The 288,358-nt window shown below is 38.9% G+C and overlaps 3 protein-coding genes across 9 annotated transcripts; 1 reads left to right on the top strand and 2 right to left on the bottom strand.

Annotated features, from left to right (window-relative positions):
• Positions 1 to 80,524: 80,524 nt before the first annotated feature.
• Positions 80,525 to 105,717, bottom strand: BRMS1L (BRMS1 like transcriptional repressor). The gene is made up of 10 exons (XM_061998717.1): positions 105,506 to 105,717; positions 97,571 to 97,661; positions 94,920 to 95,047; positions 92,178 to 92,257; positions 88,126 to 88,222; positions 87,618 to 87,701; positions 86,092 to 86,156; positions 84,634 to 84,673; positions 83,769 to 83,895; positions 80,525 to 82,093 (listed from the first exon to the last, which is right to left on the bottom strand). Exons 1-10 carry the CDS (start codon positions 105,639 to 105,641, stop codon positions 81,970 to 81,972), a joined length of 972 nt encoding a protein of 323 aa, XP_061854701.1. The 5' UTR covers positions 105,642 to 105,717; the 3' UTR covers positions 80,525 to 81,969.
• A 9,579-nt stretch (positions 105,718 to 115,296) lies between these two features.
• RALGAPA1 (Ral GTPase activating protein catalytic subunit alpha 1) lies at positions 115,297 to 249,153 on the top strand. 7 transcript variants are annotated; one of them, XM_061998459.1, is made up of 41 exons: positions 115,297 to 115,645; positions 128,009 to 128,119; positions 128,637 to 128,686; positions 130,151 to 130,208; positions 130,826 to 130,869; positions 131,568 to 131,745; positions 134,191 to 134,306; positions 137,166 to 137,304; positions 142,310 to 142,518; positions 142,963 to 143,202; positions 145,350 to 145,541; positions 146,032 to 146,169; positions 151,497 to 151,645; positions 151,787 to 151,916; positions 152,691 to 152,928; positions 155,086 to 155,247; positions 165,606 to 167,186; positions 169,088 to 169,230; positions 171,478 to 171,694; positions 172,841 to 173,017; positions 176,458 to 176,610; positions 178,149 to 178,342; positions 178,452 to 178,550; positions 178,641 to 178,796; positions 180,174 to 180,302; positions 180,679 to 180,804; positions 181,852 to 181,910; positions 185,548 to 185,656; positions 193,503 to 193,613; positions 194,582 to 194,650; positions 196,459 to 196,593; positions 197,366 to 197,549; positions 204,810 to 205,674; positions 207,156 to 207,227; positions 208,162 to 208,285; positions 210,013 to 210,168; positions 218,071 to 218,229; positions 220,086 to 220,213; positions 239,290 to 239,414; positions 240,040 to 240,070; positions 247,815 to 247,897. In XM_061998459.1, exons 1-40 carry the CDS (start codon positions 115,540 to 115,542, stop codon positions 240,045 to 240,047), a joined length of 7,539 nt encoding a protein of 2,512 aa, XP_061854443.1. In that variant the 5' UTR covers positions 115,297 to 115,539; the 3' UTR covers positions 240,048 to 240,070; positions 247,815 to 247,897. The 7 variants fall into 7 exon arrangements, with proteins under 7 accessions (XP_061854443.1, XP_061854446.1, XP_061854445.1 ...); XM_061998462.1 differs by lacking the exon at positions 240,040 to 240,070 and having other exon boundaries at positions 165,606 to 165,773; positions 169,106 to 169,230; positions 247,815 to 249,153; XM_061998461.1 differs by lacking the exon at positions 240,040 to 240,070 and having other exon boundaries at positions 165,606 to 165,773; positions 247,815 to 249,153.
• Positions 249,154 to 251,193: 2,040 nt separating this feature from the next.
• INSM2 (INSM transcriptional repressor 2) lies at positions 251,194 to 252,585 on the bottom strand. Its single transcript, XM_061998786.1, has one exon. The coding sequence runs from the start codon at positions 252,583 to 252,585 to the stop codon at positions 251,194 to 251,196; it is 1,392 nt and encodes a 463-aa protein (XP_061854770.1).
• Positions 252,586 to 288,358: the final 35,773 nt, after the last annotated feature.

Here is a 288,358-nt window from a genome sequence, read left to right as displayed (position 1 = left end):
TTACTTGAAACATCTTAACTTTCTCAGCAAGTCTTTTTAAATGAGAAAACATATAAGAGTATTGTGTGCAAGGCATTTGGAGGCAACCATGAAATGAAATGCAATGAAATAAGCTCATCTAAGACAAGACACCGCTTGGAAATATACAGTGATTTCAGTGCCATCTGGGAAGAATGCTTTCTAGGTGGGATTTTGATGAACAAGTAGGCACATCATATTAATTCGGTTAAACTCTTCTGCTTCCCACTTCTCAATATATGCAAAATTAAGCAAAAAATTAATACAAAATACCAGTAGGTCTTTACAAAGTACAGAGTATAGAAAAAAAAATACTCACCCGTAGTTTTGTGTATACTTTGAAATAGCATCATCACAAAATGCAACCCTGTTGTGAGATAAGTTCTTTATCTTTGGATTCATAGAATCACAGAATCTTAAGAGTTGGAAGGAACCTTGAAAGATCATCTAGACTGACCACTGAATTCTACACACAGTCACTTGTGCTGAATTCAGACTCAAGTTAAATGATGTTTAATAGCTTTTTAATGATTCTTTAAGGTAAATTGACAATGAAGACACAAGTCCCTCAGAGTTGAATCACCAGGGAAACACAAAGTGAGGCATTCAATCCCAGATCACTATGACAGAATTTCCCAAGAGAACCAGTCATCTCGATACTATTCTCTCAAGGGATAAGAATTTTGCTCTAGTGGTTTTTTCCCTTAGAAAATATTCCTATGAGCTCCAGTAAATGCCCATGCCAGATTAGAAGTTCATTTTCCATTCCTAAGTGTTTCGTTCCTCCTATATTTTCAAGGCCCAGTGAAAACATTAATTACCTCACCATAACTATTTCACAGACTGTAATTTGGGTAACTCAAAAAATGATCAAAGAGAAGACAGAACAAAACCTGAAATGTCAGAATTTCTCCTCTTAACTTACTAAGAGCAGTCCAGGAAACTCAGCCGTAATTTGCATTGGTTCTCAAAGCTTAAACCTTTAAGATATCTTTTTAAAAAGTGTTCTAGATACTCAGAGCTTTGCTATTTCTTATACCCTAAGATATTATGCCTTTGCTGAACCACCTGTGTGCTGCTTTTCCTTCATAAGTCTACCAGGGATACTTGAGTTTTTTCCCCTGCAGAGCCCAGGGTGTTGGGTTTGCTCAGGCCCCCTCTGCCTCTCTCACCAATGATGGTGGTAAAGCTTTTCTCTTCCTGTTCTTGGGCATCACTTCCAGCACTGAGCTGCTCAACGAAAATCAGGTACCCTCCCTCTTCTCATTTTAAAGGAAAAGACTGATGTGACCTCCTCTGACCAAGATGGGACTACCCCTACACTTTGTGTTAGAACTGATGTTGGTGATGTCTACACAAGTATTTCTATTTTAAGTGTAGCCAATTGAGATAAAGAGCTGTGTTATTAAATTAAAGATCTTTCACTCACTGCAAATTATTGGTGCAAATCCAGCTGGTTTCAGTACTACAATAAAAAGACTACCTGGTAAAGCTATTGTATACCCGGTGAAGAGGAAGGTAACGCGCAAGCGTCCACACCACAAAACCTCTCCATAACTGGAATCAGACTGCAGCCCTGTGACAGTCTCAGATTAGACTCAAACTACTGAAGAGCATCAGAGATAAAATTAATCTTTTATCCACCACAGATGGTCATGTTTTGTATGTGAAGAACACGTGTGAGTACAGCAGGGCAGTAGCACCGCTACCACTGCTGTCTGCACTGTGAATGGTTTGTGAATGAACTTAGGGCCTCTGGTCACTGGGCTGTCAGTGCAAGGCCTTTCACAAACACTAAATTCACATAAAAGTGCTGTAAAGTTTTATTAGGGAAAATACCCACTCTTAAACAGCTGGCTCAGTTCTTCGCTGAAGGGAACTTTTTGGTCAAAAAATCAAAAGTAATTGGGCCAAGCCAAAAGTACATTGGGAGAGTTTGGCAGAAACTGGCACTGAGCTAAACAGTAATTTTCATATGGCAAGTGTCACCAGCTCCTTGTTTTGATTGTAAATCAGATATGCCCCTGCACTTTCAAAACTAAAAAAACTGAGTCATTGAGTTATTCCTGAGTTCATGCTTCACTCTCACACAGTCCAAACTAAGCCATTATATAGCACCATATATTAAGTGAAACTGTTCTCAAGAGCTTAGCAAATTAAACTAAACAATGTTACATTTCTCCGAATGCTCTCAGCACAGCTCTTTTCTTTTTTTTGCCAGAGAAATAACATGGGATTTAAACTATTATAGCTGGTCACAAAATGAAAAGCCAGCATTTAATCATTTCTTTTCTGCATCTTCCATTGCCACAGAACAGATAATGTAGCTGCAAAATGCCATAAAAAAACATTTCCAAAGATACATGGGCCTTCAGACCATTGGCCCATTGGGCTTTTATGGCTAATTTCACAAGTGTATTGAGTGCCTAAACATATAAGGCAGATAGGTAGGCAGGCAGACAGGCAGATAGGTAGGTAGGTAGGCAGGCAGGCAGATAGGTGTACTGGAGAGCCTAAGAGACTTATTCTAATTTATTCCTACTGAAAATCCCTACTTGTCCTGGAGAAATAGTACCAAAATAAAGTGAATTACCCATCCACCTTTGACAAATTAAAATAAAACACTTATATGTACTTTCATGCACTATATATATATATATATTTAAGTCATCCTCATGATTTAGATCCAAGAGAAGAATGTAGGCATTTTAATGCCACTTTAGGTACCCAAATAAAAATTTTTTTAAAAGTAAAAACCTGACATTTCCACAAAATGTACCTCCTAGGAGACTAAGTTTCTGCGAGAGGAACAAGCAGAAATGCTTGAGTCCTGAAAGCACTCAACAATCTGGTGTCTATTCCCCACCTAAACCCACTGGCTTTCCCAGTCGAGGCCTTCTACCAACTGCATTATCTTCAAGAGTTGACATGTCAGATATATTCCAAATCTAACCTCAGACAAATCTCAGCCAGGAGGCGAAGCCATCCATTCCTTCATTTCAGTCTTTCTCATCCCAGTCACTAGCAGTAGTAGTACCAGAAGTGTTTCCTTGGGATGTAAGATCAAATCCCCTTTAAACTTCTGTCTCTGTATGAGCATCTTAACTGTCAAATAGCATCAAATAGTCCTGTTTTGCAGAAGCACATCAGAGGCATGCCTCACCCTTCATACCCAATTACATATTTACAGAGAAGAGACTCATGCTCCCTCTCTCCAAGATGACTTTAGAAAGGTGAAGGAGAGACAATTTGGTAAGTTGCAAGGTGTGATACTTGACAGTATATGATATATAGTCATGTCCCTAATACTCCTAAATATTTCTTCCTATGGGTTAATTTAGGCAGCACTCCACTGTGCTACCTGCTTTCCCCGTCCGCTTAGCAAACATAAGATCATAGATGTGAATTCACTCTATGGCAAGACACCTGGAAGTTAGATGCTGCCTTGCAAAGCCTCCTTCATCAACCTAAGCCAAACTGTTTTAAGGTGCTGTGTTTGAGCAATTTATTTAAGTTTCTGTTAACTCAGTTAATCTGGTTTATCACTTTCAATAAATAGAAGCCACATATCCACATACCTTTAGAGACTGAGGCCTCAGATGATTTTGAAGCTGTGGTTTGGTGTCCCATATCATTAATTACCTTAGAAAATGTTAAGAAATATGAAAATCCTCAAGGTTTTCAGAAGACTAGACTAGCTAGAGATAAAAAACCTCCTAGTCCTCACTGAAGTGTTGTAAGATGTCACTCTGCCTCTACACCAAAACCTGTAAAATAGATTAAGTAATGCAAGAACAAAATATAATTGGATGAAGTGAGACTAAAAAATTGCAGGTTTATGTTCCCCTTAATATTAATTCTCTGCCAAACCACTTCATTAAGTCTCAGTTACAGGTCAGAGTTGCACCATGAAATAGTAGGATATGTTAAATAATTATGTATTAAGTGTAGGTCTATATTGCTTCACTTCACTTTGTGAAAAAGGTAAATGTGATTTTGTGAGGCAAAAATTCCATATCTACCAGATATTTATAGATTAGGTGAAGGAAATACATTTCATTACAGCATCCCCTGGTGTTCTATTTCCATAAAGTATTTTCTCAGGTTACCTATGAAATCACTGAAGCAATGTCACAGCTGTTCTTAAAACATGCAGCTAAACAATTTAAAAGAAGAAAAACTGTACACCTTGTTTCTTCACAGTCTAGATGAAAAAGCATTTGGTAATCCCTTTGTGTATTTTTCATGGGAAAAAAGTCAGCTGAGTAGTATAATGTAATAAGGAAGCCAGGAAGAATTAGTGTCAAGGAAGGGCAGTCATACTGTGACTTTTTCAATTTGTAGGTCTAAGAAATTAGGCCCAAATCTCTGCTCTTGACAAAACAAAACATCCCAAATCAGTGGCATTTTCACACTCTGGCTAGTTTGAGTTGACTTTGAGTTCCTCCTGACTTTATTAAGACAGGGCATGTATTTCCACAGCAGCTGGAGAAAAAAATGATTTTTTTTTTTCTTACTGAAAGGGTTTTTTTCATTAATGTTTTGATGTTCGAATTACACTATCATCTAGAATTTATAATAATATTTTCTCTTATATAAGTTAATAAAATAAAATTGACTGCATTGTTTAGAGATGGTTTTATTCAGTCTCTCTGCTATTGAATACTCAGACTGGATAATTGGCTACCTTATGCATGCATAGCTGTAAATGAAGCTTAAAACGTGGTCTTTTAAACCAAGCATAATTTGGAGGAGAAAGCATCCTAGACAGATGTCTACTCCATGGTTTATAAGAGTATGTGATACCATTCCCACTTTTCACAGCTAAACCCTTGAAAACTGGGAGATTGACAAAGGGACCCAAACGTGAAGAGCATTCATTAAAAGATGTAAATAGCAAAGATCCGTGCTGTTTTGTTTCAATCTTCTTTATCCTGTTGAAAACAGGAAAGCCTCCTGTCATGCAGGCTCAGGGATTTTCAGGGCCCAATAAAGGTTAGTGACATTTTCAATTCATGTTTGTTTTCATTCTTCTAATCATGAACCCTGTGTCAGCCTGAGAAACCAGCTGAGCTTAATCCATAACCTTTTACAAGTGAAACATTAACTCACAGCATGTTCTGTTGTCTTTTAAAGCAATACAAAAGCAAACGGAGAAAAAAAAAGAGCCACAATATACATGATAAAACATAACAGAAGCCAAATGGGAAGGTTACTTGAAAGCAGTTATAGTTGTGGACAATAGCATATTTTTTAGGTCACTACATTCGTCATGTTCAGATATCATATCTGCTGTTTATTTCACAAGAATTTTCAGGACAGAGGGTTAAAGGCAAAAGTGTAGAAAGACTCAAGTGAAGATTATCTATAATCTTGTCCTACGTGTTTGTAAATATTCTGACACATTTCAATATCATCATTTTTTATTAGTAATAACTATGGAGAAAATATCCAACTAGTTTCTCTTCTTTCCTTGTATGGATTAAGTAGTTCCCCTGGTTTTCCCCTGCAAGTTGCATACAGTTATATGGACAATGCTTTAGATTTTTATGGCAATACAGTGCAACAGGCTGGATTTTATACAAGGCAGGCTACTGTCCCCATGTGACAACGCCCTTGTCCCACTGAGTGTGGAGAATGACACATAATGAGCAAATCTGGAAGGAAGAACATCTCTGACTACAAAGCACACTGAGCCAAGGAAGGATAATTATTTCTGCAGCCTGTAAAAACTATTATGGAGCAATCCTGATGTCCCATCTCTCTGTTGGAAAACAAATACAATCACACTTGAATTAAAGAAGTTCTCAGGTTACAAACTTTTACTACCCAGAACAAGAAACCATGTTGACTCTTAGAGAAAATTAAAGAAACAGCAATCAGAAGCTATCTGAAAACAAAACAAAAATACATTAATTAAAGGGTATCTGATTTCATTAAAACAAATATAGTACAGATGGCAAGGGAGACCTCAAAAAAAAAGTTGAATTTTGGATTAATGTATGTACCACAAATTATTCCTGTAAAAAAGGGGGTGGGGGGGAGGGGCAGAAATGAAACCTAAATATTCGCTTTGTGAAGTATTTCTGATATATGTTTTTTTGTGTCATGGCCGACTGCCCTTTTGATTGAATTAAGATTAATGTAAAACATGAGTTTACTTGACATTAGAGAAGGCAACTGAACAAACACTTACCGGTGGCCCATCCATGGGAAATGCTTCAACCAGAAGTTTTCTTGGTTGATTAGATACCAGAGAACCCATATGGGAGCTGAAACTCTACCAAGCAGTGGATTCTCTTCAGCTTAACAGAAGCTGAGCACAAGGTGCAGCATTTTCCTCAGAGATGGCATTCACATAATTTCTTCTCCTTATGTGACCACTGGTGTCCTTAACACCTTTGGATTCTCTGTTCCTGTGTGACTGGATTTGGCAAATAGCCTGAAAAATTATAGAAGAGGGGGAAGGAGAGAAAGAAAGGAAACAACTAAAAGGTAGGCAGACAGATATGTAAACACACACGTGCAGTTAAATCCTGGAATAGCCATTTCCTTTAACAAGCCAGTCTAAAACATCCAGACTTAATTAGAAAAAGCTGACATATGGAGAGTGAACTGTCCTAGGTGTCCTCATCCTTCACTGATGACACACTAGGATATGATGCTCTTTCCCTACCTGGGCTGCCTGACCATGACATTTTGACAGTGCATATGTGCCTGCTGGCCAGCACAGCATTAAGACCTTCTCATCTAGCTCAAGGCTATGGAAAGCTAAAACACTGAAGCTGAAACTTCGAAGTATTACATTACCTCCTGCGTGTTGCTCCCTTGTGCAGCAAAATGTTTGGCATGGAGAGCAGGACCCACTGCCTCCACATAGATCAGCAATGAAAAAAATCACCATATTTGCAAAATGCTTTTCCCTCTGGTTTGACAGACAGAGTTACTGGTTAGACTGGAGGTCTCACAGCCATATCCCAGCCCTGTCTTCAGGGGCAGAGCAGAAGGAGAGAAGAGAGCTGCCAGTCCTACTTAATTCTCTGTCCTGCTCCTGGGGCAATACAGCTACTTACCCAGGGCATAGAGTGGCATTACAATTCAGCCCAGAATTAATTAAAAGGCAATTGGGAAGATTAAAAAAGGTTCTTACGCCTAGGGAATTAAATATGAATGAGAAAGAAAAACTATTAACAGGTGAGGGGGATGAAATTAATGGCAACTCAAAAACGGGTGAAAGAATAGTCTTGCTAAATGAAAAGCAGAAAGAACAATAAGGAACTGGAAGATCCATTTTAACCATTGGTAATCACATGTAAGATTCTACACTAAACAGTTCATTTATCCTTACATATTAAGGGAATCATCTGTCAAATTTATTCACTCACTGATTATTAGAACTGCAGTAAGTACATCTATGTATCCATACATGACCTGTGACGATGTCTTTGCAGAGTTTCCAGGTGCTTCTCCAGTCAGACTTGTATATTTGTGGCTTTACCGGTCCATCCATCATCTATCTGATCTTTATGTTGGCTAGCCTTCCTTATGTTATTCTACTCTTAGTGCTTCTGTAATTGCTTTCCTGATTGTTTTTCTATCCAGAAAAATTTAAGTGAGATTTTCAGCTGGTTTTGAGTCTTTTTTTATTTAACCATACTTATACTACTAAAAAGCATTTTGTCCTTATGATTTATGTCATTGTACATGTTTGCTTTTTTCAACATGTCTAGGACAGTTCACATCCCTGGTCAGTTGCTTGTTCTTGCCTCCAGAATTGGCTGTATTGCATCAGTCACTGTGGTACAGGGCATCATGCTTTTATTGTATTGCTTAGACAGACAATCATAGAATCACAGAATGATAGGGGTTGGAAGGGACCTTTAAAGATCGTCTGGTCTGACTCCCCTGCCAAAGCAGATCCACCTAGATCAGGTCACACAGGAACGCATCCAGGCAGGTTTTGAAAACTTCCAGAGAAGGAGACTCCACACTTTCCCTGGGCAGCCTGTGCCAGGGCTCCCTCACCTGAACAGTGAAATAGTTTTTCAGAGAAGAGTTTTAGAGAACTATTAATACCGTACCACCAATGAAAACCTCTGCTCCTTCCATGTTCAAAATCCTTTCACAGCAGGTTCAAACTGAATTTAATATTCCTGTTGAAATGGCATCTGTTTATGTCCAGCCTTATGCAAACCATTCATTCTCATCTGTTGTTCTTCACACTGTGATTTGATACTGACAGTAGAGTTCTATGGTGAACTCAGGGATACGCTGTTGAAATTAGACATCTGTCAGCATCCCTCTAAGAATATGAGGTAGAAAGCTTTCTAAATAATGCATAGAATATGCAGTTGGGGAGTGATCATGTTTTTTCAGTGATGTGGTTTCATCACTGTGAATGGCAATTGACCTGCTGGAGAGCAGCTCTGCAGAAAGAGACCTGAGAGTCCTGGTTGATAATAAATTAAACATGAGCCAGCAATGTGCCCTCGTGGCCAAGAAGGCCAATGGCATCCTGGGATGCATCAAGAAGAGGGTGGCCAGCAGGTTGAGGGAGGTTCTTCTCCCCCTCTACTTTGCCCTGGTGAGGCCTCATCTGGAGTCCTGTGTCCAGTTCGCAGGTCCCCAGCTGAAGAGGGACAGAGAACTTCTGGAGAGAGTCCAGCACAGGGCCACCAAGATGATCAGGGGACCAGAACATCTTATGAGGAAAGGCTGTGGGAACTGGGGCTGTTTAGTCTAGAAAAGACCAAGGGGGATCTTATTATTACTTACATGTATCTAAAGGGTGGGTGTCAGGAGGTTGGTGCATCCCTTTTTTCTGTTGTATCTAGCGACAGGACAAGGGGTAATGGGATGAAGCTGGAACACAAAAAGTTCCATTTAAACATAAGAAAAAACTATTTTACTGTGAGGATGATGGAGTCCTGGCACAGGCTGCCCAGGGAGGGTGTGGGGTCTCCTCTAGAGGTTTTCAAAACTGACCTGCATGCGTTCCTGTGTGACCCGATCTAGGTGGACTGACCTGCTTCTGCAGGGGGGATGGACTAGATAATCTCTAAAGGTCCCTCCCAACCCCTATCATTCTATGATTCAGTGCCTTACCCTGCTCTGACACCAGCTTTCTGTAGCATAGTGATATTTCCAGCATTTTCTTCCTGTGACATTATAATATAAGGAGATGAATTTTATTTGAAAGACATATTGGTGAGATTACTCAGTTGTAACATCTTATGTTCATCTTCTTTGATACGGATAGAAAAATTCCTTTCATCCAGTTGTATGGCAAATTTTTAAACATTCATACACAGTTGCAAATTTTCAACAAGATCAATATGGCAATCATCAGTCAAATTTTTCAATTTTACTGAGGCATTCTCTCTCTGTAGTGCTTTCCTGAGCTGCACATTCAGATTAACATGCATCACATCCCTGATAGGACTGTGGGCCTGTGCAGTCCTGATTTTTCTCTGTTTCTGCCATCCTAGACTGTGATGTTCTAGGGAGGAATGCGGGTTGGCAAAGTGAATACTGCATCAGTGCCAGCTATCACATTGTACTATGTTCAACAGAAAAAAAAAAATTGGGAGTCTGTTCACACAGATATTTATCATTATTTCTCCTCTCTTTGCTTTACAAGTTACAAGTATTTTCTTTCTCATTTTGCCAATCATTGAGTTTATCAGCCCACTTGCTTCTATGGTCCCTGTCATATAACTGCTCTCTTATGTGTGAACTACTTTTTACCATATCTCACCTGCTCAAATACTTTCATACTAGCATGGTCCAAGAATCTTGCAGTAGGAAACGGACTTCAAAGATAATTTTTCACTGCATCACGAAGTTCTTTGGGATTTTTCACCTTTTAACTCTTCACAGTGCACACATGCAGTCTGCACATCTAGTTGTTCCACATGTTTCTGAGAACGTCCAGAAGATGTGACTCTGCTTAACAGTTTGCAACTAATTTTATGTGTGCCAAAAACTGGTGGTCTGGTCTTGAACTCAGAAATGTCATTGTCCATTCAATTTCTCACCTTGTGGTTTTTTAACTGTCAGGTTACATTTCTAGGGTGTTAACTGAGGAGGGATTTTCGGTGATCAGGTGATTAGGACTGTTAAAATCAATTAAACACCTTTCTGCCTCATTTCATAAAGCCAGATCAATGTTCTCCTTTCTTTTTGATAATATTCTCTATTTTTTTTGATAATTCATATTGTTAACTGTCCCAAGCCCTATTACAGGAATGACTGATGGATTTACTTGGTCTTTTGACAGGCATCTGTTGGTCATAACAACCACAGAATTAGAAAGACTGACAGTGAGGAGGTGAAACAATATCCAATACAATACACAATGCAAGCAGAAATTTCAGAGGCTGGCACCTCAGAAGTGGGTGAAATTAGGCTTCTAGGTCCATTTGAACTCTTAAATACCAGGAACTAAAGACTGATGATTTCAATGTTTCCTTCTGCCTCAGTGGGACCTACTGTATGCTCAGCGTCTGAAAATCTAGCATTTGCCATTCAGTCCCCATGTGGATTTAGGGTCTGGGACCTGTTTGTGAACAACTTTGGAACAGTTTCAGAAATCTAGTCCAGCAGCAACTGGAAGGAATGAGACTATGCAAAGAAAGAGAAAACAGTGTGGAACACTATGAGATCATTACTGATCACACAATACAGATGTTCCTTTTCAGTACTTCCCAAAGAAAAAAGCAAAAGCCTCAACACCTGCTGTGCTCAAGCCAGTCTCTCTCACCCATCGCATCATCTGATGTATCCAACATCTGTGCCAAAAGCAGCAGTAGTCTTTAATGGCATATGTCTATGATTTGTTGCTCACTGCCTCACCCTCCCAGAGGGCTTCCTCCATTTGCCAAATGCGAATTGTAAGAATTTTTAAAAAGCCCTCTGTACCTGTGCCCTGAGTACAGAACTGAACTTTTCAGGCTCTGCATTAGGCAGAACTTGGAGCAAACTGAGGCCAAAGTCATGAGACTCTCTCACTAGGTAGCAGGAGGTGGGGGTCAAAGCCAATGGGTAGCCTTGATCTTTAGCATACCATTTATTCCATTACATCTAATTTGCTTGATAATATCAACATTATTACACTGATAGTTGTTTCAACTCAGACTAATTTAATTGATAGAATTCTGTGTCCTTGCTATTATATGAGACAATTAGCTCTCATTAGTTCACATTTCACTCATTTTCCACTGAGTGATTGCACTACATACTGATACTTGCTAATATCAATATGTAATGCAATCAGTCAGAGGAAATGTTGGTACAGTATCTCTAAAAATTATCACACTTATCATTCTGATTGTCTTCAAAGTACCAATATTTTCCTATAACTTAATGGTTTCATAATGTAATGTTTTGTATTAATAACAATCTTTTTAAGGTCACACAGTTAATCACATACGGATTAAGCAGCAGTTAACTAATGAGGATGGCAACTTATTAATAAATTGCAAATGATACATTTCCGTTATTCAGTGTAACCTTTAAAGAGCAGAGCGAAGACTTAGGGTTGACTTAAAGACTTTTTGCCTCCCTTTCCCTATTTCTTCCTGACTTTTTTCCCCCTGAATTCTAAGCTGGTTTTGTATGCTATTGTCACAGTCCTGCTGTAACCATATGGAGAGCTTTAGCAAAGCAAGAACATGCAGCTGATGCTTTGATAGAAAAGGTGAAGAGGTTACTCGAATTGTACTACTGTTAATTTGTCCTTTAAGCACCTACAGCAGGGAGTCTATAAAGGTAAGGACTGAAGCGAGGAGATTTGTATATCAGATTATTACGTCAGAAATGCTAAAGATTCAAAGGACAGAAAAGGGCAAAAGGCTTTTTGTAACCAATTTAATATAATCCGCTGATCTTTCAGTGAGGCCCATCTGTAAATGCACTTGTAGTTTACTCAGAAAAATGCATACCTAAATTTCTCTTCTTAGTTGTTTTTATGCCACTATTCACTGGTGTGAATTTGTATCTGTGTTTATAAACAATAAATTTGCAGTCCTTACATTTATATGAAGTACAAAATCCCTCAACGTGCCAATATAGTACAGATTGTTCTATGAAAAATAATAGTCCAACACTCTTCAACGTGCCATTCGTGAAATCTCAGCTGTTCAATAGCAAACACATTTAATCACCTCTATAGTTACTCTGAAACAGGATTGTAATCTTTAAAAGAAAACAACTGATGTGGGAAATATTAAAAAGATAAAATAAACAGTTTGCCAGTTGGGACTTTAAAAATTTCCAACAGTCATATTTTAAAGAGTAAATCAGAAATTAATCTTGCTATGCTAAATTTGATGCTGAATAATGACAGAGGACATTTAAATACCATCGTTACTATAATAATCCCTGTTTGAATCATGGCTTCCATGAACTGGGCTAAGCTTTTAGACAGAAACTAATTGCTACAAACACTAATTTTCAAGTCTTTTGTTTTCTATTGCAGGCACCTCTGGACGCAGAAGGTACTCAATTAGCAGAATTCATAGTTCTGATTGTGCATTGTGGGGTTAGTATAAACACTGCTGATTACTATTCCACTGTAACGGTTGATTTTTATTTATTTTTTTTTTCTGATTGCTTAATAAGGCCATCTATCCTACATCAGGCACTAGCAAGGCTGCTGGTGAAATCAGGTCATTTTTTCTGGTCATAGTAGCAGGAGGAGCCTTGTGATGGTAACAGATGACTAAAGGCATAATTATAGGCTATTTAACCACATCTGTTTCTCCACTTAACATTGTTTGCTCAAGTTAGATGTAGTTAAATAAATGAAAAGGAAAATAATGGTGAAGACACTAAAAAATTACTATTACGTGGGTAAAACTCTAGAGTTTGTTATAATTACAGAAAACAGAGTTGACAGTGATTTTTAAAAGGCACTAATTTATATTAGAGAGTTTCTATACACACACTCTGGCTGGTTGCTGCTGCTTTTATAGCCTATGTTATTTAACTACCTATTTATACAGAAGAATTAGTTGAAAGCAGAAAAAAATAAGATTACTTTTATTTATTTAATTTATCTGTATGTTCTTATCAAGTACAATAATTATATGACAAGTTTAGTAACTCTCTTTATTCTTTTGTGGTTAAGAACAAATGCTCAGAATACCACCACCTCCTGTCAAGAACAATGGCAAGAGCAGAGAGCTCAGAGTATCTCTGTACGTTTCTCCAGTCATCCAGGGATACTGTTTTCAGTCTTTTATTTATACAGGTAAATCCCTCATTGTCATACCTTAATATACTACTGTTTTGTGATCAAATATAACATATAAATACAGAATTGCTTTCACATGCCACTTTGCACATGGACATATAGCCAAACCATCTAGAGTAGCAAGTAGAGACATGCCTGTATGTCTAGCTAAGATCAGCATAAATGTTGTCAAAGTTCCTTGCACTATTTTTGTTTTCTGTTCAGGAAAAATGACATAAGTTCAAAATATGCACTAAAAAAAAAGGTGGATCAAGGGAGATACTGTTTTATTGGTTGATTGGTTTTAACCAACCAGCTGAAGAATCAGAGCAAATATTGAATGTCTTTATGTCAGCTGCTACCAATAGAGAGATTTTTAGAGCTACCACCAGTGCAAAACCACTGAAAACACTGACATTTGTCTGATTAAGGCATGTGTCCTTATATTCTCAGGCTATGAGATCTAGCACAGTATCATCATACGCTTTAAAATATGCTTGACTTAAGGCAGCAGCACTACATAATATTATAGGTCTATGACTTCTCTTTGGATTTTGTTTGTTTGAGTGTTTAGGTTCTTTATTAAAAGGCCATTGAAAATAGCTTGGGGTATGGTAGAGAAAGTAGTTTATTTTTCAGGTTTCCAAATGCTCAGCTGCATTGCAAACTGATTTTGCTGGATACGATGGAATGTAGTGACACAGCTCTGCATCCTCAGTTAGATGCTGGCACCAAACTTGTACACATTAGACTAAAAAGAGGTAGGAAACAAAGTATTCTGAAAGCAAAAATGGATTTGTAGGAAAGATGGAGTATATTAATGATGCAGTCCTAATTTCTCCAGTGCAGCAGAAAACTGTCCTTTCAAAACTTGAATGTTGCAGGGCCAGATACAAGAGAGGGTGTAAGAAGCAGTGGAACTGCTGCGTTGTCATGCGTCAGGGGCAGTAGAGGCAGAACCTGTTGACTCTATTGAATACTTAGAGGTTACTGTTGATACAAGAGATTCCTATTGTGTCCTGTTGTAACAATTTTCACTTAGGTAGTTATGCCAATGCATGAGCATTTGTACACATACATGTGCCGATGCATATACATCACTTAAGGTTAGAAGTACGATTATGGAGATTATTAAGAGACTCACCATTCTACACACCTTAAGAGCATCTGTACTTCAATTACACTGCCTGTTCCTGGAATTAGTCTCCACTTTTTCTTCAGATTCTCACTCGAGGAAATACATTCAACACATGCATTTATTTCCACATTCCACTTCATTTATTTCTACACTCAGTGTAAAGAAAATGAGACCTCTGTTCCTGTTATCACTACAGCTCCATTTTGTGATTTTGTTTTCCTCTTATGCAGCAGCTTTCCTTCCCGCATGTCTTACTCTAAACTCACAGCTCTATATGTTACCCAACTGCAAGCAGCTAAGATAATATTCCTCCTGTACTGTTTACTCCCTCCCTCTGACCCTTGACTAAAATGCAAACTCTTGCTCTTGACTTGAAGGACGTGTAACAGCTTGTTTCCAACTTCTTACTAGTCAGTCATGTCTCTAATACAGTTCTTGCAAACTAGAGGATTTATTTGACCATTTCTAGTAACCACAGCTAAAGACATTTCCATGGCACCATTTACCCCCAATAATTGTGGACACCGAAGTTGTGCCACAACTTTCATTCTGAACCAAGACAAAGCATTTAGAGAAAAAGGTATGAATGTGTGATTCTATGAAGCAAATGACTATAAGCCACCTGTACTATGAACTGAATTTCTCAACAATTTTCAGGATAATCTTTGAAGTACCTTGTGTGATGCCTTATGCAGACGCCCAACACTCAAACCTTTCCCATCATACATCAATACTATTAAGGGATGGTCAGTCCCTTTGCTCTGGTTCCTGTGTTTCAGGCAGCTATCGTTATCAGTCACCTGAGGCCTTCTCTAGAAAAAAAAATTAAAAAAGCAGATTCTTGCTATCCTTCATCTCATTAGTCAGTTCTAGGCAGTCACAGCCTCTCCATCTATACTACAGCAAATCTGCAACATTCTTCTGGGCATGGGCAGAATGGGGACATGCAGGGATGATGACTCAATGAGTGAGCATGAAGTTACCTGGAGGAGGGAAAGAGGACTACAGCCATAAACATGAGCTTGTCAATGAATATGTTCCCAAATTTCATAACAAAGCCACCATCAAATGGTTCTTCAGTTCATGTCTCCCATTAGCACCAGGTTCATGATTAGTCCACTGCTGATGTAGTGGTAATGTGCCATAAATTAATCAGGCATAAACACAACAAACTATCTGTGTTTGCCAGTATTTTAAACACAATTTTATACACCATTTTCCTCAGGTAGCTGAGGTAAGAACTGTCAGGAACACCAGCTACCTATCAGAGACTGCACAGCTTCATCAACTGCTTGGCTTCCTGCCCACAACAGTGTGACTTGCTGGCAGGCAGTAGACTTATAGATGACAAAGGACAATAGATTCAAGATACATAATCACTTCCCTAGCTGCAGTACTTTCTAATAAGGCTATTTCAGGGAAATTAGGGCTAGCACATATCTTTATCAAACTTACAGAAACAAGTGTATAATTACTTTGCTCCAAACTCCAATTTTCTCTTGCAATGATCAGGAACTCCTCTGTGAGTTGGCCTGTGTTTTTGGCAGAAACAACAGCTCAACGGCTTTGCATATGTTAATGTTCATTTGTCCATATAAAATATTCTAAACCTATTCTCAGACTTGTTAATCCTTCACAGTTACTCACACAACTTTTCCTTCATTTAACTTGGTTTTTGTAATTACTGTTATAAGTGATCATCCTGATGGCTTTCAGTAAATGCTCATCTAATTTGCTAAAGTGGTAGAGGGGCTAGGGAAAATGTGACATAAGCTATCTTGTGCTAATAAAGATGATAACATCCTGCAAAACGCATTCAGATGTAGTTCTGGCTAACACCAGGTGAGTTTTATCTGAGACAAGATAGAGAGGGGGTTGGTTGGGTTTTGGAGAGGGCAAAAAGCTGCTCTCAGGTTAGTCAACTATACAGATAAGTACCAAATTTATCTATGGCCTTTAATGCCTTTAGTGCTCGCAAAGCTTACTCAGCTGGCAAATAATGTGTTTATAGCTGAGTCAGAAAGCTCTTAATTCTCTGGAGATGTGCTTGTAGTAACACTTACTGAGTTTGTTACTACCAATTACTGGATTTGTTACTTGAAGGTTTGGAGCATTTGACCCTGAATCATTTGTTTACTGATGAGACACAAAAATGGCTGCACCTCATTCACAAGGTCTCCGTTTAGCATCTGCATCTGTAATATATTGTAAAGTAACATATTCTGGCTTAGTCGCTGCTTAGCAACATCCAAGAACCCCGCAATTATCAGTTTCATCTCCCATTTAAAAAATAAGGGCTTTTCCATACTACAGCCAGCCTCACAGTATCTGTCTCTTGTGACTGTTGACATTAATCTCTCTCAACTTCACCTCTCCTTTTCCATATCGCTTGCAGTGTCCTCTGGTTTATGACACTCTGTACCTACTGGAAATGGATGCAGAGTGACCCAAATGTTCTATGCTTTTTTTTTTCCAGGACTCTAGATTAATTTCATCTTACTGCAATTCCAGGAAGGAGGTCTTCATGGTATATTCATAGTTTCCTTGTATGAAAGTACTATAGTATCTCATAAATCAGTTGTCCCTGTTTCCAGATACAGGCTCAGCTCCCAGATCTGCATACACCAAGCACAGACCAAAAGTGTTGATCTAAACATATCAGAGACTCTTGCTTTCATTCAAAAGGACTTTCCAAGAGAAGGATAATCTTTACTATAAACATATGTGTAATCACAAGTTTATTGTAACTATATGAGCAAACTCAAGTTTATGTAGGAAGTTACTGCCCATACAGCAGAGGTGGCAGAGAACACAGGACTTGTTTGTGTCAGCTAAGGCACCTGGGATTTGGAGTATGATTGCCCTCAGCTGCAAGGGTGGGAAGCTCTGACAAAGCAGGAGGACAGATAATAGGACAAACTAGGGCCAGAGTAATCTGTTACTATGGATTTTTTTTTTTTACTTGAAGAGAGAATGAGAAGCAGCTCATCAGCCCATTGTGTTTATGGGCCAGAGTTGGACTTTGGCAAGACACTGCTAACTAAACATGCTGGCAATATCACATGGCCAGTCATTTTCAATGTACATAATTGTTCCATTCATTTTCATTAGTTTTCTTCCATTCATTTTTGCTAGTAAAACTAGCAGATAGTTTTACTTTGTGGAAGTACGCAATGTTTTTCTGGGTATAATGTGCCCAAGCAATACCTTTTCTTAATACTCTCCCAGGCTCACTGTAGTCATCTTTCCTCTAACTCTGTTGAAAGTTTGTCATTTACCTATGAAGATTTAAGGATTTTAAAGTTGTTAAACAAGGTCTCTTTCACACCAATGTGAAGAGGAGCAGAGGTATAAGGTGCTACATTTGGTGTTGTTTAACAGTGTTTTGTATCATTTACTTTGTGCTGAGTTCCAAAGTTTTTAGGATGTGAGTAACTTCTATCATCATACTCAGTCTTCAAGCTGAAGTCTCTCTTCCTCTCCCACATAGGCTATTCTCTCTTATAAGGCTTTTCTGAAAGCCTTATCATTACTGTAAACAGAACCCAGAATGACAAAACCCAGAGGGTGGTATCAATGGCACAGAATCGAGTTGGAGGCCTGTGGCCAGTGGAGTTCCACAGGGATCGGTTCTGGGGTCAATCTTGTTCAACATTTTCATCCACGACCTGGATGAGGGGATAGAGTGTACTCTCAGCAAGTTGGCTGATGACACCAAACTGGGAGGACTGGCTGATTCCCCAGAAGGCTGTGCTGTCATTCAGCAGGATCCCAACTGGCTTGAGAACTGGGCAGAGAGGAACCTCATGAGGTTCAACAAGGACAAGTACAGAGTCCTGCATCTGGAGAGGAACAACACCATGCACCAGTACAGGCTGGGGATTGACCTGCTGGAGAGCAGCTCTGCAGAGAGAGACCTGAGAGTCCTGGCTGACAATAAACTAACCATGAGCCAGCAATGTGCCTTCATGGCCAAGAAGGCCAATGGCATCCTGGGATGCATCAAGAAGAGTGTGGCCAGCAGGTCAAGGGAGGTTTTGTTCCCCCTCTACTCTGCCCTGGTGAGGCCTCATCTGGAGTCCTGTGTCCAGTTCTGGGCTGCCCAGCTGAAGAGGGACAGAGAACTTCTGGAGAGAGTCCAGCGCAGGGCCACCAAGATGATCAGGGCACCAGAACATCTTCCTTATGAGGAAAGGCTACAGGAACTGGAGTCGTGTAGTGGTTTTGCCTGGGCCAGGGTTTTAGGTAGCAGGGGTGCTACATGGGTGGCTTCTTTAAACAAAATGAGTTTCCAGAAGTTTCCCATGTAGCTCACAGGGTTAGGGCCAGTCAATTCTAAGCTGGACCCTGCACCTGACCCAGGCCTGGCCAATTAGAGATGGAGGTAACGCCTCTGTGAATAACATATTTGAGAATGAGAAGAATTTGTTGTGCAGTTGCAAAACTACAGCAGCAGCAGGGAGTGAGAATGTGAAACCGTCTATGCAGACACCAAGGTCAGTGGACAAGGAGGGGGAGGAGGGTGCTTAGGCACTGAAAAGGCTCTCCTGTGATATGTGGTGAGGACCACGGTGAAGCAGGTTGTCCCCCTGCAGTCCATGGAGGACCACTGGGAAGCAGAGACTGACTCGCAGCCCATGGAGGATCCCATACTGGAGTGGATGGATGCCTGAAGGAGGCCATGACTCCGTTAGAACTTCATCCTGGAGCAAGTTCCTGGAAGGATCTAGGAGTTCGTCAGGGCGGTGCCCATGCCAGAGCAGGTTTGCTGTCAGGTCCCATGAGAGACCCAGACTGGAGCAGTCTTTCCCTGAAGGATTTTTCTCCTGGTGGATGACCCACGTTGGGGCAGGGTGTGAGGAGCTGCCCCTGTGCAAGGCCCCATGCCAGAGCAGTTCATGAGGAGCTGCAGCCCATGGGAAGGACTCACGCTGCAGAAGTTCATGAGGGACTGTCTCCTGTGGGGAGGGACCCCACAGTGTAGCAGTGGGAAGTGTGAGGAGGCTTCCATCTGAGAAGAAGCAGCGGCAAAGTCCATCTGTAATGAACTGACCCCAACTCCCATCACCTGCACCGCTTGGGGAGGAAAGTAAAGGGAGTCCTGGGAAGAGGAGGGGTGGGGGGAGGTGTTTTTAAGACGGTTTTAATTCTCATCTCCCTGCTCTTATTGTTTCTCTAATAAATCAAACCTTTTTCTCCCTAAGTTGAGTCTATTTTGCCTGTGATGCTAATTGCTGAGCAATCTCTCCGTCCTTATCTCAACTCACAAGCCATTTATTATATTTGTCTTTCTCTCCTGTCCAGTTTAGGAGGGGGAGTGATTTTATAACAGAGTGGACATTGTGCTAAACCACCATAGGCTGTTTGGTCTAGAGAAGAGGAGACTGAGGAGGGATCTCATTAATATTTATAGGTATATAAATGGTGGATGTCAGGAGGTTGGTGCATCCCTTTTTTCTGTTGTATCTAGTGACAGGACAAGGGGTAATGGAAAGAAGCTGGAACACAAAAAGTTCCTGTGAGGGTGAGGGAGCCCTGGCACAGGCTACCCAGGGAGGATGTGGAGTCTCCTTCTCTAGAGGTTTTCAAAACCCACCTGGATGCGTTCTTGTGTGACTCAATCTAGGTGGACCTGCTTCAGCAGAGGGGTTGGACTACATGATCTCTAGAGGTCCCTTCCAACCCCTATCATTCTATGATTCTGTGACAAACATACAATAATACAACATCTTTACATGGAGATGCTCAAACATCAAGAATCCACTACAATGAACAAGCACAAAAGATGATTATATAAAATTAATAAAGGCATAGAAATATCCCATATGGTTCCCATTGATCATAAATCCTTCTTTTATTAAGCATTTTAGGTTTGGACACTCAGAAATAGTATAATATATAAACACTAAATATTTCCAAATATATAAATTATTTTGCTTCATATGTCATCCAAGTAAATCTTAGGAAACAGATATGTAAAACGTTATTAGACAGAAAACAAGGAGTGAATATTATTTTAAAGTCAAAGGATGCAGTATTCTTAATCTAGGTCAGATTTTCAAAGTTTAGATTTTAAGAGAGAAGAGTCTGGATGCAGTTTTTATTTCTTGTGTAATAAGTTATTTAAATCTATTGAAACAGATATCTCACTCTGCCAAGTAGTATTACCAAGCAATCAAAATCTGGAAGCACACAAGTGTCATTGAGGACAAAACATAGATCACGTATTCTGAAAAGCATGTTACCCTTTTGTGTCAAAAATATTATCCAGCAACTTTGTTCCAACTGGATGTCTACCAGAAAAACAAGACAAGTTGAAAATCAGTGGAGTTAAACCCCTTGGAGAGATGTAATACTGTGAGTATAACTGAAATGTTAATAATTATGCTCATGCTGATAATTACCAAGAATAGTTTGGTATAGCAGTTACAGAGCTCACCTTTCACCTCTGGGTCATGGATTTGATTTCTACCTGTAGCTTTATGAAAAGAGTTCAATTATCTCCATCTCCCCTTTAGTGGATGAATTTTCCACCCCATTCACACTTCAGAAATAAACAAGAATAAAAATAGAGAGGGACAGAAAGAACATTTTATGGCCCCAAATTAGCTAATTAGTGTGAAGTTGGGGGGAGGTAATTAAATTTGACAGGAAATGAAATACAGTTTTGACTATTTGAGAAAGACACAAAAGGACAAAAAACTGCAAGCTGAGAACAAAACTCTACTGAAGACCTTCCACTACAGTTTAATATTTTGAGCGTAATGTACAAAATTTACAGTGGTCTCATAATGTAAAGATAACACACTTTGTTGCTGTGCAACAGTCTCATAGTTATTTATCCAGCCTTATCAACATGACACAAACACTTTAGCACAACACTTCTATTCAATCTCATATGTAATGAGAAAAGGAAATAAATTACAGTTTATGCACAGGATTAACAACCAAAGTTCAAACAAATACATTAAACCTGCTCAATGTTTTGATGCTGGGTTTTAACTAGCCCAATTGCATCTGTCTACATATTGGAGGATTAAGCATGTGGAGGTCTAACTTGAAGGTTTCAAAGATTTTACAACATTCTGCTCACTTAGCAGTACATTTCTTGCAAACTACTGAGTAACACTTGAAGTCCTAAAGCAGAGCAATGAGGCAGTGTGTGATCAGGACTTTAGGAAACAGTGAAGTTTTGTCTTACTGTAAAAACTGAAGACTCGGGGTGTTCTGGAGTGCTATACAAAAATTAAGGAACAAAGATCAACATTTGCTATACAAATATTAAGCAACAAAGATGAACAACAATCATTGTTGATGAGATACTGCAATTGGTCTCCATCAAATACTTGGTAAATGGTGGCTTACTCTTTGAGTTGTGCAAGTTCATAAAAAACAAACACAAAAATCCACCATGTTTCTATCACAGACACTAGCAACATTCCTTAACTGTATGAAGAAGATCAGTCCAAATCAGGTTTTATTCCATTCATATCTGGAAGCAATTATCTGTACTCTGCTTGCTTAAGTGTTCTAGATACCTAGATGAAATAGGAAATAAAACAACATCTAAACCGTATAAAGAATATACATTAGAAAATTTAGACTCTAGTACTTAAATTACACAACACAAGAATATACATACTGTTAACACCTGGAAATGAAGAAGAATTTTCCTATGGATTTCAGCAGCATTCAAGAGGAATTTGAAACAAAGAGGCCTAGCAGCAAGAATGTGAGAAGATTCAGCTTAGCTTTGAATGGAAATACGCAGAAAGTTCTTCAGCTATCACCTGTTGCTCCATTCCTCTTCACCTTTTCCTGATCTTTAGTTACAAGTGCTTTGATTTTAAGTCAAATGGTAAATACTGTGCCTATACATGCTCTGTCCCTTTTCTTACAGCAGGGTAGGGTGGTATAAGGGGAACAGGAGGGAGTTGAGGATATAGCCATACAAGCATGAGGCCAAAAATTTGTGAACTCAAGCTTCACTAGCTCTGTTATTAAGTCAAAGAGAAGGCAAATGGATGGGGACAAAACCATTGCCTGCTATAGGACATGTCCATGTAGTTTCCTGTCTTCTTGAAATTTTTGCCTAGTTTATGCATAGTTTTATTTTTCTCATAGTTCCTCTGGTCACATCTTAGTTATGACAACTGCTCCATTTCATTCCAAATGCCTTATATACTCGATTCCGCATGCATGGCAGAGTCAATTTAAATTTACTTTCTCTAATAAAGTGCTTTGTGATTCTTTATTTCTCTCTATGCTGAGATAACATCACCCTAAGTTGGTGAATTAGCCACAAGACAGTATTTAGAATCATCTAGGTTGGAAAAGATTCTTAAAATCAAGTCCAACTGTAAATCTAACACTTCCAAATCCACCATTAAACCATGTCCCTAACTGCCATATTTACATGTCTTTTAAATGCCTTCAGGGGTAATGACTCAATCAATTCCTCGGTCAGCCTGTCCCAATGCCTGACAACCTTTTCAGTGAAGATATTTTCCCTAATATCCAATCTAAACCTCTCCTGGTGCAACCTTGAGGACATTTCCTCTTGTCCCCTTGTTACTTGGGAGAAGAGGTAGACCCTCACCTCACTAAAACCTTCTTTCAAGTAGTTTTAGAGAGTGATCATGTCTCCCCTCAGCCTCATTTTCTCCAGATTAAACACCTCTAGTTCCCTCAGTTGCACCTCATAAGACTTGTGTTACAGACCCTTCACCTGCTTCATTGCCCATCTCTGGATACACTCCAGCACCTCAACATCTTTCTTGTAATGAGGGGCCCAAAACTAAACACAGTATTCGAGGTGCAGCCTCAGCAGTTGCTGTGATTTAACCTCAACCAGCAAATAGGCACCATGCACCTGTTTGCTCACTCCCTCCCACTCCCAATGGCCTGGGGAAGAGAATCAAGGGGAAAAAAAAGTAGAACTCATTAGTTGAGATAAGAACAGTTTACTAACTAAAATGAAAATAAGCAAAATATACAGAGAGGGAGAAAGGAAAACAAAATGCAACAGGAAAAAAAAAAACAACAAATCAAAAAACCAAAAATCAAGTGATGCCCAATGCAATTGCTCACTACCCACTGATTGATACCCAAGCAGTGATCCAGCCTTCCCCACCAACTCCCCAGTTTTTACAATGAGCATGACATTATGTGGGACGAAATGGCCCCTTGGCTTGTCAGGGTCAGCTGTCCTGGCCATGCTCTCTCCTAGTTCCTTGTTCTCCCCCAGCCCACTTGCAGGCAGGGCAGGGCGAGTGGCAGAAAAGGCCTTGGCACTACCCAAAACATCCCTCTGTTATCAACATTATTTTCAATCTAAACCCAAAACACAGCCCTGTACCAAATTAAGAAGAAAATTGATTCTATCCCAGCCAAAATCAGGACTGTAGTGCTGAGTGCAAGGGGACAATCACTTCCCTAATCTGGCTGGCTACACTGTTTCTGATACAAGTCAGGATGCTATTGGCCTCCTTGCCCACCTGGGCACACACATGATGTCTCATGTCCAAGTGTCTGTCAACCAACACTCCCAGGTTCTTTCCCACCAGATAGCTTTCCAGCCACTCTTCCCCAAGACTGTAGTGTTGCATGGGGTTGTTGTGGCCTAAGTGCAGAACCTGGAACTAGGCCTTGTTAAACCTCATACAATTGGCCTCATCTCATCAATCCAGCCTGTCCAGGTCCCTCTGGAGAGCCTTACTGCCCTCCAGTAAATCAATACTCCCATCCAACTTGGTGTCATATACCATTACTTCAGTCTCCTCATCCAGGTCACTGATAAAGATATTAAACAGAAAAAGGTCCAATACTGAGCCCTGGAGAACACCACTGGTGACCGGCTGCCAAGTGGAGTTAACTGCATTCACTACCACTCAGTGCCTGGCCAGGCAGTCCGTTTTTCACTCAGCAAAGAGTATGCCAATCCAAGCCATGGGCAGCCAATTTCTCTAGGAGAATGGTAGAATGCAAATGGTATCAAAGGTTTTACTAAGGGGCCAGGTAAACAACATCCACAGCTTTTCCCACATCCATTAAGTGAGTCATCTTGTCACATGATATTTATTAATCTAACTGGTAGTAAAAGCGTCTAATGAAAGGAGAAGGAAAAGAAAATGCTGTGGCCATGAGGGATGTGAGATGGGAGGAATGAAGGGATCTGAGAAGAATGCTGCACCGAGACTCACCAAGCAAGGACAGAATCAAGACCTGGCCGTGCATGTTCCAGTTATGTGTGAGAGGTGTCATACTCAGAGAAGCAGCACTGTGGCATCATGCAGTGTACGACAATTTACCCTTGTTCATTCTCTGGCCGTGTATCACCTGTGGTGTTGCCAGCCACAGTAAAGAACAATAAAACAAAACAAAAAACCTGCATCAACCAGACAAAGTTACCTAGCAATTAAAATATATTTTGAAATTCTTGAAGTGGTAAAATGCATAAATCTACAGCGAATACAGGAGTCACTGGAAGAAATAAGGCAGGGAAGAAGAACTCCCTCAGCTAAACACAATCAAAGGCTTTAATATTAAATGTACAGGTGCTATATTGCACCCACAGAGTTTCAAAACAGTGAATATAAGGTTTTCTCTCCCTGGGCTTTAAAATAGGAAAAATGCTAAACCCCAAGTGAAACTGTGAAAATAGAGAATCCATTAAAGATATTCTCACAGTAGGGCACAATAGACCTTCTATTTAGCAGCTCACAGCTAAGGGGGTTGCAAACTGTATAGTTATCAAGTAAATGATAGATGAAGGAACTTAAAAATAGTAATTTCAAATCTGTATTTCTTTGACCTTGCTCTATTTTATTTCACAAGAGAAGTTTACCTACAAAATGTTTAGAATCAAAGGATTCTGGCCTTGAAATTCCTCTAACACCTGCTTTACATTGCTGCCTCTTACATCCATGATTTCTTTCAAAATATAAATACTTCCACTTCTGGTATAGCTTGATTTATTTGTGCTTCCAACTCCTCTGATTTCTAAAGACGAGAGATATAATGCTATTGGTCATTCCACATATATTCTGTACTATGTTTTCCTCTGTATTATACATCCTTCTTTTTGTTTTCATAAGCATTTCAGTACATGTGAGAACATAAGTAAACACAGAATTTTAAGTGTAGCTGCATTAACACTGATGCTTTTCATTTGTGCACTGACTCCATCCAAAACAGCCTGTGCTTCCATTTGCAACTTCACTTTTTTTTTTGTTACCTTTAAAACTCCAACCACTCCTAAAATTGCTGAATTGCTGGCTTCTGATGAGCTAATTCTCACTTTATATCCATCTTATTGCTCTGCTTTCCCATATCATGTATACAATCTTACACTTTCTGATATTTAATATTATGCGAGTTGCAATTTCTCACAATCACAGGTGTTCTCAGCCCTTTTTTTTTTTTTTCTGGTTTTGTAAAGTGAATGTATTAATCTCTTGCTCTTACTGCTAGCTCCTTTGCAATTAATTCACTGTTCCAGACTAACATATTTTTGCATGTGTGCAGCCAACTCTACTGTGAAATCCATTGCCTGCTGCAGACCTGGCATTACAAGAGACAGGTCATAGCTACTCTCAACTCCTTTCCTCCCACTTTGCCCCACCTTTGACCATTTCCAGCCTCTGCCAGTTGATTTTCCTGTTGGAAAATGTAAAACACTGTGAAGAGGAAGTGGATGGGTAAACACTTTGATGGAAGAACAGCAGCTCTATAGTCCTTCATCAAGCATTATCCTTTGTGTATATCACAGGTCTAGAGAAGCACTTGCACACAGGCTTACATAGTATTGGTATGATTTCTGTAAGTTACTCCTCTGCCTTCTCTCTCTGTCTCCCTTGAAGTGCAAAATTTACACAGTGTTTTCTATAGGCATGAGCTGGTAATTAAACACCAAGTAACACAGTGTTTGTGGCAGCAGCCATGGGTGATGGCAGCTGTCCAGGTAGGCAGCTCTGTGGGGCCCGGGTGTAGGCCAGTCAGAGGATGCCCACCTCCAGAATGCAGATCCCAGCTCCAAACAGCTCTTGCTGAGGCTCAGCTGCTTCACAGCACTGACCAACTGCAGCTCACACCAGGCAGATTCCACTCAGGACCAACTAACTACATCAGTAAGTTAGCTGTGACAGTCTTACCTGTGGTAGAAATACCACCATCAGAATCACAGAATGGTAGGGGTTGGAAGGGACCTTTAGAGGTCATCTAGTCCAACCCCCCAAATACCTTTGTTTTCATGTTCACTTTTCTTTTTCCTACTTCTTACCATTGTTGGTTTTCATACTCTCTGTGAAATGACACAGACTTTACAGAAATTCCTTCAAGAACACACAAATTTCTTTCACCTTAATCAGCATTCTTCTTGTGTGTAGATTACAGTTTGCACTGAAATGGAATTGGAATACCTTACAACAGTCAAAGCCCTGGGTGGTGAACAGAAAAAAACCCAAACAATTTTATCACTCTTGGCAGACTCTGGGACAGTTCATCTAACATTTTGGATTCTCTGTCTGGTTTCTTTGAGAAAATCACTACCTGTGACTTTCAGACACCTGGGTTTTTTCATTTTCTTTGTAAGTATATCCATTCTATAATAAAACATGTTAGTTTGGTTTCTCCATTTTTTCCACAAATACTATTCCATTGAAAATGGAGTCCTAGGGCACTGGTTCTCTGTGTGTCTTTGTAAATTGACTCTGCTTTTTGTTGCTGATGTTGTTGTGTGCCCTCCCTCTTCCCTCTGTCTTCTTCATATTTCTATGGCTAGAAGACAAAACTGAGCTGGTTATTGAGACAGTATCATTTATTTGTGTTCTTTAAGCAGGCTGCAGCAGAGCCAGAAGATAATGGGCACCTCATTTATTCAGGCTTTGAATGATCATATTTAATTCCCAGTGACAGCTGTCTTCACCACATTAGCATTGCAAATCAGCTCTGTTTTGTAATGGCCTTCTATTGAACATGATTCAATTATGTGTGGTCCGTAGCGAGGCAGAATACGGTCTTAGTATCTGTAGCAATATTTCTGCAAGCTGCTGCTCTTTACACTGCTCACATTTAAGCTGTCTGTTTACCACAATGCTTTCCTTGAACTATATTGAACTCTCTTCATTTTGCAGCTAAATAAAGAAGAATGAACATAATTTGTAAAAGCAGTTATCTGGTCAGACATATTACATACCCCATCTTCTTTATACATGCCTGGAATCAGGAAACACTTGTTAAAATAATTGTTATTATACTTAAAACATTTATATTACAAAAGTCATTAAAGTGGATTTAAATGATTATACAGAGCTAAATGGTACTAAGTATTAAAGCTCAATGCTGTCTTGAAGAAAAATTGTAATACCATACCAAATAAGCAAATTTTCTTTTAGTGTTGCAGTTTTGCAGGTAAAGGGCAGCAAGGCTTAACATTTATAAAGCAAGCTAAAAAACCCACACACAATTTCAAAAATACAAGTTCAAAATATTTCAGAAGTCTTATTTAATTTGCTGTGCAATGGCTAAATCATGTGCACTATATATTCTACTCTTCTGCATCTTGGGCTAGCATGTGCAGATGACATTTCAGACTAAGCTGCTAAAGGCCTGGATTACAACATCATAGCTTAATAGGTTTATGTATTTATTGTAAAACAAAAACCTTTCTAAATTCTGATTCCACGTGTAAGGCAAATTCTCCTATTGTGTCAGGCAGTCTCAAAAAAAATAAAGCTTCCTCTGCACAGATCCAGCTTCAGCCTGTGCAAGGCAAAGTACAAACCTTACTCTTTTTTTTCCAGGATTTCCACCCCTGTGATCTCTACAACATTTAGCTCTTGCAGAAATCTCATTATACACAATACAACTGTCCTCAGTCTCAGGGCTTTCTTAGCATCCCTCGTCTTGGTGACAAAGTGCACCTATAGCAGAAATATGTTACTTATTCTACAAAGCAGAGTGCTGGCCCATCATTGTAAAGTATTTCATTGAATAACAAGAGGAAAGGTTTTTAATCATACACTAACTTTGAATTGTTTAAAGACATTCTCTAGATAATGATGACAGGGGAGTTACAGTGTCCCTTTTGTGGGATCCACAGTTTGAGGCTGGCTGTCCCAGGTGAGCTAGAAGGTCACAGACCCAATTACTCACTGATGCTGCTGCACTGGATACTGTTGTGCATTTACCACATTTATCCATTTTTTAAAAGCATTGCTTTATGTTTTTTTCGGTTTTTAAGCCTTCATTCACACCTTTCCTCTTCACTGTATCCTCTGACAAACTCCATTGTCTATTTTTTCAAAGATTTGAGACCTATTAATTTCTTGATTATATTCTTGACTTAGTTTGTGAGATTCTGCTACATTTTCAAAACCACAGAGCTTATGTGAAATTAGTGACTGCTTCATCACTCAAATATGGGATTCATTGCATCCTTTAAGGTAAAATCCATTTGCTGTTGATGGATGAGGTTTTTACATATATCAGATTTTATGATCATATAAAAAATATGTGTTAAAACAAAATAGAATTTATGGAAGCAGGTTGTTTTACTGTTACCATGCCTGATGCATGAAAAAAAAGTACACATATGCAAACAAATACCTGTGCATGATATTTTTCCACATGGTCCTTCATGAAGCTGCTCCATGGGATTCAATACAAGTCTACCAAGGATCATTTGCTTCAGCGGGGTCTCAGACACGGGTCCTCAGAGGTATTTAGAGACCTACTGCCCATCAGTTCAAGTGCTACATGAAAAATTCATTTTAAAGAAAAGCTGAGCCAATATTTTAAAAGTTTATGTATTAATTGGATCCAAAGTCTAAATCTGCTCTGCTCAGACATCCAGAAAAGCAAGATGTCTCCATTTTTCCTGAGCTACATGATCCTTTCTGCTGATTAAAAACAGTCTAGAAAGTGAATGGAATAATATAGATAATGGATAATGGAATAAATCAGTCTCTAGAATATATTATTAAGTTACATTTTCTAAAGCCTTCACAAACAATCAGAGATTTTATAAAATGTATTAAAAGATTACTTAAATATTTTTAAATATTTTTTACCTTTTTTTAAAAATATCTTGAAAAATTTAAACTAAAACTACTTTTCTTAACAGAAACCAACAAGAATAAAACATTGTTTAAGGATGAATAATGAGACAAGGAAAAAGAGGAAAAGGAAAGCATGCACCACAAACTACAGGGAAGAAGTGAAAGACTTTAAAAACAAAATGAAAGAGAAACAAGATCTTTCAAGACCTTTCTGCTTCTTTCTCTCACTGAAAAAAAAAAGATGAAAAATTTATTTTTTATAAAATTTTAATTTCCAACATACTTAGTAAACAATTCAACCATGGGAGCATTAAGGAAACTTGTACATTTGTGAATATGGCACTTTTTCATCACAGTCTTTCACCTCAGAAGCATTGCACTGTGACTAAAAAGGAAAAGTAAACATGGTTTCTGCGTTTTGGTTGGGGTTGTTGGGACTGCTGAGGGGGCACAATGCTGGCCTACAGCAACCTGTCACAGCGGTCATACTGTCTCACTCTGACATATAGCTCTCAGGGTCACGTTTTCAGATACTGCCCTTCACACGAAATATTTTCCTTTTGTTTTGGCCTAAGGATACGAGGTTTATGTTACCACATCATTTTTCATCTAATTTCACACACACAGAGTAACTATTAACCCACTAGGGTACTAGAAGTCTTACAGACAACTGCACTTCTACAGGTTTCCCAAAGAACAGTCAGCAATAGAGGGAAAGAGGGGAAGTACTGTCTGTCGTGGGAAGGACACATGGCCTGTGCAGCTGTCTCCACGGCTGGCACAAATGCACTGAAGGAGGTCAGTGTACCCATTCCTGGCACACACAGTTGTGCTTGCTTTTGGCAGTCATGTTGCAGAGGCCATGGACAGAGGTGGAAATGGTGCTGCAACAGTAGACCCTAATCCATAGGAATTCCGGCTTCATTGATTTTATCACTCTTTTATAACTCTTTTATTCTCTTTTCACACAAAAAACTGCACAAACAAAACTAACATCATCTCCTCAGTACACACTGATGTTATGTAAGACTGGTCATGTTTACAGTCAATTATTATTACAGTCAATTAGCACAGTTTCTATATTGCTGTATGTAATGGATACTAATGACAACTTCCTTCATCTGCCATGCAATTTGGTGTAATTAATGTAATTTGTTCTGGTAATTGTAAGAAGGTCAAGACCAGAGTTCATGAAATATGAACCACTTCCACACACCATTTCAATATTTATCATCCTGCACTATCCACAGATACTATTAATATACAAATAACTTAATTGAGAAACAATAAAATTTTATATAAAATAAAATAAACCTTTTACAGAAGTAAGGAATAGAAAGTACATCGTGTAATACACTGTCATTCTTCAACAGGAGGCACATGTTCTGTAGCATTTGTACATGGTAGACCACCACTTCAATGTCTCCTAGAAGTGCTAGACTTCCAAAGTCATTAGTTGTCAACTGAATTGCTGAAGCACTTTGAAGCTGTTAATGCTACTTGTCTCTGTCTCAGATGACTTATGTTGTGAGTACAAAGAAAATTAATGCAGACAGATCAGTGGGGGAAATAGAGCCACCAGTACTGCTCAGCTTAGTCTCGGGAGATTGTGCTCATCCTGTCTCATGTGTTAGTCATAGTTAAGAATATTAAGAAGGGATTTCGAGGATAATGATATAGTTTAGGGCTACTTATAGGGACATTCCCCTTCCCAGCTTAGTGGGAGGTGTAGGAGTACTATGGGGAAAATAAAAAATATGTCTGCCTGGAACTGCAACAAGTAGATGGAGAAAGTTGGGTCTGTGGGCTAGCTAGAGGTTAGTGTTCACTCTCAGTCTTCAGATAGTAAGCATGGTGCAAGAGTTTAGGAAAGACCTTGAGAATTAATCAACAGCTTAGGTTTGATAAGGCAAGTGAAGGCAAGTTGATTTGGCAAAGCAAGGAAATTAAAGGTAGGGAAAATGTAGGAAGGAAGAATTTGCAGCAATATGAAGAGTTGTCAGAGAAACAAAATTACAATAAAAGACAAAAAGTATATCATAATAACCAAGTCACAAGATAATGCCAGTTTCTGCTACACGGTAAAAAAGACAGAAAATGTTTGAAATATTGCAGTGAGAATCATCATGACAGCCTGAATAGAAGAAATAAGAGCAAACACATGTTATGTGCCTCATCAACGAGCCTAGCAGTGCTCATCCTCAGAAAAATTGAATTGTAGGCTGGAATTAGAGGTAAAGATTAGTAGCTATCTCTGAACTAAACTTGAGATAACAGACTTCTTTGAGGACATGCAAGATTGGTCTAAGATTTTTATTTGGTCAAAATAAGCCAAGATTGGATTAACGAGACAGATTTGTGAAGCAACAGGCTAGAAAAGTTTGTCACATTCATGTTTTCACAGGGAGGTATACAGGGCTACGGTTAAGGACAAAAGACATGGTCCCCACAGAACCACTATAAGAATTGTAAGGTGAATTGGACAACTCCAATGGTATCCTTCCCACAGCAGTCAGAAGTAGGAAAGAGACAGAAAAGGAGAGGACAGGATCTGAGCAAATGAAAGGCTGAAAGGCAATAACCATGTCACAGTCATATTTGACCAATAAGTCCAAGGGACGAGGATAGAATACTTGTTAACTAAATTTATCTAAAAAGAAGCTGTAGAGATAGAAAGAAACATCAGTGAAATGTAGATCTTAAAACTGAATGAAGGGAATGATAGGTAGAACTAAAAGATAGAAGTGGAAGTAGTTTGGTAATAGAGTACCTTTGAGATCAAAGATTTATGAGATGAAAAGGAGAGAAGAAATAGGTAGTAAGAAAACTCTCTTCATTTTAGAGCAGGAATCTAAAGAATGCTTTAATTGTGAGGGAAAAGTGTGAGGTTGTGGATAATGTTGGGCAAGAGTACAAATGTGGTTACTAGGTACACCACAAAGTAGGACAGAAGGCTCACTAGCCTAGGAGAACAGTGTGAAAAGCAAAGAGGAGGAAGAAAAAGCCACATCACGTTGTCAGCTTTGTGCAGAAGTAAGTAAAATCCTGTGGGAAATTAATGTGGAAGCCAAACGTAGAAAGAATTGGCGGTGAGTCCACTGTGATGAAATAGCTGGAGTTGTCAGTGTGAGGTTCAGGCAGCAGTCAGAGTGGCAACTGCAGAGCTACACAGCCACAGCTGCATTGCATCCTGAGGTAGTATATATCCTCTGCTCCTCCTGGTATACATCAGGACTTGTTGTTGTTTTGCGCATTTATATTCCTATTATGTGAATGTGGCCTCTCTTGTTCTTCTATTTTTATATTCTTTATGGCTGAAACTTTTAACAGGATATTATCTGGTATTCATCTTGCTGAGAATATTGCCTGCATTGTAGAGACGACCTGAAGTGGGTTGCTGATTAATTCTCATGCACAGTTTGGATTTTTCAGAGCCACTTTTGAAAGAGGGAAAGGTTATGGGCCCTAAGATACTTACCTGAAAAGGTTCTGATTTCATAGAAATTGGTTTAGTCTTGTTAATATCACTCTCACAAAAAGGTTGGGTAAAGTCAGCACAGAATCAAGTCAAATCTGAGAATAACTTCAGAAAGCATAACGTATCCATTTGAAAAGATTCTGCAGTTACTTCAGCTACAATCTTTTGTGCAAGTCAGTTCCCCCATTAGCTATTCTCCCCAAAGGGGCTGATGTCTATGTCACCAATTCTTGAGCTTTTGCAAAACCGAAGAACAATCACTTCTTGGGATTTTGATAATAAACTGTAATAAAAGAATACTGCAATGAAGCAACAGCACTTTAAAAGGCACGACTTATCAATGCTAGTTATTGAGAGCAGTGGAGTTGATATAGGAAAACTGGAAATAAATGGCTAGCTTTTAAATTAAAAAAGTGTGCTTGATTTCTTGACACATTAAAAAAAAGTTGAAAAAATGTGTTTGATTTCTTGATACAATTCACAGAAGTTTTCTTTGCCAAGAGATACCATTGTTAAGCCCCAAATTGTAGAGAACCATATTTCATAAAATGAGTTTCTAATAGCAGAATACCAGCAAACAGTGACATCCATACGAGCTAGAAAAACAAGAAGTCAGTTGTCAATTGCTGACACAAGAACAGAAAGCTCCTAGTACATTGTTTTAAAAGTTCCACTTATTAAATAATTTAAACTCTAACATGGAGAAGTGGTGGTCAGTAAATCTGAAGTATAGAATCATAGAATGATTTCAGCTGGAAGAGACTTGTAAGATCAGAGTCCAGCCTTTGTCCCAGCCCTATCAACCACTAGACCATTTCCCTAAGTGCAACATCTAATCATCTCTTAAACCCCTCCAGGTACAGTGACTCCACTGACAGCCCTTTCAGTGAAGAAATTCCTTCTCATATCCAGCCTGGACCTCCTCTGGTGCAACTTGAGGCCGTTTCCTCTTGGTCTATTGCTTGTTACTAGGGAGAACAGACCAACTCTCACCTGGCTACAACTTCCTTTCAGAGTCATAAGGTCTTCCCTGAGTCTTCTTTTTTCCAGCCCCACATCCCTCAGCTGTTCCTCATATGAGACGGGCTCCAAATCCTTTACTAGCTTGGTAGCTCACCTCTGGATCCTCTCCAGCACCTCAATGTCCTTCTTGTAGAGAGGTGGCCCAAAACTGGACACAGTATTAGAGTGCAGCCTCGCCAAAGCTGAGCACAGGGGAATGATCACCTCCCTGCTCCTGCTGACAATGCTGTTCCTAATCCAGGCCAGGATGCCCTTGGCCTTCTTGGCCACCTGGGCACACTGCTGGCTCATGGTCAGCTGCAGTCAACCAACACTCCCATGTCCTTCTCTGCCTGGCAGCTTTCCAGACACTCCTCCGCAAGCTTGTAGCATTGCTGCGGGTTGTTGTGGCCCAAGTGCAGAACCCAGCACTTGGCCTTATTGAAACTCATAGAACTGGCCTTGGCCCAGCCATCCAGCCAATCTAGACATCTCTGTAAAGCTTCCCTACCCTCAAATAGATTAACATTTCCACCCAGCTTAGTGTCATCTGCAAACTTACTAAGGGTTCAGTACTCTAGTATACTCCACAGTAATTCATAAATAAATGTGTTATATTAAATTTCAACAGGTATTAAAAAGCTCTCTAAAATCTAAATATTCTGTAAATAAATATAAATTTACTTTGAATTTAATTGGTCTTGATCCAAACCCTAAGTATTCATTCCCTGGATAACAACTAGGAAGCAAAGCCTTGTAAAAGACTATAAAATTCTGTCTTAGAAGATGAAAAGGAAACTAGCTTTTCCTGGTTTCCCATTCTGTTCTGTTGTACAATTTTTCCACAATGCAATTTTATTTTCTCTTACATTACTTTCTTCTTTATAGATTCTCTGTACTTGATACATAGTAATTCATGATCACAGTTTTAAAAGGCCTTTAAGGACAGTACAGATAGAACAAAGAGAAGTTATTTGGAGAGCCAATTCCCATACTTCTCTGTGGACAAAGAAGTCAAATTAGCAAATTGCTGTTACAAAAGAAGCTCTCCAGTATTTTCTCAGTTTGGTTCAAATTAACAGTTGCCAACCAAAGCAGGAAGATCGAACTGACAAGTTAAAAGTGATAAAATGCATATCAAATTACTAATTAAGAGCAAAAGCCAGCTTATCAAATTCCTTAACAGCTAAAAAAGAAGTATGATATAATTAATATACCAAAGCAGTCCTCTCATGTTCTATCATGGTGCACTACCACATGAAACCAGTGGGTGATTGAGGAACACTCCAGATTTTATCTTCAGGGAAAATTCCTTTCTTATACAACAGTACCTTAATCATGGGGATGGATGGAGAGGTTGCAAAATACAGACATGCTGGGAATGCCACATCCAATGCATTCATACTTTAAATACATTGTGACATACAAGATTCAGTATATAAATATAAAATATATTTGTGTGACACAGTACTTCAGGATTCCTAAAGTCATATATACACATCCTCAACACTTCTATCCATACACATTTCACTTCTCCTCATTAGGAACAAACCAGTCTTAATCTGATCTTAAAGAGCAAATGTGTTAAAAATCAGTGATGTCTTCATCTTGAATATTTGTCTTTATCCGAATTGAGGCTCCTGGAACAATTTCTGTGATCTAGGCAGCAGCACTACAGGTGAATGTGAATTAACATCACTACAGATTATTCTGATATTTCCCATTAATCACAAACAACAACAGCTTCAGCAAAGCATAACACTACCGGATGTGACCAGACAGGGGATGTAGCCAAAGCACATTTTCAAGTCAAGAAACAAATTTGAAAACTATCAAAAATGCTCATGCTGAAGGAAAGGCACAAGACCTATGTTTGGATTTTAAATTGCTGAATTCAGAATATTTAATTAAACTTTTTATCAATTTCTGAGAACTGAGTCAGAAAACCTCTAATTTGTATAACACAAAAGGTTAGAAACAGACAATCCATTCAGACAGTGGCCTTGCCAGACAGTACTGGGGGATTTCAAAAAAAAGCACCATCCCCCATCACATTCTCCAACAGCCTTATTGCTCTACTTCCCCATAGAAATGCTATGCAATTCATAGAGGATAATTCATGTTAAAATGTGCTCTATACATGAAAAAGTTTTGGAAAACATAATTAGCATTAACATGAAGAATATTTTGCACCTTATCTCCATTGTTTTTACTCTAGCAAATGAATGGAAATATGCTTGCTCTCCCCATCCTCCCTCCGGATTTTAGTATAACTGCATGCAAGCAGTACAACAGCACTACATCCTCTATTTATACTAAATTGCTGAACTTAGTTTTACAACTAAGCAGAAGGTAAAAATGTATTGTTTAAGGCATCAATTTTGGATGGATACTTTCAAAGTGAATATGAACTCTGCTTATTTCAGTCTATGAATTCTGCTTAATTCTGACAACAGAAACTGCATTGCAAAGAGAAAATGAGTAAATATTTTCAAATATTATAATCTGCATATTGTTAGAAGAGTTGACAACAATTTTGTCAGTATTATATACCTCAAGAGGAGAGAAACCATTACTCATACCTTATTTATATCAGACTCATCTCATAGAGACAGCATTTTTGTGACTGTGTACAATCAAAAAACCAACTTCATTTCTGGAGTCCGGTGCAAACTTGCAGAGATAACAGTCACCAAGAGGATGGGTTTCTTTTAGACCATTCTCTTTATACCATTTTTTCTAGGAAACATTTTCACGGCAACATTGTGTTCATATTCATAATAATAATCAAATTTATCATTAAAATAATTTCCCAATTGTAGTGTCAATCTTAAATACAAAATCATTTTCAAATATGGTTAAGTTTTACTACCTGCATTTTAATAGCATGAGGAAACAAAGTCCTTGGGCTTCAGATGTTTTATTCAAAATTGCAGAATAACAGCAGGAACTGATACCATCTCTTTTCACTCAACAGTTGATCTCTCCACTAGTCTATAAAAAACACACTGATATTGCATCACATAGACTACACACCACGAATTTTCCATTTCGAGTATTCCTACTTTGGCATAAAAGCAGATCCCATTTCTATTCTGGTTTCATTGAACTGCCATTACAGGAGTTCAGGAAGTTAGTTCAGAATATTTTTGCAAATAACTACTTGGTTCCACCAGCTGCAAGCATACATCAAATGTAATCAGAAAGCAATTGGCAGTGACCATGATGCATCGAGCATGTCAGAGCGGATGAGAACTTAAATGTAAAAGTTCAAGACAATAATTTGGAATTCTAATCTTCACTGATACGTGCATTCTATTTGCATCTCAACTTTTGACACAAATTCCTCAAAGCACACGAATGCGGACACTGAGGCATGTGCAACAGCAGCAGAGCCCTGCTCAGGAACAAAACAAAAGGTTTCTTAGAGTCTATCCAAGTCCCAAAGGTCAGGATGTTGATACAGTGCTCAAGACAGTGCTTCTCTGACACAACACACTTACAACCCAACAAGACTGTGTAGTCTGTTGCCATTGTGCATTATATCCAACAGTGCATATATTAACCTCCACTCAGCACTTCCAGACAGCTCGACACACCAGACACATTGCTCTTACCTAGTGCCAAGTATAACATCACCAAATCTCTTTATGATGGAAACAAATGGCAGCACAAGTTTCAGCTCCATTGGGAAGCCACCTGAGTAGCAAGGTGCCTATTCAAACAGGCTCTTTCATTCTTCAGCTTTCAGAAACAAATATTACAGTAATTCAATAATACCTGTCTATAAATTTTAAATAAATAGGAGAACACTTGATTCTTGACAGTTTATCTCAACATTTCAGTTGCTGATGGCAACATTAACAGCCAGTCTTTCCATTTTTTGTTATTACTCCCATCTCATAAGCTCTAAGGGTTTGATTTTGCCTCAGATATTTAGGGCTTTGTTTTGCATAATACTATGAAATAGAAATTTGAACTAAACAAATTTGAACTAAAACTTGCTCAGCTTTGCAGATAGGAGAATCTTGTTTTCTCTTCTCAGAAAAGGGAAGAGGAAAACCCTGCTAACATTTTGCAAATCTTGCATGTGCCGATCCCTGACTTACGGTTTTGTTCATGTTGGGCCTTGACAGAGAAAGGATCATTGTCTCATTAGCTTTGCAGATCCATGGAGATACCCACATTTTCTGACCAAGCTGTTTTCTGTTCCCACAGAAACCACATATTTAGTGGGAGCAGCCCTTGAAATGAATGGAAGACTTTGCATTCATACAGTGATAAAGGACAACAACCACCTGGATTACAGTTTTATAGTACTATTTTATAAACACAAAGATATTGAAAATACCAAACCATTCCTTCCTTTCTTATTTTTGCCTCACTAAAGCAAGATGGTAGAGAAACTGGATTAGCACTCCTTTCTGGACTGTAGAGAAATATCTCTCTCATTTGTCCTTAACCCACACTATACTTATTGTTTTGAGTCTCAAGCTGTATGTTCTATTTTACTCCTCATTCTTACTAACTTTGAAAATATTCATGTACTATTAGTATATATTTTATTACTATATGAGAAATGCAAAAAAAAAAATAACTTGATGGAAGATTTTTATTGGATTATTATTGAAAGATTTGTGATTCTGAGGTGCTCAGTTATATGACATTTAATCATGCAATACCAGCAAAACCTGGTTAGCTTTTATACAGAGAATGGGCCAGGAGAATGGATAGCAGAATCAGAGCTTACATATTTAGTATTGAATAAACCATATTTTCTATGCTGTTTTCCATAAAGACAGACATGCTAGATCAAACTAAAAGATTTTTCTCAGCCAGTGGCCAGCAGCTGATGTTTAGAAAAACGAACATATGAAAGAGGGAAAGTAGAGCAGTAGTTGCCAGTTACTCTGGTTTAAATTCGTCTATCTCATTTAATAGCTTTTCACAGTCTTTCCTTTATAAAATTGTTGAATCACTTTTTGAACTTTTTTGTAATTTTGGCATCCCATTAAAATGACTCTCAAAATGTAATATTGTTATGCAGGAAAGGGTTTTCTTTTGTTTGTTTTAAACCTGCTGCCTAATAGTTTCCTTGGGTACCCTGCAGAGAGTAATCATTCCCTATTCAGTTTCTTCACGTCATTCATAATTTTATATTCCTCTATCACACTTGCCTTTTGTCGTCTCTTTGCCAAGCTGAAGAGTACTGGTACAGTTATATCTCTCACACAGAATTTCTCCCATACCTCTAATATTCTCCTCTGCTGTTCTCCCTGGCCTCTCTAGCTCTATATCCTTCCACAAACCATTTACTATATACCTATCTCATCAATATATGCAGATTCAAGCTTTCTGATTATTTTTTTTATTCTTTTCCCAACACTTTCTAATATTCTGTTTGTCTTTTGACAGTTGCTGAGAATTGAGCTAATGTCTTTAAGGAACTAATCAGAAGAGCTTCAAGATCTTCTTTGCTAATTTAGAGTCCACCACTGTGAGGTTCATCATCAGAACCGTTTTTTCCTCATGAGGATTGCATTAATTTGGTCTTTTCTTACCCAATCACTCAGCACAGTAAAATCCTTTCACAGTTCTTTACAGTAAACTTTGGCTATTTTGAGTAATTTCATATCAGCCAAAAATTGTCTCTTTATCCACTTTTTTTCTAGATGTTCAGAACATGTTCAATAGCAGACAGCTCCATTCATTCCCCTACCAAATCTTCTGGGAAAAAAAGGTTATCTAGCCTATTCTTCTTTCCCCCCTTTTCTTTGACCCATTGCTAATTCAGGAAGAAACTCCATATCCCATAATAGTTAATTTTCCTTTTTACCTTCAGTAACATGCCTATTAAATATCCAAGTTGTGCCAACTCTCTTCCATTAAAACACATTAAAACACTATGGCTTACTAATTCTGGCCCTCATTACGACTTCAGCTAATCTGCTCACTATCGAGTCCAGACATAGTGAACTTCAGTCTTACACCCTACAGCTTCTTTAAAACACAACTTCACAACCATCACCTTCCACTTCTCAGGTATCAGAGTTGATGTAAATCATAGTTATCCATCACATCAAACACTTCAGTTTTGTTTTCTGGTTGAGTTCTTAGATGAACACGACTACTTCTGCTGCTTTGTTACTAAACATATATCAATTGAGTCTAAACTCATTTTATGATAGCTCTGGTATGAAATAAAAACATCCATTCATTTTTCCCTTTCTCAGTAAACAACAATAGAAATAATTTATTTAGGGGTTTTTTGTCTAAATTGTTACATTTCTTGAATATTTCTTTTATACTTTGTCAGAACTACAGAGTCATGCTTTCTACCATTGCATTTGAAATGTTGGTTTCAGTTGTGCTAATGCTTTTATCAAGTCAAGTCTCAACAACATTTTAGGCCTGTTTCAGAATAATTTTACATTATCTTGCCAGAGTTTTCTATTTTCTCATTTGGATAAAAGTTCCACAATGGCAGATGTCTCTGGTTGCTTTAAACAGTCTCCTGCAATGATTGGTGGAAATATGGGCAAGAAATTGTGTTTTTTCCTGTAGCCAGCAATACAGTGCAAATCATCATTATGATTTTAGAAAAGAATTGCAAGGATAAAATTATTTTTTCTCATTATGAATTTCTAATAATCTATTGCTGTATTAAAATAATAGCATTAAGAATTGTAACCACTGACGGATATGTTCACTGCATGGCACATAAGTAACATCAAACTCTAACTTAAATCACTACCATTAAATAAGAAAGTGGAATAAAACATATGTTGTCTGGGATAATTTGTGAAACATTATATTATGATCATCTTAATCTACTTTGCTGGTGCATTCGTTGCTGTTGTTTTAAAATATTATTTAGTTTGTAAACATTATTCAGCCTGCCTTTTTCATGAAATTGCAGGACCTCTCACCTCGAGTAAAGATTAGACCATTTTACCATTTCATATGACTATACAAAACCTTGCAAGGAAAGGAGATCCTTGTTATCATTTCAGCAACCTCTGTTTTCCTGTTTATTGAAATTATAAAAGCGCAAATAATTCATTGTTATTTGCACCACTAAAGATGAGGGAAAAAAAGAGAATTGCAGTTTTCTAGTTAAGTAAAGAGCTTAAAGGAAATTCTTAATAAAACAACAAAATATTCTGACAGTTGTTATTGACATGAGTGACCTCACAGAAATCGGTCAGCAATTTGTTCTTAGAAATTCTTTGTGAATAGTTTGAAAAATTTATACGTTTTTGTCAGAAATACCTTTGCTTTCTAATATTTAAGCATATTTAGAAAAGCAAAATAACTTAAATGAACTACTGAACTAATGCTTCTTCTGTGTGACAGTAACGGCCACATTGTGCTGGCAGTAATAATATTAAATGTATGTTTATTTTTGGTTGATCTTAACAAAGCTGCCCATGTTTTACCAATGGTTGAGGCAGACCCTAAGTTATCTGAAAACACTGCTCCATTCATGCATGAGCACAAGAGTCACTTTTGGAAGAATTGGAGCAAAACAAAGGCTAAGAATGAAAACTATAGACAAAATCAGTGTTTTAACAAGATGTGTTTCAACTCAGTGTGTTTTAAAAAAAAAAGTGACAGATGGTCAACAGTTTAAAAATCTCAATTTTATACAAATATTGATGCCCATTTCTTGACATTTTAAATTACTAAGACTTGCTCAGTCTCAGCATAAACGTGACTCAGCTCAGCATAAACAGTCTTCAGATCAGTCAGATCACAATTATATTGGTTCTATCTCTTTTGTCAGACACAATAATTTTTTCTCCCAGCCAAGTGAGCTCAACCAAAATAAGCACAGAATGAAGACAAGCCGTGTTCTTTTTACCTGGAGATAAATTCACTAAGGCCACCTCAGCACAGTGAGAAATAGTTATGGACAGGAAAAAAGAGTTCATGCAAGTAAATGTGAACTGAGTAAAAAAATTGCTCCACAAAACAAATTTTTAATGGAATTCAAGGAAGAATAAAGGTGACTAAAGACTATGTTTGGGGCTATTACTTTCTTAAGTATGAAACTAGCAACAATTTCCAGGACCATCTGAAATTTAAATGATAGGAACTGAAGAATGGCAGCACCACTGCCAAGAGGAATCATGTAATTACATAGATTGCAACCAAAGCCCCCTTCTATGCACTTCACACTGGAAAAGCAATATTTTTCTTTCAAATACACTTAAAATATAATAAAATATTGCACACAACCACCTCATGCAAGAACTCTAGAGAAATTGAATTTAGACAATCTAAGGTATAGGCAAGCATTCACAATCTATGCACACACAACATCAAAATCATTTCACCTACATATTTACAACAATCTTTTAATAAAAGGAAAAAAATATTTTCTTTTTTTCTCTGCTTGTTTAACAATTAATACATTTTTATCCTTCCCACTACACCTTGCCCTATTGATTTTTCCCTGCCATTTTTAGATTTTTTTTCCTTTTCCTCCATTTCCATGTTTATTCTCTTATTCATTTACTTGACTTCTCTCCTCTTTCTATCCCTTTTTAATTTATTTCTTTGCATTCAAAAAGCAATGCTGCCTGAGACATAGCCTCTGTCTAAGCCAACCTCAGCTACTTTACACACATTGTTTTCAGAAGTTGATACTCAGGACATAAATATTTATTTCCCTGCTACCTCAGTGTCCATTATACTCAAGTATAGTCTAGTCACAGCATGGTCTAAAGAATAGAAAACTTATTGGCTTAGGAACCTTTACACCTGTCTGCAGTCCAGAGAAATCTGTAGATATTTTACTGTGCTTTTTTCTTCTCTGATTTTGCATTTGTTTCATTTATTAATTTAACTTGTAGTTAAAAAAATGAATTAATGTCTTTTTTTTTCTCCAAGTGATGCTTCTTATCTCCTCCTCTCATCTTTGCCATGGTGAACCATTCATCCTTAACAGAGGATGCTGTCATGCACAGCAACCAGGGAGACAAGGGGCCATGAAGGAAGAGCAGAAAACACATTTATCTTGCAAATTCCATTTTACAATTTCACAGCTAAGCTTTGTTTGTGGTTTTATGGAATGAGTGGAAACATTTACAAAAAGATGTCCTGTGATGAATATTAAGCCATGTTAACATCAAGGAACTGCTTGAAAACACAATCCTCAGAGTGTTTGGCACAAATACAGACCCAGGTTGCAGGTGAGATAGAGCAGAATAAGTTTTCCAGGTATCAGACAATTGCCTGTATGTCTTTTCTTGCCAACATCATGAGGTTTTCAAGGACAACACTCTGCCCTAGTACTCTTGCATGTAATTAACTCACAGTGTAATCAATGGGTTATGTAGCTGAGGAGCTCTAAAAAGATTTTGTCTGGCAAGAAAACATTAGAATGAATGTTTTTGTTGCTGAATATACATCTACTCAGAGAAGCTAACAGGTGTTTGCTGCATTTTCTGCAATTTAAATTGTATTGAAAGTTATTGATGGAGAGAGGAGGTTTTTTTAACAGAGTGCTAGCAAGGCATTCATGAAGCCTTCTCAATTGTATCCTGTCAATCCTCTTACCAAGAGGTCTTTGCAAAAAAAATCTGCCTTAACTTGTGATAATTCCTATATTCCCATGAAGTACATGAGCTTGAGAAATTATGGATTCACCTACATTTAGGCCAAATGTTTCTCTTGGACAAAAAGGAGAAACAAATCTCTGGATAAATAAACACATTAAAATGTACTCTTTTTTTAAAAATTAAATTAAAAGGATAGTACAGTTGTCAGTTTGTTGTTTTGGTTTTTTTCAAGAATGAATTAATGAGAGATTGAATGAAATTTCTGAAGAAGGAATCTCTTGCTTACAGGAATGTTTTAATGAATAACAAAAATAAGAATGAATTGTGCTGGGAATCACTTCATTGTTGTCATTTACTATTAAATCGAGCCATCCACTGCATCCATAAAAAAAGAACAATTGGCTCATTAATTTCATAACAGAATTGTGACCTTCAAAATCATCACAGTCATAACTGGATCCTAAACAGCAAATGTCGTAACAAGATTGGTTGTTAGACACTTGCAGGATAAGTGTGAATGCCTTCCTTGAGTAGATTTCTTCCTTTTTTATGCCTTTTTCCTGGTTGAAGTGTTAGATTGCTACTGATTTCCTTTTCAATGGGATTTTGTGGCCAGGTAGGTTGTAACTTCGTTCTTCTCTGCACATTTATCTGGTCTGTTTAGACTGTAATCTCTTTGCCAAATAGCATTAAGGCAGTGCTCTCTGCATGGCCTTTTTTGACTATTATTTGTGGAGTAGGAAATCAAATCCTTTACTAATTGATCAAATAATCACAGTCAGATTCTTTTTATTGATCTTGTTACACTATCAAAACAGTTTAATTTTCCTGTATGTTGATATAATGCTCTTTTACAGTTATTTTGGAAGAGCTTTGGTAAAGAACTGTCCCCTTGGCACAGCAGAAAGAAAACCCACCACATTTACCTTTGCAATAAGCATCCATCCATAACCACTACAGTTCATGTTATGCCCCATTGTTCCACCTAGCCTTAATGTCAAATGTAGCCTATTTACAAATTTCAGTTGCACTATTTTTGGCTACTCTGCTGTTCGCTATGGCATGTTTTCTGTCTAAGGACTGCTCAAGTGGGGTCATGTGTTGTGACAAAAGAAACAGTAACAACAGTAAGAATCCTCTGTTCAGATGAGTACATCATGATTCCTACAGAGACTTTTATTCTGGATTTTACTGTGAGGGTGAGGGAGCCCTGGCACAGGCTGCCCAGAGGGGTTGTGGAGTCTCCTTACTTGGAGGTCTTCAAGACCTGCCTGGACATGTTCCTATGCGACCTGATCTAGGTGAACCTGCTTCTGCAGAGAAGTTGGACTAGATGATCTCTAAAGGTTCCTTCCAACCCCTATAGTTCTATGATTCTATGATTTATTATGTTTCATATTTGAAATTTAAATTATTAGGCCTTGAAAGCAGAAGCTACCCACAGAATATGTCAACACAATTTCCAATACACTAATAAATTGTTTATTAAAAAATCTTCAATTTCTTTAGTGTTACTACCTGTATGCAAGCAGATTTTGATGGCTATGTGCTTATTGTATCCAACTGGACAAGGAATCAATGATGTACCTAGAAGTCCATCTGGACACAGGAAGAAAGTAAGTTTCCCTGATCACATCAAAGTAGTGACTATTCTTAGTCCTAAAGAGACTCTGTTTCGACAGGCCAGAAAAAAGCAGAAAGCAAGAGAAAAAGATGCATCTCCTTTATAACAAGTCACAAAAAAAAGGTATAGGCAACTTCAGTTGCAGTTATAATTGAACAACAGAAGATTAACACAAAAACATTCTCATTATCCCTGGATCAAAACCAGATAAACAGATCATTTTCATGTGCACTAGAAAGTCATCTGTCCAAAACAAAACTAAATCTTGACTGCATAGCAAGGAAGTATCTTGGAGGAAAATTCAAAGTTGTTATCCAAAAACTTCTAATATGCCACAGTGGGATTAAATAACTACAGGTTTGCTATAAAACTGACAGATGAAGGGGTTTTAACACAACTACTCATTCAGATTGCTTCCTATATCACACTTACCATTACCAAATGAAAATTTGCCAGCATAACCAAGTCACCTATCAATGTTGTTATAATTTCAAACAGAATAAATCCAAGTACAGATATATAAAGCAAATTTTTCCAAAGCGTAAATGAAAAAAGATTCTCATGGATGTATGTTCCTTTACTCTTCAAATACACTGATTTATGAGTAATACATTTTTTTCTAAAGCAACAGTATTTTTTAAAACAATATTTTAGTAAACAAGATCATAGCCAGGAAATGTTCCTGTGGTCCTCCCTGGATTTAATTGGAATTCAAATGTCAGAACAACTAACACGCTTTTATAAAAAGAACTATTGTGCTGTTCTTATACCTCATAGTTAATTCATTAATTACGACATTTCTACAAAAGAAAATACTAAGGATCAGAAAGTGGAGTAGGGCACAGAGGAAAATCAGATTGAGCTTTTTCTTTAATTATGATCTCTACATGGCTAAAGGAAGATACAAATTTGTTGAGGCTGAGAATCTCTACTTTTCTGAAGGACAATTTCCATCTCTTTTTTAAAAAAAAAAAATCAAGCACAGACCAGAAAATGTGTGGTGTTTTTCCAACATTATATTTTCATTATGTTAACTCAGAAAGCAAGCATCCACTATTTTTTAGGTCAGATAGATATTTAAGATGACTATTTTTGTGTGTGTGTGTATACACATTTTAAGAAATCAGATGCTGTCGGCTTCTGCTATTGATTTCTATTCCCCTTCTCCAAGTGGATAAACGCAAAAAGTATATATCTGCTTGGTGACATTCCCAATATATAAATGCATACTTTCAGCAAAGGCATACCCTTTCCCAACATTTTTTTTTGTTTGCATTTAACAAAATAACTGAAAATGTCAGGTATTAGAAAGGTTGAAACAACCTTTTCTATTTTGTTGTCTTTAGAACCCCATCTTTTATTCATGACTTCTCTCTTGGTGCTGGAAGGGAGGCTGTGTTGCTATAGCAATGCCCTGCATATCCTTGTGGATAGCTTACAGTTTCACTTTTTTAAACAACAAAGAGCCATTGATACTACATGTTGCCAAAGGTTACAAAAGTTGAATTCTAAAATGGAAATATTTCTTCTATAAGACAGCATAGGATACATGCAATGCAAATTCAAAGCTTCAAGTAAACATACAGCCCTTTTGTGAACACAGATGAACTCAGTATAATGCTGTTTGGCTTCAATATATTATTCAGAAGAAAAGTATTTAAAATATACTCATTACCAACTGTTTTCAAGATAGAAACATTCAAATATGTACAACCTACACTTACACCTTTCTGACCTGTGGTAGAAATAAAACCTTTCTGGATAATAAAATGCAATCTTGTATTCCAATTATGACTTAATGGTAAATGCACTCCCAATGTCAGGAAACAGTCACCTTATAGAAGCTTCTCTGCCCACAATGGATATTAAATATAGTTGAGTGTCCTTCAAGACTTCTCAAGTATGGTTTTTGTTCCTACCCTAATTGATTTCTCTTCTGTCAGATTTGAGCCCCACAGATAGATGTTTACATAGTACAAATTCAATGATGGTTTAACAATTTAAATCAAATAAAGAGTTAGATGGAAAAATTTAGGGTTACAGTCATAAAAAAGAAATTTAAACTGGTGATTCAGCAGACAGCATTAAATGACTCAGAACAGATCAAAGACAGTAACATGGGCAAAACATCTACCGTCACTATTACAGAGCAGTAAATCGGAGAGGAAATCCAGGCTTTTCCACCCTGCAACACGGGTGGAACAAATGCCTCCTGTTCTGGGTTTATGGCAGATATTCACAGCCTCACCCCCACTGTGCTGACAGGAGGACCAAAGGCATTTCAGGAGGTGTTTCTGTTTCCTGTTTAACCCTCCTGGCACCGCTGTCTGGCAGCTGCAAGGGCCAGGTCAAATTGCTCAGTCACTAAAACACAACAAGGCCGGCCTGCACTCGTCTCCGCAGACACCTGGCACGCCAAGGCCGCTGCTTGGCAGCCCCTCACGCCTTGCAGGCTCACCCCAGCCCACTCCTCTCTTGCAGCTGCACTCATCCAAGTGTGCTGGGGTCAGGCAGGAGGTGATACCAAGAAAATAGCCATCCTTTCACTCAAAACCTCTTCTTTAGTTTCCAAATCTCACTAGATTTACAAACCCATGAACAGTTGCTAAAATGACTGCAGGGGCAGAGTGCAGCTGAGGAAACGAGGGAATATTCATCAAATACCATCCTGACCTGGAGCACTTGGGTTCTGGACAATCCATCTTCATCAAGCAAGGACTGGGACATGCAGGCTTAAGCAGATTTTCTTTAACTGGGAAAGAAGGAAAAGAAAAGACGCTTACCAACCATTCACAGCAGGCAATACCACTGCCCAAGCAGAGTACATGTAATTGTCCTGGCCCTGCCCTTCTCTAGGTTCTCCTGAACCCATGATCCTCCTGAAGACCTTGTCTGCTGGACCTGGTCCTCTTGACCTAGCCTAACAGCCCATTTACAGCATCACTTTCCAAAAGCAGCTCTTAGAGAGACAGGAGAGCTCTGAACTCAAGGTTCCAGGAGAATCACTGATCTTTGTCCTTCTTTACACCCATAGTCAGGAGTAGGAGGAAATATTACCACAAACAAAAGACTAGAGTGAAGATAAAGTGTGCTATAACATCAACACACATTCAAGCTAACACAGAACTTTTGGAAAAAAAAAAAACAAAAAAACCCCATTAACTTTCTTTTCTTACACGATAACAGTGCCACAAAGCTTGCTACAAGTTCCTCACTGGACATCTGCAAGGGTGCTGTGTTTGATCCTGTCTCTAAACAAAAATGGTACATAGGAAGAGTCTTTAGGCTATGACTTCATCAGAAACCAGGAGCGACAGGAGGGCAAACGCTCTTGCTGTCTCCCAGGCAGATCAGTGCCACTGACCTCATACCCATACAGCACCAGTGAGTGTGGCAGAGACTGCCAGTATGGTGATGGCAGAAGACAGAACCCAAGCTGTCTGCAAATCCTGTTTGTCTCTTTGGCATTTTGATGTCATAGAATCATAGAATGGTAGGGTTGGAAGGGACCTTTAGAGATCATCTAGTCCAACCTCCCTGCAGAAGCAGGGTCACCTAGGTCAGGTCGCATAGGAACATGTCCAGGCGGGTCCTGAAGACTTCCAAGGAAGGAGACTCCACAACCCCGCTGGGCAGCCTGTGCCAGGGCTCCCTCACCATCTTTTCTGAAGAATTTTGTCTTGCTACAAGGGGAAACATGAGCAATACTGCTGGGCCAGTAGTGCTGTACTCAGACACACTGCATATAGGTGTGCTGTTAAGCCAGGACCAAGGACACCCAAAAGAAAATTCTCCTTATGCCTCCCCTTGGAAGCTCATCTCAAGTTGCAGTTGTATACTGGTTATGACTGATTCGTAATTTTGAATTTAGGCATGGTCTTATACTTGACACAAAAACCTCTTACCTCTCCACTGAAACATGAAGCACCAGTTCCTTCTAGACTCCCCTAACTGGTTTAATACAACTTTCCCAGAGCTCAAAGCTGCAGTCACCCTGAACTTACATTGTGCTGTTGGTTTTGTCCATCAGATATCCTTTGCAGGGCTCCTGTGGGTACCAGGGTTTCCAGCAGGATCCGTTCTTTTGACTGCTCAGCAGGAGACATGAGAGCACGGCAGGGAATGCAATCAACCCCCTGCTTAAAATAAAGCTCTGTCTGATACAAGGCATGCAGCAATAAATAAAACTAATAGACTACGTGTAGGCAGCTGCCCCAAACTATCCTATGCATCCTTTAACAGCTTGCACCTCTCAAACCTGAGTCAAGCTGTGACTGAAAGCTGGAGCCAAGCTGGAACCCAAACTAGACAGATTAGCAAAGTCTCAGGTTGGAAAACTACCACATTTATGTTTCTGAATCTTTTATGCTCATTTTCTGGGGCTCTCCCTACTGACAGGCTGCTTGTTAAAACCAGTATTTGTGGGTTACACAAAACAGCAGTTTGAGGTGATTGAGAAATTTTGGTTTGTAGGTTTGTTTTCAAAAATAATTGCCTTTAACAGTCGTCTAGCATTCAGAAGGATTTTTGTTTCATTTATAGTGGTATTTAGTGTTTGAAAAGCTGCTAATTCGGTAGTAAATGTATTTGTTGTCATTCTACTTCAACCAAGATTACTACTTTTGGTTTACCCTGCTTGCGAGTCGATTTCCACTGCGACTGAAAATCTGTCATAAACTTTTCCTGAGGAGAGACACCTACCTAACCCCTACAAATTACCTGCAATACTGATTGCTCCCTGCCTCCCCCAGGTTTTCAGCTTCTTGTCCCTCTTCCCAAACCCTCTCTAGTCCTGTTTTCATGCTTCCCTCACACTGCTAGTCTAGCTTTTGACCCCTTATACATCTTTTATCTCTTCTCTGACAAGTTCTTTACTGTACGTCTGATCTCACAATTCTAAATTTCCTCTCAACGTGCTCTTAAAGATGAAGCCTTGGTTTATAAGCAGAGACCATATGTACAAAAATCAGTCCTGGATAAAAACAGTTCTATACTCAAGATCGGTTCTGACCAACAAAGAGATGTCATGGTCTAGATTTATAAAAGCCTCATTTCTCTCACGTTTTTTCCCACTTCATTGTTATGTTGAAACATACATTGCCAATTCTATGTAAACCTACATGCATTGGTTCTCCCTCTGAAACAGAGATCGGTACATATTGTCAGATAAAAACTACAGGAAGATGGATCTGAACTGCTACATTCAGAGATGACTTGGGGTAAAACCATTACAGGGATGAATTGAAACCATCCTAAAAATCAGGCTTTATAAACCCTTGGAAAATCAGGGTGAGTCACACCTGAAATAAATCCAAACATATGAAGATATCTAGGGTATCGTTATGTGGGCTTTTTTGCCTTTTTTTTTTAATATTCAAGGGCTTTCATACTGGCCTGGAATAACATGAGCTAATAATCATGAGATTCTAATTAGGCAAATACGGTTGTTGAGGCCAAGTTAAGAGCCCTGCAGCTGTTCCATGGAGCTATATTGAAGCTTATAGTTTTTGCACAGCCTCTCGAGAATTTGTTCTTAAATGTATAATAATAGATGCTATAGCAGACCCTGAGAAACAGAAAATTTCCACAACTGAAAAAGGGCACTGAGACAATGGCAGATTTTAGCACTTGTCCTCCTAGATAAAAAACACTTTTAAAACTACACTTCATTTTTTGTTTTCTTGACCTCACAACAGAAGGGAAATTCTTACAGTCATTCACAGTAAAACAGAAGGTACAAAAACTTTTTGCACTAGCCAATTCTTATTTATTTTAAAATTAATTTTCATATTGAAATGCAATTATTTTTAAAAAGAAAAAAATAGTTCTGAATCCATACATTTTCTGAAGAAAAATTCTGTAACTTTCATATATTAAGGAAGGACTTTTCATCTTGCACAAAAGAGAACACCACGTTCAGTGCAGTACAGCATATTAAGTGGTTGGGCTGAAGACACATTCTTGACAATTTTTTCTGTTTCATACAAAAAATGGTAGAATGGGTGTAATTCTAGGCAGCAATGTTCATCAACTGAGCTATATGTGCAAATATTTTTATACATTGTTACTGGGCAATCTCCAGCATCCAAGTAATAAGCCTCGGAAAGATTGATGTGAAACTGATGTGAAAGATGACTTAGAAGAACTTATTATGGACCAGAGGGACTCAATGATGTGTCCAGGAAGCCAGGAAGAAGGATGTTGCAGACATTTGAAGAGAAAAATTCCTCTACTGAAAATAACATATTTGAAGAATAAGTATGGGGATTTGGGTACTCCTGAGACATGAGGTACTGCCTATCAGAAGAGCTAAGTATTATTAAGAAGCTATCTTAGCTAGTGGCACTGATAGTGTCTTTATCTTAACTATTAGCTAACATGATCTTTGTTTTCACTGGTTATGCATTTTAAATTAATTGCTTCAGAGTTCCCTGAGCTTGCAGAAATGATGGACATAATAATTAAGATCATACTCAATCATGTCACACTGTTCACCTAAATTAGATTCTATTCTCTTGACCTTCAAAGGTTTAATAAAATGCTGTGTGAAGAACTATTGTTGTGTTCCATTTGTTCACAATGGTGGTGTCTTAACATCTCTGTTGTCTTTCTCACCTTCTGACAATAGTAGCTAACAAGTGGTGTGCTGTTCACAAACTTATGAAAGCCATCAAAGCATTCCAACATCCCGAGGAAGTTCATAGCATCCCTTTGGGTCTAGAAATTACTAATCAAGTTTTGGCATTTTCTGTATTGATTTTCTTCTTTAATATGGTTTAGAACACACTACAGTTGCTAGTAAGACTCAGCAAGCAGTTCATTCATCAGTCTGAAAAAATAAGTCTCCATTTGTACACCTAGCAATTTGTACTCACACACTTTTTAAATTTGTGTGCATGCTTTGGATTAAAGCTAACATTTCAGAGTGTTCCAGAAACCTCAAATGGAGATCGTGTTAGTGCTCCAGTACTGATGAGGATAATCATACTGAAGATTCAACCTCTCTATGCAATTAAGACCATAAGTTTAGAATTAAGATTTACTGGTTTGACAAAAGTAGTCCTTTAAAAAAGTCCCTAAAGAACCCATCTTATGCCCTGGTCATTCCAGCTAGTGTCACCTTGCTTCATATTAAAAAAGTCAGGAGATTGAACCACAGGTCTTCCAGAACTCTGATTAAACTACTAATCTCTCTCGTTTTTGCCCAATAGACATTCAAAATACTTTTTAACACATGCAATAGCTCAAGATCAATCATGGCTCAGATTTCTACTCTAAAACATACATTTTTTGCCTGCTTGTTAAAAGTATTTTACTGGGTTGCAGGAGACTCAGCTTGCAATCTCCTTCTCAAATCAAACAACAAGGAGATCTGAATGTAGGCATATATATTCTTAGTGTGAGTCTTGGTCACTGGTTACAAACACATTCAGGAGTTTCATCTTTGGTCTTCCTGTGAATGTCCCCTAAAGCCTTAAAATTTTAATTCAATCAAAACCAATTAACCAAATTCTGCTGGAATTTGCAGAGTTTTTCTCTTGACACTTTCTCCTGAAAAAAAATATTCTATTAGGCATATGAATTTATCAACCAAATTAAAGAGAGCACTCACAAGTGTTCATTTTCAGCTTTGAGAACCACAATTAAAATAACTGAAGACACATCTGCTAGTTACAAAGGGAGTGCTGTTTACCACTTTACAGCAAGACATTTTACCATAAAGCCTACTGAAGGATAAAGGGAATTTCTCTTTAGTCTCCTGTCATTTTAAGTTATAGCTCATACGTTTGAAGACACTTAATAACCAAAAAAGTCCCACCTGACTTAAATCAGTCCCTGAATTCCTCCTTGTTCATTGCATTAGTTCTAGATTACTGATAACACCATAGGAACAAATATATGCTGGAAATCCCAGAGACCTATTTGATTCTAACTAGGCTTATGGAGTGTCAAGCAGATAAACTGTCCCTCTGGGACTCCAGTAATGTGTGCAGAAGAAATCCCCTAACACCCAATACAGAAACCACTTGGCAGGAAGGAAAAAAAACAAATATCCTTTCTAAAGGGCTACTTTCTACATGTCCCTTTATAGTGATGGAAACAATCTGGCAGAGAACATGGGGAAAGTGGCCAGAACCATTCTTGATTAAGATATCAAATTTTATACCAGAGGGTAAACACAGGAGACAGGTGCGTAACAGAGTAACAGAAGAATTAAACTGAGCACAAGATTTTAAGTAATGTGGTCTTATAATCTGTATATTTAAAAACAAACAAAAAAACCTAAAACAAAACAACAAGATACTTATTGCAGGAAGCCTGGTGAAATCAGGTCGAGGTTTTTTGAAGACATAGCAGCAGAAGCAATTATTCTTCTAAGGTAATGTGTGGAGTGGCTGTTACATCCAGGCACAGGAGGTGGTAGTGTGCTGCCCCCCAGAGACTACACTGATTGCTTCTCTTAGCACTCTTTTTCACTATTTGCAGCAAAATCTTGTACCCCTGCTTTGACTTAGGCCCAAACGACTCTGACCCAGTTAGTTCTGTTGTAGACTTCAGTAGATATGTGAGGGAAAATAATCACTGCATTTACTGCTGCTGCTGAAATCTGATTCTAAAGGCAATAGTTAGGTGCAGTGTCATGCTTTTTCTAATGGGTGTCTGAAGCTTCCAAATTATCTGCAGTCCTAAAAATAAGTTTGGATATTTACCATTTTCTCATACAAAATCACATGCTCTCATATACTGCTTCTTTGTGTTTACGTTTAAGAAAATAACATAAGAGATTTGACTTGCCTTATCTGCTTTACAGCCATCAAAATGTACCAAGGTGAGGAAGGCTGCCCACCGATTCTTCCATAGCCTCTCTAGCTCTCTGAGTTCTTGTTTGGTCTGAAAAAGCAGCAAAATGTCACAACTGCAACGGTGCCAAAAGATATACAAAGTCATAAATGACTGTGTGGTGTGGGAATGGTTTTATCATTTAAAACACCGGCTCAGGAAGTAAGACCTCTGGGCCCACTCACAGCTGACTCGCTTCCTGACTCATGCCTGCCACCCTACACATATTTGGTTTGTCATTAGATCTCTCTAATCTTCTCTGAGCAAATCAGTCTCAAGTATCTTATCCTTCCTAGTCCTCTGTTTTACCTCACCCCATCACTTTCTTAATTTTGGTCTCTTTTTTCCTTCATTTTTTTAACCACTCTGAGCAGTCTCTAAGGATTTCTTTCTGCTTCATATCTTTTCCTTGTAGAATTATCTCCTCATATTGTCGATTTCAACTGTATGATTCATAATCTTGAAACCACAGCCTATTCAAAATTAATAAAGTGTGGAGTTGAGATGCCTACAATATACTTAAAATCATTCTTCCTGCTTTAGCTTCTTCTTCCCATCTCCACATCCACATCCCTCCTGTTTTATTTCTGAGGTTTTTGAGGCTAGGTCCAGTTTGTCTTACTTTTCATAAAACCACGAAGCTAAAGAGAAGCCTTAGTAGAGAATGTTTGATGTAAGGTATTGTAATGCCAAGAAAAGAAAATTACTCATTTCTCTTCTGTCCTTCATCTCAATCAAAACAGAAAATTGTTAGCTCCAAGAAGCTGAGAGCTTGTCATATTGTCTTCTGCCACAGAAAACTGACATGCATCTCAAAGACAGGAGAAGCAGATCTGTGGGAGACTGACTACAAAGACTACATCTGCTGGCTACCAGCCCCAAGAGTTTTTCCTGAAGCAAGTGGTGAATGAGGTACTGTAAACATAACATAAATTCACACAGACATGGTTTCCCCGAGCTGCAGTGACATTTATCACTCATACAAATTTTTAGGGATATTTTCACAAGTTTGAAGGCACAGGTACATAGCACAGGCATATCCCCATTTGTTCACCAAATAAGCAAATTTGTCAATTTATTTGGGGTTCTGGATGTTTCTCACAGTTCTTGTGTTAACCTTCATAGAAAACAATAATTTCTTGCCCAAAGGACTCCAGGGAGAGCACACAAATATTCTAATGCAGGGGTGGTCTTGCATCCTATCCCTATTCCAGGTCAACCAATGGTTTTCAAGTCCTCAATCCAAATCAGACCATCTTAGCTGTAGCCCAGTAAAGAGCTGACAACTCCCCCTGCCTTTTTTTCCTTATCTGCAAGAAAAAAAGCTTTCACTTACCAGAGAGGTTTTGATGATTGCAAACAGCAACTGTTAGTTCCAGCAGGTGTAAGTTAGAAGCAAAACAAACAAACAAAAAGTTGAAAGAGATGTTTTGCAATCACTGGCAAAATGCAATGAAAATCCTCTTTCAACAGAAGAGGATTTTAATATTGAATGCAGTTGTTATTTAGGAGAGTGACACAACACAGTACTTGCCACTTTCCATCTTAAATTCACCAACCTTTGGACAATGTTTGAAACAGATTGCTGCCTTTAACAAAATAGGCACAAATGGTCAGAAGAGAGAAGTTTAATTCCTTTCTTAATTCACTTATCTGTCCCTGACATTTCCTGCACATACAAATGTGTATGCACTATATAGGTGAACAATATACTCAAGGGTTGTGTGCACGTTTATGAGCTATCCACAGTGACAGTGACCGATTATGAAACCTGCCATCTGTAGAGCAAGAGCCCAGCCAAATTCTCCGAGGTGCAGTGCTAGCATGGCCAGGACACACAGGTGATGAGCGTGGGGCAGGAGTGGTGCTCCCATTGTGGTGGGCACTCCCTTGTCCGGGGAGTGATAACACAGGTCTGAGTGATCACTGTCTGCCTTTGTCCTGCGCTGACCCACACTTTGCGCTGAGGGACATCTTTGTCTCACTTTTCTTTGGTCACCGAGTTCATGGAGCTCAATGGGCCGCGCTGGCAGTCCATTAACGGGGGTTCTCAGCTCAGCCCCAGGCCACCCAGGAGCCCTGCGGCATGTTCTCACTGAATGGCTTCACTGGTGGCCCATTGAAATGCGTTAATGTCAGAAAAAAAGAGTTGAATGGAGGAGCCAATGTACACCATTGCTCAGGCAAGTGACTGCAGCCTCCAACAAAGCCTCCCCTGTGGTGATGTTAAGCAGAGTTATCAATAGTGCTAAGGCAGAGCAAGAACTAATGCTCCAATCATGTCATCAACAGGTGGCACAGATGCAGCCACTTCAATACAGAAATCACAGGGCAACATTTCCTGGTAATTCTGTCCTCTTTCCAGCACTAAGGTACAGAAAAATGTGCAGATGTCATGTGGCTTTTTTGTAGTGTGTCAGATCCCCTTGAACTGAGCTCCAAAGGACATTTTTGTTTCCTATTTCTTTAACTATTCACACCAATTGTAGGCAATGTTAAAGTCTCATTTTGCATGAAGCAGAAAACTTCAATTTTAAGGTACACGTAAATAATGTACTTTTGCCAAGCTGTGGGAATGGATATTGCAAGAAAGGAAACTGTCAGTTTTCACAACGGTATAGGATACATTAGTACACCATTTCATTTATTCTTAGAGGGCACGTTAGGTTATTTTTATTTCTTTCCAAAAAATTAAATTAAATCAAAATATGGTTGGACTCACATCCACTACGAACACAAATGTCTTTTTTTCTCACATGACTACAATGTTTATCTCTGATGATCTGCAGAACAAACAGGGTACAATAAAAACAGGGCCCCTACAGTTCTGAATGCAACATCTATACAAAGTGAACAGACAAAGCACATCCAAGGCAAAGAACAGCCACAGTTTCTGCTTTAATTAACAACTCATAACTTTGGCAATGGATTTCCATTGCTGTGCTCATAGTAGGAGGTAATGTGTGGCAGAAGTGAAGTAACCATCTCCACAAAACGTATTTCTTCTGAACAAGATAGACACATTCCTCTGTCAGGCCTGAAAACTTGCATCCATTTTCAAATAATTCATATTAAATGGAAGAGGATAAAATGAAAACCACTAAAGAAAATTCCCCTGCTCGGGGAAATTCTGGCACTTAAGGAGGCCAAGATAGGACTCCTACCAAAAGTAGTTTCCACATTTACAAGCAAGCACTCGAGCCAAGGCCACAGGTCACAGACACTGACCACTCACTAGAAAGCTTTCTTAAGTTTATAACTAACCTGAAACAAAAAACCACAACTGTTGAGTCACATAAAGAAATAGAAGAAACCATTCTAAGATTCTATGGTTCTATAGATGATTCTAAACCACACTAATGTCTGGGTCTATGCTGCAGGGAATTGGTTAAATACAATTCCCAGATGATTTTAGGAAGACACTTGAGCACTGCTATACAAAGGTGAGAGAAAAAATTCCCTAGCAGTCCAATCTGGAGGAAAAAGTCCTCTTTATTTGCACTTCAGCTCATGTTTGAATCTCTTGCTTCCTAGCAGGGGAAACCTTTGGCTCTATACAGACAGGAGAGAAATTGTAGGCCAGAAACAGAAACTAGACAATAGTCTGTCCAGCACAAGCAACAGATTTAACATTCCTCTTCAATGCAAAGAAAATCCACTCTAATTAGAGAATTGATAAAGAGAGCCAAGATTAATGAGATACAGGTGTTTTTTTCCTATTGGCATCATGTGGACTGGTACATAGGTTTATTCTCAGACTGTGGAGGTTTTTTCCAAGCTGCTGTAACTTTTTTTTAAAAATCCATTATTGCAAATGCAGAATTCATGATATCAGTACAAACAGTGAACTAAGATTTTAGTTTACTTCCTTGTTTAATGGTCAAATATAATTTACATTATTCATCAATGCGTTCTTCACTCATAGATAATTAACTTGTTTTAAATTCAGGCACATAACATACAAAATTGTGATACAGAAAGATAACACTTTCAAACAACCATTAAATTAACTTGGCTGAGGGATATATGATTATTTATTAAAAGCATTAGGATAGCTCCAATGGAACAAAAACCAGAAATTAGTTTTAGAGTCTATTAAAAACCATAAGACACAAATAAGCCCTTTATAGACATCTATCCATTTACATCAGGGTTTCCATGACCTTTGCAATGAAACTTTATCCATGTTTGTTGTCTTTCTCTCCATCTTTTCAAAGACAAAATAAAATGCAAAGGACATCTTTATAAAATAAATGTTTTCTCTAGTACCTAATTGTTTACTAATTGTTACTGCTTGTTTTCCACTTCATTACCAGCAGACAAAAGTTGCAGAAAATTTAAGAGGAATTTTGGCTAAGAAGTCTAATTTGCAAACTTCAGGAACTGTTTAAGCAGTGTTCATCCTCATTACATATCTAGTAATGATTTTCATTAGAGTTGAAACTTGTCAGAGATTTGTTATTTAGAAAAGTAAAACGGACTTTTTTTTCATGTTTTCCCCTTAAATACTGCAATATAATTTCCAAAGGCTATCTTAAAACATTCTACCATAACAAAACCAGGAGAAACTTTTTCAAACTAATTTGCCCCTAAGAAAACTGCTTTTACTAAGCACAGAAACACCTGCTTTTCATTATTTCCTCCTTCTTTTATTCTGTATGCCTGTGACTGTAAAGGCTCAGAAGATCTCTGTGGAACTTTAAATCATGGAGTAGGAAAGAAACTCCTGCTGCTTTGTATGACCTAGTCTTTAATGCCTTTATAAATGTGCACAAAACCACAAACTGCAATAATTTCACAGCTGGCTCTTTCCGTTAACATCTCCATTTCTCTGCTTCTAAAAGTTGCTCTTTAGTATTGCTGTCCCGCATGGCTGGCAGACCAAGGAACCTGCTGCCTCTGCCTGAGGAATAACCAGTAGGCTTCGGTACATAGATGGAATATTGGCTCTTTTTACACAACTAGAATTTCTATTTAGAAATTTTTTTACTATTCATAAAAATCATAACTAATAGCTCTTACTTGCTTTTCAAAATGTTACAATTTGCAATGCTGATTGCATCTGTTTCACCCAGGACTTCTCACCGTGTTGTCTGGTAATAGAACACATAGTGAGGACTGGAAGGTCATATGTGTAAAGGCCTCAGCCCTAGAAATGTGCGTAACATACCTGCTTGCTTACACTCAGAGGAATTTAAATAAATTTAAATCAAGTAAGCTGTGTCTAAAACATTTTTTCCTTAAATTTTTAATATATATATTGCAATATATCCAATATAGAACAGGATACTTTTCTGCAATACTAGTTGGTACCATGAAGAGATGGGGAGAAAAAAAAGATTAAGATTTATTTCCTTTATTCTAATGAAAAAGCAAAGAATATATCTGTTTAAAGTGTTACAGCTGGCTTAAAAACAGCTTCGTTTGAAGTGGGAAGTAGGAGCTTCAGTCATCCATAGTGTGGTATTTATCACTGTGTAATAAAAAGTTCTATGCCTTACAAATTCTATGATAGGTAGGTCAACCACTTAATATCATGTCATTCCTATAATCATACACAGCACTTGAGCTTTACATAGATCTCAGATGCTGTCACTTCAAAGGAGAGCAGAACAAAAGCAGTAAAAGAAAAGGTTCTCTTTCTTTAATGCAAATGGGCTTCTTTTTTAAAGAGGTGTTTTTAAAAGCCTTCATATCACATTAAGAAAGTTGCATTATGGCCACCTGAATTAAACGTCTTTACCATTGACTGATAATTTAAAAATTTAACTCAAAGAGATTTCTCATGTGTTGAAAATGACAACTACTATCCCCACTAAAACAAGCTATGTTAGAACATCTGTGGTGACAAAGACTGCTTCTATTTGGCTGCATTTGCAGTAAGAATTCAGTGTCAGCACACCTGTGACAGGTACTGGCCTGGCATTAGAAAGCAACCCTGTTTTACTATGATGTCTTCAATGAGGAAAAACAACCAACCCACTAACCTGTCATGGGTTTGTGTGGAGCCGCTTCTGGTAAAGGGGAAGTAGCCATAATGGTGACTCCTGTAGGAAGCTGCTCAAAACATTCCCTGACTCTGAATCAGACCCACCTCTGGGACTGTGTCAATTGAGCACCTCCTTGATCATGTTTTAAGAGGAAGGCTTCAGAAGAGGAGGGTTGTTCTTTTTCTGGGGGGGTGGGGGAAGAAGATCTTAAAAGTGCTGGTTGTATTTTTCTCATCATCCTGCTCTGTTTTTGTTTTCTGTGTGTTCTGTTTCTAGTTGGTAGTAGATGAAACTGTTATTACTTTCTTCCCTAGGTAGAGTAGACAAGTCTGTTTTGCACAAAACTGTAATTGGTAGTGAGCCCTCCCTGCCTTTGTCTCAATTCACAAGGCCCTTGGTTGTCTTTTTTCCTTCCATCTTGCTGGGGTGAGAGGTGGGTGAGTGGCTGCATGGTTCTTTGTTGCCACCTGGATCTGACCATGCCAAAATCAACCAACCAACCTGTAAAACAATTACCTCCAACTTTACCATGTCTGGAGCATAGAAGTTTTTGGCATTGCAGGATATAGGCATGCTGTAGGCTAGGAGGAAGATGCAGTTCTCCCATCAACACAGACCAGACCATCTTTCCAGTCAAATGAGCAAATGCTTGGCCATTCTGTAATGCAAAGATATGAACAACAGTAATAACAAAAATAATGCCTATTGATTACTTGTAGGAAAAATGTATCTGGTTTTCTATCATTCACAAAAGATACTTAAGAAAATGTGCACACTTTTAAATAGTCGGACAGCTCTGTGAGAAAAATAGTGATGACCAGAAGGGTTTTTCATATGTTTAGAGAAATAGACAACTCTTAGTATTTTTTGGGATATAGTTCTAGTGCAAACTCTTACATACATAGTATTTGGCTCCAGCTACCCTGTCCTGCAAAGGTTAAATCTGAGACTTCCACAGGTGCAAGAAGATGCCAAGCACTGCCAGTTTGTCTGTTTGGGGAACCATTGGCCTAGTTCCCAGCCAGGCAAGGGGAGAGCCTTTCACTGCTGCTATAATTTATCAACTGCTCATATGAAACCAGAGAATGGGAGAACCCCACAGGGATTAAAATTCAGACTGGCATGTCTTCTTGACTAAACCTGTAGAGAAGCCTTCCCCACTTCCTTTCTCCCACTCCCATGCAAGGGACTACAAAAATATCCTTCACTAGGTGAGCAGAGACACCACCAGTAAGAGAAGGAAACACTATGGCCATGGCATGCTTTTTGCAGTATTATGCAATTCATCCTAAGGTACCCTAAGGCATTCTGCAAATTGTGTGCCATCTTCTGCCACCTCAGTCTCCATTTGTGCATGTCAGGACACACAGACATGCTTCCATTTTCTTCTTTTTTTTTGTTTTTTTTGCAGAGTGCAGCAGTAGCCTCTGCTTTTAAAAGCAAGGAATTTGAATCAAACTTCTTTTCTTTGCACAAGCCACTTGTAAAGAAGGGAGAGAGAACAGGACTTGGAGTAGTAGCCAAAATACTGAAGATAAAAATGCTGGGCTGAAATAGATTTCAAGGGATCATCTAGCTCAGCAGAGGGCATTAAGGAAGAAATCTCTCTGCTGGCAATACTAATGGTGGGTTGTTAATACCATCATTCCAGCTTCACAACTTTTCATTAGACTATGTCATTCACTGCCCACACCATCCCCCACCCCCAAATCACACACAGTTTGTGTCTGTCACTCACCAAAGAATCAGACTAACTCACATCTCAGGACATGACACTGGTTTCAAGTATACTGTGATATTTTCTGATGGGTTTTGGAGACATCATTGCTTAAGGAATTTCTTCTTCCTCACAGAAGAGAAAGGCTCCATTAAAGAGCAGTTGTTCTTGCTAAGCCTATTGAAATTGCATTTGTGACATCCAAATAGATTTTTTTCAAGCAGTGCACTTGATTGACAGGAAAGCAGCTGCTCTGCAGCAAACGAGAGTGAAAATTAATAGGAGAGCAAGGCAAAAGAAAGGCTGTTGGTTTTGCTCACCCCCATCAAATTGTTGGGATTTAGAAGAGCCTCCTTTGATCTCTCCCAGACTAATTACTGTTCTGGCTTTGCCCTTCATATAAAGATGCTACTACTGTAATACCAATCTGTAATGAAAATTTAAGTGAAAATACAGCATCTGATAAACAAAACATAGCAACAGTCATCCAGCAGAATACCTGTGTCACACAACTTTTTCAAGTGTTTTGTAGCTGAGCAACAGCATTTGCACAGGCTGTTAAAATGAAATAGGTATAAAAAGGAAAAGCATGTACCTAAAACTGAGATTAACACATACAGGGCTTTAAAATGCAGATGTTTCTTCAGAGTATTTACAAATTTCTAGAACTAGTTGATATGTTTCTTAAATCTTACCATATTATAGAAGTGCACTATATTCCAAGAGCTCTATAATATAAGAATGGTACTGGATTTAATCTCATAAATTCATAGCAGTTTAAGATTAGAGACATGTTAACTATAAACAAGTGCATCAGTTCACATAAGAATCAAAGGTGATCCTTCTGTAAGTAAACAATTCTGTTCAGAGCAAACAGGTATAACAAGATCAACAAAGTATCTGTTTGTAAAGAGAAGACAAATAGAAAACGTTCCTGTGACACAAATAGCAGGAAAAGAAAAGGTTCCTTTGTGAAGAAGTCTCATTCCCAGCCCTGGCAGTTTTTGTGGTTTCCTACATTGGTTCCAAGAGGCAATTGGGTATTTCAGGCTCCACATCATCCTACTCCCCAGCACTCAGTTCCAGAGCAAAGGTGAAGCCCAGAGTTAATTTATCGCCTGCTGGAAAACAAGCAGAATTTCCAGACAATATCACCTTCAGGGTACAGCTGCCTGCAAAGTCAACAGATGTCTTCAAAATCTGATGTTAAAAAGGAGGACCAGGCAAACGTGACATTTATTGATCTGTTTCCTTTTGCCAAATTCAGACAGCAGCATAAAATTCACCATTCCCACTGCTTGTATCTCAAGTTGGTGTCATGTCTCAGAGCAAGGGCCTGTCCAACTAACCCAGAGACTAACACACGTGGGATGGGGATGCTGAACAGAAATACCTGACTGCAGGATGCCACATGCTCAGGATACAGGCAGATACACACCCACAGCACCATGCAGATAAATCAGCATGGGGTAATTTTGAAAAGATCATAGAATCATAGAATGGTAGGGGTTGGAAGGGGCCTCTAGAGATCACCTAGTCCAACCCCACTGCAGAAGCAGGTCCACTTAGATTAAGTCCCATAGGAACATGTCCAGGCAGGTCTTGAAGACCTCCAAGGAAGGAGACTCCATAACTCCTCTGGGCAGCCTGTGCCAGGGCTCCCTCACCGGATCAGTGAAATATTTTTTTCTTATATTTAAGTGGAACTTTTTGTGTTCCAGCTTGATCCCATTACCCCTTGTCCTGTTACTAGCTACTATAGAAAAAAGGTATTTCCCAGCCTCCTGACACCCACCCTTTAGATATTTATAAATGTTAATAAGATCTCCCCTCAGTCTCCTCTTCTCCAGACTAAACAGCCCCAGTTCCTGTAGCCTTTCCTCGTATGAAAGATGCTCCAGTGCCCTGATCATCTTGGTGGCCCTGTGCTGTACTCTCTCCAGCACTTCCCTATCCCTCTTGAGCTGGGGAGCCCAGAACTGGACACAGGACTCCAGATGAGGCCTCACCAGGGCAGAGTAGAGAGGGAGCAAAACCTCCCTTGACCTGCTGGCTACACTCTTCTTGATGCATCCCAGGATGCCATTGGCCTTCTTGGCCACAAGGGCACATTGCTGGCTCATGGTTAGTTTATTATCAACCAGGGCTCCCAGGTCTCTCTCTATAGAGCTGCTCTTCAGCAGTTCGACCTCCAGCCTGTACTGGTGCATGGGGTTATTCCTTCCCAGGTGCAGGACTCTGCACTTGTCCTTGTTGAACCTCATGAGATTCCTCTCTGCCCAACTCTCAAGCCCGTCGAGATCCCGCTGAATAGCAGCACAGCCTTCTGGGGAATCAGCCAGTCCTCCCAGTTTGGTGTCATCAGCCAACTTGCTGAGAGTACACTCTGTCCCCTCATCCAGGTCGTTTATGAAGATGTTGAACAAGACTGGCCCCAGAATCAATCGCTATGGAACTCCAACTCCATTCTGTGCTATTGATCACCACCCTCTGGGCTCTATCATTGAGCCAGCTCTCAATCCACCTCACTGTCCACTCATCCAAGCCACACTGCCTGAGCTTTCTGATGAGGATGTTGTGGGAGACAGTGTCAAAAGCCTTGCTGAAGTCAAGGTAGATGACATCCGCTGCTCTCCCCTCATCTAGCCAGCCAGTTATGCACTCATAGAAGGATCTCAGGTTGGTCGAACGGGATTTCCCCTTGGTGAAGCCGTGTTGACTCTCCCTGATAACCATCTTATCCTTCATATGTTCAGTGATAACATTCAGGATGAGTTGTTCCACCACTGTTCCAGGGATAGAGGTGAGGCTGACCCGCCTGTAGTTTCCTGGGTCGTCCTTCCTGCCCTTTCTGAAGACTGACATGACATTGGCCTTTCTCCAGTCCTCAGGCACCTTGCCCGTCCTCCATGAGTGTTCAAAAATGATGGAGAGAGGCTTAGCAATCACATCAGCCAGCTTCCTCAGCACTCTAAGATGCATCCCATCAGGACCCATTGACTTATGAGCCTTAAGCTGGCCAACAAGTCTTTAACCTCTTCCTCTTCCACCCAGGGCAACTCCTCTGCTGTCCTGGCCATCCTGTTATCCTTGCCGGACCGGGCTTCCCGGGGGTCAGCCTTGGCTGTAAAGACTGAAGCAAAGAAGGCATTCAGTACTTCGGCCTTCTCTGTATCCTCAGCTTTTGCTGTGGGGTCACCAAAAAGCATCCAAACCTGTGTTCCTACAGACAAGTGCATCCTGCACCAAGTAACTGTGCTTATAAAATACCTTCAGTAATAATGTACTATCATACAGCCATGGACAAAACACTTCATTTCTTGAAATAAGATTATTTCTGAGCTGTGATAAATTTGAGCGGATAAGCAGTTTAGAGGGTCAGTTACCTGTGGGATGTAGCACAGTAGGTTTGCAGTCTCCTTTGGAAAGACTGGTGTATAGTTTTATATACATGCAGGTTTACATGTGTGTATAAATACACATATCTGTGGGTGTATTATCTTAGTGCAAATTACGTTGGAATGTTAGGCTTGTGCTTCCCTAATAATACTTTTGCAAAGAGATGTGAACCTGAGTTTATAATGTATTTTAAAGCAGAAAATGCCTACTTGGCGAACAACAGTTGAGGCTTTTATTTTTTGTAGCAGTTGGACATAGCAGATTATACACATCCTGCAAAGAGCTGCAAGATTTTTAATTTTTATCAGCATGGAGAAAAAGTCAAGACTTCCCACATTGTAACCTGAAAAAAAAGAAATATATTAATCTGTGGAATTAAATATAAGAAAAAACTATTTTACTGTTCAGGTGAGGGAGCAGTGGAACAAGCTGCCCAGAAGGGTTGTGGAGTCTCCTTCCTTGGAGGTCTTCAAGACCAGCCTGGACATGTTCCTATGGGACCTGATCTAGGTGGATCTGCTTCTGCAGGGGGGTTGGACTAGATGATCTCTAAAGGTCCCTTCCAATTCCTACCATTCTATGATTTTCACTTAGTGACTGAAGCTGTTTCCCATACAACTGTCTTAACAACCATATGAAATGTTTTTAAATACTTTTCTGTGGTATGCAATCAGTTACATAGACTAGAATACTTTGGTTAATGTTTCTGCTTGTACTTTTTAATCTTTCTTGTATCGGTGAGATTTGGTTTACTTTTCAATTCTAATCATAGGGAAGCCAATCACAAATAACAGTGCAGGACATAAATCAGAATGGGATAATGAGGATGCTCAATATTTGTGTGTCTGTTTTTCTATAAGGTTTCTGCAGCCTTTTCTTGTCAGAATAATAGAAAACCTTGGATTTAATAATTAACTTATATTATCAGCATATATTCATTTTCTGTGTGCATTGTATAAGATAATCAGAGGCCAGTATGACCCTGAAAACACAGAAGTACATTTGATAAGGATGTTTTACTAAGGGACTTAAACAAGAAAAGATATTTAATTTCATTTTTCTTTTAGGAACTTTATTGTGAGTTCCAGTATACCAAAGACTTAAAAATAAATCAACCAACTAATCATCCAAAAACCACTTTCTGTCAAGATACCTTGTTCCATTCTCAGAAGAAACAGACAGAAGGAGAAGAAACTGCTGCAGGGTGAAATTTTAGGTCTTTCAGGAAATCTCATAAATAGGAGGACAATGTGTAATACTGCATTTTTATCCTTTTAACATGTGATTTTGAAAGCATTTTAAATGATGCAACATCACAAGCCCATTGCATGACTATTAAAGATAGAAATCAAAAGATCACTGGGTGAGATGTTGAAACTAGTCTACAGTTTAAGTTCAAAAGAGTTGAAATATATTCTAGGACGAGACAAGTGGTTGTCATTTCTAGTATCTACAGTTACTCTGAGGCACAAGGACTATAAACGATTCTCTTGAGACTTAACACGAATAACTGAAAAGGTAATAATGCCTTTGTTTCTGTGTGTATGCAGAAGTATCCATGTTTTTTCTGTATTAATTTTTTTCTTAGGACTTTAAACTATTATTTTTAAGGTTAATTATTACCAAGATATGTGTGAATACTTTTTTTTTTTCCCATAATTTTGTACTTGTTACTAGTAATTTTTAAAAGGTCTGAATCAAGCAACCAAGAGAAAAATAAAGCATAATACAAACTGGCATATGACTATAAACAACTTTTGTTGCTTAACAGCTCGGTTCTCATAATGATTACAGAGCAGAAGATTTTCCAGAATACATCATTACCTACAAATCATTTTTCCAAACCTAAGGCAGTTATGGATAAATCTTAAGAAAGATCTACTTAATGACTTTTCAGCTAAAGCAAGGTGACAGAGCCTTATGCAATGAGAATCCAAGTGAAAAAAAGAAAGGACAAAAACAAACCAATCAACAAAAAAAACCCAACCAAACCAATCAAACAAAAAAAAAAAAAGGAGAAGTTAGAAAGTGCCACTTAAACTGTCTTTAACTGGCAATATCAACATCTCATATTAGAATATACATAATCCAAAGGAGATACACATCAAAGAACATGAGAATTATTCATTCTCTGCTTTACCTTCATGCACTGTATTGATACAGACAATCTTTAATAAGTGCACTTTAGATGACATCTACAGACACACTGGACATCTGATCCCAGCTAGCCAGGTTGATATCAGCAATTGACAACCATGGAGACCCAAGACCTAAAGATGAAGAAGCTTGAATAACATTCCAAAAAGGTATTGTTGTGGTGGTTTTTAAAATAAGTTTAGTACTCACAAACATTTGTTGATAATAGCCAAGTGTATTTCTCTGCTTTTAGGGGAAAAGCCTGCTATATTGTAAAACAGTTTGCATTACATGGCAAAGTAATCTCTCTAACATGTAACTAAAATCCAAAGGTAACTTCCCTTTGGTGGGGTTTTTTTCAGCTTTGGTTCTGGAAATATGTGATTTTTATACTTAAGAAAAAAATACAGAGGATTAACCCACAGTTTCTTTTCATAAAAAAATCCAGGAAAACCTGATGACAATGTAGTTGAAGAAATCTAACACACAGATGCCCGTATCAGCATTCTCTCCCAGTCACAATGCACTACATATGAAGCTGTCTTTAAACCAAGGCTATCACACTGTACTGAGCATCTGAGGATTTACTAACAAATGCCAGTAAACATTTATCACTTATGTATAGCAACAGTACAGCAAAGAGATTGCACACACTTTCGCTGGTCAAGTATTTTTTTATATCGTCTGCAGCTGCAAGGAAATAGCACAATGAGAGTAGCAGATTTTCTTAACCAAATAACCAAGTATCCATTTATGCTCAAAATACCAAAAGTCCGCACACATATTTATTCAAAAAAACCACAGAATTTGTGCTTCTGGATTATGGGACATGAATGTTAACAAATTAATAGCAGATAATAGCTGCTAAAAGGGAGTATTCACTGCACACAAATTCAAACTGAAAAACAGCTTTAAAAGGAAGATATGCAAATGCTAATGAATCAATTGCATTCATATTTTTACTTTTAATTCAATAATTTTGCTTATTCAAGAAAAGTTGCTGTGAAACTTATATCATTCCACAAAATCAAGAATCTTGCAGAGGAACTCAACTTACTATGCAGCTCTTAAAAGCACACATTCATGCTTCCTAAGCCAAGGACCAAAAAGCTCAGGTGCCTCAGGCTGTCTTCTGAGGCACATTCAGATAGGCACTAGGCATGGAGGAGTTCACTTCCCATTATTCACCCCACCATTCACAAGACTCAGTGGCAAACTGCAAAGAGGATTTCATTTAACTGAGCAATACATGAGAGATGTGGTCCTTTGGCCATCATTCTGCCAGAAGGACTTCACGTTCCTCTATGTACTGATACCCAGCCCTGAATTCACAGAAAAATTAACATTGCACACGCTTCACAGCTGGTCACATCACTCCCCATGTTCTGTTGGCAGGTGTAAAACTAGGATTTTTTTTTTTTTTAAATCACAGACTGATAATTTCATCAGATGCTATAGCTCACACTTGTACCTACCAGAACGGAAGGAATCTTATCAATAACACAGAGTCTGAGTAGCTCTAGCACTACTGCAGCATAGAAGTTAAAAATACAAGATTGGACAGATTGCAGGTAATTCTTCATTTTCTCTAAACACCAAAAGCCTGATACTCCAGCACTTGCACACCCACACAAGCAGATTTTATACCTCTGCAGTATTATTTCCATATCAGTAAGATCTTTCAAGAATGCAAAAGTTAATCCACAGCTTTCTCAGGTACAGGACCAGGCCTTGTATTTTGAGTGTACCTGATGTGTACAGAGCTAAAAGAACATAAATAAAATTTATCCACAGCATAAAAAAATAGAAGCTAAACATCTGGAATTTAATAGCAAGCATTCAGAACAACTAGAGTAGTAGTCTTTTTTTCTCCATACTTTTACCCTCTGCAAGTCATACCAGTAACACAGATCTGGTATCAGTTGGTTTTACATTTCTCTCTCAAAATTAGCGTGCCATTGCTCTCCACCAAGAGGCCCTGGTTTTTTATGATCCTGATAAGAAAGGTACTCAGACTCTCTGAAGTATCACTTAAAATGTCATTTAGTGGAGCTAATACTATAAAAAAGCAAGGGATAGCATAGATGATTTTATATCTCTTCAGATGCTGGGAATCCTGAGCTGCATAGCATCAGATGAGTCTCCAATCAGTGAACACTATGCTCTGTGGATATCTATCCCATTTTGGGCTTTTAAGCTTTTGGGGGATTTTTCTTAAAACAATTATATCTATTTCTACTGCCAAACAAAATGGACATTCACAGGAAAACTTGTTGCCACATTTTCAGATAAAGACAAGGACAGGTAGGTGGTTTAATCACCACAGGAGGTGCCTCCAGGCTTCATCAGCACAGCTTGCTGGCAACATTTATCCTGCGGCCAAGACATATGTGCAGCTCAGCACAGGCCTGAAAGCAAAGCTATAAACACAACATATAAGCTGCCAAACAAGTGCAGCACAGGGTTGCAGCTTCTCAGGGTAACTGTGACACGGCTTACCAACCGCTTGGTGTGCAGCCATCTCCTGGCTGGGATCACCAAAGCCAGAGTGGGCCTGCTCGCCTTCCCGGGGCATGTGGCAACCCCCTGTCACTTGGCCAAGCTGCAAATCTCTAAATTCTGCTTATTTATCTGCTTTAATGAAGAACACCCCACGATGCCGAAAAAAAAACTCCTAAAGAAAATTATTATCTATTGCAATCTGTCTAGTAATCTATCAATTAGTATCTATTAAACTTGTTGTAACAACAATGAAAATTAAATTCCTAAACATGCTGATATATGTATAAAAAACATTAAAATATGTTAATAATACTCTTTATGCAATTATATTAGATGTCTTCCTCTTTTAGAAAACAAACATACACAACAGTCACCAGTATGAATATTTATGATTAACTTTACAATTAACTCATAAAGCATGATAAGAGTTATGAACAAAGATATAAAATAATCAGAACCATATCCCTGGCTTTGATTTGCTTGCTTGCTCACTGTCTTCAATATTAAGTACATATGCCTAGCTGAGTTTTCTAATGAAATTGAGACTTATTTACCTATACTACCTGCTTGTCCATCAGTCCTTAACAACTTCTGAACTTCATTAGCTTTAATTTTGCTGACAAGGCAGCAAAAGGTTTCAGAGAAAGTAAAGTGCTACAGAGTGTGTGAGAGTGTGTTTGCTATTGAAGGATGCAGAGAAATCCTGAAGACTGAGGTTTAAGGTCATTCTTGTTCCAGTTCCACCAGCTATGACATCTTCTGCCTCTTGTGTTTAAAGCATCAGGAGTGCTTCTGCTGCCCAGTTCTGGTGAGGTTTGTAACCTCAGGGCAAGGAAAGTGGCTCACCCACACTGGAATCACTCCTTCCAAGGAAGGGATGCCAAGTCCCAGAAGATGGTGGTGCTGAAAATTTTCACAAAACTTTGCCACCAGCTGTGATTGCTAACATTCTTTTTAGGTATGTTCCCAAAGTTAAAATCAGAGATAATGAGATCAGCCTGATATTAGGTATCAGGAGACAGCTCTCATTGTGATGGCCTCCTTCATAAAATCAAATACTAGTGGGATATGGTTAGTCCTCTGTAACAAAATCTTTCTTGTCTTATAAAGTACAATAATAAAGCAACCCACATCCTGAATCCTATACGGGCAGGAAAATATTTTTATTCTGTATTATTCTAAACAATACTGGGCTATTTATACCACTGGAAGGGGAAAAAAAGAAATAAAAACAAAACCCAAAATAACAAAACAAAACCACAAAGCATTACTTAGAATGAGAAACAGCTTTCTCAAGAGTTGCGTGTGAAAGTTTTATGATAAAGCCCAATTCACATGAAAGCTGATTAAAAATGGTTCATTTGTAGACAAGTTGGAATTGGCTGACTACTCCTAATCATTAGAAATATTTGTATGCATTTGAACATATTTAAAAAGGAAACATTGGAAGAAAGAATTTTAAAAAAAAAAAAACCAAAACCAAATAACCCCCCCAAAAAACCAGCAAACAAAAAACCCCCACAAAAAAGCATCTCAGCCCCAAAATCTTTCCTTTGCTTTCTATTTAGAGAGTTAATGAGTACTCTAGTTATACAAGCAGCAAGACCACACAATCAGAGAATAAAAGAACCTGGACAAATACAAGAATGTAGAAACTATGTTTTGCAATTAATAGTACCTTTTATCACAGCAGCTCAACTTTTTCCACAGGTGCTGAGTTTTAGGCTGTTTAGCAGAAGTGAGCTCCTGAAACCAAAATGATCTGCTTAGAAAATGTTATTTTATTTCTGATGTTAAAACTGTAAAAAAATAAAATGGTCAGCTGTTCACTACATACCATGCACAGACTTTGCTTCACTCAAATTACTTATGTACTTCAATAACAGTTCCAACAAAATAGTCCTTGTATGATTAAGAACTGGATCCCACTTCACAGTCTTTAGTTCAAAATAACTTGTTTATTACGCTGGGCTCAAAATACATACTGTGTAATATAACTGGCTACGTTTGTTAGTTCTAGGCTTCCCATAACCAAATTATTGGACAAATCAGTGTTGAACATATTAAATCTCATGGCTTCCTACTGAGAAAGTGCTGCTCTACAAGTAGGAACAGCCACATGCAGAGAACTTGTAGGATTTTGAGGCAAGATCAATCACACAGATGGAGTCATCCTCTACAGGAGGCTACAACATCCCTGATTCACAGGCATCCATGTTTGGACAGGTACTAAAGAGATGCAGCTGCATATCCCAAGGAATGTCATCAGCACCCAAGTGCAGGGACTGGCCCTTTCACAGATTGTTGAAGGTATTTGCATGTATTACCATTAATGGTTATTGGACATGTGTCAGTAGGTAGTTGCTACTATTTTTTGCATACCGAACAATTGCTTTTGCCACTAGATGACACCATATGCATTCTGCAGGCTGCCTCCAGTTTCCAGAAAGGCTAGCAACAGAGGTACGAAACAAGCAGCGGGAGCTTAGGGAGAAAACAGATAAAAACCACACACCATTTCAGGGGCTGGGCTGGCATTAAATTCCTCATCTCTAGGGCACCATCAGTATTGAGGCAACTTAGCAAGGCAGTGGCTGGGCTGTAATGACCCAACATGGCTAAGCGCAGATTCAGCTGCAAAACTGCTGCTTTGAGTCCTGCCCATAAGTCGTTATAACCTGTGACAGCACAGCACCATCAGCTCTGGTGCCCCAAGGTTACTTCTCATTGATAAGACCCTGATAGAAGAGAATGATTTTGTAGACATATGTCATGGTTTAGGCCCATCCGGGAACAAAAGACCACGATTAGCTTCAAGTACCTGAGGATTGCCAAAGGGCAGGGAGAGCTTAATTGCCATTTAAGGTCCAGGACAAAACAGACCAGGCTACTTGGCTTGGGGAAGAAAACAGAAAATAATTTAATGCAATACCAACTAAAACCTAAAACCCCAAAACATAACCAAAATAAAACAACTCAGAGTGGTACAACAATGAAGAGCCCGACCAGCCCTTTAAGACCACCTTCTCCCCACTTCTCCCCTCTTCCCCAGGCTCAGAGTCCTGATCCCAGTGTTTTTAGGTCCTACCCCCATGAACGGCCCAGGGGGGCAGGGAGTGGGGGTTCCAGTCAGTCTATTCCGGATAGCTTCTGCCATTTGTCCCTCCTCAGGACAGGTGGGCTCCGAACCAGTCCTCCCTACTCCTCCATGGGGTACCTCACACACACAGCAGCCCTGCATGGGCTGCTCCAGCATGCATTTATCCCAAAGGCTGCAGCTCCTCTCTGCCTCTCGTGTGGGGCTGCTCTGGGGCCCACAGGCTCTCCAGCACGGCCTGCGTCCCAGCTGCCTCCCCACACAGTCCCTCACCCAACCGAGTGCGCTCACACAGTTCTGCTGGTGGCTCTCAGTCCTGCCATGGCCCTGCATGGGTTTCAGGGGTACAGCCTGCATTCTCACCATGGCTTGCAGAGGGGTCTCTGGTCTAGTGCTCCTCCTTCTCTGACTGTGGGGTCCACGTGGTCACCTCCATCTTGTACCACTCTTACACCTCCTGCCAGCACTTCAAATTTCTGTCCCTAAGTAGTGATCACAGAGGCACCAGATTGGCCCAGCCGGGCCGGAGGTGGGTCTGAACCCAGGAGCCAGGGGAGAGTCCAAAAACTCTTTACCGGGTCTTCACTGCAACCCCCTCCCCCTGTTACCAAGCAAAAATAGCTCCTTGTTAAACCATGACAACATACCTCTTGTACAAAGAATAAATTATATCTGTGTTTTACCAGTGGAAAAATTCAGTTATTTTGGAGACATCCCACCAGGTAATGCTTCCACACTAGAAGGAAACTTGTACTTCTTTATTAACAAAGGGCAAACAATTCTTACCTTTGTGTGTTTAAAACTTTCTCCGTAATACATTCACCTCTGCTGACACAAAGATATGATGGTTTGCATTTCTGCTATTTAGGAGTGGCAAAGACTGAAAATACCAGCCCTGAAGATTACCTTAATTTCTTTGATAATTACATCACACCCAAAGCATCTACCTCAGTTGACATGGATCCCTGAGTCCAGTGTTCTTCTGCCTCTGGCACATCTCACTCATCTGCAATATACATATCCACAACCAACACCAGACAGTGGAAGAGGAGATCTTGTACAGCAGCTGCACAGCAATACTGCTGCTCAGGACAGAGCAAGACTAGATGGAGAACACAGCTGGCTCCTCAACCAACATAGCTATACCCCTGTCCTGGTTTGGGCTAGGATAGAGCTACCTTTGATGAGGAAGTAGGAAGGGGCACAGCATGGGCAGCTGACCCAGACTGGCCAACAGGTATTCGATACCATACTGACATCATGCCCAGTACATACAGGCAGGGAGATAGTCGGGGGCGGGGCTGCGGAACCGCGGGCTCCGCTGCCGGTCGGGAGCTGTTGTGTCGGGGTGAGCAGCTGCAGCACCATTCCTTTTGTATAGCCCCTCATTTACTGTTAAAACTGTTTTTCCTGGACTTGTTTCTTCTTATTGTTGTTCTATTAAACTGTTCTTATTTCAACCTATGCAGGTTTTCCCCCTTTTTCTCTGGTTCCCCTCCCCGCTCCACCGGCAGGGGGAGGAGTGAGCAAGCACCCTCGTGGCTCTTTGTCCCCGGCTGGACAAAACCACGACAACCCCATAGCCTTTCTCAGATTCTTTTTTGCCTCCTCTCATACATCGTGGTCACCATAGCTCCGTTGGTCAACATGTAGTTTTGTACCTGTAGTGGAAACTACACCAACTGCTTTAGAAGTGACACATCGACCACCAAATGAGTACCCTGACCGCAATACTTCATCTGTGACCTTGCATGAAAACAAACAAAAGCTGAGTTGGAAACTAAACAAGAAAGATTTTTACAAACATTTTACCAAGATAAGAAAGGCTAAAAATTATTTGGTTGGTCAAAAGAAAGTTAGGGATCAAGAGAGCAGTGAACTATCTCAGCCTTTAGGAAGTTATAGATGGTTTAAGGGTCAAATAATTTGTGATATCACTCATAAGATCAGTGTAGTGATAGCCACAGAAGAATAAGAATTTGGTATTTTACAGGTCATAAACACACACCGTTGGAACATAGCATAGGAGCACATAGTCATTTAAGAGGAGAGGTGAATTTTGACAGTTCCACTTTATTGTAAGATAATACATGATTTCTAGTCATAAATAAATTGCTTGTGGTGCAGGAATGTCTTATGAAGCCTTTAGGTAGGTAGGCCAAAGCAGTCAAGCAAGGAGATAAGACAAGCAATCCATTCCTAGAGTACACAGCAGATCAGAGGATTCAGGCATCCAATAAGATCTTTTTCTGAGTGTTTTAATGAGTTTTATCACTTCAGTTGTGTTGTTTCTCTCTTCTAACTGAACCTAATATCTTTAGTTGGAGTTCATTCCCCACAGTGTGGTCATCTTGTCTCTTGATGCCTAACAAGGATCTCTTAACATACACCATTGGAGATGCAAATCTCAGCTCCATATTCTAACGCTGATTTCATGGTGACACTCTTATTTTAATATTTTTTGGTTTGCAGGTATTATTTCTCAGGAAAATGTCACCATCTTCCATAGAAGACAGGAATAGACGGCATACAAAACATAAAATCCCATCTAGGTTCAGGAAAAAAACCCCAAAGTTTGAAATATTTATTAGATACAAAGATAAATTTCATAGTATTAATAAAACATAACATTTTTACTTCAGAGTCTTCACTTGCCTAAGAAAAAGTTTCCATAATATTACAAACCAGAAGCTTGTTTCTTAATAATTAAACAAAGTTTTTGCTAAAACACATGTTAAGTATACCTGCCCAAATGGTTTTCTGGCTCATCTCCACTCCATTTTGGGGTTTCTCTGCCCCCCACCTCACACTCCTTTTAAACAACTGGCTGCTGTAGGAATAAAAGGCAGACAGGCAGATCTGAAATTAATTCCTATTCCAGAAAATGCCAAGAACACACTATGTTTCTCCCTCCTTTTTTCCTTTTGTTTTAGAGTCAGCAGGTACACTGGCCTCCTCTTGCCTCTGCTACAGGGCTGGCTCTGTGACACCTTTTGACATGTCTTGCTGTTTCCACCTGGAGGTGCAGAGCCCTGGGAATCGGTGTGCTAAATGAAGGCAGGTAGTAAGCTCATCAGGACTGTAAGAAAGGATAAGACAATTCATTTCACACTGAAGCCTGGCAAGCAAGTGAAGATGTACCACATAAACACTTTTAAGAGAAACACTGTCTGCATAGAACAGACTGATATTTTAGCCCTGTTTTGTGGAAATCACCTGAACTTGAAATCATATGTCTGAGTGCAAGATTTCTTACAATCTTCTTTCCTTTCTTTCACTCTAACCAATAATGATAAGAATTATGAGCCATCATTTTCCCTATGTATATATGACGGTGTGTGTATATGTGTATATATATACACATACGCAAATTTTGGGTTTCATGGTGGTGGTGTAAAACACAAAGCCAAACAATTTCCACCCACTTCTAATAGCCACACATTAAGACAGGTGCTAAGCTTAAGAGATCCCTCTGTGGAAAGGTGTCTCCTTGAGTTACAAATGGCAGAATGGGGTCACCTTTATCTTCACTAACAGGTAACAATTACTTCAACATTTCTGATCTTCAAAGAGTGAAATGTTATGATACAAGAAAGAAAAATAAAATTCTGGGAATTGGAGCTAAACTTTAAAAATAAATAGTATTTCATGAGAAACCTCAAAGGGCCCTCTTCTGGCAGCTGGCACTAACTGCTAGCTCCTTTGAAATCCTAAACCTACAGCACTTACTCCCCAAATAAAGGAAAGTTCTTTTGACATATTTTTCTTTAAGAAATTGCCTTTATTAGCTATAGAGCAAGGGCATGAAACTGCTAATATATTTTTGTAGAATAAGAAACATTAAAGTGATGTGTTAAAAGTTATTTTACAGCAAGTGTCATTAAACAATTCATACTCATAAAATAATGTTGGGGGTTTTTTTCCCCAAAAATCATGTGCTGGTATTCATTTCATTGTATCATTAGCATCACATAATATTAATGCTATTAATTTGGTGCAAATCTGCACTGCTTTACTGATTGGTTATTATTATTGACATTCCTTTTTGTAGATTTACTGTGAGGGTGAGGGAGCCTTGGCACAGGCTGCCCAGGGAGGGTGTGGAGTCTCCTTCTCTGGAGGATTCCAAACCCACCTGGACATGTTCCTGTGCCATCTGATTGAGGTGAAACTGCTTTAGCAGTGGGTTGGACTGGCTGATCTCTAGAGGTCCCTTCCAAGTCTGAGATTCATATTAGGAAACAAAACATTTTTGGTTTTAATTAACTAAGGATTAGAAAAATAAACCTGAACTCTATGTTTAGTTTTTGGTTTGGTGTTGCAATATAAACCACTCATTCATTGTCCAATCTTTTGTAAGTACTTTCATCAGTGTAAGTGTTGTAATATATTTCATTTTGTTTAATTACATATTTGGTTTCCATAGCAACTAGAAAGCATCTAATCCATTTCTGTTCTTTCCTAAGGCTTTACATAGCAATTTTCTTTTACGATATAGTAGCAAAAGATAATCCCTCTTTAGAACTCTGGGCACTATCTGTTCTTTCCAAATATCCCTTAATTAGCATGCATTAGGATTAAAACCAGTTGTAGTGTTGCTACAACTAAAAGAAACCGAGTAAAAAAAAACAAACAAACAAACAAACAAAAAAAAAACCCCAAATCTGTCAGGATCTAGACAGAAAATTCTGTTACGGACTGTTCAGTAACTTCAGCATAAAGATGCTGCCACCTGCAGGCTTCAGTAGCTTGGGGCTGTGAACAGAGGAGCCAGGGTATGCCACCACACACCCCGGCAGAAGAGGGAATGCAGATTGTATATTCATACCCGAGCCAATCGAGTCAGATGACTTATAAGAAGGATACCATAATCTTGTCCTGTTCAAAGAAAAAATGCACCTTATTTTCATTTGTTTTGCTGTGTTTCAGATTGTTTCTACTCATGGAGACAGTGATGTCTAAAGGATTTCTTGTTGAACTGACATACTAAAAAAAACCCAAAAGCATACAAGTTCCACTGCTGCTAACCACCTCATAGACACTGGATGCTTTCTGTGTTTTCCTACTGCTCAAAGAAATTACTATCTCCCAAAACATAACCTGCATCTTTACAAAGTCTAGCAAGTCAGATCTTGCAGCAAGTCATGTCTGTAGCTAAGACATCTGAATACACTGGTTTGGGAGAATTTGGAGACTACCACCTTACTAAGTGACCTGAAACCTACATATTTATATTCTTTCATACACATAAACCATACTGGAAGAGTACTATTGACACTTTTAAAGCTTGGAAATGCCAAACTTACCTCTAAAAGCTTACCTCTAAAGTGGGTTTTTTGAGCCCATTGCCACATTAAACAATCCTTGCTTACAAAATCATACAGTATTTTTTTCCTATCAGAAGTTACCCACTCAAGGCTCAAGGTAACTAGGGCAAAGCTATCCATCTTAGCACTTCAAAAATGCTGGTGTTTGACACACACTTCATTTATTCCATTTACCTCTCCAAACTTTATTCTGGAGCTGGAATTTCTTCAAAATTGCATTCAGCACCGCACCTAACTTTGGGTCCTCTGCCTGCTAGGAATCTCTCAGCTCAGTTTCAGCATTCTTCATACAATGTTTGGGAAAGTCAGACTTCTAGCAACGGGGCCTACAGGAGTCAGCACACTAAAACAGGAGTCAGCTCAGCACATTACTTTTTAGCTTTCCAGTCTGGCAGTTCCAGAAAAAACAGAAACGAGTTTTATGTCAGAAGTCACATCTGTTCCACCGAGACCAAACCTTCCACACAGAAAAATAAAAGCACACACGATGCCATGCAAGTACAGTTAGCCTAGCATTTCCAGGAAACATTAGGTTTACTGAATACATGCTATGCTTTTGATTCAAATGGTAGACTGCAAATCCCATACTGACTTACTACAGACATATTCAGCTGACCCACACATATGCTTTAGGAACACTGATATCATTCCAGACACCAGGCACTTACCATGCCACCTGGAAGTATGCATCACTCAGCACCCTGTCAGGCTGCTGAGGTACCTCAGGTACCCAAGGTAAAAATATCAGCTACTTGGTCTAAATTCCAGTGGTAGCCATGCTCCCAACTGAGACAGGCCTTGTGAAAGCCTTTCTTAGGAACAATGAAGTACCCTTGGAACAGTACTTACTTGGCCACTTCTAAAAGGGTATTTGGAGAGGGCTGTCACATGCAGAAACAGAAGCAAGCATAGCTACTATGAGGAACAGTGGAAGGCTCCAACAAACCTGATACAGATAAAAGCCCTGAAGATTTTAGCTATTTAATGTGAGTTATATGTTTTCTCCCTACATTTTCTCCCTGTCCTCAAAAAAAAAAAAAAAGAGACAAAAAACCCAACAGAAGAACTTCTCCAGGAGACTGGTAGCAGTATTAGTACTCCTCTTTTTTGGCAAAAGCCAAAAACCTATTTTTTTCTTTCCACTTCAAAGGAAAAAAAAAAACCAAAAAAAACCAAAAGAAAACCCCACCTAGAACACATTGAAACTGTCTGTTGGTTGCAGACACCATAGGTTTTCAAAATGAATGAAAATTTTAGTACATATTTGCCACTTGATGGGGGTGGTGACCTGCTATGCAGCCCTTGGCTTACATGTTCCATGGACTATTAATAGCCAATTTTTATAGTTTTAAAAACACTGCAACAAAGTGTCAAAATCCAAGTGTCTTTGAAAAGCTTCAGAGTTGCTTGTTACAAGACACCCAAGCTAAATTCCATAGGATACTTATGCATTAACTCTTGCAGGTTAAATCAATTGCATTTCAACTAAATATACCAGGTCCTTCATTGTGCGAAAGATGAGAGATCAGCTTGCTTCATGTGATTGGCAAAAACCAAACCACGTCCTCTCTGAAACATAACTATTGATATCGAAGCCTTTTCTACACATCAGAAAGTTGTGTCTCATTCAGTGCCTATTAACTCTTCATTTACTTGCCTTTCCACATATTGTATCACCAGAAGGTTGTGTTGCCATTCAGTGGGATCTCAGCCAGCTCATGAGGTTCAACAAGAGCAAGTGCCGACAGTCTGCTGAAGACACCTCTGACATTTTATGATGGAGCGAGTTAAACCACTATTCAAACATTTAAAAGATACATAAGATATGTAGCACTTTGGATATGTACCAAATATGTTTTGGGATGACTAACCCATATTGCTATGCTTATTGCCTGTCATGTTGATAGGAACGATGTTTACTACAAACTAAGACGCTGCACTCACCAAGTGTTGGTCCAAACTGCAGGGGTGTACAAAGCAAAGCTCCAGACCCCAGGAGATCAGATTAGAAACAGTTTTAGAAATAATCAACTGAAGCTACAGAGGTGTAGAACACAGGAAAGAAGGAAGAGGTGAACCATGAAAACAGCTTAGGGTGCTCAGCATGCCCTAAATAAAAATGCTTTCAGCACACCAACAGCTAAGAGTGGGGAGTGGGAGTGCTTACATTTGATTAATAAACAGCACAGAATGGCACTTCCATAAAATATTAAATTTTTTTTTAAGTAAAAACAAACAAAATCTACACATACAAACTCTCAAATACAAAGAGAAGTCAAAGGTCTTTAAAACGATTTAGGCCATCTGAAAACTTAAATAGATTTCTCTTCAGCATTTGGTATATCAGCAATTCCAATAAGACTAGAAAACCAAAGAGCAAAATAACATAAAAGATGTCCTCTACCACAGATCATTTATTTATATACTAAGTTAAAAAATACAAATATTTTATTACAAAAAAGTTTATCAAACAACTGTATACATACAGGTCATATTGTTAAAAGCCAACATGTCAATTGATACTTTATGTACATTTGATTAATAATGTCATACAATTGTAGAAAAGCATCATTCCGCAGAAACTGATTTGGCATTTGGAAAGTAGTTACCACCCTGCACTAAGAGACAATTAATACAGGAATAAACCACTTCTATGTTACAATAAAAATACTTATTTACTGTGATCATTTAAAGCAAATGGATGTTCTCTCTCTCCAAGAAGAACCAGTGTAATTGGAGATTAAAGTGCACATAACCAACTCATTAGTAATTCTTCAGCAATCATTTTCTATTATTCTTGATGATCTAAGCACATCACAACAAAGATTTAGGACTTCTTTGTGGCTTAAACAGTAAGATTTAAGAGAAATTCAGCTTTCTGAGCTGCATTAAATAGTTCTGTTATACAATAAGATGAAGTAGGGTACAGAAATTCGGAAAATAGTGTTTGGTGAAAAAGTCAGTGTAAATTTTTACAGACAGACAATTTTTGGGAAATATTTTCCTTTTGAAAGAAAGGTTCATAGTATTTCATACAGCTGTGAACCAAACAAGCAGAGCATGCAACAGTATTTACACTATCATCCCCACAGTCCTTCTTTGTGGGCTACATGTAACACAGGTTGGAGAAACACTGTCTACTTTATGCATAAATTTTGCTGGCAATCTTAGGAAGAAGAAAAAAAATCACCAACGATTTGTTTACTATAGAACAGGATCCTAAACTAGAAAAGTGCTCCTCAAAAAATGTAGCTCAAAATATTGGCTTTGTCTCATTACAAGCAATATAGTAAACCTTACAAAATATAACACAGTACTAGCAGAGCCATTGAGGGCAATAATTTTAATACATCAGCCTATTTTGGATGAAAGAATGCTTATGCATGTCACAGTCTATTCAAAAGCAACAGCTGAACAGGCTAAATTTACATCCACAAGAGAAGCATGACATGTTCACTGGAAACAAAGCAAATTGCTGGTAATTATGGTTATCATTTTTATCACACCAACTATTCACCAATGGAAAAAAACACACATCTTTTTTTTTTATTATTTTTTTTTCACGTTTTACAAATATGAGAAGTCTGAGCCATTATACTTGAAGAGCATACTTTACATCTTAGGCACTGGACCCAATTCAGAAGTAAAATGTCTGTCAACCTGACTTAACATCCTCAGGTTCCTGAAGGCCATCCATATGCAATTTACATACAGCATGACAAATACACATCAGATACTGCTGTAAATGTATAAGGAATACAAAACACTATTAAATACAACTTTCACCCCATGGCACATCAAGCACAGCAATACCACTTGTTTCCTATCCAGGTAGCAACTGTCAGTTGTGGTTATGCTTTATTGAATATTTTCCTTTCTGTAGCTGAGAAATGTACAGCTTGGACTTGCTTCCATCCGGTCTTTTAAACCAAACTTCATCATGGTTAATAGTTGTAATTATGGCACTACGGAAAATGAGGGAAGAAGGGTCAGGGGAAGAAAAACAAGTTTAGAAACCTTGCAAGCTAATAAACAACCTCAAATTTGCAGCTGTATTTCCATACAGTAAATGAAAACAAGCATTAGTTCTAAATGCTAGGCCCAAAAATTACTAGCTCCATCATAAAGATAGTTGTAACAGAATTCTTTGGTGACTGCATGTGTCTTTAGCAAAGGCTTTAATTTTTCAGCCATCTATCTGTTTTCCTTTCCTGTGAGAAAATTGTTAATGTGTACAAATATTTTAATTGTTTAGAAGAACAAGTCATCCAATGAAAACACAACAATAGACTACCCATGTTAAACAAAACAAAAACCAAAACCAGATCAACTGGAAAACATATCCAGATATTACTTTGAATACAAAGAATTTGGAATAAAATTAAACAGATCAAAGCCCAAGACTTAAAGCAGACAAAGGATTCAACTGATAGTCATTATACCAAGACCATAAGAAATAAAGTTAAAGCCCGATTCACTGAATCGTTCTTCGATGAATCCCACTTTTATGATCCTTGTGGTAGACCTTAATAAAAACAGTGAACACAACCCCTTTCCCATATCCCCTAGGAAAAGAAGAAAAAAAAACCCCAATCAATTAGAACTAATGACAAAAAAGGCTCAAAATCAGCAACTAAAACAGTTAATGGAAGAAAGATATGTCACATACCGAGTATGATAAAACACTCTCCAGAAAACTCTTCAGCCTTTAAAGCTGTTGACATCTTGGAAGGCTGGGAAACTTCCCCTATACGATTACCCTGTTAAGCACCAGCCTTTGCCTTCTTCTTTGCCTGGTTACTAAGATCTCTTTGCCCAGTACAAATGCTATGCTCTGCTAGACTAACTCAGAATTTTTTTAATTCAGAAAGAATACATAGTTTACCAAAATACCTTCCTGTTCCTATCCTGGAAAAACAGCAAAACTTGTTACCCTTCACCATACACAGGGAAGAAGTAAAATACTGCTATGTGAAGTTGAAGTCAATTTTCCTGGGTAGTTGTGCATATTTAATCAACATCATGCTCTAGACTGACTAGCCTTTTTCAGTAAAAGTTAAGACACATAAATTGTTTTAAATATAAGCACCTTTTAGAATTTACAATTGGTATCCATGCAGAAAAACTGCATTTAGTTCTTAAACATTCAACTAAATTTGCACTGTAACAATTAGACCATATTCAGGTAGAATCTTTGTTAAGAGAAGGAAATACAATTTTTTAAGTTCCAACATTTGACTTTCAGAGCATTAATCAACTGAAAACAATGCATACCTTTAACGGTATAAAGTGGTTTTCCATAATTATTTTTGAGTGGCTCAACAGATCAAATTATCCAATTAATAAAATCTCAAGACACTCAAAAAACTTTCCTCAAAGGATACTCAGAAACAAGTAAGAGTTTACGTTGTTAGTGAGGTCCTAACTTGATAAACTTCTCATTACCCTCAGTAAAGTCCAGCCTTAACAGCCTCTCTCAGAAGTTCAGCACTCAACCTTCTTTGATAATGTCTGCCTTCCAAGTCGAACTAATAAACATTACTGAAGTAGCAGTATTTCCCAGTAAGCCTTATCCTTCAATACCATCATCATATCTATTAACATGAATATACAGAGCAGCATAAACTGAGTAATCTTTACCTTGTAGGACATTCATCTTTCTTATCAATGCATATGGTCTGTCCGCGTCCATACCACTCTCCGTCATAATAGAGTCTTCCTTCTTCAGATCTAGCACTATGTAGATGCTTTTCTAACTTGACAGGTGCTAAAATAAGCAATAAAAGTCATTTAATATTGGCTTAGCAGAAGTCAGATATTTAAATGCACTTGCAATCAAGTTATTTACACAGAATACCTTTTTTTTCCATTAGCAAACGTAGTCTCTCAGAAGCTCTTTCCCACAACCTTCATATCTGTGACATGAATTTTCACAAATTGACTAACCCAATACAGAGACTCTAAATGGCAGAACCTGAAACCTCTTCATCTGCACATCACCACAAGTAGTAATACCGTGCTGAAGAAATGCACCACACCCGCTTGCCTCTTCCCCCTTCTCCTCCTCACTGAGCATTAATGTGCTTCTCACCCCAGTGACAAACACCAGCCACCACTCCTTTCCCACAGCTCTACTTTTTTTAGGGTTTTAGCTTGCAGTGAGCATGAGCATTTTTTAGGATGTAGCCCTGAAGTCCAGACGGTCTCAGTTTCCTGCCTCATCTTGTGTAAACACTGGCATAGCTTGCTGATATTAGTTGATGTCATTGAAGTCTACATTCTTGTCGATAATGTTCTAGAATTCAGGTTTCAACACACTAACAGCAACTGAGCTACAAGCATCAGCACCTGAAGGAGGGCAAAGACAAATGCCTCATCTTGCAGCTACCTCACCTCATCCTCCGTCACTGTACTAGGGCTAAAATAAATATCATCTGCCTAGATGCAGTTTGCGTCGTTGCACACAGCAAGTTCTGTCTTGTGGAACCAGATAATGTTTACTTACGTTCTGACTTTACTCTATGTGGCCCCAGTGTAGCCATTGCCTTGAAACACAAAGGAAAATGAAGTTAATCAGCAAGAATAGTCTTTCTTTTTACTGCCAGCTTTAATTGTGAAGTTATTTGCAACATAGCTCAGGATACTTGCATTTACATCAAAACTCACAGTCAGAACAAATCTAAAAGTGTGCTCAATGGTGACTTGCTAACTAAATAAAATCACCTTCTTTACCAAGTTCTGATTTCAAACGACTCAGGAGGTTTCTAACTAAAGCATCCAAATGGCTGTCATGTAATTGGCAAAAAAATACAAAATTACATTAAGTCACTCTGAGAAACAAAATGCTACATGAACCTTTTGGGTTTATTTATACATGATACTCTCAAACTCACAAATTTTCTCTTATGTGAACTCTATATCACATACTGTATTAAAGTAGGTTTAAAAAAACACCCTCTAGGAATTTCTTGGGGTTATCTGCTTGCTTGCTTTTTGGTTTTTTTTAAAATTATTTCCAGAAAAGACAAAATCCTGAGTAGATTATGGGTTTGTTTCTGTTGTTCAAAATAACGTTACACTACAGCAAAGAAACTGAGGGAAGTTTGTGTCTCTTCCTCTGATGCAACTCAAAGAGAAAAATCAGACAAATTTTCACATAGGCATCCCATTTTACATCTTGTTTAGGAAACATGTATAAGTATAAAGGAGGATGGAAACTGACAGCACGTCCTTTCCAAACAAGTATTTTAATTCACGTAAGTAGTTTGCTGTTCTATAAGCTTGGAAGTATTAGGGTACTGGGCGAAATTTTCTGACTGCAAGTGCAAGGCAAAGATAGCACTTCATTACAGCAAGTTACTCTAACAACGTGACAAAGATCCGAAAAAGGCATCCTGCACTTAAAAACTCAATTCATTTTTTCAAACACATGTATTGATCAAACAAATTTCTCTTTCTGTAAATCTTGATTCTCTTATCTGGGAAACACACAGTGTTTCACTTTATTTTTAAAAATTATCTAAGGAAAGGCTGAAGCATAGAAATCTTCAAAAATTAAACTGTTAATTATGTGACAACATAAAATATGACATACTAAAAAAATACTAATTTATAACAAAATCCTACCAAACTATTCTATCATAGTTTCTATCCAATTATGCTAGACCATGAGAAAGCAGATCCTCTTGACACAGGTTTCAGGCTTACTTTATCATGGATTATGGACTAACCATTTCAGAGATAACCTCTTCCGATAATTTATTGGATTCCTCTGCATGATTTGGGTAGAATCAGAAAAACTAGCTATAACATAGCTTGAACTGGAATGATTAGCTGACTACTGAAGAAATAAAAATATGTAAATTTTTTTTTACATTATCAAAACTCTGAATAGATTTTTAAAAGGCAAAAGGACTAGATAAAAACCCAAACAAAACCCACAGCATTTATCCTTTCATCTTACCTTCCTTATTGTTGTCCAGTCTTCAAGTATATCAAGGTCTTGTAACATATAAACTATATAGGGGCGTGGAAAAGTTAGGGAAAACTCTTTTAAACAGCAATAATAAAAATACTCTAATATTTATAAAAGGATATTAGTAGCTCTGTTGTGCCAATCTTTCACACAAAGAATACCTATGTGCAGTGAAAGCTCAGCAACAACGAATGCATCTTTGCATCATGCAATCTAGAAGCACACTTTAAAAATTAAGAGATATAAGTAATAACATGTAGGTATTTGGACTACTAGAGTTTAAGATGAGGATAAGTGAAACAATTGTGATACCATTCCATGCCTATCAGTTCAAAAAATTATACTACAGATTACAACTAAATGTCACTGCCATATCAATATCCAACTGCAAATCAGCATCTACACTATCAGCTTTAAAAAAATAATTTTCACAGTATTCCTAAAGACAAGGGGAGAGAGAGAGCTAAAGAAAATGCACTTTCATACAACCTGGCACTTAAATTGTTAAAAGGAGTGAAACTAATGAGGCCACCTGTACCTGCATTGATTAATACCCCCTGGCTTTTAAGCACTAGTTAAAACACATCTCTACTAAACCAAATTTATGAGGCATTCTAATAAAAGAACAGGTGTCATTAGGACAAGTCATCCATCTGTGATGATCTGAAGGATAGTATCCCAATAATGACAGTTTTTAAAGAAACTGCTTCCTTCCTACCTTCTCCTAATGTTATAAAACCTTGCCAAAGTAGCAGGATTTTTTTTCAGCAGCTTAGCAATGAAAATTGGACTTTATACCATATAATGTCAATACTTAGAAACTGGTCTCATTTAGGTAGTCTCCATGATTTTGCCTATTTCTAAGCCATCACATCTCTATCCTATAAAAATTTTAGGCTAGGGGTAGGAGTAGAGAGACTGCTTGGTGTGCAAAGGAATCTCTTCCTTTACCTGGAGAAGGATGATACAGTCTCTTAGATGTTATACCTTAAAAGGTTCATTTGGCCATGAAAAATTATCAATGCAAAATTCTTACATATTATACATACTCTACGGGAACCCCAAACATACCACATCTCAACAGTCTCTACTCTTGAAATCTTAAACTTTTAAGCAAAGAGGGTTCTAAAGTCTATGGAATTAAGAAATAAATTGAGGTAAAGATGTCTCAATGGGAGAAGGAAAGCTATACAGGAAAATTTACACAAGTCCAGTTATACTTCATATAGTGCCTAACTTTTTCTGCATTTGCCTTGTACCTCTATTTTGTAGATTTAAAAAGACGAATTTTAGAAATATTATCTTATCTAAGTATTAGTTTCAAAAAGTGAATCTTAACTTCAACTTTCATAATGGGAAGTGTCAACATGGTTTCTCCATTCTGAATTAGAACACCTGCCATGCAAAAAACAATTTTGAGAATGCATTATCACTTACTTGTTATTAGTGACATATTTAATAAGACTAACTATAAAACAATACTAGAAAGAACAATTATTTCAGTAAAAGGATATCTGAAACAACAACAGGTTTCTTCTTATCTGGACTAAATGGATCCTTCCTTTTCTTCCTTGACTGTAGCTCATCATTCCATAATTCTGAAAAGACATGGTAAGAACATGCAAGAATCAGAAATCTTTACATGTTTAGCTCTTATTATAGGAGAAAACATTGACCAAAAATGAAAAATAACACATCTTCTGGTGAGATGCTGTTTCCAAACAGAACGAAAGTGTTACGTGATTATAGGGTCATAGATTAATATCCTCTAAATGCACAAGGAATATTGACAATTACTAGACTAAAGCTTGTTTTAAGCTTAAATTCAACCTCCTGCCCAAAGTCTAAAGCAGAATAGCATTCTACTGGATAACCTGCAGCCACCAGACATACTACGTATACAGTCATAATCAATAGGTACCAGAAGGTTAAAAAAAAACCAAAACAAAAAATCACTCAAGAAAAAAAAAAGCAACACCAATCAATCAAACAAAACCCCAACAATTTTGAATTTCCATCCACCTGAGGTAATGTCAATGCTATGTCTGTCTTCTTCAAGTCTTCTAATCTTCTCTTCTAGTTCACTTTGTACAGTATCATACAACAGAAGCTTTTCACTCTAAAAAAGCAAGAAATTACACATTTTTACACTACTAAGTTCCACCATCTAAATACACAAAACAATAATGTAAAGCTCCAGGAGAAGTAAAGTAGCTTTAGGTGAAAATTTTTCAGAAGCCATAAAGCTTAAGACACATCCCTTTATCTGCTTTTTCAGCATGAGATCCTTGCTCCTAAAGCTCACTTGGAAATAAGTTTAAATAGAGTTACCAAGTATAAGTACCAAGAATAATCTAGCATAAAAAAGCATGCAGGCTAGATCATCAAAATAACTGCATTTTGACACAATTGCAGTATTTTCCTTTTGGACAGCAAAGATTTATTCGCAATGGGTAACTAAAGCAGTGACCTCTATGCCATCTTTCATTATGAATGAGAAAAGTTAATGTTTTAATGGGAAGCTTTTCATTAAGCTGATGCTAATATTAATAAACCTGCAGTTATTTATAGAGAATTATCAGCTATACCCACAGTATTTATAATTGTCTGTTTTCACAGATCTGACAAAATACATTCACACTGAAGAATTTATCAAGCACATAAAATAATCTAGATAGTTATGAAACTTAAAATTGATTACCTTAAAGCTGTGAGAAACACTTTTAAACTACTGCTTTAGAAAAGCTAGGTAGTTCATCCTTTTAAAAGGCCATATCTGATCGAAACAGATTAATACTGCCTTCAGTGACAAGGGCATCATTAGCACTTTTGTATATAGAAAGAAAAACAGAAACATATTCTGACATGAACTTTCTATAGCATTTTGCGTGGTCTACACTTCTATCTCTGTGTTTCAGAATGAGAAAATCAACTTTGTAGTAAATTGCTCTCAATTATAGCCCACCACTTAGGACTGATATAAAAATTGCACAGTATCTATATACATCAGTTAACTTTTTAAAGGCAGCATCAAAAAACACTAAACTCTGTAAACCAATAACTTGGAATTAAGCTGAGTTCCAAATCTCAAGGAAATAAATTTACTGTTCTTTCATAAGCTTGCACAGATCCTGAAACACAAGAAGGAAATACAGATCATTATTACATTTTAGAGTTCATTTCCACAGAGCAACATCTCTTAACAATTCACAAAAACAGAGGGCTTGGACTTACTGAAAAAAAGAGCTTAAGCAGCTGAAGTCACTGTGTCTAGCTATTTTCTACCATCTGCCAAAATGGTAGCCCCTAGAGACAAGTCAGATGTCTGCATTTCAACTGCTCCTGACCAGAGCATAAAATACTGACAGAAACTTAACTTTACCAATATTCAAGCTAGTATACTAGAGTGAAGCAAAACAGTTGAGGAATAGATGAAAACAAAACCCATGTCCTACTAAATGGCTGTCATGTTTACCATTCCCTTCAACTTCATAGAATCATAGAATGGTAGGGTTGGAAGGGACCTTTAGAGATCATCGAGTCCAACGCACCTGCCGAAGCAGGTTCACCTAGATCAGGTCGCATAGGAACATGTCCAGGCAGGTCTTGAAGACCTCCAAGGAAGAAGACTCCACAACCCCTCTGGGCAGCCTGTGCCACTGCTCCGTCACTCTCATGGTGAAATAGTTTTTTCTTATGTTTAAATGGAACATTTTGTGTTCCAGCTTCATCCCATTACCACTTGTCCTGTTGCTAACTACTATAGAAAAAATGGATGTCCCAACCTCCTGACACCCATCCTTTAGATATTTGTAAATGTTAATAAGATCTCCCCTCAGTCTCCTCTTCTCCAGACTAAACAGCCCCAGTTCCCGCAGTCTTTCCTCGTATGAAAGATGTTCTATACCCTTGATCATCTTGGTGGCCCTGTGCTGGACTCTATCCAGCACTTCCAAATGTTACTAAGTATTTACTTGGTAAATGTTACCAACATTTAAATGGTTAACCAACAATTTAACCAACATTTAAATCGCTAAAATGTTACCAACGTACCAAGTATTTACTTCCAAAGACCTCCTTTCATATTTTTCAACCCCTAATTATATAAAAAAAACCCTAGCCCAGTGGAACTGAAAAGCTGGAAGAGTCTTACATATACCTGAAATGTCAAATGAGTGTTATCTGCTCCAAGACTATTTTTAAATGAAATGTTGTTTGTGTTTAGACATCTGTTTTGCTTCAAGCAAAAAACAGTGACAAATAAGGTATGAAAAGCTGTTACAGGCATCAGAGGCATTCTTGCTGAATGGTTATATTCCAGTGGAACAGCAATTCTACAAGAAGCACCACCGACTTTAAAGAGCTTTTCCCTCAAGACACTCTTATTGGATGGTGAATATTTGAATTCTGAAGAATTCAAATAACAGCAAAACAAGAGACAAGGACCACCTTAAAGAGGGATAACACATAACCAAAGTAAATCACTTAATCACAAATGAGAAACCCTGTAAGTGTTATAAGATCCCATCCAACCTCAGGAGTATTCACAGGAATGAAGACCATCAGTAATAAGAAGTCCTTTATTCTACCTTGTTCTCTCCTGAGGCATCAAGAAAACTGAATGTTTTTTAAAGTACACTCTTGCTTTATTGGTATAGCAGGAGCTATGGACTTCAGGAATATGGTGAACCACTCAGAAGAAAAGAACTTTAACACCAGTAACAGGGGGCTGAGGACTGCTATGATACAAACCTCAGCATATAAGCAGCACTATTACAGCACTGGACATATACGTACTTCAGTACTTCCACTACAGTATTCAGTATTTAGATGCTTAAATTGAAATCATAGAAGGGTAGGGTTGAATGGGACCTCTAGAGATCACCTAGTCCAACCTCTGCAGAAGCAGGTCTACCTAGATCAGGTCATACAGGAACATGTCCAGGTGGGTCTTGAAGACCTCCAAGGAAGGAGACTCCACAACCCCTCTGGGCAGCCTGTGCCAGGGCTCCCTCACCTGAACAGTGAAATAGTTTTTTCTTATATTTAAGTGGAACTTTTTGTGTTCCAGCTTCATCCCATTACCACTTGTCCTGTTGATAGCTACTATAGAAAAAAGGGATGTCCCAACCTCCTGACACCCACCATTAGATATTTGTAAATATTCATAAGATTCCCTCTCAGTCTTCTCTTTTCTAGACTAAACAGCCCCAGTTCCTGCAGCCTTTCCTCGTATGAAAGATGTTCCTGTCCCTTGATCATCTTGGTGGCCCTGTGCTGGACTCTCTCCAGCACTTCCCTGTACCTCTTGAGCTAGGGACCCCAGAACTGGACACAGGACTCCAGATGAGGCCTCACCAGGGCAGAGTAGAGAGGGAGCAGAACCTCCCTTGACCTGCTGGCCACACTCTTCTTAATGCATCCCAGGATGCCATTGGCCTTCTTGGCCACAAGGGCACATTGCTCACTCATGTTTAGTTTATTATCAATCAGGACTCCCAGGTCTCTCTCTGCAGAGCTGCTCTTCAGCAGTTCGACCCCCAGTCTGTACTGGTGCATGAGGTTGTTCCTTCCCAGATGCAGGACTCTGCACTTGTCCTTGTTGAACCTCATGAGTGTTTTTGTTCAAGGAGAGAAATACATTTTTGCTGTAACTGCTTTTGAAATGACAACTGTATCACTAGCTGTCCAAGGCATTTAAAAAGACACCATCATCACCATGATTACTATTACTGTTGTTATAGTTAAAATGTAAGGTGCTTTATGATAAAATTGTATCATAAACTTTAGTTACTGTTCTTGTCAATTTTTTTACAAAAAAGGTAAAAGAAAATAATGTGGGAATCTATTAATAAGAAATTATCTGTTAAAAAAAAATATCTTAACTATACTTACACACAAAGCCAAATTAACACAAAGCCGATTTTTATATGCTTTGAACAACCTCTTGGATAGGCTTAAATATCACAAAGCAATTGCATTTAAATAACAAATAAGAGCAATAATAAAAACATGCACTGACACACAGTAAAGTTAGAAGAGATTAGCTATCAATATAAAATAGCTCGCACAACCTCACAATGCTGTCGAGAGGCTTGAATTTCACATTCATACTTGTTCTTCACAGATTCCAGACAAAGCTCTCTATAGATACCTGTAATCATACAAATTACAGCAATGTTACTTTCCTTAGCTAATATTCAATTTCAGAATTCTCTTAAATTACGACCGCCTTCAAGAACTAAAACACATACATACTGGAAAATACTGCTATATTATGTTAGGCACTTGCAGTAGCCAGCTGCTTTACAGATTAAAAATAAGAACAAGTAATAATTAATTCTGAAGATCTGAGGAAAAATAAATGGTATTTTAACTTTTTCCCCCCACTAGTCAACAAATTACACCAGCAGACATGCTAACTTTACAAAATAGGTCTATTTCATATTTCTGATCAAATTATCCTGGATAGCCTCACTTTTCAAATCCATGAAATTTTAGGTTTTTTGTTTAAGCGTTCTTAAATATCTAGAAAATTAAATGAAAGAATAAGCTTTCCAAATGAATATTTGAAATAAGGCTTACTTTGTAATGCATGGCCTAAACAAATCACATCAATTAACAAGACTGTCTTTCGTTCTTGTAACGAAATAACACCACCTTGCAATATAACAATACTGCTTCTGACTGCTAGGAGTACTTCTTATACATTTCTGAAAATGTGGCCACTAAACAGACAGCTGAGAGGTATCTGAAATCCAATACCTGGCAAGTCTAGATAGAACTTGATTTAATAATGCAATGCATTCAGTACAAAATACTTAAATTGTTCCACATTACCATCTTGAGGAGTTAAGTTTGCACACATGTCAGTGCTGTACAGCAACTGAAGAACCCAGAAAAACAACTTCCCTAAGAATTCATTTGACTATAAATTAATACAGTACAAGAGGAACAATACTGCTAATGGCAAATTCTCTGAAAAACAAACAACAAAGCATTGTGTCAATCATCTTTCTGCTGTGAGGTCACTTTTGATCTAGAATTCAAAATGTTCTTTTCTTACACCTTAAATCCTGCTGGCTTGCTTTTCTTTCTTTTTTTCAATATTTATGCCTGACTGGCATATCTAGGTGTACCAATTTATAATCACTGCTTATGTGCCTTAAATCAAGCAGTATAGGTATGAATACTTCTAAAAGAAACAGTTGTATTTCTGACTTGCTGAATTAGTCAAGATTCATATTTGGTGTGTATAGTGCTCCATGCCTTTAGAGAGCAGAGTGTCTTTTCTACCACAGATGTAATCATATCCATAGACCCCTATACTATGTTTAGCTAAACTTTTTTTTCCTCATTCCGTCCTCTCCTCTCTCATGAACAAGCAGGTTCTTAGGAGTTATTTGCTGGAGCACAAGTCCTGCTTCTACCCACTTCCGTTAAGGCTCTCAAACACCAAGAACAAAAGAGCCTGTTCCATTGTTTCATGCTTTCTGTGAAATAATTTTATCAGTCTCATTCAGTTGAGGACAAAAAGGGGGGAAAAAAAAAAAAGTCTCCTGATTCCTAATCTCACATTCAGGGAAATTTTGTACTTTATACCCTGGGCTCTTTTTAGATTGGAACATGTTTTTTTGGTGCTGCTGAAGACAAATCAGGAGAATGTGTAATATTCTGCCTACCCATACCCACCCACATGAAAGCACTGACAGTCAGCCACATTTAAAACTGAAAATAAAAAGCCTGGACTAATATTGCTTTTGTATCAAACCTTCTGTAAGTTGACCTGTAAACCTTCTGTGAAGTCCAAATGGGCTACATAGGACTAATCAAGTAATTTTGGGCTATCCTAATATCCACAAATTCTGAGTCACCAGCTGAGAAAAAGATTTCAATTTCTCTTCATAGCCTGAAGTCAAAGTACAAATGAAGAAATACTGAGTAGCACTGAAACAGCACTAGTACTACAAAAAGTCTAAGCAGGCTTGCCACTTTCCAGTTTGCCTGCACCATTCTTCTGAATTTTTTAAAAAAGACACTGGCATAGGTTCCCTGGCTAGTGAGATCATGACTCTCTGCCTTTTGCCTCTCTGACAGCCTGTATTAGGTAACCCATAGACACGGGAATTACTCCTAAAGGAGTAAAGTTGTAACATGAAATGAATGTACAACAGAAAAGTACAGAACTTTGTCTTCCTATAATATCATCAAAATGACTATACGGTTGTTTCCCAGAAGAAGATAAGAGTTCTTGACCGCTTCTGCTAGAAGCATAAAAGCCCATCTAAACACTAATTTTAATAATTAAAAGGAGCTTAGATAGAAGTTGCTGGTGTCAAGGGTTTTCCTCCTTCCCTGGATTGAACAGCAGGATGAGAGCAGAAGAGTAGAAGAAACACAGACTAGAAGAACAGGAAAACCATGATAATCTATGATGACATAGTAAGCAGTTCATGAGATAGCACCTACATTGGTCATTTCAACAGTGACCAATGTACAGACTCGATCCTAAATCTTATGACTAATAAAAATTATTACTGTTTTTAATTCAATAATTCTCTGCTTACTACACAGCCAGTCATGAAGTGAAATATAAAGCAAAGCGTATTTTTAGTGTGATATCAGGCAACTTGTGCAACAAGATAAGCAACCTACTCATTTTGATTTAAAAAATGTTTTGCATTTAAAACTATGCCATAGTACTTCTAAGTTCAAAACACATTCCTTTAACAATTGTAAAGAAAAAAGAAGATTGACCTTAAAATGCACAGAAAGTTTACATCGTTGAAACAGCAACACTCATTCTATATGCCTACCTGCTACCTTGGTTCGGATTTGCATGTTTTCTTGTAAAGCTGCCAATGGTTCTAAATATTCAGGTGCTTTTCCAGCTATGACCTCTTGCAGTTTTGCATCCACTTGGCTTAATCTTTCTTTGTACAGTCTTAAAATAAATAGAATATATTTTTTAAAAAATTAATCAGAAGAAACATTTTTAAAAGAAATATTCTGGATCCCTCTGTTAATGTTACGGAACATCCACTGAAGTAAAGATTTGTTACCATTGAATTTTCCGATACATATTTTCATTTTTAACATTATTCCTCATGTCTTTTAAGCCCTTCTGGAAAACACATGAAGACAATCAGAAGTGCAGAAAAAGTAAAGATAAAATGAAATGCACCTCCATCTCTAAGAAAGAAGAAGAAAATTGCATAGCCATTAGTATAATTAAGATGGAGTAGGAATCAACACAGGAGAAGACAGGAAAAGGTGCTACACCAAATATGCCTTACATCATAGGAGAGAAAGATACACATTTTGTGGGTGGAAAAGCCCATTTGCTTGCATGTTTACGTATCTGCTCCCACTCTACCATAAATAAAGGCAAAACGAAAGGCAGACTCCTATTGAAGCAACCCTTACTTCAGCTCCTGTGAAAATCCACATATTATATACCACCACAAATATCATGGAAAAAATTGTGACTGACAGCTTCCACTCCTGCCAAAAGAAAGTGTATTTAAAATATTTTTATTTTATTTAAAATTCATTCCTTCTATAAAAGCTGATATTTCCTGGTAGACAAGGAAGAAACTTGCTTGCTTTTTTGAATAATTTAATGTGATATCAATTAAATATATTTAAATCACAATAAAGCTCCAGTCTTTGATATCTGGAAAAGTGTTCAATGGCAGAATCAATATAAGCAGCTTTACCTGTTTCAATTTTTAACCTTGCATGGCACAATCAAAAGCTGTAGAAAGAAGGTAAACATGTACCAACTCTGTTATAGGTGTTATGAACATATCAGATGCTAGCTGTTTACACAGGTAAACATATCTTTGTTGTCTCTGTTTACACAGATATTACAGATATGTTTGGGATAGGGACGGTGCTTTTTTACTTGTTTAAAGTGCGTAGGTTAAGTAATGAATTACAGGAGAAAGCTCATGTATACATTGATACATCAAGATCTTCTTGACAAATATTTACTGTCCATTTTTCATCAGCCTGTTAATTTTACTGTGATGACAGCTCCATAGTTCAAGCACATGTACCTAACCAAGCAACAGTGAGTGATCGCTCCCCTCTTCTTATGCACAATCTGTTAGTGATACATGCAACTTATCCATGCAACTTAACTGATATAGCCCACAGCTGATCCAAACCCAATTTGCTGGGTTCAAACCTTGATGAGTATGCTATGCACAACAGTGGTTAACACAGAGCTATAGAATTATTTAGCTAGAACATAAGTATGGCTATGCAGTGCACGTGACATTTGATTACAAAGTACCGAGTTCCAGCTACATCAGAGCAAGCAGTTATGGACTGGGTGCTGCCAACAATTGGTACCATACAAGACCTGATGGACTAGAATTGTTTATTTGGTACTTTCAAATAATGACTTGCCTAAAATGGATAACTGCTATCAACCACTGTAAATCTGGTTTATCTCATTCTTTTACATGTTTATCTACACAATGCTTTCCTCCTCATACATCACAGCCTTACAACCTCCCAAACACCATTCACAATCCCTAAAAATCAAAAAATACTTGTTTCCTTCCTCCCAAAACCACTTTTCTTCATATTCACTCCTTAAATGTTTGTTTCCAAAAAATGCTGCCAGTTTTCCAAGCTGTCCAACAGATGGAAGAGTAGGACTTGATGGAAGAGTTGCTTCCATTTCCCAAGTTGCTTTATGCTCATCCCAAAAAGAAGAGCAGGACAAACAGTCTTCTCTAGACACTGCTTGTTGGGAAATTCTTTCCAGACCCTATTAGACCTCACAGTGTCCTGTTAGGTAAAGCAAGTTGTATGTCTCAGTTCTGTAATATAAAGAATTATCTCACAATATAAATATGCATCTGAAATGTAATGACAACTGACTAGATTTGCAATTAAAATACATGCCCAAGAATAAATAATGTCTCCTCAAAGTTTGACTTGACAGGCAACTGATTAAGTTAGTTGCCAACTTACCACCTATTTAAATTGGAACAGATGTATCTAGCTTGTCTGGATACATGTGGAAAAAAGTCATCTTAAACTACATACAAAAGACTGGCTCTAATACAAACGAGATTGACTTTTCACTAACTGTGGCTATTAATATCATCACTTTTACTTACTAGGTCTTTACTACTCTTATAGATATTATGACAAACTACCAACAGAGAGTATTTACATCCTTTTTAGTATTGGTATCCAGTTCGCAGTAATCACAAGAATCTTTAATTGGTATCAATTTTGATGCAACAACACTTCAAAATAATTATTAAAGCAAAACAGTAAACAAAGAAATAAAAGTATTCTAGAGCAAGTAATTTCAAAATATCCAATCCTTACACTTCTCCAGAAGTAGCATCCACATATATGAAAGACAAGAAACACCAGCTGCACACAATATTCTCATGGAATGCAACCTCACATGAGCCACTTAAAAAATTAAAATACTTACTGATCTTTAAGATCTGTAAATTGCTTTTCAAGATTGGACATTTCATCTAAGCACTCCATTCTTCTTCTTTCACAGTCCTCATCATCCATTTCTAAGAATAAAAAAAAGGTAATTTGTTTCAAATGATCTAATGTATAACCAAATAAACTGCATATTTTGCTTCTAATGAATTTGAAGCAAGCCTGAATTTTAGACATGAGAAGATTATCCATTATATTACCTTATAGCAGAATATGAGAAACTGCTTGCCATATAAGCTACAAAGTAAGAAACTTAAATCTAATTATAGAAGAAATCCCATAAACAACACCTTTTCTTCCTCAAAAGAAGAAATAACATCACTGTAAGACTCCAAGAGGTTAAATTTTATGGCTAGTAAAGCAAAGTGTACCTAAGAATGAAACAGAAAAACTAAACACTGTATATCATACCAGACTACAAGCACAATAGAGCAATAAGGGTTGTTAGCCAGCACTGTGTATCAAGTGTATCCTGAGTGACTATGAGCAAAAGCAATACCTGGAAAGCAAGCACAGTTCAATGTTACATTTGTCATAAAAAATTCAAGGTTCTGCATTATTAATAGCCTTAAAAAAAAAAAAATGGAAACACTTGGTTTTGAAACCATGTTTCAACCTGTACAATTTGGAGAGTTCTTTGAAGATTAAATATTCATGTAGAAATATCTGTAGTTCAACCTAATGACCATTTAAAATTACTCCATTTCTAATGAAACATTTTCCAATCTGCTGTCCTGATTTCAGCTGGAATAGTTAATTTTCTTCTCAGAAGCCAGTACAGTGGCCAGCAGGTTGAGGGAGGTTCTGCTCCCTCTCTACTCTGCCCTGGTGAGGCCTCATCTGGAGTCCTGTGTCCAGTTCTGGGCTCTCCAGCTCAAGAGGTACAGGGCACTTCTGGAGAGAGTCTAGCACAGGGCCACTAAGATGATCAGGGGACTGGAACATCTTCCATATGAGGAAAGGCTGCAGGAACTGGGGCTGTTTAGTCTAGAAAAGAGAAGACTGAGGGAGGATGTCATTAATATTTACAAATATCTAAAGGGTGGGTGTCAGGAGGTTAGGACATCCCTTTTTTCTATTGTATCTATCAACAGGACAAGTGGTAATAGGATGAAGCTGGAACACAAAAAGTTCCACTTAAATATAAGAAAAACTATTTCACTGTTCAGGTGAGGGAGCCCTGGCACAGGCTGCCCAGAGGGGTTGTGGAGTCTCCTTCCTTGGAGGTCTTCCAAGACCCACCTGGACATGTTCTTATGCGACCTGATCTAGGTTGATCTGCTTCTGCAGAGGTTGGACTAGTTGATCTCTAAAGGTCCCATCCAACCCTACCATTCTATGGTAGTGCTGTGTTTTGGATTTAGTGTGAGAATAATCTTGATAATGCACTGATGGTTTAGTTGTTGTTAATTAGAGCTTATCCTAAGGGAAGCTCTCAAGTTTCCCATGCTCTGCTGGCAAGAAGCTGGAAGGAAGGATGGCTGAGACAGCTGACCCAAAATAGGCAACGGGCTATTCCATACCGTAGATGTCATATCCAGTACAAAAACGGGGGAGTTGGTGGGGCGGGGCAGATGGCTGCTCAGGCATTGGTCAGTGAACAACTGCACTGGGCATCACTTGTCTTTTATTTCTCTCTCTTTTACTATATTCCTTTGCAACTATTATTTATTTATTATATTTTACTTTAGTTATTATCCTGCCCTTATCTCACCCTACAAGTTTTACTTTCTCCTCCCCCTCAATGCTCCTCCCCATCCCACTATGGAGAGAGGTGGGCGAGTGGCTGCATGGTGCTTAGCTGCTCACCAGAGTTAAACCACGACACCTACAAAGTGCAGAATTTTGCAGAAACTTATTTTATATGTTTTTATGCAGCAATAGTAATTAACATTAAATTCTTTCCACAGACTTTGTTTAATTTATATTACAATTTTTTTTCTTCATTTACCTAGTGAACACAACGTTGAAGTATAATAAATACTTTTGGGACAAAAATTTTGCCATTTGCCATAGTGACATCCAATGTTACTAAACATCAGTTGTATCCTCCATTTCCTTTTTTTTTTTTCACTCTTTCCCACTCTTCCCAGAAGACATCAAAAAAAAAAAAAAAAAAAAAAGCCATATTCAGAAGCTGAAGATGTCCTGAGACAGCTTTATAGCAGCAGTATCTCCAGAAATTAGCCCTCTACAGTTATGGTACACCTAACCAATTATCAACCAGTGGAAGACCTCAAGGTGGGATGGCCAGGCAGAGGGGAACTGGGGCCGAACTGGTGCAAAAAGTCCAAGTGCTTCAGAGAAGGGGCTGTCCTAAGGAGTCCATGTTGACTCCTGACAGAAATGCAGAGTAGGATCCTGAGCCAAGCAGAGATTGCCTGGACTCACTCTTCTAGACCCCACACAAATCTGAGCCTTTTGCTTCTTCCTTACTCACATTTTTACAACTGACATATTCAGCTGCTTTATGTCTCCTAGATCAGCTACAGAAAGCAGCATGTAAGCGTTCATCCTTATTGTTTTACAAAGAGGATTGCAATTTGCAAAGGTGATGAGGTGAAAGATGTAGCTTCAGGGCAAGCATAGCTACTTTGGAGGATCTGATTAACTCAGATCTTCCACTCAGGCCTCATGTCTGAAGTCTTCCTCACATAACTTCTTCCTGGAATCATCACAAACTCTTAAGACTAAAAACTACACTAGCCTTCTCTGCCTGGACATGAAAACTAGCAGGCAGTAGGACAGTATTAATCTCTATTACAATGGTATCTCCAAGTCCAAACCTAAGACCTACTGCAGTTTGTTACCTTATATTTAGTACAAACAAAAAAGACAAGTGTGTACCAAGTTTCAAAACATGATAAATACACTGAATGCTCAGCACACTGGGAGGGTTGGGAAAGAGAGAGAATCAGGTTAAGAGATACTATTTTATTTTAAAATATTGTTCTTAAAAGTAAGGTACATCCTGAATCCTGGAATAAAGTTGAAAATCAGATTAAAGAGCAAAGTTTCACTTGGCTGTCTGACATAATACTCAAGCTAAAATTGATTGGACAACTTTCAGCTTGGCCAAATTTAAGGAATGTAGCAGCTGTATTACTCAAAGAGGTGTCTAAAGCATTTCTGTACTATAGAAATAAAGCTGCTTTAAAAAGTGAAGGTACTTCCTCACAAAGACAGACAGGAGCAAGCACTGGGATATCAATAGCTCGTCCACTTTATTCTCAAATATGTGTTTCAGACATGTTCAGATATTCTTTTGGTTGTAATTCTGTTTTAGCAGGGAATTCACTCAGAAGCTTTTCCTTAAATTAACATGGATTTTATTGACTGTGTATGTTTAGAAACTACAAATCAAAGAAAACAGATTAGAACTGCAATGCTGGCTGAGGATCACTGTGGTGATCACTGAGGTGAAGGGCACTGGATCTTACATTTCAAACTCATGTTGCAAGGCAACTATAAAGCATTGGTATCTGAGGGCACAGCTGACTCTTGTAGACCTTGAAATTGCACATAGCTCTCTCCAGTCCCCTCAGCTACGCGTACACTCCAAAGTCTTTGACTTTCTGCCTGGAAGTTTACAGCCTACTTATCATCATACTGAATGACAATTCACATGCTAAGCCATTCTTCAATTGTATCATTTTAATTCTGCCTCTGGTAACGTTCATAAGGAAGAATTTCTGAGTCCTGAAATATCTTTAATTCCCCAGTTATGGAAATTCTTCCCCATGGCATGGGACAGCATACAGATTAGGGAACATGCAGTATTGAAAAAGTATCAAAAAAGGATGAAATCTCAGGACTTTCCAGATGAAAATTTATAGCACTAGAGGCAGAAGATTCCTCATTTCATATTAAAACACTTGCTAATATGCCGATCCTGTCTCAATACTTCAGATTTCCCAAGAAGTTTCATACTGCACAAAGTATTTAGGGCATTTTTAAACATTTTAAAAAATCACAGTAATTCTTTTCCTACTATATTCAAGCAGTCCAAGACAGTAACTAGAGCAGCTTGGTTTAAAAACAAAAAAAGCCCCTAGCACTAAAAATGTAACGCTGTCTAAAACAGGGGGTTTTTTTTATAAGCTGTGGCCTATATAAAGCACTCTAAAAAATGCCAAAATTCTCATCTGGGATGGTAAGCATAACTTGTGGCTTTTTTAATCACTAATCATCACTAATATGCTATTTTATATCCTGATCAATAAAAAAACTTATACTAAACACACAGCATCAAAAAGAACAAGATAGAAACAGTTCAAGCTCTCAAGGACAAGTTTATGCTTTGTCTAACTGCGTCTTCCACATTAAAAAATGCAGGAAAAAAGCAGAATGCAAGTACATGACACATCTATAAAACAAAAATCCTTTACTTCAAATCTCTTTTTTTTTATTATTATTACTTATTTTAATTAAGACATTTCTTGCAGTGTTAATCATCTCTGTATGTGCAATATGCTTCCATGGAGTACATTCATATTTTTCAAGACAATGAGACAAGCATTCAATTTCCTGCCATCATCACTTTTTAAGTGCTCTATTAAAAGCATTTCTCTGTGGAATGGAACAGAAATTACTTGGAGAGATTCTTGTATTTTTTTTAAAGAAACATTCACAGACTAAATTCACTCAAAACACAATTCCTCCTTCCTCCTCCCTAATCCCAGAAGAAACTGAGACAAGGGCAAGACAACAAAATTATTTGCCTTCAATAAAAAAATCATCAAAGTGTCTTTGAGGACATGTAAACTTCGAAGTTTTCTTTAAAAATATCATTTAGTACAACCAGAAATAGGAGTAAATGCAAGTTTTGAAAAAGAGTAAACTTCAAAGCTGGAACTAACAGAGACAATCCTCTCTTTGCCAAAGACAGGGAGTCAGAGGAGAGGAAGAGTTAAGTTTACATCTGTTGTGAGGATGAGTGAGTGTGTGTGTGTGTCTGTGTGTGGGTGCGTGCATGTCTACCTACAATACACGTTAGAACAAAGGGCATTCCCCTAAAAAGAGAACAGCTACAATACATATCAGAAGGCTACAATACCCTGTGCTGCTCCTGGAACTCATCAGGGTGTCTTTCACAACCCCGTCTCACTCATCTACTGCCCGAGAAGCTTGTGTATTCCTCCCTAACACTCTCTTTTTTCCCCTGAAAGATGTAACAAGCTTTTCACACCAGAACTTTGTAAAAAGCTATCTCCATGAATTCCTTTCCCAAAATACAATATTCTCTTTAGTCCAATAAAATAACTGTAGCACACTTTTGTAAGTCACATCTGAAAGGAACAGAGAAGATTGTTGTGTAAACAGGGATATAATCAGATATGCTTTTCCAGCTTAAAGCATGATTACTTCCAGCCCACTCAAGTTCATTTTTTTCCCCAGCATAACCACCAGCACACACTAATGCTGCCTAAGTTTAGGTTTCATCAAAATAACTGAGATGGTTTAAGCACATTTTTCTGGCCTTTGAGAGAATGAGGGTTAGGAAAGAATGATCAGCCTTCCTTAGTAGCAAATCTATAATTATATCAATAAACTCTCCACCTACAACAACCAAACTATTTACAAAATTTGTGCATGTATGTTGAAGTTTCAGTAGAGTTTATCTATGAAGGTAGTCCCATGACTGGTCCAGCTTAACAAGTACTGGGACAATTTGCAGCAGTTTCAATGAACACAAACCAAGTTCTTTTCCTATCAAATAAAACCCAAAACTTCATTCCCAAAACCTGCCAAATGTGTTCCAAAATATAGGGAGAACACAAGGGTTTGAGATCATGACTTGTCCTTCAGTAGCTTCCAATCAAACATATTCAGTCCCTGCTTTGGAGATGTAGGGGTCTCAGCATGGTCTATTCAGAACTACTTATTTTCTATTCTTATTTTGACAAAACAGTTGCTAATATAGACAGAAATAAAATCACTTAATTTATATTAATTTTGTCAACCCTTTCAAGCCCATACCTGGATGTGACCCACAGTTCACCAGTCAAAGACTGGTGAAATTATTATTTGGAAATTATTATTTCCAAATTCACAGAAACTTGTTGGTGTCCAGTTAACTGACATAAGTTGGATGTGTTTACGTATTGTCACAAAATGCAATTTATGACTTATGCTGCTATTGAGCTGCAGTCTATGTAACGACTGGTTTACATAATCACCAGTGCCTCCCGTTTACATATCAGGCATCTCAATGAAGTTTTTACTAGATACCTTTTTAATTGGTTATTTTTCTGACAGCTTAGCATAGAAAGGCACAACAAACATTGAAAGAGGAAGAGTGCAAGAAAGGGGACAGGAAAGCACCGCATACCAGGAAGTGGGTAGGGATGAGACGCAGGACAGTAGTAGCTAGCAATTCAGTCCAAGTGGCCAATCATGGATCATCAGCCTAATTTGTAAAATGGGAAAAAAGGAGGGAAAAGCAAAAAACCCCCACAAAAAGTTCTGTATAAGCCATGGGCAGATTACTTGGATTTCTGGATTAACCACAGCCTCTAACTGTGGGATCAGCTCTGGTGCAGAGCAAGTATTAACTTCGATCATGGTCTAAGGCAGTGAATACACTGTCTCCCAGCATGGCAGCCACATTTCCCCAGCACTGGTTGAGTCTCTAGTTCTGCAGTGTCAGCTTGGCTGTCTCTGTACCACACCTGTGGGGCTCCAGCACCTTGCTAGCCCATGAACAACCTGAAAATGGCAAATTTCACAAGTCCACATGAAACCACTGTAACAGGCCATTCCCTGCAACATTCAAGATTTCCCAGATTTTTTAACAAAAATGAAGAATTACCTGTACATTGAGGACTTTAACACACACACAAAGCAATCACAAGACAACGTATGTAAAAATAAAATTTCACAGTTGTCTAATTTGTCTAGTCCATGGCATTCCACTCCTTCCCCTAACGCTCACACACCAGTCAATGTGCCTAGTACAAGCATGGAAAAGGATCCTAACAGACCCTGTAAATCACTTAAGCTGTCAGAAACACCTTAGGACCACCGAATAAAGCTACTGTTTTTCAGCTAATGTTTCTAGTGACATAGATTCTCCTTAAGGAGCTTATGTATGAAGCCCTGGTGACTCCAGAGCACCCATGTATGCATCTGATAATCAGCACATTTTCCATTAAGTGAACACTTTATGATTTACTCCTTGTAATTACAAGCCAATAATCTTATTCTAACACAGAGAAACTAAGCCTAGAAATAAGATTCCCACTAATTCAAAATCTCCAGTCCAGAGGAAGCTATGGAAAAAGGAGGCGACATTCAACAGAATAGAGGTTGAAACGCTCTGCAAAAGAGGCCAATAGTACTGGCAGGGCTTCCAATGCCCCTTCGAAGACAAGTCTCAAAATACCACATTGAAACTCATGACTCTGCATACGAGAAAATGCGTATATATGTACAACACATGTATGCCTGTGTTTTGGGTGCATGCACGCACACGTATGTAGTACGCCAAGCTTTTAAGTGTAGACCTTAGTGAACACCCCTGCTACTGTCCACGCACTCGAGCCCTGCATGATACAGCCCACAGCACCTCCACGGCGCGGCGCGGAGCGGCCCGGCCCGCCAAGCCCGGGGGTCAGCCGGCTCCGGAGCCGGCGGCTCAGGCCCAAGGGGAGCTTCCGTGCCCGTGCGCCCCACCGCGCCCCTCCCCGCGGCCGCCGGCCCGAAGACGAGCCGCAGGGCTGGCGCACGGGCTGGGCCGGGCCGGGCCGGGCTGGAGCGGCGGGGGTGGGCGGGGTCAAGGCGGGGGTGGGCACCAGCAGCCACCGGAGCCGGGGGGTTGGGTCCGGTCTCTTGCGGAGAGCAGCGCGCTGGGCGGTGAGGGAACCGCCGCGGCTCCCGCCACTCTGACGTGCTGCCCAGCGGGCGCCCGCAGTACCTGAGCTGTCCCCCTCCTCAGACACGGACGAGCTCTCGGTCTCCTCCTCCTCCGAGCTGCTTCCCTCGTTCTCCCCGTAGTCCACCTCCATCTCATCGTGGTTGTTCTCCTTCTTCTCCCTGGAATGGACTGGCATCGTCTCCGCCGCCGCGACCCGGGACGGCCCTTCCCGCCGCCGCCGCCGCTCCGCCGCTGCCGCCAGCCCGCTGCCCCTCCCCTCCCCGCCTGCGCAGCCTGCCCCGCCCGACGCCCTCCTCGCTTCCCCACTGGCCGAGCCCCGCCAACAGCCAGCGTAGGGCCGCGCGCAGGGCATGCTGGGAATTGTCGTCCGCGGGGCGAGGCGCAGGGCAAGGGGCTGGCGCCGCGCCGCGGCCGTGAGGGGGCGCCCGGCCCTCATCCCGGAGCACTCACGGACCTGCTCGTCACTGAGAGGTTCTGTCGCGGTCTGCCAGAGTTTAGTTGCGCTACGCGCCTGCCGGCGAGTCCCGCAAGTGGCCTGGGCCGGGGAGTGGGCCTGCGAGCCCGTGGGTTTGACTGTTGCCGTTCCCTGACGGAACAGCAGATGGAAGACGCGAGGCCTCCCGCCTGCCCGCACCGCCCGCCTGGCAACTCCGTATCCATACTGCTGCCCGGGAGCTTTGCGGCCTGGCACGGCGTCCCTTGCGGCTGGCCACCTCCCTCTCATCTTTCCCGTAGGCTGAGGACAGAGGTGCTTGTGGATGACAGCCAGAATCTCTTTCTGTCTGTTTCTCATTCTGTGAGAGTCTTTTAAATGAAATCTAACTTGACTTGGTTCCATATAGCTAATAGCAATCGTTGAGAGTGGACATGAAAAGAGACTAAATGTATATGATACAATTTGCACAGGGCTGGGATAGGGGTTTTGGCTGTTGAGTATCAGTACTTTTTGTTTGCCAGATGATGTTAACTGTTCTCCAGAAGATGTACTGAATAGATGTATGCTGTCCCAACAGTCCCCTTGCCGTGAAAGACTGATTAGCTTCACTTCAAGACATGTTCATGCACAGGAAAGTCTGGCAGGGATCCTAAAAAGCGATGAAATACACAGTTGTGGCCTGTAGGTAAGCATAGGCAGTACCTTTGGAGTGAAGGTGAACTTGCTTGCAAGTAAATATAGGCTCACTTCTGATATCTGGGCCAGGGAAAGGGGCAGCAGAGAAACTGTGTCTCAGGGGTATGATATGCTGCTCCAATGAAGTCAAGGTTGTGTTTGCCTGGCAGTACAAATTTTCATATTGAGAGATTCAGATTTAGTCTCTCTCTCTGCAGTCTGGAAGGATATTATGCAGGTTAGACTAGGGAGCAGCTAATAACTTCTGAGCTTCCCTATGGACTTCTAAGGCAATAGCTGCCCACCTCACCCACAATAACTGTTGCTGTATGTTAGCCACTTGTTTTCTCTATATAGCCAAAGCAACTAATTTCACTGTGTCCTCACTAAAAGTGTTTTAGGTGTGCCACCTCTTCTCCAGGAACACAAAAACATTAGTCAGAACATCAAGTTCTTAACTGCACAAACATCTGTTTTTGTTGTCTCTGGCTTTGTGGCCAACTAAGGACTCAGCAGAACCTGGCATGCTTTCTCCACACCCGTGGCCATTTTTAATAACTATGACAGGAAATGCCTATGATTTCTAAAAACTGCAGCAGGCGCAGGAAGGAGCCCTTTCATACATCTGCAGCAGCAGGCAGCTGTACTAGCTGAAGGAATGTTACCCTCTCCTGCCTTCACTTTCCCCGAGCACTTTATTGGGCCTCTCCTCTGGGTCTCCCCTCCCACTCGCCCCCAGCAGCGCACAGCGACGCTAGGCGAAGAGGAAGGGGAGCTGCCGACGGAGTTCACCGCGCATGCTCCTCCCAGAAGCGGCGGGACTGCGGCGCCGACCTTGTTTAAGAAGTTGTTCTGAGGTTTTTCCGTTTAGGAACAATTTGGAGGACCCTAAAATCTGGCCGAGTGCCGGTTTTAAAGTTTAAAGAACTTACGGGGTGATTATCGAAGAACTGGTTTTTAAGCTGGTATTTATTTGAGCTAATGTGGCAAAAGCATTAGTAGCAATGTCTGATACTCAAATGGCTGAAAGGAGTTAAGAGGCCTGAAACGAGCTGGAGACATCCCCAAAGAAAACCAGTGAGTTTCACAAACTGGATCAGAAATTTATCTTAAGAGATCTGTAGAGATTTAGCAAAAAGCAATCAGAAATGTAAAAAGTCCAACAATCCTGAATTCAAGTATTGGATTTTGGACCAGCAACATAGACTAGAAATAAATGCTTGGGACTAAAAAATAAAACTACTGGAAACAGTTGCAGGGAAAGGAATGGCAGGAAATGAGGAAACCTTTGGCCTTACTGTAACTTCCTATCCAAACAGTTGGATCTATATCTAAGAAAGCTAAAAATAAGCTTCAAAGGGAAATCAATGTTCCCATGCCACGGTGGAAATTAGCAACCAGAATTGAGCCAATTTTTTTTTTTTTTTTTTTTAGTAATACACAATTTTACATGCTACTTCTATTCAGTTTGTAGCCAGGAGAAGCAGGATAACTGCTAAAGCCATACAAAACATTTACTGTCTTGAGGAGAAAAAAAAATCAACAAAGTACAGGTTGAAGTTAACCTGACTGTCCAAAGTGCTAGAAAAACTATGAGAAAAAGGTATTTCTAGGAACTATAAATGGTGGCACAGCCCTAGCGGGTGCTTTTCATTTGTTGCCAGAAATATAAAGTTAAATAATCAGATCCCGTGTAAGCCTTTAACGTATAAAGTGACAACACCTATCTTAATCAACTGTCTAGGGCCAGGTGTGTGCTAGAAGGAGAGGGGGGAAAGAAAATTCTGGGTGGCTTATTAGAGGACTTGCAAAGATTTGTATCTTACTGTGTGCCTCAGCTAGGAATCGAGTCAGCTGCTAGAGGACCAGTCCATAGATTGAACATTTTATGAATATAAGTGAAAGAAAGCATTAGGTGCCTACAAAGCTATGATTTTTTTTTCTGGATCATGACTTAAACCCTTCTTCAGAGTAAAATAGCAATTAAGAAGAAAGTAATTGTCACTACCCTCATCAACTCAGCTTTGCATTTAATGAGGAAGCGGGGATTAACAGCTGGTATGTGGTATTTTTGAACAATTGGAAAGAGACATAGTCAATTAACAGGGACAATTGGCAATAATGTAAAATTCAAAACTGGCAATTCTGTTGAAAGCAAGTACTGAAAAAAATTTGGACACAATAACTATCATTATAAATAAAATGCTGGCCAGCACAGACCTTGACAGATGGGAAAGAGTTTGGCAAAGAGAGGGTTGTTTGAAGATAGGAAAACGCAGGCATCAGCTTCTTAGGGCTTGATCTGGGCACTTTAGCAAATAATCTGAATCTGTCTATTGAATCACATCTGTGAAACACACAGAAAAGTGGAATCTGGCACCAGCGTGGTCGGTATTAGACCAGACATCTTCAAAAAAACTCCAAGGAATCAGCCCTGTGATTTTACACCTGGAGACAGTGGAGCGGAAACATGTATCATTCTAGAAACTGAAAAGCAGTTACTAGCTTTCTGATTATCAACCTAGTTGTCAGCTTTTGTTGTAGTGAGTAACTGCATAGTAACTGAATATTTCTTGACAAGAAGAAAATTGTAAAGAGAAAGACAAAGATAAATAATGGGAGTCAGTAGAATAAGATGTAGATGAAACCTTCAATGAGAAGCAGCGATGAAGGAGCTTTTACTGTGTTTAATCCAATATAGTGCATTACATCTTAAATATCTCCTCATTAGGAGTTTCACCCAGTTTGAAGATGTAGTTTATCTTGGACTGGTTATCACAGGTTTGATTGTGAGGCAAGGTCCTCAAAGGGGACAGGACATCAACATATTAGCCAGGTCTATCAGTATGCATTATTAACAATGACAGAAGAATCATGAGAGAAATATATCCAAAGATGAGGTTTAAGCAGTTCTTGGGACTCACCTGCATGATGGATTAAGAATGAAGTGGTAACACTGAGGTGTTTGTGAACTCTGGCAAATCAAATTATGGCACTTGAAAGAATTTTTATCCGGTATCAAAAAGAAATCATAGAATCACAGAGTCATAGAATGGAAGGGGTTGGAAAGGACCTTTAGAGATCATCTAGTCCAACCCCACTGCAGGAGCAGGTCAGCCTAGATCAGGTCACACAGGAACATATCCAGGTGGGTTTTGAAGACCTCCAAAGAAGCAGCCTCCACACCCTCCTTGGGCAGCCTGTGCCAGGGCTCCTTCAGCTTCAAAGTAAAATAGTTTCTTTCTTATGTTTAAGTGGAACTTTTTGTGTTCCAGCTTCCTTCTGTTACCCCTTGTCCTGTCACTAGCTACAACAGAAAAAAAGGGATGTCCAAACCTCCTGACATTCACCATTTAGAAACTTGTAAATATTAATGAGATGCCCCCTGCAGTCTCTTCTCTAGACTAACCAGCCCCAATTCCTGCAGCCTTTCCTCATATGAAAGACGTTCCAGTCCCCTGATCATCTTGGTGGCCCTGCACTGGACTCTCTCCAGCACTTCCCTGTCCCTCCTGGGCTGCGGAGCCCAGAACTGGACACAGGACTCCAGATGAGGCCTCACCAGGGCAGAGTAAAGGGGGAACCGAACCTCCCTCAACCTGCTGGCCACACTCTTCTTGATGCATCTGAGAATGCCACTGGCCTTCTTGGCCACAAGGGCACATTGCTGGCTCATAGTTAGCTTATTATCAACCAGGGCTCCCAGGTCTCTCTCTGCAGAGCTGCTCTCCAGCAGTTTGACCCCCAGCCTGTACTGGTGCATGGGGTGGTTCCTTCCCAGATGCAGGACTCTGCACTTGTCCTTGTTGAACCTCATGAGGTTCCTCTCTGCCCAACTCAGAATGCCAATGCTGAATGGCAGCACAGCCTTCTGGGGAATCAGCCATTACTATACGCTGATACACTGGATGCACTATCAAATTAAGTATGATTTTTCACCTTATATTTCAACATGCAATACTAGGAGATCAGTCACAAGAACACCAAAAAGACTGTTTTCCCTTCAGGACAAGGTCAGCAGGAAGTTTGAGTAGCAGTAACTGTGCAAACTACTAGCTATGTTTGGAGGCTACTGGATCATATTCCTCCCTCAATTTACATATTACTTAGGCAAAATATTCTGGTATATGATGCAAATTGTGTAAAGTAAGCTTAAAGCTACTAATCAAAATAACCTCAAAGAGAAATTACTTCTAACAGACTCTGGTCACACCTGCAGGTGAGATAATGAGAGAGATTGGGAGCAAAATTTTTCTTTTGATAAAAAAGGGAATAATCTGTGCCAAATTGCCTCTCCCCTGACAGAGGCTGACAGGCTCCAGAGTTTCTGCAGGGCTTTTTTCTTCTGGAAGTTCTTTTGTGGGTTTGTCAATGTTGCAAAACTGTTCCATAAGTCAGGGAAGAAAACAAAAACATCTCAATGTTTGAGACTGAGCACTTTTGGTTAAAAGAGAAGTTGTTCTAACTGCCACTGTATCAGTGTAATCACATTTCAAAACCTCTTTCATATCAGATATGGGTTCTAGTGCTTACATTAGAACTCAAACATTGTGAATTGGAGGTGACTTTGCACAGCAGAAGTCAAAATTCTCTGGCAGCACTGGACAGGAATTAGTAATGCTTACATCGGTTGAAAATAAGTTCCATGTGTATGAAAGTCTCTCATCATGATAGGCCATATATCCCTTCTGTTCTTTGAGAATGGCTTACGTAGTCCTAGTGTGTTAAGGAAACAAAACTTAGATAATGATTGTTGGGTTGGGTTTAGTTTTGTGGGTTGTTGGGCCTGGGCTATAATAAATGTTATGGAGTTAGATAGAAACAGAGAAAGTCAGCAGTTTGTCTTTGCTGAGTTCTGCAGCAGAAAAGAAAGGAATGCCTATGTGATAGCAAGCTTGAGCAAGGGGGAAACTGAAACTGCAGATTGTAACAGAAACAAGGTCAAAGCAAGAAGACAGGATAGAGCATTAAACTAAGCATTGTTAGACGACTGAATAGAGCATTCAATTTAGCATTGTATGATTGCATTCACCTGACTAACAAATTGCAACATATGTATAAAGTTAAGTAAATGTAAGGTAAGCAAAAACATAGTCTACTGTTAGAGAAAACTAACTGAGGGCCAAACAGATGGGGTGGTATTTTAGGCACAATAAGGTTGATGTTTCAAGTGCAATAAGGCTGGTGTTTTAACACAATGAGGTTGGTGTCTGAGTTGTTACAAAAATGAAACTTTGAGGCCTTATGCATAGCGCATGATCTTTAGTATTAACTAATTGTCATTAATTGTAGCACATATACAGCATTTGGAAAAGGTATATAAGTGATGATTATGTGACAATAAAACGGAGCTGATGCACATCACATTGGTGTCCGGTCACTCCCATCTCGCATAATGAAGAAAAACCCCTGCCTAATGAAGAACAACACCTGCAGTGGGTTGGCCTTTTTTTGTCCACTTGCACTCTTTCTGCTACTTTGGAAGCCATTGTCTAATTTATATTTAATTTTACATGACAGTACAAGTGTTGAAGATACCAAGTTTCTGCAGGTTTTGTGAAATAGTATCTGGAACAAAGAACTTCTATTAGTGTCCTACAGACGCAAATGCCTAACTTATCTTTTATCCTTCTCACCAACCTGTATACACGTTGCCTTGACTGCAGTTGGGCTTCTTGCTCATCTCAAATAAGTAGGGGAGGGCTAAGTGAAGGGAGGTTTATAGTTGTGGAGAGAGGTGACTCATGGCATTCAGTGGCTAGAGTAGAAATTCAGTGGAAATCTGGTTTCATTAATACTGTAGGTCATGGAAAAACATATTCAATATTGGTATCTTTGGTGTTTGGAAAGACTGCAGTGTTCTGACTTTATACCAAATGCTCACACTGCTTAACAAAGAAAAGCAAGAATTGGTTGTTCAGGAGAGTACAAGTCCATGAAGAGCTCTTTCCCTTAGAGAAGTGTATAGATTCAAGGTTTCATCTGTGAGATGAGGGGTTGTAGAAGTGAAATGGGAATTTGTGCTTGTTTTGCACAAGAACCAGATTTTGTCAAAGGAACAGCTAGCTTTTCTATTATTCTCATATTAGGAATATCTTACAGAATATGATGTTTGACTGCTTTGTTCTAAGTGGTCAACATCTCCAGGATTGATATGTTAGCATATGTTAGTTTAGTGCTAGAGTACTAAACTAACCGTTTAGAGTACTAAACAGAAGCGTTTTTGACTATTCAGACCTCAAATATCTAAGTTTGTGGGTCTTTTCCTCAAATTAAATAGTTGCCAATTAACAAAAATTTTGTTACTCAGGTTAGTTTCCAAATAGCAATACTGCAGCACAGGTAAAGACATATACCTAGAGGATTACAACATGCCATCCTAATGCCCAGGGTGCAATTTAGAGAGGCTTCTTTCTCAAAAGCAAGACGATACCCATAGGCAGGAAAGTGTGGAGGGTAGTATAGAAAAGTAGAAATAGGAGTACTTAATGAAAAGCTTCAAAGGATCAGCTCTTGAGCTAAATATGAAGAGAGGAGAAGCAGTGGAAATATTTTTAAAAAATCTTTTAAATGTATTGTTTTCTCTTGAATGACCATGTGGGCAAATGGATCTTCATTGAAATATAAGTATGCACTTCTGAGTGACCTGGCTTAAGATTCAAGCTGGCTACCTAAGAGAAGCGAAGTATTTAGTGAAATTCTGAGTGATTTGAACTCACTTTTAATCATGTACCTTAATGTGGTGTAACTATTACTAACGCAGGAGTCCCAGAAACTTGGACGAGTAGATGCAAGAATCCAAAACATACTCTATTTTGAAATGTGAAGTATTGAACTGGGCTAGAACTGAAGGGTTTGTGCTTTCTTTGATATGTCAAAAAAGTACGCCCTATGGGTTTTTTTAAGTACTTGGCAACAGCTGAATCCTGGATAAATTGTGAGAAGTTAGTTGATGGTATGTATGTGACCTAGTTGACCTATTCCTTTGAATGCCTTGTAGGGCCCTACAGAGATTTAAAAGATGAGGAGAAAAGTTCTGCAAGAACTTAATTGTCTGCAGTACTCCTTTAAAAGTTCAGTTTAACTTCCTTATGGGGGTCCCCTCACGGCTGGACAAAAATATTTGAAAAGTTCTTTCTTTAAAGTGGAAACATAAAGAATTTGTACAGTAGTAGCTGCCTGGAATGCAGCAGAACCTAACCCCTCCCTAACTAATCCTGCTGTTTTCTGACCTTGTCCTCTATGCATAATCAAAGGCATCGAAGTCACATGCTTCAGAGTCAAGGCTTTGCAAAATAACAGCTTTCGCTGTGCATAAAACATGCCCTTCCTGCCTAATGTGCTCTGTACAAGGAGGTTCTCTGTAAAAGCCATTATTATCCAGTAAACACCACTCCCTCTTGTCATTTAATATTTTGGTGATGTCTTAACTCTGATCATTACTTTTATGCTGTCTTGAATTAATGACTAAAAAAATCAGAAAAACAAGCAAATTCTCCAAAGAAAAGGTAGAGAAGCTGTCTCAATCCCACTGCCCCTATGCTTGTAACATTAACTGTTATTGGTCATGCATTTAAGTACTCAGGTGATATTATTTTATATCAAGTCTCAAATAGTTAAATATTACCAATATTTAAAACCTCCAGCTGTTACAATTACTCAGCTCAGGAAACTGGATTTCCTCAGTGTAAAACTCTAGCACCAAGGACTATTTAAAAACAGAGACACTGGAAATCATGAGTCTTAAGTGATATCAACAGATGTCTATTGAAAAGTCCAAGAATTCTCTGTTTCATAAATTTTGTGACTGTAAACCAACGTCAGGTCCTTGGGAGACATTTTGAGCTTTTTTAATACTACTTATTCACCCCTCAGGAGCAGAATTTCGGTGGCCACTTGTATTATTTCCTCAGCTGTTGTTGTGAGCCTCACTGGTGAGGATGTGTATGGGGCTGAGACAAACATGGTCTCCTGGGCCCGTTTCTGGCTTTGCTGTGGGAGCAGCGCAGGTGTGACCACCCTACGAGGCACAAAAGCAGTGAGGTTGGCCCAGACTGACATGCTGGACCCAGCCAGGCCTGTTGGCTTTGGCTTGATGCAGCTGAAGGTGTAGGCAGCAAAACTGGGAGGAAGCTACTACGCAGGAGCTTGGGATGAGGAGTTGCAGCACTTTGAGGACGGATGTGGAAAGAGGAACTACGAGACACATTAGTGCCTGTTGCACAACTGAGGCTTGAGTAAAGGTTTGGAGTCACTGCCGTGGTGAATGTGGTCCTTGCATAGATTTTATTGCCTTATTCCACATGGGGTTCTCTCCTTACTTCGCTACACCTTAGTGTTTGAGCATAGCCAGAAGTAGCTGCATGACAGGATAACTTTAAAAAGCTGATAGCAGTTTCCTGCCCTAGATGCTGTAGCGCAGAGGACCCTGCAGTGAGCCCCTAACTGTCGTGCCCCAATGCTTGCTCTCCATCTTCTGGTAAGGAAACCCTTGGAAGCCCCGGGCAGAGGCGGCTTCCCGCCGTACGGCGGTTCCCAGGCGGGTGAGCGGGCGGGCGGCCGCGGGAGGAGTCCCGTCCGCCAGCCGAGCCGAGCCGAGCCGAGCCGAGCCGAGCCGTGCCGTGCCGTGCCGCGCCGCGCCGCGGAGGTGCGCTGGGAAGCGCCGGCTCTGACGTCACGGCGCGGTTGCCATAGGGACGCCTGGGGTCGTACCTGACGGCTGTCGTGAAGCAGCGGGAGGAGAACGAGGGAAGAAGGAAGGGGGAGTCTAGGCCCGGCCCCCCCCCGGGCCCACGGGGAGTTGGCTCCGCGCCGCGCCCTTCTACTCCGCTCCCGCCGCATCGGAGTCGGAGGCAGGAGGAGGCGGCGTTGCCGCCGCTGGCTATGTAGGGGCCCAGGAGCGGGCCGATCGGGAGGCCGCTGTCCGCCTCTGGAGCGCGGCGCCGGGGCCGGGGCCGGCGGGATGTTCTCCAAGAAGCCGCACGGGGACGTGCGGAAATCCACGCAGAAGGTGCTGGACACTCGCAAGGACCCGCTTACTCGCCTTAAGCACCTGCGCGTCCTCATCGGTGAGGCGGCCGGGAGGGAGGGAGCGGGCTACAGCGCAAGGGCTGCGGGACCACTAGCCCCCACCCTTTGCATTGGGAAGACCGTCTGGGCTAAGAGGCAGGGGTTGGGCACGGGGCTCTGCTCAAGGGAGAGACTCCACCACGCCCAGCCTCACCTCGGCACGGCGGCCGGAGGGAGGGCCCTGCTCCTGGCATCGCGGGGCTGGTGCCGGCGAGGTTTCAGCTGTAGGTTGGGGGCCGCTGTACGCGGCGGCACTGCGGGGAATGCTTTTCTCATGCTGTTGTACTGAAACACGTACACTTCCACCGCGTGCGAAGGTGGAATTCGTGTGGCATCCGTGGATGGAAGCGAAAAGCTGATGTGCTTCCCCCCTTAATTATTCTCTAGAGCTATATACACGCTGCTAAGTCAGTAGGCTTAAATAGAAGTGGCTGGTGAGCGCTAATGTTGGACCTAATCCATTTCTCCTAAATGTTTACAGTAAAAAATTACGATTCTGTATGTTTTCAAGTTAAAACAATAAGTGCTTACTGGTGCAGATGAAGATGAGCATTCATACAGATAGTCTGGAAACACTTTATATTTGCTAGTTGCTCAAGGAGGGGAGCATAAGCGCTTAAGTACTGTGTGGTTCCATGTGACAGCTTTTTAACCTGGCAAGGAAATTAGAAGTTGTGTTTATATGGAATAAACGCTTAATGGAAGAATAATGGAAAAACCCCAGAATTGACTATTCTGAAGTATCTATTAGTTGCACGTGTTTGTAAAAATCTAAGTCATTGTCATCAAGCTGTCCTTGAAAAAAAAGTAGTTTGCTCCAAAGCATCTTTTGGGCTCTTAAATTCTGTAAAGGCATGTTTTCTTCTGAAGGTCTATCAATATATGAGCTGGGCTGGGTCAAGGGCAACTGCATTCTGTATTTAGCACAGAGCACCAAATGGATTATTTTGGATTCTGCCCACAGTCTTGGGGTATTTAAGTAGCTTGTCCATTTCTCCAAAGCTGGATTCTTTCCTTTCAGAGGAAAAAATGGTCCCTTTTTTTCTTTTGTGTTGATGTTTGAAGGAACACATGTTCCTGTATGGCAGCATCTGCTGCTGCATGACATTTTATGCAACATAATAATTACTTAGACTATTGAAATGGAGAACAATTGGGTAGCTAGCTATCCAGGACACTTCAGTATTCAGATATATTCTCGTCTCACTCAGATGTTACCATTCTTCTTAAGGAGCCAGATGTGGCTTGCTTTATGTTGATTTATATTTGTTTTTAGCAACTTCATCATTTGAAACTTAAGAGGAAAAGGCATTACAAAGAAATTAAGTACCTCTCTGAATTTATGTTTCCTGGCTAAAGTATGCTGAGTATTTCTAGTTTGCTTTAGTCTGTGAAACAATCTGTGTGATTTTTATCTGATATGTTCTAGATTCGATGTTGTTGTTTGTCTTTTATTTACAAGATTTTCCTTCAGTTTTGTTAATACTTGGGTGAATCCTGTGAGATTCAAGCCATGAACTCTACGTCAAGCAGACATTCTTATCTAATCTGAGGTTTCTGCTTACTGGCTGTAGGACAGACTAAATCTGCTGCTGCATGTTTCAGTGTGGTAGCTATTCCTCTTTTCCTCCTCACACATGCACATACCTCAGCCATTGAGGCTCAGTTCCCATAAATCCTTTCACTCAATTTAGGACAATACAGTGTAAGTAAGGAAAAGCATAGCACTACTCTTTAGCTGCTCTGTCTTGTATGCATCTACAAGATTTTGTCATTATGCAGATACTCTTAGATGGACAAGGTATAAAACCAAAATTTTTTCCAGGAGGAGGTAGGATATTTCTTTTTGTGTTCCTACTGTAGTGCAAAAGAAGTGTGTGTAGTAGATTATTTTAAATGTATCTTTTGCTACAATCACCTCTTTGCCTTATTTCTTAAATTCCTTTTCTCTGTAAACTGGCTTTCAAAGCATAAGCTCTAGTGCTATTTCTTCTCCAGTTGTTTCTTTGACTAGTCTGCAGGGCTAGGTTAAAAAAGTAATGTGCCCATGTAAGATAGACTTCCACTTAAGGTGGCTTCACATGCAGGCACCATCCTGCAGCTTGAGCAGTGTAGTCCTGCATTTTCCTGTTTATCTTTTTTCTTCAGTGACAACTCCCCGAGCATAATAATGGGCGGGTTTCCATGTGCTTGTGGGAGCCGAGCTAGTTATTGCTAACAGACTATCTGAGGGGAGAAAGGAGGCAATCTCAGTTCAACTCTGTTCAGCATCTCAATGAATGCAAAATTATTTGTCTTGTTTATTACTTTTGACCCCTGTTAAAACCCCTGTGTTGGAGACTAAAATACTGTCCAGAAGCAAATTCTCTACTCTTTCACATCCAGGAGAAGAGGAGAATTTTCTCTTCAACTTAAAATCCTTTCAGTAAGCTGAGGTGTATTGGACTGGAGTTACGGTTTTCTGCTGTACTTTCCAGTCCTTGGTTCAGCAGTGATAAACTGAAGCATGGCCTTGAATTCATGGTTAAAACTTAAGGGGAGGAAAGGGAGTACTAGTTTATATTGTCTCTGTTTGATCAAGGCATCCAAAGCAGTAATTCTACAGTAAGCTAAAATAACAGAATAGTCATGAAGAGAGGCAGAGTGCTTGTGAATGATAGACTTCTGGTTGTCTGTTAGCCAAAGAGGAGAAATCTAAACCATTTCATTATGGCGAAAGATTGACAGTTTGATCCTGCAAGGCAATGGTGCAATTCAGGCATCATCTAAAAATATTTAAGATAGTATAATGTGGTTGTTAGTAAAGGTCAGAAGGGACTGAATCACTTCAGAAACCTAATACGAAGCTAAGCAAATGGATATCACAAAGGAAAGTGATGGTTGTTTTTAACAAATTAAGAGTAGCATACTTTAGTTGGAACTATTTAAATACCTTTTACAAGATAACTTGGAATGCAGTGAATTGTATCATTTCAGGAAAAAGTATCTTGTCATTGGTGACAACTTGGTTTAAGTTTAATAGAAAATGCAAATTAGTTTGACTGCATAAGGAATATAGAGAGTTTTGTGTCTTTGTAAAACAGTGGTGTACCTTACACCAAATATCACTGAAGTTTTCGTAGTCTTATTGCCATAGTCAGCGTATAGAAGATTTAGTGACAGGAATGACTTGGATGAGAGTAAAGCTATGTTGTGAAAAGCCATTGAAAGCTTTGGAATCCTTTTCTGTACGGGCAGACAGTGAAAAATATGTAACATATATTAAAAAAAAATTAGGAAATAAAGTCTACTAAGGCCTATAAAATTTGAAGTAACAGTAAAAGATTTTTGGCTCAGGGAAGCTCTGGAGTTCTAGACTGTCAGTTACAATAGAAATGCCTTGTTTCTGTTTTATTGCTGAAACTGTTTTGTAGAGAACTGCTTTTTGCCACTTCTCTCTAGTGTCCTCTCTCTGGCAGGTTCTCTGCTCTGCCTCAGTATACCACTGTTCAGCCTTTTTCATAGTTCAAGAACTAATTAAAATTCAGTTCAATTCATGTGACTAATTCAGAATTAATTAAATAATTTGTTAAAGTAAATAATTATACCTGACCATTTATGCATGTCATGTAAGTTTTTTCGATTTTGTTTTTTATAGAGGTTAAAGCCTTTAGGAGACCTCCAAGTAGTAATAAATAATATTGCTAACAAAAATTGTCTCCTGGGACATAGCAATCTGTAAGTGAAGGTAATATGCATTTCACTGATTTCCTCCAATGGTATTTTTCTTGAAAGAGCTGGAACTATCTGTTTTAAGAGGTTTGATCCTTTTGAGTTGTATTTGGGGATTTGGTTTTGTTTGGGGTTTTTCTTGTGGGTTTTTTTGTTTGTTTGTTTTCTCCTTCCTTCAGGGAAGTACCTTTAAAAAAGGCTGCCAGCTGTAGTTTAGTGCAGGCGTGATCACAGACTTTTCTAGTAGATGGAAGTAGAGGCACGTAGTGTACCTTACAGAATTGGGTATTGTGTGCAGAGTGAAGCCAGTGATTTTCCAGAAAAATATGTATTTTTATCAGTGTCTAGTGAATTAGCAGCAAATTAATTTTTTAGTGACCATTAAGAGGAAGTAACATGGAAATAATATTGCACTGTTTAATGAGACTTTAACATCAAACTAAAATTGTATGGTTTTAAAATGATAGTTTATAAAGGTTTGTTCTAGTAATCCGTCAAACATCAAATAATTTGTCCTTTTGTTAAAACAGTGCTTTGAGAACTTTGTAAATTAATACCATATTAATACTATAAATTAATACTCTGTAAAATAATTAAGGCAGCTAGATATGTGGCCCTTTCATAATGTCATATCTTAAAAATACTGACTTCTTATTTTGTTCTAGTTTTGATATCAAATAGATTGCTGCTACCTGTTGAATTTGTAGTTTGTCAGAATTTGCAAATATATGTATTTAAAAAAACCAACCAAACGAAACTAAAAGCCCTAAATATTTAATGATTTCTGTGTAACTTTACTTTGTGTGAGTAAAATTAATATACTTGGTGTATGATTTAGGTCTGAATTCTTAAGACACTTTTTTTTCCCCTCTTTTTTTTTTTTTGTAGAATAGCAATTAGAGGCCTGTAGTCTGTTAATCCTGAGTAAAAAAAAAAATCATATAGCAGTTCTTTTTTTTTTTTCTAAAGTATACTGTTTGTATCTCCGGAACCATGGAGAGAATGCTTGAAAATGTAATGCTAAGAGAACAGACTATTTGAAATGTAGGGTTTTGATTTTATTTTTAATTTTGGTGTTTAATTCTTGGTTGGTTAGTGCTCAACATCTCAGGTAAGCAATCTCTGAAAGGGAGAAGTCAAGCTGTATTGGACAGAATGGAACAGGATGATATATTGTTTAATATTAAACAATATACTTAAAAAGAGATTGCATTTGTCTAAAAGGATTTTAATTTAAGAAATCTATTTCACTGGCAGTCAGCCCTAATGCTTCAGCTGGATAGCATTTATTGGTGTTGCACATCATCAACATCACTCATTATAATATCACTTATATACTATAATAAATAAAAGATGTTTTGTGGTCATTGAATGAGAGACTAGTGAGAAGCTGTAGCAAGCCTAGCTGCCTAGAATTTCCTTTGGAGATATCTGTTCCAGAAGTTTCTGAGGATATGCAGAGCTGTATTATTTTTGGCATGAGTTGTCGGGTTGTTTGTTTTTTGGGTTTTTTTTTTTGTGTGTGGTAATTTTAACTGCAGTGGACATGTCAATGCTGTAATTCAGGGATCTGGCTGTGTGTTGAGCACAGTTTTAAGAAATTTTACTTGATGTTCTGAAGAATTTCTTTACTTTAGGATTTTGGCTAAGGCTACACTTGGCTTGCAGAGAGCACCAGTGGCCAGTGCTGCTTGCCTGCCAGGGTAGGGGCTGGAGGCAGATCAAAGCCTCAGGCTAAAGCGTATGGATGCAAAGGAAAGGTCTGTGTGGGTTTGGTTTCTGGAAGTTTGGAATGAAAATAAGTGTTTAATAATGGAAGTGTTTAAAGTTGCCTAAATAAAAGCTTAAGTTCTGAAACATGCATGAGTTGTATGGAAGCATTTCTTGAAAGTTTACTAGTGTAAATTTTCCTGGAATCTGCAAGCAACCTGAAAGAATTAGCTTTGAGAAGGTCAGCTAATTCTATCCATTCCTGTAGAGCACTGGTGTTGAAATTTTTATGTAGATGATGTTTGTTGGTGCTTATCTGATGCAAAATAGAAATCCATGTGTTCCTTTTGCATTACCAAAAGCCTCAAGAATATTTTCTTAGACAAAATTACCTTTAAAAAAAAATTGATTTTGTTGAATAGTGATCTGAAACAGTAAGGGCTAACATGAAGCCCTTTGTTTAATAGAACTGCGTTTATAGCTCACTGTTCGAAACATTGTGGTTTGTTATCAGATCTGTCTTACTTTGATGGTCTGTTAACCGTGCCAGAGCCATCAGTTAGTTCTGGAGGTTTTGCACTTCACCTTTCTAAATTACACGCTTTTTAATTTGATAGACTATTGATATGTAACCAAACCTCTGCACTGTTTGCTGTAAAGCAGCTGCTGAATTTTTCTTCTTGGGGAGCTAAGAAAGAGTAAGTTCTATCGGCCATTTTGACTATATGTTAACTGAAATTTAAGGTACTTAGAAACCTGTTGCTTCCTGATGGCACCAGTTTGTTCTAAGAATTGATACTGAACACTTCAATCTACAGCAGGCCTCCACTTTACAAAAATAGAAGGCAGGCTGCCTTCCAGGTCATTGTTTGCTGCAGCTGTCACTGGTATTTTATTTTTGGTTAAGGATGAGGGAAAGTGTCTTAAAAGCTAGTGAGTCTCAGAATGAGACAGGATAAGATTTTGTGATGCTATGTGCTGCAACAATTTTATGTATAAACATACTTTTACATTCTGAAATCAAATGTAAAATTAACCACAGCTTGATCTGTAATAGTGTAGGCTATTGTATTAAACTCATGGGTAAATTTCTGCAATGCTTTGTGTGAACTGATGAACATGAATGTTCCTGTAGAAAAGTTAATGTATTATCTAAGACCTGTCTGGAGAGTTTTATTTTAGTTTAATTCAGTATTTGGATTATGTGCCTTTAAGGTTCTGTGCAGAAAGTACAAGTTTACCTGCTTTGTAATATTGTAATTTCATATAGGAAGCAGTCATCTAAATATCGATGCAAAAGTATAGATGCATTTCCCTTGCTAATTCGACTAATTTATAAATACGTAACAGATGTTGTGGATTAACTTATAATAATTTAAAAGGTAATATGTAGGAAACAATAAACAGGGAAGGCAAATTATGTATAAGTTAAAGCCCATTGAGATCTTCTTCCTGCAGAGCATTGGAGTGTTGTTATGTGTAAAATCATAAACTTTGCATAATATGGCTCAGGTGGTCCATTACAAGTTAAATATACAGTGAAAATCTGTGTTGCTTTTTCTGGTTCATGTTTTACATCCATCAAAGTAATTTTTTAAGCTCTCTGAGGTCATACTCTTGCAGTGTAATTCAAAGTATGATATGCTATTCAAATAATATCTGCCTCCTATAAAAGAGTTAGGTTTTTATTGAAATACTTTTGTGGATGCAAATCATTCCTGGTTAAAAAGGGATGTGCTGATAATTGAACCATAGTAAAAGTATGAGAGCAAATAAGTTCTCTCTCCATCAGAGTTCTGTGTCAGAACAAATTTCCTGTCATAAAATTTTGGCTTAGAATCTTCTCTTCCTAAAATGATCACTGTGGGCATGTCAGTTTTGAATATCTTACTGAAATACTTGAAAAAAATATAATCTTTCAGAAAGTTTTTAGCAGTTGACCTTCAAAAGAGTTGGCCATTTAAAATACAGGAAAATTAGTTAATAAAAGGACAATCACATGTAAGTGCAGAAGTTGGCAGAAGAGGTGGATTTTTTGGTTTGGTTGATGTTTGGTTTTGGTGGTTTTTTGTTTGGTTTTTTTTTTTTTCTTTAACCCTCTTTATACTATAGCTTCAGTCTTATAAGGTGGGGGATAGTAGAACTTCCAAATTTCAACAGGTTTAATAGAAGTATGTGTTCCAGTTTATCTGGTACTTGAATGCTTTTCTAATGAGGGTCAAACAAATAGCTTAGATAACTAGTCTTCCATTTTTAGTTTGCACCTCTTGTTCCATGCATCAAAATTCAACAGAAATCTATAAGCTTCTCAAATTTAAACCAAAAATTTAGCTTACCTTCTTAATGCTGAACCTAGAAAAAAACCTAAAGCTACTTTAAGCCAAGTTTTATGGGAGGAAGAAAAGGGCAGAGAAGGTCTAGGGTGTCTGTGCTTTAATGTCATTTTCTCCTTAAAAAAGCCCACCAAACCAAAAGCACTGAACACATGCAGTTAATGCAGAGATCAGATTTGTAACGATTTTTAAGTTACAGAAAATTATTAAGAAAAATAAGCAAAGATCTGTGTTTCTTGCAGTTGCGAAACATGAAGAGAACCAGCATTTTCTTGACAAAGAGCTTTCATAAATGATGCTTGAAATCTCAGTTTTAGTGTACTAAGACTATCCTTTGTACAATAAAAGACATAGTTCTTATATTGTTGGAATACAGTAATGTCACATTTTTCCCTCTCCATTCTGAGAAACTTAAACTATTTTATATGGTAGCAGATATATTTCTGATTCCTTCCTTCCTTCCAATCTGGGCATAAGTAACAAGAAGAGAAGGAATACTTTAGTTTTGTTAGTTACATGAAGCTGTGATAGGAGAATGCAAAGTTGTTTCGTTTGAAAATAAATAATTGCACTGTAAGTTAAGGAGGAAAGCTGTTACTGTGTAATCCCACTGCATGTAAATATAAGGCTATGTCTCCCTTCTTAAAAAGGCAGAAAAGATTGAGTGGCCAAAGCAGGCAAGGAACTTGCTGCAAATTCCCTGTTCAAGGCTCTATGTGAAAAGGACGTACATATGCTCCATGTAGAGAAAATTATTATTACCTTTGTATTCAACACTCATGATACTTTTGGAGAGCATAGAGTGACCTTGGAGTGTTGGAGAAAAAGGTTTAAGATGAGAGAAATGAAGAGCTGTATCTTTAGTTGATGACAAGGATAAAGGTGAACGGAACATTGTAAAGATTTCCCTAGGAAAAAAAAAAGGTCAAATCCTTAATTAATGAAGAAAGCTATAACAGCAGTGTATAGCTACAAATTTTAATGCCAAAGTAATGAAGGGAAGCAGTGGTCTCTTTGTGTGTTAGCCATGTGGATTGTTTTTGATATAGAGGTAGCTGCGAAATGCAATGATGTATGCAGGTGGCCAGACTAGGTGATTTCCAGATAAAACCTTTCTAAGGTCTCTGTTATTATGTCTACACTGCATCTACTGTTTTTTCTACCCTACCTCCTTCTTGCTGCAATTCTTGGTCAGAATAGGCATAAGGACTTCCAAACTTCTTGACCAATGCAAGGTTCTAAACTTCTGGACCAGCAACTTACTGAATCCCTATAGGTGTCCTTTGATGATGAGCAGGTGTTCTCTTTTCTCTAGGTGGCAGACATAATAGATGCACAAGTGTGTTTTCTCTCCTTTAGAAGGAAAGCTGTTTCTCAGCATTAACAGAATTAGTTTGTAGGTTTTTAAAAATAAGTATAATTCTCAGGCAATGCCAGGACAAAATTACCATTGAATAAAATGCTATGTTTTCATTTTCTTCCATCTGAAGCAATAGAATTTACTACAATATTTCAATTGTTGTTAATTGTTCGGTTTGAACTCAAAAAACTTGCCTTTGATTACACTTATCAAGTGTGATCTTGGAAGAAGTCTGGGTTAAATGCATTTGCTAGAAAAGTTGCAAAGTCAAGGATTTTTTTGCTTTCATCCTGCTCTTCTAAACTATAACTGTATTCCAAAGATATGCTTTTAGTATTAATTGTGTGTTAAGGGTAACAATAAGAGGTCTATCAATGCTCCTTTGGGTCTTTTCTGAGGTAATTTTCACCACACAGAATCACAGAATGGTTTTGGGTTGGAAGGGACCTTTAGAAGTCATCTAGTCCATCCCTCTGCTACAGCAGGTTCACCTCTATCAGATTGCACAGGAACGTGTCTAGGTGAGCTTGGAAACCTCTAGAAAAAAGGAGACTCCAAACGCTCCTTGGGCAGCCTGTGCTAGGGATCCCTCACACTCCAAGTGAAGAAGTTTTTCCTCACGTTCAAGTGGAACTTCCTCTATTCAGACTTGTGACTATCACCCCTTGTACTGTCACTGGGTGCAACAGAAAAAAGGTCCTACCCTCTTGACACCCACCTTTTGGGTATTTATAAGTGTTTGTAAGGTTCCCTCTCAGTCTTCTCCAGACTAAACAGCCCCATGTCTCTCAACATTGCTTGTAAGAGAGCTGCTCCAGTCCCCTGATCATCTTGGTAGCTCTCCACTGGACTCTCCAGAAGTTCCCTGTCCCTCTTGAGCTGGGGAGCCCAAAATTGGTCACAGGACTCCAGATGAGTCCTCATCAGGGCAGAGGGGGAGAAGAACCTCCCTTGACCTGCTGCCCACACTCTTCTTGATGCATCCCAGAATGCCTTTGGCCTTCTTGGCCATGAGGGCACATTTCTGACTCATGTTTTGTAAACCAGGACTCCCAGGTCTCTGTCTGCAGAGCTGCTCTCCAGCAGGTCAATCCCCAGCCTGTGCATGGGGTTGTTCCTCCCCAGGTGCAGGACTCTGCACTTGTCCTCGTTGAACCTCATGAGGTTCTACTTTGCCCAACTCTCAAGCCCATCCCACTGAATGGCAGCACCACCTTCTGGGGAATCAGCCAGTCCTCCCAGTTTGGTGTCATCAGGGAACTTGCTAAGGGTACACTCTGTGCCCTCATCCAGGCCATTGATGAACAAGTTGAACAAGACTGGCCTCAGAACTGATCCCTGTGGAACTCCACTGGCCACAGGCCTCCATTTCCATTCTGTGCTATTGATCACTGCCTTCTGGGTTCTGTCATTCAGGCAGTTCTTGATACACCTCACCATCTACTCATCCAAGCCACACTGCCAGAGCTTCCCTATAAGGATGTTATGGGAGAGTATCGAAGGCCCACTGAAGTCAAGGTAGACAATATCCACTGCTCCGTCCTCATCTACCCAGCTAGTTATGTCCTTGTAGAATGCTATCAGGTTGGTCAAACAGGATTTCCTCTTAATGAATCCATACTGACTCCTCCTGATAACCTTATTTTCCTTCTTGTGTTTAGAGAATACATCCAGGATAAGCTGTTTCTCCACCTTTCCAGGGAGGGAAGTGAGGCCTGTAATTTCCCAGCTCCTCATTTTTGCTCTTTTTGAATACTGGGGTGACATTGTTCTTAAATAAACTAATATTTTCTCTTTTCTTACCCATCCTCTGAAATTCCACCCCCAGCAGAACTTTGGAAAGGTAGAATACGTTACCACAGCACCAGTTGTAGGTATGCAAGTATCACACAGTAATTATGTGGTGAAATGAGAATCACTGTTCAACAGGTTGTGTAGGTGAGCCTTTCATTTGTTGCCTGAACAATCTAGGAATAGTGTCTCCAAAAATTACAAACCCTCACGTTATGATTGAGTCTTTAAAGAATACATTTGGTTTGTTTTTTGTATTTGTCTGTCTCAGAGTTGACCCATGTCTGGGGAAAGAATGAAGGCCTGCCTCAGGAAATGAAACATTAAATATGCCTGCAGAAATGCAATATTCGTATGTGTTGATTGGCAGAAACTCTATCTGCTTCTGATCCCTTTAATATTCGGAACTAGTGTTTTCTACTACTTTATATCAAGTGAAGCATTCCACTGTTTTCTATGTGCAATTACCATACAGCAGTTAAAGACGTGGACTAAAAGGTTATCTTCTGCCACCATTCTTTGTTTCAAAAGTCTTTATGATTGCTTTGTTTTTCCCTTTAATCCTCCTTTTGATCTGCTTCCTGCTCTGGTTTTTTGTCCATAGCCTAGATCTCACTAGGGTTCAGTCCTGTGAGTGAAAATGGTTATAACTACTCTCTAGTCATAGCTCTATTTCTTGTGCACTTGCCCTGACTGCCTGAAAATCATGATCCAGTTTGTTAAAAGGGGAATTGCTTTTTTGTTGTCTTTGCGTTCCTTAGTGTTTCAGACTCTAAACTCTTACCAGTTCAACTGCTGATCTGTAAGTGGTGTAGCAGTTTCTGCAGATCCGAAGGTTTGGTAGTCCTGTCAGGCACTTGCTTCCCGCTCTGGACCACTAAATTTATTGCTAGTTAAGCTGTCTTGCTTTAAGAGTTGATCTTAGCAGTTAACACAGTACTATCTTCTCCAGGAGCACCCTGGCTCTTCTACAGTGATGATACTGATGTTGGCAGAACGCTGTAATACTGCAAAAATTGAACATATATTGGAAACCTTTATAGCAACATTTGTGCACAAATTGAATTGATGTTCTTTTAGAGCTAAATAATAAAGTAGAATTGAAAATATGCCTCATTTTTGCCCTTTCTTTCAATTGATTGTTTCTGTGCTTTATACTTTGCTAGATGTATATACAGTCATGTGAGATGATAAAGATTGAAGTCATTCTAAAGAAGGTTAAAAACACTCTATGATCTCATACATAATTAGAAGAGGACTTGTAAAAGATACAGCTAGAGTGAAAGATAATGCCTCAGTATACAGAGCTGGTAAAGGGTATAAAGATTTAGTTTGCCTCACCTTCATGGGTTTTTTGATGGTTGGTTGGTTGGTTTGTTTTCCGTAAGTATTCCAAAAGGGGAGTGGTTGACTGAATATTTGAAAGAAATAAAATAATGTTCTGTTCTGTTTTTCAGAGAATGCAGAATCAATCGACCTCAAACAGTTTTTCGACCTACATTTCTCACATATATATTATGTGTTCTTTGAAAACTTTGTGACTATTGAAGTAGGTCTTAAACAAAAAGGTGAGTATTTCAAATAGAACACTTTTTGTCTTGGTGCTTGTGTTTTTGTTATAAAATAAAGCAGGGTGTTTATAAATAAAACTGTGTGTATGTGGTCAGAAATGGCAACATTAGCTGTACAGAAATAGGTGTAAGTGCTAACATTGTAAATAAAGGCAGAGCAATTAGAGGTGCATGCAGTGAAGGCGAGCAAGGAGTGTCTGTTCTCCGATAACTGGTTTTACCTTTTTGCAGATGTTATGCTTAAGGTGTTATGCTTTCTGTGTTCTGCAGAATTATTCTCAGTTGTGTTTAACAAGATATTATGGCTGTTGATGCCATAATAGGAAGTTATACAAACTCTTAACTTACAGACCATAACTATGAAATGTACTTTCTTTATTTGTAGAAGGAATGCAAAATTAATGGTTGTAGAAATTAATGGTTTTGCTTTACACATCTAAGGATCTTTGAGAGTGTTCTTTACATTTTGTTTTGATAGTGAAAGTGTCTTCTATTTATTTTTAATTGCATCTAGGTCACAAATCTCAGAGAGAAGAATTAGATTCTATTCTTTTCATTTTTGAGGTAAGGTAATTTGAATATTCCTGTATGAGTTTTTTGCTTTGAACTAAGTCCTGTTAAATAATAACAGTATAGCTATTCTCCAGTTGCCTGGAAATACCCTTTACGTTTAACTGCCTTCCTTTTTCCTTTTGCTTAGAGTTCACTATGTGCTTTGTGTGAAAAGAAAAAAATTTGACTTGCACTTTTGCAGGAAGATGTCTTAACTGGAAAAACATGTTTTCTGCACCTGCATATGGTTCTTTGTTTCTTGGTAGTGGTGTTTCCCCTCTGTCCTAATGTATTATACACTTTGAAATGATAAAAGTGACCTCTGATCTGTCATGATTTTTTGACTTTTTGATTGCATATTATCTCTGATTTTCTTTGGGTTATTACTGCAGAATTCATTTTTATAGATCCCTTTTTTTCTTTTTTGAAAGATTATTTGAAAATAGTGTTTCACAATACTTACCAAAAGAAAATCTTAATTAAGGTGGATCGGAAACCAATTTAATGAAATCAGAATATTTCTGAGCAGAGACTATAGTTTAGAAATTAAATGTCAAGGTTTTGTCTTTCCTTTTTAATGGAAGCTTCTAATTGTAGAACAAGAATGGTGGTTTTGGGAAGATGTGAAATTGAAAGCTGATGAGTACTTATCACATGGTTGAATAAAAATTCAAAATCTATTTATTTATTTTGTTAAGTACTGTAGGGTTAGCTGTTATAAGAAGAGTGAATCTGAAGAGAGCTAGTTCATTTGTTCACTAATTCCTATTGAAGGGTATTAGGTCACCTGTGCTTTGGAAGCAATTGCTCTGTCAGCTGAAGGGCCACAGCCGGGAATTAATTTGGGAAATTGAGATATTTACAAGTTTTTAATGCTTCTATTGTAAACATCGAAGTGCTACATAATAGATTTTTAGCTACTTTTGTCACAAACTATGCTTTGTTTCCTGAGTTTGAAGATGACGATCCTCTAGTCTTAACTGGAGAAGTGTTAGACCATTAGTGCCCCAAGCCTCTTCATTGGTTTACTATAGCTGATTACCCCTCTTAGGAGGATGAAGCATATGGTTTTTTGTGCCACAGAGACTAGTTGGCAGCTGACCACTGCAGTTTAAGCCACTATAAAGGTGGAATAGCCTATTACAACCTCTTGTGAACCAGAGCAACTAAGATAGATACTCATCCCATTCTGCTTCCGGTGTTATAAGCAGCAGTATCCAGCAGGGAGGCAGTGGAGCCAGGTAAATTGCCATAATATTGGAAGTCTCCAGTGCAGAACTTGTCAGTTTGTCAGAGCCTTTGGGCTTCTTAGCTTTAGGAATGGGATTATCTTGACAGGACAGTAATGCTTCCAAGGAAGTTGGAAATTTTCTAACTTAACCCTTCAGCTTCTGATCTGTGGCCTTTGTGAAAGTGTTCTTTAGTTTTCTGAGAGTAGTATTTACAACATAGATCCTTGGATTCTGTTTTTTGTAGAAAATTTTGCAGCTCCTTCCAGAAAGGATTCATCAGAGATGGCAATTTCATAGCATCGGTAAGACGGTTTTTCTTTCTTTTTTTTAAGTCTTAGTTTTTACTAGTAGCTATTATTAATTTATGCTACTCATTTCCAAAAACCTTTAAGTCACATAACAGGGATTATGGTCTTGAAACCCTTGCAAACTAGGGGAAGAAAAAAAGGAAACAAAACAACCCACAAATGTAATGAATGTTCTTCCAGACAGAATTAAATCTGGGAATCTGGAAATAGAAGAGTGGTTGAGAAGGAGCAAGGGCAGGTGGAAAGTTGCTTTGTTATTTTTTTTTCTCTTAGTCATGAATTTCAAAATTGAGGTGAGGTCTGTATTTGAAAGTGAAGAGTGGTGATATTGTGTACATTAATGATATGAGAATCATTTACTTTCAATGTACTCATCCCCAAAAGTCCTTGGGGAAAGATGTTACGGGCTCTGAGAAAGCTATGAAAGGTGATCTTTTTTTTCCCTTCTGGCATTGAGAGAGTTGCCTAAGGACATAAAGTTCACCAAAATTAAATTGGAGATTGCCAAGGACTTGTTTAAAAGTTACTGTCAAGTCTGACCGAGAACTCTGACATCTCACTTAATAAAGAAAGAACAAACAAACAAAGTTTTTTTCCCCTCTTTTTTTTAGGGTTGATTTTAAAGAAGCTTCTTCACACTGGAAATTCATTAAAGGTAATGGAAAAAGTTGCATACTTAGGCCTTAACCATTTATTGTTAGGGGCAAGGAAACTAGGCTGTGGCTTTGGGGCTCAGAATGTCTTGGAAGTGCAAGATTATCTACACTGAAGAGACCTATTCTATTGGTGGGTAGTGTAATAACAAAAGGCACCAAAGTGTAACACGTAGTTTTAGTACTGCAGCAAACAACCATGCCACCCCTCTGTAAACCACCTGCAGGCTTGGCTGGTGCTGAAGTTCTCCAATGTGAGATACAAGAGGGGACTACTCTATGACTCCATCACCCTTCTTGAAGAAGGAATGGAAGAGGATAGAATGGGTCCTTCTGCTCTGTTACAATTCACAAATACATTTAGAAATTTTATGTCAGTCTTGGTATTTTCTGAAATATTCACATGGCATCTTACAGTGCTGTAGTGAAGCAAGTGACTAGACACTTGTTTTCTTCCTCTTCTTTCAGAGAAAACCCCGTTTCACAGAGTCTGAGAGGCAAACAGTAGTGAAGGTGCAAGAGTTGTCCTTGTGTGCTAGCAGGAGCAGTAGATGTGCTAGCTTGGCTCTGTTGGTTGGTGGTGGTCATATTGTCTGTCTATTCTCATCTTTTGTATCGCTTTCCTCCTCCTTCCAGGACAAATGCAAAAGCTGTTGTATGTCTCAGGACAAGTTAACTTACTTTAGTTTTTTCCTCTAAGATACGGCGAGAGGGTGTGCGTCTCTTTCTTCTGTGGCTGCAAGCGCTTCAGAATAACTGTAGTAAAGAACAATTATGGATGTTCTCTTGCTTGATTCCCGGATTCTCATCACCACAGTCTGAATATGGCCCCCGAACACTAGATAATCTCATTAACCCTCCGCTCAATGTTCAAGAAAGTAAGTACTTTGGTAATATTACTCGATTCTCTACATTGTTCAGTTCTCAGCACAGGAAAGGCAAGTTGACATAAAAAGAACTAACACAAGTACATGTTTGTTAACAGATTATGAATCTGTTAGTGAATTTCTTTGCAATGTATTATGTCTTTTTCCAATAGTAACATTGTAATTTTTTGCTCTTTTTCAGGTTGAGTTGGTTTATTTTTTTTGTTTGGGGTTCTTTGTTTTGTTTGTTTCCACCTGCTAAATGTTAAGCTACTATAAGCATACTTCAAAAAACAAACTGACTAATTTTATGTAGTTCTTAAAAATTATGAACAGGTGCTCCTGCAGACTTGCCCAGGCAGATTCTGCAGATTCAACATTTGCTCTGGCTTTAGCCATAATATAGGGAGCAAGCTACACAAAGCATTTTCTGGTATGACTCTCCAGAGAATGAGTAGTTGTTAGTGTTGATCTTCCTGCTGTGTGTGCCTATGACCAGGCAATTAAAGCGCTGGTATATTTGTGGCTTGGAATCTTCCAAAAGAACTGGACCTTGAAAATTGCAAAACTTGAAGCCAGAAAGGTCTGCATCAGTGGAAAGTCTTGAACATTCTGAGATAAGCTTTTTATACTTTATAGATTTTTTTTTTTTTAATATGAAGATCATTGTCTTGGCTAATCAATAGAGTGAGCATGATTTTTCTCTTAAAGGAGTCCTGTGACAGTTTTTCATTTGAGTATCAGATACTGATTACTTTGGGAAACCTTTTGCCTCCTAGCTTAGTTTCCTGTCAGTAGATTTTTAAGCTCAGTTGTTTATGAATTGCAATTAGATGGTCATAAGTGAAATTGTGCATTCACATAGATGTGAGTAAGAAGCTAATCTCTCTTTCCTCTAAATATTAAGTGCTGTTGCCTATTTTTTTCACCTCCACCCAATGTTTTAGAGCTGATGCAAGCATTGCTTGTAGAGGCAAGCAGTGTCTCCTTGACTGGTAATTCAATTTACTGAAATTTATCAGATGTATTTTGTGGCAAGACACTTCTGCAGATAAAAGTTTGCTACAAATTTTAAGCTGTGTTTTGGACTTATCTTGTGTTATATGTCTACAGCAGAAAATAAGGAATGTGAGCAATGTAGAAATACAGAGTGCAAAGAACAAAATGCAAACATTTAACTACAGGAGCAAGAGAAAAATAAACCCTGAAGTAGCTGCACTGTAGATGCAAAGAAGGGAACAGCTACTAAAACTTAACAAGAAGTAACTGATTAACTGCTAAATGAAGGTGATAATAAGACATGTAAATAAATATTTGGTATTTGAGCAACACAAATGTTATACTATTATTTGCATAAATTCCAAAAGAAATTTATTATGCCTTTAGGAAAAATTTTATTTGGGCAGGTGCATTCCCAAGGTGCATAGGGAGAACTTAGTCATTACACAGAATCACAGAATGAAAGGGGTTGGAATGGAACATCTAATCCAATCCCGTGCTAAAGCAGGTCCACTTAGGTCAGGTCACACAGGAAAATTTCCAGGCAGGTTTTGAAAACCTCCACAGAAGGAGACTCCACACCCTTCCTGGGCAGCCTGTGCCAGGGCTCCCTCACCCTCAAAGTGAAGAGTTTTTTTTTCTTAAGTGGAACTTTTTGTGTTCCAGCTTTTGTCCATTACCCCTTGTCCTATCGCTGGGCACTACAGAAAAAAAGTGTTGCCCTATCCTCTTGACATATACCTTTTAAATGCTTGTGTTAATGAGATTCCCCCTCAATCTCCTCTTTCTTCTCCAAGCTGAACAGCCCCAAGTCCTGCAGCCTTTCCTCATAAGGAATTTGATCCAGTCCTCTTATCATTTTGGTGGCCCTGCACTGGATTCTCTCCAGAAGCTCTCTGTCCCTCTTGAGTTGGGGAGCCCAGAACTGGATACAGGACTCCAAATGAGGCCTTGTCCTGCTGGCTATACTTTTCTTGATGCACCCCAGGATCCCATTTGCCTTCTTGGTCACGAGGGCACATTGCTGACTCATGTTTAGTTTATTATCAACCAGGACTCCCAGGTCTCTCTCTGCAGAGCTGCTCTTCAGCAGTTCAGCCCCCAGCCTGTACTGGTGCATGGGGTTGTTCCTCCCCAGGTGCAGGACTCTGCATTTGTCCTTGTTGAACCTCATGCGATTCCTCTCTGCCTACCTGTCCAGCTGATCAAGATCCTGCTGAATGGCAGCACAGCCTTCTTGTGATTAAACAAGAATCAATATCTCATGTGTTTTTATGTCTGAGAAATTAGTTTTAATAGTATTTATTAACTAAAATTTTCTAAGTTTTGTTATTCTGTGTATGGTTTTGCCTGTAACTCTCTCTGCTTACCCTAATCCATTTCCACTTTCAGAACCTGGTATGTATTTATGCATAAGAAGAAATTATCTACTTCTTTTTATTTTCTTTTTTTAAATAGCTCAAGTGACAATAGAGGAAATCACTCCACTTGTTCCTCCCCAATCAGGAGATAAAGGGCAAGAAGATTTAACAAGCTATTTTTTAGAAGCACTTTTGAAATACATAGTAATTCAGGTATGTTCTAAAGTTTTCAAGCAAATATCCATTACAAGAAGACATTTACTAGTAGCCCTACAAGTCTTATCTAAAAATGTTTTAAATGTTCTTCTCCCTCACCTCTACCTCAAGTGTACTTTCTAAAAAGCAAATTCTTCTAGAAACATTTTCACTTATCTCCAATGTGAAGATTCATAGGTCTGTTACCACAGGGTCTTGGATCAGGTTGCAGCATGGAGAAAAACAAGATATATCAGTCACTTCCAGCAGTGCTGATTTCAGCTCCCCATTTTCATCTCCCCCTCCCTGCCCTGTTGCCATCAGCTAGAGGAAGGATCAACTGGGGTTGCTATTATTGTGAGTTTTGTGGTAGCCAGGTGCTTTGTTTTTAAAAGTAAGGAGAAACTGCTTACTGAAAGTATTTGATTTTTTTTTTGTGATTTGGGCTTTTAATGAGTCGTAGACTTTTTCTGGCCTTTCTCCTAGGTTTATACTCAGGCTAGCTGACAAAATCAAACAGAAACAGGATGCTAGACTCAATGATTTGTAAGACTGGGACTGCCAGTGTCTGTGCTTAGGGTCATATTTTTCCTTCACCTATCTTTCTGGAATTTCTGCTGTTACAGTTGATTAACCATACAGCTTCTTAATTCTTTAGTTAAAACACTGAGCTATTGGAAAGCCCTGGTTAGTAGAAATGCTCCAGGGTGTTTAGAGTGTGACACAGATTATGACTTTGTAGCAAGAGCTTGTGGGGGTTTTTGTTTGTTTGTTTCTGATCAACAAGATATTCACTATCCAGATTTTGCAGGGATGGTGCCATGACTCCTGTTGGTATCTTAGCTATACTTACTAGGACTTTAGTTTTAGGAGACTTGTAAGCTCAGACAGAATACAGTGTACTGCACAGAAAATTTGGTATTACTCCTGTAACCGAGCAAGTGAACCTCTTCACAAGAGAAACAGTGGGAAACGATACATATTTGGAATACTTGAGATCTACTGAAGCTTAGGAGGTTCTGCTTGAAAGTGGCTACACTACTGAGATTACACTTGCTTAGTGGTGTGACTATGTGAATATCAGGTAATAAGATTTTGCAGGTCCTAAGCTACCTTATAGATTATAGAGCTGAACTGCTCACAAAATGAAGACCTTCATGGATATGGTGTGCAGCTTGGGTGCAAGCTGTGTCCTTCCCTTCCTAGTTTCACACTTCCATGGTCTCAACCAGTACTTGAAATTCCTAGGACAGGGCATTGGCAAGAGCTCCTATCAAAAACTGTGACCTAGCTATTATATTTTATGTAATTGATTTTCTGGCTAGTTAGCATGTACTTCTTCTGAGCCTGCTCTGTTGTCATGTGCCCAGCAAACTACTTGCCTGTGTGACTTACTGTATTCCAGTTTACTGCCTTCCAGGTCAGACTTGTCCAGCAGAACCCAGTTAGGTATCTATCCATAAGGTTTTTTCACACTTTTGCAGATGGTGAAAGAGAAGATGGTCAGTGCACAAATATGGTCAATGTTAAATGAAAACATATCATTGCTTCTCTTTATCTATCTTACTCGGTGAACTTGCAGTGCTGAAATAATTTGCAACCTCATTTTGTTGCTTCTAGCATCTTCCAGTTTGAGTAGAGATTGTCATACTTGTGATTTGTAGGATGAGCTTAATGATGACTGTTCACTTTGAATAGAAATACCCCTTACCTTCTTGAAGACAACTGCCTTCTTAAAATTTGGTAATATTCTGTTTAAATTTAGGTAAATCACCGAGATAGATGTCATAGAACTTGTTCACTATGTGAATGCTGAGGTCTTTTGCTGAAGTCTTTTTAAAGGGACTGATAATTTCAAGCTGAACTTCTTTGATATTAAGTTCTGCTGAAGGACTTTGTGTCACTAATTTCTACGTTATTAGTCACCCATTCTATTGAATTACATTGGGACTATATGTATGTATATTAGGGATATAAGTTAGTGATAGATATGGCAGTGCTGGGTTAACAGCTGGACTTGTTGATCTTAAAGGTCTTTTCCAACCTAAATGATTCTATGATTCTATATGTATGTATATTCCATTCTAAAGTCCCATTGCCCTGAAAATAGATCATAACAGAACTGTGGACTTTAACTAAGGAATAGGGAAAGGGTAAAAAAGAAAAAAAAAAGGAGGAGGAGTAGAAAAAAAGGCAAATCTTCCTTTATATTCTTTATAGTAGACTTGGCAGACTACCTGGCTCTGCAGGCCAATGGATTCTCTGGGACAAAGGTGGAAACTGCATGTAGGGTTTACTAAGGAGACATTACCGTACTTTTCAGTAGGAAAGCATTTCGTAATGGGGAAGGCTTAGCACTCATCATCTATGTAGGTAGATTTGCATAATTCAACTTTAAAGTTGTATCTTCTGCTTCTGGTTGACAGATTTGTTTGTTTGATGTTGCCAACTGCACAGGTGAATCCAAATAACTATTACAATGACATTTCATGGTTGAAATGTGTTAGAAGAAATTGTCAAACAAATGTTCAGAGTGGTGTGGGTTGTTGTCCTATTCTTACAAAACATTTTGAAATATAAAACCAATTTTATTAAAAACAATCATTTTGGGTTTAATCTCTGTCTTGGCAAGATGACCATAAAAGCAGATATATTTCTATTTGGTTTAGTATTTGATGTGTTCAGATTCATTTTGAAGCAGTGTTTTGGAAGGGAACTGTCCTTGCCTTATGGACAAATCCTAGCTATTTTCTAAAAACGTTTTATTAAGTTGCATATGGGTTTGTTCCAAAGAAATAACTTACAAAGAAAACATTTCAGTAGTCATCTTTCTCTTCTACTTCTAGTTGTTTACTTTATCCAACTTCTTTTTTTAAGGTTAAGAGTTTAGAATGGAAGAACAAAGAAAACCAGGAAAAGGGATTTTCATTTTTATTCTCAAATTTTAAGAAATACTACTTACCTTCTATTTTCCCAAACATCTGTAAGGAGACCAGCTTGTATAACCCTATACTTGGTAAGTTTGAGCACACCTGATATAAAATAATTACATTTTCTCAAAGAAAGAGAAGAGCAGACCATTGTTTTTTGCTTGAGTCATGTTGACCAGAAAGAACATTCTCTGCAAGTATTTCCTAGGAAAGAACGTATTGTGGCTTCTGTTCATGGTTTTCAGTTCTCTGTGGAGGCCCTTGATCATTTCATTAGATTCAATGTTGCTGTATTAACCTGATGTAGATAAATTAAATGTTCTTATAAAACAGTTCTTTAATGTGACCTCTGCTGTTGACGTAATTTGTGCCCTGATGAGAAACTGCTGCTCCTGATATAAAAGGTGTTAGTGTGCTGTTCTTTGGGGGATGTTGCTTTCATCTGTACAGAATCAGTGTTTGAATCATGGTACTTCAGAGAGGACAAAGTTAGGTTATGGTGTGGCATCAACCATATTATGTCAAGAGCTTGCATTTAAAAGAGGAAGCTTGATTTTAACAGTCTTTAAAGCTCATGTTACTAGAGTATATCTTTCCATATAGCAAGGAAATTTTAGATCTTTGCTAAGCAAACCCAACTGGAGTTTTGCTCAGAGGTTTTAAGCCTGTTCTAAATCAGTGTTGTTTGCAGATATTGATTTTGCTAGCTCATGTTTGTGTGTACTCAGGCATATGTTGGTTCAAGACTCTTGATTGCAAAGCAATACCACGTACAAAGGGTTTAAACTGACATTTTGTTACTTGAGTGATATGAACATCTCATTGCTCCTCTTACCTGTTAATGCAGCATCTCCCAAGTGGTGTTTTCCAGACACAATTTCATACTCAAACTGTCAGAGAAGTTTGCTGAAAATGTCTTAGTTTCTACCAGTCCATGTACATGTATTTGGACTGTAGCTTTCTTCAGAAATGGGTGATTCAAAACTGTTTTCCTGGGAGAGACAAACAGTGGACCTTCTCATCTAGGGGAGAAGAAACAGTATAAATCCATCCATAAGTAACAGTAACTCGAGTTGTGTGAGATACTGAAAAGGTTCAATGATAAAATAGCTATGAGAGAGATGGTAAGCCATGCTGAGAGGAGACCTACTGCTGCTTGATGTCCTAGAACAAGAAATGTGGAAACAATTTTCTCTTATGAAGATCTTGATTGAGTCTTCCAAAGAGGTGTTACTGTAGTCCTCTTTCTTGAACTGTAAACAAGAAACTTCCAAGGCCTCAGTGAGAAAGAGGACAATGGGGAGCAAGACGAAATAGGCACAGATCTCCAAAACTACTGTCCACGCCTTAAACTGCAAAGTTGGCAACAATGACAAGGATTTGGGGGAGAATACAGTAATGAAAGCAACAGAAATTCTGGTAAGTGTGCATTTTCCCACCATATTGAAAACAATTCTGTGACTACTCTGAATAAAACAGACAGCATTTAGTCAGAAAACAGGGTGAACTTGGGCACTGAACCTACTACTAAAAAAGTTCTTGTGCTACTAGTGTAATGTTTAATTTAGGAGAAGTCATGAGGTACAAATCAACACAGGGCTTTACTGGAAATACTATATTGGATTGAGGTTTTTTTATTTTAAAAAAATATCTTAAGGCAGCTTTTCAGGTAAGCATATTGGTTACAGTAACAAGCGGCAAGCATTCTAGTTGCAAGAAGCTAGTATTGGGCCTCCTCCAAATTCTGATTTAGGCTTAGAAGAGCAATACAAACTTAGAAGAGCCCATTTTTGCTTGTTTTGAATGTCTTTTAACATCTGTTTAGATTCTATAAGATAGTGTTTTAGAAACTGTTTAGGAAGAACTACAGATAGGGCAATAAGATTCCAGGAGCATTGTAATGTGTGTTGGAAATGGCATAGAAAACATTTAGATGGGCTCCTTCATTTACAGAGAAACAATATGTGTGCTGTCCTACAGTCCTTCGCAGCTCTTCCTTTCATTCCCTTTGAACCCTTTATTGCCTTATACAGAGTTCACAAAATTACAAGTGTCCACCATTGTAACTGTTTTTGCTAGCATTTACATTTTCTACCCTGTGTATGTCTTCCACCACCTACAGCTTCCTGCTCTTTTTGGTAGCAATTCACATGAGGTTCCCAAAGAGGGAAGAGTATGGGGTGGAGAAAGCCCAAAACAGAAATGGAAAAATGGAAAGTTGGGGGAAGGGAATATTTTCTCTGTTGCTATTTGAGTCAATCTAATAAGCTTCTCTTTTGCTTTGGTTTTACATCAGCGTCCTCAACTGGAGCCTCGATGTCTGTTCCCAAGGTAGACAGAAATGTGAGAGTACAAGAAATGACTGAGGAGGATACATTTGTGAAGCAGCTGCAGCACAGTTGAGAGGGAACAGAGAGAAGTGATGTTTTGAGAGGATATCATGAAACTACAGAGGGAGACGAGTGTGCTGCAAAGACATGTTTACTGCATGTCTACTGCATGTCTTGTCCTTTTGAAAATACTGCTAGCATTGCAGCCTTCATGTCCTGTGGAATGCTAACAGATACCAGAGAGAACTCATTTTTGCCTTATTAAAACTGCACTACCAGGCTTTCTTTTCCCCCCTAGATTGTGCTGTTATGCATGCTTCTGTTTAAGATTACATTAATTTTTAATGTACTTACTAACATGTGACTTTCCACAGAATGCAAACAATGTACTGGGTTTTATTTATAGTAAATAAACTATTTGTAAGCTTTTTAAAAAGTCTTCTGTGCTTTTGTTACTTAAGTGGATGGTATGCAAGAGTCACATAGTTTTTTTTTCCTCTAAAAGTAATACTTAGATTAAAAATAGCAGATGTAACTAAAGTCTCTTCTGAAAACATTCCTCAGTTTAGCAGCATCATGATGAGTTTATTGCTACTTTTATATGTGGCTATTGAAATTACCCTGAGATACACCAGTGGTGGTGCTAGATGTTGTGTTGTATATTTGTACAGTTAACAAGGAAACCTTTACAGCAGTCTGACAGGGGCAGCTATGTTCACTTCAAATGGCTAAAGGTATATATGGTTAGGACAAGTTAATTGTCTAAATAGTAACCGATTATTTCTTTGCTGCTATCCAGATTTATTCCTCCTGGATTATGATACTGTAACCTGGCAGAAGATATGCCAGATCCCTTAAAACAACACTTATTATCTTCATATTCTTCAGCATTACTACTTTGCATCTTCTTTCACTCCCACCATTAATATCTTTGAACTGCCTTTTGGCCTGTAAAACCATGGAATGTATCTCTCATTTAACTGCTGCAAGCTACAGAAGAGTTACCACCACTGTGCAGTTTATCACTCTCCATATCTAGATAGGTCTATCACTTTCGATTCCTTCTTTTTTGTTGTTGTTTTTGGGACTTATTTTGAGTGCAGTCACCAAATGAAAATCATGATACTGACACACCAACAGCAGTCAGTCCTCAGACAAATTTTCATATTTTTTTGTATCAGAGCAGACTTGCCCTTCTAGAAATAGGAATAGAGTTGGTACACCACTCCCAGAAAAATGTCATTTGCACCTGAATGTTTTGTAGCGGCTTCAGATCGATGATGATTGGTATTGCAGAGCTGTTCTGTACCCTGTCTTGGGTTGTGCAACCGAGCAAAAACATTCTGGAGTGTTGAGCTGGCTGATGCATGGCTGGGTTTGAACTGAGTTGTTGATACTTGTCACTGTAGAAATGTGCATTATGCACAATTCAAAAATCATCTCTACTTGTCGTGTCCCCTCATCTTTGTAAGTGCACGTGTCATTTCTATTCACACTGAGTTATTAAGGAGTACCACTTTTGTCTGAAGGGGATTCAGAAATGCTGTTGACACTTGTCAGTATCTTTGTCACTATCACAGTAGAGAACCAGAAGAGCTAAAGGGTTCTGAACTATCACATAGTACAGGAGTGAAGAAAATGGAATTGCAGGTTATAGACCCCCAAATAGACACAGTTCCTGTCAATTGACATACTGTTGGAGATTCATTACATTCTCTGGAAGCCAGTACAGAAGCTATGGCTGGACCATCATCTTTCAGTTAAGTCGTACATCTGCCCTTGCTCTGGATGCAAAGTCCAGCAAAATTAGGTAGTGCAAATGTGGCAATAGATGAAGCTGCAAAATTCTTGTGGCTTTGGAGCATCATTTCTCTCTGTTCTATTCATCTTTCATCTACTGGAGGGTCAGAAGAGACTGTATTTATTGCAGCTGCTGTTAGAATACAGTTTGGAATTAATGCTCTCCTATTGTAGCTGTGATTAAATGTTGAGATCTGTATCAGCAAAGAACTGATGACTTATTACTAACTATATTGCTGTCTTGTGGATTGCTGCAGACCAATGTAGAGGTCTTTCTGGGGATACTTCAGAAAATGTAGTTACCCCTTGCATCTGAACTGCATCTGCTTTTTACAGTAGGTTTGATAGGGGATAAGTGACATATAGGACACTCAGAAGTCTATAAAATGATATGAGTTATGTAAATTGTGCCTTAGTAACTTAGACAATTGTAAACACTTCTTAAAAATTAAGAAATTTGAGTATCTTAATTGCATATGAAAATAATTTTCATGGATAGGCCATTTTTTCTTCTAGTCTAGGTATTATTTATTTTGCTAATTAGAATTCTTTTGCAATTTTCAATGAATATTGCTGACATTTATATTTATTAATTATATAATGGAGCTTAAAGAAAGCTGCAAACAATGAAAAGAAATGTGTTTGCTTATTAAGAAAAAAAATGCAAACAAAGATTTAAGGCAATATAAGTCACTTTCAGAACAAAAAGTTTTTTGCATGGCAGAAGAAAATTCCTGTGTGTTAGACCAACAATGTTGTCTCTCTCCAGGAGAAAATTACAGTCTTATAGTCTAATCTTGAAATTTTCTCTGCCACATCCATTTTGACATATCTTGGGATAAGTTGTATAACAGTGAATACGAAAAACCAGCACATGTATTGGTTATGGTTTTAGGTTTTCTTTTTTTATATAGAACTTCTTTTCTGCACATATTTTTAAGATTATGTGTTTTCCTTACAGATATACCACAAATGAGACCAAAGCCACACTATGTAATGATTAAGAAAGATGCTGAAACCAATGAGGCAATATATTGCACAAAGGAACCTTTTATTAAGGCTCGTGTTATTGTCATTCGATGGTTGGTGTCCTTCTGGCTTGAGCCAAAACCTCATACAGGACCTCATATTCCTGGGATGGAAGGTGAAAATGTGCCAAAGAATATTCAGGTAAAATCAAATATACAACATGATTGTTTTCATGTTTTTGTCTTAATTGTTCTGTCAGCATTATGCACTCCAATAATGAAGAATTAAAGAAATTTCTGAACAAATTTTCTGCTTACGAATATGCTTTAGAAGGACTCCTATGTGACCTGATCTAGGTGAACCTGCTTCTGCAGGGGGATTGGACTAGATGATCTCTAAAGGTCCCTTCCAACCCTACCATTCTATGATTCTGTGACTCACAATGCCTTTTTAATTCTAACGTTTTGTTTTTAATCAAATAGACATAGTAAACCATGAAATGCAGTGAATTCTATTTTTAGTGGTCTTTTTTTTTTTTTTTTCTGAATTCTCTGTATGGATTTAAATTCTGTTGTTGCATAACTTAAATGCAACTGTTCGATTGTTGTCCTAAAAATGAGCTATGGAATATTCTTTTTGTTTCAGAGAGCAGCTGCTAGCATGGCTTCAAAGGAGGACAGTAAAAATGACAGTACTGATAAGCAGGATAGAAATGCAGAGCCAGAGCAATCTCATTCTAATACAAGTACTCTAACAGAGAGAGAACCAAGTTCTTCCAGCCTCTGCAGTATTGATGAAGAACATTTAACTGATATTGAAATTGTCCGTAAAGTCTTTTCTTCTAAAAGAAGCAATGTCAATTTTCTGACTGAGATTTTTCGGCAGGTAAGGAGCCCTCTTTAGAATGCAAAAATCTTGATTATTATGTTATAAATAACTATGTCATGGTTTTCTTTCAAGAGCATCTGCGAAGTATGTAAATGTACAAGGGTTTTTGTCATCTTACCTTTAAAGAATTGAAAAGTTAAAATTCTGAATTATTTTATACACAGAATATCCCTTGTTTCTGATTTTCCTAATACTAAACTTGGACTTGGACTTTACAATTCCCTGTATACATGAATGTTTTCTTGCATCATCTCCATAGCTATTAGAGCTCACAACCGAGCATATTAAAATAATCTTCCCATGGGAGTTCATAGCTGTTAAAGAACTTTTTTAGGAGCAATGGAGTGTCCTCACCTTGATAGTATTCCTCAGAAGAGTGACTATAGAAGGTAACAGCTTCTGTTTCTTGCTTCACTGCAACCAGAAATGTTAGCTGAGCATACTCAAAATAGTGTTTCTCAACTGTATTAAACAGATTTAAACTGAGAACATATGCCAGAATACAGAGTCTTTACTTATAATGTGAAACTACATAACTATGAGTTCAATGTGGGAGAACAGAACAAGATAGACATTCTTTGTGCTACTTGCTATAGACTAAACGATGAAGAGATTTTTCTGAGTAATAGTAAAGAAAAATATACTAAGTTTCAATTAAAATGCATGTCACTAATTAATTTAATCAGCAGAAAACAGAACATTTTAAAATCTGGATAAAACTGATATTTTTGCATGGGGCAAATTAATGTCAGAAGCTTATCCACATCCAATATATTGAAAAGTTTGGACATGTTACTGCAGGAGATAATGGAGTTACCTGAATTCTGGTGCTGTTCAAGGGTTTGCAGAGTCTTAAACCATTGAATGTAAAGTCTAAATTTATTGGTGTCTATGCAGAAACTGTTGGTCTCCAGTGAAAGGGACAGTAAAGGTGATTTTTTATTTCATCCTTTTAATAAAGCATTCCATGAGTTCTGTATTTTATGTATTTCATGTGTGCTTATATGGTCTCATTGAAGTCATTATTCAGCCAGAAGATTTTAATATAAGTTCATTTCTAGTGCAGCAGATGTTTGGAATGTTTCTAAATTTTAGGATTAAGTTATTCTATTCAGGAGGAGGTTTCAGTTCTACTGAATGGTGGGAAGATTGTCAGTAAAATGGATTTTAGACTCTAGCATAAAAAGTATATATGGACTGATAGAAGAATGTTAGACCCGATAAACAATAGTGTATTACTGGTGAACTTGTCAGTTGAATTCTGTAATACACAGTGAAATTCTTTTTAATGTGGTAACTGGTACAAAATGTCTATTAGAGAACATACAACGTGTGGACACTCCTTAAAGATGTGGGCAATGAGTTTTCAGCATTCATATCGTGGACTCCATAAAACTAGCTGTTAATGTGGTTTATCTGTTCTTTTAAAATAATAATTAGGGCATTGTGGTCTCTGGTAAATGTATTTATAGTTAAAACCTGGCTAATATTAGAAGTTCCTAACTGGTGACTAGTTGTTACCAGCACAGCAGATACAGAAAACCTCCTGAAGAGGGCACTGATCAGTCATCACACTGACTCAAATCCACGATGTTTTAATTTTGCAGTCTTTTCAGGGAGTAATTTATTTTTTTAAGGATATTGTTTTGTAAAATCTCATTTAGCTATAAATAAGATACATTGCTACGAGGAATGTATCACTTGAATTTTTCTTAGTCATTTAGAACTGATTTAACTCCACTCTTACAAATTATCTGAATGCAACACATTATAATAGAAGTTTCTGCTCATTTGTTTTGCATTTTTTTTTTTTAATGAGTGTTTGGGTCTTAAGTTTTTCAGGCTGAGTGGTGAGTAGATATGCCTTTTCTCTTTGGCAGATAAGTGTCTGAAGTACTGTATTGAGAAGTTTTCTTGTAAACATATTCTTTTCATGTTTTCAGTTTACAGATGAAGAAAGTGAGTAAACATTTAGGTTTAGGAGTTTAAGATTTAAGGAGTTTAGGAGTTTTAGGAGTTTAAGGTTTAAGATCTAACAATGATTGTATTCCACCCCCACCCCTCACCTTATTCCTTAGAACCTGTACATTATAGAGATTTCAAGTACTGTAACTGGGGTTTTTTTTTTGTTTTTCTACTCACAGGCTTTTCTGTTGCCAGTATGTGAAGCAGCTGCCATGAGGAAAGTGGTAAAGGTGTATCAGGAATGGATTCAGCAAGAAGACAAGCCTTTATTTATGAAAGAACCTGAAGAAATCATGCAGTGCACAACTGTAGATTATGGTGAAAATATTGTTGACCACAATTCGTCAGAGAAATCAAAAGAAAGAGAAGAGGTAAAATACTGTCGGTTACTATTTGTGCATCTTTTTGGTACACTGGTAGACAGAAGTGACCTCCTCAATGGATTCTATGTATTATAATTTGCCACAGCACCTGTTGGAGAAAATCAGTGGTAATTAAACAGTGCATAAACAGATTACCAATTTGATCTGTTATCTGTAGATTTCTATTCTGATTAATTAAATGTAAAATTTCATATGGCTTTATGAACTATTCTCAAGTTGTGAATTATACAAGATGCCAACCTTCAACTGTGTAAAAATTATACACAAAGAAAAGGATGTGGAAAATAGTAGTTTTTATCCAGATACTTTAAGGTAATTGCTGCAAAGTTCTTAAAATATAGTTGTGTCTTTAAGATGTATCTTAAACACCTCTCTACCATTGTTTATTATTTAATATCTACATATCCTTTTTCCTTTACTATAAAACCAAAATATGAGTCTACATATCTGTAGGACTTTAAGGAAACATATTTTTCAGAAAAAAGGGATGAACTCCAGTCACATTAGAAGTTCAAACTGGGCAAGAAATGGATGTTATGAAGATGCTTTGCATAAAATGTCAGAAATTGATACTGAAGAGCAAAATGTACGAGCTGGAGTTCAGTCAGTATTACAGGTATGAAATAGACTTGATGTCTAATTTTTGTTCTAATAATAAAGCTCTTGTTATCAGTACATGAAGAGTGGAATATAATAAAATAGTCCTCCAAGGAAATCCCATGCTCTTTAAAAGCATCTCTGATTTTTAACAAATTATTTGAGGTTTTAAAAGTGTGATGATAAATAGCATTAGAGGTATGGCAGTGGTTCACTGTATCTTTATTGACCTTAAGTAGGCCAGTGTATACACAAGAATTGGATAACTCAGTAAAAAAATATTTTAAGTTTGTGTCAGGACATGTATTCTGCTCTGTATTGCATCACAGAAAATATAATTAGCATTGGAATGCCACATCTTTGTATTATTCTAATTAAATATTTAATGAGAATGCTTAGAAGTTTTTTTTTCTTTTATGCTATTTATCGCCACACAAAATACAACCAAACCTGTGGTTTGACTGATCTGAATAATAAGGTGTATAGGTGTATTTTTGCAGGAAAGGAGGAAAAGGAGGTAGAAGGTCTCCATGGATGAGAAAGGATCTGCTTGGAAAACTCAGGCAGTAAGCAACCATCTATGTGAGGTGGAAACAGGGACTGGCTTCTTGGGAAGAGTATAGGAACATTGCCAGAGCATGCAGGGGTGCAACTAGGAAGGCTAGAGCCCTTCTAGAATTAAATTTAGCCAGGTATGTTAAGGATAGCAATAAGGCATTTTTCAAGTATATCAGCAGCAGATGGATGACGAGGGGGAATGTGAGCCTGCTGCTAAACACAGAGGGTGCCCTGGTGACTGAGGATGCAGAGAAGGCTGAGGTACTTGAATGCCTTCTTTGCTCGAGTCTTCACGGCCAAGGCCAGCCCTCAGCCTTCAGTTCTGAGGCCAGTCTTATTCAACATCTTCATCAACGACCTGAGTGAGGGGACAGAGTGTACCCTCAGCAAGTTGGCTGATGACACCAAACTGGGAGGACTGGCTGATTCCCCAGAAGGCTGTGCTGCCATTCAGCGGGATCTCGATCAGCTGGACAGGTGGTCAGAGGAAAACCTCATGAGGTTCAACAAGGACAATTGCAGAGTCCTGCATCTGGGAAGGAACAACCCCATGCACCAGTACAGGCTGGGGGTTGAACTGCTGAAGAGCAGCTCTGCAGAGAGAGACCTGGAAGTCCTGATTGTTAATAAGCTAAACATGAGCGAGCAATGTGCCCTCCTGGCCGAGAAGGCCAATGGCATCCTGGGATGCATCAAGAAGAGTGTAGCCAGCAGGTTAAGGGAGGTTCTGCTCCCTCTCTACTCTGTCCTGGTGAGGACACATCTGGAGTCCTGTGTCCAGTTCTGGGCTCCTCAGCTCAAGAGGGATAGGGAAGTGCTGGAGAGAGTCCAGCACAGGGCCACCAGGACGATCAGGGGACTGGAAGCTCTTTCATACGAGGAAAGGCTGCAGGAACTGGGGCTGTTTAGTCTGGAGAAGAGGAGACTGAGGGGAGATCTTATTAACATTTACAAATATCTAAATTGTGGATGTCAGAAGGTTGGAGCATCCCTTTTTTCTATAGTAGCTAGTTACAGGACAAGTGGTAATGGGATGAAGCTGGAACACGAAAAGTTCCACTTAAATATAAGAAAAAACTTATTTCACTGTTCCGGTGAGGGAGCCCTGGCACAGGCTGCCCAGAGGGGTTGTGGAGTCTCCTTCCTTGGGGTCTTCGAGACCCAATGTTTCTCTGAAGTTGAGGATATAGAACATCAAGCATTTATGATTTGAACATCTTTGAAATGCTCTAAAGGTCGTATAAAATTTGTGCATTTTATATATATGTACAAGCACATACCACCATAAAGGTGTGTATATGACTCTAATGTCTGTAATATTATTTTTCCAGAAGAAAATGAATTCTGAATGAAGTAAAATAGATACGTGCATGTGCCAGTCCCCTGAGTACTCCTTTACCATGGGTGACCATGCTAATTAGAACTATTTTTACCAGAGCTTGAATGATTTCCTGAATAGGGTTGCACAGCATCACAGGATCATTATGATTGGAAATTACCTTTAAGATCGTCAAGTCCAATGACTAACCTCACACTACCAGGCCTGTCACTAAACTAAACCATATCACTCAGCACCTCATCTATATGTCTTTTGAATGTCTCCAGGGATGGTGACTCCATCACCCTGGGCAGCCCGTTCCAATGGTTAATAACCCTCTTGGTTAAAAAGTTCTTCCTAACGTCTAATCTAAGCCTCCCTTGAGCCTATTTCCTGGTGTCCTCTCATTCATTATACTAGAGAAGTTGAGTCCCACATCACTACAACTCCCCTTCACGTAGTTGTATAGAGTGATTACATCTCCTCTCAGCCTCCTCTTCTTCTCTAGGCAAAACATCCCCAGCTCCCTCATCTGTTCCTCACAAGACTTGTTCTCCAGACCCTTCACCAGCTTGGTAGCCCGTCTCTGGACACACTCCAGCACCTCAATGTCCTTGTAGTGAGGGACCCAGAACTGGACACAGTATTTGAAGTGTGGCCTCATGAGCGCTGAGTACAGAGGGACAATCACTTCCTTGGTCCTGCTGGTCACAGTATTTCTAATACAGGCCAGGATGCCATTGGCCTTCTTGGCCACCTGGGCACACTGCTGGCTCATGTTCAACCAACTGTCAATTAACATCAGGGCCTTTTCTGTAGAACAGCTTTCCAGCTACTCTGCCTCAAGCCTGTAGTGCTGAATGGATTTGTTGTGGCCCAAGTGCAGGACTTGACACTTGGCCTTATTTAACCTCATGGGATTGGCCTTGGCCCATCGATCCTGCCTGTCCAGGTCCCTCTGAAGAGCCTTCCTGCCCTCAAGCATATCTACGCTCCTGCCCAGTTTGGTTTCATCAGCAAATTTACTGAGGGTGCACTCAATCCCCTCATCAAGATCATTGATAAAGATGTAAACAGGCCCCAGCACTGAGCCCTGGGGAACACCATTGGTATTTTATTGCCTACTGGATTGAAGTCAGTTCACTACAACTCTCTGTGTCTTGCCACCCAGTCAGTTTTCCACTCATCTCGGAGTAGGTCCATCCAAGCCATGAACAGCCAATTTCTTCAGGAGGATGCTGTGGGAGACTCTGTCAAAGACCTTGCTAAAGTCCAGGAAGACCACATCCACAGCTTTTCCATCATGCACCAAGCAGGTCACTTTGTCATAGAAGGAGATCACATTGGTCAAACAGGACCTGCCTTTCATAAAGCCACATTGGCTGGGCCTGAACCGATGGTTATCCTGTGTGCGCTTCAAGATAATCTGTTTCATAATCTTTCCCAGCACCAAAGTCAGACTCACAAGCCTGTAGTTCCCAGGGTCTTCCTTCCAGTCCCTCTTGTAGATGGGGTCATGTTTGTCATCCTCCAGTCCTCTGGGACCTCCGCAGTGAGCCAGGACTGCTGGTAGATGATGGAGACTGCTGTGGTGAGCACTTCCACCAGCTCTCAGCACCCTCTAGTGGATTTCATCCAGTCCCATCAACTTGTGTGTGTTCAAGTGGAGCAGCAGGTCACACGCTATTTCCCTTTGGACTAAGGGGGCCTCATTCTGTTCCTCATCTCTGTCTTCTGACTCAGGTGGATGGGTGCCCAGAGAAGAGCTGGTTTTACTATTGAAAACTGATGCAAAAAAGGCATTAAGTACCTCCCCCTTTTCCTCATCCTTGTTCACTAAGTTTCCCCCTTCATCCATTAAAGGGTGAAGATTCCCTCTAGCCCTCCTGTAGTTGCTAATACATTTGTAGAAACTATTCTTATTGTCTTTTACAGTAGTGACTATCTGAGCTTCAAGTTGAGCCCTAGCCCTTCTAATTTTCTCCCTACATGGTCTCACAACATCATTGTAGTTCTCCTCAGCTGCCTGACCTTTCTTCCAAAGATTGTAAATTCTCTTTTTCCTCCTGAGCTCCAGCAGAAGCTCCCTGTTCAGCCAGGATGGTCTTCTGCCCCACCAGCTCATCTTCTTGCACATGAGAATAGCTTGATCCTGTGCCTTTAAGATTTTCTTCCTAAAGAATGTTCAGCCTTCCTGGACTCCTCTGCCCTTCAGGGCTGCTTCTGAAGGGACACTGACAACCAACTTCCTAAACAAGTCAAAGTCGTTCCTATTGTGCTGTACACTGTTATATATAAAAATAAATTTAGTAACTGAAATCACTTTCAAATTAAAATATTAAAATAATTTAAACTTCATAATCTTTGCAAACAATGACTATTTAGAATATCGAGTGTTTCTGAGAAAAGAAACAATGAAGGTTTTTTATCTGTTTGCATTGTATTATTAAGGTTTACAAGTATGAGAATGTCTGGGAGATACTTCACATTGAAGTTTTATAGACCAGCAAATACCACTTTTTTGGCCCTAAACAGAGTCAAGATGGGATTCTAACTCAATACCCTATCTGAATTTGAGAGGTTTCCTGACCTGGAACCACATTTGATTTTTTTCTGTGAATCAAGAATTCATGACTTCTATCTAAGTTTTCCTGTCATTTAATTCTTTGAGAGACTTATTTCGAGGTACTTAGAGTAGGTTAGGTTCATTAGTTGAGGCTAGTGAATGTAAAGGTGCATGCTAATTAGTTTTAGTTATTAAAATCCAAGGCTATCAGTAGAGGAAAATTATAAGTGTAGAACCAATCATTTCCTGTACATATGTATTAAGACAAAAAATATTTGGAAATCTGGGGCTCACTGTTTTTCATATACTTCCTAAACCTATATAAAAATGTAACACCACTTCAGTAATAGCTCCTGTAACTCCTACAGTATCCTTGCCTTCTTTTTTTTTTTTCTCTCTGAAAGCCCTAATTCCATGTCCACTGAAGTCAACTATTTAGGAAACAGGATACCATTTCCAACTTTTGGTAAGCCTTCCTGATAACAGTGACATGAATGCTTTAGTTTCCCAGAGCATAATACAGGCCTTGTCATGCTGAAGCACACACTGGATACCAGGACTATTTCAAGTAGTTGAGCATGTATTGTACTAGTAGTTGCTGGTTTTACAGGTAGAACTTTTGAGCAGTGGACTTAACTGGACTATTTCTGTCCATCATATTTAAATAATTATATTGAGTAGTTTGTTTTGCCATCTGTCTATGAGAGCAAAAATATGTTTTGTAGAAAAATGGAGGAAAAAAAAAAAGTCTCATTGCTTTGTCATCATGTCAAGCTAACCTATATTTAATACACACTTCTGACTACGTACGCAGCCTTTTCTGTTAATAATAGATATATATCATGGTTACTATAAAATGAACTATCAAAGTGCTTCAGACTCATAAATCTACTCTCTTCTACAGGTTTTTATAATCAATTCTTCAAATATATTCTTTCTTGAACCTGCAAATGAAATGAAAGCTCTACTGGATGAACACACTGATATGTGTAAACGCATCCTTAATATCTACCGACACATGGTAGTCCAAGTGACTATGGACAAGAAGACATGGTAAAATGCTAATGCTTTTATCCTAGATTATTAGTTCACAAGAAAATAATAGTCAAGTTCAGTTACTATTTTTAGAAATATCCTGGTAATATGGGAGAAATATAATAAAATGGTAACTCTAAATGTAATATTGTTTTTCAGGGAACAGATGCTACTTGTGCTGCTCAGAGTTACTGAATCTGTGCTGAAAATACCACCCCAAACTTTCTTGCAGTATCAAGGAAGAAAAAACTCCACTTTAGCTGGAAGACTTGCAGGACCTCTTTTCCAGGCAATTAAACATAAATTCAATTTTATTAATTCAGCTTAATTTTTTCTATAAGATTAGAGTCAATAGCCACTGTTGGCTGGTTTATCATCTTAAATCATTGATCGTGTTACCGAGGCAATGTAAATGGTATAGGTAGTAAGAACTGGCTACATTGGCTACTTTCTGTCCTATATGTAATGACACTGTGACAACAGTTTTTGTGGTACTGTGAAGTTAAAAAATTACTGTCCTTTAGTTGAATTGGGATAACTGGCAATGTGTGCAGTTTTAGCTTGCTTCCATTGCAAAATTAGCTCATCAGCACAAAATTTTCTGTGTCATCCATGCCTAACCGAATGACTTTTTTTTCAATTCTGTACAGTAAATTGTAGCAGATCCTTTAAAAGTTTATAGTTGCAGAGTGCTGTTTGGTGGCTTCTCTGTAAAAAGGATCTGTGAAGTCTCTAGACTTCCTACCTCTCTTTGGTAGGAAAAAAAAATGATACACAAGATAGGAATGCCAATGAGAACTAACTGAGAACAGTATTACAAAACTCTTTGGCAAAACTTGTAGCATATCAAAAGATCTTTTATGAGTCAAATCAGGTGTACCTGTATCTAAGTCAGAAGCCCATGTTAACATAACAAAAAGTCATGAAAACTGTATATACTGCTAAGGTAAAGAATGTCAGGACTAGACAGAAATTTCTGTGGCAATTAGGAACTTCCTTTTAAGCAGTAACATTTGAATGTTCTCATGTTCAGAACCCAACTTTTCTCACTTCATTCTTTCAGACTCTTATAGTAGCTTGGATCAAAGCAAATCTAAATGTGTACATCTCTCGAGAGCTTTGGGATGACTTGCTGTCTGTAATGTCATCATTGACATACTGGGAAGAGCTGGCCACTGAGTGGTCACTGACAATGGAGACACTAACTAAAGTATTAGCTAGAAACTTGTATAGCCTGGACCTCAGTGACCTGCCCTTGGATAAATTAAGTGAGCAGAAGCAAAAAAAACACAAAGGCAAAGGTAAGACAGCACTATATTTGTATCACTTCAGTTTGAGCTGGAGTCACGGGATGTTTGGCGCAGTATAATTTTAGTCTAGCCTTTTTAGTATACCTAATTAGGCATCTTTATCACCTGAAATAACCGTGTTTCTTAATGATGAGACTGCTTTTTAGAAACACCACAAATCCTTACATTAAGATTCGGTCCTTCAAATAGACATATATGGAATGTAGTTCTTAAAGCTGTGCTGAATTAAGCCTAATTATACCATAGTAGATTATGCCTTTCTCCTTTTATCAGTGTAATTAAATACTTGACACCTGATCATAACTTCTTAAAAGTAAAAAAGATTACATGTTTAGTAAAAATTAACTAGCTAGCAAGTGGCTATTGTAAGCACAAGAGGAATATTGATATGGAAATCGAGTTAATGTTGTTCAATGATGAAATGTAGGATGAATGTAGTTTTGTTTGGGTACTAATTCATCACTAAGCCATGGTAAAGACAGATTTTGTGAAAGTGGCCTTGTTGGATGATATTAGAGAAAGGATACTTTTAATGATCTATATGAATGGTACTAGTTATTAAACTGATTCCTAAACAATGCAGGAAGTATTCTGTAGAATATAATATGGGGAGATGAGATGGCTACTTGCTTTTAAGGGTACTATAGTGGAATTGGTAAGGGACAGAAATCTGTCCTCCTGGCTAGACGGCTGAATTGAGAGTTGCAAAACCTGGATTCTCCTCCCAGGTCAGAGACTGATTTTCTACATGTGGCCATCAGCAATCACTTCTGTAAAACATGGGTAATGATACCATATCCTTCAAAAAGTGCTTTGAGATCTAATAGTGAGACAAGATTATGTTTTGAAGGCGTAATAAAGGTGGTAGAAAAGTGTAATTTCTAATCTACTTTTTAATCTCTCTAAATTCTGATCATTATGGTTCTCCAGTCAAACCTGAGGGAAGGTATTTCCTACTAATATCCTAGGGTTTGTCACTGACATTAGTTTTATGTGGATTTTTTTCTCTTAAAGGGGACATTCCTGTAGGGTGTTTTTGCTAAAAACATTTCATGTACTTCCAAACTTCTCATCTAGGGCAGAGGCATTATTCACACTTTTGTTCTTCTGATGTGTGACAACAGGACAAATATATGTTTCTCTGTAGTTGGCCCTGAGAGGTTTTTCCAGATGATGCATTTTTGTTTTCCTATACTATACAGTTTTCTTCTTTTTCTTGCAAAAGACACAATTGAAAAACTTTTTTTTTTAAAGGATCAGGTGGGATAAGAATGTGTATAGTTATTTGAATATAGGCTTGAAAAACATTTTGAACCATTTATATCACCCATGTAGGGCCACATGAGAAGAGCTTATGTTCGCCTTCAGTAATGGAGTTCCAGAGTAAGCCTCTGTTGTTAAATACGAGTTGCAGAGTTAACTCTATCTTTGAAAGTAATAAATACTGTACAAGTTATGCTGATTTCTTTGGCCCATTCATTTGCTAATAGTAATGAACGTCATGTACCACGGCTCACTTTCCAAGAAGATGCTTGTAATTGTTTATCAAGTATAATTTTGAATTGTGTGAGTTTAATGTAGATGAGGAAACACATTGCAAATATTCTTCAGTTTACTTTTTTAGTTTTACATACAATTGCACCTCACATGAACTTTATTTACTTCAGTATAAATGGCAAATGTGATTTGTTTTCCATCTTTTCTTGAACTTCATATAGTATTTTTGGTGAATTTCCAAAGAGTTTTGCTCTGTGAGCCCATCATGCCGTTTTTTGCTTTTTCATTTCATTTTCCTCAAACGTCACAAAATTATTTGTAAAAACTACTACAATATTAGTGGTTTATAATGTGTGATTTTTGTGTCTTATCTAATATGCCACAGGAAAAGTTTCTATAGTTACATATTTTATCAGCATACAAGCTTGTAAACCTAGTTTTCTTGTGGTTTTGCACTTGATTGGTTGGAAAAGGAAATCATAATACTTCAATAGCAGCAACACTTCTGAAGTATTTCAAGTATCCCTCCCTGTTAATGTTGGCTGCATGGTTTTGTTATTCTCTCCAGCTTTGAACTCTTTGAAAGAACAGCTACAAATATCTGGTGATACCAGAATAGAAGTAAATAGATTTGAAATTCTATTTTTCCAGGAGCTGGGCATGAATTTCCCAAATCTTCTGTTGATAAGTCCTTTTCTAGAGGATGGAGCCGTGATCAGCCTGGACAAGCACCGATGAGACAACGCAGTGCTACAACCACTGGCTCTCCAGGAACAGAAAAGGCAAGGAGCATAGTACGGCAGAAAACAGTTGGTATGTATCTGTAAAATCTGATACAATTGACATTTGAGAAAGGGTAAGGAGCTAATAACTGGCTTTTGTAGCAATGTGGATAACTTCTGTCCAGAAAAGTATACTATCTATAGTAGTTAAACATGTAAATTATGCATCCTTACATACTTTGAGGGTAGTTGAGTAGCTTGTGGTTACTAGAATTGCAGTTACTACAAATGAAAGTAATGCAGTCGATGTATAAATGAGTTTGATCACATGCTTAAGCTGGATTGGAAAAATAATACTGTTGCATGTATATGAACAGAAAGAAACTGTAATGGTTTGAGTAATGGTATAGATAGATGGGCAGCAGAAGGCATTTCAAGTACGTGTTTTCATGAACTGCACAAAATAGATTGAGATTTTCCAGCTGTGCAAAGTAAATTGTGAGAAATATGTATATGTCTGCATAGTTTATAAAATATGCTGTCTTTTACTGTACTCTGTATCTTGTGTTAATGAAAGATTTTCCATTTCTGAAGTCATCTATTTGTCAACTTTATTACTTGCAGATATTCTTTCCTGTGTTAGAAATGAGTGATGTTACACAGTGCCTTAGATGTATTGCTTAAAAGAAGACTCATTTGTATTTGTATGATATGTTTAAAATCTCTTAACATGAACTGGACCACAAATTTATTCACTCTGTTGTCTCATCTGAGTGCTCTCTCTTACTTGAGGGAAAATTAAGCTATTTTTACTTTCTTATTTAAAAGAAGAACCTTTTAATGAGTATCTCTTGCTTTTTTACTATCTTAATAGTAGTAGTACTTTTGGTCATTGGATGATACTTCTTGGAAGCAGGTACATACTGACAGTTTTAGAAACTGGAGATGCATATGGACAGTCGAATACCTAATTGTGCTACCTTTCCAGAAATTAACATTATCTTTCTTTTTCCAAAAATATTTGCAATTACGTTCTTAAGTCACAGAGGTTATCTAGACAAAGGAGTTTTTTTAGTATTATTCAAAATTCTCCATTTAAAAGAATTTCTTTCTTGTAAGGCTTTTGTTAATGTGGGAGAGTTAATTGTTCTATAAGCAGTGCACACGAGAAAATGAAGTTACTACTCCAAAATTTGTCTTTTTCATGCATTCAAATGCTACACAACTTTTCCTGTATCTCATGCTGTCAGCATCTAGTTTGACTAATGTTTTCCTTATGGATCACAGATACTTTAAATGTAATTTCTGCTTTTCCGTAGATAGTCTGTGATTAACTGTTGTGGTATTTTTGTTTTAAATCTTAATTGTCTTAACAAGGTAAAGCGCATGGTAAAATTTCTCCTTCCCAATTTGTTAATATATCAGATATCCTGACAGAAGGTTATGTGGTTTTGTTTTGCTGCTATTTGAAAGATGGCTATTTATATGATGTTACCGCTAAAATAACTGACATTTATCCTAATCAAGCTATATATTTACCTAGTTAGCAGGAAACTAATCTGATTCTAGTTTCATTGTACTTCAGCTTCAGTGGTTTTGTTCCTTTCCTCCAATTGTCTTACATATTTGATATTTATAAGCTAAGTTTGTATTATCAGTCAGCTCTATCACAGCACTACTAGGATGATTTTAAAAGATTTTTGAAATGATTTACCAAAGCCAGACTCTCAAACTTTTTAATTTTTAAAAAGCGTTAATGAAGACTTTTTTACAAAAGTGTGTGTCTTAAACAGTTGATTATTATTGTCACTTTGGTCTGCTAAGAGAGCTGTTGGGGTGCTTTTTAATCTGTGTCAGTATGCACAGGGTGACATAATAAAAAAACTGGTTTATATTCACAATAAGTGAAATTTTCTATACAACATTTTGTTGGTCAGATCTGCTCCTTCAGTTTAATATTAGCTCCACAAGTCTAGAATTGAGTCAGACCTCAGATATATTATGTGATATCTGATATGTAGCATATTTCCATTGACTCTGAGTAATACACTCTTTATATCTGAGTAGGGGGGAAGTGCATGTTGACTATTTTATGGTAAGAAAAAGTTGGGGTTTCTTTTTCATCTGTTTTGTGTTGTACACATTTTGTGTACCTCTCTGCACCTCTATTTTTGAGCCATCCTCATTCCAGCACACATTTTTTGCTGCACCAAATTTCTGTGTGTATGTGTGTAACTAAAAAAAAAATCACAGCTTTTCTGATACGCAGTGTGTACATTTTTAGCTTGAACTTATGTAAAGTGATTTTTGGAAAAGGGCCTTGAAACATGATATGCATATGGGTTGAAAAATCGTCTGTAGGGCTAATACAGAATTTGTGGCTTAGGCAGCAGATTCTAGTCCCATAGAAATATTGAATCAGAAAGAACTTACTGACCTATTGTTCGTCTTGTCAGATTATAAACTGTCAAATATCTGGTTCACGTTCTGGTATTAATTCTGCCTCAACTGCTTAATTGAATGTGACATATTTAAAATAATAATTCCCTGAGATCACACTTTACTTTTACAGCAATCTCAAAGTTACTTTTGTTTTCAATAATAATACAATACAATTTTTCCTTCAAAAGTTTCTATAAAATTTCCACCTTCCACATTATAAATGGGTTATTCTGCCTCCAATGCTACTATCAGTGTAATACGGTGGAAAAGATCCAGTCATAATACACGGGATATTTTATGCTAACATTTGTAATCAACACAGTATCCAATCCCAAAAGCTTGGTTTATTTAGAATGGTAGAGTCATTTAGATTGGAAAAGACCTTTAAGATTTACTATGTAGCTTGTTATTTTTTTCTCTTGCCTATATTCATTTTATGATGCACAATGATGAGTGTAAGGCATCTATCCCTGTATCCTGAATTTTGTTATTGTGTCTCTTAAACAAAGAGATGTTAAAGCCTTACACATAATTGTCTCTTTTTTTTTTAATGGTTTCTGTCTTTACAAACTAAGTTGAATAGAGAGTGGCTTCAGTCTTAAAACATGTCATTCTGAATTGTGTTTTCAAATTAATGTTAAGATTCCACTTAAGTTGTGCTGCATTTGTCGAATGTGTTTTCTGCTCTATGTACATTGACCTACCCGAGTAACCTGCATATTGCTGTTAGGGACAATTCTTTAACCTGTTGTAGAGGTGTGATGTGTTCAACCTTCACTGCACTCCATTCATGTACTTCTGATTCCCATACAGATCAGGAGCACTAAGATTCTAAGTCTCTGTTCCATATTGTTTTGAAAAAATATATATAGAAAAGTTCAAATGCTGATTAAATATTGTACTTAAGTTATGTAAGATGCACTGAATTTTCCTTAAAAAAAGTTCATAAACTATTCTAAAACAAGTTACCAAATTTACAGCAGTTTGAAAAGGAAGCTGCATGAAACAATGACCTTTTGAAGAACCCATGTGTACTTTGAGACTGAACGCAGTATTCGTTCTTTCCATGTCTGACAAAGGAAAACATATGTCATAAAGATTCATTTAAAATCTATTAGAAAAGAGATAGATACAACCTTCCATTCTGTAGGAGGGATATGAGATAGTGAAATAGGCTTTGTTTAGCAGTTAAAAGGTAGACCCATGGATAAGAAACAATTCAATGGTTTTTGTTGTCAAACAATTTCATTTCAGTCACTTCATTTTTAATGTGGAAATGAAAGTTATATCACAAATTTCTCCACATAAAACTGGTCATTTTCTCCTTATGCTTTTGAATCCATTTTGGAGAATCAAGAATTCAAAAGTATGGGTACTTGTAAAAATCAGAGATGCTTTTTCAGGAGTAAACCAAAGGAAAGTAGAAAAATGCAAAAACAGTCTAAGTTGCTTTCTCTGCTAATTTCAAGTTCTGAGTGCTTGTGGAGTGACTTTGATTTTTCAACCCCTGATGCAATGGGAAAAAAGTGTTAATTAGCTGCTTGATTTTGAATGCAAAATCTCTGTAATTGTCACAATAAAGGCATTGTTGCTGCTTTACATAAAAGTTAAAAACTCAAAATGTCTTATGTGTCCACTGATTTTTTCTTTCTTACAGCTCTGCCAGTATCTGCCGTGCTGAAATGTTTTAATTTTTGAATTTTCTTCCTTTTTATCTTTGTTTTCTCTGTTGCTGCTTTTTCTGTGACACAAGCCTCTCATTATAGTCACTCTTCTTTTTTCCTTCCCCACTTCTTTCTTTTCCTTTTTAAAGCCATGAGAAGCCGATCCATTGGTGAATGTGCTCTGCCATCGGCCTATATACGCAGTGCTAAAAGTGCTCCTGTTCTGATCCATACTTCCAAACCCTTCTTGCCTGATATTGTTCTCACTCCCCTTTCTGATGAGCTTTCAGGTAGTGCCACCTCTGCTAATTTCTGCACCCCCTTTATCACTTTTTTAAACCTTCTGCTTTCAAATTCTGCTAAATCATTAAAGTTTTCAAAGTAAAAGTACTTGGGGGATGGGGGGAGAGGGGAAGAGATTAAGAATGAATATTTTGAGTTGTGTAAAATACCATGTTATTTTGCAATTCATTCTGGAACTGTTAGAAGTTAGTGCTGTGCCAATGTTTACTGTCATAAAAGTGAAAATTACAGAAATGTCTTGCTTTTTCAATTTATTGGTAAGCAGTAATATAGCATCTGCCTACCGAAGAGTACAACTAATCTGAAGTTTTTCTTTGTGATCAGCGAGAGAGGGAAAGGAAGAACATAATTTTACATTGATTTACCGTTTACATCTTCCTGTGTAATTTTTCAAGTTCAGTGATGTTGAGCAGACAACGGTGCTAACAAGGAACTTAAGCTCCCATGAAAAAAGAGTGTCTGAAGTATATGGTGCCATATAATGTGCTTTACAGTATACCTGGGTTTTATTAGTATATAAAAACATTAACAAATCTACACAGGTGTAAATTTTGAAGTGCTGTGGTTTTGGTGGTGTTTTCCAAATGGCCCATTTTTCCCAGAGTTGCAGTTTTCTGCAACGTTATGTTTAGTCCAGCAGGATAGATGGCTAGAATTTTTTCAGTAGCTTTCTTTGGGTAATTTTCTTTGAACAAACACGATCAACAATTAGAATTAGCAGAGATTTTGAAAATGCATGTATGGAAGTTACAGGTAATGGTGTGGTTTTTTTTCTTGTACTCCAACTATTATATAGATATAAATTAGTAGCATGTTAAGACTGACAGTCACATTATGCCTTTGTCTCAATGAATGGGGAAAAAAAAACCACAGTGGGAGATTATATATATTCAAAACTGTCTACAAATATAAGGACTTAATGGCAGGGGGTTTTTTGTGGAAGATGTGTTTTCTGGCTTGGGCTGTTTACCCTTTCTATCTCTCTTGCCTGTCTTTATTACCCAAGAAGTATCAAGAGCTGTATTTATGTAATTGTATTTTATTATATTCCAAAATTAAGTCTTGTTGTGTAACAGAAACTCGGTGCTGTAGTGTTCAATCTGAAAAGATAAATAAAGAATCAGGAAAATTCAAGGAACCCACTCATGAAAGACTAGACTTTCACAACAAAAAGTTACGAAATATTTTAATGCAAGCCTTGACATCAGAAACAAAGAATAAAAACCCATAAATGATATATAATAAATTAATAAACATGAGTGAAAATATGTATGTCTTTTGAGATATAAATTATTAGAACTTAGAAGATAGCATTTTTTTTTAGAGATGCTACATAAACAGTCTATTGGAAAATAGGTCTTACTTGGCCATAACATTGTTGCAAATAGTCAATTCTTAACAAAGATCTTAAGAGCACCTGCAGAAAGGAATGCACTTACACAGCAAACTATTATTTTGTCGTATAGTCACTAATACTTAATTACTGCCTTAAGGAGGGCAAAAGTGCTTTCACAGTCAGTTTTGTCATCCGTGTTTTTGAAAAGTTCTGGTTTGCATCGTCTAATGTGTCCCAAACCTGATGACTTTCTTGCTATTATCCTTTCTGTCAATACTTACCTGATAAAAAAGTGCATGACCAATGTCATTCTTAAAAGAGAAATGGTTTTACAGACCTATGTACTTTGAACATAGAAGTCCTAGGCTCTTTCAGATTTTGATATCTTGTCAAACACATGGATTTTGAAACAGCTTCATGATGTGCCCAAGAATCTTTAGCATTGCCAGAAAACGAAAACACTCTAGGGAGGAAAAGCAAGCTATTAGAATGTTGCTGGGGAAGCAACAGAGCAAAGGAAAAACTATCGACCAGATCAGAGTGCACTTTGCTTTTTAAAATTTTCTGCATTTTTAATTGCATGCTCTCGCTTTCTTTTTTGTAAACATGGAGCTTTGTCATTTCCCTTGCCTTTTCTTCTTACAGTATATATATTCTTTTCTGAAAGCCTTCTGTGTTCCAGATGTACAGCATATAATTTGGGAAGTAATCAGATTGTTTCTATCATAAGCGTGCTTTAGGTAATGGATGATGTTTAGGTAGCTGTGACAGCCCTTCGTCTTATTTCACAATTAGATGAATATCCATGTTATCCAAACTTATATTCAGATCCAACATAACTCAAAGAAGAGGATGTTTTAAATTATTCCAGAAGAACAAGATGCCCTAATCTTAACTTTTCTGAAGTGGTATTCATGTCCGTTTTAGCTGTGAGACTCCTCGTTGAAAGATTTACTCACGGAACACTGGTGAATCTTGACAGGTAGTCCAAAATAAAGCTTTTATTCCAAAACCTTTACCTTACGTATGGCACGGTATATTCATTTTCCAGAGTAAGGCAGAACAACCCACTATCATTTGTTATTTACTGAGATGTAACGTTTCAGCTTGAAGATCAGCCAGTAGGTTAACAAAATTTATTGCAAAAGCTGAATATTGACATCTAGTCACCTATCATCACGTAAGATACTTGTCCTAAGATGGTAGGTAATGCTTTCAAGTAATTTCTAAGTTATGCTCTTACTTCTGCATACGGAATATTTGCAATTTTTCAAATGGGATTCAGAAAGTGGAAGTTGAGATTTATACTTTAAGGTGTTTGATTAGTAAAGTGATTTGGTATAGTGCAATTGTTACAATATTTCTAGCAGTATCTTTTATCCTATTAGAATCATAGGAAGTCCACTTTTACATCTTTACAAGATAACCAGCAAAACAACCATTCTGTTGAGAATTTTCAGGTAAAAGACTGCTTGTGTTAAAAAGTGTCAGAGATGTAGGCAAGATTGCTGGAAACAGTGGGCCACAATGGCAGACTAATGAATTGCAGGTGGAAGATTTTTCTCTATCCACTCCTACTAAAAAAAAAAAAAAATCAAAGGGGAATATTAACATGAGAGACATGTAGTATGCCTTTACAGCCTTACTCCCTAATCAGTAAGTAATCGTTAGAGTGAAATGTAAAGAAATCATTACTGTAATGTCAGTTTGACTGTAACTATTATTTAATCCTAGAAACTCACAGAATGACTGTGTTCTTACAAAAGAGCCAAAATGAAAGCTGAGAAGCAAATCATGTTACTTTTTTCTCTACTTTTCTGGACTAACTTTCCATAATGAATATAATCCTATCCCAACATTATATGGGAGTCTTCTACTTGCACCTGTGCTGTCTTTCCAGAATGTATCTCCCCATGAGTTTGTGATTTAGTATATCTCCCACTTGTTGCTGAAAAACTACCTTTCTGCTTTCTAACAAAAAAAGTAGAGGCAAAGTTTATTTAAGGAAAGTTGTGGTTGGATGGGATTGGCTAGAACTACCAATTTCAGTATCTTCCTGACTGTAACATATTAGGAACCAGGCTGACGTTTCTCCTAGTGATGTGCAGTGTGTCAGATACACAAGCCTCTGGTGCACAATTGCAATGTAGTTAGTGAAAATTCTATAGGAATTGATGGCATACCAATTTGACTGTATACCTTGTGTGCAAGAGTGAGCCCTGGTTGTGACGGAGCTGTTCATTGGGGTTTTCAAACATTGTCTGTAGTTTCAATGCTGACACTGCAATGCCAATACATTTCTTCCTCTTTTCAAAATCTCTAGGTACAAGCACTACACGTTTGAAAATATTTTTGTACTTGTATGTGCTAGTCATGCATATGCAAGCACATCAAATTAACACTGGATCAACTTTGAAATAAATCTAGCTGAATTTATTTCAATGTGTGGAGCTGCTTGACGTGCATTTGGGGTTCTCCATCCAGTAAATTTTAACATCCTAAAATATCATAATTGCTGCATGCATGCACAGTATATTCTCCTCAGGCTACTGCTTTAGATTAGCTTGAGTTTATGAAAAAATGCATCTTGCGGGCTTGGGTTAAGATTGGCATATCACAGTCACATACATATCTTTGACTGAATCCTATGGTGCTTTCTTTGCTGCTCGAAGAAATAGCTTAGAGACTATACAAAGATAAACTGCATTAATTTCTGCCTAAGTCAATAGAGACTTGGAAATAACAGTTCCAACTAGAAGACACCATTTGTTTAGTTAGTAGTAAGTAGAACAAGAGCAATGATGAGAAATTTGTTGTTTATCAAAGCTGGTAGAGGAATGGGATAATAAATTGTGCTATATGCGATGATTTTCACTTAGTCTTTATTTTCTGAAATATCTTGGATATCTGTTCTCTTTTTCCAATATATACCTCTTTATTTCCTGTCTGATAGCTCTTTACAGTTTAATAAACTTTGTATTAGATCAAAATTTAATTTTAAATTTTAACCTTAGAAAAACTGAGCATGGAAATACTACTTTTCATTTTGTTTCAACACATACATTTAGTTAAACACAGGTGTTTCTCATTCCTCAAGCTTATGTGCTTTGCTCAGAAGGAAAATATGAGAAAATTCAACTCCAACTCTTAACATTCTCAGAAAAGTATGAGCACTTTTAAACAAGTTTTTAAGATGTCTTCAACTTGTTATTATTAAATATTACTGAAATAGCTATAGAGATCCATGAAGTAGTAATTAGAAATATTTTTAAATTAATTCAACACAGCTACTTTATTTTAGCAGTAACATATCAGATTTAGGGGAGGGAAAGGGACTTAAATTGTGTGTTGATTTAAAGTAAATTCACCATTGCAGTCCCGAAGAGAAACCATCTAGACAGAACAAGGTAAGTCAGTTAACTGTGCCCAGTAGCTCTTGTTGGTGTTCATTTAAGCTCTTTATTGTTATTCCTGACTTTAAAAGCATATTTACAACTTGTTAAGTGGTAGATAGCAAAAAATAAATCTGGGGAATAAAGGATTCTATCAAAGAAAAAAAGCAACAGAAAATTGGGAAAGCTGTTTTTTCTTTACTGTTGAAGTGCTTGTCCCGTAAAAAGACTGCAAAGGATAGTGCAAATTCTTGTAATTAGTTGACTTGTCTGTAAGAGATACTTAGTCTTGCCTGTAATAGTGCTCTGTATGTAGCAGTATGTAGCGTTCCTATAGTACATCACAAAACCTGAAGGGGAACAAGAAGGTTCTTTACTTTGGTGGATAATGCGAAGTGTGGTGAAGTTACTTCTGTACAATTCCTTGGTGATCCCTGTTGGAATTGCAGCTTTCATTATATTTAACTGTGATTTGTACTGGTGCTAACATATTAGTAATCTCAGTAGCAGACTCCTTAATTTGGTAAGTCTCATAAATGTCACGTTTGCTTGAGAAAAACTGGATGAAGAGGAGGAGGTAGGCTGCCATTGAGGACATAGTTTTGTATTTTGAAGATGAGAGACAAAATCCTTCTAGGGAAAAAGGATATATCTTTAAATTATCCTTTACGTGTAGTGATCTTTTCTGTATATGGCTAGCTCTTCATGTCATTTAAAAGCTTTAGTATACACCTTATTGCATATGCCATTATATTCATTATGGTATGATAACATTCTTTCTGATATTTCAGTAATTGTTGTTCAGACAAGTTAGGAAAAGTGATAGCTTGCCACTTCAGTAGACAATTCTAAATTTCCAGAAAACTTACTTGTTCTCTTTGGAGTTGCTTGTTTTACTGAAGGTGTAAATTCTGTGAAGGGTACTTCTGTTAAGTTAATTTGTATCCCAGGTAACCATTTCTTGAACAAGCTAGCTGGAATAATATTGGTTGAATTATTGAACGTATTGGCACAGCCCTAGCTTTAACTGAATTTCCAAATGTTCCATGGTCTCACTGTTTGTTCTCATGCATGTTGACATTTAAAACTCTCTTCTGATGGTCTAACTCATTTATATTACATTCTGTACTGGATATTATGTGCGTGTGTTTTTAACACTCTAGTACTGGAAAAAGTATTTTTGTTATACTTAAGAAAACAAGGCTCTGGACTTTCCTGGCTTTTTAAGTCAAGTAATTGGGATGTAGTGGTAAATAAATATTGTCTCTGTATGTAGATTTTAGTGCATGTTACACTTACTTTTTTCCTACAGACATTGATGATGCTCAAATTCTTCCACGTCCACCTCGAGTCAGACATTTTTCACAGAGTGAGGATGCTCCAAGTGAAGTTTTTGGTGCATTAAGTGAGGAACAGCCACTGCCACGAAGCAGCAGCACCTCTGACATCCTGGAACCATTCGCAGTTGAACGAGCCAAAGGTGCAGTTCCTGTCATTGACAGTTCATCCCATCATGCTCCAAGCTTACAGAGTTCCACTGAGACCTCTTCAATGCATAGATCCACTGAAAGCCATATCACTGACACAAATAGCAGAGAGTCCTCCTTGGAAGTTGGAGATAGTATTTATGACCATCTTTGTCATTTAATAGAGCCTGTAGAATTTGCAAACACAGCCTTTGAACAAAGCCAATATGTTGACCTTGAAGGTGAAGATGATCTCCTTTCCTCTCTGAGAGAATATCTTAAAGAAAAAGAAGAACTTTGCGGTAACTTTGAGATAGATAAATGTGAGGCTTCTGCTCACGAAGTTGATACATCAGTAAATAGGAACAATAGATTACCACTGGATGGATTAGAAAATAGAGATTACACCGATCAATACACGGATAGCATCACTGTTACAGAAAGACCCAATAACACAGAGCTGCACCTAGAACAGACCCAAAGTGGCTCTATAAGTAACATTGCATCTACTGAAGTAGACATTGTTACAAGAAGTCAAGCCCTCGATAAAGCCAGACAGTTAAATATTGATAAAAAATATGAAAGCATATATGATCGTGGGGCAAGTAGTCCTAGCACCAAAGAAGGGAAGAGATACCTGTACAGGCAAGCAGCCACTGAAGCTGATGTAGATTTAGTTGTGGAAGCAGCAGTAGCTGAAAAGCATAGAAGTGCCCAGTTTAATGAAAAAATAACCAACTCACGTGTTATGCATGCAAAGAAAATTTTTCCTAAAGCACAAGTTAACCCTCAAATGCCTCACATCACAGGCACAAACAAACTGTCACCAACTAAAAGGAGTATATCTGAAACTGTAACTCATAGAGCTAAAATAATGAAAATAACAAATAAAAAGAGAAATAGTGTTCATGTTACTTTTAGGCCATCTACAGAATCCGTTCAATTTTACAATCCTCTTGAGAACAAAGAGGCTGCGTGGAAAGCAAGACTTCGTAAACTCAGTGGCTTCAGTAGTAGCGGGAGCGGTAGCAGTAGCAGCAACAGCAGTACCAGTACCAGTGCAAGCACCAGCTCCTCAGGTGCCTCAGAGCTGGTTAGACCTGGAATATATAGACCTCTAGATGCAATCAATGCTGCTTCAGCTGGCAGCAAGCAAGTTAAGGAATCTACAGAGAGTCAAGCAGCCATGTTGCAAAAAGAAGGTATTGCAGTCAATCAGTTCCATAATCGTAGTGCCTTTAGAGCACCAAGTCAGGAGTCGGCACAACAGCAGGGCTCCCTGGGTGGTGTTTATAAAACTGTTGTACATGCTCTTTCGAAGCCGAAGGCAAATGTTTCCCCACAGAGGCAGAACAGAATGCCAGCAGAGGCTCCACTGAGGGATCTGTACAGTCATGTTATGGGCTATTTTGGAAGGAAAGCTGCAGGTGAGCACTAACAGTGTGCAGAGCGCAAAAGGAGAAAGGCAGCACCAGTTTGGCTTAATGCAACTGAAGCAAGCTCTGATAAGCAATCAAAAGGCTTTGGGATGATCACTGCTTTCCCTGTTTGGTTATGCATGCGCCTACAGCCAGCCAGCTGATGTTTCTCCCAGCATAAGTTACTTTTACATACTTAAAATCACTAATTTCCCTTTTCAGGATATTTAGTTGAACCTCTTTGCTGCTGAATACCATCAGGTTAGGGAAGAGGAAGAGACAATAAATGACCTCATAAAAGATTAAGCCTTTAGAGTTTTGAATTTTCATGTACTATGCAGAGCCTTAAAATTCAACAAGCTGAACAATTGGCATACACATGTTTTGTCAGAATGTGCTATTCCATTCCGTGTAGTTTGTTTGTCAGGAGAACCTGGCTCTCAATCAGCTAGGTTGAACTAATTCAATTCCTGGTTCATTTAGTGTGTTTTCTTCTTCCTCTTCCTCCTCCTCCTCCTCCTCCTCCTCTTCCTCCTTTTCCTTCTCCAAAACAAGCAGCTCCTCATATTTACATTTGGAGGTCTGGTTAGATAACTTGAGAAGGAATAGCCCAAAAAAGAAATCTTATTACTGGAATGATTTTGTTACGACAGTTCTCTTTGAGATTAACCGTAAGGTTTCGTTTGAGTCCTTTTTGAAGATATTCTGTAAGCCTTTCTGTTCTATATTCATTCATAAAAATGGGTGCAATTATGTCTTTGCAACATCCTTCATTGCTTTTTTTTTTTCCTTGGAATCATGAATGTTCATGAAGTTCTCTTTCTCCTGATAACTATGAGACCTTTGTGGACTAATCAAAAAAGAAGGCTGTCCCTCTAATATCCTTTTCTTAGTTCACATAACCTTAAATGAACATAAATTAACTTTCAGCAGTAATGTAGGTTTTCTTTTTTTCCATTGTTATGCTGGCATAAATAACAGGGGTTTCTGTAATACATTCTGCATTGAGACGTTAATGCCACCTGAGGGCAGTCTTTGTAAGCAGAGCACCAAAAGAATGTCATGGGTCTCAAAAAACCAATAGGCTTCTCTGCAGAATCTAGACTTCTGGAAAAGATATCTTGAAAGCACTTAATTTAGAAGTACCTTTAATTAGAAATTTGTAACATTGAGCCTCATTGTTAGAATAAACTACACTGATCTCATGAGAGGTATGACACTGAGGGGAAAATTCCTGTAGAGAAAACATGAACTGCAATAACTTGAAGATTTTAAAGGTTAAGATCATGAAGACAGGTGTAACAGCCACACTTAAATATAAACAGTGTAGTTATACAAAAAATATAGTACTGATAAATAAATGAACTTAAGTATTGTTCATAAATATTCACCATCAGAGTTTGAATTTTCACTCCATGTACTAGCATGCAATTTTATTACATAATATTTTGTTTGCACTATTTATACTAACTGTATACCAGTGCCACATGGACACTTTGTCATTTGTACATATTACAACCTAGTTTACTTTTTCCACTACATTGTTCTTTATTAGGAACACGAGAAACAAGAAACCTGTAGGAATCATATAAAATTTTTAGGATTTATTTCTTATTTGTTGTTATATGGAGGATGAAGATATGCCATATTCTTAAAGCAAGCATTAACAACTTTGAGTAGTGCTTACCTATAAGCTTCTTGCTCTTAAAGGTGGTTCTGGAAATTGACTAACCCCTGCTTAGTGGGAAGAAGCTGTACTAATTCTTGAAGTAGAGTCTGCTTTAATAGAGGGAAAATCTTAAAATGCATGTTTGGCAATTTTGATTTTTGAATTTGTGTTAATTAGCAGATGTTTTCATTTGTTACCTTTTGTTTTGAAAATGTCTCAATGTGTTCTTTACTGTATACAGTTGTTCATTTGTTTTTAGCTAATAGAGAGGACTTGAGTCAAAAGCTGCACCCTATTGATAGTGATATTGGCAGCAGCAATGCAAATGTTCCTGACCTCATGGATGAATTTATAGCTGAGAGACTCCGCAGTGGTAGTGCACTGGTAAGCCTTGATACATCCTACATTTCCGTATATGTCTGCATAGATGCATGAACTCATCAATTACTTGACGTACCAGGTTACTGTAATGTACTTCTCTAGATTTTATGAGTCAGAAAGAATTAGGGATATAACCTAATTATCCCATATCTTTAACATAGATTCATACCACTTCGTGCCTATTTTTTCTCCATTGTGGAAGCAACGTAGAAGTTACTGTCACATGAGTAGTCTAATAAAATGAAATAGCTGTAATTGCACCTGTGAAGATCTTTGTACACAGAGACTTGCAGAATAGTAGTTTCTATGTATATTTGCAGTCCTTGATGTGGTATGTAGTTAGGTACTGTACTGTAACAGGTATGAAAGTACACAAGTGTATTTTTTTCTTCATTTTTAAATTTTACTTGCAAGTGTTGAATAATTCCTTGTAAATACTTCTGTGCTAATTGAACCAACTTTTCATTTACTTTCTTCCAACACTTTTCCATTGTTGTTTGGAATGTCATTCATAAGGAGAAATTTCAATCAATTTCAAATCAAGAATTTCTGGTTACAGTTGAATGTTTGTGGAATGAGACAACTCATTTGAAGAGATAAGTGGTTTATTAACTAGCAACAAAAAGGGAAATATTAAAAACAAATCTTGTTACCGAGAGTGGGTAACGATTTAAATGTAGCTTTTCAAAATTGTTCAGTTCTTTTTCTGCTTAACATTTTTAAAAGATTTTTTGTAAGAAGGTCATTTTAAGACATGCCTCCTGTAGAAGGTTTTCAATGAGTAGTTTAGTTGTTGCCAGTAACAGACAGAGGAAGATTCTTTGAAGTGATTGGAAAAATCCATTTATTTATTATAATTTTTTATAAATGCCAAGAGAGGACCTATAGAGTTTGTCCAAATGTAGGCTTTTTTTTTCCTTTGTATTGAACTCATGTTTATGAAACTCAATTGTTGGTGCAAAGTGTTCTTGTTAACAAGTCTTAAGTTACAAGACAAAAGTGCTGTCTTGAAGTCTATTAAAAAAATGTTAACTTATTCTGCACATTAATAAAACAGACATCATCACAGCTGGCCACAGAAGAAGATAGAAGGAGAAGGAATGCTATTTGTTTTCACATAGATAAGCAGGAATATTAGGTATTAACTGATCAGACAAAAGAAGTGATACTTTCCTTAGGTAGCAAAAAACAGCCAAAATAAGTTTGAATACATGTTTTGAAACTGTCACTGACTTTGTAATCTAGCACACAAAAATAGATATGCCTTCTTAAAACAGTGCCAGCTTCCTGAGATTATTTTTAGGTTGTTATATCTGTTGAATGCTAAAGCCTTGTAACATGAAGAGCTTATAAGACTGAGGAAATTTCTAATATTGTAGTGGAGTAGTAAAAGAATAGAGAAGTGACTGGGTCTAGTGTAATCTTCAGTCTTTTAATGCATAAAGATTTCAAACCATTTCATAAAATGACTTTTATACTTTTATCTCTCTTAAGCAAACAGTCCTGTTGGGGGGGGGGGGGGGGGGGCAGGGGGGTGGAAAGGCTTAAAGAAGGACTCGGATAGAATATCATCTTACTTTTACCTGAGGAAATCTGTATAACTTATTGCTGCTATATGCTGTCTTTGGTACCCAAGTCAATACCAAGATTTTGACTTCATTGTAAGAACATTAATGCATGAAGTAATAAATTTGTTTGCTTCTGGTGTATGTTAAATTTTTGCTTATAGCATGGTAGCCTATAGGCCAGAAAACACAAAATTCCTTGACCTTTTTTTCTACTTGTGTCTGGAACTAAGATTAACAAGTTTTCTTTAGTAATTGAGACATAATTTGTAAATAATACACTTTTTTCTATTTTTTGTCTCTCAAGTCTTACCTAATACATGTGTGGTACATGCTAGTCTGAATCCCAGCCTTTTAAGGTATGCATCTGTCATGGTTTTGGCCTAGCCAACAAGGAAGCACCACGACAGTCTCCTGCTTATTGCCCTCTATGCACTACAGCATCCAAACAGTCATTATGCAGATAAAATTTGTATCTATGAGATTCAGTGCCTGCTTCGGTTCTTCACTTACTACTGCCTGTCTGGGGTTTTGGAGAGTATGTCTATGTAGTACAACAGTTTCTTGTTCACGTACTTCTGAAATGTTTGTTACATTCTCATTTTCAAATGTGGGAATTGCTCTTTTTGTTTTATGTAAATGAGTCATCCAAGATGGTAAGCTAATTTGTCTCTTCAATGTTTAGAATATGACAAGAAGAGGAAGCAGTCCGGGAAGCCTGGAGGTTCCTAAAGACCTCCCCGATATATTGAACAAACAGAACCAAATGCGTCCTGTAGATGACCCAGGGGTGCCTTCAGAATGGACCTCCCCTGCCAGTGCGGGCAGCAGTGACCTCATCAGTTCCGACAGCCACTCCGACTCTTTCAGCGCCTTCCAGTATGATGTTCGCAAGTTTGAAAGCAAGTATATTTTTCCAAAAGTAATAGCATTTTTGTCTGATTGATTGCATATTTCCTTTTTAAGTTGTTTTCCAGCATTTTTCTGTAAAGAGAGACTGTTTTGATTTTCCTTTGAAATCATTAGCAAGTTAATCGAATGGTCAGATTTCTGGAGAGAGCCTGTTGTGTTTATAGTACACTAAACAAAAGAGCACAGGAATACTACCGTGCAAAAAGCAGAAGAGTGAACAGAGGCAATATTGTCTTCTGCCTGGAGCATATCCATCTGTTTTGCACAAAATGTAACAATGAAATATTACCTCTTTTGGAAGTTATTTTAATTCTTTCAAGAACATTTAGATAAAACTTAAGGGAAATATAAAGATGAAGGAATACCTCTTTTGGAAGGTTTTTTTTTATTTAGAACGTTCAGGTAAAACTTCAGAGCTTCTGATGTCTTTACAGCAGTCTTTGTGTAGCTGTAGGTTAAGGTGCTAACTAATGTGGTGAATTTAGTATGATTTGTGTAATAACAATGCTTTTCATTCATTTTATTTATCCATTCCCACTCTTCTTCACAGAACAGGTCATTATGGTTGCTAGGAATTATGACTTCACATGTTATGTAAGAGAGTAATGATGTTTATATGGTAGAATTTATAGAAGAAATTACAATTTTTAGTTGTGTAGTTGTTATGCATCTAGGTAAGGATATTTAAGCCTACATTTATTTCAGCATGACCTTTTTTCTTTAGTGTTTAAAAAGCTATTGGTTACAATATTATTTGCCATTACATTTTTAGTCTGAGGCTAGTGCTTTAATAATCAACTTGGATATTTATTCCAGCTTGTAAATTTTACAAAGAAATTCTTTAATATATGTTTCCAATATTTTGATTTTATTCTTATTGTAGTTCTACTTACAGTAACTCAGCAGAATACAGGATGTGCAATAGGAATGAGTACAGTCACAGTTTTGTAACTGTAAATGGGAATATTCATAATAGTGTGCTGTTACATTTTATGTAATTTTTGCAACAGTGTGTTAATACTGTAGGAGAGGCACTTGCAAGTTTTCCATGATGTATTTTGGAGGTCCTGGACTTTAGTTATTTTTGTTAATGGGGTTTTTAGGTTGTAAGTTAATACTGTACTTTCCTTATACAGATTTCAGCTTTGGCACTGAGGCAGGGATGCCAGCTTCCACTGACATTGATGCAATTTCAGGACAGCAACAGAGTGCTGAGGAGCAAGAAGTGGCCAGTCTAACTACACTCCACATAGATTCAGAAACAAGTAGTCTCAATCAGCAGCCATTGTCTGCTGAAGCTGCAACTATTACTGGTAAAGTCGTTAAAATAAACATTAAGAAAGCATTTATTTTAGAAATCTTCCACCCATCCTGAAGAATGCAACCTCTGGCTTCTGCAAGGAATCTGTATTCTATATAAGATGTTTCTTGGATTCAGAGGGTTTTTTTTTGATTAGTATTGGAAAGTAATGCTTGAAGTAACATAAGTGGAGAACGTTTATCTGACGTAGTTACCCATATGATCCTTGGCTTGATGATAAATGCATTTTAAACCCTTCATGAGAAAATATATGTGATTACCAGGGAGAAAACTCTTCCTACATAATGTATGCTAGATCTCTTACAAGTGTCCTTCTGTTACTGGTAGTTAAACAGGTAGTTTTCAGGAAGAGATTTTTCCTTGGAAGGCTTTGACAGTGTTTTTCCAAAGCAGTGTATGTCACTGAGGTATCATGGAATTTTTTTTCATGTACGTCTATCTTAACCTCTGTCTCTGTTGTCTATTGTGTAACTGAGAGCTTTTAATATACAAAATGTTATATATTGTGCCGTATAAGATCAGTTTCCATTTGTGTAAGTTAAGAATTCTTTTCTTTCAGTATGTTCTCTGTTGTTTTAATAAAAAAGGAAGCTTGTTAGGAAGCAGTGTTTCACAGCCTTAGTTCATGAGCTTGATGCTCCACCTGTTTACTTTGCAATTCTTTTTCTTGAGAAAGAGATAGAGAATAACAATTAGGATAGCGACCACCAAGTAATGCAGTTAACCCAAAATGAATGATCTCCTTTCTGAAAGGGAAGATCTTCTTCTCTGAGGAGTATTTGGAAGAACAATCTCTTACCAGATTTTGTAAACGAGAAGTAAAGATGTCCACAATCATTTCATACTCGTTGTTCCATACTGTTACCACGCTACCATTCCTGTTACAACCCTGGGAATGGGTACTCATTTATATGTGAAAACTTATACTTACATACAGTGTCTTGTTCTCTGTGAAGAATCAAACTCTACATTTTCAGAAATCTTGAAAGACATCTTTACTTCCCCTGACACAATTTTCACTTTCTAAAACTGTCTTTCTGGTGACATTGTTGTTCGACTGCATCAACAATGTTCAGTTGATTTTTGTTCTGTCGTTTTTACCTTTGTTGTATTCGTGTTGCAAGTCCTTGCAGAAAATCTGTTATTTTTCAGTTTGTTTGTTTTTATAAGTTAATAGTTTCATTAGTGTTTGGTATTCTTGTCCAAGTTTGCGTTGTAATTGAATTGTTAAGATTGCAATTAACAACTGAGTTGTCTATCAAGAGATTCTTTGGCTGTCTCTTCTTGTTTGGACCACTGTTTTAGAGAGGTGATTTTTGTGTGTCATGCATTTAGTTGGGTTTTCTGAGGAAGCCAGACTTGTGCAATTACACTGTATCTGTCTGTTTACACCCCCAGCAATGTTGAAGCCTGTTGTCTAATTTCTGCTAAATTGATATGTGAGAAAGTGTTACGAAAGATAGGCAGCTCTCTAGTGAAAATTGCATGTATGTAGAGTCCCATGAAAGGCAGGCTGCAATGTGAATTCACTATGTTAGATACCACCAAATCCATGTAGAAACTCAGAACACACTTGAACTAAATGAGTTTTCAGTTCTGCTGCTCAGAAAACTGTCTGTTTCTAAATAGCTAGACTTTGAAGGCTTTTGGAAGTAAAATTTCTTCTTGACATATAGACATTATTTCATGTTCTTAGCAAATGTCTGAGTTTACAATTGATTGCTGTTTATTTGTCCTAAAACAAGTTAAACCCGTGATAATCCCAGTCAGTTGATCCACATGTGCTGGAGTAGCTTTTATTACTTCTTAGAAGACTCCAGTAGATCAGCAAATGTCCACAAATATTTCTATCCATTCTTCTCTGTCATACAAAGGTCATTTTCCCCTCTCTGCTCTCTCTCCCTCCAATTTTTTTCTCCATCTAATCCCCTTTTCTTGCCTCTGTATCCCACTGTCCCTCATTTTCTCTCCTCCCCATCACTTTTTATCACTCATTCTCTTGATCTACTTTTGTCCATCCCCACTTAATGAGAAGAATGGAAGAGAAGTAGGAAAATATTTCTTTAAACATCTTCTGTGTGTTTTACATTATCTTTGTGGAAAACAAATGATCGGTACTGAGAGGATCTATGCGACCTGATCTAGGTGAACCTGCTTCTATAGGGAGGTTGGACTAGATGATCTCTAAAGGTCTCTTCCAACCCCTACCATTCTATGATTCTATGACAGTATCATTGTCTGTTGAGTGAAACAGGAGTTTGTGTGTGAAACTGTAGTGCCCATCTCTTCTGCATGGAGGTGTTGATTGAAGTTAAATTGATGGTAAAAGCTTCATTATCTTTGCCATTTAAAGCAGATAGAGACCTTTGCAGTTTGACAACGTAATTAAGTTTGTTTACCACAGTTTCTGATAACACTGACATTTTCTGTCAAGTTCTTTAAACAATTTGTTCTCCTTACAAGAAAGAACACTTCACAGACAATGATTTGGGTAAATTACTATTTTAAATGACTCACTTTTTTCTTGCTGTCCCCAAAGTTCAGTTTATCTCTAACATTGAACTTCTCATATCATTATAATATTTCTGGGTCCTGGTAACATTCATCCTTGAGGTAATAGGTTTGAATTCTTCCATTTTAACATGTGCTGATGTGTAGGGAAGTATGTGGTGAATATCTGTTCTGTTTTTTTCTGCCATCTGACTGTTCTGACCAAAATCTGGTTTTTATAATCATCTTTAGGCAAATTAGGAAAGTGAAACTAAGGTAGTGCAGAAGAAAAGCACAAGTACTTGCTCCTTCTCCGCAACACTCTTAAGAGAGAAGACCAAGTAGTTGGCTGGAAAGGATGCTGCTCAGTGATGATCATGGAAAAATGCCTTTGCGGCATTACTGTTCGAAGACTTGCATTTTCCCACCTTAGAGGAAATAACATTCCTCTTAACTTTACAGAACATTCCCTCCATAATGATTTTCTCAGCCCAATTGGCAGATAAACATCAAAAATTGACAGTGTTTTGGCGTTTCACTTATAAATTAACTTGTCTGCGTTGATAAACCTGGAAAAGCAGTTGTCACAGGAAAATTTTTGCTTAACTTCAAATGCTTAAATGTGAAGAGAAATTTGGCTGGTTCAGAACACTGAAAGTGCTGCAGAATAGACACATTTAAAAGTATTTAGACCTTAAATAGAGATTTGTTAATCCATTTACCTATCTGATTTTGATGTTCATCTCACAGCTTTCCTGCATGTACTTTGGATTTTTTCAGAGCAGTATTCACAGGGAGATCTGCGTACAGTTTTTATCTCATTTTTTGCCCAGATTTGATATATAGAAGTTCCGTTTTCTTTTAATGCTATGTTTAGACAACATTTCAGTACCTCAAGAAAATAGAGGCTTTTAAGGTAACTGTTAAAAATTGCATTTGCAGGCTCTGAAAGTGCTTCTCCAATCCAATCTGCTCTTGGATCCCGATCACAGACACCCTCTCCTGCTACTCTTCATGCAGATCATATTGAGCAGAAGGATCTGCAACTGGATGAGAAGCTCCACCACTCTGTTTTACAGACGCCAGATGACCTAGGCAATATCTGGAATAGAAAATATAAACCTGTTCTTTCTTTCTTTCCAGTGCCATACAGTGAAGTAGCTAGTATCACGTTAATTGTAGACAATCCTGTATGAGACTATTTCACCTGCACTTTTAAAAATATTTCATTAATGTGTTTAAAAGCAAACAGAAAACTTCTGCATTTTATCTTTCATTTCATTGGATCCATTAGCAGTGGATTAGTAGTAGTCCACACATTTCAAATTGTTCTTTTTGATATTTAGAGTCATCGCAGTTTAATATGTGGCCCTGCCATGAACTGTTCTATCATTGATGCACAAATAATAAGACATGATTTTAATGTAATGTTACGATTTCTCCATGGAAGTTTGATTATTTTCTCTTTCTTATTTAAGCAAATTTATAATTACTTCAAATATTTAGCTGTTGAATTCTAGGATACATTTACTTTGTAAATACGAAATTCCCATTTCTCCTATATTTGTTCGCAGAGAAACAGAACAGTGTCTGATATATATTTGAGACCCTTTTCGTTTAAATGGCACAGTGATAGACAGAAATATAATCATTTTGCTGTGTACTTCGAAATCTAAAGCCTAGAAACCATTAGTGTCTCTACCACAGTGGTCCAGATCTTCAAAAGAAGAGGCTATGTGATTAGGCTGAATTTGATTTCTTGTTTAATTTTGATTTTGTGTGCCTGTGGGAGCTGTGAGATTTTTGGAAGATACCAGCAAATTCTGGTGCTGAGGTGTTTGAAAATCAGTCTGAGAGGGATGGAAAGAAGATTCTGGATGCCTGCTATTTTAAAACTGTGGCTCATTAGCTAATTTAGTTTGGGTATTTAGCTAGTTAAGTGTGAACTGAGGTAGACTTGAGCCATCATAATCTGTGGACATTTTCTTTGTCTGGACTAACTAGATTAATAATCTTCCACCTGAAAAAGAAGATTCATTTGTATAATGCTGGTGGGTAGAGAGAGATAGGTGAGAGTTAGACTGTGGTGCTGTGTTACTGAATGTTGCCTCCCCACTCATACCAATTTACTGCTAAAAGAACGGTAGCCAGAGACAAGTTTACTCTCACCTTTCTCTTCAGGTTGCGAATAAAATACATTCCTAGTGGATTGTAAGGAAACTTGTCTTTCTGTTTTATTGGCACAAATATAAAGTTGAAGTGGAATTTTACTTGGAAGCAGGCAAGTGGAATTCTGGAGATTCATTGACTCCAAAGAATCAAAGGCGGCACTTAGAAAAGGAGTGGCCTTACTAGGTCCATCAGATCCTTATTAAAGCTCCAGTAGTGACCTTAAATGTTATTCATGGAAAGAATATAAGAAACAGGACAAGTCTTCCTCTACAGAGTTTTATAACAGACATAGAGTTAAACATATCCAACTTTGAAGTGTCTGAGTGGGTAAGAAATATCTTACTCTCAAAGCCTGATATTGTTGTGTCTTGGCATGAGGAAAGCTGTATATGTAATAGTTGCATCAGAATTTTTCTTCTTCTGGAGAAGTAGGTTTCACAATACTTTTTCTTCTGTTACAGAAACTAGTGATTTCCCCTCAGAATGTTGCAGTGTAATGGCTGGGGGAACACTTACAGGATGGCATGCAGATGTTGCTACTGTGATGTGGAGGCGAATGCTAGGAATTTTGGGAGACGTCAACAGCATCATGGACCCAGAGATTCATGCCCAGGTTTTTGATTACCTCTGTGAACTGTGGCAGAATCTGGCCAAGGTAAAGCATTTGAACCTCTTCTCCAAGCTGATTTCAGAAGGAAAAAAAACCACTAGCTCATATATTTCCCTTTAATGTTTATATTTGTTGTTTGTTTTAATAATTGCAGATAAGAGACAATCTCGGTATTTCAACAGATAACCTAACTTCACCATCTCCACCAGTTTTAATTCCACCACTGAGAATTCTAACACCATGGCTATTCAAGGTAAATTTGAGTACTAAGCAGTGAAACAGACCTGAGTGTTTAATGTAATTTTTTAATTTATGAATAATAAATATTGTTCTGAAACTGTAGGCAACAATGCTGACTGATAAGTACAAACAAGGAAAGCTACATGCTTATAAACTCATTTGCAAGACAATGAAGCGAAGACAAGATGTTTCTCCAAACAGAGATTTTCTAACTCATTTCTACAATATAATGCACTGTGGACTTCTTCATGTTGATCAAGTAAGTTTAATTGTGAAATTCAGATCAATATAAATACTATGACTAAAAATATACTTTTTAAAAATAAAAATACTGCTTGGATTTTCAGCTGAGTAATTTAACTTTGTCTTTGGAAATAGTTATGTGACTGATACTTTTCCTAAGCTTTGATAAATGGTCCTCATGTTCTTGGTTGTAATCAGAAATGCTTTTTTGTAGTCCATTTCAAGCAAGTATGAGAGCAGAAAATGTACTCTCTCATTTTTTTATCTCTAAGGTCTGCTGTCCTTTCTTGCTCCCTAAGGCAACAGTTCAGCCTAGCAGGAAAGTAAATTCTGCTCATTACATTGGAGTAGTTTGTTTCTACAACAAATATAGAAACCAGCAAACTGAGACATACTGATTATATCTAATCAGTGGGAATAGATACTTTTCTTAAGTTGTAGTGTGAAAAATTCTGAAAATATTGCATGGCCTGGACACTCTCTCAAAAGACTTACATTAGAAGTGTGAAAAAGTTGGTTTTGCAAAGTTGTTTGAGGGGCACTTACAGACATAGTGAAATCAGGTTCCAGCAACCCTATTTTTATTAACTGAGCAAAATAGAACTAGTCCAGAGTTATTCTACAGATGGCTATAGATGGGATATATCTCCAGTTTTTGTCCTCTAACAAACAGTTTACACTGCTTTGCTTGTTGGATTGCAAATCTTCCTATAACATATTGCTATTTAGTTGGGTATCACTGTTATTGGAGAATTATTCAGAGAAGCAGAGGGCTTATTTTTTTGCCTTCCTGTGAACTTGTGATGGTTTTTAACAGTTAAAACGTTTTATACTTTTTCCTGTGCTTTTGGAGAAGTTATGTCATGTACCTTAATTTTCAGAAACTGCCTGTCTTCAAGAACATAACACATTATGTTGAGTAACTTTGGAACAGAAATGTTATAAAACACTTCATTATAGTATTTTCTTTTTATTTTGATCCTGTATGGATATAGATAAGAGCTAGTGCCCTTTTATAGTTATAGTCACGTGATACTGGTTGGAGAGGAAGTAAGCGTGTTGTTAAGAAGGTATAATAGCTGATTATCTCCCTATATCTCTTCTGTACATATTTAAGTGAACGATTAATCATTTATAGAACTCTTGAAAGCTGAATGTAAAGAAATATAAGATGTGACCGGGTACCAACCAAAGTACATCACAGTTTACTTAGATTAATATGAGTATACCTGAGTAATTTATGTATTTGCACTTTGCTCAGTAATGAGTGTCCTAATTGGCAGAATGAATTTCCTTCCCTGCTTTTTTACTTTCTACCTCTGGTAAATACCTGCCTTTTTTCATTAATTGTTCATCTTGTTCATTTCATTTTCTTCCTTTTTCCTGCTGCAAGGATATTGTCAATACAATCATCAAGCACTGCTCTCCTCAGTTCTTTTCACTTGGTCTGCCGGGTGCCACCATGCTTATTATGGATTTCATTGTAGCAGCAGGAAGAGTGGCTGCGTCTTCTTTCCTCAATGTGAGTATTGATCAGTTCATTCTCATTTATGGGCAAGAGGAAAGGGTTTGAGAAAAACTGAGCAGTACTTTTTCTTAACTGGGATGTTGACTTGTCCCCAGAAGTCAGTGGAATGCTGAACCTAACACCTGAACCTAGTGAGCAGCTCAGTCATTTGTCTCTGTAGTCCTAACAATTCCTCTGCTTTGTTTTGACCATCGTGGAAAATGGGAGCATGAGGTGTCCATGGGTCTTGGTTTGTTCAGCTCTACAGAATTTGCAGGAGAAATAACTGTGTAGAGTTTCAGACATTGTTCTCTTCTAAGGCAACTAGAAGTATCAGCTTCTGGATTGCAGTAAGAGTATATCTTTCTTCTCACTTTTTTTTTTCTTCTAGGCACCAAGAGTTGAAGCACAAGTTCTTTTAGGATCTCTAGTCTGTTTTCCCAATTTATACCATGAACTACCAGCTCTTCACCCAAACATCCCTGACATCGCTGTGTCTCAGTTTTCAGATGTTAAGGTAGGGATTTTGAGAATATTTGGATGGTGTTTGTCTACCTAAAGTACTGTAATAATTTTGTCAAACTTTATACTACTAAGCATACTTTGTAAGTGCCATTAACTTAATAATAAAGTGGTTTTGTATGTATGTTTTGTAAAATAAAATGGTGTTTTATCGCACCTTTTCAAGCTTACTTGCATTAGGGCCATTTGCAGGTCTCACAGATTTAATCAGCTGAAACGAGAAGATTGAGAGGTTGAAGATACATTACTTAATTATTGCAGATTTACAACTGGTGAAATCTGCCTGTGTTCCTAGAGGCTGTAGGAAACCTCTATACATCAGTGTGTTCTTTTAGACAAAAGACAAAGATTAATGGATACCTCAGCCTCTCTGTCATATCACAGATTTGGGTAGTGTGCCAGTATACTGAAACCCGGCAGAGCTCTTTTGCGTGCTTAATTCCTGTACATAGGGTATGATTAGTATGTCTAAGAAAGGCTCTCATTAACTTTCCAGACTTTCAGTTTAGAGACATGATGGCTTGGATGCTGCTTTATACCTTGCTTACTTTTCTTGAGTTTTATTGAGAGTAACCTACAGCTTTAGGAACAATTCACTGCAATTTAGTAAAAATTCTTAAGGCACTGTAGTCACTTTTTCTGCAACTGCTTTCAAGGACTATTAAAATCAATATAATTTTGACAAAAATCCTTGTTTAAACCTCAAAGTAAAAGATTATTTTTGTAATACCCTTCAGCACTATTTACAGAAGCTAGCTTTAGGAAGCCTTGATATTTTATGGAAATGTGTTGGCAAGAATTGGATAAATGGTTAATCACAAAAATTAGGACAGCAACCTGCGGGTTACTCTTGGTTTGTAACACAATAATGAGCATCTGCGGCAGACTGGAAGCTTGGAATAGCAAACAATTTATCTGACCAGAATTCTGGAGATTCAGCTGAGCAACATGCCTATGTGTGCTGTAATAAAATTCAAGTTTTCATATGCTCCACATGATGGACTTGTTGGTAAATCAGTGAATATTTTCCTCTTTGTTTTAGGAAGTCATAATAAAAACTGTCTTAAGTTCAGCAAGAGAGGAGCCTTCTGGTCCAGCACGGTGGGTCATACTAAAAGAGCTTCTAATTTCTTTTCTTTATTGTACTATTTTGAGATGGATGTATTAGAGAGCTAAAAGAAAAAGTATGTATGTACTTTATTCATAGTTTTCTTTACCACTGTCAAAGCTCTTGTCCACCATATGAATTCAAAATTGTTTGTAAGTAGAGATATTAGAAAAACAGACATCTTCTGTGAGACTAGTGTCCATTCTCTCTGATAGTGACTCATAGGAAGGGATATAAATATGGGTAAGAGTATAAGCTGCTTCCCAGCCTACTGTGGTGTTCAACTTGGGAATTTTCTGTACTAGAGAGGCATTTTTTACTTTGGTTAAGGACGAGACTATTTATGAGGAAGGTATGATTATTTTTTATTAGACTACATGATTTAATTTGGAAAACAGAAATAATCCAAGGTACCTGAGCCTTTTTGTACAGTGTGGAGAAGAAGCAGAAAATACAGAGCTAAGCATTAAATTGGGAATGGTTGCTCTGATACTTAAACCTAAGCATCTTCATCAAATAGGGAACTTCAGAGAAGGTATTTACCATTTCTGTTTTCTAATTTGCTTAGGATTTTGTACCTCCTTACGCATCTGCAGAGGCTTCCAGTTAAGAGTCCTGCATATGGGATGGAATCTGTAATGCCTACCAAGGAAGCTCCCTCTTGGTTGCCTTACATATTTGAGTGGAGTCTTTATATATAAGCTCAACTAATATATTGTCACTTAACAAATGCAAAATACTGGAATAACATGCCTGAAAAGTGTTTTTGGAAAGATCAGCTCATTGAACCTCAAAACATTTTGCTGTCAAACCAAGAGCAGTTTTCATCAGCCCACTTACCTGTTCTTCACTAGAGCGGGAAATATTTTTCAAAATGGGAAGGAAGGAAGGTTCTGAGATAGCTTTCATTTATTTTTGCGTATTCTTGTACGAAACTGATTTCCAAGAAGTGTAAAACATACAAAATGTAAACCATTTTGCTTTTGAAAAAGGTGGTTTAAATCCATTTGGTTCAGAATATTGTTACTGATCCTGTGGCACTGAAGCACACAATATTAGCATCTTCAGTTCTGCCAGTGTGGCTGGGAAGAGGTAGGGTACATCTTGCATGTCCCCATATCCTGTCTAGCTTTAGGGGTATGTGAATAGGAGCAGAAGCACATTACACAATCACAGAATGGTAGGGGTTGTGCATGTCTAGCCTTTCAGAACACTGTTACGCTGCCCCCAAAATGCAAAGTTGGACCACTGTGTCTAATAACATTAAATTAAGATTAAAAAGGAAGATATTCCCAATGTGTCTTGTGGTTATCTGTGTCTCTCTCCTCCTCCTGGGAGAAAGAAGCGTGTGTCTTCATGATGTCCCTACAGCTTCTAAAGCCCTACTCCCTTAATCCTCAGGGCAAGTTTATCCATTGTCCTTTTTGGTAGTAACTTCTCTGATACCATCTGCTTCACAGATGACACAGAGTTCACCTGGGTTACTATTAGAAGTCATATTTAGGATCTGCATTACAGTTTTGCCACATTGGCTCAGCCTCTAGTAGAGGCTTAGTTGTCTTTGCCATTTCCTTGGAGGGAACTTAGATTTCTTGGAACTTGGTACATAGCTTTGTAATATCTCTAACAAATCTTAAGTGCTGTTCTTGTTACTCGAGCTATAAATCTCTATTCCTTACCTCTTCTACAGAGGCTTGATGTTTTACATTTCATTACATCCTTGACTCAGCTGAGCTTCAGGGAAGTCAGTTACCTGAAATATATTCTACTCTCAGATGTCCATCTATAAAAATTAATAACTGTCTTAATCAAATACCTCTCCTGCTGCCAACAGCCTGAAGAAGTGATAGGTTGGTGAACTCGGTGTTGATCTCTTCTTCTGTTTGTGCTGTTAGGGCTGTGATTCTTGTAACAACAATGTTGTAGCTAAATAATTACACAGTTTTTCAGGGACTGCTCTGAATAATGAAACTGATGTTCTTAGTAGAAACCTCACAGACACCTGGATATTTTGCACATCAGAATGTCATCAGATGTGGAATGGTTCTCAGTAGCGTGAAGAAAACTTTAATTAATAAGCTGTCTACTCTTCTGTATACTAAGGGTTTGTTTTATGAGTCAGCTTACACAAACTGTCTACATTTCTTGTTAAATCCATGCTATGTTATTATTTTCTTTTGTTCAAAAGGAATTGAAACATATATTCTAGAAATAGATCCCGCTACTCTGAGGCTGGAGTGTGTTTAAGACATTCCTGGCAGTAGTTTGCCTAAATGCTCCTGAAAATTTTCCCAAAGAAGAAAGTTACTAAAATCTTAGACTGTTCTAATACTTATCTAATTTTTACAGTTAGATTGGTTTTATGGACGATATATAGGAGAAATACTTTCTATTGGAAGTTAAACTCTTCAGTGACTTATTCCATTTCAGATTTCTTAGAATTTCCTTCTGTAGCTGTGATCTAGACTCAATGTTTTCTCCATATGCAATATTTCCCAAAGCTGTGTATTATTTTTGGCACCTTTTTTTTCCTAGACTCCCTCAACCTTTTTTTTATTCTTACCTTGTAATAATCAAGATGTAATGGAAGCAGTCTTGCAATTGAGATTTCAGTGGCAATGTACAAAACAGAGTCATTTGACATCTTATTTACAGCATCATGTAGAATTAATTCCAAGATAGATTTTTTTTTTTGGTACCTGTTAGTAGTTTCATGATTCCATGTAGCCTTAGCATCCTTTTACTACAACACAGGCTTCATATCCACTTCTGTTTCTATTCTAGCATATGACTTTTCCTTCCCAGATGCAATATTTTGCCAGTTCCCATTGCAAGCTTTCGTCTTTGTTGATTTTGGATTGCTCTTCAGTTTTATCCAGATAATTTTTAATTCTGAAGTTGTTTCCAAAATGTTTGGAGCCTGTATTCTTGAAGATAATTACTTACGATTCAGAGATTGCTTAAGATAGCTCCTTAACATTTCTGAACAAATTTTATGTCTCTGCTGGTTTGTACATACCTATCTAAACACTCTTTACCTTTACACTTCTTTTCTATTTTCTGATTTTAAATGAGGAAGCAACAACAGTTAAAGTATTTAACCTCCATATGTATACTGTCTTTAGCATCAGTTTACCCCCCCTCTATTCTTCCTTGTTTATTGTCAGTCTAAAGAAATGTAAATATTTATGAATTAGTAACATTCTCCTCTCTTGTCTCTGTATCCCAGAAACTCCAACAAAATATTAGCATACCCTAAAATATTAGGGTGAGGAACCGCCCACCACAATTTTTACTTTGTCTTAATACGTATCAATTTCCCATACATTGACTTCCAAGTACTATTTTTAATCCAAAAGCACATAGAGGTGCAGGAGTTCTTGATGTCTTTTGAGTTTTTCTGTTGGTCAGAAGGACACTTCTTTTGTCCTTTCCTGTGCCTTCATCAGGGTACTTGCGATTTCTGGTTCATTTTTAAATAAGTTACATAATTTTAAGTGGTTTTGTGTAATTATTTTTGAAATGTTAATGACATTTATTAGATTTTAGCAAGACATATAATGTATCATAGCAATTGCACGTTCTTGTAGCATATTTCTCAACAACTTGTCCTTCAACGTTGTTTTACAGATGTGTTGCCCTTTGCAGCCTTGGTATTTGGATCTGTGAGGAGCTAGTTCATGAATCACATCATCCTCAGATCAAGGAAGCATTAAACGTGATTTGTGTTTCTTTAAAGGTGAGAGACTAACACTTTTACAATGTATATTGCCTTTACATGTAAAGGTACTTTGCCTTCTCAAAATCATGATCACATTTGAGCATCCTCACTTCTCATTTACAATCCTTACAAAAGACTGAATTCAGTTTAATTGATGAATCTCTGAATTCTTTCAAAAGAGATCTTTATCCTTCTTTGAGGGACATAGTCTGCTGGGAAATAAGATAGTTAGTCAGTCAGTATATTAATATATATTGAAACCACTTCACTCTAACCACTACTCTTTGGAGTACAGCAGTTTGTCCATCACCTCATCTTTCATTAATAATCCTTGCAATTCAAGTTTCAGCAAAACCACCACTACAAGCTTTGACTTCTCCAACCATACCCCTTACACCATCTGGGACCCAAGCTTCCAGCAGAGTTTTCTACATCTGTATGTAACTAGATCTAGGAGCTTGTAGTGGATTAACCTTAAGTAAGGGAGTAACTCACACCCACCTGCTTACTCTTCCTCCTCAACAGGGCAGAAGTGCAAAACAGGATGGAAAATCTTGTGGATCACTGTCATGGTTTTGCCCAGCTAGCAATGAAGTACCATGACAATCTCTAACTCGGTGCCCGTATCCACCCCCATCCTCGTTAAGATGGCAGAGGCCCCAGTGATATGGGAGGAAAAAAGATAACCAAGGATGTTGTGGATTGAGACAAGGGCAGGGAGGGCTCACTGCCAATTACGGTTCCGGGCAAAACAAACTCCAATACTTAGGGAAGAAAGTAAGGAAAGTTTATTCTACTACCTACAAGAAACAGAACAGAACAAAAAGCAAAAACTGTGCAGGATGATGAGAAAATTACAACCAGCACCTTAAGATCTCCCTCCCCCATCCCTCCTTTCTTCCCGGGCCCAGCTCACTGTTCATGGTATCTCTACCTCCTCCGCCCTCAAATGGCTCAGGGGGGCAGGGAATGGGAGATGTGGTCAGTCTCTCACAGATGGGCTCTGCTGCTCCTTTCTTCTCAGAGGACGACTCCTCATGTTCTTCCCCTGCTCCAATACATGGTCCCTCCCACAGGACACAGTCCTTAATGAACTTCCCTGGTGTGAGTTCTTCCCAGCAGCTACAGCTTCTGCTAATACAGGACACAGCCTCCTCTGGGCATAGTCACTGCCCCTGGCACGGGCTCTTTTGTGAAGTGCAAACCAATCTCTGCTTCATCAATCCTCTACACAGGATGCAGGGAGGTCTCTGCTCCAGCACATCTCTTCCCACACTAGCCTTGGGGTCCACATGGTAACTTCTCTTCCAACTCCTTACACCAAAAGCTGGAAAAGAAGGAAGAACAGAACAAGAAGGAACAGTAAGAACCCTCCTCTTCCAGCTACTTCTTCTTAAAAAGTGATCATGGAGGTGCCTAATTGGCTCAGTTCCTGAAGTGGGACTGACTCAGAGCTGGGGAGAGTTTCAAGAAACTTTTTACAGGAGCCATCTTTACTGCCCCTTCCACCTTAGCAGAAACAGCTCCACACAAAACCATGACAGTCACAATGAACACAGGGAGATTGCTTACCAGCTGCTGTCTAAAGCAAAACAGATTTGACTTGAGTAAAAATAAATTTATTGCCAGTTAAGTTAATTTGGGCAGTGAGAAACAAAGACAAAATTTAAAAATTTCCCAGCCCTCCCCTTTTGCCAGGCTCAACTTCACTCCTTTGTTCCCAGCTCCTCTGCCTCCCCCTGCTCCCTTCCAAGAAGTAGAGAGGGAATGGGGAGTTGCTGTCTACTACACCTTCCTCCCTGTGTCAATGCGATTCCTTCCACTGGCTGCAGTGCTTCTGATTAAGCATGTTCCAGTGTGGGCTGTCTGTGGACTGATGTCACCTCAGGAAATAAGCAATGCTGCAGTGTTTGCTACTGCATCGCTGCAGTGTAGCTATCTCCTCCAGCGTGATCTTTTCCATAGACTGCAAGGGAATCTATGCTCCAGCAACTGGAGCAGCTCCTCTCCCTCTCCTTTCTCTGACATTTGTGTTCACTTGCTGTGTATGATCCTTTTGGGTTTGGTTTTTTTTTTTTTTTCCATTTTCTGCTTGTGTGGCATTTTTGCCCTTACTGAGACATGTTTTCACAAAGCCACCACACACCTGGCAGATGTGCTCAGCTGTGTCCTCTGCTGGGCCCATTGCAGAGCTGGCTGGAACCTGCCTTATCTGTCATTGGACAGCTCCTCTCACAGAGGCTCCCCTTTAGCTTCTGCATTACAACACCTTGCTATGTACACCCTCTACAGATCCATATAGAGACTCTGTAGTACAAAAGTGTTGGAGTCTTTCCTCCTCCAGCATTCATATCTCCTGTCTAGGCTAGCTATGCATGCTGAGGTAACTCACATTCCTCACTAACTGGCATCCTGGGTTCCCCAGCTCTGATTAGTAGTATTCTTAAAGCCTCCTGACACATTGCAAAAGGGAAAGACTGAGGTAGAGAGGAAACTGAAAGAGATCCCAGTTTTGGAAGCCATCTGCTATCATATGCAAAAAGTCTGTCCCAAGCCAAGTTACTGCCTTGCATTTATTGGCTACCAGACTGAGCAGAGCATCCAGCTTAAGAGTGGGACAGAAAAGAAAGTGAGAAGATGACAAACACAAAGGCCAAGGAGAAGTTTCCCAAGACTTTGCATGCTGCATGCTCACTTGCCCTCTTTGTTATTCCCATATCTTTACTATATTCTGTGCCTGTTAACTTCTCAGCTTGAAAGCCATTGCATTATGCAGTACTGTTTCTCAGTCCTAGCTAGATATTTCGGGAGAGATATAGAGTACTTATGCCATGTCCATGGAAGCACTAGAGGATGTTTGATTTTGTGGTAAAGTGCTTTTCTATGCTTTTCCCAGGACATATCAGTCAGGCCAGTATCTGTTAAAAAAAAAAAAAATCTGGATCCAAAGATGAGTCAAGAATTGACATCAAAGTTTATGTGACTAAACTACCTCTTGAAAGGAAAGAGAACCCCAATTTTGGTGAGAAGTAAAGAACACCTGTTTTATGGCTATCGTGAAAATTTATTTCCCATTTTTTAATGAAGCATGCTGCAACACTGGGTAATTTTACAGGTTTTCAGACAATTTAACTTTCTTCTTTTACTGGCAGCCAAACTCTCACCCGACCACACCCCCAGCAGGAGGGGGGAGAATGTAAGAACAGCAGTGAGTCCCTGTCCCCTTCCCACAGAGTCCAACCCTGCTGCCCCTTGCTACCAAAACCATCACACCTACACCCAATACAGTTGTTCTGAAAACTTTACAGTCTCTGATAGTAACCATACAATTCTGTATAAACACCTTCACACTAAGTTCTTTAAGGTGATTTGCCATTTTTGCTGTTTTGATGAATCTGTTAAACATAGCTAGTATGTATAGTGATTCTCACCTGGGAGTGCAGCTTGCTCAGATGCTGCTGGTTCGTTGTGGTGCAATGGCTTCTGAGGTGCTTCTGAATAGTAATTTTCAGACATATGTCTGCCTTAAATTTTGTGAATGATGGTTTCACTATTCTGAAACTAGTCTCAGTGGATTTCAACTCTGGTCACGAGATTTTCTGTTGATGGTAATAGATCAACATGATATTCCTTTCATCTCTGTTAAAAAGATGCACTTTTTGCCCTTTTTTTTCACTTGAGGTTTTTTTTGCTTCCTACTTTTTGCAAATATTTTTCTTATTTCTTAATATTTGTGGAATAATCAGAATATTATTAAAATCATCTTGTTTTCTAGCACTTTGCAAGCTTGCGTGTTTGTGAACTTTTTCAACGTTTCCTAGTTTATTTTCAGAACCTTTCTACATGCCTTTTGTGTACATCACAAGTCAATTAGTAGTATAATCTTTCTGTTTATATACATTGATAAAAATCAGGCTGTACACTTCTTAAAAATGACTTGTGACAGATGTTGGGGACTAACTATTCTTTTCAGCAATGGGAATCTAAAAAGTATCTGGATGCCTTCCTGTGCAACCTCATCTAGGTGGACCTGCTTTAGCAGGGAGGGTGGACTAGATGATCTCTAAAGGTCCCTTCCCATTCTGTGTTGCTATAAGCTCAGAAAATTAGTTGAATATATCCTGTGGAGGAAGATTTGAGTCCATGTCTAAAATGGGTAGCTGCAGGGCTTTTAGTATTAGATTCTAAATTGCAATTTCCTGTTTTGCAAAATCACATTCATCCTTTGTAGCTTCGCTAATACCTTCTTCCAGAGTTTTCCTCTTGCTTTTTCATATCCCTTAAATAGTGTGTTTTATCAAGTTCCTGTGCAAGTTTGATATTAGGCAAATGATGTTGTTTTTATCTTATTTCTGCGATTTATCAAACTTTGAACTATTTTTAATTCTGACATTTGCTGTGATTTCTTGTATTTTTCTTTGACATATTTATTAAACTAATTATTTGTATCTCATCTATATTAAATGTAAATTACTTGTTGAATGAGAAGACAAAGATCTTTATGTTTCTACTTTACTTTGCTTTGTGTTGGCAAAAGCATCCAGACCATGTTGGCTTTTCTCTTGTTCTGAGCAGTGGTATACATTCACAATTGAGTTTAATAATTAAATGAGAAGTTCATAAATATACCGTGGGAGAAGCAAATTAGCTCAAATTTGCTACGTAAGCAATCTCATGGTTCCCAAGTAGTTGGAAATTTGAACTCCTAGAATGGACAATTTTCTTATTTTCAAGAAAAGTGAATGGATAGGGAGCTGTAGTCTTAGTCCATCTTACTGATAAATGCAATTGACAAATAACATTGACTGGAAATGTTAGCAACAATTATATGCCTGTTTCTGAAATACAGAAGCATATTCACCACTGCAGTCCAACAGCTTGCTCTGAACATAGCCAGCACTTGTCTCAGCAGCATGGCAATACTGCTGTGTCTGTGTTAACCTCTACTGAAATCTAAGCTGAACATAGATTATTTACAAGTATGGACAAGGTTAAATTACTGATGTAACATGCAGAAAGCAATGGACCCTTGCAAAGATAAACAGTATGGTAAGACTGCCCTTCCCAGAAAAACCCTGACTTAGGTACCAGCCAAAGTGCTGGTTCATTGAAAGCATTTGGGGTTTTTTTCCATTGAGTCACTTTTTAACAGGTACACTAATAAATACAAAATCATATAAAAGTAGAGAGTTCTTACGCTTTATAACATAACAGCACTTTCCAGTGCCACCTCTGGAGGCTATTGGAAAAGAAGCTAGGACAAAGCACCTGACTTGTTTTGCTATCCAGCATAAACCCAGTGTTGCTTCTTGGGTTTAGCAAAATGTCCTTCCAGGACACATAGCTCTATAACTGTCTGTATTAAAGTGTCTGCTCATTCGTGTTGGGGCAGATTTCTGAAGTAGATGATGGGCTTGATCTTTTTGGGCTAATCCCCATATTCTTGATTAAAACTTCCCACCCATGAACAAGACTTGAAAATTTCAGTGCACAAGATTTGAACTTTATTTGTATTTATTACTTTATACCCTTCAGCCATCCATTAAATGCGTGTCTCCACGGAATTTTGTACCCTTTCTTAAATAAGTAAACTAAATTTAAATCTCTTCAACCAGAGAACTGATAGAGGTGAAGTAGTTTGCATAAGCCATTTAAAAAGAAACCCAAAAAACAACCAACCAAAAAAAGGAAAAATAAAATACTCCCTGTTTAAGGAGTGTCTCATTCAATGACTCTGAAAAGTCTGTAGGCCTTTTTCTCAGGAATTTACTTCTTAAATTCAGTAATCTGGATATTCCTTACTAAGCTGCTCTGGTTTGTCCACCTTTTGACTTCTCCGGTGACTTTGATTTTTTTCTGCAAGGATATTTCTAGCAATCTGGATTTGATCTCATGTTCTATAATCAAATTGTTATGCTTTCATTTTTATTTAATTTTTTTGTTGTTGTCACCCGACCTTGAACATTAGAATCTGTACCTTGCTTATGGTGCTCTTACAGTGTACTTTCACAGCATGGAGAAAGGCTGTCTCACAAGAGATAAAAAATAGTGGTGAAAAAAATAGTGGTGTTCTTGTCATAAGCCCTGGCAAGACTTGCAGATATGTGTGCCATGTTGTAGCCAAAAGCCAAAAATAATATGAAACTGCATCCACTGAGAAGCAGGGAAGATCAGGACAGAATGAACTACCCTATGTACTCTGGTTTCTGACTTATAAGAGCCATTTATAGTCTTCCTTTATGCTTACGTAGATACCACAAGTAAAACATACTAATTGAAGCTTCATACTCCATGCTTTTAGTTATGCTTTTACCTTTTCTTTTCAAGACCTTAAATATAAAAAATACTAGCTCTGCTTTGATAAGAGGCTGACCTTGAGCAGAGTTTTCTTCCAGTGTATTTTCCAACTTTAAATTTTAACCATTCAACAGTTTTATTCTGAAGTCCTTAATTTTTTGCGCAGGCTTCATTATCTATGTGTTTCAGCTCTCTTAAAGCTCGGGGTTCTTTGTGAGATATACTCTTGCCTGAAAGGTTGGTAGAGCTGGATTGATTAAGAGAACAGTCTAAGAAGCCAAGTAATTTTATCTTAAGCATTTTTGATAGGTAATTATCCTTTTCTTAGTTCACAGGTAGACACAGCTTCACTACTAAGTAAAGTGAGGTTAAAACTGTAAACTACTTTCTATTCTTTTAATAATGCAGGAATTCTCATGTCACATCTTCATTGGAGAAATAGAAAAGAATTTTTATTGACTAAAGCATCAATTGCCTAGTTGTTTTCTTAATTATTTGATATTCATCAGTATTTTGGTTTGGAATACCTGTTTTCCATAAAGACAGAGTATTCTCTTGAATATGAATGTATTTGAAGTGCTTCCCTTGGGGTTGTTGCATGTTGTTTTTTCTTCTGTGTGGTTTGTGCTGTCTTCTGAAGTCCAGAGTTTTGCTGTGGTAATAACCATTTTGTTCAGATTTTTCCTGAGCTCAGCTTTGCAGAATTTTCATGTCCTAGATGAATAATATCCACTTGCAAAAATTCACGTGGTGCTTGTTTGGTGCACAGCTTAATGTTTTAAGGCAAGTGCAGTGAAGGAAGAAGTCTTAATTACATGTTCTGTGCGTTAATAATTTAGGGAAACACATCCCTGTCTCATCATTTCTTTGTTTTCCAGCTTAGGAGTATTGAGCAATGTGTGCATCCACTCCCAAGACTGGGGACTAATTGTAGAAATTAATTCAATTGTTTTGACCAACACAGTCACTTAAACATTTTAGTAACTGCTGAAGGCAAGCTTCATTGTAGCAATGTTTTCCTGCTTTAAAAAAGGAAAAAAAAGATAAAAGAAGAAGTACAAGCACAAGCTGAGGTGCCAGACAAGTGCTGTACAGAGCAGTCACTAACAAAGAACAGTTAGTCTCACTATTAGTGCTGTGTCTTGCATTTTGGAAACAGGGCTGTTCACCTGCCTTGGTTCTCAACAAAGATGTCTGATTTCAGAATGAGATACCTGGATTTTTGCAGTGATGTGTTAACATTAATAAACCTTAAGGTAACAAGAAATTAATTTGTTCTTTCTGGTTTCATGATACTATCACTAACTAGTCTGAAATTAATTAGAAGGCTCCTATGCCCTTTCCCTCTTTGCTTGCAACTTGCTGCTTGTCTGTCACAAACCGTTGATGTTAGCTGCTGGTTTTGACCATAATTCCTTTTAAGTTTTGCAAGATTTCTCATCTTCTAGTAAATAGATGCATAAGAAACTATATTTATAAACTGTTATCCAACTTCCTGGCCACCTTACCACCTACCATACTGCTATGTGAAGTGTCGTCATCGTTACTGTGCTGTTCTCTTTTCTAGTTTCCAAATAAAATGGTAGCCCAAGTTGCCTGCAGCATGCTGAACATGCTGATACATTATGTACATAGACTTCAAGCATATCAAGCTGATTCACCTGTAAGAATTATTCAAGTAAGTAATTTTTTTAAATTTGAAAATTCTAGTTATTGTGTATGTAACAGTAAAATATATTTCAGTAAAAGTAAAATACCAGAATGCTGACAAGTGTGTTTCACAAAATGTTAAATTAATAGAAATATAGTACCACTGATCATTTTGAGGTTTCACATGGCACTTACTTGCTGACTCCAGTATTAATATGTGAAATGGTTATGTCATGCTTTTTTTTCTCCATTACAAATATGTCATTATTTACATGAGAATATTCTCAATAAAAGAGCATATTTTAAAAATATATTAAATATCTTCAACTGTTTATTTAAATTTAGTGAGAAAACAATTACTTAAAATATGGATCTACAGTTGTATTTTGCATATATGTATGCAAAGCACTCTGCTTGCACTTGTTCCAATATAAAGCAAAAATAATTACTTTGAATACACTTTAAATAATGAGGAGGTAGATTATGACCTCAGAAATCCAAACCACAGAGAAAAGATAGTAGTCTCCCAGGTAACCAGAATAGGAACTGTAGAAGCTTCTTAAGAGCCATAGCAAGTGTTTCTCTGCTCCTCTGCAGTCATACGGGTGATTAAGTAGAGGCAGGGCATTTACAAATTCTAGTAGTTCTAAGAAATAATGAAGCTCAAAGAGCCCTGTACACAAACCCATGTCAGGCTCTTTTGTGCACCATCCAAGTGTGTTGAATAAAGTTCTCTTCCTGCCTGAATTTTTGGAGTAGCTGTGTAATTTCATTGTGCCTAATGCACCTATGTCAGTCAAGCACAATGTATTCCATCAATGCCAAGTTCAATTAAAAGGATTTTTTTTTCAGTGTCAAGGGATACTGTTGTTTGTCCCAAAATAACTTAGAATTTAACCATGTATTTAGTGTTGTGGTACATTTACCTGCTTAAGAATTTATTTTATACTTAAATATTTAAATTGCATTTTTAAATAAATGCTCTATTTTCTCTAGATTTTGATAGCAACTATCACCCATCTGCTACCCAGTACAGAAGCTTCCTCTTATGAACAGGACAAGAGGGTAAATACTTTTCATTCTTTCTAATGTGTCAGTTTCGTTATAAAGATATGTGACTGTTACAAAATTTAAGCTGTGCTTTAAAGTAGGGATTCAGCTCTTTAAGTAGATTATATTATAACTTTTTTTTAGAATTCCAGCAATATTCTTTATACAAATGAATTCCTGAAATTTTTCTAGGAAAATATGCATTTACAGTTAATTGAAATTGATTACTTTCAATAATTATAGTCTTTTTTGCCCACATCCTCAGTGAACTTAGAAGCAAATAAAGCAGATTTTTCACACTTGTGTTATAGTTAAAATATATTCTCAACTTGTAGAGTATACGTTTGAAAATATTTATAAGATTATGATCTTCTGCACTTTCTATTATAAGTATATGCATGAACAAGATAATCTGTAATCTTTAGATGAATTTGTTGTCATCCTTCAAAACAATTGCTATCTTTTCATACTTTCAGTAGTCCCAAGTCCTCTAGCTAAGACAGGTTCCTTATTCACCTAACACTCAAAGCAGTATTTTCTGCCTCCTGGAAGCTGTATCTCTTCTGAAACACTTGGCATTGTTCTAGGACTGTAGGGCTCAATGGCCACTTAAACTTGGGCATTTATTTTGGTGCAATTTGTCTCTGGCAGCACCATGGTTCTGGGCCACCCATTCTCATAGGAGCTGCTGTTAATCTGTTATTTGTTTTGGCTTCTGAAGCTCCATTGTGCCTCTCCTCTCTGCTTGCAAGGAGACAGGGGCTCTTGTAGACTCCAGCAGCATGCTAAGCTAGCCACCTTTCCACTTAAAATCCCATAAATCAGTGTTTCCCTGTGAACTAATGCTGATCACTCTATGTCATGATATTATACAAAAATTGGCTTACTGAACTTAAGAAACTTAATCCTAATGGGTTTCTTAAAAATTGTTTTAATATAAAAATAGTCAGAGCCCTTCATCATTATTTTTTTTATATACTGCCTCTGAGAGACAAAGTTGTAATGTATTATGCAAAATTAGTATGATGCTTATATATAATTTATTGGTAAATTAGTTAAGTGGATTTTCCTTGAAATGCTATTATTTAACTTGGGAAATATTTTAGAGAATCTACAACTATTTATCTGAATTGTTTCCTCCACCACAGTTAAGTTTTAAAAATTAATTTGAAAAATAATTATTTGAAACCGTTAAGTTGTTAATAATTTGGTGTGTATATGTCCTAATCAAATCCTGTTCTACAGTCTTTAAAAGCATCCCCTAGAGGGAGTTGTTTCTTTTGCTGAGTAGCTTACAATATAACAAGCAATTGGATTTCTTTAGGGTGGTACTTGATACTTTGTAGTGTTATTGACATGTCGTGAAGGAAATTCTGTATTATTTCTAAAGCATTAAATGCATCTGAAATAGTTCAGTTTTGTGTTAATTCTTGTTTCACTTTTCAGTGAGATTTATGTACAGAGTGGTGCATCAGCCTTAATTTATATTTGTGCAGTCTGTCACTTTCAAAACAGCACCCTGCAAATCAATTTTAAAAAATCATAGGTATTGTCTTAAGCACAGTATCTGCTAACAGACTTACTGTGATGAGAAACTGTTGTATAGGTGGTCTTAGTTAAATATCTCAGCAGCCAAAGTTCCTCCTGGTGCCCTATGTTTTGAACATGCGGTGGCTTTTAAACAAGTGTTACCTGCCATTATTACAGAAGATTGACTCTACTCAGTTGAGAAAAGAAGTAAGCCAGAGAAGTAAAATACAGTGATAAATGTGAAGTAGCAGGTACTGGTTTAATTGATTTGTAATTGAAAGTGTTTGTTCCAGTTGGTGGTTTCTTTACTTCTGTGTCTGTTGGATTGGATAATGGCCTTACCATTAAAGACCTTGCTGCAGCCTCTTCACACCACAGGAGCAGAAAACGATAAGACTGAAAGATCTGTTCTTAATTGTATATATAAGGTACATGTTTCTTTACTTGCTAAATGAAAAGTTTTGTGTGTGAAGGTAGTGTCTGTTTTCATGGAAATGAAGACAGAACTTCTCTGTAAGCTGACTTCTGCTGGAAGATGGAATGCTGTCTTAGCTCTTCTGTATTTTACTGTAACTGCTTGATCTTTGGTATATTTGGAATTAGTAAATTTGCCTTACATTTTGTGATGTTTAACCTAGTTAAATTAACCTAGTTAATTTGCATGCCATACTGATAGCAGACATTTGTGTTATACAAGACCAGCTGTACATTGAAGGCACATGAGGAAGTAGCCTTTTTATACCAAGCAATTTTATTCAATAAGCGAAGTAAAAAGTACTAAGTTATAATTGATGTGTTATAATTGCCATTCCGTAGGGACACAGAAGAAAGATAGGCTTGTGGGGTGTTTTTCAAGGAAAGTGGATTAAAATTTCTATCAGCTTAGACCTAGCACATGCAATTAAAGAAGATAGGAGATCTAAAAATAAATGTAGCTTAGTGCTTTTTTTGTGAGTTTTGTTTCTTATTTCTTCACTGTTAAATTCCACTTCATTGTAGACACTGGTTTAACAATTTTCTTTGCAGACCAGGGGTTGTTTCTGTACAAATCAAGCATCTAAAATTTTCCACCATTTTATTCTGCCTACTTAGTTCTAACAGATCAATTAAAAAATGTAAATAACACAAAATTCATTTATTATAAAACTATCAAGTGGAAATTTCGGTAGCTAATGTCATGAAGTTTTGGTTTTGTTCTAGGTTCTACATGGATGTGTCTATGGATCTCAGTGTTTTAACAACCCTAAATATTTTCCTCTAAGCCTTTCTGATTTGGCATGTGTGGATTACAATCCTTTTATGCATTTAGAAAGCTTGAAGGAACCAGAACCCCTGCATTCTCCAGACTCAGAGAGGTCTTCTAAACTTCAGCCAGTCACTGAAGGTTCGTCAAATTGACTAAATACATTTTCTTCTTGGAACTTGTTATCTTAGTTTCCAGTATTGGTCTAAAGCATGAGTTCTAAATTATGCCTAGAATCTAGGTAAGAACAATTACTATGGAATGAGCTACTGTAATTTTAAGCAATTAACGTTGATTAACTGAAATAGGGATCTTTTAAACAACATGGACATTGATTTGATATGGATTCTTATGAGCGTTGTGTATTAGCAAAAAGTGTTAAATAATGCCACATAGATAAATGTTGCTTTTCATTTTAGTTTCAGTAATTTTTTTTTCTTAATTTTGCTCCTTTGTCTAAGAATATTTTGGATTCTTTGTCTTATCTGAGTTTGTAATATTGAAAGCTCTCTCTTGATTTTATCATACTTAGTTGTCAATCACACTGTTTAAAACCAGTTTCCTAAAAAGAGCGAAATTTCATCTCCTCTACTTAGAACCTTAAGAGACTCAGGAATTAACATTTTCTTCAGAACTGGAAAATACAAATAAAGAATCAATAAATGAAGCTGCAGAGAAGTGTCATATATTATGCAGTATATCTAGTAAATATCAAATGGCTACATTGGGAAGAAAATTGAAAAAGATGGGATTAATACTGATACCAAAAACTCCATGTAGTGCTATTCTCCCTCCATATTAAGCTGTTTCATTTAGACTTCCTTAAAGGTATTAAGAACCAGGTAAATGCAGAAGCTCTTTGTAGCAGCTGTGTGCTAACAGCAGGTGATTCTGTGGTCTGTAGTGACTACGTGCTGTTTTTTATGTAGAGAAAATGGCTAATCATTGTGCCCTTGTCTAAGGCATGCTTCATCATCCTCAAGTACTTTTTTGGCCAAAGAATTCTAAACATAGAGCTGTCCCCTAATAAGCTCAGTATTGGATTGAACAAGTCTGATTTGAGAACTATTGGCAGGAGGAGCTGTAATTATTAAATTTACTGAAGAATGAAGTAAGGTACTATAGTTGGCTTTTTGTCAAATGGCTGTGGTCTTATTAGTAAAAAGTAATCATCTGCTGGGTCAGAATGAAAGAGGCTTCGAAGGATTCATTCTGTCCTAATTACAGTCTCACCTATACATATTATGTAAAGCTAATATTTAAAGCATTTGCCAAAATTAACTTCTACTGCATGTTCTATTACAGTGTAGTGAATTGTAGTAGCTTTTTATGCCTGGCATCTTTTGTATTCTGTAATAATCTGTAATTATGGGTTAGCAGCAAATGCCATGTGGCTTGTTTAATCTGACAACCTGAAAAGACAACCCTGAATAGATTTCTTTTTAAATGAGTGTAGTTGCACAAAGCCTTAGCATCGATATCTTCATTTTGCATTTCCTTACGTGATCTGTTCTTTTATGATTTCTTGACAAATTTCAAAATAAAAGTAATTTTAGATGTTCCTTTTATTTCTCCAGATGAATTAAGAAAGTCTCGTATGTTTTTAAAGTTTCAAGGTTCTGGAATTATAAGTCAGATTGTGAAATTTAATTGGCAAGCTACAGCCTTATAGTGCAACTCTGGTCTTGCAGCCTTGGCACTTATAGTCCACATTGCCAGGCAGAGAATAAAATTAGCAGTGCTTAACTGATTGCACAGCGTCTGTTCTCCCTGGCATCGTTGGAGGAGTGAGAGGAGTAAAGTTAGTGCATAACAACAGGTCTGGGACTCCATCAAGGTGGAGTCAATTAGTGCAAGCTAGCAGCAGAGCTGTATGCCAATGGGTCAGCCTCTTTTTCAGTAGGGTAAAAGTGATATCATGATACCTCTTTTGAAGGAAAGAACATAGGCAGGACAACAGTTGTTGGTAAATCTACAGAGACAAAGTGGGGATTGCTAAGCTCCTTCCTTAGCTCACAAGCAAAACTGAAAATACTGAAATGCCAGAATTCTTGAGACAGGTTGCTTTTTGTCAGTTCAATAGATGTGATTGATATATCCTGTTAGGTGTCCCATTGTTCCAGGTCAGAGCTGTCACAAGTTGTGTGGATGCTTAGCCACAGCATGATACAGTATGAGACCATGAAGATACAGGACTTCGAGTGATAGAGCAGTGTAGTGGGGACAGGATCTATTGAGAGGCTGGAGCAAGCGCTACGATAAACAGCAGGGCCAAGGTCTGATAAACCCTCTGGAATCATGCAGTGTGGGGATAGGAGAGGACTGTTCCTCTCTCCGTTTCAGTAACTTTCCAAGCACAAGTAACTTTCCAAGTAACTTTTCCAAGTCTCTTACAGCTCTAAGGAATCTGTTACAGGATCATCTGTGAATTGCCCTCCTTTCTGTAAGTTTGAGGTAAAGTGGTAGATTACAGTATAAGATACACAAAGAATAATTGTGAAATTTAGTCTTAAGTATATTTAAGTGCTTTATAGATATAATACACACATACCAGGGTGAGCTTGTAGCAGCTGACAATGAAGACATCAACAGAAGCTTTTCTTGCATCATCAGGAGAGCAAGAAGTGCTTTCATACATCTAAGGAATCGTAGGATTTGTCTACATTAAGGTTGATGAATTGTTCCTCTAGGTAGTACCGACAGCAGCTTCCTCTAACTACAGTACAGACAAACAAGTGCTGCCTGTGCTAGTTAACTATACCTAACTATTGTGGATTCAATGTCATACTGACAGAGGTATGCTTTCTCCAAGGAGAGTGCGGCATTATAGCCTTTACTATAGAGTTCAGATGTGCAGAATCTAACTTGGACTGCATTGTGCTGTGATCTGCTTACCTGCTTCTTATCTCTTACCTGTCATTAGACAATGAACATCTATGATGGAGAATTAAAATAGAACCTCTCCTTCAAAGATTTTTGTTGTTTATAGTAAATGATGCAAACATTTAGAAAAAGGTAAAGTTGAGGGCTTTTGTGACCCTTGTGTTGACAGAGAAGCTGTCAATACAGTGAAAATATGAAGCATTAAACAAAAAGTGCTATACAGCTTCTAACATTAATAGGTGGAAAATCAGACAATTGAATAAGATCTAGTTGTAAGGAAATAACATTTTATTGAAAAAAAATAGAAATATAAAGTACTTTGAGGTCCTTGCTATTTGCCTTTTTACTAAAAGGAGAAAAAGACTACACTTTAAAAAAAAAACCACTTCATGCAGAGTGCATCCAGATTAGCAGAGTTTGTGTTTTATGAGGAATATTCTAGCAATGGGTTCTCTGTAACCCCATCTCTCTATACCTGAAGCTTAAGATTAGAAGGGAGTGAGACTTCCTTAAGCTAATGTAAAATAAAGGTAGCTGAGCTAAATTGAGGTCTCTTAGGCTTTTGCTAAATGTAATAGAGAAAAATAAGAGTTTTTAGAGAGTGATTCATCCCATTTCTCTAATTTGGGCGTCTAACTGAGATGAATCAGTCTGTACCAGTGCATCATTCTTTAGATAACTAAAGAAGTGTGAGAAGAGTTAAATTCCACCCTCAGTCATGAATTTCTCCTTCTACTACATAACTCTTGTTGTTTACAAGCTGTTTGGACAAAGCTGAATTAAAGAGGTAACAACACATCTTAAGGAAATTCAGGAATCCTCCATTCATGCTACAAATACAAATTAGTGGTGATGGACCTTCAGCCTTTCCACAAAAGAGGTAATTTCAGTGACTGAGCAAAACAGACTATAGAACATGCTTCTAGTAAATTACTAAGTGATCATGTGCATATATAAATTACATTGTCAAGACAAAAGACTGTACCATTGTATAGACAGCAGAGATGTGTTCACTCAGGAAGAAGGGTTGGGAAAACAACCAACTAGACTGCTTTATGTGTAATGCAGAATTTCGAGTAAATCTGTGGTGGCTTGTGTTATTGCATACTTTGATCTGCCCTTCAGAAACAAAGATACTCATTTTCTAATGTATTGAATGTTCAGTTGTTCCTGATTGAGGAGAAGTGCTACTAGGAACAAATTATTAACATTTATCCCTTAAGTTGTGAATTTAATTTAAAATTCTCATATTTTCAAAAGGATTACTGAGTTTGGTTTTTTTGTTTGGGTTTTTTTTTGTTTGTTTGTTTGTTTTGCTAAGGGAAGCCATCACCAAAATTTGATACGCTTTGTGGCAAAAATATTTCAAGATTGTTTTATTTCAACACAACAGGTTACTTCTTATGTCTCACAGTTTACTTTGCAGTATGCTTCTCTTAACACTTTTGATTTATGTTTTCTGTGTCATTTTTAGCTCAGCAATACTGTATTCTGAGAGAAGACTCAGTGAGAAGTACTGTTCTCACTTTATAAAAGAGGCACTGACAGATTTATAATCCAATTATTTTATTTTCTATTTGAGCATAAAAAATGCAGAGAAAGACTGGGGCAGGACTGGGAATGGACCTTCCAAATTTAAATTCAATGTTCCACACTTTTTATCTTGTATCACCCTCCTTTTCCTTACATTCCTTAGGCTCCTAAGGGAGTAAATTCATACACACCAGCACAATAAACCTAAAGAGGTTTAAATCTCTCAGATTTGAGATCTTTAGGGTTTTCCACAAAACAGTGATAGTAATAACTTACATGCTAAAAGGTCCCTCTGATTTCTTTAGGTTTTTCAGCAAAACTTAACTGAAGGCATTCAACTTGTGCAATGTGAGACCAGGTATCTGGGAAACTCATGTTTTTTGCTCCTGGGAACCTGAGAAGAATATTATCTTACTTAACTGTGCAGTGCCAAGAGCTAAACAGTTGACAGAAGCATCCTGACAAAGATGAGCCAGCTTCTGCATTGTACAGGTGCTGCACTGATAAATTCTTCAGGCATCCAACTCATTTTCTCTTTGTCTTATGTAAACTTGCTTACAGTTCCTTCTTGTATTTCAGCAGATGGCACTGTAACTTAATTTCATTGTATGCTGTGAATGTCTGGACAGTTAATTTAGCTTGGTTTTGTGTTTGCAAATTTTAAACCTCCAGAAGGTTATAGATAATAAAAATGCAATATCTGTTTCTATATTAGGTTTCAAGGTCTTAATTCATTAAAATATTTTAGTTATCTGAGTTTTGTAATAGGGCAAAAGTTGAGTTGATTTTGCCAACTGTAAACTGGATGAAATATTTCCCTTTTTGCAGTTCAGATCTAGTGCTTCCTAAAGGAAGAGAAGAGCCAAAATGCCAAACATCTTTTACATGCTCTACCCAAACCTTGCAAAACAAAAACCAGGCAAATATATGCTAGTTGTTTATTTTTGCAGATACAGAATGCATCCAGTGCTTCAGAAACTAAAGATCAGTCATGGCAGTCAGTATACATTACAAAATTTGCTTTTATTTTTCCAGTTAAACCAGGTAAAATACCTTAAAATTGCAAAAAGACATTTGTTTTTTTAAACAGTTTTTATTGTGTGTAAATACACAATATAAAGTGAGGTAATTATACTATACTTACGCATCCAAAAGCTTCCAATTCCTCAGTAATTACTGAATGAAAAAGTAACGTGATTCAGAACATTCTAGTTTGGTGAATTCGAAGTGAGATTGCAGCAGTTTTCAATGTTTAACATCATAGAATCATACAATGGTAGCGTTGAATGGGACCTTTAGAGATCATCTAGTCCAACCCCCCTGCAGAAGCAGGTTCACCTAGATCAGGTCACATAGGAACATGTCCAGGCGGGTCTTGAAGACCTCCAAGGAGGGAGGCTCCACAACCCCTCTGGGCAGCCTGTGCCAGGGCTCCCTCACTTGAACAGTGAAATAGTTTTTTCTTATATTTTAATAGAACTTCTTGTTTTCCAGCTTCATCCCATTACCCCTAGTCCTGATGCCAGCTAAAATAGAAAAAAGAGATGCCCCAACCTCCTGACACCCACCTTGTAGATATTTGTAAATGTTAATAAGATCTCCCCTCAGTCTCCTCTTTTCTAGACTAAACAGCCTCAGTTCCTGCAGCCTTTCCTCATATGAAAGACGTTCCAGTACCCTGATCATCTTGGTGGCCCTGTGCTGGACTCTCTCCAGCTGAGTAGCCCAGAACTGGACACAGGACTCCAGATGAGGCCTCATCAGGGCAGAGTAGAGGGGGATAAGAACCTCCCTTGACCTGCTGGCCACACTCTTCTTGATGCATCCCAGGATGCCATTGGCCTTCTTGGCCACAAGGGCACATTGCTGGCTCATGTTTAGTTTGTTATCAATATAGTTTAATATAGTTTAAAATATAAGATGTCATCGCGGTATTGATTTATCTTCCCCTTCTAACTCCCAAATTCGGGACATCCAGGTCCTACGACAAGAGAGAGGCTAAAGAAATATGCAGTTTGCCACACTGATCCTGTTTTCTTTTCTGCCTGCTGTTTTCTACGGTGTAATACTGTAATATAAATGTGTATGGGTTCTTCAGTGAGTATCCTGAGTCAGTTGTGGGTTGTCTGCCTGGCAGGGTTGGTTGGGCCATCTCTGTGTATTTTAAAGGAACGTAGAGTGGATTTGACAGAAGAATACGGTGCCAGTAAAGAACTGAGTTATTAGGGGGTGATACAAACATCAAGAAATTACTTCTGTGAATTTAGATAATGTTGCATGCAACTGGAAGATATGAAACAAAGGAGATGAAAGAACCCTGTTGAAATACCAGTACATCTCTCAAGATGAATTTCACTTAAGATAGGCACAATTAACTCCTGTTTCAAGGACGGAAAAACTTGAAGGGAGAAACTTCTTAAAATGCATTTTGGGCATGAGATTTGCACTCTGAAAATTTTGCTACTGTTAGATTATGTTCAGAATAGACAACTTGGTCTTTGATTTGGTATTTTAAAATCCAGTATTATTCTCAACCTAACGTACAGCTATACTCTCCCTGGGGAAATTAGGTTGGATTAGAGGGTTTGTGCATCTCTGTTCCTTTGTTTTTCACAATGTAATGATGTGTATAAGTATAAAAATTCATTGCAATTGGAAATGAACTTTTTACAACACAATTATGATCTCTACTTCATCAGTAATTTAAGATTTATATTCTCTGTATTAAGAAATTATGTATTTTAGAACAACCATACTGATTGCAGTGCTATGGTAAAGGAGGTATGGTAGGCTATAAAGTAATGGAGATGCTTCTTTCTTACGTTTCTTTTTTTTTTTTTAATGGTATTTATATATACTAGTGTTACTAACCTTGCAGTGCTCATTCTCTGTTTAAAACTCATGAAGAAGATGATACTGAAACACGTAAATTGCAGTGTTGTTTCCTGAACTCTTCTTCTAAGACCTGTGTTCTTTCTCTTGCAGTGAAAACTCATATGCAACAAGGATTAATTTCTGTTGCTGCTCGTACTGTGATAACGCATCTAGTCAACCACTTAGGCCACTATCCTATGAGTGGAGGCCCTGCTATGTTAACCAGCCAAGTGTGTGAAAATAACGACAATCCATACAGTGAAAGTCTTGAACTTTCTCCTGAACTTTTTGAGAACCCAAACCTTCAGTTCTTTGTGCTAAACAATACTTCCCTGGTGTCTTGCATACAAATCCAAGCAGAAGATGACATGCCTGGGGGAGGACTGTCTGCTGGGCTTGCATCTGCTAACTCAAATGTTAGAATTATAGTGCGTGATCTGTCTGGCAAATACTCTTGGGACTCAGCCATTTTGTATGGACCATCATCTTTATGTGGATCTTCACAGCAAACGTCTTTTGCACTTTCATTATCTCAACAAGATAAACCAGAAGATACTCTTTCATCTTTTGAGCATGTGGAGGATGTATCTGCAAGGGATGGGATTACACTCCAAGTAAACAGGAAGTTTAGAGACACTGTACCAACATGGGATACAATTAGGGATGAAGAAGATGCCCTTGATGAGCTCCTGCAGTATTTAGGTGTTACAAGCCCTGAATGCTTACAGAGAACTGGTGTCTCACTCAACATTCCTGCTCCTCAACCAGTCTGCATCTCAGAGAAGCAGGAGAATGATGTCATCAATGCAATTCTGAAACAGCACACAGAAGAGAGGGAGTTTGTTGAAAAGCATTTCAATGATTTAAATATGAGGGCTATGGAGCAGGATGAGCCAACCTCGCAAAAGCCCCAGTCAGCATTTTACTACTGCAGATTACTTCTCAGTATACTAGGAATGAATTCTTGGGATAAAAGGTAAAAAGAAAAGACTCACAATTCAAGAACTTGCTTTTAAGGAATGGTGATATTCTTACCATGTAATACTGGTTGATCGTAGAGTGGGTTAAGCCAAAAATACTCCAGGACAACCAACAAAAGGGGAGAGAGGATATGCAACTAACGGGACAATGGCAGTTTTCTTCTGTATTTCAACCTGTCATTTAGAGAGACAGAAAGGAAGAACCTGTTTCCCTTATTGCTATTTATATTCTTCCTGTAGAATAGCGTTGGGAGGCAAACGGAAAGAGTGATATCTTGTCTAATAATCCTTTCACCAACTGTACTAAGGGGTACTATCATGTGTAAAGAAGGTATCTTTTTTGCCTTCTTTACTTCCCACGTATATTCTTGTGAAAACCATTACCTTTCTATACCAGAATGAGTCTCGGAGAGTGTCATATTCTCAGCTATTGTGTTGCTGGACAGTGTCCTGCTGCTTTGTCTGCTAAGAGCATGCTCCTATGCAGACTCAAAGCACTGCATCTGTGTTAGATAACTAGAACGATGTGTCTCCTATTTATTTCAACATTGCCAGTGTTTGGGTATTGCTTAGAACAACAAGAAGTAAGTCATGTTCACTTACAAAAGTAGTATCTTTATGGTATTATTTTTGTGTGAGTGTAACTAGGTGTATGCCTGCATATACATGTGAGTATATACAAATATTAGCATCCTAGAATTTAAGGATCTTTCCAAAATCTTTTGCCATAGCCATCAAGTTCCATATTAGAGGCATTGAAATATTTTCTTACTATGAAGGGAAATAGATGTTCTATAAACCAAAAATAATCTCCATCACTGAAATATCACTAGAATCAGACAACATTTCGATATTATAACCCTTCTTATTTGAGTATTTCCTCAAGGCAGTCTGGTTTTGGATAGTACTGCTCTTCAACTCATTCCACTGTGTTTTGTGGGAAACATCTCAAGTGCAGTTTAAAAGAATGAAGTGTCTTTCTCCCTCTAACATATTGTTTTCTTTTTTTCTTTAAATGGTTACAGCTGTCTGGGTGACTAGTGAGCTGTGTTGTTCTTGCTTCTGCAAGTCAGAATAGCAAAAGCACTAACTCCCTAGGACAGTAGATTGTGGCAGTGTCTTTTGTCACTAAGCATATATATTATGGCCTAGTGAAGTGTGTGTCAGAGAGAGTTCTGTCTATTCTTTTGTAGAGAAGAGATTGATTGCAGTTGGATCCAATAGGTTGACAGAAGAGAGTGGAAAGAAGTAAAGACTGTACTCAGGGCTATTATGGATATAGATGATTTCCTGAAGAAAGGAAAAAAGCTCATATATTTTTAAAGACAACTTAATATTGTACATCAGAATATTGAAAATATAAAATCATTTGTTGATTGTTCTTAAGTGGGCCTGGAAATGTTCTTGTACCATTCTTGTACTCTGCTGTATCCATCAGTGAAGAGGTAATAAAAGAATTAAAAATTTCTCTATTTAGAAGGAGCTTTCATCTCCTGAAGAAAAATGAGAAGTTACTTCGAGAACTCAGAAATTTGGACTCTAGACAATGGTAAATTCTTTTAATGGCTACCTACTAAGTGTGCTTGTACTTAAATGGCTCTAAGAACATAGATGTGAGAGTTGAACTAATTTTTTAAGTAGTTTATGATTCATTCATGTATTATGGCCTCTATTGCAGTTTTTAGTGTTACATTGAATTTACATTGGTGTCATTTGTAGAGTGAAACTCTACAAGTAATGTATCATGAGATAGTTCAAATGTCAAAATAACTTAAAATTATGATGATTTGTATATATAACAGGGAATAGCTTTAAAACTTGGATGTATCAAAGTCTCCACATGTTAAGCTTCAGCTAATTGTTTATCTGTTTTCCAATGCTGGTAGTATTTGAAGGCAAGGAATTGTAGTTGGAGTAGTGCAGAATTAAAACTTTTAATTGTTTTGGTAGAAGTTGAAATACATTCCAGTGAAGGTTTCAGAAGTGTGAAAACCACCTTAGGTAGCTCCAATGTCTAACAGCAAGCTGTGAAGAGAATACAGAAGACATAGCTATAGTACTCAAAGGTTCTTCATTCAGTTGCATAAGCTGCTTTTGCCCCAACATTCAGAAGGCACCGTTGTTAATGGGCAGTGCAGTGTCAGTAATGCCTGTGTACCGGTGTTGTTCATTTCAGAAGCCCAGCTATTCTGTTAGCAGTTGGTACTGCCAGCACCATCCAACATCTTAGATGTAATGAAAGGGGTAAATGCTCTTCACATATAGCAAAACTTCAGGCTTTAGAGAAGATCCAGACTAGAAGACTTGGAATGGAAATATGGAAATACAGAAAGTATTCAAAAAGAAACCATATAGTTCCACTTAACTTCCACTGTTGTCTTCGATGTTTTAAAAGCTATGAGCTGTGTATATTGTTTGCATATTCAGGTTTCATGCCTTTCAGTAACAGCGCTGTCGTACAGTGATCATTCTCTATTTTACAGCCGAGAGACACACAAGATTGCAGTGTTTTATGTTGCTGAAGGACAAGAAGATAAACACTCCATTCTTACGAATACTGGGGGAAGTCAAGCCTATGAGGATTTTGTAGCTGGTCTTGGCTGGGAGGTATTTATTAAGACGTTTCTGTCCTAAGTTTGTTTACAGAGACAATTACAGATCCTTTTAGATCCTATAAGGCTCTTTAGCATTATTCACAAGTGCAGACAATTCACAGTGCAGGTAATTCACAAGCACTGAAATATACTGGTTTGCAAATAGGATGCAGAGAAGAATTCTGGTTTTAATTTCATTAGCAATACGAGCTATTTAATTTTAAGCTTTCAATTTAAGAATGTTTGTGCAGACAGAGATGATTCTTTAATATGCAGTCCTGTACTTGGCTTTCGTGGACTGATTAGGAGGCATCTTGATTTCCCTGTAGGCCTATAATGTGCGGTCCTGTGCTTTGCTGTCATGGACTGATTAGGAGGCATCTTGATTTCCCTGTAGGCCTGTAAGGTGTTAAATCCATTGAAATTTGAGATTTGTTCAAATTTGTGAATTGAAAAAATACAAACATGCAGCTTCTCTCATGCTTCTTTCTTTCTGCCTTCCACTGCAGGCGTGTATCTGTTCACACACACTGTTCCATGTCTCTTCCCACAGTCAGAAATACTGGGATGTACTCCATCATCTCTCTGGACCTGCAGCTCTTTTTAATCACTAGATAGATTTGATTTTTTTTGCATCCTTTGCTTTCTGACTCCACAGGATTAACTTGCATTGTAAAAGTTCAACTCAGCACTGTTGCATCATTCCTCCTCCTGGCTGGCTGCATAAGAAACTGTTTTCTGTTTCTGTTATGACTTGTGTACATCAGGAGTTTTCACATGAGTGTCTATGTTACTTTTGGTTTTCTTACTCCTGAGGTATAAAAGCCCTGCTAGATTAGCTGTGTGGATTTACTTTTTCACAGTGGCTTTAACTTTTTCACAGGAACAGAGGAGGAATGTTAGAAGTCTGCTGACTGCCATGAACGTAGATGTTTATTTCCCACATTCCTGATGAGGAAAAAAAAGTGTCTTCAAATACTCTTCTTTAGTGGGTTAATTCTTTTAACCTTTATTAGCTTGATTGAAGAGCTGCTAATTTGGATTAATATTGTAACCTCCTAAAATAAAATTCTGGATCTTTTGTCAACAGAAAAGCAAATATGGCCTGAGTGGGCAGAGATTAAATGTGTCCGCATCTGAGATACAGCTTTCTTTAGGCACTATTGTAAAAATGAAATAGCACAAAAGTGAAATATTTATTTCAGTGACAAATTATTTCCCATAGGACTGAGACTTGGAAATTTATTTAGAATTATCAGTTAGTTTCCTTTGATTCTTTTTCATGCTCACAGAGTGAAAACTTCTCAAGAAAAATATACAACAGGTAACAAGACAATGTAAAATTGTGTGGCTGTCATGCAGGGTTTCTTCAGAGCTTGGGTCAAGGCTGATGTAGTATCACAGAATTTGTAAAAATTACAAAAGCAGATGTAGGTGACTACAGTTAACTGGTCAGGGAATAATGCAGTAAGTGTGCATTTACACAACCTTTCCTTTTCTCTAACCTCATCTTTCCAGCAGCATCTCTGTTGATCATGGAATATAAAATGCCACTACCCAGAAGTTGATTTCCAGTCTAGTCAGGGAGGCAGAGCTCTTTTAGAAGAGCATAACTGTACTGTTGTGAAAAGGGACTTCACTTCTAACAGTTCAGTCGAAAATGCTTTGGACAGTATAAAGAATGTATTTATAACATGATAATTTCTTTTTCTCCTAATGGTTCCTGGGCTTTACTTGTAGGTAAATCTCACAAACCATTGTGGCTTTATGGGAGGACTACAAAAAAACAAAAGCACTGGACTGACCACTCCATATTTTGCTACCTCGACAGTAGAAGTAATGTTCCATGTGTCAACAAGAATGCCTTCTGATTCAGATGACTCTTTAACAAAAAAGGTAGGTGTTTCTAAATGAGGAATTAGTCAATGAAAATCCAGTAATTTTTCTCAAAAACCCCCATAAACTACATAACACCTTTACCTGCTAATAGTTGGTATTTTACTGAAGTAGGTTAAGCCATCTAAATTATTCCACAACTTTCTAATTTTGGCATATTGTTGATTTTTGCCATCATTGCAGTTGTTGTCAGGATTACACATGTAGTGGTGAAAAATGCAGGGAGCTAATGGTTTCTGCAGAAGAAAAAGTGTTACACGTGAATAATGTCTTAGTACTTTGAGACTTTAAATGCCAGTTAGTAAGTACGTGGTGAGTACTTTCTAAGATGACTTTTTATTCACTTAAGAATCACATGCTGCTAACGTAATTTCCTTTTAAAAAATAAAAATTTAAAATGTTAGGAATTAGACAATGATTGTTTTATATAAGGTGTTTTGTCCTGGAGCAGACACAGATATTCAACAGTGATATGATCCACATTAAGGAAGAAATGGTTTTCTGTATTGGTATTTTTTTCTTTAGAATTTAATAAATTCCACATTAGTGATAATAAGTTACAGTCTCGAACATGTGTCCTGTTATAAATGAACAATTGGCTATCATTAGACTTTCCCCTATCCTGCGTACATACAATCTTCAGATGTGCTAATCCATTCAGTAGACAGTTAATGAGCACTGGTTGAAGTGTAATATTGGAGGAACTGAAGCTGGTTGACCTCAGCATGGAGTCTAATACTTGTAATTAAATTAGACAGTAGACAGTTAGTAGAGAGAGAAATAGCCATGCCTCTGGCAAGCTTCAATTATTAATGACTTTTTTGTTCTTTGTGTTCAACTTGAGGAAAAAATATTATTGTTATGGTTATTATTATAGACTGACTATGAGTTCTAACTTCTCACTGTTGCATCTTAGATTGTTTTGTTTGGTGTTTGGTTTGGTTGTTTTTTTTAATTAAAGAATTTTTTTTCTTGTCTGCCTGTAGGGCTGGGTCCTCTCTGTTCTTTATTCCTGAAGCAGAGGCAGGGTCATGCTTAGGGTGTTAGATGATTTGTAAAAATGGTTCCATAGCAAAAATAAATAATTTTAAAATAAAATTGTTGCTATTGTTCTAGTATAGAACAGTGTGTATGTGGTTTTTTTTTTCTAAATTGGTTGATTTCTGTATATTTTTAAGTAGAAACTTGGTTTTGTAAGGCACATCTTATCATTATCACATCTTATTATTATTAATGTTTGTTTATAATCTGTTTGAATTAGAGCATTAAAAGGTTTTGAGAAATGGGAAGTTGGGTCACAGTGAAAATTAATAAATAATAAATAATTTGCAAATGCTGTGGATTTAAGCAGAACACACAGGTAAGATCTCTTGTTTGTTTCTAGGAGCACCCTGAATCTACATCTAGCTGCACCTGACAGGCAAGGTTTAGTATTGGTTCAGGATTCCTGTGATTTAGCTTGTGAAAATGGTGTCAGCTGGACTTTTTAACAACTCCAGCTTGCCCCAGGCCTGTTTCTCTCCTCCTTTACCCATAATCTCACGTATCAGTAATTTGGAATAATTGAGGTCTGTATGACATGTAGAGTGTATCAAAAGATTTGGTTTATATTTCTGACTCAGATGCTGATGGGCTGTCTAATCAAGCTACTTCATTTCTGTGTGATTTTCTTTCTGGTTCTTCCGTGGTTTGGGGTTTTTGTTCTCTTTTTAAGCCCAGTTTCCTCATGAATAGAGATTTCTGAGCCGTCCTTTGTGTCTCTCCTCCCTTCCCTAACACCTTTTGGCCCGTTTCAATAGAATTTAATAGAGATGCATTTCAGAGATGTTCATTTCATGTATGTTTAATGAAGGTAGGCTAAAAACAGGAGACAGAGGGAGAGACACTCCTAGTGTTCCAACACAGCAGGTGAAGACTGCATGGGAAGAAGCATTAGAAATCAAGGAACCAGCACCAGAGAGAGATGCTATGAAAGTCATATCAAACTTGAGAAAAGTATTGACTGAAGTTTGCATTTTGGGAGAAAACTAGCAAGTGGTATCAGGAGACATGAGTAGGAACACAAGCTTAATGTTTTTACCAGTCCTGAAGCTATTTGTGCTGATTAGGCTGAACACGTCAGCAAAATGAATGTGTTCTACGAGCTGCTGTCCAGCTCACACCCTATAGGGGACCTCCATTTGAGCGCGATGTGCACACTAACATCGGTAATTGTTCTGAGTGTATGTACTGTTCATGGCCTCCAGAGAACCTTAAGTTTTGAGCTCTGTACAGATCGTTCATGTGCTTTTTTGGTCTATTTAATTCAATGGGAGAAAAACTGGTAAACTTGCAGTAGTTGGCTTAGAACTGATGCCGAGTTTTATGTCGTGAATGTGCCTAGAGGTGCACAATGGGTTCATCTTATAAATGGAAATTAAATTAAATTAAAACAAAACTTCTTCCTGCCAGTCGAGCTGCTGCAAAATCAAGATTCTGCTGTTTCAGAGGCTAAGCCAATTTTAAATTTATTTTCCATCAGTCTTACAGAGTAGTAAATAAAACTTTGAGTGTCTTGGATATCTCTAAAGCATTTGTTTCTGAAGACATGAACAAGAGCAAGAAAAGATGGGAATTCAGGGAGAACAGATAATCTTCTGAACGTGTAAAGGAACTTAACATCAAATTGCATATATAAAATAAATATTTAATTTGCAAACAATAAGTCAAAGATTTAATACTGTTAATGCAGTCTATTTGAGTTTTCTTAGAATTAAAGGTTAGAGTAAAAAGCACTTATGCTACCCTTGCAAGAACAAACTTGCAAAGAAAGTGTCGGGATTAAATGAAACTCTTAAGACTCTCGGTTCACAGAGTGAGAAAGCTCATGTATGTACCTCTTATCATCTGCCTAGCTCCAGCTTCCTTACCCTGATAAAGGAGTGAAGGCATTATAGGTAACAATATTGTACACAAGACATGTGGATGAATAGTAGTAACATTGTTAATGATTGGAATGCTAGTTCATCTCCGGCTTTGCGTGTATTACATGATTACATGTGTAACGTGTGTGACATTGTCGCAACTATAGAAAAGATTTATAGCTCTCAGTATTTATAGTTAGATTTTTTTTTGTTGTTGAGGTATTAACAGATGTTGGGAACTCAAAGGTTTATAGATCTAAATTATTAGCACAATTTGGCGGGGGGACTTACTATTAAATACATGTGTAGCTTTCAAAAAACCTAGCCAAATGCACCATAGTTGTTGAAACAAAGTTTTGTGAACAATTCAACTAGAGGGTATGTACGCTGTAGACAGCAGTGCTGCTTATATTTAATGGGCAAAAGTAGCTGCATTAAGCCATTACTTCAGATGTTTCTACTCCTTCTGTTCTTTTTATAATGAACACTTTCATTTTTGAAGAAGAAAAAACTTGGGCCTAGCTGTTATGTCATAAAAAAATATAACAGGCTTTTTTCTCCCTCCTTTAGGTAAGTGAGTATTAGAAATTACAGTAATTTTGGCAAGAGTTCAAGGGTTAATGCAACAGATAAATAAAAGGAATTTTCTGTAAATTGAGCCCTGCATTATTTCACTTGTCTTGCCTTTCCAAACCTAACTCATTTAATTTTAAAAAGTAAATACTTAAATTCTTCCTGACAGTGTGCTTTGCTTTTACTATCGTTTATTACTTCAATTATACTTGGTATCACTTAGAACAATCTGCCATTTGGAAATTTCAGTATAGCCTGCAGCTTAGTATTAAGTCTGGCTGCTATTGTAACATGTACAGCATATGACACTAATGTATCAAAATTAGATTTGATCATCCCTCCTGGTTATATTTATTTCACGTTTCTTTTGTATTCAGTTAACATAAATGTATTAGGAGAGCTGACACATGATGATGGCTATAGAGTAAGAATATTTTAAAGTATTTTGAGTTAAATTTGAAATTTCAGGTAACCTAACAGTTGGTCATTTTTATATATTTGTTTTAACAGAGTAGAGTTTCAAAGCAAACCTAAAAAAATCTGTTTGTCTCTGACATCTCCTCAGGGCTGTCTTCCCGACAGCTGAGGTTTAAAATGGGTAAAACAGAGCTCTTAATCTCTTTCTCGTTGCCACCTTTCTGGATCACCATGGATAACATGACCATTGTGCCTGTCACGTGCCCATAGCCTGAAATGATCTTTAATTTGTTCCACTTTCAGGATTCTTACATTGAGTCTGTGCTGAAGAGTCTACTCTTTTTTCTACATAACCTTTCTTGCAAGGTAGCCTTTCCATACACACAGTTAAAATTTATCCACTATATCCTAAAATGTTGTTTTGATTGCTGAACTGACCCTTCTGTGGCGTTGACACTTTCATTCTTAAGAATGTTGCTATTGAAGATATTATTCTCATCTGTAGATTTTTCAGTTTCTTTGCATCCTTATTTTGTATCTTGCCTCATGCTTAGATAATAAACTCTCTAGAGCAGCTTGGTCTGCATTTATGCAGTATTTAGTGGTTCAGAATATTGGTGTGTAACCTATAGTTCCAGGTTTTTCAGCTGTAATGTATTACTGGTTGCCTGAAGTATAACATTATTTTAGAGATTTTTGTTATTTATATTACTGCTGAAATAAGGATTTGCACCTTGCTTTGCTTCCTGTGATTATGCACTTAAAAATTTTCAATTTAGGAAGACAAGGTCAGGAAATGAATGTGAAGATGTAGTGGCTTACACAACTAGCGGTGAGGTTTGACATTTCAGTCTTGGCACCTGTGCATTCTTTGTGCACCAAATCTGATTCTGTTAGGTAACACTGGGACCACACATTGGTCTTGGGAAACCACATTCTGCCTATTCTTTGGGTTTCAATTAGCAAAAGTAGTCATGTCTCACTTGTGTCCAGGACACTGAATTCTGGGATGTTTCTGATTCAATAAAAGACATAAAAGAATCCAGATGAAAATCAAAAGAGGACATCTGAAAGAAGCAATAAGGAGCACTGTGCTACTGTCAGAGCTTCTTCTGATCTGCTCTTGAAGAATGAACAGAACAATTTATCCAGAATTTAATACAGAAACTCCAAACATGAAGATGAAATCAGCAGCACCAAATCTAGTTTACTGGCCTATTTTTTGTCAGTCTTCTGCCTTCTATAATGGAAACAAGGCATTGATCATAGTTTTGATCCTGAGTATTTTACATCTTGTTATAAACCACAATTCATGTTTTATATGATCATCTACCTGTTTGCACCATATGATTCTGATTCTCAATCCTTATATGTCACAGAGATGCCATTCTACACATTACTCAAACTGTATATTTACTAAATCATTCTTGGTAGTAGTCATGAGGTGAAATACACCTGACACGACCTTGAACTCCCTGATACCATGTGATTCATTTTCCTTTCCTCTAAAGAAGTTTAGTGCTTTCAGCCTGGAATGTATCCTCATACCTCTATGGTTGTATGAAGCAAACTTTGAAATTGTAGAGAAAAGTCACTAATGGCTTCAGTACACTTGGCATCCAAAATTATGTGTCTCTTCTAGTACTTCTCTGAAATAACCACACAATACACACCAAAATCTCAGTCTAATGTGAAAGCATGCATCAGCAGTGGTGCTGTTTGGGCAGCTTTCACATAAGTGCAAGAACAGATGTCCTGTCTAATTAGCTGTAGGCATCAATAATGGGTACTTGGGAGCGACCTTTTATAAATGACATTCAGAGGCAGTGATGCCCTCAAGAAGCTGCACTATCAAACTTCTCTATATGTCTTGGATTTTAAAGCTATTTATTTGGCACATACACTGTCACTGTCTGTTGTTTCTACCAGTGTGTCAGTTTGCTGTCTTTGAGTCCAAAGATGGTAAGTAAAGGAGGCCTAATTCTTCTGGTAGTAGTTCAATATTGCTTAAATTAGGAATAGTGCAGTGCAATGATGGCTGTATCCATCCTAGTTCTGTTTTTTGGCAGTCAGTTCAGTGAGTTCAGTGCAGTCAGTGCACCAGATGGCCATCCTTCAATCTAGGATCAAGTAGATTTTTCATGCTCCATATCTAAACTAATTTGCTTCTTTTTTCTCTTTGGTTAGGCAGCCTCATCCTTCCTGAGCTTTTCCATTGCTTCTAAATGCAGGCCCACCAGTCACTCATTTTCTTCTTTCATTGTCATATTTCGACAAATAGTTTGACTGTCAGTTCACTGAGGAAGGTAGGAGAGGTCCAGGCCCTCAGAACAATTCCACAGTTAGCTGTGTTTTACAACATCAGTTATTGTGAAGTGTCATCCATTTCTGCAGCTGAAATTTGCATGTTGCACATCAGTCATTCAAGTTGCTGACTGGTGGTTGTTCTAACTTAGTCAAATAAAACTCAGTATAGTGAGTGTTGTTATAACCAAGTCTTTTGTTGGTCTGGGTTTACAGTTGGCACAAGAGCATCCCTAAGTGTTGCTCAAAACACTTAGCTACAAAAGAGGCAAGAGCAGCTCACATCAAAGGAACTTGCCATCATTGTAGATCACATGTATATATGATCTGGTCCAGGCAAAACAAATGTTTTATTGAGTATCAGACAAGGTGTAGCGTATTGATGCCATCTGTCCTTTGCCCAGTCCAACACTGAAGATAATCCTTTTCTTACAGAAAGGCAACCCTTTTTTTCAGTCTGATACATCTTAAAACTAGCAAAAAGCAAAGGCAGCTTCTTTCTTTTTACTTTTATTTTTTTAAGTCCGCTGCTGGCAACCAATATAACCCTTGCAGTGAAATTTCTCTGGTGACTGCATATATGTTTTGCTTTACTTGAACTGCAACTATGTTCTGAAAATGAATACAGAAAATCATTCTCTTTTATGTACAGTAACTTCTTCTAAGTGCCCAGATTAGTATCTGCCTGTTACCTGTTAACAGCAGTTCACAGTGCTGTCCTTTGAATAACATCAAGACAATTGTTTGAGAAATTTTACCTACCTAAAGCTGTACAAACAAACTGAAAACCGTGGGTAAAAGTAATTGTCAACTGTGACAGGTGATGCAAAAAGAGGGAAAAAATGACCTTCCAGTTTAAATTTTCAGAACTGGCCCTTACTGGAAGGAAACTCACATTTAGTAATCTGAATATATTTGATCAGTATACATAAGCCCTCTCTCCATAATATTAACGTTTATTTATCAGATGTTAATGTTCAGCATAAGGAGCGTTTTGGAGCTTCAGTGCAGGTAATTCCAAAATGTCCAGGATATTCCTTAATCTGCTTGTATGGTTACAACTGAGGATGCAGCATGGATTTTTAAGAACACATTTGACGATTCTGAGCCAAATCAAGAATCATTTGGGTTTTCTGGGTGGGAGGTGGAGTGATATTTTTACAGAGGTATACAAGTTTCATGGGAAATGACCATTTAGTTCAGTTTATCAAAGGGCTATGGAAAATACAGTAGCTATTGTCCTTTAAAAGCTTTTTGTTTATAGTAGCCAGTTTGGAATTTGGCTAGAATTATGAGGTGCAAGACTGCTCAGATATGTAGTTTTTCAACAGATGGTCATTTGTATACTTTAAAAGTTCTTAGAGAATTCAGTAATTTGCTGACTGTCAGTGGTGGAAATCCTGAAAGCATTTTAGTGAATCAGATTGAATTATTCTGCATTCTTGAGATAATATCAACAAAATTTTAGCTTACAGTAGAAAACAGATATTAACATATACGTTAACCTAATTAGAATTTGTCACCAATATATAAAAATCTGGAGCACAAACTGATAACTGTCTTTGAAATTGGAAAAAACTATACTGTAATTTGCTGATTTTCTTCATTTCTTTTTAGTGAGTTTGTCCTTTTGAAATATGAGCAGTGTAGGTGTATGACTGTAGAATATATTCAAACTGGTGTATTTTTATTCCTGCTTTTCCAGCTAAGACATCTAGGAAATGATGAAGTACACATTGTCTGGTCAGAGCATACTCGAGATTATAGAAGAGGAATAATTCCAACAGAATTTGGTGATGTTCTTATCGTTATCTATCCCATGAAAAACCATATGTTCAGTATCCAGATCATGAAAAAGCCTGAGGTAATGATTTTTTTTCTTTTGTATTTCCTTCATATGTTTAATATGGACTGAGTTTTGTTGCATCTGAGATTTTGATACAATAGATTGATCCAACAAAGTGATATGTCTTTAACATTGACAGTTGCAGTGGCGCTAAGAGGAAGAGCTCAGTAAGTACAGCATATAGTAAAATCAGTAACTTGAAATTGCAAAGGCCTGATCCTGTCAAGCACATCTGCTAACTGTAAATACAGTTAAAATATTCTTCATAATGACTTAAATATTAAGACAGACTTGGTGAACTTTCTTCTGAAATTTGTTATGTGACTGTGATACTTTAGTAATAGCCTTTTATTCTTCCCTTTTGTTCTTCTCAAAGCTAGTTCTCACTTTCTCCTTGACCTCACACAAGAATTTCTGAATTAATTCAGCAAAGCAAGCCCATTCAGCTCTTAGGCACAGTGTGTGAACACACACTTTTTCTAATGACTGTTCCTCCAATGTCTGTGCTGTCTTAAAACAGTGGTTTAGGGTCGCAAACACTGACTGAGTAAAATTAGTGATGAGTGTTTGTACTGCATGATTTCTGTGTGATATCACTTGCCATGAATTTCTAAGTATTTTCTAGAAGCACTAATACTAATAAATGAGGTATGGCAGTAATAGGAGGACTCTTCTATATGATGACTGCCTCTATTTGATGATAGGCATGACATGATACCCAGTACACGATCCTTTTATTACTGGGTTACTCTGTTTTTATAAATAAGTGTATTGTTTTATTTGCCACTTTAAGTACAAAGAGTTGTATTATTGGGAGCATTTAGGTTAAGAAGGAAAAAGAAAACTGCTGAGAGCAAGGATTGTTGTTAGTCCAACAAGAGGTCCTTGTATGTGAAAAAAGAAGTGTCTTCCATCAGCCTTCAGTATTCTCAAAATTACATTGAATGACTGATGGCAAAAGTAATTCAGAGATTTAAAATTCTTTTGCAACATTCATGTCATCTCAGCAAAAAGAATATTTAGTGTGCACTCTACTCCCTTTGCTGACCTGATGCACAAATGTTGCTGTTCTCCAGAGGTTTTATGCTATCAGCTTCAGAACTTTATTCACATGCAGAGGAAATGAAGATAATAGAATTTTAATTTTGTTTGTAATTGCAAAATGATCTATTAGGAAAAAATATATTGCCAAAATATAAGGTCCATCACTCTCTAAACCTTTTGAGTACTACCTATACTAAATAAAGATCCAGGTTTTCTATTGATTTCACAATAAGGCTTTGCACTTGGAGTCCAAAGCAGCCAAACTTTCACCACAAATTTCTCCTGTAAAGACCTTATAATACATTTGTATGAATAAAATTAAAAGGAAGAAGAACAGATAGATGAAAATAAAATGAAAGGTCAGAGTCAGACCACCAGTCACTATATGACAGTTGCATATTAAATTGGTCTTTATGGACATGTTATATTTAAAACTATGATAAATATTATTTTAAAATTTGAGTAATTATTCCTTTTGCTTACTACAACATACAATATTGTCATCTAGCCTCATAAACAACATATGCATGACTGTCCCTTACATTTTGGTAGCAAGTGTCGGAAATAAGCTTTGATGAGGCACAGTATTCAAATAGTTGCTTAATATTTTTCAGATGATGTGTTATCTGTTACCAAGGATATCAAGCAGTTATATGGCTGTATATTGCCACAAGAGAAAAGATCTGTCATAGAGCACAATAACTGGTCTGATTATCTAGCAATGAGGAGGAAAAAAAAAGATATATTTGAGTGCTCTATTGTTAATATTGATTGCTAATTGTTATAGCTAAAATCTTGCTTTATGTTGAATTTCTTAATTTTTTATTCAGGTCCCATTTTTTGGTCCACTCTTTGATGGTGCTATTGTGAATGGAAAAATTCTTCCTATTATGGTTCGTGCAACAGCTATAAATGCAAGCCGTGCATTGAAATCATTAATCCCATTATACCAAAACTTGTATCCTTTCACTTAAATAGTTTCCAAGGCATATACATTCGCTTGCAATTCTTCAGATATAATCTTCATGTTTTCTGTCATCTTAGATTTTTGTTGGATTAATATAAGGATTTTTTTTTTTTAAATGAGGATTGTGCCTTTAGGAAACTTGAACCCATAGGAGAGTATTCAGATGAAGACAAGCTTTTTTAAGTTAAGTGACTAGATTAACTGAATAGGTTCAGTGCTGAAAAAATGCCTCTTTCTAATGTTTTATAACATGTACTTACCACTTTTTGTTAACAGAATTATTTTAATGACCATTTTTTGAGTAGAATTTCTAAAATAGCAAAGCCACAGTTTTAATAATCTTTCTTTCCTTAAAAGTATTAAGTATTTATCCACATTTATTAATATGACTTAGTTTTATTTTCTAATGCCAAGAAGGATATAAATGCTGCTCCTCCTTCAAGATGAGAAATTTGTTATGTTTTGCGTACAGATTTTATTATTCAGCTCAGGATACAATGTTCATGTGAAAATTATGTTAATGTCTTTGTAAAGATGTCAGGAAATGGTTTGGGATTCTTCATTTGTTTTTTTTTAGTTTGCAACTAAACTTCTAGTTTGTTAAAAGGACTGCTTTTGGAAAAACAGCCACACCTCTTGCTTTCTGAAAATTGAGTTCTGTTATATACCTGTTAGCTAAATCAACAAGAACATACTAGTTATTAATTTCATAAATTGAAAGATAAGTTTCAATTTAGATTAGATCCAAAGAAATTCTGTGCTTAATTTCCACCCAAGCTGTAGATACTCATATTTGTCATGTGATAGATTGTTGCTAAAATACTCTTTTCTAAGGCTGATTGTTAATACTAATAGAATTTTGAATCGGATATGATGAAGTGAATTTACAGTTCAATGATGAATGATGTTTGATGTGATCATATTAAATGACGTTTGTGCCATTTCTGTAGATGACAGATGTTGATTCATTGTATTTTTATGTTTGGAAAGGTCCTATCTGTTTGTCATTACTCAAGTGGCTTAATCAAAGAATTTTAAATGTATTACCTTCTTTATACCATCAAAAGTGATGACTTATAGCATTATATTGATGGATAGTGATGAGCAATTGGAAAAAAATTTACTTTGAAATGGCAAACTTTCAGTACCAAAAAGCCCCACAAACTTGTATGCTTAAACTTCTTTACAGATTATGGAAGTTGTAATGAATTCCTTGGACACAGCTTGACATCTCATTGTCCAGGAATTGCCCAGTTCCTGAGAGCTGTGTATTGCAGGTTCACTTGTAGTTCAGTTCTCCAAAATGTACTTTTTATATGCATGAAAGCACTGCATATCATTTATGACATATCATATCCTCCATTAAAACGTTCTTTGTCCCTATATGGTAAGCATGATAACTGGAGAGTGATACTTAAATTTAATATTAAATAGTTTTGTTTGATGGGTTTTGTATCATCACTCGATAAGCTTAACGAAGCATCACTTGATTGGGCACTGATGTTAAAGAGTGACTTCGTTATTTTAGTTGGTGGAATTCTTTTTCCACTTTACTTGAAGTCACTTGTATTCAGACCTTTGTATAATACTTTGAAATGAGGGTGTGAGCAGTTCCTTAAAAGCTGTTTGCTTAGTATGAAATTAGAATAAACACTACAAATGTCCCTGGCTTGAATTAGATTATGATGCAGTCAGTTGTGTCAGTGGAGAAACAACAACAACAAAGTTAAACTTCAAAGTTTGACCTAGCTCAGTGGTTTAAAAAATCGATTGAAAATGTCATGGACGTGTTCTTGATATTCAACCCATGGCCACATTTGAGGTGAAGAAGGGGTTTCTCTCATACAAGAATGGCAAAGACTGGTGAGTGTTTCCTGTAACATGGACATGGTCTGTTAACTGGAAATATTTGAAAATTGAATCTGATTACATTCCTGCAATTAAGCATGGAATTGAAGACATCAAGGATTGTCTTTAATGTTTCACGCTTTTTCCTTGGCATGTTTTAGCTACGACTGTAGCAGTTCACTGCTGGCTTTTAAGTTTGTTGTGGATTGAAGGGTGTTAGGGACTGGATTATTTTATGATCTGTGGTTAAATAGCTTGTCTGGAGATCCCGCTAGACTTGATGTCTGTTGCAGAGGACAGGACTCATTGATCAAGATGTTCTTTCCTTGTGCTGGACTGTTGCTGGAGCAAAGAGGGATTGAAGTTCTGAAAAGATACATTCAAAGAGGGAAGAATAAAGGAATGGAATAGCAATTTTTTAGAAAGCTTCCAAAGCAGAGCTCCAGCTGGAAAAATAAGGCTGATAATCAGGGCTTCCCACATGTCCAGGGCAACAATGGTGTAAGAGAAAGAGAATTCTGAAGTGATTTGCTAGAAATTAATATTTGTTTACTTACTTATGAGTATCTGATAACACAGAATGGTAGGGTTGGAAGGGACCTTTAGAGATCCAACCCCCCAGCAATAGCAGGTCAATCTAGATCAGGTTGCATAGGAACATGCCCAGTGATATACTGTAGGAACTTTGATAATGGTTAGTAAAAATTCAGTTGAATGTGAATCTTGAGAGAACAAGAATTCTTGAGGCTTCTGCCAAACAGAATACATTTCAAGCTCTACACTTCTGTATTAGCTCTCCCTTTACTGTAGTAGACCAGCAGAAAGAGTTAATTTCAGAGCCAGCCTCAGTGCATGGATGTGTCCATGCCTGCAAATGTGTGGTTCATTTCACTGTGCTGTGTAATACTTGGTGGGCCCCTTTTGAATCAGCATGGAGTCAATAATATATATGTAGATCTACGCTTATCTGGTTTTGAGGGATATTTACAATGTCATATTGTAGATGTTGAGGTGATGGATCATAGTAAACTCTCAGTTATTAGGACTGTATTGATTTGCTTGTGTATGAGACATGAAGAAAGTGGCAGTGAGTTTAGCCCTCCTACTTCCAAGGAGGGGTTATCCATCCTCTGAGTTAGTGCATTTTCTAAGTGCAGACCTGACTGAAAAAATCAGCTGTCATTTGTAATCAGCAGGGATATTCAGTCCCCTTCATGTAACCTGATTGCAACTTTTTTCCTTATTGCGCCAATCTGTTAATCATGATGTGGCAATTGGTAGTACATGTGAATAGTATAATAATGGTTGCATGGATACAGGAAATTCTGCTCATCTCCCTTTTGTAGCCTGCCCCAACTTGGAGCGTGTGTTGTACCTTCTGAAGTAGCTTTCTGAGACTGACATATTCTGCCAATCACTTTTCTCTTTCTGACATTATTTTGACACTTCTGATAGCAAACTTAGATAGCAAAACACTTCTTAGAGTTGATTTTGTTAATGGTTGTAAAGGTTTCATCTGCTCTGTGTTTGTTCTTTGCTCAGAATACTGCAATGATACATTTCCATACAGTAGTACTTACTAAATTTACTGAATTTATTGGAAAACACAAGGCAGGTATCCTGCTTTAACTTGATTTTTTTGTATACTCATTGCTGCAGCTGAGTGAAGAGAATATTGCCATTTTGGGTACAGTTTCTGCATTGATTTGTGGACTTTGCTTTAATTTCCCCTTTGATTGTTCTGTAGTCTTTTGGTAGCCTGGCTTTGGTGTAAAAGTACCCCCTCCCCGACAGGCATCATACATGCACACAGCAGGTGACACACAAAAAATACTTACATTGTCTTGCTAACCAAGCAGCAGTACCCCCTCCTCTATCTCACTGCTAATGTGTTGTTTTTCTCATTGCATTTTTCTTTAAGAAGTACATGCTTATGTGATTTCATGTTTCAGCCTTATATAGTATTCCCCTCCCAAAGGACGTTTGACAAGGTTTTAAGGTACTTGTTACTTATTTTTTTCCATTACAGAAGAGAAGCAGCAGACATTAAAAATAATGCTTGATATAGTTTTTAGATACTACTCCATATGCTTTACCACAAATAATTGAAAGTTTCAGGATTTCTGTGAATATCCCATCCCTGAATCATACCACTGTAGCCTTATCTGATGAGTTTAAGTAAAAGCCATGATGAGTTCATCATATGACCCCCACTGTTTTTTCCAGAAGAAAAGAGAGTTATTTCTAAAACCTATTTTACTGTTCAGCAACAGAAATTTTCTGAGTTCAAGCAAGTATCACGAGGTAGAGAATATGAGGTTCAGTCTTTAGTGTTCTTCGATTTCTTGGTTTTGCTATTCTCCCAAATCCTAGTTCTGCTAACAACTCACGCGATTTTTTAGTAATTCAAAGTGTGGTTAATTAGATCTCTGCATACAGTGGTGTAACATGAAAACTGGGATTTTCCAAGGCATTTACAAGTATCTGTTTTAATAGATTTTGCAGACATTTGAGTTTCAAGGAATCGTGTGTAACAGTTTCTCTGTGCATTATAAGACCTCAATAGAAAAGTTTTATATCTCTATATAGAGTCATGTGTGTGTAGGTAGCCAATGACAGTAACAGCTATTTTTATTATCTTTATAGAATTTTTCCATTGAACTAACACATCCAATTAATGTGTTTTCCTTCGATGTCGTGTTGTAAGGAAAATTCCAGGGGAAATAACAGGAGGACTGGTTTCTTGTAAACCATGGATAGCTAAAGTACTCAGAATGGCAACCCACTAATGCAAAAAGAAGCAAAATAAGCAGTACTTAACTAACTGCTGCATTTAAGAATGTTTGTATTCACAATTAGTGTTTTAATATGTTATACAGAAAATTGGAACAGTTCAAAATATCTCACATTGAAGAATTGTGTACATGATGGCAATGCAGTGTAATGGAATAATCTAAAGTAACTTTTGTGTGGATAACATCACACTGAAGTTTGCACAATTAAAAAATGACCAAATGAAAAAATAGCTTAAGATTCCAAAGCACAAATTGTGCTGTTTATGTTTAAGTATGGTTTGAAATCCTGTCTTAGGGACATCTTACCTAACTCTCTCTCTCTCTCTCTCTCTCTCCCTATCTATATATATATATAAAATATAATGCTGCTCAGTAAACGGAGAGAGTATTGATTGGCATATGCTGCTTAAATCGATCACCCTGACAGCCAGAATTACAGTAATCTGTCAGTATTAATGACTGTCTTTCAAGCCTCGATACCTCTCCTTCGCTTGTCTCGTCTTGCCTCACTTCTGTTTGAAGTGTGTTTTCTTGCGACCTCTGGTTTTGTCAGGGTAGCTACTTTTGTAGTGTTTTTTTTGTCCCTTGAGTCCTATTTATTGGCTTGATCATGCAATTAGAGTTAAAATGCAACACCAGGGAGCAAAAGTAGGCAGTGTTCTGAGTAACAATTGGACCTCAGAGGTAGTACAAGCCTGTTCTCAACCATCATTTGTTAGTTACCTGTTGAAAGACTAGAATTGTTTTGTGATGAATAATTCCAAAGCATCACTTTAAATGCCTTTGATTTTTGCCACTAGAGACAACTGATTGAAGTAACATTAGTGATAGGTTTTTAAATTCTTGCCTTAGTGTTTGTCATATAGGCACTTCAAATAACTACTGGAGAAAGACTTGAAGATGTGTGTTCCAAGCTGCTGGTTTTACTACACTTTCATGTAGACATACACATAATTTCAATTGGTTTTCATGCATTTTTGAGAAAATTGAAGTGTGAAGCTTGAAAGATGTATTGTAATGTACTATATTTTCATTTATGCAGTCTGGGAGGTTTTCAACAAAAGTTAAAAGAGGTGTACTGTAAGCACATGAGTATAAGGATAATAATGTTGTCATTGCAAAGTAATTATAACTTGGGTTTTCAATTAGTAGTAAGTACAGCTTTATTAGTTACTCTTTCCAAATGAAATGCATTAGTCTCTGTTGAAAGTGGTAAAAAAGCGAAATATCAAATGAGACAAAACTGATTTACTCTAGTAATACAATTTTCTACTAATAATTGCACTTCTGAAAGAGCTGAGTGTTCTGTTGATGTTGTAGACAGTTACGGGGGGAGACTCAAATCTTTCTGTACTATTAACAAAACATATTTTCTAGGTTCTTCTACATTCTTTTCTAAATTGAGTTTACTCACCTGAAGGACAAGTATTGGTTCTACTGATTTTGTTATAAAATACAGGTAGGCTTATGCCAGTAGCATTCTGGTTTAGAGTAAATTATGTCTGTCAGTGGACTACCCTAAAAAGTAGTGAAGTGCGTTTTATCAGCCTCCCAGAACTTCTGAATTTGGATCTGTCAGTACAGATTTCTTGAGAAAGGGGAGTTGTTACTGTATCTTTTTAAGGTAGAATATTTTTGTGTGTTGTAAGCTGGAAGTTAGTCGAGCAATCACTCATTTTAAAATGTTTTTAGTATTTGTAGATCCCTTTTTTAAACAAAAATTTGCAGAGAGAAGGCTAAGAGTCCTTAAACTAGAATGAAAACATAAACTTGTTCAGTCTTAAGCAGATCTGATTGCATTGTATGTAACATAAAATGACAGTTTTTTTGTTAATACCAACTAGCTCTCAGAAGTCTGTGAATAAAAGCAGGGATGATTAAACTTTTTTTTCCTAATGTTTCCAATAAATGGTTTTAAAGTAGTTGCAAAAGACAACATTGTTTTATTGAGTTAATCTCTTTCTACTCATAAATTCATTCCTAATAAGTGACTTGCATACAACTTGAAAGATTCATATGTTAAAACACTAAAAGTTGTCTATATATAAAGGATTAAGTCTATACCAATGTGTATGGTTGATTCTGATTCAAATTGGTGGAAAATGGGGGAGATTAATAATAACAAGTAAAACCATCAAACATTAATGTCCGAGAGTGATGTTTTCAGGTGAATTTAATAAGATACTGGCAAACCCTTTCTGCGTCATTCTGCATGTGGCGATCAAGACAGTTGGGACATGCTTTCCAGTGCCAACAGAGGGATTAGAAAATGATAGGTACCAAAAAAAAAAAAAAAAAGAGATTAATAGAAACTAGCACATCAGTTGTCTTTGTTCTCCTGCAGGTCTGTATTTCAGTTACTGAAAAAGGGTTTCTATAATACCTGTCAGTGTATGGAATGTACTTCGTGCAACAATACTCACTTAATAAACAGATCAAAACCAAAAAGAGTTATTCTCTATGTGCCGCATACTTAATAGAAAAACAGAATAACGTAAAGCAAGGATTAAAAGTTAGTGTTACAGTAATTGGAATTACCATATGGTAGTCTGAAGGACGTGAGTCCTAATCATAGCCTGACCAATCAAATTAATCTCAATATACTTTCTAGGCATTGAGAAAATAGTTTAATTGCTGATTAACTGCACCTGAATAGATCCGTGAGTCACAAATATATCTATCTCCTCCTGAATGCTTCTCTTCCCAAACATAGAAGAATGCAGGCTATTAGAAAATCCTTTAATTTCTGCTTGCCAAACCATAGTTACCGTCCATCTGTTCTTGCCAATTGTGGAAAAAGGTCAGTTTTCAGCAAAGCCATGCATTTCACAGAAGGTATGTGAAGTGAATTTTCACAGGGGACATGATGGATCCTGATTCTTAGTGATAAACCTTTGGGGCCAGCCGGGTTGGCATATGGTTCAGCATGATAGGAAGGCTTGGGTTCCCTGGCTTCACTTCTTTGGCGTGGAACTGATAAAACCTGGCTCTTAAGTATTGTTTCGCTGGACACCAATCATGGGCAGCAGGAACTGCCCATTTAACTCTCGGTGGGAAGGAAGCCCAGGCTGTGTTCACAATAGTCCCATTGTAGTGCTGCAAACTGCTCTCAACAGCTTGACAGCACTAGGGAGGAGGGCGAAGGGGCCACTTTACTAATTGCTCTTCAAAATGAAGAAAGAAGGAAGTAACTGAAAATTAATATTTGCTTTCTTTGTTTAAATGGAAACTGCTTGTCTTTGAGTTTAAGATATCATTTTTAAAATCAACTTTACTGCTATCTGAAGAGACTTAAAAGTAGATTTTCTTGTATCAGTACTGCAGCAACCCAGGGTAAGGAGAAAACAGTTTCTTCAGCTATAAAAGAAAGGAAGGTAGTTATAAAGTTTATTAAAGTACAGGTTGGAATTCATGACAAAATTTCTCACGTGAGAAATTTGTTACTGTGTAGTGTGGAATTGCAAATTAAAATGTCTTTACGTGCAGCCTTTTTGCTGGACAATATTTAATGTTAATATAATTTCATATTTGTGCAGTTTTACAGTTTGTAGTGATGTCTTCATGAAAAGCATTTTCCTTACTATTTCTCTTATCAATGAGCATGTGTATATGCAGAGAAAGTATTTAAGATAGAAATTTAAGCATTTGAATGCATAAACCTGCTAATACCAGAGACCAAAGGGACGGTTTTGCTTCTGTGTTTTTACACTCATCAACCTCAATTACTTGAGTTAAAAGTGATGTAATGCGGAGTGTCAGAGCAGAGATAGATCCCTCTCCCAAAATTAGAAGTTAGTATGTGAGCTGCAGTTCCCCCTAGTCTGTACTGTTCCACATTCGTTGCGGGCTGAAGTGATGACTGCAGCACCAGAACCTCTTTCATTGGCACATGTGGTGCCACAGCATCCGTAATAAACTTGCCCAGCCCCGTGGTCCATTGGCTCCGTGCCTCCCATGTGGGCTCCCATAGAGCCGTGGCTGACAGAGAGCTGAGCCTTGCTGCCTGACGGCAGGAATATCGCTACGAGGAGGGCCTGAAGCAGTAGTAGCTCCAAGTGCCTTCAAAACAATTATCACCACATACCTTACAGGTTCATCGATTCCCATCTTAGATACGTTAGTAAGACAAATCCTCCCTGGAAGCTGGAGGAGGAATTCTGCCCACATAAGGCCTTCGGCACCATTGCCTTCGCTGTTTTGTTTTCACCTCTGGAGCCTGTTACTAAAACATGGACAGGCAGGGTATTTGTAAATAACTGTCATAAGTGTTCTAACCACACAGTCAGTTAAGGTTAATGAGTAACCTGTTCTAGTGTTGAGGTATTCGTCCTTCCGTTACTGCCAGCCATTTGATCTTACTATCTTTTTAATTTCATGCTAAAATGCAGTTGAGGGTTTGTAAAACCAGCAATACATAATAAATGATTCCGAAACTGAGACTTTCTGCTCAATGTTTGTGTTACTGTGCTCCTGCTGTATTTCAAACAGATAATTCATTGAATGCCCATTCTTCCTCTTACTGCAGAGAAGATTGTATTTAAGTCAAGATTAATGGCTAGATTCTGATGTTAAAACCCAGTCTCTGAGCCTGTTGTTCCCTAGAGGCATATAGTGCATTAGTTTAAGCCAATATGCTGCTTATCATAGATAGTATGACACTGTCTTAAATGACAGTTTACTGCACTTTGTTACTGCTTACTCTGGTAATAAAATCACTATATTGTGTTCTTGATAATTACAATATTAAATAGAAGCTTAATTGGATTACTGCACATTTAGATACAGATAGTTCTTAAGTAATTGTCCACTGTAAAATTTCTGATACTCATTTTTTCTCTCATGAGGTGTGTTCTGTCATTGTCTAAGCTTAATACTTAGTTCAGTCACCTTAGCTGAAAAAGTGCTGAAAGAAGATCTGCAGTGGGATTTTTTCGTTCAAATTAGTGTATTTTATCATTCAGTTTTTCACTTGAACCTTGTTTTTAAAATCTTTCCATAAGATGCTTTCATTTGCCAAAGTCCTTAAAATATCGTAACTTCAGAGTTCTACAGAGTTGAAGTCAATTAGTATTATTCATAGTTTTTTCACTTAACTTTGAAATTGCTAGAAGTCTGAACATCAGTTTTGTCATTTTTGCTGCCTAAGAAGGTGATCAGAGTTAGAGTTCATTCAGTTCAGTACGTAGATATTTATGTGTGATTATCTTAAAAAAAAGCCCAACTTTTAATGCAGCAGGGTTTTAATATACTTTAATCCTAGACAATTTTTAAACTAAAATTAAAATGTGTAGGAAGTCCATTACACTTACACTATAATTCTACATAACTTTTTAAGTGCCGTTTGTAAAGTAGCTTGGTGCAGAGTAGTTACTTTATTCATTTCATAATTCAGTGTTTTAAGTGGTTAAGCATAGTCCAAATTTTATCCAATTCGAGGTTGTGTTAATGGAGCTACAGTCACACTGCCTTAGCACCTGTTATGGATTTTGAGTCATCTGGCAGCCCATGGGACTTAGATAAAGAAGTACCAGGTGTCCTGCCAGTCTCTTAATTGAGAGGTAATGTAAACAATATAGACTTGGCAATATGGTTATAGGAATGGATTAAAGCCCAGCTTTGTCTGCACTGATGAATCACAGCTTTTTCTTTCGAGATGATGTTATAAACCACCTAAGAATTTAGTCAGCTGTAAGATCTGATGGAGCAACATAAAAATAAACAATATAGCAAAGATTTTCCTGGAAGGACAATGCTGCAGAATGTTAAATATATCAGATTTTCCAATTAAAATGTAAGCATCAGTTACAATTTCTTACTGTAATTTAGCAATTTCAAAAGTGCTCACACTGTAAAAATGAATATTCTTAACATAATTCAGATTAAGTAAATGCCTTTCAATAGATAGTGTTAGCAAACTAGGCAGAAAGCAATAGCATGGACTTGGAAACACAGTGGCTGCAACTTTATCTAGCCTATGCTTACCTTACTGAACTTTTAACCATTTAACTGTGGGGTAGATATACTGGAAATAATCTCCCTTAGCTGTAACATTAGTACTCTTAAAGAGAAATGCCTTTAAACATCAAAAGTGTATGTTGCTAAAATTTGCCTGGTACTTTTAATTTATCACAGATTTATTGAACTTTTTAGTAGAAAAAAAAAAGTCGTTTTCATTATATTAATTTAAGTAATGACACAACTGTGTGTGTGGAAACAAATTGCAAGATCTGGAATTAGGGGATTAATTTGTATGGATTTATCTATTATTAATTCCCTTCTTCATGGAGAAAGATACCTCAGAACATGCCTCAGAAAACCCTTTTTGTGTTAATAAAAATCTTTTTCAAAGATGTTTGATACTAAATTCTATATTTGCTTAAATTCCAGAGTCTTGGTCTGTTACTTGTTTTGCATATTTATTTTCATTTATTAAATGAGTTGTCTACATTAATTAGTAGATTGTCATATCTACATTGCTACTTAAAATTATTTTGGATAATTAATACTGAGTCCCTTCTGCAGTTTTGCATTTCATGAAAGCATTTTAACATAAAAGTTAATTTTTAAAATGTGACTTTGATTCCTCTGAGTTTCATATTCTGTGTTTATGAATAAGAAAATAGGCAAAAGCGATATCAATAATATTGAAAATAGAGTTTCGGTTGAAACTGAAATTTTTCCTTCTCTTTTCCCTAAATAACTTGCATCAGATATAAGGAGAATGAACTGAATTGTGCTTTATGAATCATCAGTGTTGTGGCTAAGTTCCAACTGCATATGCAGAAGCTGCTTTCATTTATAGTGTAGCTGTGTAAACAGATACACAAGGCAGAATATTTATATGCCATTTTCAATATTGGCAGTATTTAAGAAACAAAAAAGAACCCAAGCTGACTTTGAAGTATCAGGTTGACTTAACAGAGGTTGTAGCTGGAAAAAAAAACCCAAAACTCTTTATTTGTGTACTGTGCAAACTAGATGTGGAAATTACTGTAATGTAATAAATAGGGAACACCATGATACCACTTCTGCATTCACCTTTCAGAATATAACAGAACTTTAACTGTTGCTGTCAGTGTGGCCAGTTGATACTGATCACCCACCTACATACAAAATGCAGCTAGTTGCAGGGCTTCAAACACTGGATCAATATCAGCCCGTCTTCCATCCTTCATTCTAAGAGCCAACAAAGAGTACAAATTGCTGTGACTCAGTATGAGTTCAGTTGGTTTGACAACTACTGCACAGTCTCTTCTTTCAGAGTGAAATTTCTCAGAAAAAAACTTCCATTTCTGTGATGTGTGGGTTTTGTCCTGTCTTCCTTTAGATGTCAGATTCTGCTATGGCAAACTTTTCAGCTTCTGTAAACCCTTGGTCCTAACCTGTAGTTGTTACCTATTTACAGGAGGCAATCCTGCTTTGACATTTTGACATTAAGAATTGCAATTTACTAGGAAAAACCTGCACAATAGCATTGATGCTTTCATATTTTTTTTTTTTACCTCAAGCTGCAGCAATTAATTCTGTGGGGTTTGCAAAACTTTTAAGGCCAAGGAGCAAGAAACTTAAAATCTCCTACCAACATACGCCATTCACTGTGCCTCACTGTTTCTTGGTTTCCTTTGATCTTTAATATCCTGTAGGAGTTCTTTTATGTTGACAATACTGCAAATTTGAGTTTTTCTAGAAAAGAAAACAAAAAGAGCTTCAAAATTTGCTAAGAGGGCATACATAGTAAACAAGAGGATGTCATCTTAAAGTATTTTTCTTAAAATATTGTTAATCTCTTATATAAATAGAGTAGACATACAATAAAAAACCTCTCGCAGGTGTCCATTGATCCTACAAGCAAGTATTTGTGAGTGGAGAATTTTCATTTTCCAGTTAGGGATGGAGCAGCACATTGGTTTCTGCTTGTCTAAATTATTTTCCAAATGCCTGACTGACAAAGTCATGCTCTCCACAATCATATCAATATTTATTGACTCCTTAGATGGTTTTGCTAACAGTTGGAACTGCCAGTGATGCAGCTGTGTGTGTATTTCTGACAGTAGTTTGTAATTTAACATGAAAAACTCCATCTTGTTACTTAGAAATGCATTCTCTAGTTTTTTTCAAAGAGTCGGTCATCAAAACCTTCTCTTTTTTCCTAACACCAGAATAAAAAAATGGCAGGTACTGCATATTGTCAGTATTATGATCACATATTCCAATATACAGTTATACTATGATTTGCTACACAGGTGTGCACGTATATAAAAATACATAAGCATTAAGAGGGAAGATTTATGAGTAGAACTTTCATGGAAGGGTCTCATTTTGATTTTTTCTGAGTCAGAGACACAGTGACAGAAAAAAATTGAGTGAAGAGCCCAAACTTTTCTCCTTTTCATAAAGGGTGTTCTTTTACTATAATTCTTGTTCTCCTTATACTGTTTTTAAGTGTTTGTCACTGAGTAGCTTCTGCAGCGCAGTCCTGTCCTCCAGAAGCTGCTGAGGAAATGTCTAGAAAACATTTTATTTTTTTCCAAAACTCTTGAGAGTGTTCGGGCATATTGGCCAGAGTACTTAACTCTGTTGGTCTGACCCAAGTTCCTACTGCCTGGCCTTATAGGTGCCTGAGTCTAAAATACAGGTAATGGGACCTCCCCACAGCAAACACCTAGTCTTGGATACCTCTGAAGTTCACAGGTATCTAAAGCTTTCACTGCCACCATTCCCTGGATATCTGCTGGCTTCAGTATGCACTAGAGTTGCCTAAATCCTTGCCATATCCTGAATAGCCAAATGCCCATTTCACGCCTGTCTTTATCCAAAGTGTAGGTAGGGATTTCTTTGCTCATCTGACCTGCAAGGCAGCAGTGTTAAGAGCTTTGAAGATACACTTGCTGGATTAGAGCCCACACAAACACAACAGGGGGTAACTCCCTAGTTACATCCATCAGCCAGGAAATGAGAGAGTGGTTTCCAATTTTGAGGCCACATCTCTTGCCTCTTAAAAAACTGTTCTAACCATTGGGACTGAGGACATTTTGTAATCAGGCACAGTCTGTTCACTGCTGAAATTACTCTTCATTTCATAAAATAAGGTCTCTTTTGAATCACAGGGGAAGTACATGCTCATCTGTATAGTCTAATGGTTATGGTACTGCCCTGGGAGAGGAGAGTCCCTGGATTCCAGTCTGTGCTCAGGAAGCGTTTGTTGTCAAATGGTCTTTGGAGCAGGCACTAGGATTTCTTCTCCAGCCATGTTGTGAATCTAGCACTTTCTGATAGTATATAAATTACAGAATTATGAAGTGCCACGTCATTAATAAAAGACTTGGAAATTTTACTCCGTGCTGAAACTGCTTTTTCTTAATTTTTTTCAGCCTCGGGTTAATGGCATTTTAGGATTGATGTTCCCTGCATGGTTGTAGTGTAGTAATCATGCACCTACTCTTCTTAAACTGCAAAATACTAGATGGATTTACTGTCTTCCTTTTATTCAGTTTTAAAACTGAGAGGAGTGAAAAAGAAGGGAAAGAAAATGTGTAGTCAGAATGACACACTATGGAAATTACTATGAGGAGAAGAATTCAACAGAAGTACTTGAAAGATGGAGGCAGAGACTGAACAATGTGAAGTATGAGATTTTGTGGAGATTTCATGGTTAAAATTACAGGAAAGAAAAAATGAGGATAACTGCAGGAAAATGTAGTAAGTAGATTTCCTCACCAAACTGAAGGATGACAAAGGTGTGGATTAAAAAAAAAAAAAAAGAAAATGTGAAGGAATTGTTTTGGATACAAAGGCAAAAGGTTAAGATGGTGACTGAAAATGCAAGGAGAGCCGTTTTGCTTTTATTATTGTGGGACATACAATATCCTTAGCATAGACCCCAGTCTCATTATACTGAGATGGAATACAGCACAAGACAGATGTTGTTTGTCCTGCAGAAGTTAAAAAGCCAATTATAAAACTGAAGACAACAACTGAAGGCAGATAAAAAATTCAGGGAAATGTGAAACAATAGTAGACAGCATGAACAGTTGCGTGACCTGCAGAGCAGTGGACTTAAGTCTTCCAAAGCATTTTCCGTATTTGTTTTTCAATAAACATCATTGCAAAGGGGAGAGTTTTAGGAAGGATTGTTTTGTGGAGACTTAACAGATACGTGGTGCTAGGCAGAAGAAGCCATGTGGAAAAAAGCACAGAAGTTCTTGTCTAAAAACACCATGGTGAGTGAGAGTGACTGCCTGCATTAAGTGGCTGGAGAAAAAAAGAGTAGTTTTGATAAAATTGATCAAATAGATATGGACTGTAAAGTTAAAATAAGCAGCCTGCATTTGTGCTGGGAAGCAGCAGACTGGTGGCAATTCCTGCAGAGAATGCCTCATCTAAGCAGTATGTTCAGGAAGTGCAATGATCTAAGTAGATACAAGAAGGAATCAAAATTCATTTGTTGAGACCAGAGAAAAGTGTATGTCAGGAACTGAGATGTGAAGTAGAAGCCTCGATAATTTCTCCATGTAGATGGCTTGAAAAGTTTTTAGCTTAGATGATGCAAAATGAACCTGCAAGGTGCAGATGTGTTCTGCCATAGGCATCTAAACAGAGCTTGTGTTAAAAAAAGAAAGTGATAAAATTAACAGTGTTGGAGAGCTCTTAGGTATCGACATGAGATACTGTTTTTCAGACAGATTAAGCATAAGTAGATGATCTGACAGCCAGGATTTTGGTGCTTGCTCCCAAGTGCACATCAACAGGTCTAAAAAAATTTGCATGTTCACATTAATAAAGGAAACTACAGTATTTTCAGTAGAAGTGATTGCAGATTTAGAGAATAAGTACAATGGGTTGCAATTAAGCTGGAGTGACTACAACCTTGAGTGACTTACAATGTTATGATTCCTGATTTTTTTTCTTGTACTGATTGTATTTTTCAGAACAATACCTTATATAAATATACTTTAAAAAGTATAACAAAATCATTAGATTTTTTTGTTATGCCTTTTTGCACATTATATATCTGCAAGTTGTTCAGCTGACAGATTTGGGTGAGGGTCTGTATAATTAATGTAGAGCTTACCTTTTTATCTTTCTCTTTTGTTCCAGTTAGCACCTTCTTCAGAAACAGAAAGTTCACATCACTATTGTTTAGGTTTTCAGTCACTCTGTGCCAGAGTCTTTCTCCATTGGTTTGTCCTTGCATCCTTCCCATTCTGTCTTAATTGCTGATGCCAGTGGCAACATCCACTTGAAATAAGAATACAGCTTGCATTGCCCTCTTATTACTAGCCATCGAGTCTGTATGTGCCACTCAATTTGTAGGTGCTAATAACTCTTCCCTAGAGAGCAGTGTTGTAAAGAAATAAATGTCTAGCCTATTAGAAGTAATGTAGAAATTAACTTCCCTGGGTTTGTGGTCACTCTTGCAGATAGTTTGCATTCAGAACAGCATAGAACTAGATTGTCTCAGCCACAAAAGTATACAAATTTGGAATTTTAAAATACTAGAATTTTCTCAAAGTCTTAAGTGAATAGAAGTATCCTAGTCTCAGCTACTCAGTCTTTAATACAGAAAATGAGTTCTGAGGACAGCATGGCATTTCTTAGTGCAGAGTACAGCAAGCTTTAGACTTGGCATTTGCATCAGATTTGGGGGTTTTTTTAAATGAATTCTGTTTTTAACAAGCTGCAGATGGTTTTGTGGATTGTTAGGATGAACAGCAGCCTGGCTAGCTGAATTGCTTTTCTCTGGGTGTGCTAAGTGTGCATTTGAATTAGACTTCTAGAACTGATACAAGCAAGTCCTCTCCACTAGGTGATGAAAATATCATTATCCTCAGTCAGCGCCTATTTTGAGACTTCTTCATTTGGTTAGGAGATAGGCACCTGTATTGTAGAATGGGAATGTCCTTGTCAAAGCAGTAGCTCTTTCTTCAATTTTTGCCTTATTTGTGTATAAGCTTTGGATGTAATAGGATAAACTAAAAGATTTCCTTGAGAGACCTCTGAAAGTAGGGCATTTTAAAAGCAGGTAGGTGTCTCCACCCTACTTTTTCATGAAACATTTTACCCATTCAAGCAGACTTTTAAAAACAGCTTGTTTTGATAGCAGCCTGTTCTCCTGTGGGCCTTCAGCCTTTGCTTCCTGGCAGCACCTTTGGTGCGAAAAGAGAGTGATCAATTGGGAGACTATCAGTGCCAGCATGCATAGAGTGATAAGTTAACACACCACTGGGAATTTCTAGGGCCCACCAAGATACTTCACTTCTAATGTGCTAACAAGCTCATTTTTCTACCTCTTGCCTCTTCAGTTATTTTTTTTTTCTCAGAAGAGCTTAGAAGTTGAGTGCATCAGGCATAATGAAAAGCTCTGTAGGAGGGAGAAGCAATAACCCCATTTTTCCCTTTTCAGCCAAATAGAAAATTAGTTTCTGGTAATACACAAAGGCCAGTATTTTTTGTGCAAGGGGCACTGCTGTGAATCAAAGGACTCTATTAACTGCAGAAAATTCAGCAGCTGTGAATCTCCCCCAATGAAAAAAGTGCTTTTCAACAAGTTGTGAGATACGTAGTATTATTTAGACTTCAACCATCAGTTTCATCCTCTACCACTTATACATAGCCTCTTAAAAACTGTGCTATATTACTCTTCTCTGTTAAGGCTCAATACTGTGTTTATCCCCCAACCTAAGAACTGTTACAATGGGAGATTTTTGTATTTTCTTTTGTCCCAGCGCTTCTATTATGGCTTCTCCAGACCGAGAGTTCTGCTGAGGTTCAGCTGTCTCAGGATCCAGAAAGAATTTGGAACACAGATTTTGGAGGGAAAATGTTTCCTAGTTTCATCATGTAGCCAAGTTGTGGTCTAAAGAAATATCGTGAAGGTCACTTTATTCACTAGAAGTTGTTTTCAATTAATATAGTCTCTATACATTTTTATTATTACTTAGATACACTGCAGAATTTACTGTAAACACAGAAAACAGCTTCAAAATGGTTTCATAGGAGTAGTTTTCTAGTTGTTGAAGTAAAGTTTTATAAGCTAAGATGAAGAGTATTGTTTCCAGCTTTAATTTGGGGCTGAGAATGTTATTTCTTTTCGTAACTGAAAATAGTATTGTGATTTATATTAAATGTTAACACTTGATATTAAAAATACTGATCACTTGCAATGCATTTTTTTTATATTTGCATTGCTAAAAAATGCTTGCAAGATGATTATTATCCCTATTTCACAGGTGGTGGAATGGAGTCAGAAAGGTAGTTTCCTCACTGTCCTTGTTCCCCTCAAAAAGAACAGCAAACTTGAAATCAGAACCGACAGCCTTCAAGAAACTGATTCTGAGTGCATTCCTTCACAGGATGCTGATTTGTTTGTTGGGGTTTTTTTTGTAGGAAAACAGAACTATGTAAGGGGGAAATGATTCCATGATTATGTATAAATAAAATACAAAAAAAAAAAGTGCAGAAGAGTAAATGTCGTGGAACATTTCTGATCATTTTACAGTCATCTAAGATAACGGAAAGATCCCCCTCATTCAGCCTACTGAGTCCAGCTGGAGAACTTTGAAAGTTGTTAGAGAAAAGGTTAACTGATTTCTCAGTTCAGGAACTATGTGACATGAAGTCAGCATGGTAGTTTTTCTTGATAATTGTATGTTGCTGCCTGCTGCTCTACATTTTGACAGCCATTTCCATAGTTGCTTTCATGAACAGCAGAAATATTCTCTCTTTTTCATGCTCTCTCTGTGCTAACAGCACAATCAGGCCGGCTGGAACAAGAAGCCTGGAGAGGGTTCTTCAAAAGCAACAGCACTTCAGGATACCAGTCTCTTGTCAATAATATCAGAGAGGGAGAACACAGAGAAAAAGAAGGAAGTGCAGTATTTTGCCCTGCCGGCACCCTGTTAGTCGGTATTTAAGGGTCCTGCGGATTCTTTACAAATATTCCTGCTTGTTTTAAGGTCGTAGCTAGTGAGGTGTTTTTCCCAATACTGATTTTTTTTCTGTGTATTTATCACAACTGTGTGTGTTTAGTGATTATGGAAGCAGTTTGTTATGAAAAAGTGCAAAATCATTTGGTTTGTTTATGCTATTTTTTCATGCTGTACCTCTTTAAAATGGTAACGGTTTTATGTTTAATTGTAGCTGGAGTACAGGCAAATCAGTTAGTTAAAATATTTTGAGTTGATGTCGTTCAATAAAAATTTCAGAAAGTTTTGCATCAGACATTAACAAAGGGTAGTCGAACCATAAGGATTACCTTAGTTATGTTTGTCTTACAGTTGGTATTACTTCAGAGCATCAGATACAGTTATCTAAAGAATTGAAAATAAGTACATATAGTCACTGAATTCTGAATTACTAGGCACTGATGTTTAGCAGTTTCAGTACATGATATAAATTCATCCTTGATTCTTGGCTATAAACCAGTTATGAGGAGAGAGCACGATACCTTCAAACAATTGTGCAACATCATCTAGAGCCTACAACATTTGAGGATTTTGCTGCTCAGGTTTTCTGTCCAGCACCTTACCACCATTTGCCCTCAGAGACAGGTAAGAGTACAGTTACAAACTATTTTTATATCATATTACTTGAAATGCAGTATCCTTACTTATAAAGACTAATACATCATTAAGTGTTACCACTAGTCAAAGAAACTATATGTACATTTTTGAGAACCTGGGCAAAGTTGCCTTTAAATCTTTATTCTGTTGCCTGGCATCAGAAGCCAGTGCCTGACATTAAGATTTGGCAAACTGCTTGACTATAGCAACCAGACACTGTATTTTTACAGTGAATTTTATCATGTTCCTCTGTATAAAGTCTTCATGGATGCATTGGTACTCTTTCATCTAGGCTAGTTCAGCTAGATACATTCTTTAATATAAGCACACTTTCCTCATAAGAAAGTTTTAAAACTCACTACATTTCTAAAAATGTAAAGTTTTAAATTGGAACTCTGAGAGCCTTGCAATCATCAATTTTGTTTCCAGGTTGTTATCTTCAAAATTGGTTTTAAGGTCATTTTTGCTTTCCAGTAAATACCTATTTTATAAGAGGATACTGCATTTTCAGTTACTAATGAGAAAATGGGTAAAAGAAACTCAAGGCCTTCCTGTTCTGCAATTTCTTGAACTCCTTATGATTATTTCATTATTTTATTTCCCCTCTTTTTAGATCATTAAATATCAGTTCTGTTTATCTGAAGGTAAGACAAAGTGTCAAAAAAAACCCTTTGTTCCTCTTACTTTTACTAGAGCACTAAGCTTGTAACTAAATTGTATGCAAACTTTCCTTGTTGCCCTTGTTCACACTAAAAAGAATTTCACACTGATTGAGAAATGACCACTATATCTTCTTAAAGTTGTAGTCTTTTACTAACCCAGGTCTGCATGAAGCACTAACACTGGTTCTGGGATTAAGGTAACTAATGGTAGAGACAGTTGTTGAATGAGTAACACTTTAATGTTGTTGACCTTTGTTTCTCAGCATGAACAAGTAGTACTGGATGGCAGTGGTGTGTTTTGTACCCTGTACTGTCTTTCATTGATGTTGTAAGACATTCTGCAGTGATAACATAGAAGAGAAGGAGAAGAAGAATGTGTAACACTTGAAATTCCTTGTTCAGAAACCTCTGTTTCATGACAAATCAAAATGCTGCTGTGGAAAAGCTGTAAATTTAAATGAAATAAATTTTGTAATAATAATTTGGCAAGTTGATATATCAAAATTTCTCAATTGCAAAAATATGTAGAAATAAATCCTAAAATTACGAAAGAGTTGTCATAGAATTTCAGAAAGAATGACTGAACATTGAGATTCCTTTGCTTGAAAGTATAAGCCGTAAATAGAAATGAAGTGCAGTTTCAAAATATAATGTGGTGTAATGATGCCAGTGCAGTCAAGACCAAAGTGGAACAAAATTAAAAGCAAGTAATTTTAAAATAATTAAATCGGTATTTTATAAAAGTAACACAATTTAACATATGAAAATATTTTAATAGGAAAAATTTGTACCTAGAAACATTAAAAACAATAACCAGAGATAGCAGTCCTTGCCACATTTGCTACCTAATGCATTCAGTATGCATTCAACACCGTACGCTTTTGTGTGGGTAGTATATACTCTATATTCTAGTGCACTTGTATCAGTTCTGCCTATTCATTTTTGGAAATCTCATTTCAGGCTAAATCATTTTGCCTTCTTCCTCTAGTTCATTCTTTCAAGGTACAGTGATGCTGCTTTTCTGGAATAGTTTAATACATGGCAGAACTCAGTTCTACAGTGGCAATTCCTGTATTCCTTTAAAAATTGTCCTAGTCACACTTGGTATTCTGTAACATGGTCTAGAAAAAGATAAACTTGATTTTAGACTTTACCTTTCTGTCAAATGTAATAACTTACCGCAGGAATCTCATTAATTTGAGCTTGTGATGTATCTCACATCTGCATGTGTGTGTTTACATGCCAAGAAACATGCTGTCTTGTCCTGAGGGTCACATTCTTTGCAGTGCAATGGAGCTGACCAACACAGCAGTGTCAGGAGCAGCCAGGAGCTGCCTAGGAGTTGCAGCACAGTGTGACTTGGCATCAGACACACAACCCATCCCCAGACCTGCCTGACACTGAGCTTCCCCTGACAGGGAAGATGGGGGTGCTTTGCAGCCTGAAGGCTGACCCCATTTCAAGCTAGGGCTCTGATGCTCAGCTCCAGGACAGAGTGCCTAGAGTGGCACCACACCATCTGCCTTCAAGCTGACTCTGGAGAGCACAAATTCTGAAACCTAAGGCAGGTATATATTAACACTGCAGGCATCTACCAAAAAGGGCTTGGGATTAGCCTGGAAACCACTGGTGTCCAGTTCTTGCAAAGGCAGACCTATGAACCAGGAAGCTACAGATGACACAGAACTTTGATGGACCGTGATCCCAAGAAAGACTCCATCAGAATGGAGTACCCTTAAGTTTTCTAGTCCCTACAACAGGCAAATTCTTGAAAGCTAGGTGCAGAGATCTGAGTCGTACCAGGATTGTGCATAGGAGTGGCACTGGAGTTCTGCCTGGGGATCCACATGCATTCAACACCCCAAGATGACTCACACAGCCTTGCAGGCTCCCTGCCAGACATGTCCCAGCCATATGAAAATTTCTGACTAGCTGCTAAAAATACCTAACAATTCTTTTAAATACAAATTATTTATATCTGGGGGTTTTTAATGAAAAATAATTGGCCAGAAGAGACTAGGGAAAAAAAAATCCACATTTTGGATTTTGTAGACTTGATTCTGTAATTGGATCATGATCTCCGAGGTTACAATTTCTGAATATGTTTAACTTGTATAAAATATTATCTACTATTTCTTCTACTGAGAAAGACTTACAGAAACAGTGAAGTTGCTACAGCCCATCACCAGGTGTTGTTGTTCTGTGGTTATCCTGTTGGCCGGGTTCAGCATGACATTTTTTTCATTTGAGCTGTGATAAACAGTGCAAACAGAACAAACACTGTTTACTCAGATTGACATATTTTGTCAAAGGCTCAGACCTCACCAAAAGACGTTTCCTTTCTTATAGTGGTTGTTCTTCAATACAGTGTGATTGCTGTTTTATCTAGATGCTTAGTTTGCCCTGTCAAAATACCTGACCAAGTCGACTTTCCCATGTTTAGGAACCTGACTAGTGTAGTAGATGTGTGTGGTTTTAAAAATTGAGATTTACCTGCAGTCAATCACAGACTATAATTTTTTACTTTGTGCTGGCTGATAAATAGAGTAACTGCAAATACTCTGTTAAGTAGAGGAACTCCTCCTGTAGAGCTATTGAGTAAACCAGACTTCTGTGACCCCAGGATAGGTTGAGAGAACTGTCAGTGGTAAGCTCAATGATATTGAAGGGCTTATTGACCCCATGATGCTAAGATTCTGAGCTTTAAACTGTGCTGATGTCTTGGGTTTGGTTTTTCTCTATCCTTTTTTTCCCCCTCTCTCCCTATGGTGCCTCAGTACAGTAAACCTTATAAGGAAGAGGCCTCTCTAGATTAATTGTAGTATTTTCCTTGTGATAAGTGTCAGACTTTTTGATTCTCACAATCTTTCCTGTATTTTCTAGCCTATATTCAAAACAATTCTGCTGCCCCACTTCCAAAGTAAGTGGAAGTACAGACAGGGAAGCCATTGTACAGACAGGGAAGCAGGGAAATGTAGAGGTAATGGTACTTCAGCCTTGCACAATAAAGGCTTAAGTTCAACAGCTCCCGCATCTTAATTCCTTCTGCTGCATACTACTGTGTAAATTTGAACTGGGAATCTTTTTGGCCCTGGATTACCCCTTCATGGATGAGAATGATGGCACTCTTCTCACTGAAGAAGGGTCTAAGCAACACTTGGTGATGGTTGAAGTTTGTGATTGGAAGTGAAGCTGGAATACAGAAATGAGAGCTGTATGTCTGGCAGGACTGGGAAGAGTCTTATTTTCTCCAGGCCAAATGTAGGAAGAATCTTTTTTCATTCCAAATCAGAGAAAAAACTCAAAACAGATGAAGTTTTCAACAAAATTCATATTGGAGTGACTGAAGCTGAAAGCTTATGTATTCTCAACTATTGTCCAAAAGTCAGCCACATGGGTAAGTTGAGGATCCACAGCACTTCAAAGCAGTAAATTCAATCTGGACTGCGAAGAGGTCAACTTTCTACATTTAATGAAATGGGTCCACTGAAAGAAAAAATATAATATGATTGTCCAATTAAAAAGCATCCTGTGCATACAAGGGGATGAACTTAAATTTGATCCCGACATTTCCTATTTTTTAAATGTCTGACATTATGAAATTTTTGTCTTCTGACAACATTTTCCATGTGTCATTCCTTCAATTTTTGCTTTAAGGCTTCGTGCAAAAGAGAACTTCTGTAGCCTGATTAACAGCCACATGCTTCATGAGCAAAACTGCAACCTCCAGGTCCACCACCACCTCCTGCAGACTGGGATAGGGCAATAATTGGAAGCAAAAATAAGCTATCTTAACGCTACCTGAATCTCCACTAGTGGAAAGACAGAGAATTGTGCTGGTGGGTTTCACAGATACTAGTTGACAGAGAGGAGTGGATTTACCAAGCACTCATGTTTTCAGCCAGGTTCTGAGGAGCATTCTTCAGTGGACGTGGATTCCGCTGCTCATATGCCATAAACTTAATCTTTTTTTTTTGCTGTGTTCTTTCTCATGTCTGGCTCTTAGTTCTTTCTCTTCTACCCAGTTTCAGTCTCCCAGGACTTTAGACCCATGTCTGCCTCACCTTCTCGTCTTGCTTTGCAGCTGCTTTTGCTGTCTTTCTCCCTGCATCCGCTTCTCGCATCCTTTCCTCATTTCCCAAAATTAGTGAGAGGCTTAATTTACTTGACTCTAGCAAGGCTCTGCTGAGCATGGCAGACTTGGCCAGACTTGGACTTGGCAAAGGGCACAAGCTGTACAAACCCGATTGCCCTCTTCCCTGAAGGTGTGGTGAGGGGCACTGAAGTATCTTAAATGACCATCAAAATATACCACTATGCAGAAGCACTGACTTTCCTCTGTGGTCATTCCTGTAGGGGGCACTCAGGAAAATGTTGATCCAGACAACAAGGTGGGATAAAGCCAGAAGCACTGAGAGTAGTCTTACCATGCAGCATTTTGTCTTAACATCGGCACTCTGTCAGGCTTCTACCCAGTGAATTTTTCACCTCTTTGAAAGTCCAAACTGACAAGCAAGAGGAGTCATGGCAAATGTGTGTGTGTTATGAGACCCCCGCATTTCTCCACCTCACTTCTGACTCAGTCTGTGTAGTTAGGATTCCATTTTACATTTAAATGGTAAACTTCTGAGACAAATAACCAACATACTATGATTAGAAGATCCTTATGTTTTCAAATAGTGTGAAAATGTCGCATTTCAACTTTGTTGGTCCACTTCCTTGTTGAGAAGCAATGGAAACAGCTTGACATTATGGCCCAAAAATATTGTAGCTGATCAGGCTATGATATTTGTTGCTTGTCAAGCTAAGAGGTGAAAAATAGGGATCAATTCCTGACATTTTTCAGCCTCTTAAAAATCCTAACACATCTATTTTGTTTATTTTATAAAACTTTCTGGTTCTAGGTCAATTGTCAATACAGCTTTCTCGTTTTACCCTATTTTTATATTCTGGATAACTAAATAGTACATTGTTTAGAGAGATAAAGATAGTAACATTTTACACTGAAGATTTTAAACCCGTGAAGGGGAAACAAAACCTGCAAAATTGTTATATACCACACTTAATATCCACATGTGTGTATGTGCGTATGCATGTATCTATAGGTATATCTATATATGCTTATCTAAAATGCAAAGAAATTTAGTTACTAATCAGTCTATTGATTGCTGTCAGACTTAAACGTCTGTTAAGTGCCATTATTCTTCACTTTTCTGGTGTGATATGTTCAGATGTGAAAATCACTTAACATGACTTCTGTTCTTCAGTAGCTCTAAGTTTATTTTAAAACTAGGGTTCCCTGTGAATCTGTACTTCTGTCTGCAGGAATTGGAAACAAAAATCAAAGGTCTGACTAGAATGATACCTTAGTTGGAATAACACAATAGGTTTTAACGTGTTCTTTATCCAAACCATGATAAAATTTCACACTAGGTTTGGCCCTCTGATGCAGACTACCTAGATTAAATACTCTGGGTTTGCCTCTTTACGTGATTTCCAGAGTCTCATGTTGAGACTGGCTGCAATTATAGCATACTTTACACTGTGGAACAGCTGAGGATCAGAAGTCATACACTGAGTTGCCATTTGTTTTTCCTTCTCGACTGTGTGTATGTGTGTGAGTATTTAACTGTTTTCACAGACTTGAAGCAAGCATTTTAGACAATGTTTAGGATGTATTTCAGTTGCTGTGAATAAGGTTGCCGAATCTGGATAATGTTATAGAATTCTTTTCTTTCTCTCTCTCTTCCTTTTTTTTCTTGTAATGCTTAGTCGGTAAGTATGACACCAGATTTCAGAGCTGTTGCTTCATTGCACATAACTAACTCATCACTCTCTTTAACCTGTAGCATGAGCAGCAATTGCATAAAGAAATTCAAAATTCCGTTTTCTGTGCTCATCTGTTAATACCCTTCAATCTCTGCGGTTCGTGTCTCATGTCTCACACCTGTTATCTTTTATCTTTTCTCCTCCCCTTCCTCACTTCTTTCCACTCCTCCTTCCTCATCACTTCTTCATTCTCAACAAAGAAAGAAATGCTGTGATATTTCTTCTCCTTCCAAAACCTCCACTAGAAAGCATTGGCCACATCAAGGTAAAGGGCAAAGGCTTGAAACGGAAGGTCTTTCACGCTAGCTGTGAATGGTATGCTGTGCAAAACAACAACGGTTATTTTCTGTTCTGTAACTTCCACTATTTGAAATGCTTTATTTCCTTGTAAAATTAGAACAAGATAGAATTTCAGAAAATGAGAGTGCATATTTCCCTGCCTGCCTTTTCTGCAAGGCACAGTGAGTCAGGCATTATCACGCTTTTCCACATTGTTTGGCAATGAAGTACCTAGTTCATGAACAGAATTACTGTCACCAGCTGGGGAACAAGTAACAGCCCTTTCTCCTCCCTGTCTTTTCAATGGGTCGCCTCACTTTGCAAAAGATGGAAAGTACCATGCGGTCTCTTTGGAGCAGGCAGGTGATGGACCAAGCGCAGAGGACAGCCAGGTCACTAAATTACAGAGGTTTATGACAATATGTTTTAAATGTACTTTTAGAGTTCTCACCTGATGACCTCATTTGATTTTTAGAGAAGTCTTTCAAAATAAATCATGATCAGTTTTGGATGGGTTTTACACCCCTTATATATGAAAAATACACCACTTATATATGTATACTGAAGAAGAGAGAGATCTTCAGTTCTGATTACTGCAGCATGGTTTTGAAGAATTACCAGTAATAGCATGATCTGGAAGAAATAGCAAGGGATATTCTGGATTACTGAAGTCAGCAGGGGTTCCCCCATTGACTTCTGCAGGACTAAGCTTCTGTCCGTAATTTATACAGGTCAGAAGCAATCTGTGGCAACTGAGGTAGTTGAGTTCAATCAGGCTGTCAGTCTCTGTAAGTGGATAATTAAAATGCAGTTTTCTGGATGTGCATTCATAGTGTTAATTTTCTGTACTTGGGAAGGAGAATGTAATTTTTATACTTTCTCCTTTTCCTTTTGTATATATATTTCTTTTGTATCTCCAAAAGATTTGGAAACTGGCTGTAAGGAAAAGCCTTGTCCTCTTGCATTAAGGACTCGGGGCTCACTGGAACGTAGCTCTGGGTGCTGGACTAACTACATACCATTATCTCAAATTCATCTTGTTCCTTTTACAAAGAACCATTAACATCTAGTGCATCCAGTTAGTATGATCTGTTCAAGCTTCTGCCTTGTGGGCCCTGTAGGAATTTGCTTTTTGAAGTACCAACTAAAGTTGGGATGGGAGATGATGTTTCGCTCTCCTAGTTGGCCTCTGATTCATTCTACCTCTTCAGCTGCATTCCTAGAGCTCCCTTCATGCGCAATGAGCTGTTAACCTTCATGTTAAAGGCTGGATTCTTCTGGGTTGTGGTGTGAATAACAACTCCCCATCCCTATGAGGGATCTGGAGGTGTTTGTTCTCCCAGTTAGCAGAACGTCACCCACTTCAGTGCTGCCAAGAGTGAGGGGGTTCTGCAGTCCTGTAGCTCAGTGGTTTCTGGCATCATCTTTTCTCTAGAGGTGGATTTGTGGCATTTGTTAGCTCCACATGCACCACCATCACCCACAGCTGGTAAAGGGCTAGGAGATGCTGTGGGAGTTACAGCAGCACTGAAATTTCTCTCAGCCCCTTGTGACTAGATCCCGCGGTGCAAGTGCAGAAGGTGGCACTGACCTGTGTGGTTCTTGCTGTCCTCTGCAGGCTTCTGCCCAGAGACTCAGCCGGGAGAAACTCCAGCAGCAGCAACAGCACAGGTGGATGGAACAGACTTAGCCTCTCCAATGTCTCCTCGGAGTAGCAAGAGCCGCATGTCCATGAAACTGCGCCGCTCCTCGGGCTCAGCCAACAAGTCCTGAGGGGCGAGATACCTGCAGTTTCCCAGCGAGGGCCTCTGGCCATCATTCCCAAGGCCACCCGCCGCCTCCCACCAAAGGACAATGCCTCTAACCCCTGTGTGCCCGTCTCCTTTTCTGTATGCTTATTTTAAACAGTGACACTGGAATTTTACTTTAGTATTTTAGCTTTGGGTTTTTTATCAAACTCCAGGCTGCCTTTTTTCTTTTTGTCTTTTTGCAGTGCAGTTTGCACCTTTTACCTTCCTGGATGATTACAGTATGTTAACAGTAACCGTTTTTAACCCTGGTTGGTCTTGAGTTGTGTATGGAATGGGAGACTGCAGTTTGATCACGCTGTATTTATTGTGCGCCACTGCAATTTGCTCTGTAACAAAGAAATATGTACAATTTGAAAATGAATGTACAATTTAAAATTGACGTTGCATTTGTAAAGTCTTTGTCAGATGTCACAATGTCAATGCACAGGATCTGTACAGATTATTTATGTTAAGAATAAAATAGTTCGACGGCCTTTCGAGCATTACAGAGTCCAAATGAAATAACTTGATCGTAGCACCAACTCTTTCTTCACAAAGCAACGTATCATTTCATTACTCTGCAGGCAATGCCGTAATCTATGCCAGAAAAAAAAAATCACTGTGCTGAAATTCTACTTATGCTTGGCTTCCAAATATTTTTTATAATGTTTGCTTTCCCAAGTGGTATCAATAGTAAATGCCATCGAGTTTCATGGGGTTTAGCCTTTGTCACTGGGCTGCTGAGTCTAAATGTATATTTTCGGGTTTTCCAATTTTAAAGACAAAAAAAAAAGAGGGGGAAAAAAAAAAGCACTTTCCTGAAAGAAATTCATTGCTCTGAGGATGTGTACTAGGGAAGAAAAGGGAAAACATGCTCTGGGAGCCTGGCCTGAAATGCTGACAATTCCAAACCTCTGCATGCAGATTAGTACATACGTTCCACCCATCCGGAGGTATTTTGCTACAGAAGATGAAATGCTCACATTTTGAGTCTAGCGAACGACAAGATGCTGTTAACAAAATGTAGCATGACATCGGTACTAACTGCATGTGTAAATACATCATATGGGCAACAATAAAAAGGTAAATTATGTATTGACATTCATCTAGTATCTACAAATTTGTAATGGTTGAAGAGAAGACATGCTATTTAATAATACAATAAAATTATTCTTACCACCTTTTGTATATTAGTCATTCACCTCAGTGATTAGATTCTCACTCCAGTTTACAGCAGAACAGCATATTGTGTGTGCAGCAGTTAAGGGCGACGCACAGATTGATTTTTGCATTTGTATTTCAAAGTGCAGATGAGTTCTTTGGAGCTCTTTCCCAAGGCACTGCGAGAACATCATACTGAAAACTTCTCCCCAGATCTAACGGAGCATGTGTAGCTGCCCAGGGAAGGCCGAGCACAGGATGTTCCCTCGTGGATGTTCAAGGCCTGGTTGTAGGAGCAGTTATTTTCAGGTTTCTGTGGTCTGGAGCCCTTCATCTTCGACTGCACAAGTGGAGAAAGGAGAGCGATGATTTACAAAAACAAAAACGGCATATTGACCTTCTCTGGGGAGAACTCATTGAATTGCAGAAATGGGCATTTTTACCTAAGTCTCCGCTACCAACAAAGGATGGGAAAACGCACAACTGGAAGTCATGCTTTATTTCTGGCATAGGAAAAGAGCAGGCTGCGAGTTTAGCCTCCTTCACCAGGCAGCAAATTCTGGCTGCTTGAGATTATATTGCATTAATTCATTTGTCCAGGTCCTGGAATTCAAATGAGAAAGTCCATGAAGCACCTGTAAAATGAAACATTTATCGCTCACTTTCAGCTTTGGGGCCAATACGCGTAAACCTTTTGCTGCATGTACAGAAATACAGAAGTGCAGAAATAGTTGCTTTAGAGGATGCTAATCAAGATTGAACTATTTTGCATGCTCGTTTCAGAGAGTGTTGGAACAAAGCCTGTGGCTGGGATCAATTGGGTTTTTCAGAAACCACCAGCTGACCCACTTTGCCTTGCTGAATTCAAGAAAGGAGTGAGCTTTCATAAAAAATCCTTTATTTACTCTGATTGCCCATACTTTCAACCTTGACTGCTATCACATTTAGTTAGAAACAAGGACTCGTGCGTGGGAAAAAAACAAACAAACAAATAGATACCGGCCGAAATGTCAGTAGCTGAAAAATTGGACAGTATTTGAAAGCGTTTGGCCAGACCACGGTCACAGGCAGAGAACACGAGCCGCGGGCTTTGCTGGAGGTGAATTTCATCGGAGGTGGAAGGCAGCCTGGCACCTGCGCCTCGGGCCCGCACCCGGCGCCAGTTTCGCCGCCTCACTCCGCCGTTGCCGAGGCTCGGGGCAGCTCCGGGGGGCGGCCCGAGCACCTCCGCAGCTGCTCGCGCCGCCGGAGCTGGAGGGCCGTCGGGCGCGGGCGCAGAACGCAACCGAGCGGAGCGGAGCCGAGGGAATGGGGGACGGCCGGGGCCCGCGCTCCGCCGGCGGGTTTACAGAGCGAGCGGGAGAGGCGTACTTCGCTATAGCAGATCGACACCACTTATTTGAATTAAGCGGACAGCACGATTCATTTCCATACGTTTTGCTAGCTATTAGATGATATCGACTTAACATGAACATTTACCTTCTCGACTATCTTAGTAGGGAGTACGGCAAACGAAACACCTCACGATAACGGAAATGTTGAAGCTCGGGGGCTAAGGCTATTAGAACAAGGTCACTAGATCTGGCTTGTTTTCTCACGAAAAAAAAAAATAATTCATCTCTTTAAATATCGTATATACAATTGTACTTCTATCCGAGAGCAGCTACGGAACATGTACTTTCAGCAGACCAACAGCCGCCTCCCCGACCACTGCCCGCACCCAGGAGCGCGCCGGCGCCAGCCCGGGGCCGGGGCCGTGCCCGCCGGCCCTCCTCCGGCTGCGCCGGCCGCCGGCGGGCGAAGCCGCGCCTCCCGCGCCCCGTCCCTCGCGAGGCCCGGCACCAGCCCGCGCCGCTGGCGGCGGTACCGCCCGTCGGCGAAAGCCAAGCTGCTGCGCTGGAGCGGGGCGAGTGTGGGCGTGGGAGCAGGAGTCCTCCGCCTTCGCAGCCGTGTGCGCCGCGACTTTCCATAGGAACTACACCGTGGACGGGACTCTCTTGGCTCGCCCGGGCTCCCGGAGCGATCCCATCGGTGGCGGCCGCGGGCCTAGCAGCCGGGCCGGACGGGCACCTGGAGCAGCAGGACCTGCCGACTCTCGGGCGGATGGCACTTGCTGGCGTGCCGCGCCAGCCCGGGCGCGCTGAAGAAAGTAGCGGGGCACTGCTTGCAGGGGAAGCCCTGCCGCTCGCCGCCTGCCGCGCCGCCCTCGGGGGGCCCGGCCGGCGGCGGCAGCAGCAGCTCCTCCCGCACGGCGTGCCACAGCCGGTGCTTGTCCCTGATGTCCGCCGAGGGGAAGCGGGCGCCGCAGAGGTGGCAAGCGAAGGCGAGCTGCCCGTGCTCCGGCGGGACGTAGGCAGCGGGCCGCGCGGGCCCGTGGGTGCCCAGGTGCTTGCGAAGGTAAGCCTGCCGCCGGAACCGCTTCTGGCAGCAGGGGCAGGCGAAGGCTTCCCCGCCGGGGCTGGCGGCGGCGGGGCCGGGGGGAAGCGGGGCACCGCTGGCGCTGTCCGCGCCGCCGCGGTGCTGACGGGGCGGCGGCTGCGGCTGTGCCGCGGCGGGGGCGCGGGACCGCCGCTCGGGGCTGTTCTCCTTGCCCGGCGGGGCGGCGGCGGCGGCTGCCGAGCCGTCGGCGCTGGGGACGGGCCGCGGCTTGTGCCAGCGCCGGTGCGAGGCCAGGTTGGCGGGGCAGCTGAAGATCTTGTGGCACTCGGGGCAGCGGTACTCGACGCGCACGATGCGAGAGCAGCGGTGCTGCGCCAGCGCCAGCGGGTCCGCGTACTGCTCCTTGCACAGCTGGCAGATGAACTCGCCCAGCGGCGTGCGCCCCGCCGGCGGTCCCGACCTCGGCCGGCCGTCGGGCCCCTCCTCTTTGATGCGCAGCCCCAGCACGGGAGAGGTGGTCACCTCGTCGGCAAAGCTCAGCTTCCGCGTGGCCTTCGCCTTCTTGGCCGGCGCCTTGGCCCGCGACGGCCGCTTCAGCGCGGGCACAGGCGGTGGCGGCGGCGGGGCGGGCAGCGGCGTGCGGGGCTGCAGCAGCAGCTTCTCGGCGGGCGGGAAGGAGGCAGCCAGGGGAAAGGACTCGGCGGAGGCGGGGGAGCTGAGGCACCGCTCGAAGAGAGCCGCCCGCGGCCCCGCGGCGCTGCAGGGCCCCGCCGCCCCCCAGGCGGACGGCCCCTCCGGCGGGGCGAGCCCAGGGCCGCTGCCGCCGCCGGGGGGCCACGTCGCGGGACAGGCAGCGGTGGCGGCGGTGCCCTCTTCTTCCTCGCCTTCCTCCTCCTCCGCCCCCTGCCTGGCAGCAGGACTACCCCTGTCGGCAGGCGGCAGGGGCGGCGGTGGGGCGGGCGGCGGGGCATGGTCCTGGTCCGGGTCCTGCTCCCGCGGGCGCGCCCGGTAGGAGCCGCCGGGGCGCCGGCTGCGCTTGACGAGAAAGCCGCGCGGCATAGTGGGGCGGGTCGGCGGGACGCGGCACCGGCGGCCCGCTCGGCCTTTATACCCCCGGCGCCCGCTCCCGCCCGGGCGTCATCCTCCCTCCGGCGGCGGCGGCCAATGAGGAGTTGGGGGCGGCGGGGGGAGGTGGCGGTCGGGGCGGGCTGGGGCTCCCCACGGCCGGCGGGCTCGGGCTGCAGGACCGGGCGGGGGTGTCTCCGGGAGCGCACGCAGTGGGGCTGAGGGAGGTGTAGGGCCGTGAGCGAGGGTCCCACGGGAGAGACCCCGCGGGGCCGGGGCGCCGCCGCAGCCCGACGGCCGAAGCGCAGGGCAAGGCTGCGGCGGGAGCCTCTTGTCGCGGGTGCTTGTACCAGGAGACTTCACCCATCGCCGGGGCCGGCCGGACCCGTCTTTCCTTCGGCAAGGAGCGAGAGCTGGGAGCCCGCTCAGTCCTTCAACGCTGCCACATCGAGAGTTTGCCCACAAGTAGTCAGAAAGATGTTGAGTTAAGGCGAGCTCCCGGTGCGAGAGCAGAATTACCACTGCCGCTCCAAATTCTCAGTCGCTGGTCTATGTAACGGCTGAGGCCGTGGTCCCCCGGCAACTTCACTCTCGGACTCCCGCCGAGTCCAGGGCAGGCAGGGCTGAGTTGGCAACGAAGTGCGCCGCGAGCCACGGGGCAGCTGGTGCATCCCTGAAGCGAGGCGGTAGTGGTGTTTGCTAAACCACTCATCGCCTGTTCAGGGATGCTGCTGTGTCAGTGGGGAATGAAGCGCTCTTGCAGCGGGTCGCACGCGGCCCCTCCGCGCGTTACCGACATCTCCTGTTTGATCACTCGCTGATCCGAGCCCAGTTTTGGAGGCAGGACGGTGCGATCCCGCCCGGAGACCTGCTGCTGGCAGTACACACAAGATGGCGTGCCCTTGAAAAGGAACGCTCTAAAGCCTGACTTCATTCCTTGCCCGGGGACAGAAACCCCATGCCCAGGGACAAACATCCCTTACCACGGTAGTACGGTCGGACCCATCACCTTGGGACCATTCACTAGCAGAAGAAATTGAAGAACACCGGGAGAAAGGGAGGACCAGCCCCTCTACACCGAGGGGCTTTCCAGAAGTGGCAAGGAAGATTTGAAGCCTTCGCACCAGAACAGACGCCCCACCTGCTCCAAACGCAACCACTTGTCTGTGTAAGTGCTCTGATTATATTTGCTTAGCAAAGTCTTAGTCATGTTTTATATTACTCTCCTCTCCCATTTTCCTCCATTTTCATGATTGCACTGGATTTTAGATTAAATTACAGACTGTGGGCTAGAGATCACCTTTTGTCAGTACAACCATTGTACTGGGACTGATGAGCCGTGCTGCAGTGCAGTTAGGTCACGCCACTGACCGGCTGCATGATTTTTACCTAAGATTTGGGTTGGCCTTCATAACTGGGACTTCCCAACTACATTTCTGACTGAATAATTGGATCTCTGGTTACAGATCCACGGTTTTATATGGTTCCTCCATGCAATATGACACTAGTTCTTTCAGCTTCCTCTTGTAAGCAATGTTCCCATTAATGGTTCATTTGCTTTTGTCACATTGCAAAAATAGTCTGTAGTTGGAATGTCCATCTCAGCTTCTGTCCCAAGGGGTGAGGAAAAACCCAGCGATGCCTTTTCCTGCACAGGAGCAGTGGGAGGTGAAGTGCTAGTTGGAAAGCAGGTGCACCGAGTGCACATACTGGGAATCCAAATGTTTCTCCTGTAAAAGCTGTTAGCTGAGGTTGCATCAGGGAATATCATCAGGCTCCCAGTGACATGGGCTGACAGGGCCCAGAGGTCACAGGAAGACTAGAGGAGTAGCTTAGAGTCCCCTGTCCCAAAGTCACAGAGGTGGAATCACTCCCCCACCTGCTTCCCCTTCCACTGCACTTCTTGGCTCTTCCTCATGATTTGGTGAGAGTCTCTGCCTCCTACATGCTCCACAGTGCCCTTGCAGCACAGCCTTCTTGTAGCTGTCACTGTCTGACTCCACTTTAGTATCAGTTTCTGAGGTGGAACCCAAAACTGCAGCACTCATCATCGGCCTTGCTGCAGCACATGCCAGCACCTGCAGATCTGTAACAAAAACACTAGCAAAATTGCTCCAGGATTCAAGTTGTTCCATCCACCTTGTGACTTGTCTCATTAAACATAGTTTCCCCAGGCGGCCCCTGCCACAGTGCTACCTGCCAGTGCCCTGGATCCCACTCGCAGTGTCGTCACACAGCGTTGTCATTCTGTGAGCACAGATCATTTCCCTTCTTCCTGCATCCACAAGTCAGTTTAGCTCTAGTGACTAGCTTTACCTCCAGTTCTCACAACTTCTAAGGTTTTCAAACTGTTACATGGATTTAGCTTTTACTCCTTCCAGAAATCTTATAGTTAGAATATTCAGATGATTTATAAGGATATTTAGCATTCTTCCCCCCCAAATCTTGTGGAAATTTGCTGTGTTGGTTTTTGTTTTTTTTTTTTTTTCACAGACTTACAGCATTCCCAAACTTTTTTCCATTTGTATATGAATGTCATCCTTAGATGACCTTAGATAAACCAAAGGGTTAATCCCGCAGTAAATAGGAAATCAAACTTCTAGTGGAAAAATGCAGTGGCTGGTGGGGAACTGATGAGGTGAGAACAAGGATGAAGAACCGATTCCTCCTCATACATCCTTTGCCTTCTCAGACTATTCCCTCCTTTCTGGTTGGCACTGAATGCTAATGTGTTAGGGAGTGGAAGCAAGAGTGGTGGGGCACTGCTCTGTCTCCTTTTGTGGACAGAAATGTCCCCATTTTTTGTGAAGGGACTTTTATCCTTGTATATAACTTTACTGCTAAAATAAGCTTGTGAGGCCCATTCAAGCCTTGTCAAGATTCAGTAATCGATGGCTAGGTCAGTCCCTTGAGGATCTTCCAAAGTGAGAACAGACTCCAGACTCCACTAGGTACCTTCGGAGCAAAGGGCTCCTGGTGCCTTCTGGAGGATGCTCGGTCTGATTGCACAAGGGGCTCAAGAGTAGGGCACCAGCAGATCCTTCTCCATTCCAGCACCCACACGGTGCCCAGGAACCCCAGTCTCTGTCAGCGAGGTGGAGGTCCCGTTGCTGCCAGCCACAGCTGTGCCTCCACAGAGGCCAAGGCCAGTGCCAGCTCCTTGCCAGGCACCCGGCAGCCTGTGCTGGACAGGAGCTGTAACACAGTGCCCAAATAAAACGTTGTCAAGCAAGCAAGCAGCTGCATTTGTTTCCAAACAGTCTTGGGGCATAAACAGTGAAAGGAATGTATGAAGGTCTTGGGTGAGGTCTGGTTCTCAGAGAAAAGCCTAAAACTCTTCTAGGGGCCGAGGGGGCAGAAAGAAAAAGAGAAATGCCTTTGGTCACTTAATAAAAGAAAAAATAACCACAACATTAAAAAAAAAAGGAATTAAAAATAGAAAAGAAAAGAATTATAAGCAAAGGATTAAAGAATATTTCTCTCCTTCATGTTTCTCCTCTCCACCACAAAAAAAAATGTTGTGGTCGAGTTTTTTATATTTCAGAATTTCAAATGAAGTTGACTTTTAAATCTTCCCCTGACATCTGGTTTGTAATTAAAGGAGCAGTAAATAGGAGGGAGTCAGAAGCCATCTCAGAAGCCCATCCTTAATACATGACTCTCTAGCAATATAGCTAGATGAGCGATACCACCCCCAGGCTCCAGCACTTACACAAACAAAATTCAGGCTGGATTTGGTGGCAGCACAAGCCATTTCATCTTTCCCCTAGAAGGAAGCTGCCAATTATCTAGCGCCAGTTGGGGATTTGATGCTGGTGACAAACATTGAAGGAAATATCTACATTATGAGGATATGGATTGTCTAATATAACTGACCTTGCTGGTACCTTAATTGTGTTTCGTTTTACCTGAGGACGATCTGCCTCAAGGGGGAAACGATGCTAACAGCTGCTATGTTTTCTTCATTGCTCAAATACTAACAAAAAGCTTTCCATAAGACAAGGTAGGCAACACTGCTCTGTGAAGGTACTCAGGCTAGAGGGGTCTGAAGGGATTTCAAATCAAAACATTCAGCCTTCCTCTATTTTTTGGTAAATATAGTGATGCTATTGGTGCTGCCATCACTAAGCCGATACTGGGAGGATGGTGACTGTGCAGCTCCGGTCCCTACTCTGTCAGTGAGCAGCAGCATAAGGGCCAAATGAGTGCTCCCTCTCTTCCCTACTTCTGTGTGCATTAGCCCATCACGGGGACACCAGGTCCTCTCCAGGGAGCAGCCTAACATTCCCAAACTCGTACAAGTCATCTGAGTGCCTCAATGGGACCATTACGACTTTCGTTGCTTCATTATGGATTTCAACTCATACCTCACAGTCTGAAGCCATTTGCCACAAGAAATTTGCCTGTAATGGAGTTATTTATTGATTCTCACCATGTCATAAATAGGAAGCTTTGTCTTCCTTTGGCATGAGATACTCAGCAGTATCATTATATGTTGTAATTCACTGAAAAAGATACTCCATATACAGAAAGGTCATTGTTATTAATTATATGAGTAGCAACAATGGCTTTGAGTGAGGATGAGTCCCAGCTGCACTGCATGCAGATGGACACGCAGATAGGTGGGCAGTTCTGCAACAACTAGGGAGACAAGAGGAGGATGAGGAAACAGCAGGGTGGGAGAAATGAAGCTCCTGAGTGCTACTGATGGTGCACACTGGGCTGGGAAGCTCAGTGCCTGCCTCCAATAAAGTTTTGCCAGGACAGTAAAAATGTGCGGTTTGCTTAATTTCCAAAAAGGGCTCAATCCAGATGGCTTTTGGAGAGCGGGACCAAGTGAATCACAACCACAAATACTTTGTTATGGCCACACTTTGTCCTGCTCTTGTGCTGGCACTGGAATGTGTCCTTCAGAGCTGGCAGTGCAGGAAGATGAGCCCTCGGGAAAATATTTACGTTTTTCGTCTTCCCCTCCTGCCCTGAATTTTTTCATGCCCCTATGCCAAGGCCAGCTTCCTCCAGAATATTCCTCTGACTCAGAAGAGCAACAGGTAATTCTTCAAGGATGTTGCCCGAGACCTTTCACACATCCCTACTCTAGCTCTCCTTACCTTTTCTTCAAGTCCCACTGAATTCCTGGTTTCCTCTCTTGCCCAAGCTGCAGGTAGCTGCTGCCAAAAGGATGTTCTTGCAGCTTTGCTTGCTCAAGCAAAAGAATGGCAGGAATTATTGAGGAATAAGGGCCAGATATGTCCTGGACACTGCAAAGCAGGTGGCAATATGGGAGACATCGACAGCAACAGTTGCATAGATGCAGAAATGCAGCAATAAGGAAAAACAGTGGCAGGGAATGGGGGAAGGAAAGCAAACCAACATAGAAAGCTGTCTACAAACATCTGTGCAGAGCAGCATCCTAAAGAAACTAGTAGAGAAATTGCATTACAGGGAATAAACCGCATCTGAGCTGAGTCCCTGCATCTCACAAATGCATCAAGGAGGACAACAGCTCTCAGGAGGAAATGGTGATTCATCTCCTTACAGGGAATATGAAGAAGAAAGGCAAGGGAAAGGCAGCACTGAGCCAGAGACCCGCTGCTCTTTTCCAAAAGGACACCTTTGGCTTCTGAGGTCAGTCTGATCTCCAGGGGAGACCTGGCAAATGCCCGTCATCCATGAAGCTTCCGAAGGCAGTAGCTGCAGTGCTGGCTGGAGGCTCTGCCCAGCTCTGGGGGGACCAACACCTGTGGGCAGCCCTGGAGGGGGGCAATGACAGTGTGCTCAGCTGGCTGGCAAGGGCAGAAAGGGAAAATGTGTCAGTACCTCAGGATGAGCCGTAGCCAAAGCTCCTCTGCAGCTGCACTGTGCTCCCTGGGAGCCCACAGCTGCGGCAGGAGGTGAGGGCAGTGGCAGCTGCGGGTGGATCTGGGGAAGAGCAGCACAGATCTGAAACTGTTACCTTTTGCAGACTGAAAAACTGACCACGAATCTCATTGGTTTGAAAATATTTTTTGAGTGAAGACTCAGTGCTGTTTACCCCAAACTCAGACAAAACACAGGGGACTCAAAAGCAGCATCAGGCTCCAAGTACTGCAAAGATAAGAGATGCCTAGCAGTTGCCACACAGGATTCTCCAAATACATCTGTTTTGCTTCTTTTGTGACATTTCATTTAAGTCTTGCCATCCTGACTATTAATTACAGTGCTTGGAGGCAAGGCCCAAATTTCGCTTCCCCTCCCAAGTTCACTGTCTCCATCCTCCTCCTCCTCCTCCTCCTCCAAATATGTTTTGCTATAAATTACTGGCACTGTTCCTGTTGATAGTCAACATAATCAAACATTTGTAAGCATGCTGTCTCTTCAATCTGTTCAGTTGATGCACTTTACCTGATCTTTCATTAAAGTAATCAAAACACTTGCTGTGCCGCGTCTAATGAATGTTGCATGTATGATTAAGTACTTTCATTCATATTGCAAGTTTGATTTAATGTAATCTGCCTTTCAGACAGCCATTAGCCTAGCTCCTGCGTGAATTCGATTAATTGGCTGAATTCTTCCAGATGTCCATTAAGTATTACAGGAATTTCTATGTAAAAACAGCAGGGACCATCTAGCAGAGAAGCAAACAATGATATGTTATATTACTGCCATGACTTACAAAAAGCTGGATTCATTTTCATTAATAAAACATCTGTACTCTTGCACAGCTATGCATCAAGATGCATTTATTTTATATGTTTATTTCTCTTATGACTATAAATAAACAGTTAAACAGAAGCACAGTATGTTTGGTTGGAAGATACAGAGATAGAACTGTATCAGGAATGAAAATAGCCCTAAAGGATAGTGGGGTCAGGACTTACAGCGAACATTGGGTATTGCAGCAAAGGAGGCAGTGACTCCTATGGCTGTGTGCTATTCCTTAGCATAAAGGATCATAAAAGACCATTATGCATGTGCAAAACGGACAGCTCTGGAGTTGAAATGTCCTGTGCCCTGTTTGTGTCTACAAGGCTCATCGCTACTTGAAGAGGGAGCAAAGCAACGCAGTTTGGCCTTTTTAAATGGTAGAGGGTAAAGAGAATAATTGCCATGAAAAGAAACAAGTCTGATAGTTTTTCTTAATTCTCCAAATATGGATTGTCTTTTTTAAAAAATTATTTTCATGAAATTGCACTTCAGAAAGGAATTGAGTTTTTCTGAAAAGCAAGGCCCTGAAAGCCAGTTTGGGTTTCAGTGCCTGCTGTACCCAGCTTGGGCACAGGAAGGTGGCGTTTTGGGGATGGGGAGGATGCCTCCACACACAGGTATACCTCCCTTAACTTTCCACAGACCTTTCTAGACCCAATACCACCTTTCAAAGGAACGTGTGAGATCTCTGGGCCTCACGGTCCGTTCCATCTCCTCACCCCTCCCAATGGCCTTGTCATCCTTCGGAATGAATCCGTGGGGCAGACAGGAGAAGCCTGGCAGGACCTGCAGACCTGAGCTCATCACAGCTTCATTTTCCCAACAGTGTTGCACATCTTCTTGGAGCCACAGAGCTGCTGGGCTGTACCTGACACTATGTATTCAGCACTGGGCTCTACTGAGTCAGAAGCCAAGGATGGGCATGGAGCCACAGCACTTCAGTGGAGCCCATGACGTTCAGGCTCGCCGGGACCCCTCTCACACAGGGAAACATCTCTTCCCTCTCCTCTCCAGCTCAGCCTTTCCTGACTGCTGCTCAGCCTTAAACGTATGTTTGGTCCTTGACATACCACTCCCACACCGGGGAAATTATTACTGCTTTCCACCATGTCAGGATTTTACTGACCCCTCATCCAAACTGGCAGGAGCTGGTACAACCCAGTTTGTTTTCAAAGGCTATTGAATAGATGCTCAACTTACAGGAGACATCTAAAATAATATTGTTCAGAAAAACTCCAGCTGTGCAACATAAGGAATCAAGATTTGCAAAACTGTAACTGCTGTTTTCTTCCAACAGTGCCACAATGCTGTCTTAGGTTAGTAGCTGAACTCGATGATCTTAAAGGTCTTTCCAACTGTAACAATTCTGTGCTTCTATACTGACAGCTTGCTTGGTTTTGTGCATATTCTCCTTTAGTTTCACTTCTTTATGTCTTACTTTTGTTACTATGTTCACCATTATCCCCCTATAGCAAATACACCCATAAAAATCCTGTACTATAGCAATCATACTGCATTATCAATATTATCTGTATTCTGCTATGAAAAAACACTTTAAGATAAAATTTATACCACAGTTGTGCTGTAAGACTTTGCTCCAGTGCCCATATGACATCAAAAAAGTGTGGTCCCACCATAACTAAATCTTTACACTAACCCATTGCAATGATCTTGTACCAATGACATTGGAAAGCAAAACACAGGCAGTTAATTAACTACCTTGACCTCTGTTGCAGGGTGGTTTTCTTAGCAGGAGGAGCAGTGGGTTGACTGGAGAAGGGCAGCGGGCACAGGAATGAGGAGTGACCAAGTGAGGTGGGTTTTCCTTGGCATGACACAGCAGCCTCAGCAGCAACATCTTGAGATGCTGCTTCACCCCTTTGGAACACGTGAGAAATCTGACCCAGTGCAAGGAAAACAGCTCCTAGATTTTTGTACAGAAGAAAAGTAAAAATCATGTAGGTGACCAATCTAAAAATGAAATGCAGCAAAGCAAACTGAGCCTTTGCTACTTTCCAGTCCTATATGTTTTTCCAGGCAAATGTGGACAAGTCACGTCTTCTTTTGAAGCCCAAGAGACTGAAAAATTAAACCAGGGGGCTTTATTATTGATGTTTTTCTAATACAAATGTTTTGAAATCCCTGCCTTTCGTGTGTCTCTTACAAATAAGCATAAATGTGTGATGAATCATCTTTGCTTTTAATTCCTTTAATAGATTCTTATCTCACCCACTAACGTCTAAACAATTTTTGTTTCTCTAACAATCCCTTCCTCAGTGGTAAATATTGCTCTAAGGCTACATCTTTTTGGAGGTTCATTATGTTCATCCTGTGGCTGAGACTCATTATGCTCGGTTATTTATTTAAAAGAACAAAATGACAGCAAATGCCTGCATTTATCATGGCTCCCTTTACACATTTGTTAAATATGTTTCAACAAGGCCCAGCCGCTCTTACAGGTTTGAAAAAAACAGCTGGCCTTCCTTCCTAGCCATCCTTCCCTGAGAAAGGCACACTTAAGGCGGTGCTAGAGTCTAACCTCACTCGTTAAATGAGACACTGCTGATGCTAATGGGAGATTTGGCAAAGATAGGAAAATAATTTATGAGCTATCTGATTTTTTTCAACTACAAAATAAAAAAAAGTCTCCGGGAACAACTATGGAGAAAGAAGAGGTTGAAAAATGATACTGTAAGGAATGGAGGTCTTCAGAACTCACCTGGACACATTCCTGTGTGACCTGATCTAGGTTGACCTGCTTTGTCAGGGAGGATTAGACTAGATGATCTCTAAAGGTTCCTTCCAACCCCTACCATTCTGTGATTCTATGGCAAAATGATACATATGGAACTGGCTCAATAAATAATTTGGATACCTAAGGACAGGTTTGAATCTTCCTGAATTAGCAAAGTGTTACCCATCTACCATCAAGGAAGTTACAAAAAAAGTTCACAATTTTTCCACAGGAAAAAAAAACCTCAGCTCTTTAAACTAACATTTCAGCAATCCAATACTTGTGGGGTGGCTTATGTTCATATTATTCCCATTTCGTCAACCAAACGTGAAGTCCTATAGTGGCACTACTTCCGTTCACACCTGACTGCATCTGGCCCTCAAAAGAGAGTCCTAGCAAAAGGTTATCGAGATACCTTTAATAAATATATAATAAAAATAATTATAATTATAAATATCATTATAATAATTATAAAAATGGAGAGTGGCTTGGCCTCAGGGAACTGTAAAATACATTTTTTACTAGATCATTGATACAAGAGAGGCAAGATGAAAAACAAGAAAAGAGGGCAAAGGTTCAGATGTGTGGCCATTCTGGGAAATGACTGAGAAACAAGAACAAATCTATTCAGAGCAGGTCGTTAAAGAAAAAAAAATCTAAAGCAAGTCTAAAAGATAGGAAATAGAAATGTGACATGGTAACTTACAAAGCAGAGGTCAAAAAGACATTGGTAATTAATGATGGAAAGATAAAGAACCAAGCACTTAATTTCAAAGAAATAGTCAGGGAAGACATAATGGTACTACAAGCAGGAAAAAAAGGTTTTGCAGAGATAAATGAAAATGAACAAGATCTCAATAGGGGAAAAATGGATAATTGAAAAAATAGAACTGTAAATTGCTGTAGAAATTCATCTGGAACATAAATCAGTTATTTAGGACTGAGGGTGCAAAACAGTCTTGAATGGATCCATTTTTTCAATGCCCAGCCGCACACTGCCAGTTTTGCTCTGATATTATTCCACATCTAGTTTCTGTGCATAGAAAATACAGATGAAAACATCTACTGTGTTTGGAAGACTACTTTCTGAAATGCAAAGCGATGAACTCTACTTCTGTTTCATGAAGAGATGCCTGCTAGAAAGAAAAGGGTGGGAAGCCCAAACCCAGAAAAACGGAAAACAGCAGGTACTCTGAAAACCTGTTACCATTTTCCATTCTTTTCTTTTTTGTTTTCTGAACTTCAGCTTCAGATAAACAAAACTAGATAATGTAGAATATAAAACAGTGGACAGCCTAGACCCATACAGCTCTAGTTATTCTCTGGAGAAGTAACAGAAGGAGTATGAGGAAAAAATAAAAAGATGGGGTGAAGGGGACTTTCCCACAGTCACTAGTGCAGGAGATTGTCTCACCACCTCCATGAGAAAAACGTGTGGAAAAGTGAGTCATTTATATTACAGAATTGTTTCTGTTTATTTCCTACTTAAGCTCCTTTTACTTTTCTCCAAGAACTGTATGAGAAGACTTCTTTATGAAAACCCACAGTTGTGTTAAGTGGCATCTTAAGCAGGTCATATTTTCCAGATTAATCAAAGCCAACCTGCCTCTCTCTTGGTCGAGTTCCCTGATGCTGGTAAGCCCTGCACAGAGGCACACAGGGCAGTGGAAAATTTATCTGCTCTTCAGAAGAGGCTGCCACACCAGAGGTTTGATGTATTATGTACTAATGCACAAGCCCTTCCACCAGACAGTGACTGCTCCAGCCCTATCAGAAGAATTAATAACCGCATCACCCTGGTACTGCAAAGCCAGCTCAGACACTGCAATTCCCAGGGGAGGGACCACAACACTGAACTTTTATTTGAAGAAGTAATCTGAGGTGCTGTGAACTGTAAAATATAGCGAGGTTCTTCTGCGGGAAGATTGATGACATATCCACCTGGTACAGCTATGGGTCTCAGGCACTGAAGGAGGACATATGTGGTAGCTGCTCTGTATAAAGGTGACCCAGTTTAGCAGAAAAGACGTGATGCTCTCTCTCAAATAGTGTTTTTCGGTAGCATATCTATGTGTGGATCCAGGAAAAGAAAGAGAGTCTGTGATATTCTGTGTTTCAATGAGACCTGGCAAAACTAAGGGTGTATGTCCTGTCATCTCCAGAAACCAAGCAAAAGAAATCCTAACAGTTGTAGGTGTTGAGTGAAGGCATAAAGCCCTTAAAGACTGTAAGTTACCCCAGGTCCACTCCACTCTGGACACTGAGCCATAATCCCGGAGTGCCTAGCTCTCACAGAGGCTTTATACCTTTCAACGATAGGATGAGCTGGGAGCTGTATCCCTTCAGGATTTACGTAACACCTCAGTGCTCATGTCTTTCAGGAGGTTGAGAGATGCTTAGTATATCCAGAATTCACAATTTTATAGCTGTATCTCTGTCCTCAGTGGGAAAACCCAAGTTACTAATGTTGCCCTCAGCCCCCCAGCATGCTGGGTTATGAGCCCCACAGCTGGCTCAGCTCATCAGAAAGCACTTCTGCACCCCATGTCCCAGATGTGACATACAGTGCATCTCTTCATGGCCACCTCCCTGTGATCCTGCCAAAGGCACAAGGATTTTGTGTCCTTCAAAGATACTGCAGCAGTAATATGCACAAGGATGCTTGAGTTGTAGGCAGTTGTGTGGGGAAGGGCCATGGCTAGCTGGTATCGTGAAAACAAGCCAAGGGATACTCGTGTGACCCAGAGATGCAGTCTTAATTAACCTTGCCTCATGCTTTATTGGCCTTCTTATGTGCAATTCTTCTGTTGTACCCTTACCTTAAGGGTGATCTCCACCGCAGAGCTCCACAGTTGTTCTCCATTGTCACAGAGATACGATAAATGGTATTTCAGTTATGTCAGTACAGATATTGCATCCACTGGAATAAAGTTTACTTTGCACCAAAACTGTTTTTTGGTGAAGTTCTTAGTTCATTTGAAAGGGAGAAATAAGCCTGACATCAGCTTTCCTCACTTTAATTACTGCGTTTTCTTCATGCCAGCAATTTCCCATGGATGCAACAATCAATTCTCAGGACAAGGACAGGTGAATAACTAACACATATGAGCTGAAAAGAGGAGAGAAAAGAGTTATGAAATAGAAAAAAAACCCCTACAATAAAATTAGTTCAACCTTTGGTTGTTGGTTGATAGCCTTGCATCTTCCTTTTCCTGTCAACTGCATTTCTCATTCTTTTACAAGCCCAGTAACTGCCTCATCTGCAAACTGACAGATTCACAAAGCTCCTTTGCCTCTTCTTTAGCAGCACAAGGCACTTGTCTCTAGCTGCAAAGGCTTTCTTTTATTTTGCCAGGGATACACTCCAGCATTCTTAACTGTGGGGTGTAAATATAAGTTTTAACCTCACAATGCTCTTCCAAATCTGTGGCAGCGACCCTGGAAAGTCCACACATAGATCATTCCTTAACCCCCTGCTTGGGAAAGCAGGGCTGTGGAAGAAACTTTGAAATGTAACAACATACAAATCAGAATGGATGTTACTAAAGTCTGTCCCAAAAAAACAATTATTTTGCTTTGTCCATTTGTCTTTACAATGTGCATTATAATCCTCTTCCTTACATCACAGCATACAAGAACCTGTAAGAATTACAGATGTTAAAAAGCATTTTGTTCTCTTTCACCGCTTGCTCCAGTTACTGTTTAAATAATTAGCTCTACTTCTGTGAAGGATGTTGAAAATACAAATTTGGAACTTGCATGCTAAATACCTGATGCTACAATAACTAAAGGTCCCTAGATTTGTCACCAGAGACATTACATAAAATTGATTCAACCAGCAGAGGAAGAGTGCAGGTACACCTTTAGCAGCTAGACATGGACGCTTACCGAATTTATGCAAACCTGGTAAATGGAGTAGAGTCAAAATCAACATTACTGTAATCTTACAGGAAAACATGTATTTTTCTGAACTGCTGTGGAACCACTGTGCTTGGTGAAATGCCTGTGCTAGAAGAGTGGTATTATGTATTTTCCATCCCTTATCTGATTACCAGATTCCTGCAAATCCTTGGAGTACTGAAACCATGCACCAGACAAGTACTTGCTGCTGGACAACACCTCAGAACAGGCAAGATCTGAGAAAATCAAAAGGCCCAGGATCTCCAAGCCCTCCTCCTTACAACAGACTCAGCCAGTCATAGAACAAGTGCCCTTTTCCACTTTCAGCCTCACCCCTGGGGGTCAATAAGCCTCCAAGTGCTTTACCTCAAATATGTGCCTAGTTCTTCACTCGAGGTCTTGGGTGTACTTAAATTCAAGGGAAAATCCTCTACGGATGTTCTTGCAGAGGGAAACTGGGCAGAGCATTAGCCCTCTCAGGATAACCAGAGTGAGAGCCAGAGGCAGAGCAGGGATTTATTCAGCACCAGACCTACACAGCACACTTGATGTCACAGGCTGCAGCCTGTGTAGGGTGCCCAAGGGGGTATTGATGACCTCCACTCCAGCCTCCTGGCTCTTCAGGACAACAAGCCACCCCATGGAGCAGAGAGGGAGATAAAAGAGGGAAAACTGAATTGAATATTCATGTCTCAGCCTCAGGAGGGTTGGAGGTGTACTTACACCTCCTAAAAATACTGTGGCTAAAACATGCTTAGATTAGATACACACTACGGCGCAGCCAGGGGGACATGTATACAGAGTTTGGGACAGAAACACAGCCACTAAAGGAAAACAAAGAAGAACATACAATGGGTCCTTTTGTCATTTCAAACTACTGTCATAAAAAAAAGAAACCCAAAAGAGGATAGATATTGAGTCTCCCCCCCAAAAAATGGGGAATTGTTGGCTGTCAATCAGTATCTTTCAGATTCAGATCTTTTTGCAGAGGGGATCAACAAACCAAAACACAAACAAATACAAATTTTCATTTGAAAAATGTCTTCTTTTGGTGACCCAGTTTTATGTCATATAATACTTTCCATCAACCTTAAAGCAAAAAAAAAGTGCTGCTAAAATAAGAGCTGCTGGGATTGCTAGGAAAAATGTTATGACCGGTGACTTCCCGCTAATAGCCCCTTACACACAATGTTGTGGAAAAGAAAGACGTGAAAAAACATTGCTATAAGCACTATGGCCATTTAATCCTTAACATGGGAATGTATTTCTGCTCTTTTTCCCTCCCTAGATTCATTTTATGTTCCCATCAGAAGGTTAATTGTGTTAACAGGAGTTACAGCCACAGGGGAAAGATGTGATTGAATGCTGAGTGCAGTTTTAGCTGATAACCTCCGAGTGAGTGAAAGGGCACAAAAAGGGGTTGATCTCCTCTAAAGGGGTTGACAGTCATTCAGGAAAAAAATGCAGCTGTGGGAGAAACAGCCTTATCTCTCAGGACATGAAGAAGAGAAGCTATCAAAATAATCTTGAAGCTGCACTCATCCTGGTCTCCATGTCTATGCCTGTGGCTCTGATGGCAGAGTTAAACGCAAGTGACTGGTTTTTTGTGTGCATGAATGAGCAGACCCTGACTTGATACACATTCTTGAAGACCAATTAGATTGTGTGAAAATGTGTAAATAACAATAGACTCAAAATAATTATACCTCTAAAAAGCTGTCATGAAATCTTGACAACATGCAGTTTGATGGTACAGCTCCTGTTTGCTGAACTGGGAACATGATTCCATGCCAAGAGTTTAGGTAAGACCATCAGTGAAGTTTTTCCCGTATATTTAAACTTCATAAAAAGTGCCTGTAGAGGGTCTGCATGAAAAACAAATACTCCTCCCCCATTGATCATTTCGGCCCATGTCTGAGCTCATCCTGCAAAATTATATACGGTGAATGGCTTGGAGAAGAAGGCAAGGGGTTTTTAAGATTAAATATTTCTGTAAGTTGAGAGTGGATATTTGTAGAAACGTCTGCACACAGAGGATGAGGACAAAGGACAGGGGTATATTTCAGTGCTAGAATATGAGCAGTGAAGTTTGTGTTTGGTTTCTCTCAAAGGTGCACTATAAACTCCAGAAACAGAAAGCCTTCTCCTCCTCTGTAGTCCAGGACTATCTCAAAAATATCTCAGGAACACTCCAGAAATGGTTTTAGGTGTGGTTGCCATCTGCATGGCAGTTATACGTCTTTGTCTTGCCAGTGGAAGAGACTGGCAGATAATTTCTGTTCAGACCCTGTTTCTAATGCCTTTACAATGCATCTCCATTTCTCACATGCAGAGCTAAAAATACAGATGTTTGTCCAGTTATAGCCATAATATAACAATACAGTCTCACTAAGAAAAAACCAAGTAGATACAAAAACCACATTTGGATCTCTGCATTTGAATGCCCATATAGAAATCTGGCTATTTTTGCCCCAAAGTTTCTAAGTGGAAAAAAGGTTCTGTAATATTAACGTCAACAGTACAACTTGAACAAAACAACTAAAATGCTTATTGACTTGGTAGCAGAGAAAGCCAGTTTGAAATATTTGATCCTAACACCAGTTAAGCAAGTATGTGTAAAGTGTAAAGCCTGCACTTGTTGATTTCTGAGATAAAAATCAATAAAACTGTCCATAACCTATAACTCTTTGGTTTACCTCTCCATAGAGATGAAAAGAGAGTAATTAGATTTCTGCCTGACTAGCAGGGGTAGAAAACTGTTTCATTTTGGATCAAAACCTTCCCAGCGGATTACACCTTCTATCCACTGCCTATCAACACTTAACAATTGCTTCTGTATTTGACTTTGACAGAACTACCAGAATGTTACTATCTAATTTTCAGTGTAGTTGATATAGGGTCTTGAAGCTTTTTTCTAGTGTGAGCTTTTAAATTAATTCTTCCAACTTCGTCTTTTACATTTTTACTCTGCCTGGTGTTTTGTAACAGCCAGCCTTGCTAATGTGATAAATAATTAAAAACCAAAATGACAATGCCCATCCGACCTCTAATTTACAATGAGCAAAAAACCCTTAATCTATTATTGATGATCCAGCCTTTGGATTCAGATATCACTCTAAACAAGCAGTTGTCTGCCTTGGTTTGTCTTTGTATTTCATATTCAAATGAGGTTGACGCTGTTGCATATATTTTCATCTGATGACATTTTAATATCACCAGATGCTGTTGCCTGCCTAGGAGATAACTGCTTCAAATGCAGCCTCCTTCTCCCTCTAAACACAGTGATATTAAGGGACAAGCAGAAAGCAGGTCATGTTTTAAAATAACAGTTTTATAACACTTGCTACTATCACTGTGTTCTCACATTTTAGCAGTCCCAGAGTCCTTCTGTAATAATGGCTTTTTAAAGAGAAATGTCACTCTGCATTTTCATCCTCTTTAGCTCAGCAGCTTTTTGAACAAGCTGAGAGCATGAAATATCAAATAACAAATAGCGCTTGCAACAACTTCACATGATAGATAGAGATTAATCTATCAGAAAATGTGTGACAGCTTAAGTTCAAGTTCCATGTAATGAGCCGTGTTGATGGACAGATGCAATAAATTCATGTCCTGATGCAGAGAACTTTGTCAGATGAAGTCCAGATCACAGACAGCCACCCGCAGCCTCCCAGCACTGCCTACTCTACTCAGAGTATTTGGGGGCATTTTGCTTCTGTACTTGCTTATGAGATTAATAAACCTTCCCATTCTCACAGCTCTGAGCTTTTTTAAAAATAAAACCCAACCTCATTTGTTAAAATGGACTAGAACTTGCATTATTTGAATGTGGCCACAATGTATATTTGTGCAAAAGTACTACATAAGATTTGAGCTTAACCTAAGTGCATGCATTTGGATGAACTCCCTGTGAGCTGGAACATTTTTCACTGTAGCTAGGACAGGATAAAGCACCCTAGCTTCTAAAAAGGAATGCATGACAATTTGTAAATTGTTTTGTCTACCTGTGATTCCCCTGCCCACGTTGCCTGCATAGGTGCACTATGTCCCAAAACCAAGAAAACCTTCAAATAGTGGCAAAAGGCCGGGATGTATACTCTTGTCCCTCTTCTCCCAGTGACCACTATAAGGATATCTATGAAAACTTCTGTGTAAATGGGCTTGTTAAGTACAGTCTATACAGGCTGCAGGACCCCTGTCTCCTCTACAAAGGGAACTAAGGAAGAGGATGGTGGAGGCAACCTGATAGTCCAAGATACCCTGTAATTTCCTAAGGCTGCTGTTCTCTCATCCTGAGCATGTCCCAAGACCTTCCAGTTTTAGATTATTAAATATTCCCTTGCTTGATCACAACAGTGCAGAAGAGCAAGCGTCCCAAGAGAGTTTGTCAGACCAGATCATAAGGCAGAGAGCCTCAAGCTTCAGACCATGAATCTATATTGTGTAACAGCCTGGCATTGTGCTGCACAACCTCGTGTCCAGCAGCAAGGTGGACATTTTCCTCTGTCTTGGAAGATGTACAAGCTAGAGCACAGAAACATACTGACAGGGATGTACTGCTACACTTCACCTCATTCACATGGTCTTAGCTCAGGCAGCAGTTTTGGCACTACACTTCCCAGAAGGGGATTAATAGATGTAGGACATCTACAGCATCTCTGCTTCGGGAGTTGTTTCCACTGGGAAACTTTTGGGTATTTCCACAAGGACACTTTGTCATTCCTGAAATGGGGACAAGTGTCAGTGCTCACCCCCCGAGGCAGAAAAAGGGCTATGCTCTGTGCTTGATGATAACTGTGCTCAGCGTGCCCACAACTAACATTACCAAGTAGCAGGGAAATGCTCTATTTTTGTAAATTCATGTACAAGATGATATTCTCCCCACTTCTCCACTTGCTTTGTCCCTGCCCAGACTCACATCTGCTCTCGAAATCCTGATGGTATTTCCACTGCAGAGCCCAGCCATCACAATGGGTGCTGTACACATCAAAGTGCTGGTTCACGAACCGAAGTAGTGGATTACTGTGGCTTCAAACAGGGATGTGATTGTTAGTGAAATGTGGCAGTAAATACTGTAAACTTAAATACATGCTATTGAGAGACATTTTTTAAACCTCATGGCTATCAGCTCCTTTCCCTACACTATTCTGTGTTTTAAATCAGATTCAATTCTATCTGTGGTTTTATTCTTCCTCTAGTGAAACATCTCCTTATCCAATCTTTATCCTTCATCGGTTTCTATTAAATCCTGTTCACATTAAAACAGATTAAAATCTGTTTTAATGCATTAGCATTAAAACAGACACAGTAGAGATTTTCTATGTTACATCCACTGAAGAGTTACATAGGTGGAAACAACTTTATGCTCTGGTCCACAGCACAATTTCCAAGGTGCAAAGGTGATTTAAGATAGTCCCACCTTTCTTCAATGCAGTTTACTGATTCTGCCTGTTGGATTGATAAAATTGTGTACAGCAATGTGCTCTAGATTGCACCAGTAAAAACTGACATAGATCTTCCTAAAAAAAAAAATTAAAAATAGAGTTACTGCATTGCCTTGAGCAGTTGTATCATCAGAACAGCTCAGGGGGTCATACTGAATGAGGAACTCTTCATCTGCCTTCACCAAACAAGAAATCACTACACAAAACAGACCTGCATTTTTCTGAGATGCAGATGTGCCACAAAGATCCATTTCTCAACTGCATCCAAACCCCAAGTCTTGACTCTGACCTTTTTGGAGGACATCAAGTAGATACCCAGTAATGGGAGAAAGGCAAAGCACTTGTCATCATGCCTAGTTTTAAGCAGCAGCTTACATGCTTTGCTGAATTGAGACTAATGACTTCATGGTGAAATTATTTGTATTTTGTCCTATGGGAGGGGCAATCATTTTATTAGGTAACTCAAGCACCTAAGGAGGACAGATAAATTATAAGTGGCACCATCTTAGCATGAAGCCATTGTTCTCCTAACATCTCTGTAAAGGTGTTTGGGTACTTCGTGTTCTCTCCATTGATTCTGATTTTCCCAGTGAGAGCACTGTTCTGATCTTCATCACTGCCCCATCGTTCCTCCCCTGCCTTTTTCTTTTTTCTGCTCTGGGAAGGAGCAAGCTTTCTGTCTTCACTAAAGTCACACCAGTCAAGAAGTACTCCCTTGACATGTAACAGGCTGAAACACAACAGACTTTGAAGAGTTAGCAATTGCACCTTGTTCCACAGTGCAGCTCACTCTCCAGTCTCCCTTTGGACAGCGGGTGACTGTGTGACAGATACGTACAGTTCCTTTTCCATGGGCACCTGGGGCTGTACAGCTGTCTGTCTGTCTCAGCTTCACAGGCATAGGAATTGGACATAAGCTATTTCCCGGCAGGCAGTGTTTTTAGACCTTTCTCTATAGATGCCAATTATAAGATTAGCGTCTTTTCTCTCCCCCTCTTTGCTATTAAATAGTCAGACAAAAGCTGAGCTGACAAATTGCTCTCTCTATGGTTTGGGACAAAGACAGACAATAGATCAACATCATTTACTATACTCAAATCCTATTAATCACAGATTAATGGGAACATGTCTAGGGGGGGAGAAATTACCAGAACATGGGCATATTGGCTTGTTACTCATGTAACATCTGCTGTAGCTTTACCTTTAGTGTCATGCCATCTTTTATCACATTGAAATAATGTTTGCTCCAGAAACATAATTAAGATAATGGGTCTTTCCTTTAACAATTACTGAGGTACAGTAGGATTATATTTCTTAGCCATTTGGTTTTAAAAGAAATCTCTCTTAACTACTATCTGAATGTTTCTATTAGTCATTATGTGATCAGGAAAGATGTATTTATAAGGATTAATAGAAACTTATTATTGGGTTTATTATTATTATTTATAATTTTAGTCATTACTTCTCCCCTCTAACACATTACATGTGCAGAAATAAAACTTGAATTTAGCTTTTAGTTTTTTAAGCATACAGAATTAATTCTTTTTTGGAAGTAATTACTAATTTTTCATCAATTCACATGACAGGGGTATTGGAGCATGATGATTGTTTTGATAAATGTGCACTTTTCTAGCTGTATCCTTAAAATAATTGTATAGCTGAATAGCTTATAAATTTGTTTCCCCTTTTTCTTTTCTGCTGTTGTCATTGGTTAGGAATATTGTTCACATCAGCAGCCCAGCACATACATTGTCTCGGTGCATTTAACTGTCTACTTTGTCTCGAATCTCCTTTTTTAATTCATTCCTTCATTTGCCTTTAAGATCTGAAATTTAAAGTTCTGGGTTTAAGCAATCAGTGTTCATCAGGAGGCCTCCTAACGCCGTTATCCTCAAATATGGGGGAAGCCTCTCCACGGATAAATAGCAAAGCAATTATAGCTATAATCAGCCGACAAATAAAGAGAGGCTGCAGCCTACACGTGGGATCGTGCATTTTAAAACATTAATCGGCCCTTGTTCTGCGGTGCTCACTGGTCTCTGCGGGGGAGCGGCCGCGGTAGGGGCCTGGGCCGGTGCTGGGGCCGGGGCCGGTGCTGGGGCCGGGCCGCGCCGTTTCAGCACCGTGGGTTGGGACAGCTCCCGGGTTGGGACAGCTCCCGGCCTGGCCCGGCCCGGCCCGGCCCCGCCGCGCTGTGCTGCGCTACCGCAGGCTCCTCCCGCCGCCTGGGAGCGCGGGTCACAGAGCGGCTGTCGCTTGTCCTCCCACAGCCGTGGGCTCGAGAGGGGGCAGCCCAGGCAGGCAGGCTCACCCGCCCACTAAATGGCGTGTCTCAGCCTTGAAGTGGCTAAGTGCCATTTAAATCTGCTTGTTAATCTCTCTGCATCTGGGAAAGGATCATGGGGAGCTGGAAAGTATGTAAGGTGGCCAGTGGGCAATGCTAAGGCCACTCACTATATCTTAATTTTCCACCTTCCTTAGGACGTGCACACTCCAGCTCAGCATTACACAGAAATGCTTTTGCTTACCTGGCATTCAGAAAGCTGCATCCTCTTCTTAAGGTAGGTTGGTTAGCTATGCATTCGGAAAAACAAATAAGGGATTCTCTATTTCTATTATGCATTACACCACATTTTACACCCTCATACAACAGTTCAGCACATTCACCCAAGACATGGGAAACCAGACTCAATGCTTTTATCTGTCCAAGGAACATCCCTGTCCCTTGCCGTTTGATGACAGAGTTAGCTGTATTGGGGCACCCTTCTCTTCTTCTGTAGAAATGAAGTAACTTTTTGTGAATTATTTAAATATTCACGGACAAGGGGGGAAGAGTGAGATCAACTTTGATGCTTAGTAGCCAAGGCAACCAGAGGAAAATCTAGCCATCAGTTCCTGCTCTAGGAATGGCCCATACTTCTTCATCCAATAGTTGTTCTATATAGTACTTTACAGCAGCGCTGTCTATGGGAGTATTTTGCCCAGACCACAAGGAATCTCATATTTCTTACCTGTCTCTGAAGAAATATGTCCAGCACAGTGGTCTGCTTCTGCCTAAGGTGATGGCATGCAGAGACACAGATGGTGCACTGCACCTTCTTTACCAGGCTGCAGTGAGATCGGCGCATCACAGTAAATTGGGAAGCCCCACAATTTAGCCTACATTGGGCAGTTAACTGGAAGCACACACAGATAGATCTGAATCCTCCTAAACAGAAGATCTGCTGTTCTCTCACCTATGTCTCAAATGACGAAACCATTCAACTACTGGACCAATGACAAGGCTGCCAGAGCTCTTTTATATCGGGCAAGAGTGAAAAAAAAAAAAAAAGAAAGAAAAGTGATTCCACTGGTGCTAAATGTGAAATTTGGCAAGAGAATGTCAGCACATTCTGAGTACTTGATGGCAAATTGACCCTTCAGTGGGGAGAGTTGTGCTGAGGTCACAGGCTCTGACACACTAAGGCTTAGACATGCAGCTGCTATGTCCTGACAAGACCAAGGTCCTTCAAGGTATGGTCAGAAAGAAATCTTTAGGTATGTGAGACTTTAATGTCCACAACAGAGGCACCTTCAAAGTAGGGAGTCTTTGGGTAGTAGCTGTGCAAAGTGGTCTTGAGGATTAGTTTTGGATTTAGGTGTCTCGTTTCTGCCTTTCTCCATCCTTTTGTGGCTTTGGTCTGTAAAATGGGGATATGCAGTCTTTTCAAGTGACAGTCAGGATAAAAGTATTCATGGTTTTGAGGTAATGGTGTTAAAATTCTGGTAATGGGGAGCCAGAGATAGCTGAGGGCTGCTTACTCACACAATGTTTCCTTTCTGAATAACTAATAGCATGTCTAGGCTTTGATGTTGATGGGTAGGCAGAAGAGTGGTCTTGATTAAAAGCATTAGTTTACCTCTCTTAGATAACAGATTCATATATACAGGTCTAAATCAAGAGTAAGTCCATCAAAATAAACAACCCTCAGGTAAAACAGGTGCAAAAGAGGAGAGAACCAGACCCCACATCTGGCAGATACATGACAAGGTAAATGGGTAAACATAAGGAAAGTGATTATCATTATTATATGTGCACGTTACATTCAGTATCATTAAAATCTAATGCTACAAAGAAAATACCTTTCAAGCTTGCAAAGCACGTGCAATATGTGCTGTCAAGAACTTAGCAGAATCTGTGAATGTTTCCTTTGTAAATGTTGCCTCCATTGCAGCATAGATGGAAACAGTGCACCTTCACTGGCAGAAAACTGGCAGGATTGAAAAAAACTACCAGGTCAGTTAGCTCTGAGGAAATTAACTGAGACCCATTGACTGAAGAAAACCTTTAGAAAATTTGAATTACATCTTAAATGAACATTTAATTTCATAATTTGTCACCTTAGATAATAATGTTAAGACATCTATGCTGGTACAAATCATTGCGTTAATTACAGTAAAAGCCATCAAATTAAATTCAGTTTCTGGAATCAATAGCATTTCTCTAAGTCGTATCCCTAATGACAGCCATACCTTTATTTGGAGTTTTATTAATGCATATGTTATATCTGTCACGTTCTTCAGTTGTGAACAAACTCACTGTATGTTAATTCACACCTGATAATAATCATTTTTCTCTTTCTTTCCTTCTAAACTTCATGATAGGATGTGTCAACACCTATAGAGTTTTTTGTTTTGTTTGGGGACTTTGTGCAAATTTTGTTATTTTTATTTTAAATTTGCTGCTAAATGACAGTTTCCAGTCATTATAAGAATGGACAATAAAACTGAAGAGTGAAAAATATCACTCTCCCTGCTGAAGTCTCCACTGCAACATCTAGACATTTTGGGAAGCAACAAAATCTGAGCAGATAATCTTTTAGAAGCTTTTATTTTAGAAATTTCTCACTTCAGAGGGAAGTTCTCTCAGGCTTCCACTCAGATAAACAATGCCAATAGTTATTTACACACATTCCCCTCCTCCCAATAATCTGCTTACATTAAGTTTAGACCAAATACTCTAGAAAATTCCCCATCACACCAGCCTTCCTGTTTATCACATGATTTCACGCTGTGTACCACAGTGCCAGCATCATCTCCTTCAATAGACACCCCCACGACAAACTGCCAGGAGACGCAAAAGATTGCTGTGAGTGCATAACACCTCATGCTAATTTCCAGTATGTTTCATCTCTGTAGTCTTGCCTCCCTCTACCCACCAGACTGTCAATGAACTTTTTCAAAGCAACATAACCTTAATTACATTTTAACTTCATCACAGAGGGAAGCTATATCTTCATTAACTGTTGGGAGGTAATTTTCAGGTCAGGTTGCAGATGTGTTTTTTCATGGTGTTTTTTTCTTTTCAGGCAAGGGAACTTATTAGAAAAATGCCCTCTTTCCCTTAGCTCCCAGTCAAACTTTAATAGATTAAGAAACCAGTTAGGTTTTTGTTATTTGATCTCTTTTAATGGAAAAGCACCTTTCATGTGACAATAACCAACTGTAGGAACATAAGGTCAAGATGTCTCTCCTCATGTCACCAAATGTTAGCCACTCAAGAAACAGGTGTGTAATCTAAATTCATTGGTTAAACAGCTTCCATGCTTAGTGGAGGGTTAGGCACCTTCAGGGGCAAATCACCACAATCCCAACCAGTCCTCTTGGCCATCCTTTTCAGTCTCTCTGTGGCCCAGTTGCAACCACAGGCATCTCAGTTTAGGCATGACCAACCCACCTTTAATCCCCATGTTTTGTTCCACATCATGGATGTCCCAAAGGAAATCCCTCTTAGTTTTAATGCACGCCAAGAAACCTGTACACTTGTATGAGTGACATTTGGTGTTCATAACCCAACCCTGAACCCCAACCTCATCCCAAAGACCAGTGATGCCACTGATGAGGGAAAACTCCTCAAGCAGAAAAGATGGAATTCAGGAAAGCTGACAAATGTGATCCCAAAAGACAACAAAAAAATGGTACACTTGAGGGAGGAAGGCAACTATTAAGGCAAACGTGTTACCAGACTCAAACAAGGAACTCAAAATATTATGAAAGATGACAGGAACAAAGAACTTTTTTGGACTCACGAAAATTTGGGGATTAAGGGACCAGAATCCAGATCCAGGTGCCAAAATCTGCCAGGACATCTGCCCAGCAGGCTAGGGAGGTCCTGGGCAGTGGGACTACCCATCACTGCTTAACTTTGCAGCATTAGACACTGCAAATAGTGGTCATCAGACAGGGAACAGAACACCTTTGTATCAAATGCTGTATGCTCAGATTTATCCATCTGGCAACATGACAAGCTGCCTGAAAATGTGTATTTGATCACAGTGGAAGAATGATTATAGTAAAATATCAAATTTTATCAGAATATCCTTTATATGTACTTGCATGTAGGCATTAGACAACATTCTGGTTGTCAGTACTGTCACCATCAAAACACTTGCTCTCATGATGTTTTTATGTTAAAGTACCTAAGTATAAATGACTGCATGGACACTGCTATAAACAAAAATAACATCCTTCAAATATGAACGTATATATACTGGGAGCTAAGCCTGTTTCTGGTGAAAAAAAAAATCATTTTTTCACCAATAGACATTTTGCTAAATAGTTAATGGAGCTGTCAGTCACACATCACTTTAGCTGGCCTGAGGTGTGGTGGGGAAAAACATTTCTACAAGTAAGCACCAGGTGCCCTCAGTTAGCACCCAGAAACGAGGAGCTGTCTATGCTCTCTGTTGAAAAACGTTGTTTCACTCAAGACACCCAGCACCACACCAGCTCACTCCCAGAGGCACTCAGCAGCCATCCTGGGTGCTCACCAGCAGCTCCTCTCCCTGCCCACGAGCTCCAGCGGAGGGAAAAGGAGGTATGACTCTGCAGGCTCCCTGCTCCTTCCCTCTGTGCTGTTCAGTCAGCTCTAGTCACTCTCCACTGTGGGGGCTGAATGAGTGAGGGACTCCCTGTTAAAAATAAATTAACATATAAAGAAAGTCTACATCCTAGTACACATCAGATTGGGAATGTTCAACAAGCTACAGTCCTAATATTACAAGATACAAGTCCTAAGATTATTTTGACATTTTGTTCCCTCTAAATGCTTAACTTTGCAACCTTAATGCAACTATTCTCATCTTAATTACTTTATTTTCCAGTGTTTTTTTCTTTTTCTGACACAGCTAGAATCACTGCTAAAGATTCACAAAACACTTGGGATTCTGTAACACACTAACAAGAAGGCAGCACAGAGAGGTTTGTGTAACTTTATAAATATATTTTATATTTTTATAAAAATATCCATTTGCTTGCTGAAAGCCCATCTAGCCTAGTATTTTGTCTCCTACAGTGGCCAAAAGCAGGTGCTTGGGGAAAAGTATAGGAACAGAAAAGCATAGAGATATTTCCTCTGAATATCCTCTCAACAGCAGGCAATCTCTGGCTCAGGCAATTCCTGAGTGGTGTCTTTGTATTTAATACATTTAATAGATTGGCTTTTCCATCCATTCACTTTTGACCTCTTGTAAACATCTGGTATCCTCAGGAGACTGTGAAAGACAGTGAAGGAAAGGGAGTTCTCACCTAGGGAGAGAAATGCACAGGACTTCAGGCCATGGTCCAGCAAGAGCTAGTCTGTCCCATGAAGTAGCCACTGGGTAGCCACAAGCAGGGACTGGAGTTGACATTACCTCTTCTGCATAAATGTTTTCCCAGTTGTTCTTTTTCTTATGAAACAAGAATTTTTGAAGAGTCTGCACAAAGCAGCACAAATTGATCGGTGTTATTTATTTTAGCTATTAACATTGCTACTTCAACACACTCATATTTTGAAGTACCCATATAGCTTTTTAATTTTAAAAGCAATAATCAGAAGAATCACCTGCTTTCCCTACCACATGTGGAGGAACAAAATAATAGTCACTTTTCTTGTCAGGAGAACCATGTAATCTTTCCACACATTCATCTGCCCAAATCAATGAAGTATGCCACATACTCTCCCCAAGTCTGAGGTCTTTCTGAAGGGTAAGAAGAAACCCAGGTATAAAGAAGGGTGCTCTATGCTTAGGGAGCTTTATTAGGGAGAATTTTTAACAATCCTTGCAAAATGACATTTTCGTGATGGCACATGTGCATGAAAATCAAAAAGAGGGTTTGTAATTTAGCAATCAGTGCAACTTGTGGGTTAGAGAGCTGGAGCTACACTGAGACACTGAGAAGAGTGCAGTCATTCAATGGCTTCTAGTAGCAGCTGCTGAAGGGCCTGAGAGAGAGAGACGGCAGGTTAGCAGGAAAGTACACAGAGGAAGCAAAGATAAGGGTAGTACTGGAGAGTCTAAGTGACATTGGCAGCATGAGAATCCCAAGGTGGTCAAATGTGCGTCAGCAAACGACGACATTTGCTCAACCTCTGCCCTGCCCACAGTCGTACTCATCTCCGAAGAGACTGTCCAGTCAGACTGAGCAAGGGGAGAGAGGTTTATCCTGAAACACAGTGGCCCAACACCACAATTTCACGTGAACAGACCTAGAGGCTGGGCTCTGCAGGACCTACACCTTGCCCCTGCCAAGTCTTTGGTTTGGTTAACGGTGCATAGGACACGCTACCATCACCTGTCTCAGGCTTTCCAGTATTCACAGTTGATAGGCATGTTGATAGGCATGATAGGAGCAGACATGTAATCATGTTTGCCCAGAGTAACTCCAAATTGCTCAAGAAGATGGGGCAGAGGGCACTTGTCCTTGGGCAAGGCACCCTGCAGGCAGGATTCTCCCACCTTTGGGCCCAAGCCAGTGTGCTCTCTTATGGCATCGAGCTACTGCCATTAAGGATCTCTGCAGTGCGCTTGCTAATGGCATTTACATCAGATCTAGGAGGAGCTGGAAGATTTAGCTACCTGCTTCCAACTGTCTTGAGCTATGGGATATTTTCCAAAGGGTGTGAAAACCCTCTGACCCAGAATATCTCTTGAACACTTGAAGGCCCCACAAGTAGCTGTGGAGAAGGAGCTTACTAGAAGGCTTATGTAGTGGCTAGAGAACATATTTGGTTGTTATCTGTGAGGAGTTCCTTGTCTATACAAGGTATTTCACCTCAGCTCTAGTATGTTTCATGTTTTGTTCCCTGGAGATTTGTATTATGCTTATTTTCACCAGTTCTCAGTTTCTGCCTGTTGCTTGTAACACTAGAAAACAGTGAGTCGGCAAGAGTCACACAGCCTGACGTGAACTTCCTCAAAGATGCACCAGGTGACTGTGAACAAACCTGAAGCTTCAGCATCCTAACTCATCCAGACATGGATTCCTGGCAACAGGCTGGTTGGCTGTGCCATGAATGCCAACGGGCTGGGGCTGCACCGAATAGCGCAACAATCAACAACCACTTCACTTGTGCAAGGAGAGATGAATTGTTCTTCATGAAGACGTTCCCTGGGGGTCTAATGAAGAAAACTCGGCTGTATTTTTGGTGCAAAGCCGCTGCCTTTGGCCCGGAGATGTATTGCCACGGGTGCGGGTGAGTGGCCGAAGGAACGAGAGAGTTTGAGCTCTGTGACGAGGAGCAGTTCCCGCCGAGCAGCCGCAGCCCCCATGGAGCCGTCGCGTTTCTCTGCAGGCGCGGGCGCCGCTAGAGGGAAACCCCGCACCGGCCCAGCGCCGCGGGGCCCACGAGAGGCACGGACAGCGGGAGGCACGGCACGGACAGCGGGAGGTGCGGAGGCACGGACAGCGGCACGGACAGCGGCACGGACAGCGGGAGGCACGGCACGGACAGCGGGCGAGCGGAGGGACCGGGCCCGAGTTGCCAGCGGCGTGCGCTGCAAGCATGAGAGAGGAGAAACGGGAAAGGTCGAGGGGAAAGGAAGTAAAAAGGAAAAGATGAACAAAAAAAGAAAAAAAAAAAGGAAAAAAATAGAAAAAAGATAAAAGAGAAATAGAAAAAATTAAAAAGAAAAAGGAAAATAGAAAAGTAATAAAAAATAAAGAAAAAGAAAAAATAGGAAAGAAAAGGGAAAATAATTGTTATTTAAAATTAAAATATATTAAAATTAAAATTAACATTAATAAACGACTGCTTGGAGGGAGGCTAAAGTTTCTGAGGGTACACACAGGCTCCTCTTTCTCGGACCAATGGGCACAGCTCTTAATTTTAATTATTAGCCAGAGACTGCTTTGTCCTGATTCATTTTGTCTTACCAGTATGGAAATGTCCCCACTGACAGGAAACCTTTGACCCATTTAGCTCCTAAAAAGACAGTACTGTTCCAAACAGCTACTGAATTGTTTCTTATGAGCAAGATAGCTATCAGAGGACAGAACAATGACATAAAAGGTTATGAGGATCATTAGCATCATCATAGTAACATACTACACTCAGCTTCTGTAGTAGACATGTCTCCTCCTCCACATTTTATCTTGAAAGAAAACAATGCCCTGTATGATAAGTACATTATCATACCCACAAATGATCTAACAAAGCAAATGAAGAATAAAGTAGCAAAGGCTGCAGCTGAAACAGAATTATTCAGAAAACATTGAAATAAAGACAAGAAGAAGTGATAAAATAGTTTACAATGTGGTATAGCAGAGCAAAAAGAAGTAAGTTCTTGCATTAAATTCCACATCAACAAATGCTCTTTACAACACCTGATTGGAAAAAAATCTATTTATACATGTCATAGACTTCGAATGAACTGGTTTTACTAGGAAATGAGTCTCAGAGCCATGGTGGATACTTGAGATCAGGGCTTTGTGGTCATCAAAACAGCAGAAATAATTGTCACAACTAATAGGAATAAACAGATGAAAAAGGAGAAACTACCCTTTTACCTTTCTAGAAATCCTTCTTAAATACAGTTTGCAGCTTGTATCAAAGACACAGATAGAAAAAAAATAAGTTCTGCAAAAGGCAAGCAGGTATGGAAAGGCTCTCAGATATGAGAAAAAACTAACAAAATTAGAAACAGGATTAGCTGGATCTTGACAAGGAGACAGCAAAAGGTGATGACAGCTCATTTACATCACAGGTGGCCTAAAAAGATGAAGAACAAATCTCATTCCCTCTTTCCTGTAACAGAAGTATTCATTTTTCTCAATTAAAATGCCACCTTGTAGTTTTAAATACAAACACCAGGAAGTTTTGGTGGAGTTTTTTTTTTCAGTACATGTATAGTTAAATCTCACTGTTGCAGGTTATTGTGGAGACCAAAGATATGGAGGAGAACACCAAGGGATTAGATAAATCCACTGAAGCTAAAACCACTAGTAGCTGCTAAATTCAGGTGCTTGGGTAGCTCCTAAAGCTTTGAAAGCGTGCAGGAGCAGGACCATTACATATTTATCTGCTTATTTTGTTTTCTTACCTAGGTGTCTTTAGTTGGCCAGTGTTAGGGAAAGAGTGCTGGACTGCATGACCTGGCATGGCATAGGCAAGTGGGAAAGCATCACAGCAAGGCTGGGGTTTTTCTGCAGTTCATATGAAACTTGAGTTGGAGCTGGGAACTGACTCCAGACATACAAAGCACCATATCAGGGATACATAAATGCATAACTGTAGGGACAATTTCCCTGCACAACTGTGTGTCAGAGTTTCACTTGCTGGTCTGGAAATGAAGCAGGCAGTAAAAGCAATTAGCAGTGGAAAAACAATAGACAGCTGTAATTATCTAAATGCCTTCCTATTAACCATGTGAGAAACTAAATCCTCACAATCACATTCGTTAGTAAATGCTAATGACAAACTAACTACATGAAGTTTCATTAGATTAGGTAGAAGAATTCTACTCCAATATGATTGTGCTACACAAAATGACCTAAAAAAAAAAAAAACCCAAGAAGCAACAATCCAGCCTGCCTCAGAGAGCAAACAAATGTTAATGCTGGCAAGGAGGCAGAGGAGCCCTGTCCTTGCACCACAAGGGCTGTTCCTGCTGCCGCCACACATTACCAGAAGCATGGCCAGGCTCCCTGAGCTGATGGCACACGTTCCCAGCTCCCTGGGGCAGTTCTTGCCCTCACTGCCAGCCCTGCTGTGGCACACTGTGCTGATTCACTGCCTATCAGCCCTGTTCAGAAAACCCTGCAATGTCACAGCCAGAGCAGATAGCAGGCCATGGGAGAAATTTGCACTGTTGATGCCTGCACTGCTTTTCACCTCAAGGAAACTATGTAGTTCAATGGATGGGGCATGGGCAGGAAAGGCATGAGCACAACCTGAGGGCCACCAAGTTCAGAGCCACCGGATTCTCTCTCATCATCCCTGGCACTCCGTGCTGCCAAAGTACAGCATTGATCCCTCCACAGACACACTCGTTCCTTCCTGCATCTGCAAAGCATGATGCATCATGCAAAGCTGAATGTAAGCATTTGTATAGAGATGTGAAAATAGCACGGCAGATATCGGTTTTCAGGGCAAGCTGCCTTCTTGGTACCATTGTTGACTCTTTTCCTGAAATACTGATTTAAAAATAATTTTAAAAAAAAAGGTCTTCCTGATTTTATCTCCTCCAGGCACCCATGTATATGAGCTAAAAAGAGTAGGGCTGTTGGCAGCTCACTATGTTGTTGTGGAAAGACTGAGGGCAGTTCCAGCACCAAGCTGAATCCCACTGGCTCTATCACAGCCATCATTTCTAGATATCCAGGTACTGCAGTGGTAAGTGTGATGCCGAGGTACAGAAAAAAAAGCATTCATTCAAAATAAAATGGACCAGGTATCACAGTCCATCCAGAGCATAAAGCCCTTCAGAGCAGAGCTGTGTGCTTCCAGAGCCAGGCACCACAGTGGTGAGGACACCAGCAGAGAGTAAAAGCCTGCACCAGAGGATCCGTTTCCAACGTGAGTTAAGGAGCGTGACTTGCTCTTGGCTGAAATGGTAACTGTCATTGTCAAGCATGAGTTCCCTCTGTTAACCTTTATTCTCAGGTAGATTATGTGGATTTCTGGTGTTTGTGTGATTTTGCCCAGCCATCCAGTTTAGGAGATTCAGACCCATGTGAGACCTTTCAGACAAGGAGGCAGAAAACAGAAACTAGCCTCTTCTGAGAAGCCACATCACATTTATGTGCGGGTGCAAATCATTCTGGAGAAAGCTGCTGCCTGTCCAGTGGAAGGGCCCCTAGACATCACCTCAGCACTATTCTTCTGCTTCCCAGCCTAGCTGGTGGACACTGCATCCCAGGACACAGAGGCCACAGGGCAGGTAGGTGCCCAAGCACCCAGCTGCTCTGCAGCCCCATCTTGTCACAACCCTGCAGGTGAATTCTTTATGTATAATCAAATAAGCCAGAAGGTTATTAGATTTGAATTAGCATTTACTAACACAATTGATTGTGTGGATTTAGTCATCTAAATGGTCAATGCTAGGACATTCGGATAATTATTACTGTTTAGTGATATTTCTTCAGCTAATTGTTTTTATTGAATGACTCACTTTGATGATGCAGCTGAAACTAGTGTGCAGCTGGGCTACCAAGGACAGCTGTCCCATCCACCTCCCAGAGACTCCATCCTTCCTGTAAGACAGAGCATTCATGTCCCTCTGGAAGGTCCTTAGGAAAGGATTCGTTTGTTCCTGCCTCTGTCAATGCACGCTTGATCATGTGGGACAAGTTCTCACAGCAGCTCACCCCAACAGGGTTAAAAAAACCCTTGCTAAACTAAGCTGAAGTGGGGGGTTTTCACACTCTGCTTGGGTGGGTGCCACCTGTGAGGAAAGCAGTGCAACAGCCCGAATAAGCAGAGATATTTCCTCCTCCACCCTCTTCACTACACTCCACCCTTGGCCCCATGAGTAAAGACCTCCTGCTCATTCTTCCACAGTGCCCCACTCCCCCAATCCCAGTCTGAGCCCCAGCCCCACAGCAGTGCCTGCTGACCTGGAAGGACTTGTGTGCTGGTCAAGCTTTGGGCACGTCTCCACAGGTGTTCCTCACCACATTCAGAGGGACAGGGGTAAGGTTCCGTATGCACAGCACCATACCAATGTAAAGAGCTCAGAGCTGATGTTAAAGCTGTACCACCTGGAGCTGTCTGGAACAGCCCAAATGAGCAGACAGACCACTGCTCTTGTAGCAGAGCATACCCATGCCTGCATCCCTGTGATCAGCAGCCCCTTCCAGGTCTCCCTGGACCATCATTGTGGTCCCTGGAAGCAGTAGCATCAAAGCAATGTTTATCAGAGAGCTCTAGGGAAGGTATTAAGGGGTATAGGAGTGTGTCTAAGTCTTGTGATCACACTGTGCCTGAAACTGGGTGACCTGGCTTGGGTTTCATTCTACTGCATGGTCCTTTGCGATCAGCCAAGCTGAACATATGGAAGAAGTCACAGAGACCTGCAGGCAGCTCCCAACCAAAAGTGAGATGTGGGGGGCTGCAGCTCCAGCCCAGGGAGCAGGAAGCTGTCGCTCAGCCCTACACAGGAAGGGCTCAGCCTTCTCCATGGTCACACAGCCCAGGTGACTTTGAGGTGCCAGGGACTTGACCCTACTCACTCGGAAGGATGGGAGAGGGTACCTCATGCACGCAATGCACATGTGCCCTTTTGCTGTTCATTACTCACTAGGTAATTGTTCACTCACACCCCAGATGTCCTAAAGAAGTGGAGGACTAGATGTACATATAGCTCTGCTAAGCAGCACCCAGAGGCTATCTTGGGCAGGGGTCAGAGTACAGGGCGCAGTGGGGCAGGCAGATACACTGACACCACTGTGACAGGGTCAGCAGGCAGTGTGGGTGAGGGAAGACCTTCCTTTGAAGGGAAGATATGAATATAATGTGACTGACAGAGTTTTGTTGTATATACACAGAGGCTGAGACAAAAGGTAACAGCAGAGTCAGCTGAGTCATGCAAGGGTTTGGGTTCCTGTAGGCGCCTACAGGAGACTTTGACTGTGATGTCTGCCACCTTCCATGTCTGTAGGGGCAAAGAACTGACAGCTGGTGAGGATACAGAAGGTAGCTGCCATGGCCACAGCGTGTTGGGCTTGGACAGGCAACGGATGCAGCCAAAAGAGTTTGTGACTGTGGATGTAGGCAGAAGAAGAATGAAATAGTGTGACTGTCAAACAATTGTTTCAAAGAGGAACCAACAGGACTTCTCTGCAGTGCCCTGGAGAAAATCACCGCCTCCCATCTCACTTCTCTCACTTGGTTTCCCACAAATATGTTTCAGAGCTTCCATGAGTCTTCCTGTCTGAGGCACAGAATCAAACCCATGGCCTCAAGTTTGTGTGGCAGAGGTCAGGGTTTTCCCAAGCAAGTTATATTTTCCTGTGCTCACACATTTGATCTGGGACAAACTTGAGGATTAGCTTTTCCTCATTTGCCCAGGGTTCCTGGACATAGAAGGAAGGCCTTCAGCCTGCGCCCTTGGGGCTATGCTGTGGGCAGGCCCTCCAGACGTCACTATGGAGCACACATAGGACAGGGAGTTCGCAGAAGGATGGAATTTATTGCCTGTGCACAAAATGTCAGTCCAAGAAAGGCAGGAACTCATCCCAGACAGATATTCCTGTCTGGGAAACACCACAGCCCTAAATTTGTTTAGTAAACAACGCCCACGAAATCTGAAGAAATCAGAGCCCTAAAAGGCATACGCTAAATGGGAAATTATCCCAGCAACGGATGCAGTCTGGGAGACTGATAAATTTAAACTCCATCCAGGCTAGAATTGTGCATGCTGTCTCCATTTGTTGACTCTTCCTCCACGACATGGCTCCAGTAATGAATTACTAGCTTCAGCACCCTCTGAAAGATGCACTCGTGCTTCCAGTTGCCCTTTGCAATGGGCAGCTCAGGTACCACAGGACTGACAGGAAGGGCCATCCTGCAATGGCTGTCCTGGTGAGGCAGCCCTGCGGGGCAGCACAGCTCGTCCCCTGCCTCCCACCCCAAGCTCGCCATCCTGGGAGAGGTCATGCTCAGAGTAAGCTGTTGGCTGTATGAAAATAAATAGGAATACAAGGGGATGAGAGCTGTGTGAGGAAATGAGGATTTTCCTATAACCTGGTCTGAAGAATTTGTGTACTGTGAGTGCAGGAAATACCTGAAGCGTGCACGGGATGTTTGGAGTCTGAAAGAATCTGCCTTTAATCCCTCTGAGCCTGCCTTTAATCCCTCTCAGTCTTTAAATCAGAGCTCACCTAACATCCCTATAAATGAAGCCCAGCTCTTCACTGTCCCTCGGAGCTCTTCTCCCAGCTTGCGCTCCTGCAGAGAATAACGGAGCTACTCGAAGAGCCACAGTCCTGCTCTGATTAACAGGATGGGCTGGACCAGGGAACTGCATCCAGCAGCACATCCAGCTTTTGGCAATGCTGCACACACTCCCTGCTAGCTGTTGCCAATGCTCCAGCCCTGAACACAGCCCACAGCCAGAAAAAAAAAGGAAAAAAAAAAAAGAGGTTGAAACCTTAGGAACTTCCCAAGCAGAGCCCTGGGGCACCCTGATGGGGCTTTCACATGGTATTAGTTTTGCCAAGCCTCCCCTTAGCACTATCTTGGTAGCAGCTGCTGCTGACACCCATTGTCAGCCCCATGTAATTTGTGGGTGGCAGATGGGGGCTACCCCTCCCAGAGCCATGCGGTCTGCTGGGCCTTGGGGCTCCAAAGGACTTTCACCAGGAGAAGAAGCACAGCGACTGCCCTCCTCCAAAGAGGGTGTGCACAGGAGGAACTGACCTCTGGTCAGTCCCTTGGCTGGCAGTCCCAGGGCTTTTTCAGGAAGCACCCAGCCCAAAGTTCATCTTCTGGGTTTTGTTGGTATTTTTTTTCTCTCAGGGTTATTATCTTAGTATTGTCTTGTATTTCCTGCTTCCTCCCCTGGCAGCTCCCCTGCTAGCTCAGACACACAGCTACAGCACTCAGTGCATTAGCCCCTGCATTTGCCACATCCTTCCCCAGGGAAATCCCTGGGCCCACACACAGTTCAGCTTCTAATTACAGCCTGCCCTACGCCTGTCTGCCGTGCCCGGCTCCTGCTGTGCTCTGAACAGCTTCTTATGTTTATCCAGGGTGCTTTGC

The sequence above is a fragment of the Colius striatus genome, chromosome 6 (assembly GCF_028858725.1).
Source record: "Colius striatus isolate bColStr4 chromosome 6, bColStr4.1.hap1, whole genome shotgun sequence".
Taxonomy (NCBI): domain Eukaryota; kingdom Metazoa; phylum Chordata; class Aves; order Coliiformes; family Coliidae; genus Colius; species Colius striatus.
The sequence above is the reverse complement of the archived record's forward strand: the minus strand, read 5'-3'. Positions and strand labels throughout refer to the sequence as shown.

Excerpts from the sequence above, each read along its gene's own strand:
- BRMS1L (XM_061998717.1), bottom strand. The coding sequence starts at position 105,641 with ATGCCAGTCCATTCCAGGGAGAAGAAGGAGAACAACCACGATGAGATG. Across the intron at positions 84,674-86,091 it reads ACTGGACAACAATAAGGAAG|GCAATGGCTACACTGGGGCC; the intron begins GTAAGATGAAAG and ends TTGTGTTTCAAG. Across the intron at positions 83,896-84,633 it reads ACATAGAGTAAAGTCAGAAC|CACCTGTCAAGTTAGAAAAG; the intron begins GTAAGTAAACAT and ends TGCTTATTTTAG.
- RALGAPA1 (XM_061998457.1), top strand. The coding sequence starts at position 115,540 with ATGTTCTCCAAGAAGCCGCACGGGGACGTGCGGAAATCCACGCAGAAG. Across the intron at positions 115,646-128,008 it reads GCACCTGCGCGTCCTCATCG|AGAATGCAGAATCAATCGAC; the intron begins GTGAGGCGGCCG and ends TCTGTTTTTCAG. Across the intron at positions 180,303-180,678 it reads CTGCGTCTTCTTTCCTCAAT|GCACCAAGAGTTGAAGCACA; the intron begins GTGAGTATTGAT and ends TTTTTCTTCTAG.
- INSM2 (XM_061998786.1), bottom strand. The coding sequence starts at position 252,585 with ATGCCGCGCGGCTTTCTCGTCAAGCGCAGCCGGCGCCCCGGCGGCTCC.